At 34.4% G+C, this 288,358-nt stretch overlaps 2 long non-coding RNA genes across 7 annotated transcripts; one reads left to right on the forward strand and one right to left on the reverse strand.

Moving 5' to 3' along the window:
- Positions 1 to 16,958: 16,958 nt before the first annotated feature.
- On the forward strand, positions 16,959 to 204,950 carry LOC113603364 (uncharacterized). 6 transcript variants are annotated; one of them, XR_008299838.1, is made up of 8 exons: positions 16,959 to 17,238; positions 34,493 to 34,571; positions 130,022 to 130,096; positions 140,717 to 140,828; positions 144,803 to 144,954; positions 160,978 to 161,025; positions 163,998 to 164,208; positions 204,739 to 204,950. It is a non-coding gene; the product is annotated as an uncharacterized LOC113603364 (long non-coding RNA). The 6 variants fall into 6 exon arrangements; XR_008299836.1 differs by lacking the exon at positions 204,739 to 204,950 and adding an exon at positions 129,786 to 129,847 and having other exon boundaries at positions 163,998 to 166,776; XR_008299834.1 differs by lacking the exon at positions 204,739 to 204,950 and having other exon boundaries at positions 163,998 to 166,776.
- Positions 132,892 to 202,618, reverse strand: LOC128316247 (uncharacterized). Its single transcript, XR_008299840.1, has 3 exons — positions 202,425 to 202,618; positions 201,490 to 201,586; positions 132,892 to 133,259 (listed from the first exon to the last, which is right to left on the reverse strand). It is a non-coding gene; the product is annotated as an uncharacterized LOC128316247 (long non-coding RNA).
- Positions 204,951 to 288,358: the final 83,408 nt, after the last annotated feature.

Raw genomic sequence — 288,358 nt, forward strand, 5'->3', positions numbered from 1 at the left:
TTGATTTCTCTAATTCTTAAATTGTACTCTTTTGCTTTAATCTCCATCTTTTTTTTTCTGCTTTGTTATTCTCCATAAGTTTGTCCTCTATATCACTGATTCTCTATTCTGCCTCATCCATCCTTGCCACTGCAGCATCCATTTGTGATTACTGCTTAGTTATAGCATTTTTTATTTTATCCTGACTAGTTTTTACTTCTTTTATCTCCACAGAAAGGGATTCTAATCTATTTTTGACTACAACTAGTATTCTTATTATTGTGATTCTAAATTCTGGTTCAGACATCTTGCTTGTATCTGTGTTGGTTAAGTCCCTGGCTGTCATTTCTTCCTGTCTTTTCTTTTGGGGTGAATTCCTTCATTTCATCATTTTGAAGGGAGAAAAGGAATTAATGATGTAGAAAAAATTAAAATTAAAAAATTAAAATTAAAAAAACATTAAAATTAAAAAAATAAAAAGACACACACACTAGGTGTGTTTTGGTCTGTGTGTTGAAAGTGGCTTGATAGATTAGAAAAAAAAGAGGAAAGAAGAAAAAAAAAAGAAACCTTTGAAAATTTGAAAAAATGAATACCCTGGAGTAGACTAAAATGAAATGATGGAAGTAAACTAGAATTTGCAAAAATTTACACAAAGTAAAAAATATAGTAGAAAAAATTAAAGAAAAATATTTTTAATAAAAATTAAAAATAAAGATGAATTTTTTCTCTTTCTGTATTCAAGAAGAAAAGAAACGAAAAAAAGGAGAAAAAGAGAAAAAAGGGAAATCATTTGAAAATTTGAAAAAATGAATACACTGAAGTAGACTAAAATAAAATGATGGAAGTAAAATAGAATGAAGAAATTTACACCGAAGTAAAAAAATAAAGTAAAAAAATTAAAAATATTTTTAATAAAAATTGAAAATAAAAATAAATTTGTTCTCTTTCTGTATTCTAGAAAAAGAAATGAAAAAGAGAAACAAAAAGAAATTGAATAGATAGACCTGCTAACAGTCTAAAATATGACTGAAATTAGTTCCTTTTCTCCTAGAAGTCAGACTATGAAGCACTTTATAGTCCATAAACTAAGCGGGCAGTGAGACTTCTGTTCTTGAAGGGCTAGGTTTGCCTAGTTGGGAGGGGCTTAGTGTAATGACTCCATTCTCCACTAGATTGCGCTGCTAGCCTACTGGGGTGGATTGCTGTGCCGCTTGTAGGTGCATATGCGCATATGTGGGAGTGGTGAAAATGGCGTCATTCATCTACCAAGTCTCTAGTATCGGAACTCTGTATTCCCAGGTCAGCAATTGTGCACCCATCCTTTGTCTTCAGCTTTCATCCACTCCCCTCTTTTACAATGTCCGTGGCCAAGCCTGAGGTATTACCTCTCTCCCAAGTTTTGTCTCAAATGTGGCTGTTTTCCCCGGCCCCTTACTTCTGAAGGACTGCAGCTTTGACCCGTTCTGCCCCTCTGCAGGAGGGTCCCACCGAGCAGTGGCCAAATGCCAGCCACATCCAGGAAAGTTTGCATTACTGTGCTGCTACCGAAGCCCAGAGACTGAGGCCAGGTGCCAGCCCGCCCCAGAAAAGGTTTGCGAGATCGTGTAGCAGCAGCGTTTCAGGGATTATGGAAAATCACAACACACATAGGGGCCCAGGCTTCACCCTTAACAACCTTGTTACAGCACCAGGGAATGTGGCTGTTCTCTGGGGTCTGCCGGGCCTAGGTTGCCTCACAGCCACTTCCAAATGTCCTTCCAGTAGTGGAACCGCTTCTCCTCATGTGGCCTTAGAACCTCCCGGACTCCACTCTGCTCCTGGGTATTTACCCCTCCCACCAGAGCACCATCAGGTATTGAGCTGTGGAGTTGCAGACTCTGTGTACTCCCCCTGTTTACAGTCTTAATGGAATTTAAACCCTCTCCTTTCTCTCTTTTTAGTTCAGTCCCTGCAGCTGTTTCTAGTTTTCCACTTTCTCTCCAGCTGCTTTTGAGGAGGGGTCCTTTTCCTGTATTCTCCCCACCTTCTTCATCCTCTCTCCCCACGCAAAAGCACCTCCCTGCCCTCTACAGCTTCTCTGTCCTCAAGTGCACCTCTCTGCGCCGTGTACCTGCTGTACCTGTGGTTCAGGTTGTGCAGATTGTTGTGTTAATCCTCAGATCAGTTTTCTAGGTGTGGAAGATGGTTTATTGTTGGTCTGGCTGTATTTCATGGATGTGAGACACACAAAAAACTTCCATGCTGTTCTGCCATCTTGGCTCCCCCCCCACCACCCATGCAAGAACTCTTAACCAACTGAGCCACCCAGGCTCCCTCTGATGCAAGAACTCTTAAGGGACCCTCCTTTTTCCACGATTATCCTGCCTGCCACTTTTTTTAATCCAGTTCTCTTGGCATCTCGATTCACTTTTTATCTCTTTCATTAAAAAAATAATAAAAAATAAGGAAACCAGGGGTAGAGGACCTGGGGGGTGTTGAATATGTTTTATATTGGTTGTGATAGTGGCATTATGGGTGTTTGCATATGTCCAAGTTCACCAAATTGTATACAGTAAATATGTGCATTTCTCTGTAAGAAACAAACAAAAAACTACTCCTGCATTCCCATTGTCCTGACAGTAAAATCCAGAATTGACCTTTTCACAAGGTACTGTATTAAGAGGCCCCATTTACTTTTCTGATTTCATCAAGTGCCCATTTTCCTGCCTTCACTATGCTCCAGACACACCAGCTTTCTTTTTGTTTTTTGTAAATGCCAAGTTGTTTCCCATTGTATGAACTTTGTACTGATACCCCTCAAGTTTTTTTTTTTCTCATCACTCAGATCTGGGATTATATGTTTCCTCATGAGAGAGACCTCCTTGATCATTCTTTCTAAAGTCATTTGCATAAACTCTCACTTTATCTAAAATAGATATCTGTATCTAAAAATATCTAAAAATATTTCTGTATCTAAAATAGAAATAATGGTGTATAATTACTTGTTAATCGTTAATTATCTCTCTCCCTTTCCCCCAGTCAGGCTCCATTAAGCAAGGAACTTTTATGCCATATTTATTGCTGTATTCTCAGGATCTGTATCAGGGATTAGCACATATTAGATACTTAAATATTTCTTAATGGATGTGTACCATCTTCCAACCCTTGGATTTTATTCATCTGCCCTATGAAGTAAATCTATATAGAACAATGAAGTACTCCATTTTAGAAATAACGTTTAAAATAATCATTTTGAACATCCCACATGATCATTGATGTATTTTCACAACTGTTGATTACAGACCGATGAATAGAAACATTGATAAATAATATCAAAAAGTCACTGCAGGCTCCTCTCCTTTTTTCATCACACACATGATACAGACAAATGATCTTTTGGAACTTACATCTATAAGGAATGTAATGGTAGAGAAAGGTCATAGCTATCAGCTAACTAGATTGAAAAGGAAAAAAAACAAAATAAAAAAAATATTTTTCTCCCTAGGATTCTGGCAGTTATTTTTTTCTATTAATAATTTTTCTATTGCATATTGTTTCTTTGTCAGAGATATTCTGTGAGTCACTATCCTATCTAGGAGACAATTTGACTCAAGGACTTCATGACATAGAGTTACACCATTAGGTAATTGGAAATCATTTGGTATTTGCACAAAACTAAAGACTACCCTTCAAAGGAAAATTATCACAGCTTTCAAACAATGATTCTTTTATATTCTGTATTACAGATACTAAATTGTTAGGACAAGGCACTCTCCCACACACAAAACATTACCTAATCAATTTTCCACTCTTTTATCCGCTTTCCCCAAGCACTGACAAAAAGTATTCTTTGTCAGATGCCACAGTTTCATAGTTATATTGAAGCTATCTAAAATCATCAAAATCTTACATGAATTCAATTAGATATTATTTTTATAAGTAATATTTTCTTACTTTGGATAAAAATGTATATTGATTGAATCCAAACAGTAGGCACAGTATTTAGCAGGTGATAGCAAGGAGCATCATGAACACGGAAATTTTGTAAAGAAAAATTCATTATCTTATTAAGGTTCAAAGCTATTTCTTGGGGCACCAGGGTGATTCAGTTAGTTAAGCTTCTGACTTTGGCTCAGGTCATGATCTCACAGTTTGTGGGTTTGAGCCCTGAGTCAGGCTCTATACTGACAGCTCAGAGTCTGGAACCTACTTCACATTCTGTGTCTCCCTCTCTCTATGTACTCCCCCACTCATGCTCTGTCTCTGTCTCTCAAAAATAAATAAATGTTAAAAAAATTAAAGAAAACAATTTATTGAATGTTGATACCAGAGAAACATGCATGTACCAAAGATTGGAGATTATTCAAATACTTGTTGGGTATTTATAAGGGAGGACTGTGGAAGTGGTTTTGTTTATTTGTTTTATTATTTAAACAGTTATTTATCTTTTAATTGTCTAATACTTAATTTTCCAGTTCATATTTATGGCATAACTCAGTTAATGGCAAAGTTGTTTTTGGCTGCCTGCTAAGTATAAGTAGCTGTGTTTAAAAAAACCATAACAATGACACAATTAATTTTCTTTCTTTTTTAAAAAAATTAACATTTATTATTGAGAGACAGAGAGAGACAGAGCATCAACATGGGAGGGACAGAGAGAGCAGGAGTCACAGAATCTGAAGGAAGCTCCAGGCTCTGAGCTGTTAGCACAGAGCCCCACACGGGGTTAGAACTCAGAAACCACGAGATCATGACCAGAGCTGAGGTCAGACACTTAACCGACTGAGCTACCAGGCACTTTCTGTTAATTTTCTTTCATGATAAATTTAAGGTTATATGCACACCTAAAATGAGAAAGAAAAAATTACAAGTCGAATTTTCAAAAAATTACAAAATGCTGTAAAAATGGATGGTGATGATCCTAGTAGTAGAGACCTCTTAAGATGGTTGGGAGGGCCTTTCTGAGAAGTTGAAATTTAAGGTGAAGCTTGCATAATGAGATGTCATCAGCCATGTATTCATCAAAGCAAAAAAGCATTTCAGGCAGTGGAACCAACAATTCAAAGACTCCAGGACAGGGAAGTATTATGTAGATTCAAGGAACGAAACACTAGAGTGGGTAAGCCATAGTGAGTGAGAGAGGAACCACATTGGAGGAGATGGTGAAACAGACCTGTTGGCAGTTATGTGGACTTTTATATCAAGAACAATTAAGTTATTTAACCAGGGACTACAGAATATGATTTTTTCTTTTGTAATTATAGTGTGGGTGTTCTGTGCAGAATTAATTTGAGTGAAAGGAAAAGGAAAGAAAGTCAGGGGACTATTTAGAATACCATGGTCTTAGAAGAAATCACAGTGGCTTGGTCTAACATTGTGGGCAGTGGATGTAGAGAAAAGTGAACTGGCTCCGGTGATATATCTGTGGTAACCATGATTTGATGTAAGCTGGGGGTAGAAAAGATGGAGAGTTATTGGGAAAAGCAGTTTTGCACATACAATGTTTAAGCTTTCGCTGGCTGCATAACAATGGGCCTGGGGCTTGCAACACTTTCTCAGCAAGAGATAAAGAGTCTACAGAGCTTGTGCCAGACTTAATACCTTGTGTGGGGATATCTTTTCTTTTGTTCAGGCTTAGTGAATGCTCTCAGATTGTCTCTCCCTAAAGGATGTGTGTCACATGGCACAAGGCCAACCTCACTGGTTATATCTGTCATCTGAGAGGAGACCGGGTTCTTTTACTGTGGCACAAGGTGGGTAAATTTAGGCAAATTGCCCCTGAAATCACCATCTGGAAAGACCCACTAGCCACAGGGGACCAGTGCCTACTATTGAAGCTAATCTTGCTGTGTCTTCTCTATGTAAGGTGTTATTCCATCCAGTGCCTGATTGTGTTGTGTTTCCTTCGTTAACTTCTATATACCAAGATGCAGTGAGCAGAAGTATTGAGTCCTACTCTGGGATTGATAACTAGTACACAGTACTCTATTCCTCTGGGATTGCTAACTGATGGATGGTACTCTTCTGGACAATAATGTGAATATTTTAAACTTGAGCAACTGAATAATGAGAGGGGCATAGTTTGGAATTGGATAAAGTCAAGAGTTTAGATTTGACTATGTTGAGTTCAAGTATGTAGGTATATGTACCTCAGAGAAAAATGGGATAAATCTCTTAATCATCAGTAAATCAACAGTTTTACTGTCATGAGAATGAGCTCATCTACAGAGTGAGCATAGAGAGAGAAGTTGGGTCCAGGACCAATTCACAAGAAATGGCAGCTTTTTAAGGGCTGGCTAATATGGAGAAATTTTCAGAGAAGAATGTGGAAAAGAAAGCAGAGAATTCTATAGGAAGTTAAAATTGCGTGTTGTTATAGAACCCAAGAGAAAAGTAGTTTGTTAGTAATCTGAGATCAAGCAGATTCATTGAAGTAGTTGGTGGGCGGGGATGGATGAAAGCTAGTTTGGAGTGGCATGAGAAGTGATGTCAGAAAAGGGAGGTAAAAAATGCAGGCGATTTTTGGAAGAAGTTTGTGGAGAACTTTTGCTAGTAGAGGTATAAAGTCAAGAGAGGCTACAAAATACTTAACCTAGAAAACCACAGACAGCCTGTTATGTGAATGAGAATAATCTAATTAGGGAGATATTGGTAAGTCAAGATAGAAAAAAAAAAGACAGAGAATATGATATTTTTATTGAGTGCTATGGAGGAAAAGATTTGCCTATGATAGGGAGAAAAACAAACAAACAAACAACATTTCATTCATTGTAAGGGAAGAAGTGGAAGGTAAAAGCAGACCCTGGTAGGTTCTCAGATTTTGTCATGGGGAAATGAATTAGCAGTAGTCCAAAAGTTTGTGTTTCTCAAATATGGGAAAACCAGTCAATAGCAGAAAGTAAGAGGGAAGCAGAATCAGAGAAATGAGACTCTAGGAGAGAGCTCATTAAGTAACTGTGAACGTATCATGGCAGCTATTATATAATGCCTTATTTCATGATCTGCTCTAATGGTATTTGGCTGCACAGATTGATAGCAATCTTCACCTAAGTATATTCGCCAAAGTGGCTGGTAGGTGGGGTCCCTGGGTAAAGACATGGAGAACATGGATGGCTAAATTCATACTGACATTCCGACTCTTTTATGGTCTGGCCATAGTTGTTTAGTAGACATGAAGTGTTAGCAATCTAAATACAACTTTCTATGCTGCTGCTATGGCATGAATGTTTGTAGACCCCCAAATTCATATGTGGAAATCTTAATGCTCATGATGATAATATTAGGAGGCGGGGATTTTGGCAGATGATTAGGCCATGAGGGTGAAGCCCTCATTAATGAGATTAATGTCCCCTTAAAAAAGGCTCTGGAGAGTTCCTTGCCCTTTCTACCATGTGGGAATATGAGAAGTCTCCATCTCAGAAGAGAGCCCTTATGTGACCATGCTGGGACCCTGATTTCAAACTTCCATCCCCCCAAATTGTGAGAAATTCATTTCTGTTGTTTATAGGCTACCCAGTCTGTAGTGTTATGTTAGAGCAGCTCAAACAGACTAAGACAACTACTGTGAGTTACTTGGAACATTTAAACTGTGTGCCTCCAGAATTATTAACCAACTATCTGAAAAGAATCAAGATATTCTAAATATCCCTTCTTCCACAACTTCTACAATCACCTCCTCTCTTCCCTGACAAAAAGTATCTGTGTGAATATATGCACATATGTGTATGCATATGTCTATGTGCATATACATATCTATACCTATCTATTTGTCCATCCATCCATCTATCCATCCATCCATCCATCCATCCATCCATCCATCCATCTGTCTATCCACACAGTGGAGAAAGACCTAAGATACAACCTTAAATAATCAGTTGAAAATACGCAAATCTTAGGATCCATCTAAAATCTAGGGTGATCCTCAAATGATTAAGGAATGGGAAACTGCTGGGATATCTAGATATCACAGATAAAAGTACAAAATGCTTAAATTCTACTTTTTAAGTATTTTCTTTTAAAATTTTTAATGTTTATTTTTGAGGGAGAGCGAGAGACAGAACATGAGTGGGGGAGGGGCAGAGAGAGATGGAGACAGAAAATCTGAAGCAAGCTCCAGGCTCTGAGCTGTCAGCGCAGAGCCCAACATGGAATTCAAACTCAGGAGCCTTGAGATCATGACCTCAGTCGAAATCAGATGCTCAACTGACTGAGCCACCTAGGTGCCAAAAATGCTATTTTTTTTAATAATATATTTTTTATATCATTCTACTTATTATCTCTATTTCTTTATCAAAGTTTTCTCCAGGTTCTGTCATATTTTCAGCCAAACCTCTAATTGATTAGAAGTTTACAGTATTCAATAATCAGTTTGTTGCCTATTTCTTGTTTTTATTTGGACAATTGTGATTTTCATCTAATGTGTTCTTTGCTAATGCCAGGTGGCTCCCATTTCACAATGTATTCATGTATTTGAGAACACACGTGAGATCCTTTCTCCCTAAGTTTCCTCTTCCTCCTTTGGGTCCTGTTGTTTGATAGAGGAAAGTTGACTCAGAGCCATTCTCAATGACAGTACTATTCATGCAACTGGGAACATAGTATGTGGCTATTTAAAAAAAATGGGCCGCTTTTACAGATATATGTGATGACGTGATATGATAAATAGAAAAAAGGCAAAGGCCAGATCCTGAGAATAATATGCTAACATTTATGATTCAAAGTATATGTGTACTTGTGCCCATATGAATAGAATGTCTCTGAAAGTACACTCAAACAGCTATTGACGACATTAGTATGTGCTGAGGGTGGACTGCAGGATGAGGGACATGTGTGTGGAAGAAAAACTTTATTTTATGAATTTTATCATTGAATAATCTGTTTATTATCATATTTTATTATTTGCATGCACTTAACGATTATATTATATATTTTAGGGGTGACTGTGTGGCTCAGTTGGTTAAGTGTTTGGCTCTTGATTTTGGCTCAGGTCGTGATCTCACAGTTTGTGAGTGCAAGCCCCTCATCAGGCTCTACACTGTCAGGGCAGAGCCTTCTTGGGATTCTTTCTCTCTCTCTCTCTCCCTCTCTCTCTATGCCCCCCCACCTTGTGCGCGCTCTTGCTCTCTCTCTCAAAATAAATGAATAAACTTATAAAAGATAATAGTAAATATTTTAAAGAAAAAGGAGATAAAAATTACAGATATTTAAGAACCATGACACCTTGAGCATGTCTGACTTTGTTTCCCTGTTCTCAACTTCCCTGGGTAAGAGTAAAAGCCAGGGCAGGAAAGTTGCAGATGCTGGGTCATGCGACTATCAGATTCACTTAACCATTCAGATCTGGGAATGCCTGCTCCTTGGCACTAGGGGAGAGACAAGATGAAAGCATCCAATAGCCAGACTTCCCTTGATTCTCCGCTTGAGGTGAGAATTAGCCAATCAAAATGTCCAGACAAACTAATGAAACCAAATCATCTTTAACTGCCTCAGTCTGCTGAGTACCATTTCTGTTAGAAATGGAGAAAAGTACAGCATGGCTGAGTAAGAGTTGCCACCCACAGGTTGGGATTCTGGGAGCACAGATGCTACTCCATGTCTCTTAGCACAGAAATTAGAATTTGCTGTTTCTCTTTTGTTTTGTTCTCACTACCAATCTTCTAGAGCACAGACTACTATACTTTATTTCATTCTCTTGTTCTACTTCTTGAGAAATAGACTGACCTAGCACTGAAGAAATGAAAAGTCATGACAAGGGAAAGAAAAATGAAAACTCCCTTTTGAGTTCTAAGGCATCAGATGGAAGAAGATAAAAATACTGAAGAGTTGGTTTTTATGAGTTTTTGTTTGAGTACTTTGTGAAATGGATAAGGTCTCTCAAGGAGAAGCAAATAGAGTACAGAATATTTTCTAGCTGAAAGCTAAACATTTTTGAGGTAAAAATTCAATACGTATACTTAAAAAAAAGATAGCCAAGGAAAACCTAGCCAAATAGATGCTATTATGCTGTATGGAAAATTATTAAACTCGAATAAGTAAAAACATTTTTTGAAGAAATTGAATTAATAACAAAAAATATCCCTAACCAAACTCCCTCAAATTCAGATGGCTCGACAGGTGTGTTCTACTAAACTTTAACATTCAAGATGACCCTTATGTAATATGCTTAATTTTAGAAAAGAGAAATGGAAGAAAATGTTTCAAAGTTAAGATCTGAATAAAACAACCATTTTCTAAAATCACATAAACACAGTGTAACCAAAACAGTTTTAGGACCATTTTACTTAAAAATATTTTATTTCCTTTAGAAATCTTAAATCCAAACTAGAAGCAACAGTATAATGAAAATAATAGTACATCACGGCCAAGTAGAACTGACAATGTTTTAACACCAGAAAATCTGTTGGTATGGTCTATCTCAGCGATGGGCTGAAAGTGAAATGCAATCATTCTCTAAAATAATGGAGAAAATACGTGATAAAATAAAAAATAGTTATTATAAAATCTCATCATATCAGAGAAAATTCCTTAGTTTGACAAAGCCTCCTGGGTGGCTTAGAGAACGACTTTGGCTCAGGTCACAATCCTCATGGTTCCGGGGTTCAAGACCCACATCGGGTTCTGTGCTAACAGCTCAGAGCCTGGAGCCTGCTTTGGATTCTTTGTCTCTCCCTCTCTCTGCCCATTCCTGTGCTCTGTTTCTCTCTCTCTATCTCTCTCTCTCAAATATAAATAATCATTAAAAAATTAAAAATAATAAAATAAAATATCATTTATAAAATATAATAAAATTAAATGTCATACTTTATGGGAAAAATGTTCATTCATTTGGCAACAAGAAGAGAATACCTGATATTACTTCTAGTTCATAAATGAAACACTGAAAGCTCTGACTTAAGCAAATAAGTAAAATAAGAACAAGTGAGAGTATGCAATGTGAAAGGGAAGGGGCAATACTTTTCCATGTCGGAAAAAAAAAAAAAAGCACAAACGTAGAATAGTCACTGTCCCAGAAAAAAATAAGAACTAAGCAAAAGTTGTAGCAAGTTTTCCAGATGTAAGAGCAACATAAAAGTCAATAGTCCTAAAAAATAGCATAGAATAAGATGTACGTTTATAAATCTTGTGTTTTTTTTTTTAATTTGTTTACTTTTGAGAGAGGGAGAGAGAGAATACCAAGCAGGCTCTATGCTGTCAGTTCAGAGTCTGATGAGGGGCTCAATGTCATGAACTGTGAGATCATGACCTGAGCCGAAGCCAAGAGTGGGACATTTAACCAACTGAGCCACCCAAGTGCCCCTGTTTATAAATCTTGTTAATGAACCAGCAGTTCTGCCCTTGACTATAGACACAGAGTATATCTAAAACTGACCCAGAAAGAGTTGTGTTAATGGAAGGCTACTCCTTTGTGTTACTACATTAAGGAAATGGGTAGGTAAATGTGTAAAATAGAACAGATACTACTTGAATTAATAGCCAGCAGTCAGAAATAACAAACTAAATGTACCTTACACACCATTGATAAATCTTAAAGAAGATCCCATGGGCCAAATATTAAGAAATAACCTAGATCAATGGCACAATACTATGTACATAAATTGAAAACTGTAAAGATTTCTACTTTTAAAGGGTGGAGATATTCATGACACAGACAAATGTTCCTGACAAAATAAACTATAACATTTATGTTAGAGAAGGTTAAAATGCTGCTGAATAAAGGGTTTTGAGAGTCATTAAGATTCTAGAGTTTGGAGAGCCAGAGATTTGAGTTAATAATCTGCAGCCACTTTTATTGCTGGGGGCATACCTGATTCTGGGTGCCATGAAGAGTGAGTATCTTGTCATTTTCCTAGGAGATAGGACCAAGTTTGAGGTAATAGAAACAAGCAATGTTTTGTTGTTGTTGTTGTTTTTATAGTCTTGCATGGAGGGATGAAGTTGAACTTCAGAGTCAACAAACACATGACTGGGGTTTTCTGAAGACATTTGCACGTATGTGAAGCTTGTGGGGAGGGATGTTAAAAACAAAAACAAAAACAGCCTTTACAAGCTGAATGGTGATTTGTCAGTCTGTGCCATGGAGACAGGGAACAAAGTTCAGGTATGCTTGGGAGAACAGCAGTGATGGGCATATCAAGAAAGCTAAGAACCCTGGGAGGTGAAGCCTCCGGAGCAGTAATTTTATCAGGAGAAGGAACCCAACTGAAATCCTTAATTGGGTGTTGATAACATAACAAAGAGTAACCGTTACATGAAAAGAAGAAAGGGTGAATCCTGCCTGGAGAAAGATACATCAGGCACTTCTACATTTTTTTGTTTTTGTTTTTGTATTTTCACACTACTAGTCTATGATGTTAGAAGTCAGGATAGAGTTTATATGGTCAGGCCTATGACTTGTGTCAGGAAAGGGGATTCTGAAATAGTTATATATAAGCACTCAATCTGCGAAGTTTTATCAAGCTTTTCATTTGAAAACTTTTGTACTTTCATGTATGTTATACTTCATTTAAAAACTTACTTAAAAAATCACACATGCATAAAATAATTTTAGTTCCAATAGTTTTGTACCTGAAGTAAAGGTATTCTTAAACTTTGCAAATAGGTGAGACAATACATCTTTTGATAGACTTTAATGTTCTTAATGATGTTGGCATCTTTCCATTTCTCAAATAAACCCTTTAAGTTGTGTTATGTTATTTTAATACCTTGCTTGATTTAATTTTCTACTATTGCACTTAGATTTTGGCATCCTTGTTTATTATTATTTTTGATGATACCTTCATCAAGTTTTCTTACTAACGTTATGTGACTTCTTAAAACCATTTGGCAGATTCTCCATCTTTTGTTGGGGATCAGGGAAAACAACCCTCTAAACATCATTGAAAAGTTTTGTTTTCTATTTATTTTGATTTTTATTTATTTTTTATTTTTAAAAATTTACATCCAAATTAGTTAGCATATAGTGAAACAATGATTTCAGGAGTAGATTCCTTAATGCCCCTTACCCATTTAGCCCATCCCCCCTCCCACAACCCCTCCAGCAACCCTCAGTTTGTTCTCTATATTTATGAGTCTCTTCTATTTTGTCCCCCTTCCTGTTTTTAAAATTTAGATAGAACTTGAAGCAGATCAATTCAGCTAAGTGGTTAAGGGAATGTGCTGTGTTGAATTGCTCAGGCCTAGCCAGATGTTCCATCACTGGGTTCTGCTTTGTTTAGAAGTGCCTGAATTGACAGTGAGGTAGGAGCTTAGGTCCCTGGAGAAAATTCTGGGCAAGGTTACCAGAGGGTGAAAGAATGTTTGATGGCAAGATCAATCACCATCCAGTACAAATAATCAAGACAGTTTTCAATTTTTCCAGTAATATGCAAAAATACATATGATTGTTGATTTTTTGGCATGTTTTACTATAATACCTCAATTATCCACTTTATTTAAAATATATAGTTATGCTAAATCACACAACTGTTATTAGCATAACTTATTTTAGTAACATACGAAGAAATTTGGAGTAAAGTCTTTATTCTAGGTTCCCCACGCCCAATGTTAGTACACCCTAGAATATCAACATTTCAACCTACCCTCTTAAAATGCATGGTAAACAGAATAATGTCCCACCAATTATGTCCACACCTGAGTCCTTGGAACCTGTGAATGCATTATGTTACAGGCAAAAGAGACTTAACAGATATGATTAAGGACACAGACCTTGCAATTGGGAAATTATCCTAAAGTATACAGGAGGCCCAATATAATCACATCAGTTTTTAAAATCCAGAAATTGTTCTGGCTGGGTAAGAGAGATGATATGGAAAATGAAGGAATGCAGATTTGAAGCATAAGAGGGACTTGATATTGCTGGCTTTAAAAATGGAGAAAGAAAACCTTGAACCAAGGAATGTGGCAATGTTTAGGCAATGTTTAGACTCTGGAGAAGGTCCCCATCAATAGCCAGCAATGAAGTGGGGTCCTGTAATTTCTAGGAAATGAATCTTGCTAACAGTCCAATTAAGCAGGACTTGGATCCTCCTCTTGAGATGCAGAAGGTGAATGTAGCCTACAGAAACCTTTATTGTAGCCTGGGAAGACTGCAGGACTTCTGACCTACAGAACTGAAAAAATAATAAATTTTTTCAAGCCCCTACATATGTAATAATTTGTAATGGCAACAACAGAAAACCACCACAAAGTATTTTATACAATAAATTCTTTGAGAACTTTGCACATCCATTGCACTTCTTAGAGCTACCAGAATTCAGTATTTCGTAAAACTTTCTGATACTAATAACCTACCTGAATAAGTGATTGCTATGTTGTGTGTTTAAAGAAACTAGAATTCAGCTCATTTCAAAGGATGTAGAAGATTCAAATTTATGCGGTTTTATCATAAATGGTATCTTTTCTACTCCAACTTGGTCCTTAAATTAATGCTAGGCTCTGTAGAATACACTCAATTTCCAAAAGCAGTGAATGTAAGAAAAGAAGAAAAAGGTTTTGTGAAGAATAATGTTCCTTATTTTTATGTCCAAAATTATTGGACACGAATCCATTCTGTGAAAGTACAATGAATACTCTAATCATGCATTATTTTTAATGTCAGTTGTAAAGCTACATGAATAGCATATGACTCTTAAGGGGAAAAATTAAAGGAAAGGAAAAGACGAGAATGGAGGAGAAATTTTCAATTCAGTACTTTTCATTGTGTATCATTGAAAACTCAAAAGGGAAGTTAAAGGTTAATAAACAGAAATTTAATGCCTATCATTTTAAGACTGACTAGGCAGTTATTTTAATGACTGTCATTATCACAACATCTCTCTGTCAATATGAGGTCTGTAACAGGCAATGTAACTCTCTCTTAATGTGATGCTTTAAAGAGTGCCTATATAGATTTAAATTTCAGATGAAATCCATTTAAATGGTGGCTCACAGTATTTAATAATCTGTTTCTTTTGTATTTAAAATGTACTAAAAAGCACCATTCTTATAGAGGTCATTTATTTCTGGAACTCTTTATTTTACTTCTTGTAAAGCTATCTATTATTCATGCTTCTCTCTGGTATATAACTCTTTACTACAGTTGCTACACTTTGAACACTCAATATCCTCGTGGTCTGAAAGAGTTAATGTAGTTCCCCAGGCATCTAATTTAATACATGAGAGTGACTTGGGTAGTGATGATGAGCTAGCTCAATATATATTATAGAGAATCAGTCATCTTGTGAAAGTAGCGGTTAAATACACTTTAATTGAGATTTTTGTTACAAGTGGGGAGTTTTAAAAGTGCTGATGAATTAAGAATTCCACTTAGAGTCAGAGTTAATGTTTGGCTATAGGGCTAATGTCTAGGGTATATTTAAGGCACCATGAAAGTGGATGTAGACATAAGTAGGAATAATTCATGCATCTGATGGATGGTTGAACTAGATGACTTTAAGGTCTTTTTTAACTCTGAGAGCGCATGATTCTATGCACTATGCATATTAGTAATTTAGCCCTGGAACAAATATGCATGAGCAGTCACACTGTAAAATCAGAGCATAAAGAGGAAACTATAAAAATAACTAGAGTGTGGGGGAAGACGGACAGTTAAAATAAGAGCCCTGGTTTGAATCAGAGATTTAAAATAACTTTAAAGTGATCTAGTCTTCTGGCTAGTGATTTCCAGGTTTTTAGGATAAAGACTGGTCTTAACAGACAGTTTTATTATTTCCTAAAATGATTATATGCTATTAGTATCTCTTGGGACAATATTATGAAAACAAAAAAATTTCATGTTTTTAAGTGATTTTTTATGTTGTTAATACTTGTATGTGTGCCGCATTCTTTATGCAATCAGCAGACCAGGACACATGTATATGATGTTTTATAAAAATAATCCCAGGCTCTCCTAAAGGGCCTGGGACTCAGGTTATGAGTCACCTTTTTAGAGTAACCTTTCTTAATAATATGATTATTTTAATGTTCGAGGTTGGTTCCTCAGTTGAAATTCAGAAGGTGAGTATGAAGTCCTTAGGAACCTGACATGTAGTAAATATTATTAGAAAACACACACACCCCATCCCCCTATCAACAAAGGAAGGCAACTAACAGGTTTTCCTTATTCCCATTTGCCAGGAATAGTATGCAGACCTTCATATTATACCTCACAAAAATCTTTTTTTTTTTCATTTAAAAAAATTTTTTTAATGTTTATTTATTTTTGAGACAGAGAGAGACAGAGCATGAACAGGGGAGGGGCAGAGAGAGAGGGAGACACAGAATCCGAAGCAGGCTCCAGGCTCTGAGCTGTCAGCACAGAGCCCGACATGGGGCTCGAACTCACGGACCGTGAGATCATGACCTGAGCCGAAGTCAGACACTCAACCGATGGAGCCACCCAGGCGCCCCTACACCTCACAAAAATCTTAAGAATCATTATTTCAATTACTTTGAAGTTGCCACAAAATAAAACCTCAAGATGTTAAATAACTTACTTAAAGATAAATACGTAATTCAACTCCCAAAATCTATCTGTTCCCATGTACTTTATTCCCTTCACTAAATGATACGTCTATAATGTACAGTGAAATATAACCACCATTAGAAAATCAACATGAGTATATTGGGGCATAGTGCCTTATGTTTGCAAACACATGAAGCTTAAATTAGCAACTTTCAGTAATATTTTCAGTTATGTAAGGCTTTTGATTTTTGTGTTGTAATTTATATAACACTTTTCATGTGCTACTGGGGATTATACTATCCATTTTAACACTTTATCACAGCAACACCTTAAGTTAGGTGCTAGTTTTATCTTCATTTCACACATGAAGATTCAGAGGCATAAGGAGGTTAAATGACATCTCCAAAGTCTTATGGGTAGTAAGTGGCAGAACCCAGAATTTGAGCTTAGATGGTCTAATTCTAGAATCTGTTCTCTTAATTCTTTGCTCATTGCTTTAAATAATCATATAGAATGCCTGAGTCCATACCACAAATATACATAAGAGGACACCTGAAAAGCAATGAAAAAAACAGGTGTCCAAGAAACCCTATTTAACACCATCTGGCTGGGTGATAAAAGGCAACATAAATACCTTTCATTGGATTGGAATTTTGCAATTCTCAAGTGATTTAATATATATTCTAACATTTAGTTGCAACTTTTTGAGAGTGATGCAAGTTATTTTTAACTCTATTTTATAAATGACTGAATGTAAAAGAGGTGAAGTCTCACTTTAATAAGTTGGCCTTTTCTATGGATGGATTTTATCCCTACCCAAGTCCTCTATCCATCAGGTAAGTTAGGCAAGTGTTACCTTAATTGATTTACACATTTTAAGATCTCTGGGATTGGCATCTCTGGATTTGGAGATGTTTGAAATAGAAAACTTCTGGCTGAATGGATTTGACTAAATATTTTGAGACAGCAAGAGTTCTAAAGTGAAAAAAGAAGTGAAATTAGTGGCTGAAGTAAAATCTATTGACTCAGGTATTACCATAATTTTGGTGAAATAACAGAGCTATATATGTATGCATATAAAAGGATGTGACAACAAAATCTTTATTAAGTATCAGTTTTTACATGTTTATTTTGCCCCTTTCCCAGCCAACTCCACACAGTCCTTTCCTTACCTTGTAAGGAAAATTGTCTCTGTAACTAAACTTTATTGAGTTAATGGTGCAGTAAGCGGAGATAAGGAATTTGAGATGCCCAGGGGTGAGGTGTAAAAAATATATATTCCTGGGAAAATGGAAAACACCTGGAAGGGAAAGACTTATGACTTATGATGGTAGATAGCAGTGGGATAAAGATGTGAGGAGAGACCAGCAGTATAGTAAAGAGAAAAGAAATTTTTGAGAAACAGGAGAGGGAGGCAAGAAATGAAGAGATATCAGCAGCTGCTGTTAGAAGTAATTTTGAAGAAAAGGGAGAAACTTCATAGGTGTTCATCAATGGTAGTTAAATGTGTGTGTGCGTGCATGTGCCCATGCTACAAGGTTGCAAAATTTTGTATTGGTTTATGTGCCTGTATAGCATTTGATATTTTTGTGAGCTTGCCTTATATATAAACCAAGAAAGGCTTCTTTTATTTAAGTAAAAAGTAGAGTGATTAAAACAACAGAACATTTGTGAGGTCTTGCTCTCCTTTGTTTTGTCATCATCTGTGTCCACTGATTTCTTAGTGTCTTTGCTTCCCTATCAAGTGTAGAAGAATTGCTATTTCTTTCCACAGTATACTACTGTGTAGATGAATTAATACCTCTCAAATGATATTCTAGCTTTCAAAGTCTATTGCTCTGTGATTAGGCTATTGTTCCATATTCCCATTCAGCTGAACAATGTACTCTTATCTGTAGGGATCATTACACAAGATGCTAACCTGATTTCAGTCTCTGGTGACAGAAAGGCAGGGACACTACTTTGTCTCCTTTGGATAAGGAAGATGTAATATCTTGTATATAGAGAACAAATTGACCTTGAATACTATAGTTAATTAAATGAAGACCATAATTGAATGCCAGTTTGCACTAAAAAATGGTCTGCCACCTTCCAAGATTCATCTAAGAGCAATTGAGACAATGTGTAGGTGTTTATGGGCTCGACATTAGGTCATTGCAAGTATTCTATTAGCAATTACCACCTTTATTATACTGCTTACAAAGAATGTTAAGCTTTCTTCCTGCTGCATGTGCATATTTCTTAATATCATAGAAAGTATGCTGAGCATTGATTTAAAAGTTACTGTGGACTCAAGTCACCTGTGACAACTAAGTCACTGATTTTAGGAAGGATTCTGGAGAAATTTATACACCCTACAATTTGGAGCATAAATTTCCTGGCATATGCCATTAGTAATGTTTTCTACTGCTGAAAATAGTGGATATTTACAATGTAATTATTAATTCTAAGGAACAATTGCCAGCAGTAGTGCTGTTTTGTTCCATAAGATGTTTGTTAATACTTTCAGGTGTATAATTCAGTGATTCAACACTTCCATACAACACTCAGTGCTCATCGCTAGTGCACTCCTTAACTCTCATCACCTATTTCATCCATCCCCCCACCCACCTCCCCTCTGGTAACCGTCAGCTTCTCTCTGTAGTTATGAGTCTGTTCCTTGGTTTGCCCCTCACTCTTTTTTCTTCCTTTTTCTCATTTTTTTTAAGTCCACATATGAGTGAAATCATAGGTATTTGTCTTTCTTTGAATGACTTATTTCACTTAGCATAAAACTATCTAGCTCTGTCCATGTGGTTGCAAATAACAAGATTTTATTCTAGCTCATGGCTGAGTAATATTACATTGTGTATATCCATTTCTTTATCTTTTCATCAGTTGATGGACACGGGCTGTTTCCATAATTTTGCTATTATAAATAGTGCTGCAGTAAACACTGGGGTGCACGTATCCCTTTGAATTAGTATTTTTGTGTTCCTTGGGTAAATACCTGGTAGTGCAATTGCTGGATGGTAGGGTAGTTCTATTTTTAACCTTTTAAGGAAACTTCATACTGTTTTCCACAGGGATTGCACCAGTTTGCATTTTCACCAATAGTGCAAGAGCATTCCCCTTTCTCCACATCCTCACCAGTACCTATTGTTTTTTATGTTGTTGGTTTGAGCCATTCTGATAGGTGTGAGGTGATTTCTCATTGTAGTTTTGATTTGTGTTTCACTGATGATGCGTGATGTTGAACATCTTTTCATGTGTCTGTTAGCCATCTGGATGTCTTCTTTGGAAATGTTTATTCAGAAAACATATCTTCTGCCCATTTCTAAACTAGCTTGTTTGGTTTTTGGGTGTTGAGTTTGATAAGTTCTTTATACATTTTGAATACTCTCTCTTTATCTGATAAGTCATTTGCAAATATCTTCTTCCATTCCATAGGTTGCCTTTTAGTTTTGTTGATTTGTTTCCTTCACTGTGAAGAAGTGAAATCCTAATAGTTTATTTTTACTTTTGTTTCCCCTGCCTCAGGAGACATAGCTAGAAAGAAATTGCTACAGTTGATGTCAAAGAAGTTGCTTCTATGTTCTCCTCTAGGATTTTTATGGTTTTATGTCTCACATTTAGGTCTTTAATCCATTTTGAATATGTTTTTGGGTATGGTGTAGGAGAGTGGTTTAGTTTCATTTTTCTGCATGTTGCTGTCCAGCTTTCTAACACCACTTGTTGAAAAGACTGTCTTTTTCCCATTGGATATTCTTTCCTGCTTTGCTGAAGATTAATTGACCATATTGTTGTGAGTTCATTTCTGGGTTTTCTGTTCCATTGATCTATACGTCTATTTTTATGCCAGTACCATAAATTGACAAGGAAGGAGTAAAACATTCACTATTTTCAGATGACACGGTACTCTATTACCTATTACATTTTAACTTAAAAAATCAAATGTCATCTAGCCTGGGATGTTCCTCAAATTAGGCTAAGCCATTCTTAGTCCTGAAATATTGGTGGCCTAAGTTTATTTCTCCAGAGAAGCTCCCTTCCAAGCGAATTTTAAGGTTTTTCAGTATAAACATGAAGCTTTCAAGGTCACTGTCATAGTCTGAGTAAGATAGAGAGTAGATCAGGTATTTTTAAATGTCTCAGCCAAGAAGTGACAGTTGTGAGTTTTGTTTATAATTCACCAGCAGGAACTAGCCACATTGCCTAATTGTAAGCAGGCTGGAGACTTTTGTCTTCTGGGTGTCCAGGAAAGAGAGGAGAAATGAATAATGATGAGAGTTGGTAATTGCCACCACCCCCAGAAGGGCATCACTGCATTTATCCCAATAAAACTACATATGATTTTTGCTTGCTATTAGCCAAGCTTATTGGACTTGTGATTTTTTTGAGTCTACAGAAGTAAGTTCTATAGGATTGGGATATCTTGGTTTTCTCACAAACTTCTTTAGGCTGCCTTGATCCTGTTAATTCCTAGTTACTGAAGGTTGACTAAACTTAAAATTTCCTTGCTTTTGCTATCATGGGGATTAGGAGATGAGAACTGAACATTTATGACAAAATTCACATGACAGTTTATTTAAAATTATTACTTGTATAAGGAGAGGAAACAAGTGTTTATCATTATTAACCACTAATATTTGATGAACACCTATTGGGTGCTTATCATTCTAAGAAGACTTGATGATGGTAGTAGACGGTTTAGAAAAACCTGTAAGATTAAAAAATAAACTGTTTTAGGCCAGGAGTTTTAAACTATGGTATACCTTATAGCATCCAGATGACTTTTAGTGGGGTGCATATGAGACCCTGAAGTTGTATGCAAAATTTTGTAGATGTGTGTATATGTATATTTTTTCCAGTATTCTCAAAAGGATCAGTGATTTAAAAAAAAAAAGGCTTAAATATGTTTAATTAGGAGAACATCTTTGTTTTATATTTAAGGACACAGGAGAAACAGAGTGAACAGGATTTGAAGTAAGAAATGAAAATGTCTTGCAATCATCTTAGGTCACCAGCTTTTAAGTTTGGTATTCTATCTTTTGAATAATTATTTCACGATAGCAGTATGGAGCTTAAGGCTTGGCATTCTCATTGGGCTCTATGGTCCAAAAAAATACTCCTTTTAGATTTTTTTTTTTGACCCAGCAATAAACTGTTTGCTTTTGGATTAAGCTTTTCTGTATTTTTTTACCCTCAGTGGCTCACTTATATCTTCAGCATTAACTTAGCAGTATTGCATTTATACGTAAATTTAATAAAATGAAGGAAAATATATTCATAGATATTTTAGGTTGCTTTAAGAATAAAATATTTTAATAAATTTATTTTTGTGTTTCTTTTAATATGAAATAGTTCCACTTTTTCTATTAGCAATTCAGGAATAAAATATATGGTATGACCAGTAAGACTTGCCTAGAGCATGAATAAAACAACATCTGTGAATCTGTAATCGTAAATTAGCTTTTGGGTCTTATAGGGACACAGAAACTGGGTTGAGAATAATGCTGTGACTAGTTAACAGAAATGATGAATTTGAACACATTTTCCTTTCCACTGATTACAAAAAAAATTACCAGAACATCTCTACTTCAGTTCTTACAAATTTATCTCAGTGTAGGATATCTTTTCTGTGACTACTTCCTTCAAAGCATGAAAAGGCTCAATTTTCAGAGTAACATCCTTATTTTTGTCCCCAGTGTGCTACTACTTTTTAAGTCTTACCTTTTGAAAAATAAGTATGGCAATTAGACCTGCCTCATATTCACATTGACTAGTTGAAGTAAATCCAGGGCAGCTGTTTTAGAAGCAAAGACAATACATTACGGAACTGGTGAAGGAATAGACCTATTTGTAAACACGTGCATATTGAACAAAATTTATTGGGAGGGAAAAAAAGAGAAAAACTGATGGTAAAATTATTATATGTAATTATTTATTTTTTTAGGTTTATTTATTTATTTTGAGAGAGAGAGAGAGAGAGAGAGCGAGCAGGGGAGGGGCAGAGAAAGAGGAAGAGAGAGAATCCCAAGCAGGCTCTGTGCTGTCAGCACAGAGCCCAGTGCGGGGCTCGATTTCAGGTACTGTGAGATCATGACCTGAGCAGAGATCAAGAGTCAGACATTTAACTGACTGAGTCACCCAGGCACCCCTAATTCTTTTTTTTTAATTTTTTTTACCACAAATATTATTTCTTGAAAATTAAAAATGAGACCTTTATCAAATCTAAATATAGTATTTAGATTCGTGCCTTCTATGAGATGAGTTTGTCATTACCAGAACACTTGTGTGGAGACCCAAAGACATTTCCTCATGCCCAGAAAAATATTGTTTAGTTTTATAATCAGAAAACAAGAATAGATGGAAAGATAATGTTTATGGCATGGTTTCTTTTTATTGCAAGATACTCTATGATCGTTATTAAAATGCTATGTAATATGGGTCAGTCTCCCTGTCTCTCTAATTTAGCAGTTAATATTGGACACATCCTGAATACATTCTTTTTTTAATAAGAATTATAACAAGACTTCTTTCAAAATCAAGTAATGTAAATATTAGTCACTCTCCTCAGATAGGAAATATAAGATCCAAGCATTTTGCTAACTTTAATCCTATTAGATAATTTTGTCTTTTTTATTATACTATGTGTCTATAGTGCACATATTTTTCATATTCAGTAGACAAATAGAATACAAAAATCAAAACATGAAAATGTGTCTACTCATTTCTGATATCTCAAATGATGATTTGGCATGGACCTACCAAAGAAAAGCAGCTAAAGAAATAAAAAATCATCAAGCTTTGTGAACAGTCTTTCTCTTAACTCCAATTTTCTACGTATGTTGCTTAATTGGTGTACACTATGCTGTTATCTCAAAATTGTTTACTTTTCTGACAAAAGTGTTTAATGTAGCCTCTCATACATGAATGAGAGTGTTGGTTATGAGAATACAAATAGTGAACAAAAGGGAAAGACTTAAGTAATGAGAAAATTTAAATAATAAAACACTTCGAAAAAAATGAAGAGGGAATCAAGCCCGAAGAAATCACAGTTTTATGTGAGACACGGCTACAAAAATAAATTAATTAATAACAACGAAAGATTCACACATCACCGTTATCATATCCTTTAAATGGAATTGAAAAGCTTTTGCCGTAGATTGAAATTGACAACTATAAAACCGAGTATAGGAGGATGCCATTTTGTAGCATCTGTTCTCACTTGGCACCATATGAGCAATTTCTTTATGAGGTAATTGGCCAAACAACAAATGTTGAGTTTCTATTTTAAGCCAATACATAAAAAAAAGAAAAACAGGACAATGAACTATAGTTATTCACCTATAAGGTTAACATAATATTCTTCTTTCCAACTTATCTCTTTCCACTTCAAATAGCCACAGTGCTTACTACATATAATTCCACCAAACAACGTATAAGAACTTTTTAAAGATAAAGCACTGCATTTATTATAGTGTTATTTATTAGAAATTTAGGATGTTTAAAACTGGCGATTTTTTACTGGTTGGTTTTTACTTAAAGTACTATTTGTGAGTCTTTGTAGGTTCTTGGTGCTCTATATCTGTTTCCCGTAGTTACTTATTTGCGGAACTTTATAAAAAATATATGTACATATATAAAATGTTCATATGTAATTATATAATATATAACTATATATTACATAATTATTTTATATGATATATTATTATATATCATATATATAATAGAAAAATAGTATTTGGGTGACCAACCTAGTTTTTTGATAAAAATATATTTTTTGTATGTGGGGAGAAAAAATAAATATAATTACAAATCTATCCTAACTTTTGAATATATATTCTTCATTAGATTATACATTTTTTGTAGGACAAGGTTTATATTTTGTTCGTTTTGCAACTTAAAAAAATTTTAATGTTTGTTTATTTTTGAGACAGAGAGAAAGAGAGACAGAGTGCAAACATGGGAGGGACAGAGGGAGAAGGAGACACAGAATCCAAAGCAGGCTGCAGGCTCTGAGCTGTCAGCACAGAGTCAAACAAGGGGCTCTAACTCATGAACTGTGAAATCATAACCTGAGCTGAAGTTGGATGCTGTTAACTGACTGAGCCACCCAACCCCCACCCACCTCCCCAGATTTGCAACTTTAGACACTGCTCACCAAATAGTAATTGCATATTGTTTTTAAATGAAATTAAAGAGAAAAAGACTTCTCAGAAAATACATTCCTCCCATTTCACAAACTATGATTGTTGGCCATTTTTAGAGGTATACATTATTGGAAGCTCTCAGCAGCATCTCTGAACAACTCATCATTGATTTTCTTTTTTCTCATAAATTAAATGGTTATAAGTTGATGACCCCCTTTCTCTTACTATAGCTAAGAACTATAATATTCCCTTGAGAGTCCTACAGGCATCTCAAATTAAGCATGCTTAAAACTGAACTTCTCAATTATTCCCCAAATTATATGTCAATACCAATTGTTTAATCCACATCTCTGGCAATATTTTGACTATTCCCATTTCCCAGTCTCATACAAATCCTAATGATTCTGCCTTCCTGTCACCTTTCAAATTCATGTACTTCTTTTTATCTCCTATTATTCTAGCTGGCTGTCTACTGATATCTCTTACTTAGGTAACTTCAATAGTATGACTAAACTTGAAATAACTTTGTCTTTTTTTTTAAAGTTTATTTATTTATTTTGAGGGAAGGAGGGGCAGAGAAAGAGGAAGAGAGAGAGAATCCCAAGCAGGCTCTGCACTGTCAGCACAGAGACTAACACAGGGCTTGATCTCATGGTTTGTGAGATCATGACCTGAGCCAAAATCAAGAGTCAGACACTTAACTGACTGACCCACCCAGGTGCCCCAACTTCTCCTTTCAACATAAAACAAGTTCCTTATTGTTAATCTCCCACTCTGTCTAGTGATCATGTGAGATGCTCTAATGAACCCTGTCTTCAAAAATTCTGGTGATTGAATAGCTGTTTCAAGGGACATTGCAAAACTTCATTGAGGTTACATTAGATGGCCAGGGGGGAAATAGAAAATGTCTTACACCTAGCTATTAATGATATGATAATGCTTACATTTATTCACTTATCTTCTTAAGATGGGTAGCAATTCCAGCTGAATCTTGCTCAGAAATTAAACAAAGCATACTTACTGTTTGAACTCAGGCAACAGGGAAATATATTAAAACTAACTATCTAGAAATTTTCTACTAGTAAATTTCTCTACAATCATTGCCTTCACTTCCAACACACTCGTAAGGTCAACACAAATATAAAACTAAATATTAAATTTCAGAGATAGAATAGGGATTTTCAGGGCACCTGGGTTGCTCAATCAGTTGAACATTGAACTCTTGATTTCAGCTCTGGTCATGATCTCACAGTCATGAGATTGAGCCCCAAGTGGGGCTCTGAGCTGGCTGTGAAGCCTGCTTGAGAGTCTCTCCCTCTCCCTCTGACCTTCCCCTTCTCTCCTTTTCTAAAAAAATAAATAGGGATTTTAAAGTTCTCTAAATTACACAGACAACTCTGAAATAAATATAATTATTTGAACTAATAAAGATGGCAATTCTAGGAACACAGAAGCAATGGAACTCAGCTTTCATGAAAATGGAAGTCAAAATTAATTCAGTTAATAATGTCTCAAAATACACTTAATTTATCACTATGGCAAAAACTCAAAAAACCGAGTCAAGATAAAGTATAAATGTTAAGAGAACATTTAAAAGTATGAACTTCCAGTTATGAGATAAATAAATATTAGGGATATAATGTACAACCTGACAACTATAGTTAACATGGCTATATGATATATAGGAAAGTTGTTAAGAGATAAGATACTAAGAGTTCTTATCACAAGGAGAATTTTTTTCTTTCGTTTTATTGTATCTGTGTGAGATGATGGATATAAGCTAAATGTGTAATGTTAACCATGTCATAATATAGTTAAATCAAACCATCATGCTATTTACCTTGACTTATACAATGATATATGTCAATTATTTCTCAAAACTGGAAAAAAAATTTAAGAAGAGTAAAAGGTATGTTAATGGACTATGTAAATTAAAAAGGAAATCCTACATTGGATAGTTTCAATCAGAATATTTCCATTGAAGACATCTGTATAATACGATGCCCTATATACCTATGACTGAAAGCTATATTTCATTAAACTATTTGTAAGGTTTGATGTTCTCAATGCTTGAAATGACATTATTTATTTGGTTTTTTTTTTTTTTTTGGAAATAGTCAATTTTTACTCAAAAGAGCACATATTCAGTATTCCTTCCTGTGGCAAATTTTAGCATTCAGTCTAATATTGGCTTCTCCTGCTTGTAGGAGGACCTCTTTGCTTACTGTCCCACAAAAAATCATCTTTTAATACTATGACCAGGATTTCTGCTCTTGTTTCCTTTCAATGTATTTGTTCTGCAATGTCAGGCAGGAGTGACAGACAGTGGTGCAGCTAAGATATCCACGTGAAAGGGCTGAAGCACACCAGTGATTTTTTTCTGCAGGATCCTGGACCACAGAATAGTACATTTAGGGATGAAAGTTTCTTTTTTGATGCTCTTCCTTTTTAATGTAGATGTGTTTCTGAACTATATTATTTTCCTTCTCTCTGAAGAACTTCTTTTAACATTTCTTCTAAGGCATAAATATCTCTCAGATTTGTTTGTCTGAGAAAGTCTTTATTTCTCTTTCACTCTTGAAGTAAAATTTTGCAGGGTACAGATTTCTGTATTTTTTTTCCTCTTAACACTTTTAAATGTTTAGCTTACTCTGTTTTGTTTTGCACAGTTTCTGAGAAGTCGAATGCAATTCTTATCTTTGTTCCTCTACAGGTAAGCTGTTTTTCCCCCCTGGTTTCTTTCAGAAGACTTTTTTTTGTATCTTTGATTTTCTGTAGTTAGAAAAAGATACGAATATATATATATATATATATGTATATGTATATGTAGATATGAATATATATATATGTATATGTAGATATGAATATATATATGTATATATGAATATATGTGTGTGTGTGTGTGTGTATACATGCATTTATCTTGCTTGATGTTTGTGTGTCCGGTGTCTGTGATTTGGTATCTGACATTAGTTTGGGGAAATTCTCATTGTTTCAAATATTTCTTCTTTTACTTTATTTCCTCTCCTTCTGGTATTCCTGTTACACATATCTTTTGTAGTTTCCCACAATCCTTGGATATTCTGTACCTAGCCACCCCACCACCCCACCCCGCCCCGTTGACTTTTGTTCTCTTTGCTTTTCAGTTTTGGAGGCTTCTGTTGAGATACTGTATCCTCAAGCTCAAAATTTTTTCCTCCAGGCACCTAGATGGCTTAGTAGGTTAAGTGTCCACTCTTGCTTTCAGCTCAGGTCATGACCTCAAGGTTGTGAGATCAAGCCCTATGTCAGACTCTGAGCTGGACCTAAAGACTCCTAAGATTCTCTCTCTCCCTTTCCCTTTGCCCCTCTGCTTCTGTGCTCTCTCTGAAAGAAAGAAAGAAAGAAAGAAAGAAAGAAAGAAAGAAAGAAAGAAAGTCTTTCCTCAGTCATGTTCAGTCTATTAATAAGGACACCAAAGCACTCTTTATTTCTGTTACAGTGTTTTTGATCTCTAGAATTTCTTTTTTAATTCTTTCTTAAGATTTTTGCATTTTTGCATGCTATCTATTTTATCCATTAGATCCTTTAGCATGTTAATTATAGTTGTTTTAAATTTCTAGCCTGGTAATTTCAACATCTCTGCCATGCCTAGTTCTGATGCTTGCTCTGGTTCTGTGACATGTGATTTTTGCCATTTAGTATGTTTTGTAATTTTTTTCTTGATAGCCAGACATGATGTACTAGATAAAAGAAACCACTATAAATAGGCCTTTAGTGATGTGGTGGTTCAGTATTGGAACAAGGAAAGCATTCTGTAGTTCTGTGATTAGATCTCAGATTTTTAGTGAATCTGTGCCTATAGACTGAACTCCACGAGTGTTTCTGTTTTATCTGCCCCTTTAGTGGGAGAAGATGTCTAGAGTGGGCTGGAGTTGGAATTTCTCTTCTTCCACATAGAAGGCTAGAGCTGACTAGAGGTATTTCCCTTTTCTCAGTTTGGTAGGCCCTGATAATACCATAGCAAGGTAGGTTCTAGGTAACTAGTTTCTCCTGAGAGTAGGCCTTGATAAGAACAGAGTGCTATGGCATGTTTCAATATTATTCCTCTTCCCTGCTGGAAGCACAGATTTTTCTGAGATATTTATTGAAGGAAATTGGTCAAGCATCTGGAGATAAATCTCAAAAAATTGTGAGGCCCCAGGCTGAAGATTTTAGATCTCAGACTTGTCTACAGTAAGCCTTCTGCAGTCTGACAATTATAAGTCAAAAATTTTTACCCTATTTTTACAAATAGGCACTGGTTTCTGCCTGTTTGTCAGTTGGTTCCTCTCTCTGTCTCTTCAGTCTACCTTTGACTTGGGGACACTGGTTTGCTCTGTGTCATCACCTCTCTCTCGGATACTAGAATATCATTGATTTTTCAGTATGTTCAGTTTGTTACTTATTAGGATGGTGTGGTGACTTCCAAGCTCCTTACCTGTGAAACTGGAAAGTGGAATTATTCAATGACACTATTTTCTAACACTAATTTTCTCATTTCTGTTGCTAGAATTTAGATAAAATGTCAGTTTTTGTGCAAATACCTTTGCACCTTTGCAAATACCTTTGTTGAATTCACTTATTAATTTTAATAGTTTATCTGTTTTTTTTCAGCATTTACAATCATATGCCTATGAATAATATTTTGTTTCTCCATTTTCATAGATTATTCCATTGTTGCTACTTAAACCTGTTTCTGTGAAAAAGTCAGCCTGTAAGTCTTAATGAAACTGCTTAAAATAATTATTTTTATACCTCTTGAATTTATGACTTTCTGTTTGTATTTGGTGTTCATTGATTTCACAATTATGTGTCCCATCGTGGTATTATTTTTACTAACCCTGTGAGTTTTTCTAGTACTTACTAAATCTGTGTTTTTAAGTCTCTTAATTTCTGGACAATGTTGGCCATTATCTTACTATAAACATTTCTTTATATCATCTGTGTCCTTTTCTGAGACTTCAAATAAGCAGATGTCCAGCATTTTCACCATGTGCTATATGACCTCTATGATGTTTTCTATATTTACTCTTTTTGGTTAAGTTGGATTAGTTTACTCTTAATACCTTTTAGTTTTATAGCCATTGGATTCTCTTCTGATTTAATGTTATTATGCTCATCTGTTTAATTCTTATTATATTTTTCACTTCTAAAATTTCAGTTGATTTTCTAAAATTTTAAATTAACTTCTAAAATTCTCCATATTATCTAATTTGTTAAATATTATGATTTCAATAATCTAAAATATCTTTCAAAAGATACCAACATATAGATTCTTTATAAATCTGTTTCTCTCTCTCTCTCTCTCTCTCTCTCTCTCTGAGTGTGGTTTTGTTTTGTTGAGTGTGTCTTTGTCTAATAAATTATTTTTGGGGACGCCTGGGTGGCGCAGTAGGTTAAGCGTCGACTTCAGCCAGGTCACGATCTCACGGTCCGTGAGTTCGAGCCCCGCGTCAGGCTCTGGGCTGATGGCTCGGAGCCTGGAGCCTGTTTCCGATTCTGTGTCTCCCTCTCTCTCTGCCCCTCCCCCGTTCATGCTCTGTCTCTCTCTGTCCCAAAAATAAATAAAAAACGTTGAAAAAAAATAAATAAATAAATAAATTATATTTGAACGCTGGGCAATTTTTACAAGAATGAAAATCTGAGCTATTATAGACTCTGGATAATGTTATTTTCCACAGAGGGAAATTACTTTTTCTTTTGTCAAGCAATATGATAGCTATAGTTCATAGAAACTGGAGCTGAGCTATTTGTAACTGGTTTTAAGTCTTAGTGAAAGCTGTTCTCTATCGTTTATCCTTAATCTTAGTCCATAGCCTCTGTGTACCCCAGGTCACAAGAAACATAAAAGAGGGCTGAAAACTCTTCTTAGTCTCATAGCCAAGTCAGCTTATTAGTCCCCTCTCCCACCTACAACTTTATAATCAGTATATACCTCAAGAAGAATATTTCATGAGTGCTACTTTCACATTTTTGTTCCTCTCTCTTAGTTCTTGGCCCCTCAAGACTTCCGTATTTTACTTTTAAGTTACATATCTTCCCAAGAAGATAAGTGATGTGCAAGAAGATAATTTATTATGAGTGGAACAGAAACTAATATAAATCAATATGAGTGGGACTAGGCCTCAGAATCCATAATACTACTAGAAGATGTTGTGATTTTGATGATGTGATGTTGTGGTATTGGTGACTCGTACCCAAGACATGAAAGAGGTTTCAACAAACCCCAAGACAAAGGGGGATGCAAAAACACTTATGAAAGAAAAATGAAGGTGTAGAGGAGTTATTCATTTTGTATCAGCTGTTTAATATAGCACAAATGAATGGAAGGTCTGTGGGTAGAAGAAAATACACTAGTTACAAGGGTTTATCTCATCCCATGCTTATCAAGGATTGTTCATTTTAAATCTAATGACTATTAGTAACATAAAACAATAGGTTTCACTAAAAATTTACCATAAAATGTATTTGGTAAGTATAAAAGCATAAGGACTTATAATTGTCCTTTGCTAAGGACAATTATAGCAATATATAATCTGCCTCTTGTATAGATAACATTATAATCAACATATAAGTTTAAAAGTCACCAAAATTTTCACTAAATTATCATTTCCTTGAAAATAATTTGAGAAAAAATTGAGAGTTTCCTTATAAGAGTAATTTCCTTGTTCCATTGTTTCTTTCTTGTCTCTTCCTAGGCATATATATTTATAGTTATATAAAGTTGTATATTTATAGTTATATATTTATTTTTGTAATATTGTGAATTTTTAAAAACTTTTAAATTCATATATATATATATATATATATTATTTTCTGCTGGATGATTACCATTGTATAAGTTTACACAAGAAGGATAATTTTATGGTTTAAAAACATGGCTTTTTTTCTTTGAATATTTAAATATAATGTTTAAATTGCTGCCATCAGTAAAATTTGAATGTGTTAATTTTACCATGATCAGGTAGCATTAGGCATTATGGTTAATTATATTAATTTGATGTAATATAATACTTGTAATGGTTTAATGAAATTTCTTAGATAATTGCTGATTGTTAAAACATATATTAGAAAGCTAGCTAACTATCCAGTATTCAGCAAGGTCCACTTAGATAAGCTGCCAGATCAGGTACCGATAGAATCCTCCATATGACTACTTGGGATTAGAATCATCAGTATAGATAGCACCTGTTGACTTGATGATAATTATGTGAGTAACCTTCCATCTTTAGTTTACTGTATTAAATAAGCACTGGAAAAAATATTCCTACTTTTATATACTATAATTCTTTCCTAAATTCAAGACAAGTTTCTGTATGAACATATTTAGGAAGCACAATAGGAATAAGGAAGCTCAGAAAATGTAAGAGAAATCTGTTTTCAAATTGAAAATTTTACAGTGGTACAGCTTGATGAGGAAAACTATTAAAACAGTTTTGATGATATTCCTATAACTGCATTCATTACATATAGAAGCCCTGGATAAAAAAATCAAGGTATTAATATTTTTAGGAACTTTTCAATTTTTATTTCCCTTAAATGTCTGATTTTTAAAGCCTCCTTAGTTTTACTTTTTTGTTTTTAATGTTTTAATTTATTTTTGAGAGAGGGAGAGCATGAGGGTGCGGGGGGGGAGAGAGAGAGAGAGAGGGAGACAGAGGATCTAAAGTGGGCTCTACACTGACAGCAGAGCACCTGATGTGGGGATCCAACTTGAACTCACCAATTGTGAGATCATGACTTGAGCCAAAGTCAGACACTCAACTGACAGAGCCACCCAGGCACACCCTACTTTTTAAAAAAATTTAAACCTGTTTAGGAGCACCTGGGTGGCTCCATCAGTTAAGCATCCAGCATCCGACTTTGGCTCAGGTCATAATGTCGCAGTTTGTGAACCTGAGCCCTGCATTGGGCTCTCTGCTGTTAGCGTGGAGCCTGCTTGGGATCTTCTGCCTTCCTTTCTGCCCCTCCCCCACTCACATGCCTGTTCTCTCTCAAAAATAAATAAACATTAGAAGAACTTAAACCTTTTTAATGTATTTACAAATTTCTAAAACCTCAAAATAAAAAATTCTATAAAGTGAGAAGTCTTCCTTCTACCCTTGGTTTCTTTGTTAGTTCTCAGCATCCCTTACACTATTATTTATTTCTTGTATATCATTCCTGGAGATTTTTATGACAAGCAATTTTATGTATTGATTTTACTGAAATAGAGAGGTTTCATTTAACACAAAGTATCTGTTTTTCTCTCTAATGTGAAAGGCATTTATTGAATAGATTAAGCAATTAGAATTATTTTCAAAAGTTTTATGATGAAGACAACCCAACTAAGTGTAAAACAAAAGATTTCAATTTCTGACTATATCTACAAATTAAGAGGTAATTATCATATACAATTATTAAAATTCAACTCTTTGCTTTTTGAACAAGAGGGGATTTATCTTCTTGCCTATGTCTGGACATAAGAAAACTCTAGTTCTGTTTAATTCAAGGTTCAATAATAACCTAAGACTTCTAAATTATTTTTAACTTACTGCTCTATCAGTGTATCTGTTTCCATGTAAGAAAGTGATCTCATATTTGCAAGAAGCTAACATGGTTCCAGACTTCATATTCACAGACAATAATGACTAGGCAAGGCCAAGGCCACTCATTTATGTTTCCCCTATTAAAAATCAGAAACCTTTTAATGAAGCATTTTCCTCCCTAACACATTTACCATCACATCTGATTGATCAGACTATCTCACATGCCCACCAATATACCACTAACAGTAAGGGGATTACTTTCAGAGGTCTAGACAAACACACTTTACCACAGAATTATCATGTAGGAAAGAAACACTAGAATAAATTCCAGTCTCTTCTAGTAAGAAGGAAGTGTAGAATAATAACCAACAGTGTTTTCTATACTTCCTGTGATCACTCTCTTAAAAAGAAAGAAAGAAAGAAAGAAAGAAAGAAAGAAAGAAAGACAGCAAGCAAGCAACATGCAAAAAAAAGAAAAGATTTGATTAATGAATGGAGAAAAATCACTGAGTAAATGTTTAAATAAAACTGGCTTTGAGAAAGAAGTGTGATAAACAGATATATCTTCATTATCCACTCAATAGATATAAGTATTGATCAGCTCAGGTTGCTATAACAAAATATCATGAGCTGGGTGGCTTAAAAAACAGAAATTTATTTCCTTACAGTTTTAAATGTTGGAAGTCCAAGATCAAGGTGCTGGCCAACTTGGTTTCTAGTGAGGACTCTTTCCTTGGCTTGAAGATGACTGCCTTCTCCCTGAGTCTGCACCAGCCCTTTTCTGTGTTCATGCAGGCAGAGGGAGAGGGAACTCTCTGACGTCTCTTCCTAAAAAAACATAAATTTTATTGGATCAGCACCCACCCATATGACCTCATTTAACTTTAATTACCTTCTTAAAGGCTCTGTCTCCAAATACAGTAACACTGGGGATTAGGGCTTCAGCATAAGAATTTGCGGAGGTCATAATACAGTGCATAACAATGTACTACTCTTAATAGAAATATATATTTTAGCATATAATGGTTGACATATAGATTATGCTATAGAGGGAAGTAAAGATTGCAAAACATGTTTCCAAAACTTAGAGCGGAAAAAATTCTCCACTCTTGAATTAAAGCTAAAAAGTGACTTTAAAAACTTCTCACTAACAAATATTACCATAAAGTCTTTGGTAATGACAACTTGGTGCTTCCAGCAACAGTAAATGATTTAGATAGTGTTAGTGATACTTCCAATTTACCCTTTGACTGGTTTTATCACCCAAACATAAACAGGGCATGCTGCCCCGGAGCTGAGTTACTTGCTTTTTATTCTGTAGACTTTTAATGCTGTAATTCTTAGACAGAAGGTCAGGAAAAGGAGAGGCCCTGTGAGGATTTCTAAATCATTGCCTTTTTCTCCAGGAACACAGCTTTAATTTCTGATCAGTTCAGTGTAGAAACAATGAGCCCTTGGAGACCTAAGTCATGAGTTCAACTAATGGTGAGTATTTGGTTGTGTTCTTCTTTAAACTATTTTAGAACAGAAACCATTTTTGTTGAAGGCTGAACCAATAACATGTAGGGAGACAAACCCCAGGATAATACTGTTTTCCCATAGAAAGAGGCATAGTTTCAAAATTTGGAGCATCAGAAGGGGCAGTGTGGGTAGATAGCACTATTTGTTTCATGGTTTATTTACATAACAGTCCCTAAAGGAGTTGTTAAATGTCACCTAGGAATTATATCCCATGAATCATAATGAGGAAAACATGAGTATTCAAATAAGGCAAAAATAAAAATAGAAGAAAAGAAGCTATTAAATTATTTAAAGAGTTGATGAAAAATCATACTGTTTAATACTTTTATAACCCTGGTGGAGCTAGAGGCTGGTCAGCAGTTTTCTGTAAGAGCTCATAATATGAAAACTTTTCCATTGGCAGGGGTGCAGGCTTCCAGTTTTAAGAACCAAGCATATTCAAAGGGTTCTAATTTTCACTTCTGGAAATGACAAAGCATTTTATATCTTAAACTGGAAAAGCTCTGAGTTACTTGGTTTTATATATATAAAAATATATATTATATATATATATATATATATGTATGTATATATACAGGCTTATTTTTTATCACTTTTTTCCCCTTTCAGACTTAACCCTCTCACATCAGATAAATATCTCAAAAAGAAAAACAAAAATGATGTATATGCAGCACAAATTATAATATAGCACATGATTTATATGAAAATTAGCCTTTGGAACAGGAGGTGAATGGAGATAGCATATAACATAAGCATATAGGTTAGCAGCCTAAGAAGTGTTATTTGGTATTCTGGAAAGTCTTTGTTTCTTGAGTCATATCATGGTTTACACAAATACAACTAAAACATTAATAATAGAGAATTATAATATTATTTGAAAATTCATGAACTATATTTGGATTACTTCTTTATAAACTACAATAGTGAAATTAGCCCATATCTTGTAAAATGAATTTCCCCTTGTATGTAATTTTTTTTTTTTACTTCAGTAAGTAGGCATTTCTGCAAAGTGTTAACATGCTATTAGTTTGTGATATGCTTATTGTAGAGATTTCCTTAATTTTCATAGTTTGGTATGATTAGTATAAAAATACATCCACTTTTACAATCCCAAGCAACCTGATATAAAATAATTACATGAATATATAGCATATAAAAGGATTTTTTTTTTGTTATTTATTTAGTTGCTTTAGCCTATATGGTGTGACATTTCCTTTCTGTTTCAGTGGCTCATCCTAGAAACCACATTACTTGTATTTGTTATATCTCCTTAGGCTCCTATTGGCTGTTAACCATTGCTCAGACTTTTCTTGTTTCTAATGACCTTGACTGTTTTGTGGTGTTTAAATGGGGCGTCTCTCAATCAGATTGGGGGCCCCCAAATGTGGGAAAATGATCAAGTGGAAGCCAGTGGCGTGGGAGGTGAAATAATTCACCTGGGGCAGAACAAAGGAGCTAGAAGTTTATTGAATACACTGCAAGGGAGTGGAGGGCAGGACAACAAAGGAGAGTCTATCTGCAAGGAGGCAGTGGGTGGGGGCTGTTTTTAAAGTGGGGGAGGTGAGGAGGTATGGCTACATATGGAATTCTCCCCTTTGGGGTAACTGTGACTGGTTGTAAGTAGTCCATTGGTCTGTTAGGGCCTACGGATATTTTGAGATGCGTTGCCTGATGGGCCAGTCTGTATTCAGCCAGGGGGTCTCTGTGGGCCCTTTCTACATTCCACTGCTCAAGCATGTTTGCCTAAAAGTGACCTCTATAAGTTTTGAGAATTATAGGTTAAATATTTTTTTAGAATGCTTTTCTAGAATTTGTCTGACATTTTTCTCATGACTAGATTGGTGTGAAGGGTTTTGGGGAGCCATGTGACTATCAGTAAAGGGTTATTTTGATCACATCATATTAAGGGTACATAATATTAACATGACATAGTACTGTGATAGTGCTCTTGGTCATAGGGCTTAGGTACTGTTTGTCAGGTTTCTCTACTACAAAGTTACTGTTTTCCCCCCTTTTCATAGTGTACACATATGTATGAATATTTCTTTTTTATTTTATTTTAATTCCAATATAGTTAACATACAGTGTTATATTAGTTTCAGGTGTACAATATAGTGACTCAACTATTCCAGTGCTCACCATGACAAGCACACTCCTTAATCCCCACCACCGAGATCACCTGTCCCCCCATCCTGAATATTTCTATATGCAAACATCTGTATCTACATTATGCTAACCATGGGTTTATACTGATGTCTCCAACTCTAATCATTCTCACATGAATTATTGTTTTAGCCTTTTTCTTTTCTTTCTTTTTTTTTTTAATTAGAGAGTGAGAGACAGCATGAGTAGGGGAGAGGGACAGAGGGACAGAGAGGAGAGAGAGAGAGACAGAGAGAGAGAGACAGAATGAATATTAAGCAAGCTACGTGCCCAGTGTGAATCCTGATGAGTGGCTTGACCCCACGACCCTGGGATCAGGACCTCTGCCAAAATCAAGAGTTAGCCCCTCAACAAACTGAGCCACCCAAGTGCCCTTTAGCCTTCTCTTATCTATACATCCTCATTCCAACAGTGAGAAATGTGGTTTATATCATCTGTACATTGAATTGGTCAATTGCACTATACTTATAGAGTAGTATTAAAATATTTATCCATACTACTTTGGGACACAATTTTATCAACTAAAGTACAGTTCTTATGAGCAGTTCCTTTTGCCTTCAGTCTCACAGACTCTTTACTTCTAAAATTACGTTTGTAAGCATCTTTTCCCGCAACACGCCTCCCTGAGGTTATCCCATGCATTTGTAATACAATTAGATTCCCTTATCACAATCTGCATTCCTGCCTGGGACCTGCAATCTCCAATGATCTTTTTCTTACTTTTTACACATAAAGCCTCACTCTGTGCTACAAATTTCTATAGAATTAAAGAATGCATGTCATTATCCATCATTAAAATATCATACAAAATAATTTCACTGTCCTAGAAGTACTCTGCTTCATCAGTTCAACATTCCCCTCTTACCACTAAATCTGTGTGTGTACCACTATTTCTCTCCTGTCTTCATTGCTTTGTCTTTTCCAGAATGTCATTTAATGGGAATCATACAATTTGTAGTCTTTTCAGATTGAATTGTTTCAACTACCAATATGCATTTGAGGTTTATCTGTGTATTTTAGTGGCATGATAGCTCACTTTTATTTGTTTGCTTGTTATTTATTTATTTATTTATTTGTTTGTTCATTCATTCATTCATTCATTCATTTATTTATCTATTTATTTATTTATTTGCTGGATGATATTTTATCCTAAACCGAACCTTATTCACTCGTGGAAGATCATTTTGGTTTATTCTTACTTGGAAATATGATTGAAGTCACTATAAACATTGTGGTCATGTTTTTGTATGAATATAAGTTTTCAAATCAATTGAGTAAATCTGTCAGTGGTATTGTTGGGTCCTGTGGCGAGATTGTGTCTAACTTTGTAAGAAACTGCTAAACTTTCTTCCAAAGTGGCTGTACCATTTTGTCTTCCAGCCAGTCAGAGCTACACAATTGCAGGATTAATTTGCATACCCATAAGTGATTTGTGTGAACAAATGTAAAATCCAAGAGATTAATAGATAGCCATGAAGTAAGACACACAGAGACCAAATCATAAAAGCTCAAGTGTCACAATCAAACTATGGAAGGATGGAATCCTCACTGAAAATTTTTGATTAGTTGGAGGGGTATAGTTATTTGTATATTAAAATTATAACCTTTCAGCAATGTTAGGAATAGAAATGTGAGATAAAATTTGGAATAAGAAAGAGCATTACATTGTCAGACAATGAAATCTGAGTCACAGATGATGATAGAAACAGTAATGTAAGAAGGAAAAAATCAAGCTGGAAAGGTAGAAACATTCTAAATTGTTTTGGAGATGTAATTGATAAGTTGGTTGGGTGTGGGAGATGAGTGAGGAGAATATGGCTTTGAATCTCTGGTATCTCTCTGGGTTTAGCAGCACTCTTAACTAGGATGCTGAATAGAAAAGTTTGGCATAAAACATACAATAAGATCAGATATATATTGAATTTAATGCGGAGATATCCACATTTCATATAAAGATTTAGAAATCAGAAGACAATTCTTGACTGGAGAGACAGATTGGAGAAGCATCTTTCCATTGATGTTGTTTGAAGTCATGGATTCTAAGTAAAGAATGTGAAGGATGAGGTGGGAGAAGGCTGACACGGTAGTTCTGGTTTTAAAACAAACTTATAAGAGATTGAAACAAACCCATTAAGAAGACTAAGAAGTTGTGACAAACAACTGAAAATGATCATGCTTAAAGAAAAAAAAATAGAGAAAACCACAGTAGGTACTTGTAAAAAAAATCTGTATCACAGATTTACTGTATCACAATCTCTGAGGCTTTGAAAAATTGCAGTAAATATAGTCTATACTATGAAAGACTATTGAGAGTAAATGCCATTTTGTAATATATTGAGGGTATGCAGAAGATGAGGACATTGAGACACTGAATAGAATTTATGTACTCATTGTAAAATTTGTCAGCAAAAGGAGAAAAACTGAAAGCATAGGATGGGTGAAGAATAAATATGTGTTAAATATGAAGAGGTAAAGGATGAAAGAAGATGAAGAAAAGGGAGAGGATTCCTGATGGGAAAAAATTCAATTTAAATGTGTATATATTTATAGTTTCACATTATATATATGTGTGTGTGTGTGTGTGTGTGTGTGTGTGTACATATATATACACATACATACAGAGAGGCTAGTGGTTAAGAATGTAGGTTAAAGGGGCGTCTGGGTGGCTCAATCGGTTAAGTGTCCAACTTCGGCTCAGGTCATGATCTCACGTTCCTGGGTTTGAGCCCGGTTGGGCTCTGTGCTGACAGCTCAGAGCCCGGAGCCTGTTTCAGATTCTGTGTCTCCGTTTGTCTATGCCCCTCCCCCACTCATGCTCTGTCTCCCTCTGTCTCAAAAATAAATAAACATTAAAAAAAATTTTTTTTAAAAAAAGAATGTAGGTCAAAGACTCTTAGCTCTGGGAACACCAGCTATGACACTTTGAGCCCATAACTTTACATGTGTTTCAATGTCTTCATAAGAGAGAATAATACCTACTTCCTTAAGTAGTTTGGGACAACTCAATAAAATTAAATAGAAAAGACTTGGTGCAGTACTAGCTACAGAAGTGAACGTGAATTAGTCATTTTGTGAGTGCTATGTCTTCAGCTCCTCAAAAGGCTCTGGTATAGGAAAGGGAAAAAAATCCAAAAGTCAACACCCATCCTTTTTGTCTTTTCAACATATACTAACTAGAAAGAAAATAAACTTATATAGTCTATACCTTCATCCTTTTTCTTTTTTTATATAACTTCATCCTTTTTTTCAATAGAAATCCTCTTCTTAGTAATACTATAAAGCCCTCAAGAACAAATCCAGCATTTCTCAGCTAGCATTCCCAGAAAAAAAATCCTTAGCAGCAATACCTACACCTCTATAACTTCAAGGGTGAGTTTTTCTTCTACTTGGGGAAAAATATGCTCTTTCTGTGCTCTCTAAATACGTTTTGGCTGATGGAAATGTTGCACTTTTTAGCAGTTAAAAATTTCAAACATTGGTTGATTTCTAGAAATGCAAATGTTTAAATAACTGGATTTTGCATTGTTGTATTTGTTAGTCAAATGTGTAAACAAGCCCATGAGGAAAAACTCACTGTGAAAGTTTCTCAATTATAATTAAGGGAAAACCTTCCAGAGTAGTTGCCTTTAGGAGCTCACCCAAGTAGAGAAATATTTAACTCCTGACTGAATCACATGAAAATTATGCTTGAAGATTAGTAAACTGCTTCTAATAATAAAGTTTCAAACCTTTTCTCTCTCTCTCTCTCTGCTGCTGCTCTATCCTTGGCTAATGCTTTACTAGCAGGAATATATTTATAATTGATAAATGCACAGGAGGTACGTAACACACAGGAGTGGAAACAAATCTCTGATCCTTAACAATGATCATTCCAGATAAGCACACACTCTAATTTATACTTGGGTTTGATCTTTAATTATGTGAATAATCATGTTTACTCTCTTATGAATAATATGTAATGATTTCTTATGTAAATAAAATGTTTGTTCTTACCAAATGCCTTAGTTGTATGGTATTCACTTAATAATAAACTTGTGGATGATTTAAAAATGATATTTTACCATATTTGCATGATTGCATGTACTTTAAATTCTAATATAATATATTTATGCTACAAAATTCGGTGTAATTATAAAACAATTGTGACTTAAATTTAGCAATAGGAATAACAAACCAAAACCTTTTACTACAGTGAACTGTTAAGATTATTTGTTGATATGTGAGTGATTTTATAATACATACTTTATGATCCCTATCATTAGGAAAATATACATTTTATTTTTATGTATTTTTTTTCCAACTTTTTTTTTTGGGGGGGGGACAGAGAGAGGCAGAGCATGAACGGGGGAGGGGCAGAGAGAGAGGGACACACAGAATCGGAAACAGGCTCCAGGCTCGGAGCCATCAGCCCAGAGCCTGACGCGGGGCTCGAACTCACGGACCGCGAGATCGTGACCTGGCTGAAGTCGGACGCTTAACCGACTGCGCCACCCAGGCGCCCCTATTTTTATGTATTTTTTAAGTTTATTTACTTAAGAGAGAGAAAGCACATGCATGAGAGTGGAAGGGGCAGAGGGAGAGGGAGAATCCCAAGCATGCTCTGTGCTGTCAGTGTGGAGACCCACACAGGTCTTGATCCCACGAACGAAACTATGAGATCATGATCTGAGCCAAAACCAAGAGTTGGACACCGAACCAACTGAGCCACCCAGGCACCCCATGAAAATGTACATTTTAAAGAAAGCATTGTATCAACAAACTTCTCTAAATTACAAAGTCACTTTACATTATAGCCACCTACCTGCAAAATGTCTATTTTTCATGACAAATGAGAGATTTGATTATGTCCGTAGTATTTGAATGTCACTTATTTTTTCTTGAAATTAGAATGTTTTATATACATTGGGATTCCAGACTTGATATAGTAATTTTAAGTAATTAATAGAAATTCTATTATTCCTCAGACTCAAGTGGGCTTGCATCAGATATTTATTAACAAAGAGTTTTAGGAATTGAGATAATTTTAATACTGTAGAAATGGAGTCAGGGAGCTGAGCTAGCTTGGGTTTTCTGTTTGTTTGTTTGTTTGTTTGTTTGTTTGTTTGTTTGTTTTGCATGTGTAGCAAAGTATACGTAACATTTTGAGTATTTTTAAGTGTAGAGTTTAGTGACATTAAGTACATTTACATTATCATGCTACAGGTTTGGGTTTTGAGGATTAAATATCAAGTCTTACAGATGCATTTGTTCACAATTACTTTGTGCCTTTCAGAGCGTGTGCACTGTTAATTAGGATGATTTAACTAGTTAGTTATGTTTTAAAGATATTTTAATGCTTAAAAAGGATGGGATAGAAATATCGCTTGTTAAGTAGGAAGACTTGCTTCAATTACTTAAAATAGGGTAAAACTAGGCATCCTGGACTCAGTGCCATCTGTACCTGATGTCTGGAGCCCAGGCCCCAGAGGGAGGGCCTCAGGCCTTCAGGCCAAGAGGGTTCTTGGCTTTGCACGAGAAAGAATTCAAGGAGCTATCCATTTAGAGAAAGGGACAAAAATTAATTAAGTGTAGAAGTAAGATAGGAGCTACTTCATAGACAAAGTAGCAGTCTCTCTTCCCAGATGAGAAAGAGAACCCTCTTTTGCCTGTAACAAAGAGTTTTATAAGTTTTTTCTTTTAAGTAGCTAACCATATAGGGAGAAGCTTACTCTTTAACTATGGGTTTATCATTCACATTGAGCAGTTAGTTCTTTTTTTTTTTGTTTTTTCCTTATCTTAGGGTTGTGGAATTACCCACAGGGAGCAATTTTAAGTATGTGCATCCCAAGGGAGTGGGGTCTTGTTGTCTTCCAGAAGTCACATCTTGTGGTTCCTTTTATGACCTGCTGACTTTTAGGTTAACAGTCAGCCTAAAACCAAAATGGCTTTACTTTGGTCAACTTGCCTCCTGAGTCTCCCTTCTCTCCTGCCTCATACTCATTAGTAGGAATGATAATATGTTAGTTGTTTACCTGTTAATACTTTTGTCTTATTTCTAAATTGTTTCTAAACTTGGGAAAATCAATTATTTCTATTTATTACTCCTTATTCAGAGTAATACACCCTTAACAAACCATTTAAAATGGATAATATGAGAAATTTGCTATATTATTACATTGAAAGGATTCATGGTAACAACTGCTTTACCACTTCCATGTTGAGCTGCTTCTGGGAAAAAAAAAAAAAAACGTAGTTCAACTGGGCTCAAGGCTAGGAATGAAAGGACAAAAAATAGTTTTTAGAGTAGTGAATATTTATATCCAAGATATTTAATAACATGTTTTATTTTTATTTATTTATTTGAGGGTGTGGGGAGAGTGAGAGCAGGGAGGGGCAGAGAGATCAGGAGAAACAGAGAATTCCAAACAGGCTCCATGCTGCCAGCGAACAGAGCTCAATGCAGGGCTCAATCCACAAACTGAGATCATGTCCCGAGCCAAAATCAAATCAGATGCTTAACCAACTGAGCCACCCAGGCACCCCTAAGAATATGATCTATTAATTTGGAAATGGAATCAATGTGACCACTAAGGATTGATGAAAGATGCTATTGCTGATTCTTGAAAAGGTAGACAAAGAGCCATATACTATGCTTTAGAATACTGTATGCACAATTATCATTTTTCAAAAAAAAATTCCTTATACATCAGACATATTTTATAGGTGAATTCACTTTTCCTGGCAGAATAGAAATCTCATAATGTCATGAATTTAATTGTTTTTTTCTCTCTTCTATATTCATGGAAACTCATCAAATTAATAATTTAAGTTTTATTCTACCAAATGAGCACTCACTGTCAAGAAAATCAGGTCAAATAGATTATATATATATGTATATATATTTATATATGTAAAGTGGCATGATGGGAATTTGTGTTACTGTTGAATTTACTTCAGAAGTTTTAGAATTCTCTTACATGACCGTTCATTGCAGGCTGAATAAAATGCCCCTAACCTTACCGGTCCCTTTGAGACCTGGAGACATACATTTTTCATTCTACTAAGGACATTTTGTATTTCCCACAGTGTGAGTTATCTTCAGTAAGATTATTGTATCTTTAGGTAAGACATATTAAAACTGGCAACCATTTTAAACTCATTAGCTCAGAGTGGATTTCTACTTATTACCGCTGAATACTGCTTCCTGAACACATATCTACATGGTATTTCCTTAGAGAAATCCTGTTGAAAGATTGTCTAAATCTGATTCATATTTAGGCTGACATTGCCATTATTCCAATTAGGAAAGTGTCAGCCATTACAGTTCATTTGCTGAGTGATGGCTACTATTGATGTTTATAGATTTTTTTTCTTAGTGTCTTTCTTGGTCCATCAGTTTTTTGTTTTTGTTGTTTTTTAATAGCATTTAAGTATCAAATGCAAAAAAATTCTCTTGTAATTCCCAAGGCTAATAGGAAGCAGTATGGTCTGAAAGGATGGCAAGACTCACAACAGGACAGTATTATTATTATTATATTATTATTATTATTATTATTATTATTATTATTATTATTATTACTAGTTAGCAGGCCTAGCCTATAACGAAATGGTAAACAGTTGAAATTTGTCTCCAGGCCATCTCTTCTCTTCTGCCACCTTTCTGTCATATACATTCCTTGACTCCTCAGGTTCTCAGGGCCAGAGATGCCAGAGTCCATGCTAGACTGTATTTGTTATCTACCTTCCCTGGGAGGGACTTATTCTGTGTTCATCTGTTTCTTTGTTCCTTAGAAAAATAATAATAATTATGTAGTTACCCTGTACTCTACCTACTCAGCTAATGTGAATTATTTAATGTAGATGTGTTAACTTGAAGTAATAAATTATACCACAGTGAGATGATCTTATCATGCTTCCTCCTCTCGCAAAGGGGATTTTCATCTATACCTTACCAGAAATTGAGTCCAATGCGTTGTCCTTCATGTCACAACGTAGCCTCTCCAGATTTTTAGTCTTGGTAACTTAGTTCCAACTATAACTCCTGCTTGATTGTAGTAGCCTCGTAACTTGTTTGTGGTATCTACATTCTCCAGCCTCTCAATTGGTGTAGACATTCTAAATTCTGCCGGAAACTTGTCAGTCTTTCTTTGCGGCATTTGGTGGTGATTTTTAAGGCAATAGGGCTGACAGCACATCCAACAAAACTAATGCCAGTACAGCTACTAAAAATACTAGATAAAGTATTTTTGAAATCAACTTTATGGAGCTATAACTTCTATTCATTAAACCACACCTCCATCGGTAGGGCATTTTCATTGACCTGAAAAGTTTTCTTGTGTCATTTATAGTCAATCACCCACCAATACCTTGGCCTCAGGCAACCCCTAGTGGATAAAATATTTTTAAAAATTATTTTTAATACATTATTCACATCCTCTGTATATAAAGGTACCTAAATTAGAATATGCAAAAATATATTTCTAAGTTATTCAGAAATCATAAAAGAAATTATAACAAAAAATTTAAAAAAGGAATTGAGTTACTTTTTTAAAATCTCATATTTAAATGGATGGGATATACGTAAATAATTTTAGAAAAGGAAAACTGTATTTCTAAATGCTCATTTTTAAAGAAGAAAGAGTTTCTGAATTAAGAAAGTAAAAAAAGATAAGTAAATTACACTGGGCATAATCTGCCCCAGGAAGGTGATGTGTGATCTTGAACCAGGTACCACTTACATTTCTGAAGGGACACTTGGGCAGTGTATCATGACATCCATCTAATCCTCACAATTATCCTAAACTCCTTCATAATTGTTTTGTCTTACTTGTCTAAACTGGAAAATCCTCTCAATAGCTCTTAATTCTGAAATAGACCGCGGCTTAAAATCAACCATGAGGGCTTTCTTCCTTTGGAGAACTTATCTAACTGTAAAAGGCCAGGTCATCTTTGAAGAGTTTCCATTTGACTTGAGTCAAAGGAAGACAGTCAGAAGGAAGAGTGGAAGTAGGAAGTAATAATGGTGTATTATGTTATGGGAAAGAGAGTATATGACAAATATAGGTTCAAGTTGTAGTTTAGGGTGATCCAAATGGAACACAATTTTAAGTTTTCCCTATTATTTATTTGTCTTAAGGAATCCTTAAGGAAGCAGTTTTGGAACTTGAGTTTCTTTTTTCTTTCTTTTTTTTTTTTTTAATATTTATTCAGTTTGAGAGACAGAGAGAGACAGAGTGTGAGTAGGGGAGGAGCAGAGAGAGAGGGAGACACAGAATCTGAAGCAGGCTTCAGGCTCTGAGCTGTCAGCACAGAGCCTGACAAGGGACTTAAACTCAGGAACCACAAGATCATGACCTGACCCAAAGTCGGAAGCCTAACCGACTAAGCCACTCAGGCGCCCCATGGAACCTGAATTCTGTTTTTACAGTCTTCCTTATATTAAGTCTGGTTCTATAGCCTATATAAAGGTTATGAAGAAACTTAATATTCCTTAAATCCTTTTTTGTTTAAACTGCCTAGATTAGATCTCATGTCTCTAACTACTATTCATAAATTGATACAGTATAATTCCAGTAATAGGGAACAAAAAGTGACAAACCAGAGTGCTGTACAAACTATTTGGATTTACGGCCAGTATCCTGAACAAATATATACTTTCATTAAGATGTTATCCATATACCATATAATTCACCCATTGAAAATGTGCAATTCAATGTTTTTTAGTATAGAGTTGTACAACACCAAACATCATAAAAATGTAATTTTAGAAAATTTGTTAGTCCAAAAAGAAGCCTGTATGTATTGCCAAATATTTTCCATTCCTTCCAGCTGTAGGCAACCACTAATATGCTTTCTTTCTCTGTATCTTCGTCTATTATGGATATTTCCTACAAATGGAATTATATAATATATGGCCTTTTTGTCACTGGCTTCTTTCACTTAGCATGTTGGGTTCAAGCATGTTGGGTATATATATATGGGAACCCATATATATATATATATGTATATATATATACATATATATAACATGTATATAACTATACATGTTATAGTATGTATCAGTACTTCTTTCCTTTTTACTGCTGAATAATATTGCATTTTATAAATATACTACATTTATCCATTCTTTATTTTTAAAAATTTGAGGGGTGTCTGGGTAACTTAGTTGGTTAAGTGTCTGACTCTTGATTTCAGCTCAGGTCTTGATCTCAGGGTTGTGAGTTCAAGCCCTGTGTTGGGCTCTGCACTGAGTGTGAAGTCGACGCGCACACACACACACACACACACACACACCCATCCATCCATCCATCCATACACATACATACGTAAGATAAATAATAAAAATATTTGGGTTTATCCAACATTTTGGCTATTGTGAATAATGCTGCCACGAACATTTGTATACATGTTTGAGTGGATGTGTATTTTCATTTCTCTTGGTATATATGTAAGATCACATAGTAATTCTATGTCTAACATTTTCAGAAAATACCAAACTGTTTCCAAAATGGCTGCAGTGTTTTAGTTTACATAACCACCAGCATTATATGAATGTTCACATTTCTTCCCATCCGTCTTTGTTATTAGTCATGTCTTAGGCGTAAAGTGGTATCCCATTGTAGTTTAAAACTGATTTTTCTGATAATTAATGGTGTTTAGCATATCCTCGTGTGCTTATTGGTCGTTTGTAGATATTCTTTGGTGTAATGTCTATTCAGAGGCTTTGCTCCTTTTTAATTAGTCTGTTTTTATGCATTGCTACTCCCAATTCCAAGTTCTATAAGAAGATTTTAAGTGAACGTTTTTTTAATATATTGAAAGTTCTACAATGTGATAATTTCATTGTAAATTATGTTTGCTATATTTTGCTATTTAGAAATAAAAGTGTGAGAATTGGAGTTATAATGAGAGACTTATAAGAGGCAAGAGTCAAATCAAGAGGAGGACATGTACATAGATTAATAGAAGTCCATGAAAATATCTGATCCAATATGTTGCTTTAGTATCATATATCTGAAGTTCACAACCTAATAGTTGGTCCTTTCCAGATGGAGAACTGACAAATATGCAGCCTCTGATTATAGAAGGTGATTAAGTGGTTCTTTGCTGCACCCAGACTCCCACTGAAAAACAAGAGTCTGAGGAAAATTTCCAATTATTTGAGAGATGACTCAAATGGAAGATTGATCTATAAGGACAGTAGGCTAATGCAACCTGTCACTATTATTCCTTGCAGCTGACTTGAAAGACAAACTTACTTGACCTACATATTTCCTTTGCCCTGTGAACTTCCTCTTAAAGATTACCATCTGAAAGAGATGAGGGCAGGCAGACTGACACGCAATGTCATTAATAAGAAGACACATTTTTACAAAGAATATTAATTTTCAAAACTTACTAGCTTATCAAAAGTTTCTTAAAATATGAATATACATTCCTAGGATACACAATAAACTCAGTTTTGGGACTTCCATAAATAGGAGTTTTTATTCTATGTAGAGCAAAGCTTATCATTGCAGAAGGTAGGCTCTAGAGACCTCAAGGGTGGACTCAGATTCTGAAGAGATGATCTTAAGCCATGGTGGCAAGGTGGATTCTGCTAGATCTTGGTGGGTCTCTGGAATTAGTGAAGACACCCACCCCACTACAAAATCAACAGGAAAATCTATTGATCAAGCAAAATTAAATTTATTGAACTCACTGCAGCAGAGTGAACTTGGACTTGGTGAGGATAGGAAAGGTTATAGAAAGAGTTTTAAGACCTGGTTTTGATGATTTCAGGTGGATTTTTCAAGGTAAAGTATTGACTGGAATTAAACTGACTTTATGATAGAATAGCTTTGGTCTGGTAGGCACAGCAAGGCAATGTTCTTAAAATGAGTCTTGATGATTGTGTTTTTAGGTTTGACATGTAGGCTAATGTGGTTGTTACAGACTTATTTTCTGAGACGATATACTTCCTTGGGCCTCTTTGTTTGGTCTCAGAGATGTTTAACTAGGAACCTGAAATTTTGCCTGTTTTCATCTTTTCCTGAGAGACAGTATATATAGGTTTCATTTCTCACTATCTAACATCCTTTTTTAGAGAAGGAGTGTGGAGGAAATAACATGAGAAAAAAATTGGTTGCATTTTGAATATTTAGAACTTGATTACATTTGGCTTTCATACTTTCTATGTGTAATAAATATATTTTAATTAACTTTGCTAAAGCAAGGCTTAAACTTTTAAACTTTTCTATCAAAATTATGTATTTCTTATGGAAGTTATACAGATAAAAACCTAAGGTCATACCTCTTTTTAGGTTTCCTTGAAATGTGGTTATTTTAAAATTGTTCCAAGTACTTGAGTTTATTCTTTAGTCCTAATAATTTGATTTAACCATGTGATACTTTTATCCCCACCTGTTTATTATCATTTTTCCTTTTCTCTTATTAATGTCATGCAAATAACATGTACAGACAGCCAGTTTGGGTCACATACATAATTAATAGGATTTGCATTCTAATGATTAAATATTGTTCAATTCAGAACCAAAGGATGTACAGTGATATATATCTTTTTTTTTCCCTGCAGTTCCTGCTATCACCCTATCTCCAGAATTATTTTTGTATTTATGGCCGATATTTATCTTTTATTTCTTTAAATAACTTACACTTAAGTTGTGCTGATGTCTCAAGCTTTGACATTACTTGGTGTTTTTGTTCTTTTGTGTTTTTCTCCTATCTGTAGAAATTTTAGAATCCCTTCCTTATCCTCAGTGCTGTGCTCTAAAATTTCACTACAATGTATGTACATGTATTTCTTTGTCAGTGTGAAGTGTGATTTTAAAGAAGCCTCTGTCTCTCTAAATCCAGGAAGTTGGTTTAAATGTGTTCATAGCCAGCCTATCTTCATTTGAATCTGTGGGGCTTTCTGAATTTTTCTAGTTATTCTATATTTTCTATTTGTCCTTTATTCTACATTTTAGGCATTTCACCATTTGGATTTCTAATTTTTTTGTGGCATTTTAATTTTTGCAGTTGTATTTTTAAAATCCAAGAGATCTTTCTCAATCTCTGATAACTCCTGTTTCACAGTATCTTCTGCTTTTATTTTATCATGAAAACAGCTTCTGTAATGTACCTGAGACTACTAAATAAGGTTTAGTTTTAGATGTTTTCTTTTGTTTTCTGCATTACTTCTGTTTAGCCTAACATCAAATTGTGTATTTTATTATCTTAGATTTTTCTCTTTTTTCTTTCAGTTTTCCTCAAACTTTGGGTGGCCTTCAGTTTTCCTCTCTTTTTGATAATAAGTCAATAGAAATACTCAGAAACTATGCATATGGGTCAGGCTCATCCGGAGACACTTATCCAGTAATAAGTTGTGTTTTAAGGAATATTCAAGAATTAGTTTGTATCCTGTTCTCCACTATGAAATGTTAAAATAGTTTGAGCTTTAATTTAGGAAGCCAGATCCCTTGTTAGATTCTACCATAGATTCTTCTCTCCATACTTTATACCAGGCTGTATTTTGGTCTCTCTTTTTTATTGTTGTTAGTTTTTTTTTTTTTAAAGTGTTAACCTGTAACTGGCAAATTCTAACGTGGTGACCATTTTGGACAAAGGACCAGGAAGACATGTGGGGAAGTTTGACTTTTTCAATATATCCTTTTGATAACTGTGACGCCTCCTACTCCTGCCCTCCACTGAAAGTACATTCATTGATTTCAGGTCTCACAGACTATAAACTACGTAAGTGAGCAACCTCATTGCTCTAACCCTTTTTTGTGTGGCATACCAATCAATACCATTCCCTCAGCTTTCCATCTTTGAGAAATTTGCTGATATCTCTTACTGCTGAGAGCATGCAACAATTTCCTTCCCATTTTCCTTTTGCTTCTATCTTACCCACTTTTTTCAAATTGCTTTAATATTATTCAGTTGGGTCTTTAATAGGACAGGAAATAAACTCATAAGTTTGGTTTGACATTCTTAATCTTATGTTTTAACATTGTGCATATACCTCTATTTAATCACATTTAAAACCATTTTCACCTATGATATAAACAATGGTTAGAATGTATAAATTGTACTGTTATTGTTGAGAGGGAGTTGAGATCGATATCAGCAATCTGCTTAGAGCAGTCTACAATGTTATGGCATTCCTGGAAAGAAATTTGCCTATGTGGATCAAGATAATTAAAGATTTGGGACTCTTCAGTGGCTAAATCGTTTAAGCGTCCAACTTCGGCTCAGGTCATGATCTCACAGTTCATGAGTTCGAGCCCCATGTTGGGCTCTGTGCTGCAGGTACTGAGCCTGCTTTGGATCCTTTGGATCCCTCTCTCTCTGCCCCTCTCCCACTCACATGGTCCCTCCCTCCCCCCCCCCCCCCCAATACAAAACACTAAAAAAAAAAAGATACTTAAAGATTTGATGCCTGGTAATTGTAACAGTCTTTCCTAAAGAAATATCTAGGGACTTATTTGAAGAACTCTGAAAAGGGCTGTTCATCACATAAAAAATAAGTTTGAAATAACTCAAATGCTAAAATATTAGGAAATTATTAAATAAGTTGTATCACTCATGCAAAGGATGTTTAAACAACTAAAAATCAAAATATGCTTAAATGATGACAATATAATATTAAATGAGAAAGCAGGAAAAGATACTATGAATTCAATATAATACACATTTTAACTCAAATCATATTGAAATATTTTTATCAGTAGAACAGTCATTGGCAATTTTAAGTTAAAATATATAGGTATTATAAGCAATTATAATAAATATAATTGTATAATTACATAAGTTAAAAGGAATTGTATAAAATATAAATAAAAATAAACACAGGAAAGGAATACCAATCAATAGAGGTTATCTTAAGATGATAGGATTTCAGTTGATTTTTATCTTTCAAATTATCTATAATGTTGTACTTGTAATCAGAATAAAAACTGCTGCTTTTATCTATGTTTTGGGGTTTGCACTGTGAACTAATCTTAAACTTCAGAATGTCTTGATTACTGACTATTTACTGGAATGAATGAAATGAAAAAAATATCATAGATCTATTCATTACACTGTTCCTTTAATTTGCGTGAATTTTATCATTCAGCTTTCAGGATATTTACACTTATATCAGTGTATACAGAACAAGTGCATTGCTCTAAGACAGGATTTAATAATACAGATTCACGAATAACTGGGACTCTATCCTATTGAGACAGTTGGGCTTTACTGTTATTTGGCTTATTTTCTGCTGCTGTAGGCATTTTCATCTACTGCATAGAAAGCACCTTTACTCTGCTAAAGTTCAGCGCCATTCTGAAAGATATGGGCCTAGAACGGAGTTTGGGAAAGCAAGATAAGAACCTTTTAAATTAATACATTGACAAGTTTGAACTAAGTCATCTTCTGATATGCTTGCTGAGGAAAAAAGTTCACTTGACTGGATACTTTATTCATTGCATAAGAAGCCCTACTCATCTTCAACTAGTCTAAATGTTGATGGCCCTGTTTTTTGCTTGGTTGGGGGCTATATATAAATATATCATATTTTCTTTTTAAATTATCCTTTTTTTTAAAGTGTACTTTTAAACCTGTAATGTATTTTAGTATTCTCCGAAAACTTATTTTTGTAATGAGCCTCTATTACATTTTCAGACACTGCCAAGTATATAGCAGTGTTATGACACTGCATAGGTTATGGACTGTAAAGCACACTTTATGTCAGTCATTTGCAGAAAACAATTTCTGACAGTAATATAAGATAGATTGTGCTGTTTTTATAGAAAATTAATAATTTCTTAGTGATTAGACCTTTTTTCTTCTGACCTTTAAAATTGTTATTCAGTACAACTGGGGAAGTTTGTGCATATGCATATATCTCTTAGATCTGAATTTAAATTGCATGAGGTTTTTCTTATACAGTCTGGATACTGTGGTAGGTTTTCCAAGCTAGCATCAAGTTTTGCAGAAAGTCCTTTTAAAAAACAGTCACATGTCTACGAATTTAAGCTGAAAGGATTCAGAGCAATATAAAGAGAACTATGTCCGTTTGGATATAATAAGATTAACTCCTATGCAATTAACATGATTCAAACCAAAAAATGATGGCAAGAATTTTTTAAAAATTTTTTAACAGCTTTTATTAATTTTTGAGAGACAGAGCCAGAGCATGAGCTGGGGAGGGACAGAAAGAGAGGGAGACACAGAACCCAAGCAGGCTTCAGGCTCTGAGCTGTCAGCACAGAGCCCGACGTAAGGTTTGAACTCAAACAGTGACATCATGACCTGAGTGCAAGTTAGAAGCTTAACTGATTGAGCCACCCAGGTGCCCCAAGATTTTTTTTTAATTAGACTTGTTTACTTTTGAAAAATCTCAGTTTTTCCATTTGTACATTTTTGGAAACCTACAACAACACCTTCAACCATGGTGTGAAAAGAGAAAAACAGTATGGAGGATCTCACATGTCATGGGCAACCTCACCACCTTCCCTAGGAAGCAGCTATTACCAGCAAGGTCCAATGGGTAAGATGTCACTGTTTGTCAGGTGTGTTTGGGGGAAACACTTTTTAAAGAATATGCCTTTGGGGCACCTGGGTGCTCAGTTGGTTGAGCATGTGACTTCGGCTCAGGTCATGATCTCATGGTTCTTGGGTTTGAGCCCCACGTTGGGCTCTGGGCTGACAGCTCAGAGCCTGGAGACTGCTTCAGATTCTGTGTCTCCCTCTCTCTCTGCTCCTCCCCTCCTTGAGCTCTCTCTCTCTCAAAAATAAATAAACATTAAAAAAATTTTAAAAAAGAATATGCTTTATTTATAGTATTAACTCTCTATTTTTCATAACCCTAGCTGGTACCTACTTAATGTCAAAGACAGTATGTGAAGTAGTTAGCATGTATGGAGAGGAAAAGAAATGCTAAGACTCTAGAATTAGGTAACATCATTACAGTTTTCTTTAAACTTTAATATTATTATATTTTTAAGACATGACCAAAATAAAAAGTCTAGCTGCTAATGTTTGTCCAACACAAACTGACAAAAGGTTGTTTAAAATAATGGCTGATGGGAATTTTTATCCTGGAAAAACTTTATAGTAACCAGATACATTAATCACGTTCATTCCTGGATTCAAGTTAAAAATAGCTTTCCCAAGGGAGGATATTTTGAATGCCTGTGTAACATTACTAAATAAAGCATCCCTTCTCTACCAGCTGCAGGAGGTGTTTCTTTTTATTCTTTATGTCTTAGTTTCTTTTTTTTTAATTCCTAGTCTAGCTGTATTTAGATTTGAAATTGTTTTATATTTATTTTATATGGTTTTTTATCACCTCAATTAAAATCCTTAGAACCCTATGAGTGAGTTTCAGGATTCAGATTACTTTCATGTTTAATTGAGGAAAATTTTGAAACACATTTCAAATGTGGAGAACACCTCGAAGTAAGTGACATTAATAGTTCTGCATCAAAATGTACAAATAATCACATAAAGTGGAATAAGTAAATAACAGAATTGGCTTTACGTGACTTCTAGTCAGGTGTTAGATCAATTATGAAATAATGTTGGATCTTTAGAAAGTTTTGGTTTTAAGAATTCTGGATAGGAATTGTGTACTTATGTGTGTGTGTTTATTTTTATTTTTATTTTATTTTTTGTCTGAGAAGTTTATATTGAAATTGAGTCTCTAAATTAAAAAAAGAAAGGAAATGTGTCAGATTACAATGTTCAAACTAATATAATGGTCAGTCTTTTCGTAAAGAAGAATCACCAAATTAAATGTTTCTTGTTTAATTTTTCATTGTTATTGGAGAATTGCAATTCCCAAAGCATTCCAAATTCAAATGCTTAACATTCTGGGAATAATCAGGTACCATAAATGTATGAGGTGGTCAGATGGTCAGATATGATGTAATAGGGAATTACAGAGAATGTAAACTTGAGATGCCTTGCCTAAAGGCATCCACAGTCTCTGTCTCTGTCTCTGTCTCTCTGTCTCTGTCTCTGTCTCTCTCTCTCTCTCTCTCTCTTTGTGACACACACACAGCCAGACGTAATCTCTGAGTCAGAAAACTATGTAACATTTTAAGGAAAGAGTGGAAATAATTTGGAAGAATTTCTGATACCTAAATATTCTTTCACATTTAGCTTACATGTGGTTGCCAGTTTTTTCTACTTCTCTAAAAAAAGAAATACCTAACCTATCATTTAATTATTCATTCATTTATTCAGTTAGTCTTTAAACAAATAATTATTCATTTTGTACTCTATGAGTGTAAAACTCTAGGGAAATAGAAATGAGTGAGGCAACTCATGCCTTAGAGATGAGCTAAACAATATGCAGTTACCATTCAGAGGTAAGAGTGTGGTGCTGCAGGATTCCAAAAGATGTGCACCCATTTTATTAGTCTGATGATGTAGAGAAGCATTCACAGAAGTGACAACCAGTGGCTTAAAGGAAGAGTTAAAGCTAGTCAAGCAATGAATGAGGCAAGAGATTTCCAAACAGAGAGAAGATTGAAGGGACAGGGGTAATTGAGGAACCAAAGAGAATTCCTTAAGGGAAGAACCTAGGATGCAAATTTATTTCCTGTTTTAAATAAGCAGGGCAAAAATATAGCTACTTCTATTGTTGAGCATGTTCAATATTTTTGTCAAGTCCACATTTTGTTTTCCCTTTCATCAGTTAAATGCAGTGTAATTTGGATGCAAATACTATTTACGTGTCTGCTCTACCTATTTTCCTTTTTCAAAAAGTTTCTGTACATCCCACACGCTGAAAAGACCAACATATACAAAGAAAAAAACAAAAAACAATCCTCTGATTATATTTAATAACTGTACATCAGAGAGAAAGACAGGAAATAAAAGAATATAAAGAGAAAATGAAAGTGAGAAAGTGACTAGTTCCTTCCTAGCCATAATTTCATAGTCATTCTGTCTCCTGTTTCAAAGAGCAAATGCAATTCGTTTTACGTTTAGGATTCAGTATTATTTTCTCCTGTTAATATATGTTAATTTTTAATAGAAACCTCCTCATATAGCTTGAAACACCAAAAGAAAAGGATAAAACTTAACTCCAAAGCAAGGCGTTCAACTACAGTTTTAAACTTTCGTACAGTATCTAAATGAAATAAATTGACTTAAACAAAGTTATATATTTCCCTCTTATTAAAAGTTCATACAGATAGAAAAGAATATTTGCATTCCAAATGCATCCAGTGTTATGATATGAAAACTCTAACAGAGCAACAATAGCTTGAAAATCCACCGGGAGAAACTTTACACTGACCTGGGTAAAACTGCTAATTTAATTTTATCGTTTCAAGTGAAAGTGACTCGAAACCAAGGGAGACTAATCTGAACAGTAAGCCTAATTGCAAATGCCTCAGTACATTATGTAGATAATAACAGCTCCCATGTGGATAATAGAAGTTAGAAGAGAACTGAAAATTACACTTTCTTTTGCCGTCTTGAAAATGAACCGATATTGAATCTTATCTCCCGATCCACATACTAAAATGGAAATTGCTTTCCAGGTTTTACTAATTTTACTTACAGGATATTATGTGAAGTTTTTTTTTCCCCCCTTATGCACTTATTCTGATTAAATATAAAAATAGACTCACAGTATTTGAAACTGACAGAAAAATCAGAAAAGGGAATATCTAGTCTGGTACATGTCTGATTTCCTATGGCTTTATCATCAGCACTCATTGCACTATCTAAAATATATTGAGAAGATTTCTGTTTCAAATCACTCTATATTAAGCAAAAGATATTTTGTTGATGAGCCTGTGAAATTGAATGTATCCAAAATTAGCATGAGTGCTAAAGCATACACACAAACCTTACACTATGTAACTAAACACCATAAATGCCATTATGATTTAGTATTGAGATGTTTAATATTTGCATTTAAATTTAAGTCATTTCAGCAAGTTATATCTCAAATTTAAAAAAAAAAAGGCTTTCATACCTCAAATACAGAGATTAAAAACCAAGCGAGCTCTGGGAGAGATTATACAACTACATGTGTGGGAGTCCAATCCTACATTTTACAGCACAGCCTTCTAATCCTCACTGCAGTGAGAACACCAGACTCTGACTCCGAAGACTTCAGCTCCTGTCCTCACCCAGTCTAGGGCTACTTGCAATTCATAGGGGCAATATTAATCAATTAATGTACTAATTTTACTTTGCATTTGTTGATGTGTGCAATGTTCTCGATCTACACTCATCGGCACACATATGCACATAGAGGTGCAGATGTTCAAGAAAATATTCTTAAACAATTTGCTTGTTTGCAAGTTACAGTTATAATTCATGTCATGTTTACTGTGTTTAAAATTTTGTTGTACAGGATGGTACTACTTGGGGCAGTTATTATTTTTTATTGTTTTTTTCACCAAGCTTTTTAAAAAAACTTTAAGCAAGTTAATGAAAGATAGGATATTTTAAATTAGGTAATAGAACAGAATACTCTTGTCTCTTAAAATTCAGTTGATCCCCAAAAAGGTGTTTATTGAAGTAAAAATTCTAGAGTCTGAGAAATTCTGGGAAATTCCAAAAGATGTTCCAAATTGGTCTATTTTACATCATTCTGGAAATCCATTCCCCTTACCCCCATCTAATAATAGGCACTTATATTCAAATGCAACTTATAAAAAGATTCAAATGCAACTTATAAAAAGACGCAAGAAAAGGCTTGAGGGCAAAAACTTTTTTACCCAATATACTTGGGCTTTATTCAAGGGATCCACTAAATTTCAACAGTGGTATGATAACCTCAGAGCAAGTTACATAAATGAAATAATGTTTCAGATAGAGTGTTTGGTTTATTTTCTAAAAGTTGTCTTAAGGCTACAAAATTCTTGAAGTATTATACTTTTACCACATTCTGTTATATGGATAAATGGGGAGGAAAATCTTACCATAAGTCTATGACATTATACATGATGGAAAAAAATATTTTTAACCAAAGCACATTTTGCCCAGATACCCTAGTCAAATTAAAATGTTTTTTATGTGTTGATACTTTCCTACTTAATATGTGAAAAATGTTGTACCAAGTAATGGGAATAATGTGAAAAACAGATACCACACCCATCCTCATGAAGCTTATTGTACAGTAAGGGAGACAGATAATTATACAATTTTATAAACAAATGTAAAGTCACAGCTTGCTAACTATCATGAGCAGGACATGGTGCAGTAAGAGCATATTGGATCTGACATAGGCTGTGAGATGAGATATGGCTCCTTGGATCATCTGCTGAGGAAGTGTAATCCTAAAAATGTTTAGATAAATCCATGTCTGCAATTGTAAGGGGAGAGCTGTTCTTGCTGCAGCTATAACTTTCGATCACATACATCATTAGGGACGATCTTCACAGCAATTTGATCAGCACACACTGCAACTTTTAGGCATTTTGTCTGTCCCTTTGGCTACACTGAATACTTTAATAAGAAATTATGTCCATAATGAAAGTTGATCTTATGTGGTTAATGCCCACACACCCTAAGATCCTGCCTTCCTACAAGCTTTCACACATCCTTTCCTAGTTGTTGAGTACATAACTATTCAATGAGTTTCTTCAGTATAACTATTCAAGAGTGCATATGCTGGAAAATCTTAATATTTAGAAGCAAATATTATTTTTGGTTGATTTACTGGAGAAGAAATGTTTTCATATGTTCTACTGCCTTTCGGAAAACAATATATTTTGAAAAAACTAACAAACTCTTGAGGACAATAATTGTAACTTTGTAATAGAAAGCTAGAAATTCAAACACTAGTCTCATTTTTATAGTCAGATTTGATTTTTGGTATGACTTGGGAGTAATCTCAATGCCTTCACTTCCTCGTCAATAAAGAAGTGATAAGAATAATTACCTCTCTCAATAGGAGTCTTATGAGGATTACAGAATTAATGTATTTGCATTTTTTGAGAGTCTGAGATGAAAGTTTCTAGATGAGTATAAAATATTATTCGGACGAATGCTATAGTTAATCTTACATTCAGGTTAATAAATGTCACCTTAGATCAAAGGTTTATTTTGTGCATTTCTACAGAAATATGAAGGAAATTATTTATCTTCAATATTCTGCTGACAAGAAATTTTTTAGGTGTCAAGAAATATTACTAAAGAGTAAAAGAAATAGTCTTTGACATTTTTCAGTTCTGTATTGTGGCATTATCTACAACAGCTATACTTTACAAATGGTTCTCAAAATTAAAAGCAGTAGTACTTCTGGATCAAAAGAAAAGAAAAAAAGTACCTATCAGGACATGAACAGCTTATGCAATGAGAAATTAAAATTAGATGATATGGATCAAAGAGAAAGAAAAGAAAATGAGATCATTGGGAAGATTATAATGACAAGTTTTAGAATTTCTGCATCTCTATTAAAATTTAAGTGTCATAGCCAAATAAAAATTCTTTAATTTTTATTGAGATCAATGAAAATATCACCAAGAATCACTTATTTTAAGCAAAGATTGATCTCCCTTTTAAAATGTGTATCTAACACTAATTTAGACTCTATATGGTTTTCCATTCAGCAGCAAAAATATGTCATAATCAAACATTAGATTGTAGGTCACATGATCTTACCATGTTTTCTCTATATGATTTTACACACATGACATATCACACACACAGATATAGTGCAACTATAAATACTATATAACAGAAGTAGTCTCAACTTTTCTCAGAGTGAGAAATTTCTGGCTTAATTTTTTAAAATGTCATGTGTACCTTATTGACATTTATATTTTTGTTGGCTTTGTAAGGAATGAAATCCAGTGGTCAGAGATAAAAATAAGAAAATTCCAGGGGCACATGGGTGGCTCAGTTGGTTAAATGTCCAACTCTTGGTTTCAGCTCAGGTCACGATCTCATGGTTTGTGGGTTGGAGCCTCAAGTTGGGCTCTACACTGGTGGTGTGGAGCCTGCTTGGGATTCTCTCTCTCTTTCCTTCTTCCTCTCTCTGCTCCTTCCCCACTCCCTTTCTTTCTCTTTCTTCCTCAAAATAAATAAACCTAAAAAAAATTACAGCATCCATATATGCCCCCTCATTGATATGAATGAATGTAGTTAAGCAATGTGTTATCCATTTATTTGTAGAATTTTGTCACTGGTTCAAAAATAAATAAGGTGTACATTCCCAAACACTTCCAGCCTGTGATGCACAGTTTTTCCAGGCTGTCACTGGTAAAGGCAGAGCTCCATTGGTGAACTTGAACTAGGGTGCTAGAGTTGTTGAGGCTGTCTCTGCTGCACATTAGAGCCATGCTGAAGTTCTTTAATTCTGGGGAAAGTCTAAGAATAGCCAGTGGTATTAAAAAAATAATAAGGCAATAGTGGGAATACCTGGATCTTTTATGACTGTAAGGTCTACCATGATCTGGGCAAACCAGCCTTGTGGCCCCTGCAGCTAGGATGTGGGGCCAAGGGACAAAATCCAGGGTTTGGTAGGTCCTGTAGAAGTTTAAGATCTGGGATGTGTTTACACTGGTCCCTGTGTACCTCCCTGGACCCTGGCTGAATTCCACAGCCCTCACTTACTGAGTGAGCATACTTCTCCATGCCATTTTTCTCCTTATTCCCTTCACATTTATCATATTATGTTAGTATTATATATTAAATATTATATATAATATGTTACATATATTATTTCTTTTCCTACAGTAAAATTAAATTCAATGAGGAAAGAAAATCTTCTATGATTGTTTCACTACTATTTGTTCAAGACCCAGAACAGTGGTTGGAATATAGTGGATTGTCAGTAAATGTTTAACTACTGGAGGAACAGAAGAAATGCTAAATAATACTTGACTAGTTCAATGTTAAAATAATAAGGAACTTTTTACATGCCTTTAAGAATTAAAGAATTCTTAAATTTAGACTATTCTTTTTAGATCACTTATGCAATAGCAGCCACATTTGCATTACTAAATTCTATTGATAAGAATTAGTTTTAAAGAAAACACCTGTCCCCTTTTTATTAATATATATGTATCTAATTGGAAAGAAAACTTAAGTGATTATTTTTAGACATATGAAAATCATCTAACAAGATTACTTTTTTGATTATTATGTAATCAGTTATTCACTTAGCTCACAAATTTAGGCAAAAATCTTGATTAAAATTACCACTGTTATTTTAAAATAATGTAATTCTGCTTCCTACTCTGAACCAGACACCCATTCTGCCATACCCATCAGGGGGATTTTCTTGATTAAAACACTGAGTTAACTAATCACTTCTGTGCCCTATAAATGTATAGCATATGTTGAAAATGTAATAGCATGTGGTTTTTTAAAATAGATTTTCTACTTATCCTACTTACTCAAAAACTTAACCCATATTACTTACATGTCTTTACTCAAGCATTAAAGATGCCTAACTGTATTATTTGTTCTCCCATGTTATATTTATTTCCATTTTTGGAAATACTGTTAATTATGCCTGCACACACTTACGGCAATAATATCAAGGAAAAGGTTATAATCTCCATAGGATAACTGATTATCTCAGTTTTGTCTTGTTCCTTTAATTTTTAAAAAAATTTTTTGATTACATGATGATTTCATACAGTCTAGAAAAAATAGAAATCATCAATGTACATATAAAATATGACTGATCAAATAAATGTTAATTACCTTTGTGAATCCCTATTATCTAGCTTTATTTGTATTTCCCCAGAGCATTTCTCAATAATTGTGCTTTTTTTGTGGACGATAAAACTTATAGTTCCTGAAACACCCTTTTTAAAAATAAATTTATTTATTTATTTATTTAGAGTGAACGTGAGCAGGGAGGGGCAGGGAGGGGGTGCAGAGGATCAGAAATAGGCTTTGTGCAGACAGCAGGGAGCCTAATGCAGGGCTCAAACTCATGAACCATGAGATCATGACCTGAGCCAAAGTTGGACACTTAACCAACTGAGCCAATCAGGTGCCCCTTTTAAATGTTTTTTTTTTTGCTTGTTTTTAATTAAAAAAAGTTTTAATCATGTTTATTTGTATAAAAGGTATCCCTTTTGAATTTTATCTCTATATGCCTATGCATGTGTGTGTGAGAGACAGAGAAATTCCAATTTGAGAGTAAACTGTGTTAAACTTTGTATTTCAGAAATGATGTCCAGATATGTCTATACTTGATTAAGTAAGAGTCTATTTCATTGGGAAGCCAGATAAATTTGGGAGCAAGCATTAATTCTAAGGGAAGTAGGTATCAGAACGAATTGACTACTGTATATAAATTTCATATGTAGCCAATTAAACTTCAGTTATTGTTTTTAAAATTTGCAGATCGTTTAAAAATTTCTAGGTGAATGGTCATATTATCTGCAAAACAAACAAACAAAAAAGCAAGTTGTATTTTTTCCTTTCCAGTGCTTCTGCTTCTAAATTCTTTTTCTGGCCTTATACTATTGACTAAAGGCTACAGTATTATATTATTGTATGCTGTGGCTTGTTAAAAATTAACATTGTTAAGTAGAGACCCAGAGTGTTGGATAGTGAGCCTTGGTTCAACAATAGACTAAAAAGGAAATAAAATAGAGAAGTTTATAAGTTACAGGTCCTGGAGATGTTAGAGGGCATGCCTCCAGGGGCCACAAGGAGAGGTCAAGGCAGAGTGTAGGCAAAGAACACATCAGGACCCAGGTCTTGTGTCCTCATTATGAGGGTTCTCAGAGTGTTTTGGGTTACGTGAGCTAAGGCCAAATTAGTCAGTTCAAACCAAAAAGAATGGGTTTTGTTAAGCTTCATGGAGGTTTTATGAAAGTGATGTATCAGGAGAAGGCCCAGAGAAAAGGTGAGGAAGACTGCTTATGCAAAAGGCATTTGGGTCAGGTCATAATGTCAGGGTGCAAGGGATGGAGCCCTGTGTCTGTTCCTCGCTGAAAGCATGGAGCCTGATTGGGATTTTCTCTCCCTCTCTCTCTCTGCCCTTCCTCCGCTTGTGCGCTCTCTAAAAATAAATAAACTTTTTTAAAAAGGGGCCTTTGAGGGAGTCATATAAGGAAGTTAAATTAACTTGTGACTCTGTGGGTTGTTATTTTAGACAGGAACTAGTATCAGAAGTCCCTGCAGGCCACTTGGTGACACAAAATTATTGCCTAAGGCACCAATATTATGGAACAGTTTAGCTAAATTCTCAACAGTGTAGTTGGAATTTCTCCTTATTTCTGATTTTAAAGAGAAAGTTTATAAAGTTTCTACATTTAGGAAACAGCTCAAGTTTTTCTTCTTTATTTGTTTGGTTTTATAGTTATTTGTTCACAAGGCTAACAAATTTCCCTTATTAACCTAGAGATATTTGTGTGTGTGTGTGTGTGTGTGTGTGTGTGTGTGTGTGTGTGTTTAATAATGACTTGGTAGTGTGCTTTACCAAGCAAAACTTTCATTTCCAGATATTTAAAAAGCTACACATTTGGGGATTATATGAAAACATAAAAATAATTAGAAATAATATTATCTAAACAACTTCCATAAATTAATTAACACACACACACACACACACACACACACACACACACACAAAAGCTTGATAAAGTAGAGGGAAGAAAAGGAATAACCATAGAAGAGAAAACACTTGTAGTCAGCAAACATATAAAGAGATGTTCAAAATCACTAGTAATCAAGAAAGTTAAGAGAAAATCAAGATCACCTGAAATATAATTTTATGCTTGGGGCTCCTGGGTGGCTCAGGTCAGTTAAAGCATCTGACTTCAGCTCAGGTCAGGTCAGATATTTAATTGGGCACCCAGCTGCCCCTACCAGATACTTTAGTATATGTTTATGTCAATATCCTATCTTTTTATCTCGATACTTGATTAATTTATTTAAGTTAACTAACAATGAATAAGAGTAGACCATACATTGAACAATGCTTGTGTCATGAAACAAGGATAAGGATTAATCCAGTTTTGTACAGGTGTGATCTATAGACAAACCAAATTTTGTCCAGAGGCAAAAGTGAATTCCAGAGGCAAATCTCTTTCTATAGCTCTTTCTTGGCTTAGTCTTGTGAGAGTGTGATGAGATATATGTAAATGTGGTCTCCAGAAAGACAGAATGCTGAGTCCTGATGGGATTAGAATGATTTGGATTCATTTCAAATTCATTCCTTGGAGAGATCCTTTCCCTGCACTCAACAATAGTGTGAGGAAGAAGGGTGTGACTGAATGACCCTTGACTTTTTTGGCTCTCTTCCCAGTTCCCTTCTTTTGACCTGTGGTTCTCAAAGGGAGTCCTTAACCAGAAGCATAAGCCTCACTTGGGAATTTAGAAATGCAAATTCTTTGGCCCCATTCTGTGTCCTCTGGATTAGAAAATTTGGGAGTAAACCAAGCAATTCCTGTGATACCAAGTCCTGATGGTCTGACACTTACTCAGGTTTGAAAACCACTGCCCTTGTCTCTGCTTCCTACTTGTTTTCTTTATTGGGTACTCTTATTAACCCTCCCATTTCAGGTATAACATTTTAAATTGTATACAGTTTCTCTGAATTCAGAGCCTCCATCTTCCAATCTTCTCCCATTTAGAGAGTGATCTTCTAAAATCTGAAAGTATTGTGATTTTAATGCTTCAATATCTCACAGTTGCCCTGAGCATAACATCTACACTCTTTATCACAGCATACAAATTGTTCCACATTTTGGCAGTGTCTTTCTTTGACCTTCACTTTCCTTCCACCGTTAAGTTCATTTTTCAACAAAGTAAACTCTTACCACTTGTGTATGCTCCTCCATTTCTAGTGCTTGGCATTTTCTGAGACCTTTCCCACTCTTCTCCTCTTTCACTTCTCGTTCTCCTCTTCTACTTTTAAGTGGTCACTTCCAGGTCTGATATAATCCTGTCTGTACAATTCCTTATCCTTGGAATTCTTGATCTCAAGTTGATTATTTCCTCTTGCTGTCCACTCTCACCCCTCCCCATTATTAACATTCATTATGCTTAATTATACTTAATTTTTAAGTTGTTTGTTCTCATACATCTTAGGTTAGTTTTTATGTGCTTGAATCATCAGCATCAGAGCATTAGTTTTCTCATCATTAAAATAAAGATTTAAATGTATTTCTAGAATAGATGTAAAAATAAAGTGAAATCCCATATTTAGCACAGTGCCATTATTCGTGCCTATAATGTATTGAATGCATGAAATTTAACTGTACCTAATTACTATAAGTTGTAAATTTCATACTTAATACTACTTTAGCCATAATAGTAAATGTTCATAATTATTTTGGTTATGGTTAGATATTTGTAAATTAGGAAGACAGCTATTCAAAGAAGTTGTATATGCAGTGAATGGTGTCTTTTTTTTTTTAACTTTTTTTTTTAACATTTATTTATTTTTGAGACAGAGAGAGACAGAGCATGAACAGGGGAGGGTCAGAGAGAGAGGGAGACACAGAATCCGAAACAGGCTCCAGGCTCTGAGCGGTCAGCACAGAGCCCAACGCGGGGCTCGAACTCGCGGACCGTGAGATCGTGACCTGAGCCGAAGTCGGACGCTTAACCGACTGAGCCACCCAGGCGCCCCTAATGGTATCTTTTTTTTAATGTATATCAGAATTGTTCGCTTTGTTCCTATATATAATATGTAGGGTAATTGACATGTGGGATTTACAGAAATCTCATTGGAAGCTATTTTTTTTAAGTCTGTCTGCTGGCACATTGCCAAGTGAGAAGCATGATGCAGTGAAAAAGTCAAAATAATGCTTCATTTGACACTGCAATCACAGATTCTTGAATAATGAGTCTAGCTACTTTTCTTGATGATGTGCTGGTCTTGGAAGCACTGTGAAATTTTATTCAGAAGAACTTAGAAGTTGTATCTCATAATTAGCAGGTGCTAAATGGCTAGAATTGAATCTGGAAAATCAAGGTAAACTTGATGGGTAAACATTGGAATGTGCTATAGTAAGTGCATTAGTGTTAAATTAAGCTAGCCAACTTCTAAAGCTGCAGGAAATGAGATATATATATATTTATATATACAGATATATATCTGTGTGTATATATGTATATATATTCAAGAATATTTCTTTTAATGTTGGATTTTTTTTCAAAAGGAATAGATTATCTAGCGGTATGCTTATAAACATTGAAAAACCAAGAGAAAGTTTTTATTTTCTTTTTTCTCATGAGTTTTTCAGTAGTGCAATGCCTTTTTTCTGTCTACCCTGGAACTTCATCATTTAAAAAGTGTCATGTTATGATAAATTGTTTGGTGTTGAATCAATTGGATTTTGTTGTGCTTTTCCAGTAAGCCAGTATGAAGTGGCTGATAAAATCTGACATGACAAATTACAAAAGATGAGTCGCCTGGGGTTGACAAAGATCAGTATTCATTTGTTTACTTCAGAAGACAGAATCTGTTAAAATGAACAATATGCAGCATTGGCTGTAAAATGTATTAAGAGAGGAAGTATGAGGAGGGGAACTCACAGTATAATAGCTAGTAAAGTGATTTGGCTAAACAAAGATATCACAAGTAACTTAACGTATGTTCTATTTGTTAAATATACATTTCTAAAAGTATCTCAAAGATTTGTGTGCAAAGTTACATGCAAAGCACCACACACCTTAGCAACTGGAAAACAGGTACATTCTCTACTCCATGTTGACAAGGCAAATACTCAAAAGTTGAAGAGGTTTCCCTCATGGATACCAGAATTAGATAAGAGACGGAGGTACAAATTTATATACATAAATGTGTCCCTACATGGGGACTCTGAAAGCACAAACTTCTCCTGTTGCATTAGGCTGTTTGTCTTCAAGTTATTGGGAAGAAAGTTGTTTCAAAGGCCCTGAGGCCTTTAGACTTTGCCCTTTACTCTGGATTGTAGGTTAGTGTTCCCTGGAGGCTATCCTGCTCCCTCTTATTCTGTGTCTTAGAATCCTTTTCCTGCCTTTGAATGTGTTTTGGAAGTGAAACTGACATCCCAAAGAAAGGTAAAGGGACCCCTAAAATTAACTTTGTAAAGTTCCAGTCAAATATGTTCTTTCCTCTTGCTCCAACTTTAGCTTCAAATTCACTTTTTTTCTTTGTGAGAGAAAATGTTTGCAAACTATGCTGTGAAAGAGCTTTCATGGTTGATGATATATTTCTTTACAGAAGATTAGTGTTTGAGTTCTTCCTTTCAAGGAATTAATATCTTAAACTTTCTTTCAACCAACTCTAGAGGATTGTTCAAACATCTCTGTGATAACTGAAAAACTGATAAAATATGTCTCTAATTTTGAAATAGATACAGATATTTACCATCACACCAAGACCCCCATGCTAGTATAAAGCCCCACAATTTCTTTCCTGAATTAATTCAATAGAATCCAAAATACCTTTCATCTGCCCTGGCCCCTCTTCAGTCTATTTTTAAGAAACAAGCCAGTGATACTGTTAAAATGTATTAGTTTATGCCACTCTTCTGTGCAAGCTTTGCCATGCTTGTAATCTTAGAGTAAAACCAAGCTGCAAATATATCTGAGAGTCTGTGTTATCTGGCTCCCCAACCCCTCTTCCTTCATTACTCCTCTTTTCCTCTCATTGACTCAGCCACATTGACTTCCTCTTTATTCTTCTGACATAACAGGACAGCCCTCAACTCCCAACCCTTACATTTGCCATTCCTTCTGCAGGGAATGCTCCTCCATAAGATGCACATAAACCCCACTTCCTCATTTCCTTTAGGTCTTTATTCCAAAATTAGATTCTCAGTGAAATCTTCCCTGCTTGCCCTATTGACAATTTTAACCACCTCACTGACCCTACTTTACACTTTCCAGCTCCATTCCTTCCTTTGTTGTTATCATTATCGTAGTTCTCTGAATTTATTTATCCTATTTACTGCTTGTTTCCTTCACTACAATGTAAGTACTCTGAGGGCAGAGATTAGTTTTCTTTCCACCTCCTAGAAGGATTATTCCAATCACTTAATACATATCTCCTTAATGACTGAAAAGATTTATGACTATTATTTTTTTTTTAATTTTTAAAATTTTATTTATTTTAGAGAGAGAGAGAGAGAGTGAGGGAGAGGGGCAGAAGGAGAGAGAAAGAGAATCCCAAGCAGGCTTCATGCTCAATGCAGAGCCCATTGTGTGCGGCTCCATCTCATGACCTGGGATCACAACCTGAGCTAATTCGGTAACACCAGTCTCCCAACAACGCAGGTCAAATTTCAGTTGCTGGGATACATTAACTGTGAGGAATTGCATGAAGCACAAATTTGACTTCTCTACCTCAGTCCATAAATCACTATGTCAATAACATAGATCTGCATTATGATCAATACAATCATGTCACTTCTTTCAAAGTCTGTTGAAGATTGGTTACCACACACACAATCAGTTTATGCACAGATACTTTGCATGTAGCTATACTATTTGTCCCTAGTGATAAGCCCATGTGATGTTTGATAGAAATGGGTCATTGAAGTGGCCAACAAAGATGAGAGTGTAGCCAAGAAATTAAAAGTGATGACACCGGAAGTAAATTTGGAATCCATGTGAGGGGAATTACAGAAGAAATAGCTGATCGTGGGAATGTTGGCACTGCTGTTGACGAGCTTCTAGATATAATGCCAACAGAAGTGAGTGAAGGCATACTAGGAGACACGGAGGAGGAAAGAAGTTGTGAAGAAAAGGATGGAGAAGAGATACACTAAAGAAACGCTTGGAAACATGTCAGGTCACGGAAAGGGCAAAGAGTAAAATGTTAGCACTGATCAAAGTTACAAAGGCAGGTTCCAGTTTCCAAGATGTATGAGAGATGCTCTTTCTTTCTTTGTGTCCTAAATTATGTGACTAGAAGGCGAGCACCACATGGTTTAAACTACTGCTATGTAAACAAAGAAATAAAACACTTTAATCTCATTGTTTCTAATGTTGTAAAATATAAATAAATATTAGTTGTATTTTTAAAACTTTCTAACATAGTTATAACTGACAGGAATTTTAATATTTTGACAACAATTTTAAAGTTCACTGAATAATTATTAAGATTGTAAACTGCACAGTAATTATAATGGTCCCGTACTACCATGCAAAGTGGGGAATGCCTACAGTTAGTGATTGGTAATTTACAGATATTTATTATTTATTTTATATCAGTTGATACAAATTGGTAGAAAGAAATTGGAGGGACCTTTTATTATATAAGAGTTGGGAGCACAGTTACAGAGGTGAGAACACTTAGTCTCTATTGATCTGATGTTTTTATCTGGTAGCAACTTATCATCATAGTATCAAATATTTCAGCCATTTTTTTATGTGCATTTTCGTCTGTGGAACTGTATTACTAGATCTCTGAACATTTTTACTCGTGAAGCTTTAAACCAGTTCACAGACCCTTAAGTCAGCCCAGTTTTAAGCACTTTAATGTACTGTGTTTACTAAGGTGATCTTTTACCTCTATCATTTGCCTGCAAATTCAGGATCATAGATGGTCTGTATATGGAGATTAAAGAAAATACTTGTTATTTATAATTTTACTATTTAAAAAGTACTCGATATACATTATTTAATTTGATCTTGTAGACTTGGAAATGAAGTGACTAAAATTTGGGGATATTCAATGCCATGACATCAGCTAAGTTAATAAAGTAGCATGGGAACATAGAATTTTCTTTTCTTTTAATTTTTTTTAATGTTTATTTACTTTTTGGGAGAGAGAGAGAGAAACAGCATGAGCAGGGAAGAGAGAGAGAGAGGGAGACACAGAATATGAAACAGAGCGTGAGCAGGGAAGAGAGAGACAGACAGACAGACAGACAGACAGTATCCAAAGCAGATTCCAGGCTCTGCACTGTCAGCACGAAGCCCAATGCAGGGCTTAAACCCACGAACCATGAGATCATGACCTGAGCCGAAGTCACACCCCCAACTGACTGAGCCACCCAGATGCCCCAGAACATAGAATTTTCTGATATAATTGTCATACGCCTTCTAGTATGTAATTAATGCTAACTGAACTGTAATATATAAAAAGCTTTTTTTCAGTCTAGGACATAGTCTACATGCTGCCCTGTGGTGATCTCAGGTTTTTTAAATTGAGATTTCTGAACTATCTGTTGTTGTTTGTAACATTTTAGATGATTTCAGATAAGTTCCTCAGTCTCATTCCTTCTTATAATTACTGCTTATTGACTCTATGCTAATTTGTAGAATAGAGGTGTATCATTAGGGGATCACGTATCTCCTCTACATTGTATCTTTCTCATTTATAATATATCCACATAATCCAAAACAACTCCGTCCAGATTTCAAACCATAGTAATCAGGCATTGAACAATAATGTTTAAATCATGCATTAAAAATAAACATAATTTCTAGGGGCGCCTGGGTGGCTCAGTCTGTTGAGCGACAGACTTCCGCTCAGGTCATGATCTCTGGGTCCGTGAGTTCAAGCCCCGCGTTGGGCTCTGTACTGACAGCTCAGAGCCTGGAGCCTGCTTCTGATTCTGTGTCTCCCTCTGTCTCTGCCCCTCCCCCACTCTGTCTCTCTCTGTCTCAGAAATAAACATTAAAAAAATTAAATAAAATAAAAATAAATAAATATATTTCTAGCACAAGGAGGTTTTCATTGAATTCCCAGAATCACTGTTGGTTTCTATTATTTTTTGTTTTTAAAACTAAGGTTTTAATTTTAGAATTGATTTAGATTGATAGAAAAGTTGTAAAATAATACAGAGTTCCCATTACCTTTGTTATCCTTATAACTTAGTAAGAAATATTAAGGGTAAATATTTCTTAATTTTTTTATGTTATTTGTAGAAATGGGTTTCCAGTTAATCTCCACAATACTGTTTGTGATTGATAGTATCACTCTTTTAAAGATAAGGAAACTGAAGATTATAAAGTACAGGTAAATTAATCAAAATCAGCCTTATTTATGCTTTCTATTATATTAATCTTTCCATTAATCTCTACATGGTGATATTAATATGGGAGTTATAGGCACCAGTGCCAATGAGGGCAGACAGATAATGTAAGTGATGCTTATTGGGTGAAAGAAAGATAATAAAAGCATCATGATAAATGGTGACTAATAAATTAGCCTTAGGCCATTCTTGCCCATTTAAAGATTTAATGTTTTTCAAATACACTGGAGTGTCTTTTCTTTCTTCTCCTCTTCATTCTTCTTATAAAAGAATGAAGTCAAAAAAGCAGTCATGTATCTGAAATATTCAAATTATTCAATATTTGCTGCTAATACAAAAAGTTTGGATGGACTAAATAAGTCTGATGTGTTGTCTGGCTGCAGTTTGGGTGCTGGTAGTTTCTGACATGTGCTTTAAAGAAATAGCAGAAATCACTGTAATACTGCTTTTGGTCATTGAGCATGTATATTGACAGTTGCCCCTCATGGAGCACAGGCTATGCCACACTCTACATATACCTCCACTGTGCTCATGTTTTGTCATTTACTTCACACTGTTTGTACTTTATTCTATCAAAACTATAAAATGTTTGATCAATACATAATAGAGGGTTCAAAATTCCCATGACATAAAATGGAAAAAAATCATTTAAAATGTCACCTTTAGATGACTAAAATAATAGACATTTAGAAATTAAATCATGCTCAATTTATTTTTAAAGCACTTTCTCAATTTGTCACAAAAGATACATAAATAAAACAACAGGCAAAAACAACAGGCAATAGAATGATAGTCTTTCTGATTGGTATTTCTTGTCAACAACTTTATTAAAAATGAAAACTCAGATGCCTAGCACATACTAAATATTTCATAGTGAGACATGCTCTCCTCCAGAGTTCTTGGCACATCTGATCAACTTTAATGCATTAATCCACAGCTACCTCTTCCAGATAGAAAAACATAATATCTCATTTTATTGATAAGGGATTGCTACCAGAGAAGTAAAATAACTTCCTAAAACCACACAGAGATTTTTTTTTATCTGGTTACTGTTATTATGGAGTAGAAACTCAACTATTTAAATATTATCAACAGAAATAATTCTTTTTAATTTTGCCTTTAAAAAAATTGAGATCGTGGATAATCAACAAAAACATCAAAGATTTTACAAGTTTCTAGGTTAGTCTTCATTTTAATCACAAAGAGGAGTAAATTTATATTTATTTGGGAAGAAAAGTATGTAAGAAGACAGCAAATAGGATTGCCTTAAACTGTAGCCATGTGTGTGTGGGATGGTGTGAGGGTGTGTGTGGGGGGGGTGGGGGGGAAGTGGGGGTGTATTTTGGTGTTACATGGGTGACAATTCGGGGTTTTTTGGACAGAATATAGCTTTCACTGACTGAGAAGGTTACCCAGATTTCTTGATTTCCTTTCTCATTGTCTACCTGATCTTGTAAGCTTCTGGTTTTAAATGGCCTCTGTAATTTTGCTAGGCTGCCCATTCTGAATTCAACTGAAAAAGTCATTTCTATTGAATGATTTCTTTCATTTTCATTTATCAATCTGAGTGGTTCCTGATTTTTGAATTATTGTAGTATGAACTACTTTCCCATCCAATTTCATACCAAGATTTGGACAGATTGAAGGCCCTTTTGAAATAAAATCCTTTGGTCACTTCTTTCCCTACAGATGCAGTTTTTCTCCCTGTTAAGCCTTTCACATATCCAGTACTGCACATATCCATCAGGAGATATATCTGTGAATTTAACCACAGGATCTTTAAACAGAATGAGTTGGATGTGCTATGCATTATACAAGTATCTAGTTTACTTAAGTAATCTGACAAAAATATATCTCAAAGCTTATTAATATATCCTTAATAGCTGGAAACCTGCTTAGATTTTATTAAAAGAAAATCATAAAATCATAACTGCTCTATAATAATTTATCGCACCAAATATTCTGCATAATATTGTTCTACTATATATTAAAAAATCGTCCATTTCTATAACTGTTAACTAAACCACTGATACCAATTTTGTTTTTACATATAAAAATAATTACATACACAGTTACAACTGAAATTTGGGAATATATGTAAATAAGTATAATGATACAAAACTTTTGTATAATACTTTGCATTATTTTACTTTATATTAGAGCAAGCAAACCAATTTTTTAATATTTGCTTTTATCTTTCTTGGTGATTTTCTGTAGTCACTTGGTCAAATTATCGATATGAAGTTAAATTTCCTTAATACTCCAGTTCAATTTGAAAGAATCCATTCTGCTTTATCTTTGTGTTGTGTTCAGAACTCACCTTACCCTTGTTAAACTGCCTAAGAGTACCAAAGAGTTTTTTGTTGTTGTTGTTTGTCTTTTCTTTGTTTAATACCAATTTATTTCCTTTTCTGTAAGACAATCAGTTGTGTTTTCGTCGGACTTGTCTTCTAGAGTCATCACTTCTCCTCCTCTTTACTGCTCAATAAAGAGAAAAATATTTCCAAAGATCTTTGATTTTTTATTTTAAGGAATGTTATATTAGAATGAATACTTGGGTTTGTAAAATATTAGTCTTAATGGGATGATCCTGAGCAAGAAGAGAGGATATATTGAAAAATAATGATTGCAGATTGAGATCTCCATACAAACAAAGACAAAGTGTAATTGAGGTCAGAAAGGAAAGAACTAAAAGGAATTAACCTAGCAGGTTTAAAAAAGTGCAGTGAGTTGATTACCAGGTGAGCCTAAACTGGGATTCAAGCCCCTAAAAAAACTGGGATTCATGCCCTCTGTGAATGCACAGATATGCACAATGATAGTGGATGAGAGAGACTGAGGGCAACTTCTGTTTGTATGGGTCCTTTGCTGTGGCATTGGGGAGACAGAGATCCACTGATCTTTCCTGCCACCTAAGTCTCAAAGACAATGCCTATTTTCTACAGAGACTGAGATTAACCACAGCTAAACAGCCATGGTATATGCATGAGTCTGTAAAATTCAAGATGTGGAAATTAGGCCAGGTGACACAGATTTCAAGAAATTGACAGATTTCACCCTTTTTTCAGGACAACAGTGTGGTCTCAGCAATGATACAAAAGGTTTGAGTAGCAATTAAGTGTTTTTCAACTTGAAGAACATCCTAGAGAAGAAATAAGAGCTACTTTTAAGCTCAATGGTAACTTATTAAATTAAACAAAGTTACATTTCCAAAGTACACTATAATTCTTTCTGTCCGAAAACAATAATAGTATACTGGTTTTGTAAGAATAAGACAATTTATTGTGATCTGCTGGAAAACTGTCATAGTAAATATGCAAATCTGTTACATCTAAGATGTGCATTCAGGTGTATGCAGTACAGTGTAGGGGTAAGCTCTGGTGGCAAAGAAGCACTTTCCCAGAGGAAAGCAGCAACAAGGTCAGGGGCATAGAAGGAGGCCACCTGCAAGTAGCTTATAGACATCGATAAGGCAAGCAGAGTGGAAACCCTGAGTATGTTTTTTTCTGTGCATGGGTCTGACTCTTGTTAAATTCCAGAAACAAGGGAGATAGTAAAAGGCATCCCAAAAGAAGCTAACTATTGAAATTAAGTATTAATATTACATTACTATCTGATGACTTTGCTAGGCACATTAGATCTTCTTTCTCTATTACCAGAGGATTTAAGTCAACTTTCATGGTGTGCTCCAATCAAAATCTTTTGTTGCAAGATTATCAGGACATAAATGAGACTGTGTGTCATACTAATGATTTAAGGTAAACCCTTGGGTGTTTACTCTCATTCATTTAACTCCAAGTGATTCCCATCAGGTTAAGTGTTACATTCATTGTTTACATATTAGATGGCTGTTAGACAATTGTAGACAATTAGAAAAAATACACCGTTTTGTGAATTTTTATCACTTGGTTTACACAGCTAACAGGTTAAAAAGAGTGTATTTAGTTGATTACCAGTTGATAACTGGTTTCTTTTTTTTTGCCTTTTTTTTCCCTATGGGCATTTTTAAACCTCTTTTATTACAGACAATTCTAAATTTGAGAAGCACTTTGTTTTTCTCGTAACTTTTACAGGCACAGACGCAAATATGGTTGGGGGAAACTGTATAGAAGGTGCAATGGAATTTAAGTACCTGGCACACTGCCTGATCTATGCGGCACAGTCCTTTCTTCCCAGGGCCCACCTAAATAAATGTTTTCAAACTGGTAATTTAAGAGTGAAGAAGTTCACATGCTTTCATTTGCTTTGACCTGCTTCTTCAGCAACACATTTTGTTACTAGAATTACTTGGTAACCACAGAAAGGCACTAATGAGAAGCTGCCATGGCGAGCTTGAAAATTCTACAAAAGTCTTACTTTGAAAGATTCATTAGGGCTGCATTATCATATTGCGTTCATCTTGTTTAAAACACTGTCATTATTTCCTTTTTGGTTACATAGAATGAAAAGCCAAGAATCTTGCCATCCAAAGAAATAAAAGTTGTTTTGTTTTGTTTTTTTAATACTTGCCTCATGAACTGGAAACATATTTTGGTATTTCTGACCCTTAAGAGCTGTAGCAACTCTTTGGCTCTCTAACACTAGATGCTTCATAGACTGTAAGGCAATCACAAATCCTAGTGACAGCAGACCATTTTGTACTCCATGGTAATTCTCACCTCACACGGGTAATGCATTGCAGATGCACCATTGTCACAGAGCTGCCATAGAGACCACATCTTTTGAAATCAGGATGAGGCTTTATGGAGATTCTAACTGTGTGTGTCATTTGCAGTGTTCTTATCCTGATGATTATTGTCATTTATGTAGTGCAATTTAAGTTGTTTCTAAGATGCTCTGTATATTCGGCCCAATTCATTTCAGTGTGAAACTTCAATTCAATGGTTTCAATTTGGAGCTTCCAGAGTTTAGCAAATAACCCTTTCTTGTTACACAGGTTATTTTTTAAATACAATAAACTAGATGTGTCATTTACTCCAAGATCTGGTTTCTCCTATTCTTTTTCCATCAATCTTACGTTTGTTTTTCTTATGGTCTTTAGTCACATATTATTAAACTTTTTCACACCAGGATCCTTATAATTCTTATACTTTTCTTCTATCTTACATAGCATCTATCACAGTTTAAGACAATGAAAACAGCCCAGTGCAAATCAAATTCCTCTTCCTCTCCTCCTTTCTTCCTTTCTTTCATTCCATTGAACATTTTTTTACATGTAATTTGAGTACTGACATAGATTTAAAGAGTTACCAAGCTGAAATGATCACATAATCCACTAATGCTTAGCAGGGGTAAAAGACCGCAAGAATCATTTGGGGGAGGGGCGCCTGGGTGGCTCAGTCGGTTGAGCGTCTGACTTCGGCTCAGGTCATGATCTCACGGTCCGTGAGTTGAGCCCCGCGTCGGGATCTGTGCTGACAGCTCAAAGCCTGGAGCCTGCTTCAGATTCTGTGTCTCCCTCTCTCTCTGCCCCTCCCCTGTTCATGCTCTGTCTCTCTGTGTCTCAAAAATAATAAATAAACGTTGAAAAAAAAGAATCACTTGGGGGAGCAAAGAAAGGACAGAATGAGTGGGGAAGATAATGCATATGTAGTGACTCAGATACACTTTACCTATTACTAAAAGAAGTGTTATTAATTTATTCCCATGATTCTCAAAATATGGCCCTAGATTTGCAGGATCAGCATCACCTGACAGTGGCTTGACATGCAGATTTTTGAGCCCCCCCTCTAGAACTGCTCAATTAGAAATTCTGGGACCAGGGACCAGCAATCCAGTTTCTAAAAAGCTCTCTTGGTGATTCTGAGGCATGCTAATGTTTGAGAACCGCTGAAGTCCAAACATACATTTACACATAGGGAATGAAGGACAGAGAAGTAGGGTGGTGACTCAAGTTCATCTGGCTAGTCAGTATTACTGTGGTTGTATATATTCCAGGTTCCCTTTGCCACACCATGAGAGAACTAGTTCCAGGTTTATATGTGGTTTTGCTTCGCAATTATTGCTCCTCCCTGAATTCAACATATCCATATAATACTTAACTTTATGTATAGCAGTCATTGAGCATGTAATAAACATATACATAATACTTAAGAATTTGAATTGGCTGAATGATTTCTGAATGTTCAGCTCTCAATCTTCTATTATACTTCATTTGACAATTTGTTTATTAAAACCTAAAATCTTCTTACAGGTATAGCTAATGTAAAATTAAAGCAGAGCTACTCATATTTTCTTTTATTAAGACATCTTGATTCTTTTTTGATAGCACACTATATTTTCACAAATCACATCCCCTTACTCTTGCATGGTGGCATCATAAACACTTATATTCCCTTTGTGCACATTTTCCTATATTATGAACTTTTCTATTTTTATTTATACAGGTCTGCCTATAGGTTATGTTTATATTTACTTGAACTACCTGGTAGCAGAGTGCCTACATGAATACTGTAGAAATGAACATGAGAAAAATGAAGCCCTAATGATTCTTACCTTAGAAATAACACTTTATTGATGCTGAAAATTGCACTGTAATATACCTGCTGTGGATGGCTATATGAGCATCTTTCCTTCCTCCTATTTTTTTTTATACTCATGAGGAGAGAAAAAATGTTTGGTTTATGAAATAAGTTTTCCAACAGAAAAGGTATGCAGACAATGGCTGAAACCTATCTGAAGATAACTTACAATCAATAAATGACTATTACATTTTCTAGCATCTTATCTCAAAAATTCCTTTAGATCACTTCATAAGTGTCACCATTAAACAGGTGGTCCAGGTCATGAAGCATGCTGTATAATGGTTAAAAGCATGGTTTTAGAAGTGCAATAAACAGAATAATGCCCCATACCCCATCCCAAGATGTCCACATCTGAATCCCAGGAACCTAGGAATATGTTAAGTTACCTGGCAAAAGGTGATTTAAAATTGCAGATAGAATTAAAGGCTGCTAATTTCCTGACACTAAAATGGGGAGATTGACACTGGAAGGGTTCTTGTAAGTCAAAGAGCAAATAGGTGTAGAATAAGTGGCTATTAATTATATTGCTTTAGATATTTAGTAAGAAAATGTTTTTAAAATGCTTGTCATTGGCCCTAGAATATGCACGCATCAGTTATTATGCAAAGAAGTAGAATTTTCTCTAATAAATGATTAAAAGGCAAATAATTTCTTTTTTAATATTTATTTTGAGAGAGAGAGACTATGAGCAAGGAAGGGGCAGAGAAAGAGGGAGAGAGAATCCCAAGCAAGGTCCACGCTGTCAGCACAGAGCTCGACGTGGGGCTCAATCTCACAAACTGTGAGATTGTGACCTCAGTAGAAATCAAGAGTTGGATGTTTAACCAACTGAACTATGCAGGTGTCCCAAGGCAAATAATTTCTGGAAAAAAAATTGGGTCCTTTGAATCATGAGTGTATCACGTAAGTATACCTCAATAGAAGGCTTTTTAGAAAATAAACTTTTATGCTAAATGCTTGTATAATTAGATCACTCAAAATAGTTTATAATAAGGATATGCCATTAAGTTGATTTTGTTAAGAACCAATATCATTTTGAATGAGAAGAGCACTTTAGAATTTATATAATCCCAGTTAACTAATGTCATCTTTGTTTGGGTAATTCTAGCTGTTGTCACAAATAAAACATCATTTCTCAGTGACTCAGAATTTTAAAAACTCTGTGCTAATACTCCAATGCACATGTTGTGTTTCATTAGTGGCTTTATTCTAGTTGATTATACAAGGAAACAGTATCTTCAACTTTAAATCTTTATTAAGGCTTTGGGTTCCTCTGAATCCAGCTGGAATTTGGGAGAAAAGAGGTGAAGGGAAATATTTCCACTTTTCAACCACTTTTTTTCCTCCGGAAATTACACATTTCACTTGTGATCGTGTTTCCTTTACAGAATTATTCATATAGCCACATCTACATGTAAGCAGGGCTATAAAATACAGTTCCCAGCTGGTGAATACTGCCTGGTGACAATTCTAAACTATGCAAAGAGAAGCGTACCTTTTTGGTGAGCAGTGAATCTACCTTGACCTCTTTACTGTAGAAAAACAAAGACCCAAAAGAGGGTTCAGAACTCATCTACTGAGGACTTAAATCTGTGTATACTGGTTAGATTTTCCCATTATCCAAAAGAATAGGCAATATATTGTCCATCAATAAATACCTATTGTACCATAGTCTTAAGATGTTAAAATGATAAATAATATATATATATATATAAACATATATATATATATATAATCATTTTATCATGCTTGCCATTTTTATGGTAATATATGTTAACAATTTAAATATATATCCATTAATTTTTCATATTAATGACAGTGACCAGTACAGGAGTATCTTTTGCCTACATGAACCAAATACATAGAGATAGGTATTTTTTTTTTAAGGGTATATTTAGTACTGCTAAAATAGCGAATATTCATCTAACCTTTATTTGGGAAAGAGATATTTAGAGGCATAACACATAAACACATACCTGATTCTAAAAAGGATAAGTGTTTTCAACCACTTCCAAATAAATGAGAGCTACATATTTATTCAATGTTAATATCACAGCTTATGAGGTTTACCTCAAGCATAATTACTGGTGGTAATTAGGAGACACAGGATTTCAGTTTTTCAGAAAAATTTCACTTCTTGAAATGTAGTGCAATCTGTTGTTTTCTCATCATTAAGCATATGTTGTTTTGGTTAATTCATAATGAAAATAAAGACCCAAATTAAAGTATCTTTTATTTATTTGCCAAGTTTTAAATATATTTTCCTTTTATCTTAGCATGAGATATATTTGTGCAAGTCTCTTTTGACTTATTTTTAGAAGATGAATAAATACCTTAAGCAACTAAAGTGCTCTGTATTCTTCTATATCTTTCAAGAAGGTTTTTTGCTTGAAGCAAGAGTTGACATAATATTACGTATTCAACAAAAGGAAGTCACAGGAAGATAACATTATCCATAGAAGGAGGTTTACTGTGAGAGTTTTTCACCGAGCTTCCTCATTTGCATAGCAGTCTTCAAAGATGTAGTCATATGATTCTTATAAATATGCAAAAGTAATAAAATTTAACCACATTGAATTGTGATCACTCTGACTTTCAACTGTGACCCTTCATCATGCTTCGCCTCCTAAACTCAGATATACATAAGTTTGTTTTGATTCTATGCCTTTTCCCATTTTTAAAATCTTTAAAAAAGTAAGTTCCTTAAAAATAATTGCATTAATTTAGGAAATACTAAAGTTTCCATAAATTATATCAGAGGAAATTCTCATGGACTATGATTTTGCCTCCAGCTTTCAATAGGGGCATCTTGTTGTTATATGCTTTTAGATAAACTATGAGTTGTTAGCATCTATAGATCTTTATGTGCTGCAATTGCTGCCTTAATAATTCATACATGTTCTTTTTGAACTTTTAGAAATCTTTGGACATGAACGCTCCACTAGAGATTTTTCTGCATAGCGGATGCTTTTAAGTATTGTGGGGGTTATAATAGAGAGTGATATAAATTATTTAAGTTGACTGGGATTCTCATTCAATAGTATATATGTTCCACACTTCTTTTCCTGAGCTAGGAACCTAGTTAGGGGTATTTGAAAGAAGAAATAAGAATGAGAAAGGAATAAGTAGTCTTTTTAACTTCTCAAGTCCATTCCACTTTCAGTAAATATATGGTAGGTATGTGTGTACTTTGTTCTTGAGCATTAGATCGGGTTTCACGCTGTGCAGTTGGCTGAGAGTTGGAGGGGGATGGGAGGAGAGGACACTTTTCTTCCCATGAGAGAAACTCATCTTGGTAGATGCAAACTTGTCTGAAGGAAATAATTTCTGGGAGATTTTCTGACAATCATTGATTCACTAGATTCTTGTCTTCTTTAAATTTGCTTCCTGCTCCCTTGATGAGTCAACACCCTCTTTTTAAACTGCTAACTAGGATCTGCATATTCTTGATTGTCATATCTCAATCTGACATCTTTTTAAAAATTTTTTTAATGTTTATTTATTTTTGAGAGACAGAGAGAGACAAAGCACAAGAGGGGGAGGGGCAGAGAGAGAGGGAGACACAGAATCCAAAGCAGGTTCCAGGCTCTGAGCTGTCAGCACAGAGCCTGAAGGGTTGTGGGAGGTAGGGTGGAGGGTGAAGTGTGAGGGTGGGGGGCGTGGCTGCGAACTCACAAACTGTGAGATCCTGACCTCAGCTGAAGTGGGACACTTACTGACTGAGCTATCCAGGCACCCCTCAATCTGATATCTTTACCTGAGAATGAAGCTAGATCAATTTGGAGTAAAACTGGCAATTCATATGTTCACATTACTCTCACTTTAAAATATCTCATTCATCACACATATTTAGGTAATATAATATCTTAATATCTTAAATGTGTAATATCTTAATGTGCAATATTCTTTTCTAGCATTCAATTGCTTTTGAATTGGATTATCAGGAATAAGAAAATGTTTTTTATATGAAGCAAATATTCTTATTGTCCTGGATAGGAACAAAGAAAGGTAGTTGGGTTTAATGCTTCTAATTGTCATTCTTTTCCATTTTAGTCCCTCAAATGGGTATGAAATATATCAGTTCAGATTTCCATTAAAATTTCCCTTATGACGAATATTCTTAGGGGCTCCTGGGTGGCTCAGTCAGTGAAGCGACTGACTTCAACTCAGGTCATGATCCCACAGTCCATGAGTTAGAACCCCGTGTCAGGCTCTGTGCTGACAGCTCAGAGCCTGGAGCCTGCTTCCGATTCTGTGTCTCCCTCTCTCTCTGCCCCTCCCCTGCTCATGCTCTGCCTCTCTCTGTCTCAAGAATAAATGAAAATATTTTAAAAATTTAATGAAAAAATTTACAAAAAATTTCCCTTATGACTGATATTCTTGAGTACTTTTTTGTGTATTTATTGGCCATTTCTATTTTCTCTAGTGAATTGTTTGAATTAGGTCTTCTTTATCCTTTTTTTAAATTGGTTGTTTTCTTTATTCTTTGTTTGATTACTTGTAAGATTTCATTGCATATTATGAATAATAATCCTTTATTAGATATTTGTATTGTGAAAGTTTTCCAGTCTGTGATTTGCCTTTTCATTTTCTTCAAAGGGTTTTTTGATGAGTAGAGGTTTTAAATTTGAAGAAGTACAATATATTCTTATCTTTTTAATTTTATACTCAGTGCTTTGTTTTTTATTGTCTTTTAGGAAATATTTGCCTGTTCCAACATCTTCAAAATTTTCTCCTATGCCTTCTTTATTTTTAATTTTAAAATTTGGATATATAACACATCTTAAATTCCTTTTGGTAAAACGGGTGAGGTAGGGTTTGAGGTTCAACTTTTTTCATACATTTGTCTAAATAATGTATTATATTTTTTTGTTTCTGGACTCTCTATGCTGTTCAGTTTTTTTGAAATATCTAGGCTTATATTAATATCATGCTTGCTTCATTATGTAGCCTTATAATAAATCTTTTACTCAGTTAGCTTTCCTAAATAACCAAAATTCAACTGAGTGACTTTTAAAGATCTTATTGGCTTCATGAATCAATTCATGAATCAGGCAGCATCCCATCCGCAAATAGAGGGAACCCAAAAGTGCTACAGAAAAGAAAAGGCATTACCAAGGAGTCATAAGCAGAAAAAAAATAGTCATTTCATGTGAGTTAACCTTTCTTTGGGGACAAAAGGGTCTTATTAGGTGGATTACCTCATCTTCCTCTGGAAGATGGAGAAGATTCATGTGACAGAAAGCCTTATTGGTGATGACTATGAAAGTCCTGACTAACCAGATAAGACTCTTTCTTGGGAAGGTTGAAACTGTAAATAGGTTACATATTAATCCCTGGTTTGGTAATGTGGCCTAGCATGAATGACTCCATTTTGGACCTGTTGTTTTTCTTTTAAACCTTAAATCTTCTAACTTTGTTTCTCTTTCTTCATCATTGTTGTGGCTATTCTAGTTCCTCAGTGTGTTGTGTCATTTATTAAGTTCTCTTGCCTTCCATTTTCAAACAATCCTACTCTATCTTTGTTGTGATGCTGGATATTTGATGCTGCAAACTACATTTCTCTTTAACAGTTATGTCCCTGTTAAGCAATGCCCATCGTGTGCACTACAGGGACATTGCAAGGTGAGAGGCTATGCATTACTTTCTTTTTTCTGGATAACTTTCTGAAATCTTGCAGTTCCTAGAAACAGCATTTCGGAATATCCACAGTGGCAGCAGAGCCCAGGCTTATACCCTTTCCTTTACTCTCCCAGCTCCGTTTGCACTATAAGGTCCTCACAATCAAGCTTCACTCAAATCCCTCTATGTGGCCACCACTCAGAAACTGATATGCCCTCATCTGTGGCACAGCATGTCTTCAGTATGGTGCAGAGAAAAGGACAGAGATGCTTAGAGTATGGTGTGAAAGGGTATCTCAGGCTCAGGTCCAGTAGTCAATTTGATCACATAAACCCCTTACCTCAGGAAGGTGAAAGAAAGCAATAGTGTTCTAGAGCACAGAGCCCAGGGCCTGCCTCTAAACATGATTCTGCTTGTAATTTACCTTAAATATTCAAAACATGTAATAAGGATTACACATTTTAGGTCTTGCTTTGTATAATATGCTGATTATTCAACACCCAACAAGAAATAGCCCTATTTTTCCATAAGTATTCAGGAAGAGGCAATTACTTCTACTCAAACTGCTCTATTGTTTGGTTTTGTTCTAATGAGTATATACAAGCTGTATAAAAATAAGCTAAAAAAATACATTTGCAATGCTTAAAACTTATGGTGGAATAATACAGAGAACATCCAAAAAACTCCTGTGATTTAAAATGAAAAGTAGAAATATCACAAAAGAAGTTGGCAAGGGATATGAGCAATTTAGAGAAGAAAAAAAAGCAGAGACCTAACAAACATAAGGAGAAAATCTCAAACTCATCCACATTCAGATAATGCAAATTGAAACAAAATTAGCTATCACTATTTATTACTAGATCATCAAAATTTACAAGTGTAAATAATCCATCCTAAATTATAAAAATATCTCTGCATCATAAAGATGGGATAATGATAGGAAGTTGTCCATCAAATCATCAAATAAGATTTTAGGCAAATAGTTTCAGTGTTGCATGGGATATAAAAAAGGGCAGAATATAGGACATATCCTGTAGGTGTTTGTAGACTTAGTGAAGGTAAATTTAGCACATCTATAATAGGGAAGGGGAAAATCAAATGGGCTAGGGAAAAAAACATGTGGTTTCAGTTTGAGCTGTATCTTGATGAAAGTTAAACATAAATGATCAGATAAAGGAGAACAACCAGAAACCAAAAAAGCAGGAGTCCAGAGGGAAATTAATGATTCAGAATAGTATTTGTGTCTAAATACAACAAAAATATTAATACATGTGAGAATTCCATGATAAGATTTTAGGGTAAGAAAATGAAGGACAAATTCCAGGCACAGAGGAAAGTATTATATTTACATAAGAGAAGTAGGGTGTCCATTAGATAATTACAGTCATTTGCTCAGATTTTTGGAATCTTTTTCTTCCTCCAACATTCCTTTCTCTCTTCCTTTGCTCATGCCTGAAGTTTCATCGGCTATTGGAGTTAGTCTTACCAAGTCAGCACCTAACTGTACACCCCAAACGAAGATCTCTATCAGGGGACATACAGAAGGCTCCAGGAAAAAAAAAAATAATAATACATGCCTAAAATATGCAAGTTTTAAAGACCAGGATTTTACTTTGTTTTTCTGTGCTTATTCTTCTTCATATTCCTTTGTTTTATATGATCATTTTATATATCCACTATTTTACACACAGGCGTGCGTGCGCGCACGCGCGCGCACACACACACATACTTTCTAAACAAGTAAATGGATTAGCCACTTGCATAGTTTTGATTCTGTAATGTATCAATTCTAAGTCTACTGATTATAAACATTCTGTGGGAAGAGTCCTAGAAAGTCATTTTACAGATACTGTTGGGTGTAGAATTCTATTAGTTCAGTGCCAAGAGTCTGTACTCCTTTGGTCACATTTTAGTTTGTTGCTCTAAGAATAAGATGAATGGAACCTTCCATGCTTCTAGAATTTATCTGAAGTACTTAGTGTGGATTGCTTTTACATAGATTTGTCTCAGTGTTAAGATGCATGTATGTAAAAAAAATGAAGAAACTTGTTTAGTTGAAGACTGATTTCTGACAAGTGCATTTTGTAGTTAATGATTAGAGCTTCAGAGCTTTACTAAATTGAGATTGGCTTTCTAGTTACTATATCTCATGCATCCACTCTTACAGTTAAGTAGTATAGGTCAGAAATGCCTACAGAGAATGAAGGGTGGGGTCAGTTATAGGAATTGATTTGAATGAATTATTAATATAACAAAGGTAAGAATGCCATGAAAAGCACCCATTTGCATTGTGTGATTAGTAAAGAATCAAAATGGAAAGTCATTTTAGGAAAAAAAACAAAAGCTGCTCTTAGCATCATTAACAAATGATAGCATCATAACAAATACTGATTGTGCCCTATGTATCCATCAGTGTTTTCCTGGCCAAGGCTTGTATTGCCAATACCTATTCTTCCAGTTATTGTCTTCACATGTTATTGAGTTTTAAGATAGAACAAAATTCTTCATTTTGTACCTGTAGTAGCATTTGTAGCATTTAACTAACATACGTAAGTAATATTATCTTAATCTGTTGGGGTGCCTGGGTGGCTCAGTTGGTTTAGCGGCTGAACTCAGCTCAGGCCATGACTTCACAGTTTGTGGGTTCGAGTCCTATATTTGTCTCGGTGCTGACAGTGCGGATCCTGCTTTAGAGTCTCTGTTTCCCTCTCTCTCTGCCCCAATGCCGTTCATGCTCTCTCTCTCAAAATAAATAAACATTAAAAACAATTAATTTGTTAACATTCTCATTTGCCCAAGAAGAAAAATTTTCACCCAATCATATTTCATTTAAAATTATTTCTATCTGGGGCGCCTGGGTGGCTCAGTCGGTTAAGTGGCTGACTTCGGCTCAGGTCATGATCTCGCGGTCCATGAGTACCAGCCCCGCGTCGGGCTCTGTGCTGACAGCTCAGAGCCTGGAGCCTGTTTCAGATTCTGTGTCTCCCTCTCTCTGACCCTCCCCTGTTCATGCTCTGTCTCTCTCTGTCTCAAAAATAAATAAATGTTAAAAAAAAATTTAAATTATTTCTACCCACATGCTCAGAAAATGCTTTTATTTCATGATATTTCATAAAGTATTTTTAAAAGTTCAAATGTGTGTTAAAATATATTACTATTTCACTCACATAGTAATGTCCTGTGGTTAGAAAAGTCAGTTCACATTTATTGCATTCATTTTAGTCTCTGATTAGATCTTAACTGAAACATTTTGAGTTGCTCTAGGCTAGAACACTGAGAATGGAAACAATGTCTCTGTCTATTTCTTTTCCCATTGTATAACTAGAAAATATCTAGTGGGATCCTTGTTTGTCTGTACTCCTGGGGAAAACCACATCAGGGTCTTTTGTTGCCCAGCGGTCAGTTTCTGGCATCAAGTACAAGGCCATGTAATAAAAGTGACACTACCTTTATTATTATTACTTCCTGTTTTCTTTTAAATACTCAAGGATATACATTCCAATTTTTTTTTTTTTTTTTTACCAGTTGCTAGCCTTTGCTTCTTTTTTAACCAATGGAAAGGACCACCTGACCAAAACTTGTAGCTAGTCTTGTCGCAGATGATATAAAAAACCCAGATCTTGGGTACTAGAAATTTAAGGAGTTGTAGTGTAAAACTCCAGGTATCAACATCAAATGGCTCCTACTGATGATCTGTTTCTAACCATGTGGTACAGTGATGAAAATTGGCCTCCTCTCTTTTTCATTGTGCCTACTATACCTTCTCAGGAACTGTTGCAGACATTTGTTGCTTTGGCCTACTGTGCATTGTTTTTCCTTCTGATTGAAGCCTACCTGCTTACTTTTGGAAAAACATATCTTTTCCTGTTGCTTGCGCTCTTGGGCTACCACATTGATCCCTTATTTTCAATCCATCAGCAAATTCTGTTGGCATAATGTTCAAATTATATCCATAACTGGCCCCTTTTTGTCTGCACAGCTACCACTGCCTCTTACCTGAGTTATTTCCAGCACCTCCTTACTGGTCTCCTGGCTTCCCAAGCTTAGCTCTCTATAATCTGTTCTCCAAATAGCACCAAACATGATTTTACTAAAAAGTAAGCAAAACCATATTATTTCTCTTCAAAATTCTCCATTCTTTTCTCATCTTACAATAAAAATCAAAGTCCTTGCTGGGACTTCCAAGATCAGGCCTCCTGCTGTTTCTTTGCGCTTATCTCCCACCACACCCTACACTGCCCACTCTCCTACTACCCTTCCAGTCACCTGGGACATTTGCACTTCTTATTCCTTCTGCCTTAAAAATTCTTGGTCCAGATGTAGTCATGAATTGCTCCCTTACTTTCTTCAAGCTTTAATCCAAGTATTGAACAGTGTTCCATATCAAGAAAGCAATCATCACATGTTTGCTGAGGTCTGAATGACTGTCAGTCAAGGTTCTCTGTCCTCCTCTGACAAGGGATGGTCACTTATCCTAAGAGTATCAATCTCCATTTCTCTCTCTCTCTCTTTTTTTCTCTCATTCTCTTTGTTTCCATGGAAATTGATTATGGCATGTAGTGGATAAGATCAAAAAGAAGTAAAACTCATTCATGATAAAAATGCTGTCTTTGATATTCAGAGATTAGAGTTTTAAACATGAGCCCCATTGTTTTCTGGGTAGTGTCAGATTTTTAATTGCCACTTATGTACCTTCAGTATCATCTCTTCTTTTTTCCCAGTTACTCACCCATGTGTGTAAACAACTCTAGAAGTATCGCAATCCCTTTATTCTCTTTCCAATTCTGCCTGTTTCCTAGGCTCTCTCTAATCTTGAAGGACAATAGCCCAGCCAGTAGCAGAGACAATCACTATATAGGCTTGCTTTTCACATTAGGACAAACATTTTAGCATGAGTTGCCACATACAGACTATTGGCAGTTATGATGGACTGTAAGAAGTAAAAGTATGAAAAATACCAAAGATTTGGTTAAAAATGTGGCAAGTTCTTCTATACATAAGTAGGTAATGTACATAAAATATGCCAATATACATTGAATTTTTAACCATACATGCATTCTTCTAATCCATATTTTTTCTCATATTAATTGCTATACAAAGTCATTATATTTATGCGATGGTTTCCCCTTTTCCCTTGCTCAAAACTCCACATTAGAAAATGGGAACTTCTTTTATTTTTCTTTGAGTTCACCATTTTAGGTGGCCCAAAAGGTATATAAATGATCTTCAGAACCTCTATCAAGTGAATACTGGCTACAAGTGAAGACATGAGATCTTTTAACTTAGAAAAGTCAAAAGGCATATATTCATCAATTCATTAATTTAACAAATATCAATTATCCCTGTACTATATACCAGATATTCTTACAAGTGCAAGGATACAATGGTCACTAAGAAATGGTCTATGTTGCCATATTGCTTGATAGATATTTTCCCACTTGGAATAAAATACTCTATCAATTTTGTGACATTTTTCCTCAGAAGATAATAGATATTATTAATATTTTACCTCTAAATTAAGTATTCTTTTTGTAATTTATTGTTTTGTATTTTTCCAATTTTATTAGAAATAAATAGATTGTATCCCCTTTCAAACTATCTTTGCTGTGATAAAAAGAGTTATTTGTCAACCTTATTTCTTTTTTTTCTGGAATAAATATCTGATTTTATCTGAGGAAAATTGGAATTAAAATAATATGCACTACTTCTAAAAATAGATGCTCTATCTAGTGGAGGATAATTACATGGTAAAAATATTTTTAAAAGATTTAAGTAATTTTATTTTTTTTTTAATTTTTTTTTCAACGTTTATTTATTTTTGGGACAGAGAGAGAGACAGAGCATGAACGGGGGAGGGGCAGAGAGAGAGGGAGACACACAGAATCAGAAACAGGCTCCAGGCTCTGAGCCATCAGCCCAGAGCCTGACGCGGGGCTCGAACTCACGGACCGCGAGATCGTGACCTGGCTGAAGTCGGATGCTTAACCGACTGCGCCACCCAGGGGCCCCAAGATTTAAGTAATTTTAAATGCAATTATGGATTATCTGAATCCATAAATATCAAAACCATAATATTTAGAAACTAAAACATAACATCAATGTTATTGTTAGTTACTATTGTTTTAATTTTGTATAGTGCTGGACTTTGGTAAAAACAAATTAATAGACTATGATAAGTATAAATACATTTTGCTTTCTAAAGTCCATAACTATAAAAAATGAAAACCTATTTTTTTCTCAAAGGTGAGTGTTTACATTTCTAACAAAATTCACTCCTAGATCAGAGCATACGTTTCCAGTATAAGCAATTCCAAATTCCCCTGATGACAGCATGAATACGTATAGGAGTGTGAATAGACTGAATAGGCAAGTTACAAGCAACCAGACAAGTGTCATCATGTCCAATCTGCCATCCTAAAATAATAATTTTCAAGAAATTTAAAATCGTGTATATTGATTCAAAAATTCTTTTATCTCAGAGAAAATAACCACATTTTCTTAAGTGACTTTAAAACTGTTTCTTCGGAAATGCATTTTCCAAGTGTAAGTGATTTTGAATGTCAAAAAATGAAACTTAACTTTCTACAATTAGAGTTGTGATAAATTGAAGATGGATGAATGCAGTAGATTAAACAGTAAGTGCAGAAGAAATTAATTTCAGTGTTTTGCAATGATACTGAGCTAATGTCTAATTGAGATGATATATTTTAATGTTTCTGTTCTCCAAATTTTACAACGGTGTATTGATTTGGAATTTTCCCTGAATAAATGTCAAATCCATTTGACCCTACTTTGTCAAATGCAGAAATATTTCTAATTCTGAAATCTTCACTGCTTTGCATATATGAGTTTGAAATGAATCTTAACTACAAATTTTTGGTTTTGAGGCTAGTCCAACAGCCAATATCCTGTGTGATAATTTTCTTATCATTCATTTACTTTCATAGGTCTCATTAGCCCCTGTAGTTTTGATAAAATGTGGAAAACTTTAACACATGTATATTTGTGTCTTTGGAAGTTCCCCAAACATAAGGAACAATAACAATAACCAAAACTCAAAACAAGTATCACAGAATTGGCCCCACTAGTTTCCTTACTCCATTACCTTTCAGTAATTTGTCTCATCTGGCTTTCAAAATATTTCTTGTATAGAAAGCCAAAAAATTGTGTTTTGATGATTTTTAATCTTTGAAAATTCATTAAAGAATAATATTTTCTCATTTTATATTGGATGGGTTGGGGCCGGTTTTGTTTTCTGCATGTTTTATTTCCAATTTAGACAACTATACAATAATTTGTAATATTTGGCATCCTTTTCCGTGTCATTATTTTTCATTGTTCTTCAAAATAAAACTTGAATATTTTTTTTCAGTTTCAGAGCTTTTTTAAAAGGTAGATTATTCCTTTTTTATTTTGTATGGTTTATTTGAGTTGATTTTTGGAACTCACTAATGTTTTTGTGTTTCTCAATTTAGTGCCATTTATACCCTTCATTTATTTTTCATCACTAATTCTAGCCCATTTATCACATATTCAAAATATCACATATCTTTCACTAAATGCTGAATAATATCTACTTATAAATATCACAAATTGAACACAAAAGATATGTTTGGCTTATTGAAGATAGAGTGTGAAAATCAGTGAGCACACGAAAGGTTGAAAATTTATAAAGCAAGTCAGTATCATGGACTGTGATCAGGGAGGAATTGTGCTCCTTTTATTTTGCACATAGAAATAATACATATAGAGATTTGTAGAAGGTGGGCTGAAACAATATTAGAAAGATCAGGATTCTCAGAAGACAGGGCATCTAACCACATTCATAGTTGTAGGGACTCTGAGGAAGCACATATCACAGAACTACTGTTGACATTTTGAACAGTGGGACTTGCTTGAACTGGCATTGAAAAGGCATCCCAAAGGGAGAATGTACTGGGTTTCCAAGGGCCCAAATGTCCATCATCTGTCAGACATCCTTTCTCATCTCTGACTTGGGTTCATTTCACTTTATCTCTGGGACTCCAACACCATGCCAACCATGGCATCTGACAGAAAACAAAACAGATTGGGAAAATAAAAATAAATTTTTGTAGCTGAACTTTCAAATCACTTTTGTGTTCTTTTGAAAAGTCTGTCATTTCTGTTCGAATGCCTGTTTACTAAATCCCAGATGTGCTGGTTGGTATTCAAAAGGGGTTACCATTCAGTGCTTGATAAACAATATGGATAAGTGATATCTCATTCACTGTTCCTCAAATTTAGTTGCTTTGCTTTACCAGTCTGCTTTAGTAATCAGCCTCCTGACTTTATGGGCAACCTGTCTAAGGCATACCTCTTTTAGCCACAGAGTATTTATCTTATCACTATATGATAGGTAATGACCCATAACTGCTTAGACATAAAGTTCCATTGTCTATTTTTACCTGGTTTTGTTTATGTCTTGTTTTAATTTAATCTATATGATTGGTTCAGGGAAGTTCCTTTGCATATTGTTTTATATTGTAATAGATCTGAATATAACATAAGAGTTTTCATTAAAACCCCAGAATGGATAGAGTCATGGAAATCTTTTTTTTTTTTCCTTTTAGAGAGAAGGAGAGCATAAGTGGGTAAGACGGGAAGAGAGAGAGAGAGACTCTTAAGTAGGTTCCATGCTCAGTGAGGAGCCCAATGTGGGGCTTGATCCCATGACCCTGGGATCATGACTGAGCCAAAATAAAGAGTCAGATATTCAAACAGTTGAGCCACCCAGGCACCTTGAACCATGGATATCTTAAGAAAATCATTTTGACTCCTCTTTTCCCAATACTGTGTATCACAATGGATTGTACAATACTGCCTATAAAATAACATAAAACAGAGACTTAAGTTCTCTTAGTAATTTTTTTCTTTTGTAAAGGTTGTTTCTTGGAGATTATGACATGTTCTAAGGTTTCTTGTTTGCTGTTGTGTATAGATTGCCATATTTTAGAAGGGATTTGTGGTAATTTTCTTAGTGTATGATTTATAGTTAGTTATTATTTTCTTATCTTTTTGTTGAAGTCTTTCAGTTAACCAACCATTAGCATTGATTACTATATATTAATATGCAACATCTTAATTCTCTGGTGTTTGATATTTTTATAAACTACCCAAATCACATTTTATTGTGATTCTTGGAGTCCATATCAGGAAAAAATTTATTTCATAGTCCTTAAATTCCCTGCTACTTTTATAAACCCAAGTGCTATTATTACTTCATTGAACTATGTGAATCAACTTAAACAGCCAAGAACTCTGAGCAGCATGTGGTCCACAGATAAGTTAAGATGGGTTTCAGCATTCTTATCATCTATTGAAGGTGACAAGCCATGAATAAATGGAATCAAAGCAAGAATTGACAGAGGACTAAACATGATACACTGATCAAAGAGATTTGGAAATAAAGGTTAGAGGTACAAAGAACAGAGCAGAAGTTGAGAGAGCAAAAGCAGAATGCCAAGACTGATGATTGATACAACTAAACCTTAAGGGACAGGGAGGTGCATTTTGGCAATTTGAGGAGATGGAATATGAGGAGGTTGATCCTTAAGGGTGGAGGACTGGAAGACTGTGCAAAAAGGCATAGACACAGGCGAGCAAATGGAATTGTGAAAAGATACGATTAAGCCATTTTTCTTATCCGTGATTGTGTATATAATAGGAGGTAAATCCAGATGAAGAGTTTGGGTGCCAAAACTCTGAGTATTACATATCAAGTTAGGTAGCCTAAGTTGTATGAATTCCATATGATAAAACATGATTCAGAATAACTGGTAGGTGGCATGTAAGTGAATCCTAATAACCAGGTTAGAAGCAGGAAGAAAAAGAATATTCCTTTTAGTATTTCAGGTGATACACAGAGGCCTGCAACAGATGTTAGCTGAAAAAAAATAGGAATGGCTGAGAGAGAAGTTACTCAGAAACCAAAAAGTAGATAATTAAGGTAAGCCTGAAATTGGTTTGTCAAGAAAATTATGAATTCAGTTTTTGAAATGCCACATTTGAGATGAAAATGGACCATCTCAGTATGGCTTTTTAGTTATTTTAGATACAAGATCAGCATCCAAGGAGATTAAAAACAAGGGACATAGATTTTAGAGTTGAGCTTTGAGGTTTCTATGAAATTTTGAGAGCGAAGCTCAGTTAATAATTACCAGTGAAGTTTACTGTAATGCTAAATCCTTTCACAAATGTTTGTATTGAATAAAATGTCTTTTCCTTCACAAATGGCTAAATTCCAAAACCTCTCTCCCATTCCAGCTTTCTGGGAGATCCATGCCATAGTTCACAGATTCAAAACCATCACTGAAAAAAATGAGCTCCAAGAACTCTTTCTACTGCCATTAGAGTAGCAGCAGGGTTTTTATGAATTTCTGTATGACATAAACACATTCCCATATGATGGGGACATGTTTTCTTTTTAAAAGCACTTATCTCAATATCACACACCATTTATGTTCTTTATGTGTTCTTCCACTGATTATTAAGAATTTCCACAGGTACCTCATTGTTTACTCATGATACACGTACCAGGACAAGTATTTCAAACTCTCATTTTATTTCTTGGTAAATACCCTATTTTTATATATTTACTCAGTCCTTAGAGTAAGAATCAGTGTTTCTCTTTATTTACAGTAAAAGCTCTTTTGAAACAGTAAAAAACAAGTAAAAATCTAATGGGATATATCTCATTTAGATTTAGAACTCGTGAAATCTAAAATGCTGAAGGAAATTCTGGTTATTTGAAATTCACCTGTCTTATAAGCTATAACCCCTATTAATATTATTAATTTTAAACATTACTGATACCAGATATATTCCAATATTAATTATATTCTATTAATAGTATTAATATTAAATATCACTGATACCAGAGTTGTGCAAAAGCTTTATCTTGCTCAAGGAGCCTAAATTAGATTAAAACTATTTTATAACCTATGGAAGACTAGGGAGGCCCTTATTTGACTGTCATCATCTTTAAAGTTGAAAGCCATATTTCTGGTCTCAAGGATCCTAGGGTGAGTGAATCCATGCTAGACTACTACAGTGATGGCTTAAATAAGGATGCAAATTCTGTTCCATTCCTAACATAGAGAAATGGAGCTATTTTTCTCTCTCTCTGAAACTGGGGTAGCCTTGTGACCTGACTGGACCCATAGAATGTGATGAAGTGACCTTGTATAACTGCTGAGACTGTACCTTAAAAGCTCTGCAGTGTCCACCTGGAACACTTGACATGTTCTCTCTTAGAAGCCAGCCACGTGTCAGGTGTCTGACCGTGTTGACCCCACCATGCTGTGAAGAGGCCATCTACGTAACCCTACCCAAGTCACTTAGCATGCTAATTTAAAAATGAGGAGAATAATATCTTCTCTACTTTCTTGATATTATGAAGATTAAATAATTGGTCAAAATGAGAATGTTTATATTAGTATATATTTATTCTTTGTATATATTTCTGTATTTTTATGAGTATGTATTTAAAGGTAAAACTTAATCTGAATACATCATGGTTCTTTTAGTATTTAAAAAGAAGAGCACTCCATTTATTTTTACCAATAATTTTCACATTGGATACGGAAACTAAGCAAATGAGTAATAATGAAAAACACAATGAGGGAAAAACATTAAGTGTATATCACTATATATTTTTTGGCATGTTGCATGTGTGTATGTGTGTGTATATATACCTCATATACTATGTAAAATTCTGTACAAATCATTTACAGCTAAGATTTTTATGAAATTCTATAGGATTCCCTCTTGCAACTTTACCTCCTTCTTGCATTTACTTTTTGCTTCCCTCCATATTTCAAATGCCTGAGTCAGTACAACTTTATTCTAGGCCATTCTACCAGCATACCTGTCACTTCAGTTTTATATACATATATCTTATTCTTTCTCAAAAATCTCATTTCTCTGGATATAGATTTTTTAAGTTACAGGATTAAGGAGTAATGCTTATATACTTTTAATTGAAAACAGTCAAGTGTTATAATTAAAGCACAAATAAAAATGATTAGCCACCACACAGAGTTCAGTATCTCAGTGCTATGTCCTAATAATAGCTTTTGACATTAGGAAATCCACGCAGGGATCTTCAGTATCTCAAAAGCAGAGGTTATAATGTTGTTTTTGAACACAGTACAATCTTGACTCAGCACATTAGTGCCTGTGTGTCCTCTTCTGCCTTATAAGTGGAGTAGTGGTGTGGTCATGGGAAGCTAGTCTGGGAATATATAGGAGGCCTGGGCTTCAGTCCTCATTCATCTGCTTTCCAATTGGATAGCTTTCCTGGCTCTGTTTACTCATTTATACAATGGAGAATATCATTACCAAAGATTTATAATTACAAAATAGGAAACATTACCTGTGAACAGGTAGGAATAGGTAGGGCCAAATAGGATTCTCTATGGTGTGGCAGTGACATTTTTAGCATAGATCACTTGCTAATAGATAGACCATCAAGATGGACTGGAATGATGCTCCCTGGGGTGTGATCACCATTGACTATCTTATTCCTCTCTCCCTGGTGATAATCTGAACAATTTATACAACCAGAGAGAAATTATATTACCTGAGTTAAAAAATTAAGAAGATAAAGAATTGAACGTTAGGAGGAAAATAGGCACTGGAGGATATTTGCTTATTGGATAAGACCATAACAATTTCTGATTTAAAATTTACATTTTTTATTCTCAATGTACACTGGAGTTATTTTATTTTGTCAGTTTGTGACCTTGAGAATCCATGGATTTAATGGGTTTTAGTATAAAATGTAACCTAGAATTATAGAAATTTGCACACCTACATTTGCAAAAGCAGTTTATCTTGGCCAAGACTATGCTGGCAGATGTGGCATTGGTTTTGTATTTACATTATTTGTAAATACCAGAAACCAACATGAGTTTAATAAAAGAAAACTTTATTTTTAGGATTCCAAATGCAAAAGGCCAAAATATATTTAGGACTCGGAAAACAAGTAGAATAGGAAATGGAAATGCATTGCAAATTCAAGATATTCCTACCTGTGTTTCTCAATATTTACTTTATTATTGTGTTTTTTGTAATCTGTTTTTTGGGGTTTTTTTGTTGTTGTTTGCCGGCAACTTTGTCAAAGTCCTGGAGGAAAATTGGGCTATAGTACCCAAGTTTTTAAAACTTATTTTTTCTTTTATATTTAAGAGACCAGCATATGTTAAAATACAATCCCTTAAAAACCTATCACCTAATAGCAATTTCAAATTGTGACAAGTAGATTCTGATTGTCTTGGGTCAGGTCACCATTTCTTGTGTAGGTATTTGTGGTTTGGGGATTGGACCCATTGTACCAATACTACCAGTGAAGATTTAACCCAGTAAATTGGAGGGTAGAGGCATGGATTTGACAGGAAAAAATGGGATATTGGCTTGGACTGGAAAGTCAACCTAAAAGTGTCTCCAGGTCACTATTAATGGAGACCTAGAAGATTATGTTGATTTGTCCTATATCAGGATCTCTTTGAGACTATCATTATTCTAATATTATTTCTGATGCCTTCTTCCTTTATCATTAAGGTTTCCGTCAGAGAGAAGTGACCTATTTGATTTCTAGCTGAGAAAGCATGTAATTAAATAATACCCTTGGGCTCATTCTATTTTCCTGCCTTATCATGAAATAAGAAAGAAAGGTCTCCTGAAGGAGAATTAAAGAAAATGCTGATACATAGCAAATGATAGTTCAGTTTGCTTCCAAGGGCAATTCTCTTTCTACAAAATAAGTGAATATACTGCATTAGAGAACTTTGGGGTGGGGGGAAACTATATAAGCATTATAAATGTTGTAATGTAGATATTTTTTCATTGTTTCAGAACAAAAAGAATATTAGGTTTTTTCCACTGTTCTGTTTCATTATCAGTAGCAATGCCATTAGTGGTAGCAGCAGCATTTGTGATTTCAATAAAAACAGTACTTATGAAGTAAATATATGCTGCATACTTGGGATTACCTCAAAAATGAAGACTTTAAAAAGAGACTTATTTTAAACTTCTAATAAGGATGGATATACTATCATTAAAACAGAAAACATGTAAAATAAGATAAAAGATTTAAATGTAAGGCAGAAATTTGAAGGTTATGATATTCATACTACACACCAAATGGAAACTATATTTTAATTCAAATTTCATTCTTTCTCATATTCCCCTACCTTTTATATGCACTAGTAGGAGATGAACAAAACCAAAAATAACATTAGTAGTGAATTAACACAAAAATATTGCTTACGAGGACTTTGGTTGTAAAGAGGAGATTAAACAAAAAAGAGACATGAAATTAAAAGCTACCTTAAGGAAAGATCCAGAAGGATCTTAACAATAAGCATGACAGTTTCTATTTGTAAAAAGTATCATGCACAAGGTTATTATGAAGACATACTGATTCAGTTAGTTTTAATTTCTAAGCACACTGAGATATTCAAGGTGATGAAAAACAAAGATAAAAAAATAAATAAGCAAAACAAACCCAAACAAACAAGAAAATATACTTGTAAATATTTGGAAAGTAAAAGCATTAGAATTAGATTAAAATTGAAGGTGACTCTGATCATCCTATAAAATAAATAGACTACTGGTTAATTGACATTAAGAAATGGTTTAATTCATGTATTTGTTAACAGCTTACAGATTACCTGCCCAGTGAAGTCCTGAAACAGATAATTTCCAGTTTAATATTGAAAAATATTAAATTATTTTAAAAATCCATTTTATAAGCCAATAGTATCTTTCACTTTTGTTTTTATTAGGATATTACAACTAACATTACATCACAAAGTAAATTATTAATAAGATAACACATTAGTTTAATATTCAACCAGTATTTACTGAATACCAAATAGTTATAAATCATGTTATAAATCCTGGAAAGCTATCAAAGATATAAAAAGCATACAACATGTATGAGTCACTATATCATATTAAAATAGCAAATGTATCCAATACACAAGATTAGAAAAGACTAGCGAATAAGTGCTAATGTACTTAATCAAAAGTTCTGGTCCAAGGTATAGGTTGACGTGCTAATTGAGAAGAAGCACTGGATAGGTAGATAGGTAGCACTGGATAGGTACCTCTTCTATTGAGAAGAAGCACTGGATAGGTAGCACTATAGGTAGATAGGTTGAAAGCATTATGATTGGTTATGATATTTGGCCTTCTCCAACTGGTCATAATGTGAAAGTGGGCACAAGTATGAGGTAAGGTATCAGTTATTGATTTAGGACTGACTGGGGTCGATGGCCATACAGTGTGTGGTTCGGCTTCTTGGATTGGTTCTATTTTTATATGTGGTCTGGCATTGTCTGTTTATATATTCAGTCTCCCATTACTACGTCAATGACATCCTGTCATTATAAAGGTTCCCAGGAAGACTTATAATTCTTTTATATCATCATCCTCATATACTTTTTCATCACACATTAACCCTATTTTATCAAACCCTGCAGCATATTTGAAAAAACAGTAGTAATAATAAATGTCCAAAATAACTAACTTTAACATTATGGGTTAGTTATTTGTGGTTTAAATGGCTTTATTTTCTTTACACTTATTTATTTTTGAGAGACAGAGAGAGACAGAGCACAAACAGGGGATGGGCAAAGAGAGAAAGGGACGCAGAATCCAAAGACAGGCTCCAGACTCCGAGCTTTTAGCACAGAGCCCAATGCAGGGCTGGAACCCACAAACCGCGAGATCACGACCTGAGTTGAAGTCCGATGCTCAACCGACTGAGCCACGCAGGCGCCCCTAAATGGCTTTATTTTCAAAGACAGACATCTGCTTTATGGGGAGGGAAAGAATTAAAGTTAATTTTAAAAATATGTGTAATATAATAGATTTTTAATTGAATATATTCAAGTCACTAGGACTTCTAAAAGTCACAAAACACATAGAGCAAATTGATAGAATCATGAAAAGGTTTTGCATTCTTTTCACTGAAGAAGTGAGAAGAGTCAATGAGAGAGTAGAAATTTACTACTAAGGTTTAATAGGGCTAGGCTCCATTTTGGACATGTTGTGTACCCTGATCACTGCCCTCCTCCTCACCTTGTGATAGTGAAAGGTAAACAAAGTATCCAGATGATATAGTTGGAACCACCTTTCATCTCTGTAACTCTGAAAGTTCCAGGGGAGATTTTGAGAAACTAAGGTAAAAGGTAAATTGGTAAAGTCATAAGAAAATTTATTTGCATTAAGAATGTAGGAATTACCTTACATTTTTATATTCATGAGCATTTCTGAATTTTGAGAATTTACTCTTTCACATATTCTGGTTATGTTAACGTTGATATGATTGCATATATGCATTGTTTTTCTTGTTTTCTTTATTGGTAACAGTGCCTAAAAAAACCTTTAACTGAAAAATTGAAGAGGCTCATTCTCCTTGTTTATTATGTAAGTTGCTCAGGGACCTGGAAATTTAATTAGCCAATTACTTGGATGACCCTCTCTATCCTTACTATTACCTAGCTTTCAGTACAAACAGACCATGATAATAGAACACAGTCAATATTCAGTGTCAAGTGTTTGTTAAAGCTGTATAGTATTAAGGACTCCTATGATAATTTAGCATTGAATATTCTATAAGAATTAAGTACTTCTAAGTGGAAGTCCTGCTATCCATTATACATAAGAAATAATCCCTGTACTCCAGTATATGAATGTTATGGAAAGCTAGTCATGTGAATGCATAACTCTCATAAACGATTAAAAGTGTGTAATGTCTAGAGGAACCATAAAGTCATATGTTTTCACATCAGACAGCATGTGTTTTGCTTGGAAGTCAAAGAATTCATGGATCAAAGATAAAACTTTATGGAGAGGTTAAGATTCAACTAGAAATTAAGAAAAGAATAAATTTCCATTTGGAAAAATATGAGAGGGGCTGAGGAAGGATTTTTTTTTTAGAAGGAAACCATGTGATCAAAACATAGAAGCTAGAAACTTCTTTGGCAGGAATTTAGATTCTTCTGGGGTAGAGTGATAAAACACCTCAAGAGAGACAGAATATTGAAATCTGAATGCCCTAACAAACACTTGTGATGGTTTCTGAACTACTGAAGTGACTTGAGTTTTACAAAACATGTTTGTGTTTGAGGAGATTTACATAATGCCCATCCCTACCTCTCTAACATTTAATTTGGGTGATGATAAAGTCAGTGCACAGAAAACTTTGCCACAGATAAGATAGCTTACATGTTTGAAGGAACACATACTTTACTGATTAAATCTATGGTTTTGCCATAACAAAATTATTGGAATATTTTCTACTTTAGATTTCAAATAAGATCAACAAATTTTATTTTCTGTAGTGTAATTTTAGAACTTTGATTAATACTGCTTTAAAAATTCTGTATTGTGTGGCACTTGAGTGGCTCATTCGGTTAAGTGTCCGACTTCGGCTCAGGTCATGATCTCACAGCTCATGGGTTCGAGCCCCATGTCTGGCTCTGTGCTGACACCTTAGAGCCTGAAGCCTGCTTCACATTCTGTGTCTCCCACTTTCTCTTCCCCTCCCCTGCTTATGCTCTGTTTCTCTCTGTCTCTGTCTCTTTTTCAAAAATAAGTATTAATTTTTTTTTCAAAATTCTGTATCGGTTCATAGTATAATTGGCAAAAAATATAAAAGTTTCAAATCCTTGATGACCAAACTCTGTGCACTGTCTTATTCCCAAAAGGACCAAGAGTGCAAAATACTTTCTGTTGCCATGAAATAATTGTTTTTGGAGATACTGTAGTCAGGGTAAAGTTGTCTAGAATTATTTGTTAGGTCCTCATTCTGGGTGAGTCACATTAATAACCATCATTATGGAAGCAGAATAGAATTACAAATAATGGTTGTTTTGAAAATAAAGATTTAGCAGAAACAGCTAATGGGAAGCTTCTATTCAACTTGCAGTTTGTATTTCTCATTTCATGACAGAATGTTACTGCAAAGAGGATGAAAAGGAAACATTTCATTTTTATGATTTTATATTTCAAAGAAAAGGTAAAAATTATAAACCTCTGAATGAGATTTGTTTTTTTAACTAGTCATGGCTGTCCAAAAGCAAGGATGTACTAAGGTAAGAAGATTACCATATGTGGTCTGAAGCATGTTACAAGGAATAAGACTTTTTAAAACTTGGGCATAAAAAGCTGTCTATATTGTTGTTGCTTAACATTATACCTAAAAATCATAATTAACTGAGAAAAATGACATTAACATTTTGACAAAAAAGTACCAACGTCTTGTCTTTCATGAGTTCTGAATGGCTTCACCCCCCTTCATAACCCTCTGTCCATCTGTCTGTTGTACAGTAAAATCTTGGTTTGTGAGCATAATTCATTCTGGAAGTGTGCTTTTAATGCAAAGCACTTGTATATCAAAGCGAATTGCAAGAACCATTGGCTCAGTTGTGATCACGTAACAGTCGGTATCACATGCTACTCATATTGCAAGACATCACTCATTTATCAAGTTAAAATTTATTGGAAATGTTTGCTCATCTTGCTAAACACTCGCAGAGCAAGTTACTCTCAATCCAAGGTTTTTTATTTTGAACCCACCCTACCAAATGTCCATACGTCATATGTTATGGCTGATATTTCTGTCTGGAAAGTATTGAATCTTTGTTTACCCTGAAGGAGAGCCACACTTACCAATGGTCATGCATCAATATGGAGATAAGACAGCTGAGGGTGTCAACAGTCCAGAGGAGAAAATACCAGTGCTCCAAAGAGAAATCTCATAATTTGTACAAGGTCAACACACAACAGGATTTCCTCCTCCTTTGTCTCTAATCAGGTCTTCTAACCCCCATGATTCTTTCTCCTAATGACACCTACTCTGAAACTTCTGAGATGACAGTAAGCTTATTTCATAAATGCCCATTCTCTTAATTTAAGGAAACTTGCTTTGCTCATACCCAATAAATTATTTTCCTTTTACTTCTATATGTAGTCTGTCAAATTATACTTTGCAAGTTATTTACACCCATATTAAAATCCATATAATATTTTTTCTGAGGTAATGATTGTACATATTTTTCCAAATCTGTATGCTTTGATTTTATTCTACTAAAGTATATATAACATAAAATCTACCACTTTGGCCATTTTTAAGCATAGTATATAATATTTTTAAAGAACTGTCTTTAGGTTTGGACTTGTTGAATGTTTAATTCTGGTATTTACTAGCTGTGTGGCATCTGCCTTAATTTTTCTTATCTCAATTTCCTCATCTTCCAAATGAGCATAACTGCAATTGATCTCACTTACAAAGAAAATCACAATCTCTATCAGTTCTGTTCTACAAATCATGCTACATTTCTGTGGCTCATTCAGTTTTCCACTCTTCTAGATGACGATTTCATTCTTTATTTCTCTTGTCAAACATCCAACCCCTTTTCCCTCATCCACATTCTGAACTGTTGACCTTCTTCCTACTTTGCTAAGAAAAAAAAAATGAGAAGAAAGTTTCAGCGAGCTCCCATCATCACATATACCCTCATTTGTATTTTTGCTCTTGTAATCTGTCTTCCCTCTAAATATCTTATAATCTGCCTTCTCTCTAAATATTTTTGAGTTCTCTGCTCTTCTCTGCTCTTCAAGAACTTCTTGAAGCAGTTCTCAACTGCTTCATTTGTATACCAGATCCTTCCCATCTCCTCTACTCAAGGCTGTCACTCCAGATTTCTCCCTTCTTTTGTACATAATTATGTATTCATTTCCTCCCCCATCAAGAAATATACAAGAAATATATAAAAAATATTTTTTCCACTTTAATAAAATCTTGTAACCCATTGTCTTCCCCCAGCTACTACCCTGTTTCTTTCCTTTCCTTTCTTCTTGAAAGTGTTTTCCATATTTTCTCTCTTAATAAATCATCTTCTATTTACTGAAACACTCTACCAAAATTGTTTTCTCAAAGTTAACAATAACATTTGCTTTGCTAAATCCATTGGTCAATTTCGTCCTAAAATATTCCCTTCACTAGCATTCTTAATTCAACATTCTCTACTCTTCCCCTCCTCCACTGGCTACCTTCAGTAAGTGTTTTGCTGATTTCTTCTTTATCTTCCTATGCTCCAAACACTAGTTGGCCAACTCTTGGACTTTCTCCTCTTGCTCTTATCCAGTCTCATGGTTCATTGAGTATCATCTATTTGCTAACAACTCCCAAATTTACATCTTAAGCTTTGATCTCCCCCTGAAATCCAGGCTTATGTCTGCAGCTGCTTACTTGATATTACACTTGGCTGCTTAATTGGCATCTCATATGGAACACATCAAAAGATAAACTTCTGAGAGTCTCAGTATGGTCTTTCCCATCTCAATAAATTGTAACTTCTTCCTTCCAGGTGCTCAGTATAAACTTTTCAACTCCCCTCCTTCCCTCACATCTGATATTCAAACCTTCAGCAAAGTTCTATTGACTCTGCCTTTCATCCAGTTGGAGATTACTTCTCAACACCCTCTTCTTCCCCACAGTCATTAAGGTCACTACTCTGAGCCATCTTCAGCCCTGAATGAGTTATCACAATAGCTTCCTTTCTGATATCCCAACTTCCCTTCTCCCTTCAGTCGTTCTCATCATGGAGCCAAAGTCGTTCTCAGGGGGTATATGTCCCTCTTCTGCTGAAATCACCTCAAAGCCTTTTTATCTCACTCACAGTGAAAACCAAAGTTGTTAAAAATACACATGAATATTTTGGGATCTTATAGCTCTTTCCCATTTTTTCTTCATCATCTGAAACACTTTCCTGTGCTTCCTCATCTTAGGCTACACTGTCTTTCAAGATACTCTCAAACAAGCCAGACATCCTTCCCCTGAGAGATTTTCCTTTTGTTGGGATGCTCTTTAGATATTTGCATTACTCAGTCTCTCGTCTCCTTTAGATTTTTATTAAAATATCATCTTCTAATTAAGAAAGACCTGCTCTGACTATCCAATCTATCTTTCTAAAAATAACATCTACAAATAACATTTGGTATTTTAATAATTTTTTATGTTTGTATTCTGACTCTTCCTTCTTCCCACCACCACCAGTACATAAGATCCATGAGGGTGGAAACTTTATCCTTTTTTTTTTTTAAAGGTGTTATGGCAATTGTGAAAATTTAAAAGTATCTGTAATATAGTTATTATACATAGGTATTATTTGAATTATTACCTATCTTAAAGGTTGTTGAAAAATTAGAGGACATAATGTACATAATCCCTGAATGCATATGGGATGTAACAGAAATTTAGTACATGCTTTCTATTATTAGGACATGCCCTGAAATCTCACACAGGTAATAATACTTTAGGATATAAAGCTGGACACCTCAGTCCATTGAGAGAAGGAGGCACATTAATCTCTGTGTTGGTACATTGAGGGGCATTTGATTGACAGGGTCAACAGTGGAGTGGTTATCTGTTCAGGAAAACAAAGTAATTTTAAACTTAAGAGACTAGGTCACTGGATTGCATATTTAGATATTTTTCTAGAATAATTACTTTCTGTACTTCCATTAAATTAAGCATTGTATAGAAGTCTATGCCATTTCATTATGGTTTTGTATCTGTAAATACAAATTTTGTAACACAGGATTAATGTTACTAAAGTTATATCCAGTCTTTATTATACATACATTATTATACATTATTATATTTGCCATCTACCATTAATGAAATGTTTAAGTTTTCAGTTTAAAATTAAAAAAATGATATTGTCTACTTTTCAAACAAACCCTTTATAAAGATTATTTCAGGCAGTTTTGTATCAGTTTGTGTATATATTTAACTTTATGAAATGAGAAGTAGAGTAAAACCCTATTTCTCTATTTTAAGATTAATACCCCAAATCCTTGTACCAGTTAGTGGTGACAAAAACTGAAATGTGATGGATAGCAAATTACCACCTAATAGGTTGGATGGGTGGGATAAAAAAAATAAAATTCTTTTAATGTTTTCAAATTGCTCTTCTAGCAAATTAATATGTTTAATATATAGAGATTATAGTTTTATTTTAAAAGTATTTTACTTAGCAATTTTATGAAGTATCGCCACAATCAAAATGAAATAACACGTATATTTAAAAAATTTTTAAACATATTTAAAAAATATATTGTTATTTTCTTTAAAATGGTTTTTATGGGAGTATTAGCTCTTATAAGTATCTTCAGGTTAGAAACATATGCCTCAGTACTCACAGCATCTAATTTAAAATCTGGTACATTCTTAATGCTCAGAAAATTTATTTGATGTAATTTATTGATTTTTTTTAAAAGTCCCTTTTATAATATGGCCAAAATATGTTTTTATACATTATAGTATATGTATACTTTCCTTACTCTTCCTATTCTCTTTATCAAAAATATAAAGGCTTAAAATTATTTTAGGATAAATATTTGCAGATAAGGGAAACTTAGTTATTTAATTTGTTTATAGAATTACTATTTTGGGGTAGACTAAATGCTAACTAAATAACAGGCTATGTGCCTCCCTAAAAAATGTTTACAAGTTAAAAAGATATGAGGCTTATTTAATTTCTATCAATAGTGTTGTAAAACATATGTTATTGGAAATAGCCAGATATTTTTACTATTAGTAGAAATTAAGGGTATTTTGAGCAAAATAACTCTAGTGGAAGAGAAAAGGTAGCATTTTTAAGTTTTTTTTATTAGTTTTGAGAGAGAGAAGTGGGGGGAGAGAGAGAACGAGCAGGGAAGGGGCAGAGAGAGAAGGAGACACAGAATCCAAAGTTGGCTTCAGGCTCTGAGCTGTCAGCACAGAGCCCGACCTGGGGCTCAAACCCACAAGCCGTGAGATCATGACCTGAGCTGAAGTCAAATGCTTAACTGACTGAGCCACCCAGGCACCCCTAAAATGTAGTATTTTTAAACCTGAAAACCCAGAAAAGGAACAAATAAATGTTTTTCTTATGTATTAGATTTATAAAGGCAAGTATTAAAGTTTTAAATTTTAAACATGAGTAAATTCTAAAATTCTAAATACAATGAGTAAGAGCTGTGAAGAGAAATGTCTTCTTACTTATTGTGTCTACAGTATAGTTACAGTGTTTTCTACGTTGTATTGCCACAATATCCTAGCTAGAAATTGGCTAAAATAGTTTTTCCAGGAGTTTCTTGGTGTTTTGTTTTGTTTTGTTGTTGTGTCATTTTTGTTTTGTTTTGTTTTGGTTATTGTTAAAGCATATTTTCCAAATAGGTGATGACTTAGTCAAGGGCATCCTGACACTTTTACGTAGATATGAAAGAAGGGGCATAGGGACTTCCTGACCCATCATAGGTGTGATATTTAGGTAAGAGTTAGGTATAGTATTCAAGTAAGAATATATATATCGATGTATACATTCATCTATAGTGAACAAACTGGTTACGGGGGGTGGGGGGACACATGGGGAAGGGATGGGTAAAATAAGAGATGGGAATTAAGGAGAGCATTTGTGATAAGTACTAGGTGTTGTATGGAAGTGTTGAATTACTATATTGCACACGTGAAACTAATATTACATTGTATGGTAACTGGAATTTAAACAAAAACTGAAAAAAAACTATGCTGTAAAAAAAAAGAGTAGGTGTAGTCATTCTATTTGAAACTTTAATCAAAATTAGACCTTTTGCACAAGAAGTTAAAATTTTACAAAATTAATACAAAATTGTAAACTTATATAAATATAATTTTAATCATCTTACCAAGAAATCTAGCCAGCACTTAAATATCTGTGCATCAAGAAAGCACCAGTCATGGACACTTTTTTTTTTTTTAATTTTTTAATGTTTGTTTCTGAGAGAGAGAAAGAGAGACAGAGTGTAAGCAGGGGTGGGGTAGAGAAGCAGAATCCGAAGCAGTCTCAAGGCTCTGAGCTGTCAGCACAGAGCCCAACGCGGGGCTCAAACTCATGAACTGTGAGATCATGACCTGAGCCAAAGTTGGATGGTCAACCGACTGAGCCACCCAGGTGCCCCTCATGGACATTTTTACATTGAATTTTACCAGACTTCAAAGAAATGAGATTCCCTATCTTATACCATTTCTTTTCTGATATAATGGAAGAAGAAAATCTCCCACATTGTTTATAACGTTAATTGTAATCTCCAAAAATGTCTGCACAAAATAATATCTTCATTAAAATAGAAGTATACTTAATTCATCTATGTGTAAATAAAATAATACATTGTGACCAAGTACGTTTTAAATCAAAAGAGCATGGGTGATAAAATAAAAGTATTCATACATATATGAATATTAAGGGAATGTTACTTTCTGTTCATGTTAAAAACATTTATGTGCAAACATGTTTTTTTTTAATACCAAAATGTCTACCTAAAACCTCTAGTAATTGTGATTTAATATTGAAACATTAGAATCATTTTCATGCTGATTAAAAAATTGCGATTGAGAAAAGAATGTTAATTACCAGAGCTTCTATTCAATATTTAATTTCTAATTCTAACCAACATAATACAACAAGAAAACAATGTTATAAAGGTTAGAAAGCAAGAACATAATCATTTGTAAAAGGTAGAATTATGTATCAATAAAACCAATGTCTGCATAGAAACTTACTTCAATGAATGACATTCTAAATGTGTGCACATGCTGAAAAATCACTATAAAAAAGTCAGTTTTTTTTAGATCCAGTACACATATAAGAATAAATAAGCAAACAAACAAAAAAAGCTTAAAAATCTGAATGGCCTCAAAATACAAAGTAAACAAATAAATAAAAAGTTAAATACTTCTTCTAGGATTATCTTCTTGGAACTGTCTCTTAGCAGACAAACTATGAAATATATGTATATGTTACACTTGCATGTAAAGAGATGTATGTGTGTATACATGTATACTTGTAAATGTATGCTATATATCACTCTACCAATTGTCTTTTTTTTTTAATTTTTTTATGTTTATTCATTTTGAGAGAGAGAGAGCAGGGAAGGGGCAGAAAGAGAGAGGAAGAGAGAGAATCTCAAGCAGGCTTCATGCTGTTGGCACAGAGCCCAACCCAGGGTTCCATCTTAAAACTGTGAGATCATGATCTGAGCCACAATCAAGAGTCAGAGGCTTAACTGACTGAGCCAGCCAGGCACCCCAGTCTACCGATATTTTAATGACATCATTTTATGGCATACATATAAAAAAGCTGTTTCAGACTTTTATTCTCCAAACTCCAGCTGCAGAATCAGCTTTTTAAAAAAAGTTGTCCGTTTGTTTTGATGTATAAACTAGTAATATATAGAAACTAGTATAGAAACTAGTAATATGGGTCCAAAAGTAAAACTTGTGCAGAAAGGAATACAGACAATGTCCTCTTACCCTTCTATCTTTTCACCCTTCTTGCCACCCACTCTTTGTAGACAATCAGTTCCATTAGTATTTGATTTACCTTCTCCATTTTTATTTTTGCAAGGAAAAGAGTAATACATTTATATTTTTGCCACTTTTTTTATTAAATCTAAAAATTACTCATTATAGATATTCTTTTGTACTTTGCTTCTTTCATTTAAAAATATTTCCTGGAAGTCACTCCCCATCTTTTCAAAGAGATCATATCATTTTTTAAGGCTACATAATACTTCATTATGTGGATGTACTATTTAATTACTCTCTTATCATTGGGGACTGTGTTACTTTTTTTTCCTTTTTCTGTTTTTAATTACAGATAATACTGCCTGAATAAGTATGGAAATGTATATTTTCAATTTGTTTGATGTATCTTCAGCCTAAATTTATGAAGTGAGTTTGCTGGGTCAAAACTTAAATGCTAGTGTACTTTTCTTAGATGACAAATTCTTCTGTAGTTTGAAGTATATATGACACCTGCTTATCCACAGATTCATGCTCAGACTATGCTGTTATCCATTTTAATTTCTAATAGATACTTAAATTTTTTTATCAACCTGACAAATGGAAGTTAAAAAACGAATCAAAGTGTGATTTAATTTACATTTCTCTAATTATGAGTTAGATTTTTGTTATTCATTTTATTTTTGTTTTTCAAATACATTTAGGAGTCAGCCTGAAAAATAACCTACAATGATTTTGCCTTCTGTTATTAATTATATCCTTATATAGTCCGTTTCCACATGAAACAGGACTGACTTTGTAACTAGTAGCATACTAGATAGGTAGTGGTGCAGGAGTTCTGAATGTATGCCATAAAAGGCAAGCCAGCTGTTTTCTTGGACTCCTGCTTTGTTCAGTCTGTGAGAATCCAACTAGTATGCTGTGAGAACACATAAGCTGTCTTTTGGAGAGTCCCTTTTCAAGGACAATTGAGTTCTCCCATCAACAGCTAATTGTAACTTCCAAACCTGTGGGAGTGAGTCACCTCAGAATCAGATCATCCAGCCCTATTTCAGTCTTCAGATAACTGCAACCCTGGCTGATATCTGAATACCACCTCATGACTCAAATCAGAAATGCCCAGCCACTGTGTCCTGTTCTTGGTTCTAGGTACGGGGGTTCCCCAGTTTCTGTTTGTCTGAAACTGTCCTTTATTTGCCATCATATCTGAAAGCTATTTCCCACTGGAAATAAAATACTATATTCCCAGTTATTTTAGCACTTAGAAGATGGAAATCCATTATTTGTCTTGTGAATACAATGCTCAGTTACTTTGTTGCTCCTTTAAATGTGAATTGTAGTTTTTTTTGGTTGCTTTTAAGACTTTTGTTTTGATTTTCTTCCTAAACAGTTTCATTATGATGCTAAGTGTGGTTTTCTCAGATTCCTCCTGTTGAGTTTTATAGAACTTCTAAAATCTTTGTAAATGGATATCTTTTGTCATTTTTTTTTCAGTTTTATCAACTGTTCTTCTGCTATCTCTTCTAATAGACTACTCCATTATCTTTCTCCTTTCCTTCTGGATCATATATTTTCATTTGACCCACTATAGCTCTTACTCTGTTTTATGTATTTTCCTACTACTTTTGTCTCTCTAACCTTTTTTTTGTCCTACTGATCTATCATTCTGTTCAAATATTGTGTCTTCAGTTGTATCTGATTTGCTCTTAGTTTCGTCTGTTGAATTCATAATTTCAGTTACTATATATTTCAGTTTTAGAAGGTCCACTCCATTTATTTTATAAATCTCAACTTATTGCTGAAATTTTGCTTCTTATTTATATTTTAACCTTATAATTAATGCTATTATTATGGTTAAAAACAATATTTGAAAATAATGATGATCTGGTTCATCTAGGAGCCTTTTTCTTTTCTTTTTTTCATTCTTCCTTCTTTCTTCTTCCTCTTTTTTTTTTCTGGTGTTTCTCTTGGTCTTATTTTCTGGTATGATTCTAATTGTGTATTAATGTAGATATTGCATGTGAGTTTCTGAGTAATGTCATCTTCCTTACAAAAGTGTTTATTTTGGTTTTGGAGGCATTTTGAGAAGGGGAAGATGATCGGAATCATTCCTGGATTGGGTGATTCTAAGGAGTTTTGTTTTTGTTTGTTTGTTTATTTTTTGATTGGTTGATTTCCAAATTGCTCTTCCTTTAATGTGTCTCCCTTCATGGTCTGTCCTGAAACCTTACTGTTTTTCTAAGGATCCTATGCCTTTTATGCACAGTGGTCTCCATAAGAATCTGCCAAAAGCCCTGTTTGGCTTCTGAGATTCTTACCTACTACACTATACCTAATTTTCAGCCTTTTTAAGTTGCTACACTCAAATAAAAACACATTGTAAGGGAAAAGTGGTACAAAACGTAAGATTCCTTTCGACTTTTTATTTTCTCTGAGATGTTATAACTTCAATTCATAAATGTCATAAACATCAACTTGTGTCTCCAGACTCTGAATGCAGGCTCTTACTCTCTTAATTACAACTTCCTACTCAGCTCTTCACATCTTTACCTGATATGCAAGTATCTTTGGGGGAAATTAGCAAAAAAATTAAAATTCGCCTCATTTTGTTTCTTCCTTACCATTGGGATATCAACTCCTAATTCCATTTAAGTAAGAATTCATCCTACAAGGTACTCTTTTGTAACCAGAAGTAAAAGTTTTCTTACTGCCTTGTTTGTAAGAATCATAGCATTAAATTGTAACTTATGATTTTCTTCTTGATTTGGTGAATTTGTATATTAGTTTGTATAAAATTTTTAAAATATAATTTGTATATAACTTTTAAAAATTATTCATTTAAATATTGATAAGGGAGGTCTTCATCTCTACCTCTTTCTATATTCTTTGTCAATAATTCTTTATTAAGATGTCACTTTTTTTTTAAGAGAATCACCTTTCAGATCATTCTGCATCATTGTCATTGTCCATTTCCTTTCTTTGTAAACCTTGTTAGTGATTTTCTTTTCTTTTCTTTTCTTTTCTTTTCTTTTCTTTTCTTTTCTTTTCTTTTCTTTTCTTTTCTTTTCTTTTCTGTTTTATTTTTTAAAATTTACATCCAAGTTAGTTAGCATATAGTGCAACAATGATTTCAGGAGTAGATTCCTTAAAGCCCCTTACCCATTTAGCCCATCCCCCCCTCCCACAACCCCTCCAGTAACTCTCAGTTTGTTCTCCGTTTTTATGAGTCTCTTCTGTTTTGTTCCCCTCCCTGTTTTTATATTATTTTTATTTCCCTTCCCTTATGTTCATCTGTTTTGTCTCTTAAAGTCCTCATATGAATGAAGTCATGATTTTTGTCTTTCTCTAATTTCACTTAGCATAATACTCTCCAGTTCCTTACATGTAGTTGCAAATGGCAAGATTTCATTCTTTTTGATTGCTGAATAATATTCCATTGTATATATATACCAAATCTTCTTTATCCATTCATCTGCTGATAGACATTTGGGCTCTTTCCATACTTTGGCTATTGTTGATAGTGCTGCTATAAACATTGGGGTGCATGTGTCCCTTCGAAGTGATTTTCTTTTTTCTGTTGAGGCACATTAAAAATTTTATTTTTCTTACTTGTATTGGATATTTAATTGTGTTGTTTTTGTAGTGTTACAATTTTTTAGGGATATAGCTGTCCTGAATGCAGTGAGATAAATAATCACCACTTTATACAATAGAAAAAAATATACAGAATAGTGTATCTTTTGATCCACTATGTAGTGATAATGTTGGGTGTTGATATTGATATGCCATTATTTGTAAAGTTAACTCATTCAGATGGAAGTAGCACTTTATGAGTATCAGGAGTTTGTCCATGGTTCTTACTGCCTTTATAGTCTAGTCCATATTAATATTTCTGAAACTCAATTTATAACCATCTCTGAAATTATTTTAAAGAGATATGTATGATTTTTAACAGTAATTACATACTTGAAAATTTGAATCATGCTTTAGAACAAATCAGAATTTGTTAGATGCCATTATTTTTATGCATAGTGATTTCTCTCTATATATAGTCTAAGAAAACATGTAAGAAAGTAAAAAATAACAGTAGACACTACACATCTGTCAACCTAAAAACAACAAAATAACTGGAATTTACCTACATAATTATTTTCCCAGACTATCTTAAATACTGAATTTTGTGGGGATTGTATAAACATCACTATCTATCCTTTTATAATTACACAGTGCTTAAACTTTTGCTTGTATGCAGTATTTCCAGAGCAGAAATTTGTATTTGTTCACGGGACTGCTCATTCAGTCTTATTCAACTAGAAGAGAAGTAACTTCCTCTCTGTTATGCTCTAATGGACACTATTTGGCAAGTGTTTTTCAACAAGCTTCACCCTATTCCTAAAAGAATCAGGCATTCTCTAGACAGACGAAAGACAGTAAATCAACTATAGTGTTAATAAGTCAACAGCCTCTGAAGCAAAACCTGTCTATTGTAATATATAACAACTAGCTCTTAGGTGGACTTTAAAATACAGCTTAAACAGTGAACAGAGTTGCTCTGCTATGCTATTTTTTCCACTTTATTCCAAGTAACATTAGAATTTCAGATGAGACTAGAGTTTAAACAGATTGTTTGACAGTATGTGCACAGATGAGTATGAAAAGAATATGGAAAAGAACAAAAGAAGCAATGGAAATTATGAAAAAAATATTCTCTGCAATGTGATGTAATGAAAGAAAGTAAGCCCTGCAGTATAATTCCAAATAGGACTTTGCATGTGAAATAAAAATCCGTTTTTTTTTGTGGCTTGTGTGCCATCCAAAGATTTTATCTAATTTCCACATCATTTTCTGTTGGGTAATTTCTCATCCTGTAAGTAACTGTTGATTTGTTGATACAGTTCTATTTCCTTTTGAAAATTTCTATTTGCTTGAATTATTTGCAGCTTAGGCTTCAACAACATACGTTTTCAAATTAATTGATTTCATGAGGTACTTAAATTAGTAGAAAAACTAGAATGAGGATCTAACATTGAATAATTAAACATATTATTAAATTAAAGAAATCGTTAAATTAAGATTATTAAAGAATTTACTAAATAAGATTTAAAATAGGTATGTTTTGAGGATGTTTGGGGAGAAAAAAATGAAAATCAAAAATATCAAAATCTCCAGTGAACCCATGTAATAAAGAGTGGATGAACATTTATTTGGGACATATATTATTTTTATCAGTTATTTAAAAATTTTTATCATGAGAAATACAATTGTTTTAACTGCTTTCTAACGTAATGAACTCCTCTAATGCTAAATACAAAAATTTTAATGGAAAGTTATTTATAAAATTAAAAGTCTGTGATAATTACACTTATGATTATCAAAATTTCTAATAATATTCAACTTAATAAAATAACATTAAATAGGGGCTTCTGGGTGGCTCAGTCGGTTAGGCATCCAACTGCGATTTAGATCATGATCTCACAGCTAGTGAGTTCGAGGCCCTTGTCAGGCTCTGTGCTGACAGCTCAGAGCCTGGAGCCTACTTCAGATTCTGTCTCTGTCTCTCTTTTCCCCTCCCCTGTTCATGCTCTGTTTCTCTCTCTGTCAAATATAAATATTTAAAATTTTCTTAAAAAATCATAAACATACAAAGATTTCTAAATGTTAAATCTCTAATATTGCTAAGCCAGAATGGAATAAAACAATAACTATGACAAAAACAACTAATACCATTGCTTACCTTATAACATGTATATATTTTTTGACATGTAGTCTCTACATTGCAAGTCTGTAAGTAGTCTTATATTTGAAAAACAAAACATAAAACTTTAGGGTATATTTGGCAATATTCTTGCATCTGATCTTCAATAATCTAGAACCCATAGGAAGCAAGATATGTTTCAGACTAAAGGACTCATATGAGCAACAGTCGGTTTGGGGAGTAGGGGGATGTAAAGTAAAAAAACATTTGCTGTGATCATCCCCTTATATCACTAGCTACTTAACAACTAGGCGGAAAGAAGCACTGGGAGTAGCGAAATGCTTGCAGGGTTCTATCTGCTGGTTGGTTCAGGCACAGGAGAGCTAGGGACCTCTCACCTGTTGGGACCTCATAACCTGGCTCTTGAAGGAGCTGTGCCAGCATTAAGCACTAAACTATATTAACTCCAAACAACATCACAATTGGAGTATGGAACAAAGTTGTATATTGTGATTTGCCAGATTAAGACCTGATGATGGCTGAAGTTCAGGAGTTATACTGTGGAATTGCCGTTTTGGTTACTGTAAGATTCCTCAATTAAGGATTCAGTTAACTTACTTATTTGAGGGGTGCCTGGGTGGATTAGTTGGTTAACCCACTGACTTGGGCTCAGGTCAAGACCTCATGGTTCATGGGTTTGAGCCCTGTATAGGGTTCTCTGCCACCAGTGCAGAGCCCTCTTCGGGTCCTTTGTCTCCCTCTCTCTCTGCCCCTACCTCCATCATGCACTCTCTCTCTATCTCAAAAATAAATAAACGGTAAAAAAAAGTTACTTATTTTTGTAATCAAGGGATATATGTAAAATCTGATAATATATGTATAGATATTCATATTCAGTGTCTAACAGTTGATATGTATCCTCTATTCCACTTTCCCAAGAGATTCATTTCTTGGTCTTTTTCCACTACACATGATAGCCTCCAGGCTTCTAGAAAAAAAAAAATGGTCTGTAAACATGTTCTTGCAGAGAGACCAAGTGTTGTCTAGAAAGTATTTACAAATCAGATTGTTGAGTGTTTGTTTAATGATCTTATACTTCTCAGAAACAAGCTCTTTAAAGCATGTTTATTCACTCCTTAATATGATATAAAGCCTTGTTTGAAGTAAGACTAATGGAGTTTAATTCTCCATCGCTGCTAAAGTGATTGTAAACTTTCACTTAACAATATTACGTCAGCTTTTTCTGGGTTAGGAAATGGGCCCAGCTAATAGTTGAATCTTAATTACTTTCCTTACTATAGTTCTCTCTTTTCACACATTTAACCATTTAGAATCACTGTGAATTATTCATTTATGTTGGTGTATGGCTTTTATTTTTTTTTAATTTATTCATTTTTGAGAGTGAGAGAGGAGAGAGAGAGAGAGGGAGGGAGGGAGGGAGTGGGGAGGGGCACAGAGAGAGGGGGACAGAGGATCTGAAGCGGGCCCTGCACTGACAGCAGCGAACCTGATGTGGGGCCCAAACTCACAAACCACGAGATCATGATCTGAGCTGAATTTGGATGCTCAACCGACTGAGCCACCCAGGCGTCCCTGATGTGTGCTTTTTATTTTATTTTTATTATTTTTATTTTTTTTAATTTATTTTTAATATAATTTATTGTCAAATTGGCTAACATACAGTGTGTACAGTGTGCTCCTGGTTTTGGGGTTAGATTCCTATGATTCATTGTTTATAATACCTCCAGGCAGGCAGAGTTTTTTACTAGTTTTCACTGTCATGTTCTCTCTGTGGCACTTGGAACACATGAGTCAGCAACTGCTTTCAACATCATTTGGACAGTTCACATCCAAGGTCACAGGGTAGTAAGCTTAATTATAAGACTTAAACTTCTATCATGAGACCAGTAATTTTTTGTCTTGGTTGTTAAACTCTACAAAAATAACATGTCTTTTCTGTCCCAGCAATTGAGTTAGTTATTTACTGTTTCAACTTGCATAGCTGACTGACAAACCCTAGGGGTTTCTAAAAAGTCTATAATACAAGTGTTAACAACCATGCTTTAAACTTCTAACTTGAGTATAAAATGACTGTAAATGATGATAAATCTCAGTGTGTGTGATATGACCGATTTATAGTGTCAAAGCACAGTCTTCTGAGGCCGAATCCTGTCTGTCATGTATTTAAAAATAAAAGCTCTGAAAACTCCATAGTGTAAAATGAAACTTAAGAAAGATCTTGATAATATAAATCTCCCTGAAACTTGTGAAAATAATTTCCTTATTTAATTTTATCTCCCCTTTTTTTGCATCAGCAATGAAAGTAGCTTTAAGTGAAACTTAGTGAAATATACTAACACTTTCATATCAATTCTGATGGAAATGCCTTCTTAAGCAAATTTCTTATTAAGTTGGATAGCATGATGGCCATACCCTTTATTTACAGTAGTATTTCAATTATTTTTTAGTAGTAATATTTCATTTCTGTACTTTTCATTCCTTCATACACAGTTGGAATAATAAACATGTATTATAAAGAAAGGGACACATTAGAGCAGAAAACTAATTGTAGTATTTTTATTACGTGTTATATGATAATCCATTTTTTTATTCAAGCAATCTAAGTAAAATGAAAATGAACCATTAAAAATAAAATTGAGGGGCGCCTGGGTTGCTCAGTCAGTTAAGCGTCCGACCGGCTCAGGTCATGATCTCGCGGTTTGTGAGTTCGAGCCCCGTGATTATTGATTCTTTTTAAAAAAATTTTTTATAATGTTTATTTTTGAGAGCGAGGCAGAGACAGAGCATGAGTTGGGGAGGGGCAGAGAGAGAGAGAGAGAGACACAGAACCTGACATGGGACTCAAACTCATGAACTGCAAGATCATGACCGGAGCTGATGTTGGACACTTAACTGATTGAGCCACCCAGGCACTGCTGAATAACTTGATTTTAATATATTAACTATTAAGTAAATGGATTAGAATTAGTATATTCAGAATATGGTAAAGATTGTTTCAAGTTAGTGGATTGAGCACTATGACAGGCAGCCTTTTCTTCTGTTTCTAAGTGATAAAGTCACTCAATGGCCCAGATTTCATGAGGCATCTCTGAAAAATGGCCAGTGGATTAGATAATATTGAAGAAGTTAACAAATTTTTTCTAAGTATATAGGATGATATACTGGGGGAAAAATGATTGGTCACAGATACTCAAAAACTAGAAGTAATATCTCCAGACAGAGGAAGGTAACTTTCTTAGGAATACTATATAGCAAATTACCCTAATTTGAGGGCATGTAAAATACAGAAATTTATTCTTTCATAGTTCTGGATGCCAGAAGTCCAAAATCATGGTATTGGCAGGTATGTACTCCCTATAAAGTCTCTAGGAAAGAATCTATTTTTTTCCCCATTTTCCAGCTTCTTGTGGATCTGAACTTTCTTTGGTATTCTTTGACATTCACATCCCTGTCAGATTCTGCCTCTGTCTTCACATTCCTTCTCCTCCGTATGTCTGTCTTATCTTCTGTCAGTGTTTTTCTCCTACTCATTTAGTGCCCATTTGGATAGTTCAGAATGATACCCTCACTTCAAACTTAATTACATCTTTAAACATCTTCTTTCCAAATATGATAATCCAGGGATTAGGATTTGGATATATCTTTTGGAGGCAAGATTTATTATCAGAATCATTTCTGGTAATTTTTTCCCACTGTTCACATCTCCTCAGAATAAGGATTTAACAATAAAATAGTCTTTTAGTCATGAGTAATAATTTCAGTTATGTGGTTAGGAGAGGGCAAAGACACACGATTAGGTTTTGTTAGATCCAGTAGGCATGAGGAAGTCAAGATTCTAAATGATCAAATACTAAAGCATAATTTTCAGCATTAAATTCACAATCATTGGAGGTAAGATGGACTATACCTCTTGTGGCTGTATATCCCATATTTCACTCCTCCACACATATATACTGCTTCAGTAACAATTAGTAAAGGAAAACCATGTTTTAAATCACTAAGTGTTTACAAACAAATTAAAATGTATGAAAAATGCACTCATTTGAGACTCACCAAAATTTAAGAAGAGTGAACAGAATGCAAAAGCAATATAACAAAAGTAACCAAGAAACAATTTCATACCCAAGAACAAAGATTTAATAGAAAAAAAGGCATCACTAGAATAAACATCATCAATGACCTCGGCAAAATGTAAGACTAAACCTCCACCACTAACTAATAAAACCTGGGTTTAAAGATTGAAACAAACAGGGGCAGCTGGATGGCTCAGTTGATTGAATGTCTGACTCTTGGTTTCAGCTCAGGTCATGATCTCACAGTTAGCGAGTTCACTGGCAGCACAGAGCCTGCTTCGGATTCTCTGTTTTCCTCTCTCTCTCTCCCCTCCCCTACTCACACTGTCTCTGTTTCTCTCAAAATAAGTAAACTTAAAAAATAATTGAAAACAAACTAACAGCTCTTTAAAGGTGTCAGAAAACATCAAAGAGAACCAGAAATCAAGGGGCTAAGATCTCAAAGAATAGATTAAGACACTGAAAAAGCCCCAGATTCATCAATGATATTATGCTTTAGAGAGTCTAATCATTTTCTGACTCCTGAAAAATATTTAAAATTTAAAGAGAAAGTAGTAACGTAGGTCTTACTGAGTTCTAAGTGAGTCAGGGAGGTAATAATAATACACAGTTCAGCACTACCACACTGCCAGGGCATGAGGCATTATAATCATGGAGAAAAAAAGAACTATAAAAAATGCATGAACCTAATATTTTATAAGCAATCGTGCACATAAGGCATTGGCAACCCCTAAAGGTCTATTGCAGCGAGTGAGAAGCAGACAGGGCAGAAAGCAGTTGTTCTGTGCCTGAAAACTTAATCAGAAAATTCTGCAATCTGGAAGTACTGTGTACACACTCTATTGGGTCTTTTCTCTGGAGAACTCACATACAGTATTCAACTCTTGTTAGCCTGGTGTTGAGGGGAGAATGTACTTTGTTTTTTTGATTTAGCCTTTGTCTTAGATAAGCACCAGGTCCCTGAGTATCAGCTATGAATTTTATCTGTGCCCCTGCCCTTCTCTAGATGTATTTCTGGGCCCATCTCTTAGATTTCCGTTCCTCTTCCAGGGGCAAATTTTTGTTTTTAGTTTTGTGTTTCTGTTCCTTTCCTTTCGATGTAATATGTTTACTTCAGTGCCCAATAGTGATAGTACTTATGGCTCTCAACATCCACATATTGAAAATTTTCTTCCAGAAGGGATAGAATGGAGAGAGAAAGTAGTAGAATTACGTACCCTTCATGCAGTAGCTGCCATTCTTCCTCTAAGTCTGCAACATTAAGGGCATTTTTGTACAACTTTCTCCAGTAATTTCCAGGAGCACCTGTTGGGGCTCAAGGAGAAAACCCTAAAGAGGAAGTAGACTCACCAGTTTCTGTGGCCACAAGGGCTTCACGCTCCCTCAGCAATACATGCGTGATGTCGACCAGTTCACAACCTATGCTGAATAAACGCTTCCTTGTATCTCATTGTCTGGTAACAATGCTTGCGTCCAATCTTTCCCTGCGGCCATCTCTTCAGATTTTGCTCTATTTGTTAGCCGGAAACCTCATTGCCTAAATAGGTTTTAGGTAAGTTGTGAATTTGTAACTTGTCTGACTTTTTTCCCCCTGTAATATTGAAACACTCTTTCTAGGTATCTCATCCCTGAGCACATACCAAATGTCAACAATAGGCTTCTAAAAAAGAATTATTGTACATGTGTTTCTGACCCCCGCACCACTATTGTGCCAAAGGGAACTTGGAATATTAAGTTCTGGATGTTGTATATTTATATGGTGGTTTGACTAAAGCTTTATTTTTTCTCCCCTATTCTTTCTCATTCCTTCCATTTTAGACGGGAAGCAGGTCCTAATTATGTAATCAATAGAGTTCCAATATTTTCTTTTTTTTTAGTGTTTTTAAAAGTTTATTTATTTTTGAGAGAGAGAGATAGAGTGAGAGCAAGCGGAGGAGGGTCAGACAGAGGCAGACACAGAATCCGGAGCAGGCTCCAGGCTTTAAGCTGTCAGCACAGAGCCCGCCACAGGGCTCAAACTCAAGAACCTTGAGCTCATGACCTGAGTCCCAGTCGCACGCTTAACCGAATGAGCCACCCAGGAGCCCCCAATATTTTCTTGAGGTCTGATATAATTTAGACTTTTTCCACTATTTTTTTCAGATACAACTGACATAATATCATATCAGTTTCAAGTGTACAACATGATGACTTGACGTATGTATATTCAGAACTGTCATGTGAACACCACACAAGTCTAGTTAGCATCTGTTACCACACAAAGTTATGCACATTTTTCTTGTGATAAGAACTTTTAAGATCTACTCTCTTAGCAACTTTCAAATATATAATACAGTATTAAGTATATTCAATGTTGTACACTACATCTCCATCTCTTATTTATTTCACGACCAGAATTTTGTCCCCTTTGACCCCCTTCACCTATTTCAACTATCCTCACACCCTCCCTCTGGCAACTACCAATTTGTTCTCTGTGTAAATTCCTTTTTTTCTTTTAAAAATTTTACATATAACTAAGAACATATGGTATTTTTTCCTTTTCTGCTTGATGTTTTACTTAGCATAATGCCCTCAGGCTCAATCTATGTTGTTGCAAATACCAGATTCCCTTCTTTTTTATGGCTGAATATAAAGAGAGAGAGAGAGGGAGAGAGAGTTAGTTCTTGAGTTAGTGTTTTCATTTCCTTGTGTTAAATACCCAGAAGTGGGATCACTAGATCATATGGTAGTTCTATTTTCAATTTTTTGAGTAACCTCCATTCTGTTTTCCATAGTGCCTGTGCCAATTTACATTCCCACCAGAGGTTCCCTGTGCTCCTCATTCTCACCAATGCTTGTAGGTTTTGTTTTGTTTGTTTTGATAAAAACTTTCTAACAGGTGTGAGGTAATATCTCATCATGATTTTGATTTGCATTTTCATGATTTGCATTTTCCATGTACCTATTAGCCATTTGTATGTCTTCTTTGGAAAAATGTGTATTCATCTCCTCTTCCTATTTTTTAATTAGATTGGGTTTTTGTTTGTTTTTTGGGTTTTTTTTTTTGGTATAGATTTATATGAGGTTTTAATACATTGTAGATGTTAACCCCTTATTATATGATTTGCAGATATTTTCTCCAATTCTGTGAGTTGGCTTTTCATTTTGTTACTGATCGCCTTTTATATAGTCCTACTTGTTTGTTTTTGCTTTTGTGGTCTTTGCTTGTAGTGGCAAATCCAAAAAATAATTGCCAAGGCCTATGATAAGGAGCATACCACCTATATTTCCTTCTAGGAGTTTTATGTTTTCAAGCCTTACATTCAAATCTTTAATCCATGTCAAGTTGACTTTTGTGTATGGTGCAAAATGGTGGTCCAGTTTCATTCTTTTGCATGGGGCTGTTCAGTTTTCCAAAGACGATTTATTAAGGAGACTTTTCTTCTAGTGTATATTCTTGGCTTTTTTGTCCAAGTTAATAGACAATGTATGTATGGGTTTATTTCTGGGCTCTCTATTCTGTTCCACTGAAATATGTATCTGTTTTTATGTCAATACCATGCTGTTTTTATTATTATAGCTTTGTAATATGCTTTGAAATCAGGAAGCATGGTGCCTCCAGCTTTATTCTTTCTGAAGATTACTTTGGCTATTCAGACTTTTAATTAAAATTCTTGAATATCTTGGTAGTCATTTTTAATAAAAACACATATCTCACGTCATGTGTAAAGAAATAAATCCAGTTAGAGATACAAATGTCAAAAACATACAACCATACACGTATGACAATGAAATATGGGTGAAATTCTCTTAAATCTCAGGGCAGGGAAATGATTTCTATCCAAGATTTTAAATATCCAGAGGCAACAAGTAAAAATATTAATTAATTTGAGTATGTAAAAAAATTTAAAGCTTCTGCCTTATGAAAATCAACATAAAATAATTAGTGAAAACTGTGAAATTGGGAAGAAACTTTTGCAATATTCAAAACAAAGTACTAATATTCCTAATGTTAAAAACAGGCTTAAAACTGATGGATTAAGTAGCAAACCCTGATTGAAACCAAGAGAAAAATATATGAATAGTTAACAGAAAAGACAGAAAAATGGGTTTTGAAAGTATAAAAACATTTTCAAACTCACTCATATTTAAAGAAATTCAATCAAAACAATGAGATACTGTTTCTTACCCATCAAATTGGAAAACAAATTAAAAGTATGAAAATAGAGTGCTGATGTGCTGTCAATGTCAACATTGCCGGTGGAAATGCAAGCAGGTATGTCCCTTGTGGCTGGAATTTGACAATACCTAACAAAACTACACATTAATGTAACTTTTGACCCAGAAATCCTACTTTAGGAATCTACCCTGAAGATTTCTGTCTTATACAATGAAAATACCTTTAGGCAAAGTTATCATTGTAACATTATTTGTAGTTTCAAATATTGTAAGTAACATAGTGCTTATGTAGAAAAGAATAGGTTGAATAAACTGTGTTAGTCTACCGCGGTTTAAGCTTCAAAGGGGCTGTCAAGTGCCTTAATAATCCACACTACAATGGAGAGTCCTCACTTGAAGCATAGGCTCTAGAATCATTTTTGTTACATGTCAGTGAATAGTATGAGCCTAATTAAAATTGTGAACTTCATAAGTGTGTTATAATTAGTGAAAACTGTAACTTGTTGCTGTAGTAATAGGTGTTAGAATGGGTTCTTTGTGATGGTCTGGACTCTTGCATGCAAAGGTGTAAAGATTTAGTGAGGCCTTTAAAAAGTATCACCTGAAATGTTTTGGAAATAGATTTTACAGATTCCTGGACAGGTGATGTGAATCCTGTGAAGTCTGCAGCCCCACCCTATAGAGATGGTGCCTGAGTTTGGCTCCTAAATGATTGTGTTTAGCCATGGCTTTCCAAAGATTCTTTTTGCATGATGTCAATCATAAGAAAGTAGAATTTGGTCTCTGTTATTGTTTTAACTCAGCTTTAAATGACACTTTCCTGAGCTAGTAACCAAGTAAGATTTTAAGTTAGGTTTCACTGATCTATGAGGGCAAGAGAAAATATAATCTATTTACTACAAATTGTGAATGATTATTTATATTTATATATGTTTAAACTTTTATCTAGAATATAAGAAATATATTCTATATTTTTATACCTTTTTTATGGAGATATATCTCTATCTCTATCTCTATCTCTATCTCTATCTCTATCTCTATCTCTATCTCTATCTCTATCTCTATATATCTATGCAGGGCTCAACCCCATGACCCTGGAATTATGCCCTGAGTTGAAATCATGACTTGGATGCTCAACTGACTGAGTCATCCAGGTGCCACAATCTAATATTTTAATCATATTCACTCTTTAAATGGTAAGAGCATGGGTGATTTTCCTTTATTTTTCTTTTCTGTAAAATTTAAATACATAGGCATAAAATGGAATCCATTTTCTCATACACTGTAATTTTAGAATATTGACATTTCACCATATTTGCTTTATAATTTAATTTTCTTTCTTCGGGGAACCAAATATTAGTAACACAGGAATTTTCTGTGTCCCTCCTTAACCACATTAATTTGACTTCCAAAGAAGCAAGCATTCTCCTGAATTTTATTTGTATCTCTGCAGTTTATATATTTACATTTTTACTAATTATATATGTATCCGTCAGCAGCATATAGCAGATGCTCTATTAATTGCTGATAAAGCTATTTGCTGATTTTTAGCAAGTAGTTTTCCTCACCTGTGTAAAATACATTGTTTCCACAGAATATTGAATGTTCACAGTTCATAATGTACTCCCTGCTAATGTTACTTCATTCACCAAATGGGTTGTAGGTTTAACAAAGCTTTGACATTTTTATTCTAAATCTATTTATGTCATATATACTTCATCTGAATTTATTCAACTTAATTAAGTATTATACAATGCAGGAAATGCAAATAAACAATACTTTTTTCCTACAACTAAATTTCATGTTTTGAAAAGCTCCCCCTAAAAAGTTTAGCACAAGAAAGACACGTTCATAAAACTGGGGAAACATAGGGGCGCCTGGGTGGCTCAGTCGGTTAAGCGGCCGACTTCAGCCCAGGTCATGATCTTGTGGTCCGTGAGTTCGAGCCCCGCGTCGGGCTCTGTGCTAACAGCTCAGAGCCTGGAGCCTGTTTCCGATTCTGTGTCTCCCTCTCTCTGGCCCTCCCCTGTTCATGCTTTGTCTCTCTCTGTCTCAAAAATAAATAAACGCTAAAAAAAAAAAAAAAAATTGGGGGAACATATACAAATCTAGAAGCATCTTATATTATACTTGGATTGATATGGAGATGTTTTTAAATTCTTGCTGTAAATAAAATAAACTGGAAATTGTCTATAATGCTGTGTATTATAAAAAAGAAAATAAACCTATATGAAATTACACAATAGACTCATATTCAAAGAAAAAGCAAAGCACTAAGTCCTAAAGTAAACTATTTATGATTAAATAAACATTTTTGAAATAAAAAAGTAAAAATGTATATATTTTTAATGATGTAACAAATGATGGGTAACAGTCAATGTGCATAAAGGCCTTTTATGTAATTTTATTGATTTAATATATTGATTATATATGCATTTTAGATATTTTTGATATCATTATGCTTTTAGCATCTACCCATGTCATTGTGTACAGATATATTTTATCAAGTACACACATTATTCTTCCTATGTCATATTAGTCATTTGTTCACATATGGATGTTTACTTATATATTTATATTTTTAGTCACATGCAAGAGTTTCTCAGGAGGTCGTGTTCTTTTCTTGACTTGGACATTAATCAATTAATTAGCTTTTAGAGTTTCTAAATTAGATATTATATTTATTAAAGTTTTTGACATGTTATTTTGGGGAGGGGTTAAGATTTTTCCTTCCAATTTTAGTTTCTTAGACATTTCTATCATGAATGAATAACGAACTTTTTCTAATAATGTACTGATTGAATAAAATTTTCCTTTGTAAAATTTTTATTTTTTTCTTGAACACTGAAGCATTCCTGCATTTCTGAAATAACCTCTCCTTGGAGTAGATTGCTTTTTTTAAATGCTGGATTTTTTGCCTAATATATTATTTTAATACTTTAAAGGAACCCTCTGGTTTTTCTTATGTTGAATGCCAGTAGTTTATGATAGTCATATCAGTCTCAAAAACTGACTTGCGTATCTTTATTTCTGTTTCTGTTGTGATCTATAGGGGTACTTGTTTTCAGAAGAATTTAGAAAATTCAGCTTCTTGGGGCACCTGAGTAGCTCAGTTGGTTGGGTGTCCAACTCTTGATTTTGGCTCAGCTCATGATCTCACAGTTCATGAGTTCAAGCCCCTCATCAAGCTCCTTGCTGGCAGCATGGAGCCTGCTTGGGATTTTCTCTTACCCTCCCTCTCTCTCTCAGAATAAATAAATAAACTTGGAAGGAAGGAAGGAAGGAAGGAAGGAAGGAAGGAAGGAAGGAAGGAAAGAAAGGAAGGAAGAAAGAAAGAAAGAAAAGAAAGAAAGAAAGAAAATTCAGCTTTCAATCATCTGAGTTAGTTTTTTTGTTGTTTGTCATAGTTTAGGATTATGTGTTAATTCTGTTTTATCTATTGATATAGTTAGGTTTTCTTGGTCTTCAATAAGTTAATATTTTGATAATATCTGTCTCACCTCAATTTTCAAAAAGCTGTTGGCATAATATTCTTTTTTGTCATTTGTATTTTACCTCTATGTTTCCATTTTTATTCCTAACATTACATATGAACATATACTTCCATTGATTTTGATTATAAAAGGTTTACCTATTTTATTCATATTTCACAGAAATAGTTTTTATTCTACTACAATGATATCTGCATTTTTACTCACTTAATTTTCCTTTTTTATAGATTAATTATTTTAATGCTTAATGTATTTTCAGTCTTTCAACTGCTTCTGTTACATGTATTTACATAGCAAGATTACATTCTAAATAGTTACTAACATCCTTCAGTTTGACCAGCAATACTTTATTAACTTATTTAAGATATTTATGTATTGTCTAATTTTTGACAGTAATCATTTTAGATATTTGAGATATGTCAATATTAAAAAACAGAAACAGAATTGCCCCTGCCCCTATGGAGCTCACAGTAAGGATTTTTTTTTTTTTTTGGTGGTGGGGGCAGTGGAAAGAATAAGAAATAAAAAGAACAAAAATAATAAAATTGCATGATTATGTTAGAAAGTGAAGAGTGCCATAGACAATCTAAAACAAGTGAGGATAAGAGATTGGGAGGGAAGTAGTGATCCAATGAGATGTCAGATAGGAAAGGTAGAGCATGTCTCACTGAAAAGGTCGCATTTAAACAAAAACTGAAGAAAGAATAGTTAGTCCAGAAGTTAGCCAAGACTACATAACTAGATAATAAACCTGGCTATTGTTAAGTACAGATTAAAGGGTCATAGGGAAGAATCAGAAATGCTTTCAGAGATAATGGTAGCAATAATGAGATTGGACATAACTTGTATACATTTTCAAAGTAGAGAATATAGGATGTACTAATGGACTGGATATGGTGTGACAGAGGAATAGAGTACACAGTTATGATTCCACAATACTTGCCAAATGTATGGATGATTAGCAGTGGAGAAGAGGTGATCTGTATTTAAAGGAAGAAAATATTTTGAATTTTGGTTTTTAATGTGTTGAGTATGAGAAAAGTTGTGCACATCTAACTTGAAATGTGGAGTAGATAGTTGGGATTTTTTAGAGTTCAAGAGAAGTTTATAATAGAGAAATAAACTTGGAATTTGTCAACTTAGAGATGTTATTAAAATCATTAGAATGGATGCTACCTCCAAAAAACACCACATAGAAAGAAAAGAGTACCAAAGGCAGAACCCTAAAGAATTTAGGTAAGTTCAGATAAAAGAGAAGAAACCACCAAACAAAGATTTTAAAAGAACAACTAGTCAAGAAGAACACAAAGAGAATCTGATGTTTTGAAAATAAAATGAAAAAAGTGCATCAAGGAAGGAGCTATCAGTTGTATCAAAGGCCATCCATGGGAAGGTTGAAATGTGAGACGTGTAAATGTGAAAATTTACCTTTTGGACTAAGCACTGAGATATCATCATTGACTTTCACAAGGACTTTTGTGTTGCATATGGTACTCTAGTACAAGTCAGAGCTTAGGCCATCAAAAGACTGAAGAATGGGAGAAGTCAGGGGGGAATCATGGATTATAGATTTTAAAAAGGTTAAGGAATTGTGGGCATTGGGCACTACACTGAGTTAGAGAGGAGCTGATGGTCACAGATTAGGATACATGAAATTGAAACTATAGAGAAATTACAGTAATTCACAATTGTAAACTCTTTGGCATAACCATTGGAGTAAGTGGCTAAAGGAAGGATATGGACAAAATAATTGGAGGATCAAAGTTTAAAGAATGAATGGCTAGAGTATAGAAAGGATTATCTGTGTATATATCGAAGCTTCCAAGAATTACTATCAAAGTGGTATGTAAAAGAGGAACAGTGAGACAGTAGCTAAAATCGTTACAAAATCAAGGGTGACATCTCAGGACCAGCATATGATAATGGCAATGAGATGTGGTGGTTAATATAGCTTGATGACCTGAGAAACAGAGCTGGAGATTTTAGGAAAAATGATTGTATTAAATTTTGCTGTACAGCAATTAAATAAAAATTTAGGACCATAAAAACACAGCAAATATTTATGAGAGTTGGTCAGGCATTTAAGAGTACCATTTCTTCATGTTTCTGCCTTGGGAATGTCTCTTATGACGTTGCAACTTTCATGTCATCCTTGACTGGGTCATCAGAGTTATTTTTATTGGACCTGCAAGATTTATTTCTAAAATTGCTCACTCATATGATTGGCAAGTTGACGCTGGTGGGTGGAAGAAAATCTCAGTTAGTAAAAATATGGACTTGTGGATTTGTCTATAGAGCTGGTCTATGGGTCCTCAGGACATGACTGCCAGATCCACAGCAAGTGATTCAAGAGAAAAAAGGCAGAGGGTTCAAAGTCTTTAATGACCTACTCTGAAACTCACACTTTTATCACTTCCCACATTGTGGAAGAGGACTACACAAAAGTGTGAATACCAAGAGATGAGAATTATTGGGGATTATATTTGAACATGGCTACCAAAAAGGTGGGAATATGTTCTAAATTTTATTTTGGAAATATAAGAATACGAGGGTGCCTGGGTGGCTCAGTTGATTGAGTGTTCAATTCTTGATTTCAGCTTAGGTCATGATCTCATGGTTCATGAGTTCAATCTCCTCGTCAGGCTCTGGGATTCTATCTCTCCCTCTCTGCCCCTCTCCCCAAATTGTGCTCAGTGTCTCTCTCTCTCTCAAAAATAAATAAATAAAATTTACCAAATAAAAATGAAAAAATAAAAGAATACCTAGTTCATTTACAAAACAGTGATATAAGGACTCAGAAAAATAAAGCCACAACTGAGAAAAATAAAGCCATCGATGAGAGACACTATGAGGGAATTCACATACTAATTACTGCATCCTGGTGATAGTTGGATTGCAATTTGAACAAAATGAATGAAGGGACCACTCAGGTAATATGTTGACAGTATAAAGATTTTATGCAAAACTCTTATGCATAACATTGAATTTCAAGGAATAGAGTAAAACATTTTAAAAAGTTGATATAAGACTGCAAAAGGAGAAATAATAGAGATGTATAAAGCTTTACTGGATTCAGGTGTAAAAACAGAAAGATAACATGGCAGTTTAGAAGTTTCTTGGTAACTGAGATAAAGACATAATGAGATTTGTTCTAACAGATTTTTGCAGATACTGGTAGGAAGGATTTGAGTAATATGGCATATGACCCAGGGAGTTTCTGGGTTTCTCTTCTTCATTGGGTATGTAGAGGTCAAGGGAAAGTAAGGTTTTAGCCCCGTGTTCAGTCCTATCCTGAGGACTATAAGTTTCTAGGAGAAATGGGCTTAATCCCAGTTGTTTTATAAGAGGGTTTTAGTTGCTCCTCTAGGAGAAAAGCTACTCTAGCTCTGTGCTTTCTTTTGCTAGCGTTTGATGGACTGAATGACTAATGAGGAAGCTGGGTGTTACACCAATGTGTGGGTCTCTTCCTCAACCATGAAAATAGGAGTAGAGGGTTTAGGGGAAGAGACATGCTCTTACTTTCATCTTTTTGTATCTATAATTATTTTGTAATTCCGATTATGATTTCATTTTTACTGGAAGAGCTTTTTAGATGTATTTATTTTTAAGTTCCCAAAATGCAACAGGATGGGGAGGGGCTTTTTAAAATCAGTGATTTTTTAATTGAATTATATTATTTTTAAAGAAGAGGATTTGTATGGTGGTGAATACTATTTTTGTCACCATTTCTTATAAATATGACTTTCTGTGCCCTAAATGATGATCACATTTTGGAAAAGGGTTATGTTTGATAGTGGTTGTGGGGTTATTACGAACATGTTGAGATCTATGTCATCATATGAATGCATATTTGTTGCTATATATGTGGATATAGATATATACATTTTGTATTTCATGTTATAAAATATGCATTTATAATATGTAGAATATTAATATGTATTCTGTATAAACTGCTGTTAAATCAGTGTTCTTAATACTTATTTTTTCTCCTGGCTGGTTCATTTTGAGACAAATTGATGTTAAATATACTTTTATTACTTGAATTTTAACATTCAGGTATTAAAATTTTTAGTCTATTGTAAAAGGTATGTAACAATACATGCTTTTTATATCTTGATGAGTAATTATATTTAGATACTGTCCTTTATTTCTATACTCTTCTGTTTAAATCCTCATGAGATTATTATATTGCCTTTCGTTTATAGATTTGTCTACAATTTTTCTCAGCCCATTCCTTGATTTTCTAACCTTCTGAATCATGATTTAGGTAAGACTTTTTGAAACCGTGTATTGCTGTAATTTTAAAAATACATTTCAAGAGTCTGTTTAAATGATTTTTAAACCTTACATTATGGTCACTAATATATGTGAAATTGTCCTTAACATGTATACTGTTTCTATTGAGCATCTTTTCTTTTTCTCCTTTTCTGCCTTATTTTAGATCATTGGTTCTCAAGTGAGGCTATTTTTGGTTGTCCCAGCAGTGACAGTGAGGGGTGCTACTAGCATCAACGAGGTATGTCTAGGGATGCTACTCAACATCCTACCACGCATAGGATACCCTGCCCAACAAATGCCTTACCTAAAATATCCATATGCTGAGATCTATTCCAAAATATGTGTTCTGTATCCTATTCATTTTTTTTTTGCTTCTATCAATTTGACAGAGATTTTTAAGATTACTTTAGTTATTAAAACAGTCTTTAGAGTATGTTGAAATAATAGATATTTTTATTCTCTTGTAGTGCTAGAAAATAGTATTTTGAAAGACTTAAACTAATGCAGTTTTAAAGTGTATTTTTAACCACCCCACACTGAGTTATTGTCAATATATTTACAGAGTAGTTACATACATATAACATATGGATGTTATATGTTTATATTTATATTTATATATTTATTTCCATAGATTTTACCATTTTCTTTACTTCTTATACCTCGTTCTTTCTCTCTGGGTCTCCTCTCCTGCTTGTTGAGTTGGATGGCATATTATCTGGCTTTCATTACATCTAAAACTTTTAATTTCACTTACATTATTTAATAATAATAGTGCAGCTGGAATAAAATTATATTCATAATTTTCATAGTAAATTCCCTTCAGCACTTTTAAGATTTTATTAAAATAACACATTTTTGCTCGCTGTGATCAGAATGCTATCACTAAATGTTATTTATTACCAACATCTTTTTTACTTGCTAAGTCAGTCATTTTGATTCTGTGTGTCTTAGTGGAAATTAGCTTTTGACCCATTTGAAACCCATTACAGTTTTGTTGTTATTTAGTTGGATAACACATTATTTTAGTTCTGAAAAATTATTGGTATTGTCTTGTGAAATGGTATATTCTTTAAGTTGTCTGTAAATTTCTGAAATTATTATTAGAAGCCTAATGGACCATTTTTTTATCCTCTATAGTTCAAATTCTATTTTGTGTTTTCTATCTTATAATTCCTTTGCATAATTATAACGTTTTGGGGATATGCTTGAATTCAATTTTTACTTCATCTGTCTAGTTTTAACTTTTAATTCTCCATTAATTATATTTTCATCTTAAATATTCTGATTTTTGGAATCATAGAGACTGGAACTTCTGTGTTTAGCTTCATCAGATATACTTATTTTAATTTTTACAGTGCCCTCTTTTCCCCTTATGTATTTTCTACATTCTTATCACTGTTTACCTCATGGTCACATATGGCAAGTCAATATCTAGTGTCAGTGTTCTAAGAAAAAGAGAAATTAGGTTCCAATATCTGGAGCATATCTATCTTTTTAAAAGGTTATCTTGGAATTCCTACCCCATTGTGGTCCCAATTACAACAGTGGAAAAAAAGGAGTCAGTAACTTTCCTCAGAAAGAGGCCCCAGAAAACCATACAAGAACTTAGAAAAGTGCATGTATGAGTTGTAATGGGTAGATTGCTACTGCCATTAAAGTGCTTTGCTCGAACCTCTTTGGAAGCATTTTATGGGGAGTATAGCTGACTTTCAGCCTCCAGCTGTAACCCTATTAGTTCCATCACATACAGACCAAGGCCTGTTTCTTTTGGGCTCTACAGCCCTGCTTCTTCCAGGCTGCACCCAGCCAAAGACTAAGCCTGATACGGAGTCCTAGGTTCATTTGACTTCTGTCCACTTTAGGACTCCATTGAGGGGTGGCTCATTGGCCAGGTCAGATTTTTCTCACAACTGGCATGTGGACCGAGACACTTCCTACCCAGACCTTCTTTTTACAGTTGTTAATCTTGCATCATTATCTGAAAGCTCTCCATTCCTACCCCTGCTCTCATGGTGGACCACCTTTCATCTTGGAGTTTGTGAAGGCATTTTCATTAGTTTCTGGATATGTTGTCCAGAAGATTTTGGATTCCCCAGTAGTTGGTCTAATTAGGATTGGGAAAGACCCAAATCTGTGTTGCCACCACTGCCACCATATTCCCCAAACTCCAACCATTAAGTTTGTACAGATAAAGATCTAATGTTTTTTTATCAGCTGTATCATCCATATGATATCCATATTCTAAACAAATACTGAGGTATATAATTTTCTTATTTATTCAGTAATTTTAGAACACATAGTGGAAATGTGGATTCTAGAAAGTTACTTCTAAGCACAACTATAGGCAAAGCACAGAGAAACTGAGTTCAGGAGAGTTGACAGTATAATTGCAACAATATCAATAATTTTGCCATAATTAATGGGCTGAATTTATATATAAAGCAATTTTTTAGACAATTTCCATACAGCTGCTAATAAAATTATAAATAGGAGTAGAGGAGTCATAATATATTTCTCTTATTCTAGGAGTAAAAGCTCACTATAGTGTTAATCCAGGAATTTTTAGGAGTTAACATTATCATCTCCACAGTGAACTTTCTTGTATTCAGCAAACTTTGATAATTCTGCAAGTGAAGATATGTACTCAGATTTTATTTATTATTTTAAATTTATTTATTTATTTATTTTGAGACAGAGACGGAGGGGCAGAGAGAGAATCCCAAGTCAGGCTGCTTATCCGGTGCAGAGCCTGACGTGGTGCTCAATCCCACAAACCACGAAATCATGACCTGAGCCAAAATCAAAAGTTGCACACTCAATTAACTCACCACCCAGGTACTCCAGTACTAAAATCTTAGTACAAAGAATATCAGTATCCATGAGCAAATGAAAAGTGACATCCTTTATTTTAGCAAATTATACATAAGATATTCATTTGGCATATATAATTTGTAGAGAGAAAGAGAAAAGGTACATTCAGTTGGAAATTCTATGCCATGGCACACAATTCTGACATAAAAGGAAATGGCATTGTAAAAATTGAAGTCATTTTGACTGAGAGAAGTAAAACAGGAAATTTCTAAGTAAGAGAAAGCAGTTAAAGCTGCCCTTAGAGAACTGTAACTTACATAACTATAACTTACTGACACTTAAAAGAGAGATAATAATTTGTGTAGATACTAAGTTTGGCAGAGCTATAGGGATAATATATCTTTTTCAATATCAAACATTATTTCATTTTTGATGTCAAGTCTTTCCTACAATATTAACTTTTTATACTATGTTTTCCTCAGTGACCTTGACCAACATGTGAGAAATAATCAACCCCATTTTCCTATGTCTTGAAGAGATGTCAGTCAGTGTAGTATATGTCCTCATTGGTACTTGAAAGCTGCATCCTCCTTAACAAACAAAAAACAATGAATTTTATATTAGGCAGATGTGAAATCAACCGAAACCATGAGTTTTAGTCTGCAGAATATTTTAGATTGCAACAAAATAGTTTGTTTCCATCCAGTGGGATTTTGTGATATGGAATTATTGTGAGATAAAATTCATGGTAGACGAGACAAAGGCAGGGTAGTCTGAGACCTAATCTTGATTTTTCCACATTTAATATATTTATTTTTAGAATTATATGTAAATGTTACCCCCCAACTTTCAAGCTGTTAAATACATTTGCCATGTGGCATGTCACTAATTGCATTAGTATTTATTTTATCACCAGATTGCTCATATGATAGTCTTTAGAAAATGCATTTTTCTACAGTAACTTTTGGGAATCCTTGCTTCCTCCAGGATACTAGGTTCACTGTTCACTGCTTAATTTTGAAATGAAAGTAAATAAGTGCTTGATACTTCATCTCTCTGGCTTTACAACCAAAGCAACCTGCGTCTTACCATTCTAGTGTGATTCTGGAAGAGACTTTTCCATTTTGTTTTTCACGTTTATTCATTTTTTGAGAAACAGAGTGTGATCAGGGCAGGGCAGAGAGAGGGAGACACAGAATCTGAAGCAGGCTCCAGGTTCTGAGCTGTCAACACAGAGTACAATGCGGGGCTTGAACCCACAAACCATGAGATCATGACCTGAGCCGAAGTCGGACATTTAAACGACTGAGCCACCCAGGTGCCCTGGAAGAGCCTTTTCAAACCTTCCTAGGGAGCAAGAAACTCATTTTTTCTTAGTCACTACTGCACATGGATCACCAACACTTTGGACAGGCAAGGAGATTAGGAGAATTTCTCTTAATTCACCATTAAATATCCTATCATTTCCTCTTTCCCACCCCACCAACAAAACGTGCCACCAAAGCCATTTTGAGTGATGTCACTCAAGGCATTTTTTTTTTCTCATCTGTTAAATGGCAATGGTATGGGCTTGAAAGGACTGTTATGAGGCAGTATATTGGAACTTCCTAAGAAAGTAATAAACTGCCCAAGTGGCAGCTATGCTGTGATGTTCTGTAAAATCTTTGCACACCTATTGTGAATCATTATTTCAAATTGACAAATTAAAGACAAATAAATGCACAGATAACAGACAGCCAGTTACCAGCAGCCTAAGGAGGTCCCCACAATGAATTTTCCCTTCTTTGATTTTTTAAGTCATTTGGAATATGACCATTGGTGGAATACATTTAAAACAAAACTTTACTAATGTCCTACACCCAACCAAAGAAAGCTTCAACTAAATCACCAGTATTCTTATTTTGAACATTTTGGAAATGTCTCTTTGTCTATTTTTTCCACAGGTATATTTAATGGGATTATGTTAGCTTTTGATCCATAGGTTACCACCATTAATGTTTACATTCTCTTCATATGATACAAAATTTATATTATAAACTATATAGCATATATAATTTATATATTATATACTATAAAATTATAAACCTAATTGTTTTATTATAATAAACTATAAAATCCCTTAAATAAACCTAGACTTCAATATTCTAAACTAAAACAGAATACTTATTGTAATTTTTATTCTTTTAATATGAAATTTATTGTCAAATTGGTTTCCATACAGCACACAGTGCTCATCCCAACAGCTGTCCTCCTCAATGCCAATCACCCACTTTCCCCTCACTCCCACCCCCAATCAAACTTCAGTTCATTATCAGTTTTTAAGAGTCTCTTATTATTTACCTCCTTTCCTCTCTAGCTTTTTTTTTCCCCTTCCCCTCCCCCATGGTCTTCTGTTAAGATTCACAGGATCCACGTAAGAGTGAAAACATATGGTATCTGTCTTTCTCTATATGATTTATTTCACTTAGCATAACACTATCCAGGTCCATCTATGTTGATACAAAAGGCCATATTTCATTCTTTCTCATTGCCACGTAGTATTCCATTCTATGTATATAAACCACAACTTCTTTATCCATTCATCATTTGATGGACATTTAGGCTCTTTCCATAATTTGGCTATTGTTGAAAGTGCTGCCATAAACATTGGGATACAAGTGCCCCTATGCATCAGCACTCCTGTATCCCTTGGGTAAATTCCTAGCAGTGCTATTGCTGGGTCATAGGGTAGGTCTATTTTTAATTTTTTGAGGAACCTCCACACTGGTTTTCAGAGCGGCTGCACCAGTTTGTATTCCCACCAACAGTGCAAGAGGTTTCCCGTTTCTCCACATCCTCGCCAGCATCTATAGTCTCCTGATTTGTTCATTTTAGCCACTCTGACTGGCGTGAGGTGTTATCCCAGTGTAGTTTTGATTTATATTTCCCTGATGAGGAGTGATGTCGAGCATCTTTTCATGTGCCTGTTGGCCATCTGTATGTCTTTACAGAGGTGTCTATCCATGTCTTTGGCCCATTTCTTCACTGGATTATTTGTTTTTCGGGTGTGGAGTTTGGTGAGACCTGTATAGATTTTGGATACTAGCCCTTTGTCCGATAGGTCATTTGCAAATATCTTTTCCCATTCCATCAGCTGCGTTTTAATTTTGTGGATTGTTTCCTTTGAAGTGCAGAAGCTTTATCTTCATAAGGTCCATATAGTTCATTTTTGCTTTTAATTCCTTTGCCTTTGGAGATGTGTCAAGTAAGAAATTGCTGCAGCTGAGGTCAGAGAGGTTTTTTTCCTGCTTTCTCCTCTAGGGATTTGATGGTTTCCCGTCTCACCTTCAGGTCCTTCATCCATTTTGAGTTTATTTTAGTGAGTGGTGTAAGAAAGTGGTCTAATTTCATTCTTCTGCATGTTGCTGTCCAGTTCCCCCAACACCATTTGTTAAAGAGACTGTCTTTTTTCCATTGGATATTCTTTCCTGCTTTGTCAAAGATGAGTTGGCCATACTTTTGTGGGTCCAATTCTGGAGTCTCTATTCTATTCCATTGGTCTCTGTGTCTGTTTTTGTGCCAATACCATGCTGTCTTGATGATTACAGTTTTGTAGTAGAGGCTAAAGTCTGGGATTGTGATGACTCCCGCTTTGGTTTTCTTCTTCAATATTACTTTGGCTATTCGGGGTCTTCTGTGGTTCCATACAAATTTTAGGATTGCTTGTTCTAGCTTCGAGAAGAATGCTGGTGCACATGTGATTGGGATTGCATTGAATATGTAGATTGCTATGGGTAGTATTGACATTTTAACAATATTTATTCTTCCAATCCATGAGCGTGGAACATTTTTCCATTTCTTTGTATCTTCTTCAATTTCCTTCATAGGATTTCTATAGTTTTCAGCAAACAGATCTTTTAAATCTTTGGTTAGGTTTATTCCTAGGTATTTTATCGTTCTTAGTGCAATTGTGAATGGGATCAATTTCTTTGTCTTTCTGTTGCTTCATTATTAGTGTATAATGTACTAATTTCTGTACGTTAATTTTGTATCCTGTGGCTTTGCTGAATTCATGTATCAGTTGTAGCAGACTTTTGGTGGAGTCTATCGGATTTTCCATGTATAATTTCGTGTCATCTGCAAAAAGCGAAAGCTTGACTTCATCTTTGCCGATTTTGATGCCTTTGATTTCCTTTTGTTGTCTGATTGTTGATGCTAGAACTTCCAACACTATGTTAAACAACAGCGGTGATCGTGGACATCCCTGTAGTGTTCCTGATCTCAGGGGGAAAGCTCTCAGTTTTTCCCCACTGAGGATGATATTAGCTATGGGATTTTCATAAATGGCTTTTATGATGTTTAAGTACATTCCTTCTATCCCGACTTTCTTGAGGGTTTTATTAAGAAGGAATACTGAATTTTGTCAAATGCTTTTTCTGCATCGATTGACAGGATCATATGGTTCTTTTCTTTTATTAATGTGATGTATCACATTGATTGATTTGTGAATGTTGAACCAGCCCTGCAGCCAAGGAATGAATCCCACTTGATCATGGTGAAAAATTCTTTTTATATGCTATTGAATTCCATTTGCTAGTATCTTGTTGATAATTTTTGCATCTGTATTCATCAGGGATATTGGCCTGTAATTCTCTTTTTCTGCTGGGTGTTTGTCTGGTTTAGGAATCAAAGTAATGCTGACTTCATAGAATGAGTCTGGAAGTTTTCCTTCCCCTTCTATTTTTTGGAACAGCTTGAGAAGGATAGGTATTATCTCTGCTTTAAATGTCTGGTAGAACTCCCCTGGGAAGCCATCTGGTCCTGGACTCTTATTTGTTGGGAGATTTTTGATAACTGATTCAATTTCTTCACTGGTTATGGGCCTGTTCAAGTTTCCTATTTCTTCCTGTTTGACTTTTGGAAGTGTCTGGGTGCTTAGGAATTTGTCCATTTCTTCCAGGTTGTCCAGATTGTTGGCATATACTTTTTCATAGTATTCCCTGATAATTGCTTGTATTTCTGAGGGATTCATTGTAATAATTCCATTTCATTCATGATTTTATCTATTTGGGTCATCTCCCTTTTCTTTTTGAGAAGCCTGGCTAGAGGTTTATCAAATCTGTTTATTTTTTCAAAAAAACAACTCTTGGTTTCATTGATCTGCTCTACAGTTTTTTTACATTCTATATTGTTGATTTCTGCTCTGATCTTTATTATTTCTCTTCTTCTTCTGGGTTTGGGGTGTCTTTGCTGTTCTGCTTCTATTTCCTTTAGGTGTGCTGTTAGATTTTGTATTTGGGATTTTTCTTGTTTCTTGAGATAGGCCTGGATTGCAATGTATTTTCCTCTCAGGACTGCCTTCGCTGCATCCCAAAGCATTTGGATTGTTGTATTTGCATTTTCATTTGTTTCCATATATTTTTTAATTTCTTCTCTAATTGCCTGGTTGACCCATTCATTCTTTAGTAGGGTGTTCTTTAACCTCCATGCTTTTGGAGGTTTTCCACACGTTTTCCTGTGGTTGATTTCAAGTTGCATGGCATTGTGGTCTGAAAGTATGCATGGTATGATCTCAATTCTTTTCTACTTACGAAGGGCTGTTTTGTGACCCAGTATGTGATCTATCTTGGAGAATGTTCCATGTGCATTCGAGAAGAAAGTATATTCTATTGCTTTGGGATGCAGAGTTCTACATATATCTGTCAAGTCCATCTGATCCAATATATCATTCAGGGCTCTTGTTTCTTTATTGATCCTGTGCCTAGATGATCTATCCATTGTTGTGAGGTATTAAAGTCCCCTGCAATTACCACATTCTTATCAATAAGGTTACTTATGTTTGTGATTGTTTTATATTTTTGGGGGCTCCCATATTCAGTGCATAGACATTTATAATTGTTAGCTCTACCTAATGGATGGACCCTGTAATTATTATATAATTCCCTTCTTCATCTCTTGTTACAGCCTTTAACTTAAAGTCTAGTTTGTCTGATATAAGTATGGCTATTCCAGCTTTCTTTTGACTTCCAGTAGCATGATAGGTAGTTCTCCATCCCATCACTTTAAATCTGAAGGTGTCCTCAGGTCTAAAATGAGTCTCTTGTAGACAGCAAATAGATGGGTCTTTTTTTTTAAATCCATTCTGATACCCTATGGGGCATTTAGTCCATTTACACTCAGTGTTATTATTAAAAGATAAGGGCTTAGAGTCATTGTGATGTCTGTAGTTTTCATGCTTGTAGTGATGTTCTGGTACTTTGTGGTCCTTGCAACATTTCACTCACAGAATCCCCCTTAGGATCTCTTGTAGGGCTGGTTTAGTGGTGATGAATTCCTTTAGTTTTTGTTTGTTGGGGAAAACCTTTATCTCCCTTTCTATTCTGAATGACAGACTTGCTGGATAAAGGATTCTCAGCTGCATATTTTTTCTGTTCATCACATTGAAGATTTCCTGCCATTCCTTTCTGGTCTGCCAAGTTTCAGTGGATACGTCTGCTACTACCCTTATGTGTCTACCTTTGTAAGTTAGAACCTGTTTATCCCTAGCTACTTTCAGAATTCCTTCTTTATCTTTGTATTTGCCACTTCCACTATGATATGTCATGCAGAAGATTGATTCAAGTTACATATGAAGGTAGTTCTCTGTGCCTCTTGGAGTTCAATGCCTGTTTCCTTCTCCAGATCAGGGAAGTTCTCAGCTATGATTTGTTCAAGTACACCTTCAGCTCCTTGCTCTCTCTCTTCTTTCTTCTGGAATTCCTATGATACGGATATTGTTCCATTTGATTGCATCACTTAGTTCTCTAATTCTCCCTTCATACTCCTGGATTTTTTTATTTCTCCTTTCCCATTATTTTATCTTCTAATTCACCTATTCTCTCCTCTGCCTCTTCAATTTGTGCTATGGCTGCCTCCGTTTTATTTTGTACCTCATTTATAGCATTTTTTAGCTCCTCATGAGTATTTCTTAGCCCCTTGATCTCTGTAGCAATAGATTCTCTGCTGTCCTCTCTACTTTTTCAATCCCAGTGGTTATGACTATTATTCTAAATTCTTGTTCTGTTATATTGCTTAAATCGTTTTTGATCAATTCGCTAGCTGTAGCTGCTTCCTGGAGTTTCTTTTGAAACTCCATTTCGTCATTTTTGTTAGTCCTTGTGGTGGCTCCAAACTGCAAGGCACTTCTGCTGTGCTGTCTGGAGTAACTTGCGTTGGTGGGTGGGGCCACAGGGAGACTGGTGTGTACCTTATCTTCCCCTCTCCCAGGGGCAGGACTCACTGTGGAGTGGTGTGACCCCTGTCTGGGCTACTTCCACACTGCCATGCTTGTGGTGCTGCCTCTCTGGGATCTGGTCCAGGGCGTATTAGCTGGGGTGAATCCGCGAGGTGCACAGGGGCGGGAGTGTTAGGCTTAGGGTCAGTGGTCCCCTGTGGCAGGGACCCTGCAGCACTGGGAGGGAGGCAGGCTCTTAGGATGGATGGATTCACAGAAGCACAGGGTTGCAAGCAAGTTCAGTGACAGGAACCAGTTCCCTTTGGAATTTCAACTGGAGGATGGGAAAGGAAAATGGCGCTTGCCAGCGCCTTTGTTCCCCTACTGAACTCTGTCCTTCTGGGGCTCAACAAGTCTCCCTCCTGGTGTCCTCTAGCCCTCCCACTCTCCAAGAGCAGAGCTGTTGACTTTTAACATTCCAGATGTTAAGTCCTGCTGGTTGTCAGAACTCATGCAGTCCGGCCCCTCCGCTTTTGCAAGCCAGACTTCAGGGGCTCTGCCTTGCCAGGCGGGCTGCCCCTCCACCGCCCTGGCTCTGTCTTGCTAGTCCATGTAGCATGCGCTGCCTCTTTGCCCTTCCTACCCTTTTCTGTGGGACTCTTGTCTATGCTTGGCTCCGGAAAGTCCATTTTGCTCATCTTCTGGCAGTTTTCTGGGTTATTTAGGCAGGTGTGGGTGGAATCTAAGAGATCTGCAGGACGAGGTGAGCCCAGCATCCTCCTATGCTGTCATCTTCCTGTCTCCATGCAGCCCTTTTATTGTTTGTTGTGAGGAAGTTGTTCATCTGGTTTTCAGGTCGTTTTCAGAGGGAATTGTTGCACCTGTAGCTGTAGACTTGGTATGTTCATACAAGGAGGTGAATTCAGGATCTTCCTATGCTGTCATCTTGGACTGCCCAGATCACGAGGTGAGTGACAAAGGATGTGACTCGGGAACAGCCAGATGGGGGGGAGGAGGTGTGCAGCAAGGGCAGGCAGCTTCCCTGAGCTCGCCAGGCTGCCACTCTCCCTGCACCTCCACGTGGTCACCAATTGGAAGCTCCCTTATTGTAATTTTAAACTGTAATTAATAGGCATTTAGTATATTTGAATTGCTAAATGAAAGTCTTATACTACATTTGATGCTTAGTAATTTCAGAGTTACCTAAGAACAAAGGAAAATTGGAAGGAAAAAAGGCTTTCAGAGATTCAGAAGAAGTAACAATAGAAAATAATTAACATAATGAGAAATAATCCTTTTGGATCGCTTCACTAACTGAAGTTATGGTTACCCTTTAAACTACATAAAACCATTAAATATATTAGGGGGTTTAAGAGAAAAAAATGATGAAAGGTACTGTGAGTCATGACAGGATTTTAAGTGGCTACATGTATCAAACATGAGTAATGGCCTCTAACAGTTATATCAGAAACTACATCTTCAAAACTTCCTTGTAAGATTAAATATTATTTAAAATGGTATAAAGAAGATGAAAGGCAATAAAAGTAAAATATAATGGCCCAAATTTAGAAATTATTATTATTAGTTGTTGCTCCTAATGTAGTACTTCTAAAAATCCACCTTCTCTCTGTAACAAAGAGGCTGAGCAAATAATCTCTTAATTTGTTTTTCTTCTGTGATTAGACTAAGAATTGCATAGTGGGCTTAGAAATCACCCCCAACTCTGAATGACTTTTCATTTCATACCAGATTCCTTCCCAACCAAGTTACATTTGAAATTGATGATTCATCTTGAAATTAGGCCCATGAAGTTATTGAGTTGGTCAAGCTGAAATCTTGTTACAAAAGGCTATAAACTTACTGTTGAATGTAAAACCTTTCACTGTAAACAAAATATGGCATAATTTAAAAAAAGCTGAAAACAGTTGGAAAATTTTCTGAAAGAGAAACTGAATGAAAGAAACTTCTTAGTGAAAGCCTACTAAAACAGATACAAATAAGCAAGGAAACACAGTAGCAGAAATTCAACACCTACCATTATATCTTAACAGGTCGAGAAAGAAAACAAATTTAAAAATCACTACCACTCTTAAACTCTATAATATCTCCGCTTCTCCCAGTATTAGAGGGGAAGAAAGGGGAGTGATCAAAATCTGATACTCATTCTTATTACCACCCAAAATGATACTGTGGAAGACCCATCTTGAGTATGTGGGCAGGAAGTATATAAAGAGAGGTTGAAAACTCCTCTAGCATACATGTATAACTACCGTTCAATGTGTCACTGCTGCTATCCATCACTATTCTTTAAAGCTAAGAGGATACTTCTAAAGAAAAGGCAGCTAGTTTAAATTGCTCTTGAGACTTTGTCTTCAACTCATGGATTAGATAGATGTGATTTTTATTTTCTAAATATTTGGAGATTTTTTGCCTACCTCTCTAATATTGACGTCTAGTTTAATTTTGTCTCAGTCCAAAAGCATATTATAGTAATTTCTGTTTTTAAATTTATTAAGGTTTGTTTTATACTCCTGGATGCAGTTTACATAGATGTCTGCTCCGTTTGTACTTGAAAAGACTGTGTATTCTACTATTGTTAGATGGAATGCTCCAGAACTCTCAAAGAGATCCAAGTGATGGACAGTTGCTTGGGGGTTATCTATTTTTTTATTCATTTTCTGGCTACTTGTTCTGTCAATTTCTGAGAGAGGCATGTTAATGTCTCCAATCATAATTAAAAATCCATTTATTTTTCCTTTTGTTTTTATCCATTATTTCCCCATGTGTTTCGATACTTTTTTTTTTAATGTTTGTTTATTTTTGAGAGAGAGAGAAAGTGACAAGAGTGTGAGTGGAGGAGGGGAAGAGAGAGAGGGAGACACAGATCCAAAGCAGGCTCCAGGCTCTGAGCTGTCAGCACAAAGTCCAACATGGGGCTCAAATCCAGTAACGTGAGATCATGACCTGAGCCGAAGTCAGACACTCAACCAACTGAGCCACCCAGGCATCCTATTTGATACTGTCTTGACACGTGGATACAAATTTAAGATTCTTTAGTCTTTTGGGTAAAATTTACCCGTTTCATCATTTGTTTCCTATCTATCTCTGAAAAAGTTTCTTGTACTGAAATGTAATTTATGTGAAATTAATATAGTTTCTTGAGATTTATTTTGGTTAATGATTTCATCTTTCTTCATCCTCTTACCATACATAACCTATCAATATCTTATATTTGTAGTGGATTCTTATTGACAAATATAGTTGGGTCATTATTGTTTTATATAAGATTCTCTTTTGACTAGTGGGTTTAGATCATTGACATTCACAATGACTATTGATGTGACTGGATTATATTGTAGCATCTTGTTATCTGTTTTCTATTTTCTCCATTTGATCCTTCCTTGTAACTTTTTTCTCTTTTTCTGTCTTCTCTGGTTTTAATTTAGCAGTTTTTAATGAGCCCATTTAATCTAATTTATTGGTTGTATTGTCTTAACACATTTTTTACTGGTTGCTCTGGGGTTCACAATATACATTTAAAAATAACCTGCAACAGTTGTAACATAATATTATATCACCTTGTGTGCAGTGTAAGAAATTTTTAATTGTGTAAAACCTATTCTCTCTTCCATCCCTTATGCCATTGTTTTCCTGAATTTTATGCTGTAAACACCTAATATATAATTCAGCCTGGTTTTTATCAGTTATGTTTTCAAAAACTACAAATAAGAAAAAAATATTGTATGTACTTTTTTTTTTCCATTTTCAATATTCTGATGTTCTATTTTCTGAATGATCCTGTCCCTTTTTCCTAAAGACCATTCTCAAACATTTCTTTCACAGTAGGTCTAATAGCAATGGGTTCCCTTAGTTTTTGTTTCTTTGAAAGCATTTATTTCTCCTTAAATTCTGAATAATGTTTTCATTATAGAATTCTGCATTGACCACTTTTTTATTCAGCACATTAAAGATACCACTCTCCTGTCTTGTTTAAGGTTTTCTGATGAACAGATTGCTATAATTCTTAATCCTTGTCCTTCTATAAATAGTATATTGTTGTTGTCATGGTTGCTGTTAATATTTTTTCTTTTCATTGGTTATCATTGGTTTTTAACAAGTTAAATATGATATGCATAGTTTTGCTGTCTCTTAGATTTGTGGTTTGCTCTCTAACTTTGGAAAATACTCAGCATTATTTTCTTCTATATTGTTATCTGTTTATTCTACTTATAATATTCTGATTACCTATGTGTTGAATTCTGACATTGTCACAGTGAAAGTAATGGCTAGAAAGAGGGAGATTGATTGTCTCTGACCAAATGTTAACCAAAACATCTACCCATGATTAGGAGTAAATTACAATACAAACTGATATTTCAAGTAACAAATGAGTTATCTTTGTCATTTTCTATCAACGAGAGCACATTTACTAAGAATTTCTCACCAGAAATATAATGGGAGTCCTGAAATACAGTTGCAGATGGATTTAGATCATTGAAACTGCTATTTTGAACTCAAATTTTAGCCTCCTTAAATGTTAGCTTGAGTTCTAGGCTTATTTCCTACTATTTCAAATCATGGGCATCTCACATCTAGCTGAAGAAGAGATGAATTTATTTTCATCATTTTTTTAAGTTTAGAAAATAAGTTTTTTTCCATAAACTATCCCCTCAGCAGGAAATTTTTTCTTTTTGTGATATTAATCAAGATTGACTAAAGTAAGTATTTGCTCACTGTAATGGAGAGTGGAAAAGCTATTATCTGAAAATAATAGCTTTCATAGTAAAAGATGAGCTCAGGCAAGAAAATATGTAGATAAAAGGTTTTTGAGTAGGTAAGTATTGACACTATCGAACACACTTTTCCCCAAAATCTCCTGCAATGGAAGAGATGGATAAAATCTACAGTGCTTAACCCATCAAGTCGCAATTTCACTTTAAGGACAAGTGTCTTGGATTACATGGATGTCCAGTATTACCACCTCAGTGACGTCATCCTGGTTCATGCCATCAAGATTCTCAATGACTGTAAAAGACTTGGAACTGTGTTCTCAAATTCTCACCTTAGGACCTATCGTCTCTTCTCCTTTCAAGGTAATTTACCCGGTCTGCAGTTCAGGATCTAGGATTTTATTTTATGTCTGTCCTTGATAAAATACAAGCTGAATTAGGGTAGGGATATTTGGAATTTCCATTGTTGTACAATGGAAAAATCTAAAAATAAAATTAATTTTTAAAAAATTAAAATAAAAAGGGATCTTGACAAGCTAAGTAAACTAAGAATGAGAAAAACATCACTAGGAATGAAAATGAAAGGTGGAGTGAGAGATGTGAACATGATGGAGTAAAGACACTCCAAAAAAGCCACAAAAGTAGCCACAAATTGTCAGAATTCCAAAAATTAACCTGAGACTTCAGCCATGAGGTGGCATTTCATCAAGAAAAATGGAATGGCTGAATCTTAGCATCAACAACATGCTTTGTGGTATTTCATCTCTTCTAGTTTCATCCACCACTTGATGTCTAAAGAGTAGCTTTAGAAAGATAATAGGCCACACTCCTGGTATCAGAGGAAGCACAATAGCACTGCAGCTCTTTCCAAACTTTATTTCCAAAGAATAGTAATTACTTGACCTGAGTTGTGGTTCTCTGGAAGACTCTACTAAAATAGCTTATTTTATTTCACCTTATTTGAACTTGCTGAGTGCTAAAAGCTTCTCCCCAAGAGGTATTTGTCAAATGTTATAACACCCTGACTGCCTAGAGTGATTTAGAAGAGTTGGGCACACAAAAGATTAACCAAAATCTTGAAAAAAAAATTTTTAATGTTGATTTATTTTTGAGAGAGACAGAGACAGAATGCGAGTGGGTTAGGGGCAGAGAGAGAGGGAGACACAGAATCCAAAGCAGGCTCCAGGCTCTGAGCTGTCAGCACAGAACCCAACGCAGGGCTTGAACTCACAAGTTGTGAGATCATGACCTGAGCCGAAGCCAGACGCTCAACCGACCGAGCCACCCAGGCACCCCAGATTAACCAAAATCTTAAAAGGGAAAGGTGAAGAATGAGATGTGTGTAGGGGCTTTAAAAAAAACCTGACATATTCCTAGGAAGCATCATGCATTCAAAGAGTTGTGTTCATGTTCAGGGAATTTAAAAAAAAATGAGAAGGTCTTAATGATATATAGATATTTGATATATCCTGAGGCTCTGCACAGCAGAAAATGAAGGTTAAGTCCGGGTTCAAAATTCCTGGTTGTGTGTTGAAGATGTGTCCTAACAGTCACACAGAGCCCCTCTGCAAAGACTGGGAGATTTATTCCAAGAATTTTTAAAAATCCATAATTAGTTATTATCTGATCACTAACCAAACTAAAATAAATTTAATGGCCACACACTATAAAGAAACAGACTTTAAAATTTGTTTAGAAATGTCATTAACTAAATAACAAAAAAGTAAGCAGCAACAACAAACTCTGCGTAGGAGGAGCATCTGATTTCCAGAGTTGTACCTTACATTACTTGAAACCCATATTTTTCATCAAAATATTATGATATATATGAAGAACCAAGCAAGTATTACCCATCCAAAAGAAAAATAATCAATAGGAACCATCCCCAAGGAAGCCTCAATTACTGTAAATTAGCTATTTTAAGTGTGTTCAAAGAGCTAAAGGAGATCATGTCTAAATAACTAGAGGAGCACATGAGAATGTTCTGTCAACAAACACAGAATATCAATAAGGAGATAGAAATTATGAAAAAAGGATCAAATATAAATCCTACAGTTGAAAACTACAGTAGCTGAAATAAAAATTCAGTAGAAAAGATCAACTGCAGACCTGTGCAAGCAGAAGAAAGAATCAGCAAACCTGACAAAAGATAAATTCAGAGTATCCAGTCTGAGGAATAAGCAAAGAATGAAAAAAGATAAATGGAACCTCAGAGACCTGTGGGAAACCATCAGATGCACCAACATCAAGTGGACAATTGAAAGAACTAAAGGCAGAAAGAGATATTTCAATAATATTTGGACATTTCAATACCCAATTTTCAATAATGTATAAAATAAATAGGCAGAAAATATAAAAAAAATAGAAGACTTTAACATTACTAGTGAACTAGAACTAAAAGACATTCTACCCAACAAAAGAACACATTCTTCTCAAGTACTCAAAGAACATTTTCTAGGATAGACCATATGTTTCTTAATAAAACAAGCCTCAAAAATTTTAAAGGATGGAAATCATATAAAGTATGTCCTCTGAACATATTAAAGGAATTAGAAATCAGTAACAGAAGGAAATTTAGGAAATTTAAAAATATGTGGTTCTTAAACAACAAATTAACCAAAGAGTCAAATAATGAACCGTAGTGGAATTACAAAATACTTGGTAATATCAGTACTTATTGCAGGCAATAAAATTAGTGCTCAGATGGACATTTATAGCTATAAATGTTTCCAATAAAAACGAACATCCCAAATCAGTAACCTAATCTCCTACTTTTATAATAATGGAGTAAAATTCAGTAATCCAATGCAAGAAAAAGAAGGAAGAAGTAAATATTAGACAACAACAAAAATAAAATATAGAGAAAATTGAACAAAACCAAAAACTGATTCTTTGCAAAGATACACCCAATTCCAACAAAGGAAAAAGAAAAGTTTCAATTGTTGAAATCAGGAATTAAAAATGTATCTTAACTACAGACTTTACAGAAATAGAAGTGGATTATAAGGGAATGTTTAAAAAAGGTATATGCCAAACAATTAACCGATAGTGAGTACATTTCTATAAAGACATAAACAGATTAAATTAGTAATAAAAACAACTTTACAAACAATCATTCAGGACCAGATGACCTCACTGGTACATTCAACCAAATAATTAAAAGAGTAACACTAATACTTCTTAAATACCTATTTGTTAAAAAGAAGATATATAGGAACACTTCTTAACTCATTTTAGGAGGCCAATATTATCTTGGTAAAGTCAGACAAAGTTCTCACAAGAAAATATAGTATGCCAGTGTCCTCTATGAATATTGACACAGATATTCTCAGCAAAATATTAGAAAAGCAAATTTAAAGGATTATATATATGATGTATATATATACATACATATATATGTAATACAGTATTATATACTATAAACAAGTGGGAGTTATCTCACAAATGTGAGGATGGGTCAACATACAGAAATCAATCAATGTAATATACCATATTTATAGAATAACGGGGGAAATGGAAAAATATTTACATATTTATCATAGTAGATGCAGAAAAATATTTTTGATAGAGGATAGCTACAGTAAATCCACAATCAACACCATTCTTAATGCTGAGAAACTGAAAGCTGTTACTTAAGATCAGGAAAAAGACAAAAAAAGTCTGCCCTTGTCCATTTTATTCAACATGGTATTGGACGTTCTAGACAGGGCGATAAGAGATAGTTTTACTTTTTACAATCAAGTCTGAGTATTTTTATTTCTTTTGCTTACCTATTTGCAGCTGACATGATTTTATACATGAGAATTCTTGAAGAATCCAAAAAGATAATAAAAATGATAAGTTCAGTAAGGTTGCAAAACAAAAAAATTAATGCACAAAACTCAATTATATTTCTATATGCTAGCAATTTATAATTCATTCATAAAATTAAGAAAACAATTCCATTTATAATAGCATGAAAAATAAGATAATTAGAAATAAGTTAAACAGGCAGGTAAAAAATTTGTACACGTAAAACCACAGGAAATTAAAGACCTAAATAAATGGAAAGACTCCTCATGTTTATGGATAGGCAGTTTTAATATTGTGAAGATAGCAATACTTCCTATACATATTCAATATAATTTTTATCAAAACTCCAACTACTTTTTTTTTACAGAAATATACAGGATGATCCTAATAATCACATAGATACATAAGAGACTGAGAATAGTACCCCCCCCCCCCGCAAATCTAGAAAAAGTAGAAATCTATAGGACTTATGTATCCCAACTTCAAAACCTAGTAACACAGCTACAGTAATAAAATGTGTTACTAACATAAGGATAGACAAAACAATAGAATAGAGTTTGGATTCCAGACATAAAACATCCCTTTTATACTCAGTCGATTTTCAACAAAGGTGTTAAGAAAATTTAATGGTGAAAAGAATCACCTTTTTAACAAACCATCTTTTTATCTAGTTGCTGGGACAACTGGATATTCATGTGTAAAGGAATGAATCTGAAACCCTACCTTCTACCACATATAAAAATTAACTCAAAATTGATCACATATGTACATTATTTTTAATTATGACAACAAAATTATAAAACTCTTAAAAGAAAACATAGTTATAAATCTTTGCAATATCATATTAGGGAGTTTTTGAGATAGGACACCAAAAATGAAGCAACCAAAGAAAAATTACGATACACTGGAACTCATCAAACATAAAACCTTTTGTGTATCAAACAGAATGGAAGAAAATATTTGCAAGTAATACATATGATAAAAGTCTAGTATCCAAAATCTATAGAGAACTCTCATAGCCCAACGTAACAAGATACATCAATTAAACATGGGAAAAGTATTTCAATAGATATTTCTCCAAAGAATATATACAAATGGCCAATAAGCACATGTAAAGGGACTCAGCATCATTGTCATTAGGAAATAAAAACCAAAGTAATACATAATGTGCTACCACTGCACACACAAAAACCAAAAAGGAAATGGTATAATAATGTAAAAACAAATATAAAACAGGAAGCATTGCCAAACATGTGGAGTAATTGGAACTCTCATGCATTGCTTGTGGAAATATGATTTCAGTCAAAACAGAAAATGGTTTGGTAGTTCCACAAAAAGTTAGACTTGCTACATAACTTAATGTTTCACTCCTTGGTATATAGACATCAAATAACAATTAAAAATTGAAAACAGGTACTCAAATAGAAATTAATACATGAATGTTAGAACAATATTCATAAAAGCTAAAAGATTGAAGCAGCCTAAGGGTCCATCAACAGATGAAAAAATATATATTAATATGAATACATATGTATATATATTATATAAATATATTTTATATGCATATAGATTATACTATAATCATACAATTATGTAATATATAATTATATTAATAGAACTTACAGTATATAAACATATATATATTTATATAAAATTCATTTTATAAATATATATGAATATTATTCACCCATAAAAAAAGAATAAACAATTGATACATACTACAACATCAATGGACCTTGGAATCATTATGCTGTGAAAGAAGCCAAAGCCACATATTTTATAATTCCATTTATATAAGATATTCAGATTTAGCAGATCCATATAGTCAGAAAGTATACTTTCCCCTGGGTGCAAAGGGGAAGGGGGAGAGAAACTTACTGATAACTGGGATGGGGTTTCTTTTTGGAGTATTAAATATTCTAAAATTACTTGTGATGGTTGTACAACCTTGGCCATATACTAAAAACCACTCAAGTTTTCACTTTAAAGTGGTGGATTTTATGTATTTAAATTATATCACAATAAATATACACTTACATAATGCAAAATTGTGCAAAAATCTAGGAACATTATAATTGTCAAAATTCTTAGGATGAATGGTATGATGAAAACCCAATAATTGTGATCGCTACATGAACTCAGGAAATATCACTATCATAAGGCTTTTGCAGTAAGGTCAACAATAAATAAGTGAAAATCTATAGTAACAGTGTTGCATTTTTAATACAGAATATATCTAAATATAGAACTAAAGCTAAAGAGTTTTGTGAATTATGAATAACAGAATATAACAGATTGACTCATACAGGATAGGTGATATAAAAAATGTTGCATCTACAAAAATACCAATTTCACACAGTTTACCACAAAGATGTTATAGAGACAAAGTAAAAATTATATTTTAAAAAGTGTAGAGAAAGAGGTGACAGAAAATGATAGCATGTCAATTTCTGTATTTTTTCCTAATGATGTGACAAATTATATAGTCAAACTGATAACTGCGGGAAAATTTTAATGTCTTATTTAAAATGATAAGCATTAAAGATAAAGTAAGCTATGTTAACAGAAGAACAAAATATAATTAACAATAATTGAGAGATTGAAATTGGAAAATTGAGAGGAGGTAAGGAAATATTTTAACTGTAAGAATTTTCTAATCTTACATTCTTAAAAAATGTAGCTAAATACTTGACACCAGAAAGGGAATAGGAACCTAAATAGAATGGAATTAACAAAAAAGAATAGAACCAAATTCATGTTAGACTTTATAATTATATTTGAATAATAAATTAGTGGCAAAAAATTGGACATTTCAACTGTTTTTATCATAACTATTCAGGATAAAACATGGTTCTCCTCTTCCTTGTGTATGTCAAAGATAAATAATTACAGATGATTTGTAAAAGAAGTCATAAATGCAACACACCATGTATGTTGTATATTATACATTCAGTATTTGGTATTATGTTTTTGGAAAGAAATATGACAATGTCAATCAAAATGTAAAATGTTAATTATTTTATTTTATTTTATTTTAATTTTTTAACGTTTATTTATTTATTATTGAGAAACAGAGAGACACAGAGCGTGAGCAGGGGTGGGGTAGAGAGAGGGGGAGACACAGAATCTGAAGCAGGCTCCAGGCTCTGAGATGTCAGCACAGAACCCGACGCGGGGCTCGAACTCACAAACTGCCAGATCATGACCTGAGCTGAAGTCGGTTGCTCAACCAACTGAGCCACCCAGGCACCCCTTAGATTCAATAATGTAACTTCTAGAAATTCATCCTGGATATTCACAGAAAAAATAGGAAAACACGGAAATGTATGCACAGAATTTTTTCATAATAGCCAAAGTTTGGAATTGACTTGAATGACCATCAGTAGCAAATTACTGTTTTTGAAAACTCTGTAGAGTATATGTGAAGGAGATTTATTTACTAATTTCAGAATGTGAGCTACAAGGACAGGGATCTTCAGATTTTTACAGGAACAAGAGTGCTGGCAGATGCCCTTTCCCTTACCCTCCTTCAGTATAGACAGCAGCAACCAGACCTAACATTCCATCTCTCTTGCTAGTACTACATGCCCCACCCTCATGTTGCCCCTCAGCCTCCCCTCATCCAACCCACCAGCCTCAGCAGGCCCTCTGGAGTGGCTCCTACCCTACCACACCCTGCAAGCAGTCCCTGCAGGAACCTCCACCACCTTAAAGTGACTCCTGTCTGTGGAGGGGGGAAATAAGCCCACATACCAGTGCCCCGGCCGTTCCTGCAGCCAGGTCTTGTAGCTGGCTACAGAAGGAGCAAGATTTGCCCTTCTGCTGCCTACAGCTGTGGCAGAAAGGCTTATTGTAGACACCTAGTCTGACTCCTGGCCTCTCTCACAAAGAGCCTGCAGTGGTCTTGGGCCTCTCAACACAGTAACCAAACCCAGTCCAGTCAGTGCATACACAGCAGGAAACTGGGTCAGAGCAGCCAACTGAACTGAGGATAAACATCACTCAATCACAACAGTAGAGTACAGACAGCTCACCCAGGAGACACCCTGGATGCCTGGTGCTGGTGACCAGGGGCACTGGTAAAGAAATAAGGCCCATCTATTTGCTGCCTAGAAGAGACTCGCTTCAGACCTAAGAATACACACAGATTGAAAGTGAAGGGGTGGACAAACATATTCTGTGAAAATGGAACCAATTAAAAAAAAAAGCCAGTGTAGCAATATTTAGGTGGATGAATGGATAAAGAAAATGTGGTATATATATACAATGGAGTATTACTCGGCAATCAAAAAGAATGAAATCTTGCCATTTGCAACTACATGGATGGAATGGGAGGGTATTATGCTAAGTGAAATTACTCAGAGAAAGACAAAAATCATTTAACTTCACTCATATGAGGACTTTAAGAGACAAAGCAGATGAACATAAGGGAAGGGGAACAAAAATAATATAAAAATAGGGAGGGAGACAAAACAGAAGAGACTCATGAATATGGAGAACAAACTGAGGGTTGTGGGGGGGCGGATGGGCTAAATGGGTAAGGGGCATTAAGGAATCTACTCCTGAAATCATTGTTTCACTATATGCTAATTTGGATGTAAATTAAAAAAAAAAAGTAAAATAAAATAAATAAAATAAAAAATAAGATAAAATAAGCTTTAAAACGAAGGCTGGAGTGAGAGAAAAGAAGACCACTACATACTGATAAAGTGATGAATCCAACAAGAGAATGTGTTAATTGTAAATATCTATGCAGCCAACATTGGAGCACCTAAGTACATAAAGAAAATATTAACAACTATAAAGGGAAAAATTAGCAGTAACACATTAATAATAGGGACTTTAACTCCTCACTTATAACAACAGATAGATTATCCAGACAAAACAACCAGGAGACTGTGGTTTTGAATGACACATTATACCAGATGGATCTAACAGATATATATTGAACAGTCCATTCCCAAACAGCAGAATATATATTCTTTTCAAGTGCTCCAGGACAGATTACATGTTAGGCTACAAAATAAGTCTCAGTAAATTTAAGAAGACTGATACCGTGTCAAGCACCTCTCCCTACCACAAAGGTATAAAACTAAATTTCAATTACAATAAAAAATCTAGATAAAACCACAAATACATTGAGGCTAAACAACATGTTACTAAACAATGAATGGGTCAACCAAAATATCAAAGAGGAAAACAAGAAAGAAATACAAATGAAATGAAAGGAGAACAGTCCAAAGTATTTGGGATACAGTGAAAGCAGTTCTAGGAGGGAAGATTATGGCATTATAGGCCTTCCTTGAGAAATAAAAAAAAATCTCAAACAACTTAATCTTACACCTAAAGGAGTTAGAAAAAGAGGAACAAACAAATCTTAAAGCTAGTAGAAGTAAGGGAATAATAAAGATGTCAGCAGAGATAAATGGAAGAGACTTTTAAAAAAATCAGTGAAACCTGGAGCTGGTTCTTTGAAGGATAAAAAAAGTAATAAAAATTTTGGAAGGCTCATGAAGAAGACAGAGAATTCAAATAAAATCGGAAATGAAGGAAGAGAAATAAGAACTGATGCCACAGAATACACAGAGAATATTATGAAATTTATCTGCCAACAAATTAGACAATCTAGAAGAAATGGAAAAATTCCTTGAAATATACACTCTTCCAAAACTAAATCAGAAAGAAGTGGAAAATTTAAATAGACTGATTACTAGTAATGAAATTGAATCAGTAATTGAAACACTCCACTAAGCAAAGCCCAGGACCAAATGGCTTCACACTTGAATTTTACCAAACATTTAAAGAGTTAATGCCCCTTCTTTCTAAACTATTCCAAAAAACATAAGAGGAAAGAAAATTCCCAAATTCATTCTATAGGCCAGCATTACCAGGATATCAAAACCAAACAGCAAACTACCCAGAAAAACAGAACAAACTACTGGCCAATCTCTGATTGACATAGATGCAAAAATTCTTGATAAAATATTAGCAAACCAAATTCAACAATACATTAAAAAATCATTCATTATGATCAAGTGCGACTTGTTCCAGGGATGCATGGGTATTTTAATATTTGAAAATCAATCAATGTGATGCATCACATTATTAAGAAAGGGATAAACACTGTATGAATATCTTAATAGATGCAGAAAAAGCATTTGACAAAATATAACATTTGTTCATGATAAAAACTCTAAGGGGGTTTAGAGCAAACATACCCCAATATACTAAATGCCATATATATATATGATGAGTAACCTCATACTCAATGGTGAAAAAGAATTTCCTCTTCCACTTTTATTCAACATAGTAGTGGAAGTCCTAGCTATAGTAATCAGACAAATGAAAGGCATCCAAACTGGTAAGAAAGAAGCAAAACTGTCACTATCTGCAGATGACATGATACTATATATAGAAAACCCTAAACTCTGCTCCCACCTAAAAAAAAAAAAAACACTATCAAATAAATAAATTCAGTAAATTTTCAGGATTCAAACTTTATATAGAGATATCTGTTGCATTTCTACACACTAATAATGATATAGCAGAAAGGGAAAGTAAGAAAACAATCTCATTTATGATTGTATCAAAAATAAAATACCTAGAAATAAATTTAACGAAGGATGTGAAATACCCATACTCTGAAAATTATAAAACACTGATGAAGAAATTGAAGACAACACAAATAAATGAAAACATATACCATGCTCACAGATTGCAAGAATTAATATTAAAATGTTCATACTACCCAAAGCAATCTACAAATTCAATGCAATCCCTATCAAAATACCCATTACATTTTTTTAAAGTTAGAGCAAATTCTAAAATTTGTATGGAACCACAGAAGACCTCAAATAGCAAAGCAATCCTGAGAAAGAACAAAGCTGGAATTATCACAATTCCAGATTTTATGAAATACTACAAATCTAGAGTAATTGAATCATTATGGTACTGGTATAAAAATAAACACATAGATCACTAGAACAGGATAGACAGAAATATACCCACACTTATATGGTCAATTATTGTATGACAAAGGAGGCAAGAATATACAACGGGGAAGAGACAGTCTTTTTAACAGTGATGTTGGGGAAACTGGACCACTTTCTTACACCATATACAAAAATAAACTCAAATGGATTATTCTGACCTAAATGTGAGACCTGAAACCATTGAACCCTTAAAGAAAAAACAGTAATCTTTTGGACATTGCCTTTAGCAACATGTTTATGAATATGTCTCCTCAGGCAATGGAAACAAAAGTGAAAATGAACTATTAGAACTACACCCAAAATGTTTGCACAGCAGAGGAAATCACCAACAGCACAAAAGACAACCCACTGAATGGGAGAAGATATTTGCAAATGATATATCCAATAAGGGGTTAATATCTAAAATATATAAAAAAAATTATACAAGTCAACACCAAAACAACAAACAATCCAATTAAAAATGGGCAGAGGATGGACACCTGGGTAACTCAGTTGGTTAAGTGTCCAGCTCTTGGTTTTTGCTCAGATCATGATCTCATGGTTTCATGAGTCGAAGCCCCACATCAGGCTCTTTTCTGGCAGCACAGAGCCTGCTTGGGATTCTCACTTTCCCTCTCTCTATGCCCACCCCCCAACTCATGCTATCTCTGTCTCTTTAAAAATAAATAAGGTTTAAAAAAAATGGGCAGAGGAACGGAATAGGTATTTTTCCAAAGAAGACAGACAGATGGCCGACAGATATATGAAAAGATGCTCAACACCACTAATTATCAGGGAAATACAAATCAAAACCACAAGGAGATATTACCTCACACCAATCTGAATAGGTATTATAAAAATATATATAAGAAATAATAATTTGGGGGAAGATGAAAAGGGAACCCTTGTGTACTGTTGGTGGGAATGTAAATTGGTACATCCACTCTGGAAAACAATATAGAGGCTTCTCAAAAATTAAAAAAGGAATACCATTTGATCCATTCATTGCATCACTGCATACTTACCCAAGGAATGAATATATATATATATATATATATATATATATATATATATATATATAACATATATTATACATATAACATATATTATATACATGTATGTATACATGTAACATATATTATATATATGTTATATATATATATAACATATACATTTTTTATATATGGAATATAAAAAACAAAAACAACAACAAAACAACCAACAAATGAAACAAAAGCCAGAAACAGATGCTTATATAAAGAAAGAAACCAGAAGGTTTGCCAGAGGGGAGATGGGAAGGGGGATGAGTGAAATAGATAAAGGGGATTAAAATGTACTTTTAGTTATAAAATAAGTCACAACAAAATAAGAGATGATAAGTACAATATTTAATAACATCGTATGGTGACAGATGGTTGCTACACTTATGGTGAACACCGAATAATGTATAGAAGTGTCAAATCAATACATTATATACCTGAAACTAATATAACATTTTATATCTATATTTAAATTTAAAAAAGATAAAGAGAAAATGCAACTAAGTTTCCCATTATATTATTATGAAAAATTATTTTTTTATGAGTATAGTAACCTACATAAAACCTTGAATTATAACTTGATATTTGTCATTTCCAACTTAGAATAAAATATCGATTTTGTATTATCTGGGTAGAGCTAAGTTAAAGTTCATCATACACCATTGATTTCCACTAGTCAAAATGGCATAGAAAATAATCTCACTCTGGACATTATAATCACAGATTTTCCATGATATATTTGCTCTCAGAACAATATTCTAATTAAAAAACCAAAAAAGAAAACACTGAAAAATATACCAAATCAGTAATCAGACAATGTCATTAAACAAAACAAACCATTATTTATCATCAAAATATTATAAAAATATAAATTGAACACCTAATGTTTTATTTGAACACTTAAGGTTTTTATAATAAGGAATGTAGAACATGCTAAAATATGTTCATTTCACAGTCATAAAATCATTGATGATCAAATTAAGATTAAACCTTTGCTGGTATATATTCAAAATTCCTTAGTATTATACTTCCTAATTCTAAAACGGTATGATATTTTTAGAATGCTGTTTGGCATCATTAATGGCTAATTCAAATTTCATAATTCAAGGAACTTGAAAAAGAATAAAATTTGGTAAATCCTTTAAACCAGTACACGTTCAGATATATGTTTGTTCAGATGTTCTGTGGTTCTAAGAAATTTTATAAAAAAATTGTAATTCTTGGCCAACTAACAAATAAAAGCCAATACTTATGAGCTTCTTATCCGTATTTACATATTTTACATAGAATAAATATATACACACTATAATGATTATTTGATAAAATTTGTAAAATATTATAAATCAATATATACTTATTTTTTAATGTCAAGGACAACTGATGCATCTTCACAGACTTCAGAAAAAGTTACTGGAAATTTGTGTATCAGAGTGCTGACACAATTATATGAAAAGCAACCTAAAATGAAAATCCATATAATATATGTAACTGAAAATATTACTTAAGGCAATGGGAAAATACCATAACATCACATGGAAAATTTTGTTAACAAATTTTCTTTAGGATACAATCCTTATAATATCTCTTATTTCTACATTTCAAAAGTAAGAATATTATCAACAGGCTTGGATACACCCATGCAGAATAAGGATAAATAAATTATCAATCTTTATTTGAATGCCTACAAAGTTACAAGCTTCTAATTAGGTGATCACAATGAAAGAGATAAAATGTCCAAGGAATATTTTGCCTAGTAAAGATGACAGGCAAGTAAATAATTTCAGTATGTCATGAACTCTATGGCAGATTAGAGTATAGGCTTTTATGGTAGTTCATGCAAGTGTACCTTTTATGAAGAAAGGAAATAATGACTGAAGCCATGTGGAGTGAGTTGTCCTCTAAATTGAACCTTAAAGTTGAATGGGAATTGGTCATGTGAAATTGGGGGTCAAGTTGATTCCCCCAGATGGACCAATAAATGAAATACCACAAAGGCAAAAAGAATCGCACATTCAGAAAGGTAAAGATATGTGCACATCTAGGCGTGATGTCCAGGGAAGGAAAAGGTAAGAGAAAAGTCTCAAAAAGTAGATATGTTAAAATCTTAGGTGTCTCTCTGGTAGCCAGAACTTTAGAAATTGTCACTGTGTTACTTCTCTAAAACTCAAATTTTTCCAGTTATATGCCAGTTGTGTCATATAACCAGATTTTGTAGCCATATGGAATAAACTGAAAATAATTTCATACTAGAGTGCCAGCCTGCCATTAAAATATATGAAAATATGAGGCCAAGAGCCACATTCCACTGTCAAGACCTGGAGGCCACAACAGATAACTGGCAGTTCTATTAAACCACCCAGAGCATTATCCCATCATCTAAGGAGCATCACTCTCTTATCTGTGCTTTATTACTCAAAAAGCTTCTGACATATTTTAGAGGTAGATTTCCAAATGCAGATATTTCACAAGGCTATCATTTTATCTACTGATAATAATGGCCTGAATGTAAACAAGGGTATTTCCAATGTATTTAACTGTGTCCATAGTAAATGTGAAACACTCCATTATTTTTAAAATATTAAAAACAATACTAAAATGCTGAAATAAAATGACTATATGTTTATTTGAGTAGTAGCATTTATAACTGACTTTGACATTTTGAATTTTGTCCTAGTTTTTCTATTTTATATAAGTAGGGAGAAGGGGAAGAGCCAAATGAACATTTACTTGAAATGATTAAGTAGTAAACTAACCAGCTACTGTTTCAAGATGTGATGTTCCATTTGGATATGCAGGAAGTGTCAAAACCATGAACATTAAACAACAAATCATTCCTTAAAAGCCTGGTTGGGTACTGTAATCATCTATGGAGAGTATGAAAAGTACAGACTCTCAACAGAGTCTCCCAAGATAAGGATTGAAAAAACTGGGTAGAGACACAATCATTTATATTTCTACTGAGTGCTTCAGATGAGATTGAAACCACATGCATGCGCACGGTCATTTGAGAAACAGAGCTACAGGGATTACCTTTTCAGCTTAGATCTGAGCCAGGAAATAAGTTTTCTGTTTAATGTACACATTAAAACTTTTATTTAGATCAAATTACAGGCAAGGGCCGAGTGGGCTCAGAATTTAGAGATAACAGGAGATATGTAGCTCTCCAAATTGAACTAATTATACAATAACTATAGTTATAGGCAGTTTTCAAAACATTAGTGATGAATCTTATAAAGTGAAATTTGTGAAGGTAAAACAGAATGTTAATATGGAGTCTCCCCATTACTGTTTTGCCTGAACCCCAAAGTCAAAGAATTTACAAAAGATTACAAATATCCCCTCATCCAGAAGAAAGGTAATTGACCCTTTACATTTTTTACAGATAAATTCTGCCCATGTTAGTGATCATCTATGTCCAGAGTATAAAATGATGGGATTAAACTTTGCAAGGGAAGATTTCGTCAGAAAGTACTGTCAGCAGAATATATTTTTTCCTCAAGATCAAGATGGAAAGGGAAAGGGAGAGGGAGAGAGGGAGAGAGGGAGAGAAGGAGAGGAGAAAAGGAGAGAGAAAGAGAGAGAGAAAGGTTTTCCTCATACCTCAAACGAAGAGAAAGGGGGTTATGAAATCATTCAAATAGTTAAGTTTTTCATACTGCCAGATCTGGAAATATTATCCATGTGACAAAGGTTATAAAAAATCATTATTCTTAAATGTGGCAAAATAAGGCAAACATTCTGGGGCCAAGTCCTTTTGGTATACGATGACCAAAAAATACACAATAGTAGTCTAAAGTAATATACATACTTGATCTTACTTTGTATGATTGATTTATAGTTTTCAGACTAAGTAAAATTTCTTCTTGTAGACTTTCCTACTGTACTGACACAAAGAAATTCCATCTGGTGGAACAGATTGCTCTGAAGATTTATGGCCTGTTGAGCATTAACCAGTTTTATATCTAACCCAGCAATGCTATACTAATATTTCTTTGTTAAATTGACTATAAATAATTTAGCTTCTCTGATATCTGTTGAACCAATTATAATAACTTAATTTCCCCCTCATTAATTACTGGGTTAAATAAGATCGTATATTGGCTCATTTTATGTTTTCATTAAAGCTTTTTGAAAACTACTGTTTTTCAAGCATAATAGCGTGGCAGAATAAAAAGGGATAACTATATCACAATGATCTTCCCTCCTCACTAGGATTGTGGGGAGGGAAATAACCTCATCTGGGAATTGTTTCTCACAACTACTTCCTAAAGAATCAATATGATTTCGTCAGAGTTGTACATGGTGTTTCACCAAAGCCTTCATTAATAATGGGTTATATAAAACATATGATGTATGTTTATTTTATATTAACTTGAGGGTAAAATTTTACTTTTGATAATTATATTTTCATAGTTTTGAGTGGTTGAGGAAGTATATCCTGTAAGCTCTTTAAGTGTAAACAAGTCTTTGTAGACTCCCAGAGTATTGCAAGCAAAACCCAGAACTTTACCCTTGTATCTGTTTCCCTGTCTCATTTACTCCAGATTTTTACTGACTTTGACTTTGTGTTTCTGTTTTTCTAGTTCGCTGGTGGCAGAGGTCTGTTTAGATGAAAGATGACAGAGAATTAGGTAAGGACTGGAAAAACCAGTTCATTTTTTTCTCTCAGTGAAGCTATTAAAACATCTTGTTCCATGATAGCAAGAGAACAATCTTGTTTACCACTGTATCCCAAATGTCTGTCAAAGAGTTTTGCAAAGAGTAGGCATTCAATAAATACTTTTCTAGTAAGTAATATTTTTGCTTCCGTGAGTCTTTTTAATTTAATCCTTGTTCTGCTTATTACATTAATAGTTAGTAATGTTCCTGCCCATTAATTGCACCCCCCTTTCTCTTCTGAGTTTAGCAAACTGTATTTTTAATGAAGAGAATTAACTCTCAAAATTCCATTCTATGTGACCATACTGAGGTCTTATATAGCCACTATATCCTATTTAATGGAAGGTGCTCATCTCCAAATGGCAAAATAGCTTTTGATAAATATTAACATCAAGAAAAATATAATTATAGATAGAATTCAACCAACAGTAGATTCTGTTTTCTGACAGGTTCTTATCGAAGTGTGGATATATTTATGTTTAATGTCTGGATTAGAAATATAGATGGACCAATTTGTTTCAGTACTGCTGGGATATATTGAGCTGCTAGAAAACTGGCAAGATCTCTAATAAATTAATGTTTCCATAATACTATAATGTTTTTATGAAAATTGATACGGAGTCAGAAAAGAAATGTTAGCAAAAATAACAAAATATAAAGTTTTAGGTATGGTAACTAATATATAATCTCTGGCTCTCTATTTTATATCCTGAAGCCCTGGTGTAGTATACTGTGTTTCTAATTTTTCTAAATTATAAATCTAAGTCTTCCCTAAATACTTACTCCTGGAAATTCTCACTCTCTAATATTAAGTTTTCTCAAAAACTGACAAGCTGTTCAGAGGTGTTTTCCATGATTGTACATTTCTATACTTCTGTTAAAATGTACTGCAAGGACTCAAATGGGAAAGAACATCTTAAACCATTTCCTCTTACCCAAATATATCTGTCACTTAATATTTACTTAAGCCACTTTTTTTGATAAGGCAAGATCATGTTAACTAGAATGATGTGCCCTGAGAAGATTAAATGAACCAACTATTATAATAATAAAAACCACTATTGTTCACTGTACATATAGAATTCACACTATAATGAGGTAGAAGCAAAGTCATCCACACTTAAAAACATTCTAACACTTCAAAATCTGCATATCAAAAGTGAACTTTCTACTTTTTGCCTCAAAGCTTTTTTTTTTTGACTGTGCTCCAAAAAATGGCTTCAAAATTAATTCACATCCTGGGAGAGATTAATGAGTTCTTCTTACTTCTTATACATTTTGTTCTGAAATCCTCCCTGCAAACTATAATCAGACTTCTCTTTTTAAAACCCAAACTATTGTATCGATTTAGAATATGATTTTGCAGTGGGTTCTTTAGGGTATTTATATGAATAGGTCAAGTTGGCATTGGAAGTATTAATCTAAAACGTCAAGAAACAGGTTGAAAGAGACAGATTAAGGAATTGTCAAAACAAATAATATGCACCCAACAAATTAAGAAAACAATTAAATGGCAGTTAAAACAACTAAACAGTAATAGAAAAATACTGACAAACTTTATGAGCAAATGTATTACAATTTATTTCAGTCAGAGCAGATATCCATTTTGTGATCATAGCCATTGATAAGTTTGGTGGAAGCTATGGTGACATGAGTATGCACCTTATATTGGACATAATAATTCCTGGATATCATTAATCAAGTTTAGATAAGCCAATCAAAACGTACTTTGTTTAATGTAACATAAACAATAAGACATAACAATGTAAGATAACACATTTAAAAAAAGAAGGATAAAAACCATATGATCATCTCAATAGGTGCAGAAAAAGCAGGTGAAAATATTTAACATCAAATTACGATAAAAACTGAAGGGAGTATATACAAAGGGAACTTCAACATATTATATAGACCATATATGATAAGCCCACAGCTAAAATCATGCTAAATAATGAAAATCTGAAAGTTTTTTCTCTAAGATAAGGAAGAAGACAAGGATAGTCATTCTCACCACTTTTATTCAACATAGTATTGGAAGTCTTAGCCATAGCAATTAAGCAAGAAAAAGAAATAAAAAGCATTCAAATGAAAAAAATCAAATTGTCATTATTTGCAGATGACACGATATTATATACAGTAAACCTTAAAGATTTCACCAATAATTGTTAGAACTAATAAGTTCGGTAAAGTTACAGGATACGAAATATACAAAAATGTGTTGCATTTCTGTACACTATCAGAAAAAATTTAAGGAAACAGTCCAATTTGCAATTGCATCAAAAAGAATTTAGAAATAAATTTAACTGGGGAGATGAAAGACCTGTACAATAGAAGCTGTAAGACATTGGTGAAAGAAATTGAAAAAAGACAAATAAAAAGATATCCCATGGTTATATATTGCAAAAATTACTACCACCCACATATTATATCCCATTAACATTACCATATTACTCAAAGTGATCTACAGATTCAATTCAACCTCTGTCAATATTCCACTGGCATTTTTCACGGAAAGAGAACAAGTGTAACACTTGTATGGAACCACAAAAGACCCTGAAGAATCAAAGAAATCTTGACCACCCCCCCATAAACAAACACAAAACACAAACAAAAAAAAACTAAAGCAAAAAACAAAACTGAATACATAATTGATTTCAAACTACATTTCAAAGCTACAGTAATCAAAACATTATAGTACTGGCATTAAAAAGGGATACATATCAATGGAATAGAATAGACAGCCCAGAAATAAGCCTATATATATATATAGTCAATTAACTACAAAGGAGTCAAGAATATACCATGAAAAGATAGTCTCTTCAATAAGTGGTGCTAGGAAAACTGCACCACTATTTAACACCATATACAAAAACTAACTCAAGGTGGTTTGAAGTCTTGAACATAAAACCTGAAACTATAAAAGTTTTTTTTTTTTATTTTTTAGGCTTATTTATTTAAGTGTGAGCAGAGGAGTGGCAGAGAGGGAGACAGAATCCCAAGCAGGCTCTGCCCTGCCAGCACAGAACTCAATATGGGGCTTGAACTCATGAAACTATGAAATCATGTCCTGAGTTGAAACCAAGAGCTGGATGCCCAACTGACTGAGCCACCCAGGTGCCCCGAAACTATACAACTTATAAAAGAAGACATAGGCTGTAAGGACCTGGATATCAGTCTCAGTGATGATTTTTCAGTTGTGAAATAAAAAGCAAAGGAAACAAAAGCAAAAATAAACAAGTGGGACTGCCTCAGACTGAAATCTTTCTGCAGAGTGAAGGAAAGCATCAACAAAATGAAAATGCATCCTATGAAGTAGGAGAAAATATCTGAAAATTGTATCCAAGAAGGTCTTAATATCCAAAAATACATAAAGAACTTATACATCAGTTGGGAAAAAATAAACTGATTAAAAAATGGGCAGAGGGACCGAGTAGATGTTTTTCCAAAGAGAACATACAAATAGATAACAGGTAGATGAAAAGACACTCAACATCACTAATTACCAAGAAAAGGAAATCAAAACCACAATGATCTCACATGATCTCACACCTATTAGGATGGCTATTATCAAAAAGATGAGAAGTAACTAATGTTGAAGAGGAGGTGGTGAAAAGGAAACCCTTGTGCACTGTTGAGGGGAATGTAAATTGGTGTAGTCACTATGGAATAAAGTATGGAGTTCCCATTAAAAATTAAAATAGAACTACTATATGATCCAGAAATTCCACTTCGGTGTATTTATCTGAAGGAAATGAAAGCACTAACTCAAAAAGATATATGCCCTGCCATAGTTATTACAGCATTATTTACAAAAGCCAAGACATGGAAACAACCTAAGTGTCCATCAATGGATGAATGGATAAAAAATGTGATATGTATTTATAGTGGACCTTACATATATATTTACACACACACACACACACACACACACACACACACATAACTGAATATTATGTAGCCATAAAAAACAATCTCTGATACTATAGATGGGCCATGATGACTTTATGCTAAGTGAAACAAGCGAGAGAAAACCAAACTGTAAGATCTCATTTATATATGCAATCTAAAACAAAACACCTCATAGAGAACAGATTGGTGGTGGCCAGAAGAAGGGGATGGGGGTGGGCAGAATGGGTGAAAGGGGTCAAAAGATATAAACTTCCAACTGTAAATTAAAGGTTGTGGATGTAATGTACAGCATAGTGTCTATAGTTAATATTGTATTGTATATTTGAAAGTTGCTGTGAGAATAAAATTTGAAAGTTCTCATCACAAGAACTGTGTAGTAATGCATATTACCTCGAATTATTGTAGTGATTATTTCACAGTATATAAATATTAAAACGTTATTTTGTACACTTGAAACTAATGTTATATGTTAATTATACCACAGTAAAAGAAAAGGAATAGGGGCGTCTGGGCGTCTCAGTTGGTTTAGAGTCCACCTTTAGCTCAGATTATGATTTTATGGTTTGTGAGTTTGAGCCCCACCTCAGGCTCTGTGCTGATAGCTGGGAGCCTGCTTCAGATCTTCTGTCTCCCTCTTTCTCTCCTCCTCTCCTGCTTGCACATGCTCTCTCTCCAAAATAAATAAAATTAAAGAAAAAATAATAATACATACACTGACTTGGACTCATCCATTTGAAATCATCGTTCTACAATTTTAAAGGAAGTTAATGAAAACCTAGGTTATAGTTTATTTCAATTGTACAATTTTCTATATATTTAAATGTAAACCAGATGCTCCTTAACCTATATAGACTTATATTCCATATAGTAATGAATTTAACTTAAATTCAACTGACCCAAAGTGACAGGCTCTACTCCCTCTTAATCATTAAACCCTAAAGCAAACATTGAATGACAATATTTAAAATTATTGTTGTTTTTAAATGGAAAGCCCTTTCCAAATTAGGTGATCATCCAAAAACAAACCTAGAGCGTATTACTCGATAAGATTTAAAGCCACTTTAAATGATCACTGGAGGAAAAAAGTGTGCATCAATTTTCAAGGTTCTAAAAGGTAAATTAATTCCTATCTTGGCATTTATTCTGAAGAATCCCTATGTTAAGAAAATTATTTTATCCTAAGTTTACATGTTATATCAGACCAAGAATGTTTATTTTTTAAGTTAAATTTTTATAGTAGAAATATTTCTTAGGTTTTCCTCATTCTATCAGTTTAATTAAGAACACTAAATAATTATGTTGTCACCTAAGATACTTAAATTTGAAAGGCTAACAACATGATTTACCCTATGTCCTCTTTTTAATAAGGGTCCTTATTTCTAAGCATCCATGCTTTGATTTTCAGCATTTTAATTTGCAAAAGTCACTACGGGAGGTTTGTGTACAGAGAGATTGTGTCCTTTTATAATGTTGACATTATGTTTTAAATTTTTAATGTAGGTTTGCAGTAACTCAGTTTGAAAATTGGATGAAATCAACGCTCCCACAAACTAAATTTTTCATTAACTTAGTGGAAAGCCTAAGGATGTCTATAGTTGCTAATATACAGTTACATTTTCCTATTTATCTATTCAAACAGTTCCAGAAAAGGTGAGATTGAATTTTAACAGTGGTTGGGATGCTATAGATATCTATCACTAGAAGGATAAAATAGTCTTTGCAATGATTTTACTGCAAGCCAAGAAGAGCAATCAGAAATATTATGACAGAAAGTGAGTGCTGTTAGACATAGGTCTTTTTTTTTTAATGTTTATTTATTTATTTTGAGAGAGAGTGAGTGAGAGGAGGAGCAGAAAAAGAGGGAGAGAGAGAGAATCCTAAGCAGGCTCTGTGCTGTCAGTGCGGAGCCCGACCTGGGGCTTGATCTCACAAAATGCAAGATCATGACCTGAGCTGAAATCAAGAGTCAGACACTCAACCAACTGAGCCATCCAGGTGCCCCAGATAATAGGTCTTAAATAGCCTTGGAGTCTTAGTTTTACTTAAGGAAATAAAAGGAAAAAGTGCAGATGCACAAAGAATGTTTTTCTTTAATGGGAAATTGTTTGTTTTTTTTTTTTTTTTAGTTTTATTTTATACATCTACCCATAACATAGCTGGTCAAAATAATCACTCTTTAAACTATTGTTTTAAAAATTCAATATTCTATTACTTTTAAACATAGGAATGTCTTAGAAAATTACATAAACTAAGGTAGACAGTAAGTACAATAGAAAAACAGCCACTTGTTTTTGGGTTTTTTGTTTTGTTTTGTTTTGTTTTGTTTTGTTTTCCCCAACATGGACCCCAGTAATACTTCTCCAATTAGCACAGGGTCTAATGTTGGGCAAGTGACACATTTCTTATACCAGAAAGTTTATATACAAATGAAGCTCTTGGATTAGGAGATATCCATGATCTTGTAAACTTTAAACCTCACTACACAGTTTCCTATTTACTTTCTGCAGTGGTAAAAGTTAAAAGCCTCATAACCTTTCAATTTCTATGGTCAAAACTAATTGAAACAATCCATAAACACTTTCAAGTTGAAAACAACATCATTTATTGAAGCAGTGTAGTTCACTATTTGCAGTTTTTCTGATCTATCATAGATCTAATGTGACACTTGCCTAGGTGATATCAAAGCTACATGTAGTTTTCTTACAAGTGACTCTGAGAGACTCCATTATACCACAATACACCAGACTCTTACTAGACTCAAATAAAGACTATTTCCTAAACAAGGGATACTGGGACTTATTTTAATAAACTAAGTTCAGGCCTATTAGGAATTTATGCTTAATTAGCTTAACTTAGGTGAACCCCCACCCCCATCCCTCTTCCTACACTTAAAAATTCCTAATTGTACCACTTAGCAAACCATGCAGTCACTTCCATCATGGGTTTCCTTCTCTTGGAATTAATAGACCTAGTTTCATGCGTATGTTTTGTTGTTGTTCTTTGTTTTGTTTTGTTCTTACCTTCAGTAATCTTCTTAAACTTTAACAGTATAAAGGAGCCACTCAGATTTCTTCAGAAGTTTCACTCACAAGTACTGTGCTACTTGTCAACAGAAAGTGAAAACATTAGCTCTCATGGGTTCTTTTTTGCTCAGCTTAGTCTTCTGGTGGTCCCACACTGAGCGAGTCTTCTATAGAGAATTATAGTCTCCTGTGAGAGTTTAATTCATTAAGGCATTTTTCATTTTTTCCCTTAAAATGTCTGTTTTGCTTAGTTTTCTTTTTGTCATTTTGGCAGGAGAAGAGAAACTAGTGCAGACTTTTTCAGAATTTGTGTTTTTCATCTGTAAAAGAAAATCTTTCTGTGTCTATTCTATGTGAAACATGGTACCGCCAAGTTTTAAACAAGTTTTTCATGCTTTTAAATAGAGTGTTAATATGGTTTTACAAATATAGAAAGGGAGAAATTTGTATATGATATTTCAAGTAAAATGAATCATTTAAATTAGAGTATTTTGATAATATAATTTTGCCCTGGTTTTACCAGAGTATAAAAAGGTAAGTGTCAGGGTGCCTGGGTGGCTCAGTCGGTTAAGCAGCCAACTTCTGCTCAGGTCATGAACTCTTGGTTCATGAGTGAGAGCCCCGCATTGGGCTCTGTGCTGACAGCTCACAGCCTGGAGCCTGCTTTGGATTCTGTGTCTCCCTCTCTTTCTGCCCCTCCCTCTCCCCTCTCTTTCTCTCTCAAAATAAATGAACATTAAAAAAAATGTAGGTGTAATCCAGGTTGTGCAATATTTACTGTCTTATAGAAAACATAAATAATCAAAACTTCCTATTCTCTATAACAAATTTACTAGGTTTAAGCTACTTTAATTTCATAGATGTTTAAGATTAACCTAAGGTTATATTAACAGTGAAAATGTAAATTATGAATCCAAACAAATTGAATTATAATATCCAGTATCTTCACAAATTAGATTATTTCTGGTAGCTTCAGACATGGTAAAATTTACATGAAACTACAGAGTTTCCTTAATAGAATTACTTAGACCAAATGCCATATTCTGTAGGATGGTTTTTAAATCAGTGCTAAATGAATTGTTCTTTAGGGATACCTTAAATCTAATTTCTGAGATACCTATTTGGCTTTGAAAATCTGAGAGACCTTATTGATTGGATGGTTTTAATTAAGAAGAAATGCAATAAAATCAAATTCCTAAGATGGAGAGAATTAGCATTTAGATTTATGCAATCGCTATTTATTATATTCTTTCTTATATCTTAAGTACTTTGTTCTTTTTTATTTTTAAATTTATCTTATTTTTTTGTTATAAGAACACTTATCCTGAGATCTACCTTTCTAACAATGTTTTGAGTGTATAATGTAGTAAGTACTGTTGACTATAGACACAATGTTTTATGGCTTATCTTTAGAATTTACTCATCTTGCATAAGTAAAATTTTATACCCAATGAACAGCAACTCCCAAACACCCCCTCCCCCAGGCCCTAGCAACCACCATTCTATGATCTATAATTCTATTTTAGGCATCTCATATAAATTTGAATCATAGTTTTCTGTGACTGGCTAATTTCACGTAGCATAATGTCCTCCAGGTTAATACATGTTGTTGCATATGACAGGATTTTCTCCTTTTTAAGGCTGATTAATATTATGATTGTATGTATATATCCAAGATTCTTTAGCCATGCAGCTCTTGAAGAACCTTCAGGTTGTTGCCATATGTTGGATAGTATGGATAATGCAATGAACCTGAGAGTGCATAAGTCTCTTTGAAATCTTGACTTCAATTATTTTGGATATATATCCAAAATTGACATTTATGGTTCATATGATCCGTTTTTATTTTATTTCTTAAAAGTTTTTCTTTTTTAATATTTATTTATTTTTGAGAGACAGAGTGTGAGCAGTAGAGGGGCAGAGAGAGACGGGGAGACACAGGACAAGAAGCAGGCTCCAGGCTCTGAACTGTCAGCACAGAGCCCAACACAGGACTAGAACCCACAAACTGTGAGATCATGACCTGAGTGAAGTCAGACTCTTACCAAATGAGCCACCCAGGCACCCCAGTATGATCTGGTTTTAATCTTTTTAGGAAGCCCCATATTATTTTCCATAGTGCTAAACCATTTTACATTTCCACCAAGAGAGCATAAGGGTTGCCTTCTCTTCACATCTTTGCCAACTGTTCTGGTCTTTTTCATAATAGCCATCTTAACAGGTGTGAGGTGATATCTCATTATGGTTTTTATTTGCATTTCCCTCATGAAGAGTGATGTTGAACACTTTTTCATATACTTGTTACCTGTTTGTATGTCCTCTTTGGAAAAATGTCTATTCAGTTCCTCTGCCCATTTCTAATCAGATTATTTGTGGGGTTTGTTTTGCTATTGAGTTGTATGAGTTCTTAATATATTTTCAATATTGACACTTTATTAGATACCATTTGGATATATTTTCTCCCCTTCTATAGGTTGCCTTTTCTTTTTGTTGGCCATTTCCTTTGCTTTGCAGAAACTTTTCAGTATGATGTAGTCCCACTTGTTTATTTTTGCTTTTGTTGCCTTTGCTTTTGTTGTCAAACCCAAGATTAACCATTAATACTGACATTAAGGAGTTTCCCTCTAGGAGTTTTATGGTTTCAGGTTTCACATTCAAATCTTTAATCCACTTTGAGTGATTTTTGTGTATGGTGTATGATAGTGGTCCAGTTTCATTCTTCTTCTTCTTCTTTTTTTTTTTTTTTACAGTTTATTTATTTATTTTGAGAGAGAGAGAGAGAGAGTGAGCAAACAGGGGAGTAGCAGAGAGAGAATCTCTGACATCACAGGGCTCAGGGCTCAATCTCATGAACTATGAGATCGAGAGTCACTTACCTGACTGAGCCACCTAGACATGCCTAGGTTCATTCTTTTGATGGGGCTGTCCACATTTCCCAACACCATTTATTGAAGAGACTATTTTTCCTCATTGTGTATTCTTGGCTACTTTGTAGTAAATTAATTGACCAAATATTCCTAGGTTTATTTCTGGGCCTTCTATTATGTTACTTTGATCTATGTGTCTGCTTTTATCCCTATAACATACTGTTTTGTTCATTATAGCTTTGTAATGTAGCTTGAAGTCAGGAAGCATGATGCCTTCACTGTTTACCTTTCTCAAGATGGCTCTGATTATTCAGGATCTTTTGTGGTTCCATACAAATACTAGGATTATTTTTTGTATTTATGTGAAAAATGCTGTTGGAGTTTTTTGTTTTTTTTTTAATCAGGATTGGATTGAATATGTATACTGATTTGGATAGTATTGACATTTTCACAGTATAAATTCTTCTAATATATGAGTAGTATAACTGCTGATGCTTTAGGCTGAGGCCTCAAATAATTCACAAGCTGAGTGACAGTATAGTTTTCTTATGTATATGTATGGTTTTAAGATAATTTCCAATGACTTGTTTTTGGATTCACTGATTGTTCATCTATTCAATCAAGTCTGTGGTTGAAGCTTTCCACTGAATTTTTCAATAGTTATTGTATTTTTCAGTTTCAGAATTTGGTTTATTTATGTTTTTTCTTTGTTGATAGTCTTATTTTGTTCATGCATCAGTATCCTTGATTTTGTTTAGTTGTCCATCTGTGTTCTCTTGTAGTTCACTATTAAGAAGATTATTTTGCATTATTTTTTAGGCAATTCGTAAATATCCATTTCTTAAGAGTAGGTTACTGGGAATTTATTTTGTTCCTTAGGCTGTGTCATATTCCCTTTATTCTTGAAGTTCCTTGCTTTGCATTAGTGTCTGTGCATTTGAAGAGACAGCCATCTTTCTTGGACTTTATGGATTTTCTCTAACAGGGAAAAAGCTTGACCATTCAAAATGACTAGAAATTTTTGGAAACTCTCAAATCTTTTCTATGCATGTATATACTGTACTCTTTCCCTCCCTTTGGAGAAGTCTCCTTAACTTACAAGCCATGGTAGCCACAGGAGGCAACCTGCCCATTTCCCCCGGTGCCAGGGACTGCAAGTCCACAACATTGGAAGCCCATTCCTCTCTTCTCCTGGGGAGGTCTCAGGGTTGTGTGACTATCCATAGTCTCTCAGAACTGTGCCACCTACCATAAGCTAACATTCTTTTCCCTTGTTCTTAGCTGCCCACAGACTGTGCTCCTATGACATAAGACAGAAACAAATACCTCAGGCCAAAGTGATCTCTCTCAGTACTGAGTACTGGAAAAGATAACATACATGTACAAAAATAAATAAATCTTTGTGGTATTTCATACTGGTTTTCCTTCCACCACTGCAAATTTTAAAAAGTAAATTAATTAAAATAAAACAAAAAAAAACCTTTTAGGTAGAATTCACTGACTATAAACAGTTCTCTGTTTTTCTTTCTCAGATTTACTATATCCATTTTTAATAGACTATTTTTAAAGTAGTTTTAGTTTCACAGTAATGCTGATAAAAAAGTATACATAATTCCCACATACCACCTGCTCCGACACATGCATAGCCTCCTCCATTAACAACATCCCCCATCGGAGCCAGCACATTTATTATAATCAATGAACCTACGTTCAAACATTGTCACTCAAAGTCAGTTTACCTTAGGGTTCACTCTTGGTGTTGCACATCTGTGGATTTGACAGATGTATGCTAACATATATCCATCATTAGGGTATCATACAGAATGGTTTCACTGCCCTAAAAATTCTCTGTGTTCCACCTATTCATCTGTCCCTCCCTACAACCTGTGGTAACCATTGAGCCTTTCACTATCTTCATAGTTTTGCCTTTTCTAAAACAACACACAGGTGAAATCATATAGTATGTAGCCTTTTCAGATTGGTTTATTTCATTTAATAATATACATCTAAAGTTTCTCCCTGTCTTTCATGATTTAGTAGCCTGTTCCTTATTAGCATTAAATAACATTCCATTGTCTGGATGTACCACAGTTTATTTCTCCATTTGCCTATTGAAGGAAATCTTGGTTGTTTTTACATTTTGGCTATTATAAACAAAGATTCTGTAAACATAAGTATACAAGTTTTTGCATAGACTTAAGTTTTCAGCTCATGTGGGTAAATGCCAAGAAGCACCATTGCTAGATAGCAAAGTAAATGTTTACTTTTGTAAGAAATAGCTAAACTGTCTCCCAAAGTGGTTGTACAATTTTGTATTCCCACCAGCAATGAATGGGAGTTCCTGTTGCTCCACATCCTATTTGATGTTGTCAGTGTTTTATCAGTTTTTGCTATGTGTGTAGAATTATTTCATGGTTTTAATTCACAATTCTCTATGTGCCTATGATGATGAGCATCTTTTCATATGCTTATTTCTCATAAGTAACATGTCTGTTCAGGTCTTTTGTTCATTTTTTAATTGGTTTATTAACTTTTTTATTGTTCATTTTAAAGCATTCTTTGTAAATTTGGATAATTGTCCTTTGTCAGAAATATTTTTGTAAATATTTTCTCCAAGCCTGTAGTGTGTCTTCTCATTCTCTTGACTTGTATCCAATTCTCACCTTTATTAAAGCTGGGCATACTGGAGCCACATGTCAATCAGGGTTATATAAAAGACTTGGCTAATGTCTGTTCATTCTGGAATATTAATGTTAGTGTCATATTCAATTCTAGTCCCATATCTCCTACTTACGAAATGTGTAACCTTCAGATTTTACTATTAAAACCTTTTAACATTTATCTCATCAACTGATTTTTAATGAGAATGAAATAGCATATGTGTTATCAAAGCTTTGTCACAGAACGTAAAGAATAGAATCTATGCAAATACATAAACTAATAGTATGGTGTTAAAAGGATAGATGAGGAATTAATTAAACAGTGCAATCTTAGCTGGTGCTCACTCAGATCTCATACAGACTGTAATACTGTTCAGGAACCATACGATCATTTAGGAGACAGTACAGCCATGTGGCCATGGTTCATTTATTGCTTCCTTAGCAATAGCTATACATGATTTGCTATTCTAGTGCTTCTTCTGCATTCTTTGTTTGTATTGTTCAGCTCTGGATCTTGCCACTGCCTTTATTCTATTTCTGCATGTTTTATGCAAAACTCTTCAAGACAGGACTGATTAGTTTGGTTGGAAGAACACATATACCAGCATTATTATTAAACTCCTGACTCACTGTATGGTTTGATGGCTTTGGGCCAGATATATTTTCCATGCCCAGTCAGCTGTTGCAAGAATAACTGAGCCCTATGCTCTTGAAGAAAACACTCTGAACTTTCTAAAATTTCACTATATACATATATACATATACACATATATATATTTATATATATATTTAGTATATATACTATATATACACAATGTGGAGTTGTAGGCATGGTTCAACTAATAGTGTCATGAAAAATACTAAAAAAAAAACCTGTGTCATTGTCTTTTGTATACAAAACTAAAATGCTAATATCTATCAATCTATTTCTTTGCTTATTTGGTGAAATTTGAGGTTTTCTTATCCAGTAAACTGTTACCAGTTGTAAAAAAATATCTACAAAAATATATCTGACAAAGGACAAAAATATATCTGACAAAGGACAATTATCCAAATTTACAAAGAATGCTTTAAAATGAACAATAAAAAAGTGAATAAACCATGTTACCATGGTTGCCAGAGATCGATCTATCTATATCCATATATATATTTATATTTATATATATTTATATTTTTCAAATATATAAAATGTATATACAAAATTTAATATTTTGTACCACTATACCTCTATCCTCTCCCCTTCCCTCCCCTCCCCTCCCCTCCCCTTCCCTCCCCTCCCCTCCTCTCCCATCCCATCCCATCCCATCCCATCCCATCCCATCCCATCCCATCCCATCCCATCCCATCCCATCCCGAGAGAGGGAGGAGGGGAGAGGGGCAGAGGGAAAGAGAATTCACCTGAGTTGAATCATGACCTGAGCTGAAATCTAGAGTCGACTGCTCAACTGAGCCACCCAGGTGCCTCACTATACCTCTTAATCACTGAATTTCAACCATGCTGATTTTATATCTGAAATTAGAAAACATGTCCCTTCCACAGGGGCTTTATATCTTTTTTTTCTGGGAGCATTCTTTCTAGATATTTTAAAGTTGATATCATCTAGTAATTTCAGACTCAGCTTAAACATACTTCCTAAAGCATTAGACTTTCCCTGGCCAACCATCTATGGTTACTCCTTATTCAATTACCAGGTTTTATTTTCTCTACATTATATATCCATCTAAAATTGCTTTACTTTTCTATTTGTTATTGTACTGGAATATATGCACCATTAAGGCCTGGATTATGTCTGCTTTGTCACCCTGAATCACTAGCATCACACATTGGCTAGGACAGAGTAGATGGTTACCTGATGATATGAATATACTAATGGTTTATTAGCAGAGATTTAGAACAATATTACCCTCAATAAGGTAAGGTATATCAAACACCTTGACACTACCCTGTATAAAAAGTGGTGTTGACAAATGCTCCCCAAAATTTAATATATGAAAATGCCTTTTTTTTTAATTTCCTAAGACAGGACTTATATATATTCCATCAATGTGTGGAAGCTTCATTTGCTGTTTGGTTTTCCAAGCATTTTTAATGCTCTCAAGACCCTGAAATTCTGCTAGTGTTGGAGTGGGAGTACCTCACAAACCATTGCAGTGATGCTATAGTCTCCCCAAAGCCTAGATTCTATGCTCCAGGCAACAAAAAAAAAAAACCACAATAGTGTGGGGGTGGCTGGATGGCTCGGTTCGTTGAATGTCCGACTCTTGATTTCATCTCAGGTCATGATCCCAGGGCTATGCAATCAAGCCCTGTGTTGGGTTCTCTGCTGAACATGGAGCCTGCTTGGGATTCTCTCTCTCCCTTCCTCTCTGCCCCTCCCCTGCTCATTCTTTCTAAAAAGTTAAACACACACACACAGAGACACATACACACACACATACACAATAATTTGCTTTAATTTTCTGAAGTCTGGAGAGATTGGTTTCCTTTTAAAGTTCCCATAGCTTGCTACATGGTAACAGTTTACTGGGTAAGAAAGCCTCAAATTTCACAAAATAAGCAAAGAAATAGATTGATAGATATTAGCATTTTAGTTTTGTATACAAAAGACAATGACACAGGTTTTTTAGTATTTTTCATGACACTATTAGTTGAACCATGCCTACAACTCCACATTGTGTATATATAGTATATATACTAAATAAAGTAAAAAACAGAATGAGGGGAAGCACAGAAAGAAATGAAAGAAATGAAGTTAAAACTTTGTATATTTTTCTTAGAGAGTTTTAACATTAAGTATTAAATTGCAAAAACATAAAAACATATTTTTTTTCTTTTTAGTTTTCTCTGCTAACCAGCAGAACCAAAATGTGAGATCACTTTACCTGTTCCTGTGATTCTTAATGTAGACTATTTTATAAGAGTAGTTTGCACAGGAAGATTCCTGAAAATATTTTTTCACACAGCCAAGATCAAGTCTTACTGGCAAAGTAATGGAGGTGCATTTCTGTATTAACAGGTTTTGTTGCCAGAGATCTTGTTTGTTTTTATTTTATTACTATATATATATATATATATATATATATATATACACACACACACATATAGTAATATAGATATTACTATGTGTATGTATGTGTGTGTGTATATATATATGTATATATATAGTGTGTGTGTGTGTGTGTGTGTGAGAGAGAGAGAGAGAGAGAGAGAGAGAGAGAGAGAGAGAGGGAGGACATGCATGAGAAGGGGAGAGGCAGAGAGAGAGGGAGAGAGAATCTCAGCAAGCTTCATGCCCAGTGTGGAGCTTGATCCAGAACTCAAACTCATGACTGTGAGATCATGAAATGAGCTGAAATCAAGAATTGAAAACTTACCTAACTAAGCCACCCTGGTACCCCAAAGATCTTGTTTCTAATGCAGGCATCAAAGAAAAGAATATGAACAAAGCAAATACCTTGTATAGATTTGTAGCAAAAAATGGTCCCTCAAAATCTGAAGACAATAGAAATGAATGCAAACAAAATGTGTAAACTTATTTGTAATGAATTTTTATCTGATATAAAGCCATAATTCAAAAAGATAGAAGGTAGTAGCCTGTACATTGCAATATCTATTGAAACAGTGTTGACATGAATTTCAGGTCCTGGTAGAAATTACAGAAGAAATTTTAATATTATGCCCTTGGAATTAAATTTAAAATTGACTCTTTGCTACACTGAAATCAATTTTTATTATTTCTCTAATGGTATCATTTTGGAATTATAAACGGAATTTAATAAGAATAAAAGGGATTAGTTTACATATGTATATAGTTGTATCTTTTATTGGTTTATATATACTTGAAGGAAATTGGAAAAATATTTTAGAACAATATCAATTGGGAGTACAAATAACAAAATCCATTCTGGGTAGATCAGTAAAATATGTTGGATTGTTCACAGATTCTTAGGGAGATCCAGAAAGTTGTAACTATGCCCAAATACACCCATTAACACAAATGACACCTGCATCTGGGTACCAGCATTTCTGTCACTATAGTCCATGAAGAATCAGGTCTTCAATACCACACTGATTGACACCAAACCCAAATCTTGTTCACTTGTATCTGACTGATGAAACCTGGGTCATAAACCTGCACCTTAGATATAGAGAAGTCTGCCATTATATTATCGGCCTTTTGTAATGGAAAATCAAGGCATCAAGTACAAGGAGTTATTACAACATTCCCAATGTTATGAAAGCACAAATAACAAATATATACTATAAAATCATGCCAGAGTTTATTAACAAAACTGCTTCTTACAACAGATAATTTAGATTTAGATATGATGACTTGAGTTCAAGGAAAGATTTCTGAAACTGAGTTCAGCTTTCTGGCCAAATGTGACATGTAGAGTTGTCCTCATTATCAGGATTAGAACTGAGTTATAACTTTCTTAAGTCCTGATACACTAATTCCCTGGAGTAATTCTAATTTCCCTAAAGAGCCCTCAAAACTTAAGCTTTTCACTTCAAACCCGCTAGAATGGCTAGAATAAAAAATCAGATATTAAGTATTGGCAAGGATGTGAAGAAATGTAAATCTAATATAGTGCACATAGGAAAGTAAAATCATGAAGACACTTTGAATGATGGTCTGGCAATTTCTCAAATAGTTAAACACAGAGTTAATATCCAAGAAATTCTAAGTTATGTATTCAAGAGAACTGAAATATATGTCTACACAAAACTTGCACAGGAATGTTTATAGCAGTATCATTTGAAATAGGCAAAAAGTGGAAATGTCCCCAAACTAATAAATGGATAAACAAAATATAGTATATCCAAACAATGGAATATTATTTGGTCATAACAGTGCTACATGCTACAACATGGATGATCTTTGAAAACATTATGGTAGGCAAAAAAAAAAAAAAAAAGTTACACAAGAGCACATATTTATTTATTTATTTTTAATTTTTTTTTTAACATTTATTTATTTTTGACACAGAGAGAGAGAATGAACAGGGGAGGGTCAGAGAAAGAGGGAGACACAGAATCTGAAATAGGCTCCAGGCTCTAAGCTGTCAGCACAGAGCCCGATGCAGGGCTCGAACCCACGGACCGCGAGATCATGACCTGAGCCAAAGTCAGACGCTTAACCGACTGAGCCACCCAGGCGCCCCAAGAGCACATATTTATAATTCCATTTATATGTAATGTCCAGAACTAGGAAAATCTATAGAGGATCTAATATGTAACATGGTGACTATAGTTGATAACACTGTATTGTATAATTGAAATTTTCTAAGAAAGAACATAAATATTTTCAAAAAAACAAAGATAATAAATGTATGTATGAGTGTGTATGTGCATATATATATATGCATATATATATGTGTATGTGCATATATATATATATATATATATATGATATATATATATCGAGAGAGAGAGAGAGAGAGAGAGGGAGAGAATATATATGTGTGTATAAACAGGGGAGAAAAGGAAGGAGAGAAAGAGACAGCAACAAACAAATAATTATTTGGAGTTTTAGACCTAACATTACTTTTTCCTAAAAACCATCAATCAATGACCAATGAAATACTTGCGTTCATTTGACTAATTTCAAAATTCAAATGTATATGACATGATTTTTTCACTGTTACTATCATATCCATAAGGATGCCTAGCATATAATAAGCACTTAAAATATATGTATTAAATGAATAAAGAAATGAATAAGGTAAAAAGAATAAATTTAGGCAATATCAACAAATTGATAAAGAAAGATTACTAAACATTTTTAAAATGTTATTACCTTAAAATGACTGAATAAACTAAGATAACAATCAAAATACTGGCATAGACAAACTTATCAGCTTTAAATCCTGAAGGCAGAGAATGGTCGAAATTTAAGAAATTTGATACCAGATGATCATTACATAAAGGAAAATATTGTTAAATAAAGAATTAAATCTGTAGATTTAAAAAGGCACACTGCAGAACAAGAAAAAAATGGTGTAGAAAAATAGTAAGTTATATAGATCATATTATTCAGCAAAGAATTCCCTTCACTGCTCCCTATATCAAAGAACCACTTTCTGCCCCATTGATGTATGGCCAAGTAATGGCTTTGGGAATATGAATAGATGTATGGTGGCCTTGTTTACAGTCTAGGCCTAAAGTGATTTTGAGAGATTCTGCAGGTCCTATATAAGCCTATGATTATTGCCTTAGGAATCTATGATCCAATATCCAGAGCCCATTTGCCCGGATCCCAAAATGAGATACACAGAATAAATCCTCCCCAACCGACCAGCAATCAACAGCCTGAGGCAGAGTTGCCAAAGCCAAACTCAGGTATATGAATGATGCTTATGCTTATATGCCACTGTTTCGTGCAGGTGGTTATATACTGTTACTGTGGCAAGAACTAACTAATATTATATATTGCACTTTTGCTTTTAAATTAAAGGAAAACAAAAAGATTCATGAGAAAACAGGCATAAAAAGTAAATCCCTTTAAAAAAATCCCTTGTACGAGAACAAATAAGTACAACTGTACCAAAAAGAATAAAATACCTAGGAATAAACTGAAACAAAGAGGTAAAAGAGCCACATTCTCAAAACTATAAAACATCTATGAAAGAAACTGAAGGTGACACAAACAAATGGAAAGATATCCCATGTTCATGGATGGGAAGAATTAATATTGTTAAAATGTCCATATGGGAAGAATTAATATTGTTAAAATGTCCATACTACCCAAAGCAATATATATATAGTCAATGCAATTGCTGTCAAAAGACCAATGTCATTTTTCACTAAACCAGAACAAATAATACTAAAATTATAGGAAACCACAAAACACACCACATAGCCAAAGCACTCCTGAAAAAGAACAGAGCTGGAAATATCACAATTCCAGATTTCATGATATGGTACAAAGCTATAGTAAACAAAACAGTATGGTTCTGGCACAAAAATAGACACAGATAAATGGATCAGAGCAGAGAACTCAAAAATAAACTCTCACTTATAAAGTCAATTCATCTGTGACAAAGGAGGCAAGAATTGGGGAAATGTTGATCTCTTCAATAAATGGTGCTAGGAAACTTGGCCAATTCCATGAAAAAGAATGAAACTAGACCACTTTTTTACACCATACACAAAAATAAACTCAAAATGGATAAAAGACCTAAATGTGAGACGTGAAATCATAAAAACCTAGAAGAGAACACAGGCAGTAATTTCTCTGATATCAGCCATAGCAACATTTTTCTAGATATGTCCCCTCAGGCAAGAGAAACAAAAGCAAAAATAAACACTCAACTACACCAAAATAAAAACCTTTTGCAAAGTGAAGGAAACCATCAACAAAATGAAAAGACAACCAACTAAATGGGATATTTGTAAATGATATATCCAATAAGGGGTTAATATCTAAAATATATATATATAAAAAAAAAACCTTACACAACACTGAAAACAAACAAATGGACAGAGGACATGAATAGACATTTTTCCAAAGAAGATATACAGATGCTTTGCAGACTCTTAAAAAGATGCTCAACATCACTCATCATCAGGGAAATGCATTTCAAAACCTGTCAGAATGGCTAGTATCAAAAGGCCACAAATTACAAGGGTGAGCAAGGATATGGAGAAAATGGAACCCTTATGCACTGTTGGAGAGAATGTACACTGGTGAAACCACTATGCAAAACAGTATGGAGTTTTCTCAAAAAATTAAAAACATAAACACCAAATGATTCCGTAATTCCACTACCCTGTATTTACCACCCCCCCACACCAAAAATAAAACCACCATGTGAAAAGATGTATGCACTCATAGGTTTACTGCAGCATTATTTACAATAGCCAAGGTATGGAAACAACCCAGGTGGACATCAATAGATGAATAATCAAGGAAGACAGAGTGCCACAGGGAATAGGAACAACCAGTAGAAGCTGGAGAAGTCCAGGAAATGGTTTCTTCCCTGGAGCCTCCACAAAAAAATGCAGCCCTGCTGACATCTTAGTTTTACTCCAATGAGGCTAATTTTGGTCATCTCACCTCCAGAACTGGAAGCTAATAAATCTTTGTTAAGTCACACACACACAAAGAAGAGCAATTTGGGTGGTCTCCTCCACATAAATAGCAAATGTCATATGACAATGGAGCAATGTTTGCAAATTTTTCAAAACAATTTTAACACCAATATTATAATCAAATCATTTGTAAGCTTATTAAAACAACAGTGATGTAATAAAGATGAAACTATTCAAAAAAGGTATACATGAGAAAATCTTGGCGAAAGTGCTTGACTGGATTTCGGCCAACAATAAAATCAACCCAAGTAAGATAATTAGGAGTAGAAAGCTGTGGTAAACAAAACAGACAACTGATAATGAGCAATTGGAACAATTTTCACATAACTTAGGTCCAAACAGGTAAGTATTATAGAAAGAAACTATATCTTAAATACCATAACTCTTGAAAAATAAAATGAATATAATTCTCCAATAGGAAGTAGAAAAGCAGAAGAAAGAGAAATTACAGCAATAAATACAATGTGTACTTTTCTGTCATTGTCCACAATCATGTTATGTTTATTTTCACTGTTTTCTGACCCAAGATAAAATGTTGGTGAATATTCCATGTGCACCAAAAAAGGAAACATTTTCCACTGTTGGGTGAGGTACTCTATAGATGTCAGTTATATCCATCTGGTTTATGGTGCTGTCAGTTTTATATTATTTCTCTAGCATTTCTGTCAATTACTACAAGAAGAGTATTGGAAGTCTCAATGAAAACATTGGATTTGTCTCCTCTTTCTATTAAATCCTTATTTGCTTCATGTATTTTAAAGCCCTTTTGTTAGGTACATGTACATTTTAGATTATAATGTCTTTTTAGTGAATTGACTTTTTTATTATGTAATATCCCTTTTATTGTTGAAAATTTTCTTTGATCTATAGTCTGTCATTTGATACAATTTTACTTCTGCCTGAAGAACATTGTATAGCAATTTAAAAAAAAAGTTTTCTTGCAAAGGATTCTCTTAGTTTTCTTTAATCTGGGAATGTATTCACCTTCCTTCTTAAAAAATATTTTCATTGGATATGGATTTATGGGTTGACAGTTTATTTCAGCTCTTTAAACATGTTGTGCTACATTTTCCTGGCCGCTATAGTCTTTCAAGAGAACTATACTGTCATTTGCTTTGCTGTTAACTTTAAAATTTTCCACTAGCTCCTTTCAGCATTTTTGCTTTGTCTCTAATTTTTAGCAGTTTGATTATGGTAGGTCTTAGTATCAATTTCTTTGTATATTATTGAAGGAGGTCATGAGAGGACATGACTGCCATTTGACCCCAGAGCTGGACCTGGGCAATCAGAGGATCCTCACCCCCCACTCCTGACTTTGGAATGTATGTTCTGCCCACCATTTCCATAATAGGAGCCCATTTTAAGTATGCAAACTTGAGAGAGTAATGTGTTACTGAGACCATCTAGACTATGTACATGACCTGAGCCCTCTTAAGGCCTTCCTATGAACTTTTAAGATCCTCGTGGGCAGATCTTTTTGTCTTGACCAAAATTATGTTCTGTATGTAATGTAGCCTTGTATGTAATTTTCATTCCTTATTAAACCTATCACCTATCACTCTGGAGTGGTCCGCCCCTTCCTTCCAACTCTCTGCCCTTCTCATGTATGGGAGCTGGTTTTGGATTTGACCTGGGAACTCAGGTTGCCAGTTGTGTATACTGTTTCGGGTTCATTTAATTTTTTGAATCTATGTATTTATGTATTTTGCCAAATTTGGGGTTTTTCTAGGCTTTTTAAAAATTTTTGACATTTTTAAAAAATTTTAGTTTCTTATTGAATTTTTTTCTCATTTTCTATCATGGATAGTCTCTTAAAGGAATCTGACATACTATTTATATTTTTCAATCTTTTCTCTTTTGGTCATTGGATACTTTATTTAGGTTTATCTTTAAGTTCCCAACTCTTACCTTTGTCATCTCCATCCTGTTATTGAACCCAAAACACTAAAGGAGTTTTCTTTTTTAAAGTTTCCATTTGAATTATAAATAATGTTTCCCTTCTTTATATCACTTATTACATTGCTGAGAATTTCTATCTTTCCATTCATTTGACAGGTGTTTGTCCTTATTTACTGGAATATTTTTACAAAGTGTTGCTTTCAAGTTTTTCTCAAATAAATGTAACATCTGTGGTCTCCAATTTGATTCTGTTGGTAATCTTTTTCCATGTGAATTATTTTTCTGACTCTTTTTATGCCAGGCAATTTTGGATCATCTGATTTTCATTTTGAATAGTACATTATGAGACTATGTCTTGTTTAAACCCTATAGAGTATGTTGGTATTTTTGTTATTTTGACAGAAAATCAACCTAGTTGGTTAAGACTTTAAGTTCTGTGGGTCATGGCTTTAAGTGTTGTTTTCAAATCTTTGTAGGGTTATTCAGCGCTGTCTCACTGTGCCCTACCCACTGTCTAATCTGGGATCTTGGCAGTGGTCTATCTCATGGTTCAGCTTCCAATGTCTGTGCATGTTGTTTAGATCACATTCACATATGCACGTCTTAGAGGTGAGTTCAGGAGTTCATATACAACCCTAAGGGGTTGCTTTCTAAGTCTGTCTGTCTCCATAATCCCCTCCCCCTACTTGTGGTACCCTGGTGCTTCTTTTTGTTTGTTTGTTTGTTTGTTTTTTGTTTTTGTTTTTTTTTTGTTACATTTTGGCCAGAAATCTGCACCTTTATTTTCCTGGATCTGCTATGAACTCTTCATATCTGTGCTAGTGATTCAAGAGACAAGATGGAGAAGGAAAAACCACAATAGTGACAGAGATTTGTTTTATCCTAGTGGGACCAGGTCCTCTAATTGGAATAAGTTTCCCTACCTTAGATTTTCAGATACTCCAGCTGCCCTTTCACTGCTGTTGCTACTTCTACATCATAATCTTGTTTGGGTGCTGACACATAGGAGAACAGAGAAAAAGTAAACTTTTGAGGATTCCTCCCACTCACTGTGAATGACAGGAGACCCTTTTTCCTCAAACCGAAACCAAAGGGCTTATCTTTGACCACACTTGCTCAGACTCCATGCTCACTTCTAGGTTTCAAGCTGCACTAAGTGCAAATCAGGGTAAAGTGCCAAACAACACTCTCTAGTCATATTTTGAATTTCCATTTTATTCCTCGATATACCTGCTACTGTTTACTTTTCAGAGCCCTCCAATTAGCTGTTCCATGCATTCTGTCCAGGTTTTATAGCTGTTTACAGTAGGAGAGATGGTGAAATGTGTTTACTCCACATTATGTGGAACCAGAACTCTTCACCTCATCCATAATATTTTTATTCTATCAAAAAGTATAATCATTAGTCCTAAAAGGAAGAGGTCACTGAACTTGGATTTTCAGAATAACACATTTTCAGGGCTCTCTAAAACTTGATGTGTTAAATCGTTATTCATTTTTTTAGTCTATTTTTTTCACTGTAAGCATATGAAAAATTAGTCATAGTTCAAGATTTTTCAACTAACCAGTCTCTGTATACCTTAGAACTTCCTTTCTTCAGCAGAAAAATGAATGAGCCAGAGAAAAATATTCTACTATATTTCTTTCAATCCAAATAATTTTATTTAAAATTCAATTTAAGTAAACCTATAATCCCCATATTTTAGTCTTTATTACTTCTCTATGGCATATTAAGCTTGGATCTTTTTTTCTTGATAAAAATATATCCAGTTCCATATTAAAATTATCTTATTCACTTAATGTGCTGAGGCCAAATGACTCTGATTCATGAGAGCATTTTGTGTACATGTCTCTTCCTAACTCCACATTCACTGATGATATCTTAGTAGTTTGGATTCAGCCACAGTAGTAATATTTGATTAACACAAATTACCAAATGGTATAAGTTGGATCTTCTCCCCACCCCATAACTAGTTATTAAACATTTACCAAAACAACTCTGCTTATACTTCTCAAGAATAGAAATTTGTACTTCATAGAAAAATTATTTTATAGAATATTTCAAAGATTTCAAAGGTTATCAAAAGGTAGATTAGAACATAGTTCTATCATATATTAGATATATTAGTTCTTCTCGCAATACAATCTACTGTCACAGAATTTGGCTGTTATTGTTGAAACAATGCCTAGTATTTTCTGACACCCTGTAAGATTTTGATTACAAATAAATTAAAATTGTACAAATAAATTGTACCTTACAAAGCCAAAACCATGGCTGTTTTCTCAAAGACTCTATTCATTAGTCTAGGAGTAAGGCTTGCAAATATTGCCTATAGACCCTATAGATAGAGCTTATATGGTATATCCAACTATAAATTTAACTGAATTGGAGAAATTATTTGCACATCTGTAGCAAATTTCTTTCCAACTAACATTTGAGCAGAAGAGCTTGTGAACATAGTTTATTAGAATCACTTTGAGGGAAAGTAATCTTTTGCTTTTAAGAATCCCTCTTCTAGTTACAGTTACCAAGACATGTTTCCCCTTGCTGTGGTTAGAAGTTAAATGGAGGAGGGGTGCCTGGGTGGCTCAGTCAGTTAAGCATCTGACTTCGGCTCAGGTCATGATCTCCTGCTCTGTGAGTTCGAGCCCCGCGTCGGGCTCTGTGCTGACAGCTCAGAGCCTGGAGCCTGCTTCAGATTCTGTGTCTCCCTCTCTCTCTGGCCCTCCCCTGTTCATGCTCTGTCTCTGTCTCAAAAATAAATAAACGTTAAAAAAAATTAAAAAAAAGAAGTTAAATGGAGGAAGGCAAGAGGGTGGTGCATAATAGTCTTGTATTGAGAAGCAGGGAGTGATGAATAGCTCTCATCCAACACACATTTGCCCTGGTGATTTTATCATTGTACTACAATTAAGTTATGGTCCTCATGTTGAAGAGTCAAAAACCAAATTTCATCAAACAAGTATGGGCCTTCCACCTGGGGAATGGTTCACATAAGTGAACCTGAAGATTGGCATATGAAAACAGAATACTAACCATATTTTACCAAAGTACCTGAACCCAGCTATACAAATAGGCAGAGCTACATGGAATGCCAAATCATAATCAGAAAATTATTAATTTTAATCAAATGCATTTACTATGGCATCAGTTCTGGGAGTCTAATCTGTTCATCTCTGCAACAGGATTTACATATTCACTGAAGCTATAATTACTGCTATCAGTGGATGAGATAACCTGGGCTGGCTCCACTAAGCTTATTCTGGAATCCATCATCCAAAATCTATTGGCTAAGGCTGTTACTAGGACTCATCTGATCTGACATCTTTATCTGATATTCATATTGAAGCATTCTCTTCTTTATATTAATGGGTTTTTTTAAAATCACATTTTATATTTATTCAGAGTAAAATGAAAGTATTCCCACATACACTTACACATGTTTAAATTCTTAGGGAGAAGTAACAAGCCAATTTATAATGAGAGGTTTTCTAATTTTTTTTAATTAATGATGTCAAAATAAGTTTGTAAGCAGAACACTGCTGATTATGTGACTCATATAAAGAAAATACTGTAATATGCTTATTTATATTTCTCTCACCCCTACCTCTAAAAGCATTTGATGCAGTTAATAGGTAGAAATAGAGCAAAATAGAATATTCACCAAAATAAAACAATCATCTTTGGTAATGTAATAGTTGTGATTGTATGGACTCATTTTTGCTGCTGAACATAGAAAGGTAATGAGATTAAAATTTTATTTATTTTTTCTAAGTTTTTATTCAAATGAGATTAATTTTTTAAAAAATACATCAAAGCTCAAAAGACAATACTCAAGGGGTGCCTGGGTGGCTCAGTCGGTTGAGCGTCCAACTTCGGCTCGGGTCATGATCTCACAGTTCGTGAGTTCGAGCCCCACATCGGGCTCTGTGCTGACAGCTCAGAGCCTGGAGCCTGCTTCGAATTCTGTGTTTCCCTCTCTCTGCTCTTCCCCTACTCATCCTCTGTCTCTCTCTCCTTCAAAAATAACTAAAACATTAAAAAAGTTAAAAAAAAGACAACAAAGGACAATACTCAAGTGCCAGAAATAAATTCTACCAAATAAACACTGCTCACTAGTTGAGGAAATGATAAAGCAAGCTTGATGCCTGGCTGGTACTGAGAAGGAAAGAATGTTATTTGGTAGTAAAGGACTTACTCTTCTTAGTAAAGATAACATGATTAATCACTTAATATATATTATTGACCACAGGCTGAAAGGACCTCTTATAAAAACCCAGATCTTATTCCTTTTCAGATTACAGGTGGTTAACATGGACAGAAATTGCTTGAATTTTTATAAAACTTTACTGAAAAACATAAGAAATAGCTTAAAAATATTTGTGAAAGACATTTTTCTACACTTTACTCTCAGTAGTATACTCCCTGATTTCCAAATACACATTGGGCAACAATTCAATTCTTTTGCATTAAGGACTATAGACAACCCAAGTGAAGATGAAGGAATTCTCATTGCTCTGTCTCTAATGTCAACTAAGACAACTTCACATTTAAGGTCCTTCCCTTGATATGTTCTATATTCAAATATCAATTTCTGTGAGCAAAACCCAAATTAAACTACCTTAACCAAGAAATGTGAATATATTACTTCATACAACTGGGAACTAAGAGATTTGTGGTTACAGCAAGCTTCAATCATGAATGGACCTATTTACTTAAATTAATCTCAGGCCTTTGATTCTTTCCTCTTTCTTGACTCCAGTAGTCTTTGTTTAGTTTGATTCTTCAAGGATGATCTCACTACTTGTTGAGTGATCTGACCACTAACTTACACCTCAGTAGTCTCAGAGTCTAACATCCTTCTTAGGAATCTATCTTTCCTGACAGCTCAGACACATCATGTATAGGAAGATTTTCTCAGCGTGGGCTTCACCTTAATTTATGAAGTAATCAATTGACAAGATGATGAGGTTCTTTTGTTGCTCTGACCTGTGACACAGGCCTAGCCTCTCTGTTCAAGATACAAATTTGCTTCATCTAAGCTGTGTTCCCCTCAGGCAGAGAGGTATGGAAACAGATAAATCATCTGATATTCACTAGAGGTTCCTTTCCAAAGGTATTTTCCATTTGCCCCATTAGATCCATTCCCTACTCTCTATAAGAAGCAAACCAGGACAGAATAAATCAATGAGCACCCTTTTCTCGTTTTGTTTTGTTTTGTTTTGTTTTGTTTTGTTTTGTTTTGTTTTTCCCAAGCACCAGGCTCCTTAGTACTGGATCTGAGGAAGGAAGAGAATGATGCTGATTATTTTGCCAGATCCTCCATGTGGAGTCACTTCAGGCTAACTGCATCAGTCACCTCAAGGTCACAGCTTTTCTCATGGTACACTTTTCTCCATTAGTCACCCTTTTCAACTTTACTCACATCTGATGGCGTTATTTGCTTCCTCTTGAAAACCCTATTGACAGAATATGTTTGTTTCACTGGTCTTCATTGGTTTTATGTTTTACTGCTTCTTAATTAATTAATCTTTATTATCCCCCCTTTTATTCTGATCAATTTTATCATTAATTTGCTGGCAGAGTAGTGGAATGCTTGCTTTCTGTATTTTTTTAATCTTTCTATGTATCTGGATTTGTTTTTCTAATCTCACAATTACTTGGACTACCAGTGCCCTTAAAGTAATGTTTTCTTGAAAGATAGCAGCAATGATTCTTCAAATTCTTGACTTTTTCTAATCATAGTTCTGTTGTATTATCTACATGAGTAGATAAGAATGAAATACCTTTGCAAAACTGTGTCAAAATTAAAATATTTAAATAGCACAAACCACTGACCTCAAATATAATTCCCTATGTGTACATAATATTACAACTTAAGAACCATTCCATAATCAAATCAGAGTCTGATACATAAGATCAAACTCAAGGAACTCCATGAGGAATAAGTAAGTGTCATTACGTTCCAAGTCCTAATAAGTCTTGCTCTCATGGCTTCTACTTCTGATTTATAGCTCCCTTTTTAGCCCACATGCATGAGCTCATGAGGAACTCCCTATAATCAGTAGACTAAAGGAAAACAAAGTTGAACTTTTCCCCACCTACAGATAGAAAATAGCAACAAAATAGAAAGAAATCCTTAAACACTAGTGCTGAAGGAGAATCTCAGTAGACAAAAGTTCAAAAAAGATGGCCATAATCATCTACAATGATCCATAAGCCACTACCCACTTGCTGGTTGGATGCCATGGAGTAGGAAAAAACACAATTCATAAATTAGTGATAAGAGTTTCGGGGAGGAGATAAGCAAAAGGACATCTTAGTATAGGCAGAAATCATAACCACAACAGAGAAAGCTCTAAATATCCAGATAGAAAAGATGAATGTTTGATAGCCTCTCTTCCCAGAAACCTCTTCGGTTTCTCAGTGGCCTCTTGAATAAAGTGGCCATGGTGACAGGAAGTTAGTTGTAGACTTTAAAATGTAGTACTTCCTTTATCCAAGAGTTAACTTATCTAGAGCTCACTCACCAGTAGTTGTGATTAGCTATAAGCTCCTAACATGACACCATTTCCCTGGGACAAACCTGTCACTTGATACCAGGTCTATTAACTTCCATAGGAGGTTGATTATCTTGTATACTTTCATGTTAGAAATAACAGCATCTGCATTCCCTAGAACAAATATTCATTCTGGGTAGAGACCTGCTTTTCCTGCCTCATCTAATGCTCTATTCATGATCATATACCATCATTTATTCTAAGCCCCATCATACACAACAACCTTAAAGATATTAAAGAGTTGAGGGATATTTGAAGAAGAGAATCAGCAGGATAAACACTTAGCATGACTGGGCAGTGTCCTCTTGGATGTGTTATATGCTCTGTACTAGTGACCAGTAGGATAATGTTCTTTATGTCAGCAATTGTTCATATCACAAACTTAATTTCCCATCAGCAGAAGTTTTGTATCCTATCTTCACAACATTGGGCTATGATGATCTGGAGTCATGGTTACTAAAGAGGAAGGATATTTGAACTAAGGGGCTCAAGATTGATTCCATTTAACCAGAAGCTACATATTTTATTTTCCTTCTGTCACTCGAACATTAGGTAAAGAGAAGAGATTTACTCTATTAGCTGAGTTGATTTGTCTTAATTGGAGTTCTATTATTCAATGGAGGCAGAGAGAAACGGGCCTGGAATCTAGGAGATTCTCTTACTACATCTGTGTCTTTTGGCAATTAATTTGAGGATGCACCAGGCAAAGAATTATGATTGGCTATTGTGCTAGTTGAAGAGGAGGGAATGTGGACAGCAGTGAAAAGGGAAGTTTTAGTTGCCAACTAGGACAATGCAACTTTTTGCAAAGGGAAGGACTGTACTGATTATGCATATTTTTTCTTTGTATTTATGTACATGTAACTTTGTAAAAAATAACAAATCCATTTTTTCATCTTTCTCCCTGTGGTTCTCATATTATCTAATGTACATGGTATCACTAGAGATTGAATTTATATTTTACTTTTTAAGTTTCAAGATACCAAAGAGGGATAGTGAATGAGCTGGAAAAGAAATGAACATTATCCAGAGATTAATAAATAAAATGGCATATGGGATTTTCTATTTCCCTTTGTTGGAAGACGATGATTATGCCTTTGACTATACACGGATAGTTCTGACAAGTGATGCAAAACATTATACTGTTACTTTTGGTCAGGTGTTAAATATGCATAAAATGGGTGTGGATAGATGGTAATTTCACAAATATGTGCATAATACAGGACCATCTGGGGTGAATTAGGCACCATTTTCACCTGTGAAATAGAAACTACATTTCCCAGAATCCTCTTCACTATATGATTGGATAAGATTTCCCTACGAGAGGGAAGGCTGGGGTGAAGGGGAAGCAATTATTCCCAGGCAAAGATGAAGTTCACCATAGCACTCTGACAAGTTCTTGAAAACCACCCTCTTCTCTGGAACAGACTGAACATTTTGTGGGAGCCTCTCAAAAGTCCTCAGGGAATGTAGCAGCTTGTGGGAAGACACCTGAGGAACTCTGGTTTAGTTCCTCAGGTAAGAAAAACCTCGATGTCAACTTTTTGTGAATTTCTGTGGCATAACCCTGAAAAACTGGTGGAAAAATTCCCTAAATTTCACTCCTCAAGCAACTGCAAAGTCAGGTAAAGGCCTCATTCTATAGTCCATGTAGAGTGGCTTGTGTTTTCCTGGCTGAATACAGACTGAAATTGGAGTGTAGTTCCTGGAGGACTGCAATTGGAATATATGTTTTCTGCATCTATTTAGTGTTTAATACAGAAAAATTGTTCAATCAACTGTAGGTCCGGATTGAATCTGTTCTTAACCTCACATGGAGAAAAAGCTCAAAAAAAGTAAATGGTAGGGAATTTTAGGAAGAGACAAAACTGTTGCTTCCATGCAATCACCTTCCTATACTGAGAAATAATCAGTCAACAATCCTCTCTTGAGAATTCAAAGGTCCTGAATTATTTAGACAGGCCATTGTAGCACTGACTGTTCCCTTACTTTTACCACATAGAATTTCCACTGATAGCTTAGATCCCCTGGCATTTCTGTAGGTCAGTTGCCTCAATAATGAAAATGCAAAAAACAAAACAAAACAAAAACACCAAGGAAAAGACTACAACAAAAATTTGTCACCAGTAAAATAAAATAAAGTATGAAAGAGTTGTAATTAACCCTGCGCATTACTATATATTGTACTCCGGTTGTGTTTTTTAAGAGATAGGTCCTAGAAATCTTGTCTTTAAGTACCTCTAATATTCTTTTAATACATTTAAAAGTCAATCTTTGCTAATCTCTTTCCTGAAATGTACATTCTTTGACAGATTTAAAATTACATAGTCATAGAAGGTTTTCTCCAAGCTATACTACGCAATTCACAGTTTGACAGTCACATGCATGCACAGAATACGTTTGATGGCCTGGATCCTAAATCATGTCTGCTTATGTGTTTTTTTCTTTTATTTTTTCTCCTAAAATGACTATGAGTAAATGGCAACACTCAAGCCAGGAAAATTGAGATTTGGGTTGAGGGTAGATAATCTAACATAACAGAAGTTGCGAACAGACTCTAAATTTTATAATTTAATATCAGAAATACCAACTGGAAAGCAGTCAATAAGAAATTATAGAATTTCACTGACCACATTTTGAGAATGATTCATTCAATTCACTTAATGTTTTCCATAACTAACCACTTACTTGCAAGAACTACCAGGACATACTTTTTACTGACAGTAATCCTTGCTATTGATTACAAAAGTCTGTTTCAGCTAAACTAAATTGACATTTATATCGCTAACTTAGCAGGTATGAAATTTTAAGGAGTCTATTGCTCTGCCCTGAGGGGCAGCAGCATCACATAACATAAAAGGCTTTGATCTGGCTTCTAAGGTAGAAGGAAAGAAAATGTATATACAAGTAGCAGTTCTTTTTTTCATACAGCAATTTAGCTGCACAGTGGACTACACTGTGTTTATTGTGCACAGAAGGGCATATTTTGATGAATGGATTTATAAATACATATCATCTGGTTGGATTCAGCTGTTAATAAGTGTAATGAAAAAAGGGAAGTATCAAATTAAGCATGATTAAACTTGGGAAACAAGCCTTTTATAATTCTTAACGTTTTCTTTAGAGTCTAGATAAGAATAAAACTTCCCTGAATTCACAACACATTCAAGATACCTGTGACTAATGATAATAAAGGCAGAAACTAGTATGATTCAGTATTATTGTCTCACTAATATTCCTATTCAGGTTATTAAATTTGGATGGCCAATTTCTTCTTCTATACTGTACTTATTATATTCCTATCCTATTAGAAAATAAATTCAGTTTCCTATCTACTATTGCTGCAAAGCTATTTTAGTGTATTGTCAAGAATCTATGATCCTGCTCTTTTGATAGATTCTATTGTTTCTTTTTCATTAATACTGATTAATGAAATGGTATTGTCCTCCCCTTTACTCTAAGTCCACTTACTTTCAGGGATTTGATCATTTAGCTATTGCTTCAATCCTAGTCTTAAACAGGTTTCTATTTAAATTCTCTTCTCTATTTATATTTGGTCTGATTTTTAGAATTCATTCTATTAAGGTTCCAATATCCATTTCAATATTGTTAAAGTTATTTTATTTTTATGGACTATTATGAAAACAACTGCCTTTGAACAATTTTCTATGTTTCAGGTTGCAATAATGCTCTTAGTACATATTATTTAAATTAATAATCTAGGGAATATCTGCTAATATCTACACTACTGAATAAACTGAAAATATTATATTTTTTCATAAATGTTTAATATTTTCTCATCTATTTATAAATCTTTTCAAATAATTGGGTTTGAAATGTCATAAACATTATATGGTTATACTATGAATATTCTTTATAATATTCATTTAGTATGGTGCCTGGCTGGCTCAGTCTGGAGAGCATGTGACGCTTAATTTTGAGGCTGTGAGTTCGAGCCCCGTGTGGGTAGAGATTAGTTAAATATATAAATAATTAAAAAAACAAAACAAAACCATGTGCATTTAGTTATCTTTAACTGGAGGCACTCTCACAACAATTTGAAATGTATGGGGTAAGATTAACAAACCTATTTTTCTTTGTACACTAAAACAATCTTTGCAATATATCCTGAAAATTCTGCTTCATCAGAAAAATATATTTTTAAAATATCACCAGATTTGAAGAACAGGAGAGTGGTGAATATTTATTGTCTTTTAAATAATGTATAAGTAGGCTAGCAGGAAGTGAGTGACATTGGAGTTTGTGAAAGGTAAGAAAATACAATGAGAATGCAAGGCCTGTATAAAATAAACATATTTTGCATGATACAAGGAAGTAATGATATTTCTCAAGGAGATCAAAAGATAAATCATGAGGTTGTTAATAAACTCGTAATTTTCACCAATTAAAATCACAGCAAGTTTTATAACTATTTATACTATTAAGGTCTTTTAAATACAGAACTCTAAAGAGGAAAAAGTCCCCACTCATATAATCAATCAGTATTGATGAGTTTGAAAATATAAATGGGTATGTTTAAAATTCAAATGTATAAAATGAAAAGGAAAATTCCATACTCCCACATTTCCCTATTCTTATAGGTGTACCTACTGTCACATGTTTTTTGCTTTCCACAATCAGAAACAGACAGCTAGATAAATAAGTAAATGCATGTAAGTTCCTATCTTTTGATAGCAACAAATAGATTTTTTATACAACTTTTTCTTTTAGTATATATACATTGTACTATAAACCTTTCATCTATTGCCTTTTGCCATAGTATATTTTGGGTATATTTTCAAATCAGCATAGTAAAGACATAACTTGTTTTTGTATATAAATATAAATGTGCGCACACACACACACACACACACACACACACACACACCCCAGAATGTATTTAAATAATTTCTGCTTATTAAACTTCAGTTATACTTACTTTGCTATTATATGCAGTTTTCCAAACGTATCCTATTGTATATAAGCATATTTTTTAAGTATAACGCTATGACATATTTCTACATCTAGAATCTATTGTTTATAATTTATTTTGTATAGCTGTCAATTTTGACCCTAAAGGTGCTGAGTTGCCATGAATCTACTCCCTAACTTATTATCTCTTTTTTTTTTCCTCTGTCTCTCATTTTCTCTCAATTACCAGGTATCTCATAGCTTAAAAACTGCTATCTCATTTGTATTTTTTTTTATTTATAGGTGATGCTGTATGTCTTTCTGTGTATATACTAATATTTCTAATTGCTGCTATTTTACTCTCAATTGCTGACTTATATCCTTTCATAATTGGCCTATTTTCTAAATCTTGGTTGAGGCTTTTTTACATTAATAGAGTTGTTTTCAAAAATACTTTGTTTTTCTTACTTTTATTTCTCCCTTTCTTTTCTGTCATTATTTTGCAAAACAAAAGTATTTTGTTCTGCTTTGCAGCTTTTCATTAAAAGCATTGAAAAATAATTTCTGATTAAATCATTTCTCATTTCTGGTTGAAAGGATTTCTCCACCTTAGGATCATAAACATATTAAAACTGTGTTTTATCTAGAACAGCATTAACTGAAAGTATGTTGTGAGCCAGATATATAATTTAAAATTTTCTAGTTGTCACATTAAAAGAAGTAAAACAGGTAAAATTAATCTGATAATATATTTTATTTCAAATATCCTAATTATTATTTTAACATATAATCAATGTAACAGTTATTAATGAGATATCCTGTAGTATTTTATGATAGGCATATTTTAGACTTACAGGACAAAATGTAAAGTTTTCATCGGAAATATTTGATCTGTATTTAATTTTCATTTTTTTTTGTTTTATTTTTTTTCTTTCCAAGATTTTATTTAAATTCACATTAGTTAACATAAAGTGTAGTATTGGTTTCGGGTGTGGAATTTAGTGATGTGTATTTTAATTTTATACAATTTACAGTTTAAAATGTAGATGACATTTCAAGTTTTTCCAATCATGTGTAAATATTTTCTAATAACTGAATCAAATATCAGTTTTTAATTCAAATATAAATTAAATAAAATTAAAACTTGAGTTGCCAGTTACACCATCCATATTTGAAGTTCTCAAAAGTCACGTGAAATTAGCAGCTCTCACATTAGAAGCACTGTTCTAGAAATTGTACACTTTAGTCATTTGAATGGCTAATTTATCCATTTGAATGATTTTGGGATCCAGCTTCATTTTTCTCCCAAAGAGTTAAGCATTTTTATTAACATTATATTTTTTAATAAAAAAAATTAAATAAAATATTTAAACAAAAAATTTTTTATATAATTTTTTAATAAAATTTTTTCACCACTAATTTTTGTCAACAAAATTCCTATTCTTTGGGTCTATTTCCATGTTGTTCTTCTGTCTCACTGAGTTTCTTGCCTATTTCTTCTCTGCATTTTTATTTCCTGATAACTCTGGTATAACCCAATTCTGCCTTCCTGCTTGTATTTAAATAACTATATAATTCTTCCTAAAGTGCTCTGAAGAAACTGTTTTCATTTTAGCTCACATGTCAATTTTAATATGGTTGGAGTAGATACCATTGTAGTTAAAAAGTATTCACGTTTTTCCACTTTCACTGAGAAGTTTGGCTTCACTTTTTTAGTCATACTTTTCTAACTATGTATTTTTCCCCATTTATAGGAATCAGATTTATTGTTAAATTCTTCACTAAGAATGCCGAGTTAGAGCATTTATCTCCTTTTATTTACTGTATTCTGGTAGGCTTTTGAGAAATTCCCCAGGTATACTGCAGCACATGTGTTCATTTTGCTCTCCAACACCCCAAAATATTTTTGCATCAAAACTAAATGATCATTTAGTCTCCAAATATTGAAGGCAAAATATCATCCTCTGTTTCAAATTCAGCACTGCATTTTATGTAACTTTTCTCTTTAGGCTCCCGGACATCCTTGTGGCATGTAACCGGCAGCATCAATGCCACTAATGGTCTCTCCAGTGGCATCTCCCAGATCCTGGCTGGGTTTTATCAGGGAATAGAGCATCTTTCTTCAATTTCTTCCATTTTTCAGTTTTAATTACTTCAGTTCAAGTTTATATTTTTGGATAAAGTGATGCAGGTAAAGAAAGAACTGAGTTATTCTCTGTGATAGGCCCACACTGGAGTCTTCCCACCTACATGTACATTCTACGTGAGCATGAATTCCACAGTGTGGCAAGGGTGTGCTGTGGGAGAGACGCAAACACAAGGAACTTTCTTACACCTTTGTGGTACTGGTGGGGGTGGGGGCAGTTCTTAATAATTGCTTTATTTTTGTAACTTATTCTTCTCTTCTTATTTTCTTGGTAAGGCCCATTTAACAGTGTGTCACATTCTAAAGGAGCATACATTCAGCTCCAAAAGACTTTAAAATGATGTAACATTGATGCAATGTGCTTGAAAAGGAAGCTTGGAAACTGTAACATTCCATCCTTAAACAAGGCACTACTGTTCTAAAATTTATCTTTGGTCAGTTTTTCCCTCAAAGTTCTTATCATCTCAAGGGCTGCTCCTTCAAATTTGGTGTCTACCCCAAATTAAAACTTGAGTTGTCGTCTGTAATTCTTTCGTTTCACTTTGCAGATATTAGCTATTCTCTGATAAACAGATTTAATTTCCTTTTAACGTAAACCAAATATGCTTTTCCTCGATTATTCCACTTTTCACTACTTCTCCATATCAAATGACAATGGAAACAGAACTATGTAGAGAGAACGCAGAATTATCTGAATAAGTATATATGCCTTAATATTTTCCATGTTTGGAATATTTGATATGGATTTGATATGGAATGTATATATTTGATATATATTTGATATGGATTTCTTTACCTGTCACATAAAAAGTTTTCAAATTATTCACCATACAGAGATTATATCTAAATATAGATTTACATAGGTCTCATCTGCCTTTTTAAGCATCAGTTAACATCTGATAGTTATCATTATTCACTGTATTATTGGATTAAGATAAAATATTGTCTAAACCAGGCAGTCTTCTCCACACAAATTAAATACTAGATACTAACACTTGTTTACTTTTATTAAAACGGTTTCTTCTAAATTGCCAAAATGCCTAAGAGTGAAATTTTTTTTTCCAAAGTAAATGATACTTTATATAACACCAAATACATTTCTTGTTGTGGGGGAGGAAGGCAGGGGCACTATTTGGTGGTTTGGAAGTCATTCCTAGTTTTTTATTCAAATTCTCAATAAATTATTCATACTCATAGACTATATCCAAGGTCAACTCTATTTGTGTTTAGATGAAATTCCTAGGATCCAAACTCAAATAGGATCTAGCATTTGTGAAGTTCTAGAAAAGAGAAATTCCTTCTTCTATTAGTGCTTCTAATATTTCCTTTATAACCAAGAAAGGATGATTTGGAGGGAACATATTCTCTTCCCCTATATCCAAAGTATCAGATGTGTTATTCTTTGGGCATATCCCCTCCAGGACACAGCTTTATGCAAAGCAGAATCACCAAAGCCATTTCTAAAATTCAAACCTGATCTGTTTAGTAATGTAATCTGGACTCACACTATGGGTAGTTTCAACACTTACAAATGTACTCAACACTTTATACACAATCCTTCAACATACATATGTAAATCTTATAAAATATGGCTAATTCCTTACCAACATATTTATGGATATGTCTCCAAAAGCAAGGGAAACAAAAGCAAATATAAACTATTGGGATAATACCAAATTAAAAAGCTTTTCCACAGTTAAAGGAAGCCATCAACAAAACAAAAAGGCAACCTACTAAAGGAGAGAAGATACTTGTAAATGATATATCTCATAGAAGGTTAATATACACAACACATAAAGAACTTAGACCACTCAACACCAAAAAAACAAAATCTGATTTAAAAATGAGCAGACCTGAACAGACACTTTAAAATATATATATATAAATATAAATATATATAAATAAATATAAATAAAAATATATATATATATGGGGCGCCTGGGTGGCTCAGTCGGTTAAGCGTCTGACTTCGGCTCAGGTCATGATCTCATGTTCCGTGAGTTCAAGCCCCGCATCGGGCTCTGTGCTGACAGCTCAGAGCCTGGAGCCTGTTTCAGATTCTGTGTCTCCCTCTCTCTGACCCTCCCCCGTTCATGCTCTGTCTCTCTCTGTCTCAAAAATAAATAAACGTTAAAAAAATTAAATATATATATATATATAATTACAGATAAATAGTTATAGATATAGATATATAGTCAACTCATACCAGTCCAACTGGCTAATATCAAAAAGACAAGTGGGGCACCTGGGTGGCTCAGTCAGTTGAGGGACCGACTTCCACTCAGGTCATGATCTCGCTGTCCCTAAGTTCAAGCCCCACATTGGGCTCTGTGCTGATGGCTGAGAGCCTGGAGCCTGTTTCAGATTCTGTGTCTCCCTCTCTCTCTGCCCCTCCCCAACTCATGCGCGCACGCTCTCTCTCTCTCTCTCTCTCTCTCTCTCTCTCTCTCTCTGTCAAAAATAAACAAACATTAAAAAAGTAAAAAAAAAAAGACAAGAAATAACAAGTGGAAAAAGAAAACACTCATTCACTGTTTGTGGGAATGTAAACTGTGCTTCCACTGTTCAAATAGGTATGGGGGTTTCTCAAAAACTTAAAAACAGAAATACCATATGATCCAGTAATTCCACTCCTGGGTTTTTATCCAAAGAAAATAAAAACACTAATTAAAAAAGATATATGCACTCTTATATTTACTGTAGCATTACTTACAATAGCCAAGGTATGGAAGCAACCTAAGGGTCTGTTAGTACATGAATGGACAAAGAAGTGGTGTACACACACACGCACACACGCATGTGTACACACAATGTAACATTACTCAGCCATAAAAACGGCATTACTCTTGCCATTTGCAACAACATGGATGGACATGGAAGGTATATGCTAAGTGAACCAAGTCACAGAAAGACAACTGCCATATGATTTCACTTCTGTGTGGAATCTAAAACACAAAGCAAATGAATAAAGGAAACATATACTCTTAAATACAGAGAACCACCTGGTGGTTGCCAGAGAGTAAGAGAATGGGTAAAACAAAGGGGATTAAGAGGTACAAACTTCCAATTATAAAATAAGTAAGTCACAAAGATGGAAACTACCCATAAAATAAAGTAAGGCTAATTTCAATAATTACTATGGAAAACTATTGCTTTAAAACCTTTCAAGATGCTAGTAGGAAACTCCACAGGCAAAATGGAAAAGTCAGGAATTATAGGCTGAATTGAAAATTTAGGAAAAGATAACTTTGTAAAGAAATACCTGAAAATAAAATATCAACAAGATACAGACAGTAGTACTAGACATAGCAAATGCTCTGATTATCAGAAACGAATATTTCCAAAGAGCACACTTGCTACTATATATTCCCAGAAAATTGAAGTTATTTTTATATTTGAACAATATGAAATTCTAAAATACAAATCCCAAAACTCTATGGACCTCATATTATTCATTTTTCTAGAAAAGAGAGATCTTTTTTTTTTTTTTCTGACAGGTAGTCAGTCATCTTTGCCTCATTTGTGAAGATACTTGACAATCTAGCCTGTCCTCATATACCTGGCAGAATTTAAAAATACGATTATGCATGATCCAGTTAGTCTTAAATATGGTATTGCACAGCACAGGTAATGATAGAATATTTAGTGGAAAAAATAAAGCCATGTGAATATTTTTTTATGAAAGGTATAAACAAGATCAAAAACAGACCTTTCCCTTTACCTATGCCTAATGACAAAGCCAGACACAGTTCCTTCCCCTTTCATCCTTCCTGTCATGTTTGTTGTCCCAGGAGTAATTAGAATTAGAATGCTGTGTCCCCCAGAAACTAGCTCCACACAGAGATAAACATTTCCCATTCAAATAAGTGACTGACACTCCCCCTACATACAAAATAACTCTGAGTGTAAAGCACCCTGACTATAGCTTTCTTCCCCTCACTATAAAAGTTGCTAAGGCAAAAAATACTCTTCTGAGACACTTCGATTTTCAGATATAGCCTGTTCTGCTTATTGCAGTGGCCCAATAAAATCATCTCTTAATTGTCTGAGGAATTTTGTCTTTGACAGTGCCATCCATCTCTATCAATAATTCTAAACAGATAAAAGAATAAGTAATAGCATTTGAACTGAGGCAAGTGACTTAAAGAATGAAAACAATATGGAGGAAACAGATGAATCTGAAACACATATTTCATTGTCAATCAGTACTTGACAGATAATACAAAATTCTACATTAATAACATATGCATGGGAGTTCGAACTATTTCATAAGATCAATTTCAATAAATGCTGCCTTGAAGAACTATTTCTAGAAATAAAGGGAGAATATTGTTGCATCCAGAAATAAAGAAGTACAAGACTTACCATTCCTTCACTACTATATAATCTTCAGTTTTCTTCTCTAAACAAGTCTATTCTCTACCATCTGCTCTATTTTATTGTTACCACTTTTGCAATATATCTAATAAATTGAAGAGATATACAATTTACCAGAACTCTCAATATGATGTGAAATCAAAGAAAGTAAAAAGGAGCAGTACTAAATTCAGTATGACAGAATTATATTGAAAAAATTCTAGTATAAAATTATTTATAATCTAAACCACATATACGTGTCTTGTTGACCTCATTCACTTTCTATTTCTTTTTTTTTTTGTAACTTCTGTGATTTTCTTCTCATGTCCCAATAATTGGACCCATATACAATGCCTACAGTTTATCTTTTGTTTAAAAATTTGCTTTGTCTGTTGACATCCACAGCAAGGCACTATTTCTATCTTCTTCAGTTACTGCTAGACTTCCCTAGTTCTCGCTTAGCTACAGATTGTCTGACAAAATGGAAGGATAGATCATAATTCAAATGTCTTTTTGTAATATGTGTATAAAGACAATAAACCTTAAATTTTTAAATATTTTTCAAAATTGTCAAGGTCATAATAAAACAAACAAGACTTAAATACAGTCACAGATTGGAAGAAACAAAGGAGAAATTATAATTAATAATTAAATACAATGTGCTATTGTGGATGGAGCCTGGAGCAGACGAAGAGCACTATTGGAAAAAATATGAGGAAATGTGAATCAAGTCTGGAGTTTAGCTGATGGTAGTACACAAATGTTGGTTCTCAGTTTTATAAAAATATATCATGCTGTAAAATTTTACAATTGGCAAAAAATCTAGATGAAGAGTGTATGAGATAAGATAGAGAATTCTATCTTTCCAATTTTTCTGTAAATCTAAAATTACCACAAAATAGAAAACTAAAACTAAAACACAACAACATTATAGAAGTACCTACCTTATTCTTCTTCAAGAAAACCTCCACAAAGTTATCTTTTTCTGAGAGACTGTCTCAAAGTCCTGTCTATGCTCACTGGGAGAGTTCTCGTTTGGATTTGATGATGTCACTCAATGCTCTCAAACCTGGAAATCAAAGAAATGATATTGTCTATATTCTCCATCGTGACCATCATTCTGGTTGAGGCTTGTGCTCTTGGCTCTTCTTCCCCACTCTGGGTAGCTTTGGGTCACCCTCTCTCAGGAAATGTGCCAACAGAAAGTTCTTTAGGAAAAAAAAAGTCTGAAGCCTCTCCTTTTCATATGATTCAAACTCTATTTTATTGCAACATTTGGGACCCAAACCATTCTATCATTCATTGCCATTTCTAACCTGTAACAACCCTATTAAGTCACACGTGTACTTCCTCCAGCCAAAATCAAGTGAGAATGAAGATGCAAAAGCTATGATTTATCTACATCTCAAGCTCAGCAATTCATCGGATATAACCAGCATGTCAAATTCCCCTGAAGTGCACACACAGAATTCTGCTCTTTTATTGTTACAAACAATAGTTGAGCACAATTTTCTCTGAGTGGTTCACAAAAAGTCTCTACTAAAAATAAAAACAAAGCAACTATTCAATAATGGTCAAAAGTGAATATTAATCATTGGTTATTTGATGGAGTTGGTATTCATCATGTTCCTTAACTAGCACTAAATCTGCATTTACAACTCTGCCCTGAAACAACTTAACTCATGCTGTAAAGTCTTGCTAACAACCTGGGCTCCGGTGAAGACACTTCCTAGCAAAATGTATAATTTGAATTCGAAGAATATATACGCTTTTTGACCATATGAAGCAAAGGTTTGATTACCACCATGTTCTGCTTCCATCAAGTATTTAAACTCCTCCCTTATTCTTTCATGATTAACACTTTAGAGTCGGTATGATGTGCCATTTCTTCACAGGCCTTCATGTCATCTACGAAATTTGTTTTATACGTATATAGCCAATGGCTGTATAGGAGGCCGATGTGACTGGGAGGCCTTTTAAACAGTTGAAAATCCATTCATATTGTTATCTGATTCATAGGCCATGAAAATTAATATTATTTATGTTCTACATGGCTGCCTTTACTGCAGGAAGTTAAAAGGTTTGGAGAGAGATGGGACATTTAAAGGAATTATTTTTTTCAACTTGGAAGAAAGATGGCATGTAAAGGAGCATTAAAAATTCATAGATGTACAAAGTGCTTTTGGATTTGCTAATTGTTTTCAAAGATTTACACGGTATCTAGAGAAATATAAAGTTATGAGCTATAATAAATTTTTATGTAATTTAAAAAATTGATTTGGATCAGAAGTACTTATTCACCAGTATGGATGTTATTGACTTTATGTAAGAGCAATAAATATTTTGCATTTAAATTAAAATGGTGCATTACATTACTTGTATCTGCATCTACCCACAAGGCTACTGATGTATGACTTTATGCCTGCAAATAACAAAAAGGGGGCAGGCGACATTAGGAGCAGTTATTTCTGTTGCTCTATTTTTTTTTAATTAAAAAAAATTTTAATGTGTATTTTTGAAGGAGAGAGAGACAGAGTGCGAGTGGGGGAGGGGCAGAGAGAGAGAGAGAGGGACACAGAATGTGAAGCAGGCTCCAGGCTATGAGCTGTCAGAACAGAGCCCGACGCGGGGCTTGAATTCACAAACTGCAAGATCATGATCTGAGCCCAAGTCGGACGCTCAACTGCCTGAACCACCCAGGCTCCCCTCTGTTGTAAGTAATAAAAAAAAATAATCCTTCTTTTACTGATTGTTTTTTATTTTTCTTCCGAAAATATTTATTTATTTATTTATTTATTTATATTGAGAGAGAGCAAGAGAAGGAACAAGCAGGGGAGGGGCAGATAGAGAGATAGAGAAATAGAGAATCCCAAGCAGGCTACGTACTGCCAGCACAGAGTCTGATGCAGGGCTTTATCTCATAAATCATAAGATCATGACCTAAACCAAAACCAAGAGTCAGATGCTTAACTGACTAAGCCACTCAGGTGCCCCAATTTACTGATTGTTTTTTAAAGGACATTAGTCACCAAGGAGACTAAAGAATATCATACCTTTCTAATTGTTTAAGTTAGAGAAGACTGATAATTGGAAGAATGACAAAAATGCTTACAGACTGCAGGCATGCTCAGACAAGGGGGGTAAAATTCATCTTTCATAGAGTGTTAGGTCCTTTTCATTGTCAGAAAAATCCATTACAATATTTTTCATATACCTAACCAAAAGCTGATTCTTGTGTTTAATCCTTTGTCTTTATAGCTCTATGGAGTGCCACAGAGTAAGACAGATATTATCAGCTCATTTGAGAGTATGTATATTCCTTTGATTTAAAAAACTTTCATAGTGTCTTTAGAGGTTTCATATCTAGTTTGCTTTCCTTACAAGTATTTCAACTCTTGTTCCTCATAAAAATCTGGATTTCTGAAGTAAATGCAACATAGGGTCTTACCAAGTCTATAAAATGGATCTATCCTGGAGCACTTGGGTGGCTCAGTCGGTTAAGCGTCTGACTTCAGCCCAGGTCATGATCTCGTGGTTTGTGAGCTCAAGCCCCACATTGGGCTCTGTGCTGACAGCTGGGAGCCTGGAGCCTGCTTCTGATTCTGTCTCCCTATCTCTCTGCTCCTCCCCTGTTCATGCTCTGTCTCTCTCTGTCTCAAAAATAAATAAACATGAACATGGATTGATCCTTTCTTCTGGATTCTTTTTTTTTTTTTTTAAGTTGAGAGGGAGAGAGAGAGCGCGTGAGCAGGGGAGGGTCAGAGAAAGAGGGAGACACAGAATTGGAAGCAGGCTTCAGGCTCTGAGCTGTCAGCACAGAGCCCCAGGAAGGGCTTGAACTCATAGACCCAAGATCATGACCTGAGATGAAGTTGGACACTTAACCGACTGAGCCACCCAGATGCCCCCTCGATCCTTTATTCTGGATTCTGATAATGTAGACCCAATCTTCGTAATTTTTCTGTACTCATATGTCCCCATATTTTAAATACTTGAGAGTGGAATCTAAAGATCGTTTTACCAACTTCCCCCTATCTTGTCATGTTCATAATTATTTCCTCGCTTTCTCTTCCTTATCTTCTAAATTGAAATGAACTAGTCACACGTTTTTCTAGCATAAATGAATAGTTTGAAGATAAGTATGAAAATGGCGAAGGTTGGCGTTTGTGTTTCTAAAGCATGCTATGAACCAAATATTCTAGGGAAATGGAACTAACAACCACTTTTCAAATCACTGCCTACTACATGCCATACATTGAGCTAGGCACTGTGTATATAATGGTGAATACAACTATTTATGATTCTTGCCTTAAAAAATTTACAGTCAAATGATGGAGTAACTTCAATAACAAAACCCACAACTGTTAAAAGTACATGTAAAGAGTGGTGAATATTAGTACATAGTTCGATTTTAATTATGGAAATTTTCACACAACTGTACTTAAATAGACACAAAAGTATCTATGTTTTGGAATAAATCTAACAAAAAATATTCAAGATCTAGACATAAAACACTAAAATATATTCAGAAAAAATAAGGTCCGAAATTGGTGAAGTCCTATACCATGTTCACAGTTTGAACACTAAAAATATTAAAGGTGTATTTTCTTCCAAAATTTATCTATAGATATAATATCATCCCACTTAAATATCCTACATATGTTAGTCAGGTTTGATTAAACTCAAAGTGGGACTACCTAGGGAAAAAAAACTGACAAATCAAACTTCAAAGTTCACGCAAAATTCTAATCCAAGAAGATATACATGTAAAAGTTAAAGGCCTAAGAAAAAAAGATTCTAAAAATTAGTAAATACATTCTTCACTAAAAAGAGGTTTATTTTTAATTTTTACTTTATTTTCCTTTCTATATATGTTTACCATATTTAGCAAACAAAACTCCATGACCCGTAGTTAAATGTAGATTTCATGTAAGCACTGAAAAAACTTTTTTTCATATAAATGCATACATGCAATACTTAGAAGATACATGTACTAAAATAATTTGTGTGGCTTATCTAAAATTTACATTGACCTGGGTATCTTGTATTTTATCTGACAACTCTATTTCTTGGTAAATATGTAAGAGAAAAAATGCGTATGGGCACCAAAAGAAAATTATAGTAATGTTCATGGCAGTATTATTTGTCAGAGTTCTACACTTGATACAACTCTATCATTGGTAGAATGATAACGAAACTATAGTATATTCACAGAATGAAATACTATAAAGTACTTAAGATGAACAAACTACAGCTAAAGTGAGTAAGAAAAGTCCTAACACTGAATACATATTTTATGATCCTATTTATAAAAGTTCAAAAACAGGAAAAATTACATTTAGTATTCTGAGGTGCTGCCAATGTTGGATTTCTTGATCTGGTAGGTATGTATACTTAGAAGTGATTCATTGATATCTATATGTATACTTTTCAGTAAGAGTTATAATTCAACAGAAAATACTAGAATTCACAGCTACACACATGTAGCATAATTGATTTTAAGGCAAAGAAGCTTTACTAGAAATAAAAAAGGTCACAATACCATAGTAAAATATTCAGTCAACCAATGAGATGTGAAAATTCTGATCTTGTGTTTAGGTTGTAATTAGTTTTAAAATAGTGAAAGTAAGAAAGTGGCAAAACAGCATGAAAGTTTTTTTTGTGTCTCGCATCCATGAAATACAGCCAGATCAACACTAAACTATCCTGGGTGCCTAGAAAACTGATTTGAGGATTAATACAACACTCTTAAAAACTTGAACCACAGAACTCAGCAGGTGCATGGCACCAAGAGGTGAAATGGGGGAGAGAGAAGCTGCAGAGGGCAGGGAGCTGCTTTTGCTTGCAGAGAGAGGAAAGAGACAGAAGGGGAGAGTATAGGAAAAGCATCCCCCCCAAAAGCCTCTGGAGAGAAAGTGGAGAAGTGGAAACAGCCACGGGGACTGAACAAAAAGAGAGAAAGGAGAAAGGAGATGGTTTAAATTCCATTAAGACTCTATATAAACACGGAAAGGGAAGAGTCTGAAACTCTGCAGCTTAATACCTGGCAGTGCTCTGATGAGAAGGGCGAATCCTGAGGAGCCGAGTGAGGTCTGGGGACCCTCAGGCCACACAGGGAGAAACAGTTCACCTGCTGAGAGGACATTTGGTAGAGGATGTGTGGCCACACCACAGGCAAAAGTCCCAGCAGACCCCAAAGAACAATCAACAGTCACTGGTACCGGAACAAGGCTGTTAAGGGTGAAGCTTGGTGCCAGATGTGTGTTATGATTTTCCATAATCCCTGAAACTCTGCTGCTACACAATCATGTGAACTTTTTCTGTGGTGGTCTGGCACCCAGCCACAGTCACTGGGCATCAGCAGCAACACGGTCCTGCAAACATACCTGGGTGTGGCCAGCACCTGGCCATTGCTTGGTGAAACCCTTCCCCAGAAGTTCTGAGCAGGTCAAAACCACAGTCCCTCAGAAGTGAGGGGTGGGGACACACAGCCACAACTGAGATTAAACTCAGGAGGGAGATGCCTCCTGGCAAAGACCAAAACACACCTAGGATCTAGCATCATTTATTGATTTGTGTGTGTGTGTGTGCATGTGTGTGTGTGGTTTTTAATTTTAATTATTTTTGCTTTATATATCCTTTTCTTCCTTCAAAATGATGAAATGAAGGAATTCAACCCAAAAGAAAGAACAGGAAAGAAAGACAGCCAGGAACTTAACTCACATAAAAGCAAGATGTCTGAACCAGAATTTAGAATCACGATAATAAGAATACTAGCTGGGGTCGAAAATAGATTTGAATCCCCTTCAAAAGGGATTTGCGGAGATAAAAGAGGTAAAAAATAGCCAGAATGAAATTAAAAATGTTAGAACTGAAGTACAATCTTGAACGGATGCCATGGCAGCAAGGATGGATGAGGCACAGCATCGAATCAGCAATAGAGAGGACAAACTTATGGAGAATAATGAAGCAGAAATACAGCGAGACTAAGGCAAAAGAGCAAGATTTAAGAATTAGAGAAATCAGTGACTCATGAAAAAGGAACAACATCAGAATCAAGGGGTCTCAGAAGAGGAAGAGAGAGAAATAGGGGTAGAAGTGTTATGTGAGCATCATGGCAGAAAACTTTCCTAACCTGGGGAAAGACACAGACATCAAAATCCAGGCAGCACAGAGGACTCCCATTAGATTCAACAAAACTGACCATCAACAAAGCATATCACAGTCAAATTCACAAAATACTCAGGCCGGGAAAAATCATGAAAGAAGCAAGGGGAAACAAGTCATTAACCTACAAGGGAAGACAGAGCAGGTTTGCCGCAGACCTATCCACAGAAACTTGGCAGGCCAGAAAGGAGTGGCATGACATATTCAATGTGCTGAACTGGAAAAACATTCAGCCAAGAATTCTTTATCCAGCAAGGCTCTCATTCAAAATAGAAGGAGAAATAAAGTTTCCTAGACAAACAAAAATTAAAGGAGTTCATGACCACTAAACCAGCCCTGCAATGAATTTTAAGGGGAAATGAGGGGAGAGAAGATGGGGGGAAAAAAAAGACCAAAAGCAACAAAAATAGAAAGGACCACAGAACAGTACCAGAAACTCCAAACTCTACAGGCAACATCATGGCAATAAATTCATATATTTCAGTACTTACTCTAAACATCAATGGTTTAAACGCTCCAATCAAAAGACACAGGGTAACAGAATGGGTAAGAAAACAAGATCCACTATTTATTGTTTACAAGAGAACCACTTTAGACCTAAAGACACCTTCAGATTGAAAGTAAGGGGATGGAGAACAATCTATCATGCTAATGGTCAGCAAAAGAAAGCCGGAGTAACCATACTTTTATTAGACAATTTATACCTTAAAATAAAGACTCTAACAAGAGATGAAGATGGGAATTATATCATAATTAAGGGGTCTATCAAGAAGACCCCTTCAACTGTGCTTGCACCCAAATACATAAATCAGTTAATCACAATCATAAAGAAACTCATTGATAATAATACCATAATAGTAGGGACTTCAACACCCCACTTACAACATTGGACAGATCATCTAAACAGAAAATCAACAAGGAAACAATGGCTTTGAATGACACACTGGACCAGATGGACTTAACAGATATATTCAGAACATTTCATCCTAAAGCAGCAGAATACACATTTTTCTCCAGTGCAAATGGAACGTTCTCCAGAAAAGATCACATACTGGGACACAAACCAGCCCTCAGCAAGTACAAAAAGATTGAGATCATACCATGCATATTTTCAGATCACAACGCTATGAAACTCGAAATCAACCACATGAAAAATTTTGGAAAGGTAAGAAATACCTGGAGACTAAAGAATACCATACTAAAGAATGAATGGGCTAACCAAGCAGTTAAAGAGGAAATTTAAAAGTACATGAAAGCCAATGAAAATGATAACACCATAGCCCTAAATCTCTGGATGCAGCCAAGACAGTCCTAAGAGGAAAGTGTATAGCACTACAGGCCTTCCAAAAGGAGGAAGAAAGTTCTCAGTTATACAACATATCCTTACACCTTAAAGAGCTGGAAAAAGAACAGCAAATAAACCCCAAGAACAGCAGAAGACAGGAAAGAATAAAGATTAGGGCAGAAATCAATGCTATTGAAACAAACAAACAAACAAACAGTAGAACAGATTAATGAAACCAGCAGCTTATTTTTTGAAAGAATTAACAAATTTGATAAACCACTAGTCAGTTTGATCAAAAAGAAAAAGGCAAGACCCAAATAAATAAAATCAAGAATGAAAGAAGAGATCACAACCAACACAGCAGAAATAAAAACAATTAGAGAATATTATGAGCAATTATACACCAATAAAATGGGCAATCTGGAAGAAACAGACAAACTCCTAGATACATATACCTACCAAAACTGAAACAGGAAGAAATAGAAAATTTGAACAGACCCATAACCAGTAAGGAAATCAAATTAGTAATCAAAAATCTGCCAAAAATGGCTTTCCAGGGGAATTCTACCAAAAATCTAAAGAAGAGTTAACACCTATTTTCTTGAAGCTGTTCCAAAAAACAGAAATGGAAGAAAAACTTCCAAACTCTTTCTGTGAAGCATTACCTTGATTCCAAAACCAGACAGAGACCACACTAAAAAGGGGAACTATAGACCAATTTCCCTGATGAACATGGATGCAAAAATCCTCAACAAGATATTAGCCAATGGATGAAAGACCTAAATGTAACACAGGACCCCATCAAAATCCTTGAGGAGAAAGCAGGCACTCTTTGACCTTGTCTGCAACAACTTCTCACTCAACATGTCTCCAGAGGCAAGGGAAACAAAAGCAAAAATGAACTCATTAAAGCAAAAAGCTTCTGCACAGCAAAGGAAACAATCAGCAAAACTAAAAGGCAACTGACAGAATGGGGGAAGATATTTGCAAATGACATATCAGATAAAGGGTTAGTATCCAAAATCTATAAAGAATTGATCAAACTCAATACCCAAAAAACAAATAATCCAGTGAGGAAATGGGCAAAAGACATGAATAGACACTTCTCCAAAGAAGACATCCATATGGCCAACAGATACATGAAAAAATGCTCCACATCACTCATAATCAGGGAAATACAAATCAAAACCACATTGAGATACCACCTCACACCTGTTAGAATGGCTAACATTAACAACTCAGGCAACAACAGATGTTGGCAAGGATGCAGAGAAAGAGGATCTCTTTTGTACTGCTGATGGGAATGCAAACTGGTGAAGCCACTCTGGAAAACAGTATGGAAGTTCCTCAAAAAATTAAAAATAGAACTACTCTATGACCCAGCAATTGCACTACTTTTATTTCTCCAAGGGATAAAGGCATGCTATTTCAAAGGGGCACAAGCACCCCCAATGTTTGGCAGCACTATCAACAATATCCAAGGTATAGAAAGAGCCCAAATGCCCATCGATTGATAATGGATAAAGAAGATGTGGTATATATATATACAATGGAGTATTACTTGGCAATCAAAAAGAATGAAATCTTGCCATTTGCATCTACCTGCATAGAACCAAAGGGTATTATGCTATGCGAAATTAGTCAAATAAAGACAAATATCATATGACTTCACCCATATGAGGACTTTAAGATACAAAACAGATGAACCTAAGGGAAGGGAAGCAAAAATAATATAAACAGGGAGGTGGACAAAACATAAGAGATTCTTAAATATGGAGGACAAACAGAGGGTTGCTGGAGGGATTGTGTGAAGGGGGGATGGGCTAAATGGGTAAGGAACATTAAGGAATCTAGTCCTGAAATCACTGTTGCACTATATGCTAACTAACTTGGATGTAAATTTAAAAAAAATAGTTAATTGAAAAATAAATAAAATAAACCATGAAAAAACAGCCTCCCCCAAAAATAAAATAAAACAGTGAAAATAAAATTAACATTTTTAAAAATTGACAAGACTGCCAAATAATTGGAGGTTTTAACATAACTTTCTCCAAAAGAAGCTATAATATAGATTTAATAACACAAAATTAAGTTTAATCCAATGAATATAAAAAGAATATTGAACTAAAAATCAAAGCGTATGCATTCTTTTTCAATATATAGAAAATATTTACTAAACTCACCACTTACAAGATCATAAAGTCATGTTTCAATGAATTTCAAAGAATAGGTGACTTTAAACTATTTTTTTCTGCCTATGTAGTTTTTAATAAAAAATGGAAAAATAGTGGAACCTGGGTGGCTCAGATGGCTTCTGACTCTTGATTTTGGCTCAGGTCATGGTGTCAAGGTTGTGAGATCTAGCCTCCCATGAGGCTCCACACTGGGCATGGAGCCTGCTTAAGATTCTCTCACTCCCTCTTCCTCTGCTTCTGCCCCTTACCAAATCACGCATCTTTGGACACCTGCTCTATAAATACATAAATAAATAAATAGATAAATAAATAAATTAAATAAATGACCCTCCATATATTTATATATTAAAAATACACTACTGAGTCAAAAAGAAATCAAAATCAAAGTAACAGTTGAAAATGCTACCCAGAACTGAACAAATAATTTACATATCCAATTACTAGGATTAAATTTATGTGGTATACAGAAAGATTTTTGTAGCATAAAAACCAATATGAGAAAGAAGAAAGGGTATAATTTATTGATGTATATTTTTAAAAATACAGACAAGACAGTCTTATTTTAGATATAAACTGTGTTACATTCCTATCCTGGTATATGGTTGCAATGGACCAAAATTGAAATAAACCACATGACTTTCATTAATACAGTGGTAGTGAACCTGTAAGTCAGAGAATACATACATAATGTATTAATATAACACATGTCAAATGCTTGCTTAGGACTATCTGTATGTAATATCATTTTTAAAAAGAGAATGAGTGAATGATAAATACAAAACTCTTCATTATAGTTACCTCTAAGAGGAACAAGGAGAATGTGAAGGAGGAGGGGCACACAGGTAAAAGATACTTTTAATTCCTCATTTCTGTTATTTTGAAAAAAAGTTATACAAATATGACATGGATGCATCACCTTTGTCAAATGTTTCAAGCACTGCATTGAAAGTAGGTTATAAAGTGTAAGTCTCTTAACTTCCCTCTTAGCACTAACCTTTTCTGTGACCATGCTTTTTAGACATTTTTCTATTCATTAAAAATGAATTTAAACTATTACCTATGTATATATAAGCATATAGTTGTTTTATTACATAAATTATATGGAAGCATTTATACTGTCCTATTAACCATATATGTCTTATAGATCTTTTAATATCAGCACTGAAAGCTTGGTTCTCCTTTTTCCTAAATAGTTGCATAGCAGTCCAAAATATAGATAAGACAAATATTTTAAAGTAACTCCTTTTTGAAAGATACGTAGGTATTTTTTACCAAGATTTCATTTCTATAGATATTAAATCAAAGAATACTGTTTATTACACAAATTTTTACACATACACATTTTTAAGAGGAGAATATCAGAATTTAGATTGTATCTCATTGCATAATCATATAATAACATTTCAGAATCTTTCTCAAGGGCATCTGCTTCTCCTTCAATCAATGAGCTCTGAATCTGATGGTACAGACATTGAAACTAAGTTAGGTATCACTGTTTTCTACTGTAGAGCTGATGTTCATCTTTTTCTCACCAGGTCTTGTGATTTCCTAAGAATATCATGTCTCTGAGCCATTACCACAGATCTTTGTGGGCTAAGGTAATATATCTTATGGTATCGCTAGCCATTGTGATAACTATCCTTGTCTTTCCTTTGTCTTGTTAGTACTGACACTTGTCTTCTACTACTCTGGAATTCTATCATTCCCATGAACTCTAAGGACTAGAACCCAGGTACATGACGGCCTCTCTACTGCCAACCCTGATCTAGAGCAAAGGGTCACAACTAAGCCTCTAAAAAGTAATGGTGACCCTTTGACTGGAGTATTCCTTATTGCTTTAGTGAAAGGAATATTTTTAAGCATTTATTACAGAATATTTTCAGCTGTGGGTCTCATAATAAATCCATTCTAAAATTCCCTAATCCTTGAGCTTCTGGAGTTATTCCTTAAGATTCTTCCAAAGCTTTTCTAGCAAACTATTAAATAGGAAGACTTAAATTGATTGTTTAAGTCTGCCTTGTCACACTTATAATTGAATTTTGACCCTGAGTTTTACTAATGTTTGCCTTGTGACTGCCAGGGTGCCATAAAGGATACTCACATTAAACATGGCCATGACTTTGTCAGTGTGTTTTGAGTGATGTTTGTTGACATGAATCTTTCATTATTTCTTCATGGCTTTAAGGCAGCTAACCAAAAGAAGACAATTTTACATTTCTTACCACTACAATTGAGCTTATACTATTTTAATGCTAGACTTAGTGCATTCCCCAATGCCACCTTTTCTAGTTCACCAATCTGTCACACAGGATAGGTTTACAAATGCTAACGCTATTGTGCTCCAGAATCTCCTACTGAACGTCTGTTTTCTAGGGCAGAGAGACCATCATGTGCTTCACTGCAAGCGGAGCACGAGGTTAGACTTGGATAAAAGTAGGTTATTGCGAGGTGCTACCAGCAAGCACAAGTGAAGGAGTGGAAAGAGGAAGAGTCAGGGAAGATGGAAAATGAGTATAAAAGTGATTAATGTCACAGGGAAGACTTAGCTGTGACCTCTAAGAAGTAAAAATGTCCTCCAGTGATGCCAACCTGAATGAAAAGAAGCCAGTGCATTTATCCATTTATCCCCCTCCTCTCACTGGCTTCAGAGGCACTCTTACAGGCATTAACAATCTCACATTTTATGTTGTACATGAATGTGGTCAAATTAGATTGTCTCAGCACCAAAGGGACCCTGAGGCAGAAAGTGGAAAATTGAGTGGCACACATTTGAGATGGAATGCAGCCAGTGCATTCCAGAATGCAGAATGAGCCTTCCTACAGCTGCCTTGTGAAACCATATATAAACAGAGGAGGTATGATGTGAGAGCCAAAGGTATCTGCCACCATGGACAGCACAAATGATATCTCTTGGCAAGGGCTCCTGGAAACTAAGTGGTATTCTCATCATATTTATGATGTAATGTCAATCAAAAGTTATTAGAAATAAATTTATATTCATTATTTAAAGGTATATGTAAAAGATGCTAGACCAATTTTTAATGCTGACCTAATAATGCAGGTATGAGTCTATTTATGCAATTGTATTTGTATTATTATAGTTAGGAATACTAGAATCATTTTTTAAGATGACACTTTCTTTTACTCTGTGATACAAGAACTTTGTGATTTTTCCCACCTGTATTTTGATGAAACTTAGAGCTATGGTTTATATTTATGTATGAAAAGATCTTGAAGTAAAAACACTTGACCCTGGATTCATACTATCCAATTGTCATACAGAATGAAAAATTTAGTAACTATAATATCCAGGTATAATGTTACACTGTTAACTCTTGATGGAAATCAACAATAGTATTTTAAAACAGATACACATGTCAATTTTTATGAAAACGAGTCATCGTTCTTAATGTTAAAATATTAAATATGAGTTGGATCCTACTTTATTATAGAAAAATATAAAAACTATAATATCTTTGGGTTTTATAGCTTAATCAGGTCATGGCTGCACTGCAAAAATTTCTTAAATTGAATTTTTTTTAAAAAAGCAAACGAACAAATCTTGCGAATTTTTGTTTGCATGTTTGCTTATTTTAATGTGGTATCCATTAGAGAAATATTTTACTTTAGGAATTTAAGGAGAAAATATTAAGAATCCATTAGGCAGAGAGACTTTCCAGTGATTTCCTTCAAGATCTTTTCCAAGATCTCCTTCAGTTGAGATCTTTTCCTTTTATTCAAAAAAGATGTATTTCTACTTTGATGAACAGAATAAGAGAATTTTGCTAGGAATACTTCCTACTACCTAAATAGTAATAAAATGCAGGCTTTTTCTAAGATATAAAAGTCAAAAAACTACCTGATTTTTTCTAATACATTCCTTCTCCATTTTAATTAACAATATCAGTTTCTATAGTTTGTATGCAATAGCTATTATTATGAAAACATATATCTGGCAAGCTCTATTCCTGAATTTATAGGAACCTCCTTTGGCATATTTTAAACTTAAAATACGTGATTTAATACTGTTAGTTAAACTATGGTACTATGCTTGTTACCACTTAGAATTTTTATTTTTAACTTATTAAAAGAGCTCCTTTGGACTTAATTTAGTCATATTCTTATCATATATAAATCCTGGCCATATGTAATAGGGAAAGTATAAGTGAAATAAGTTGGCTAAGATGTTCCTAAACATCTCTGGGATGCCTGGGTGGCTCAGTCAATGAAGCCTCCTACTCTTGATTTTGGCTTAGGTCATGATCTCAGTTTCATGAGTTCCAGTTCTGCATCAGGCTCTGTGCTGACAATGTGGAACCTGCTTGGAATCTCTCTCCTCTCTCTCTCTGCCCCTGCTTCTCTCTCTCTCTCTCTCTCTCTCTCTCACAATAAACTTTTTTTAAAGATGTTCCTAAACATCTCTACACTTAGAAAAAAAAATATGTGATTTAACACTGATGCTCAAAATTTTTACATTTTTTTAGTCAATTTTGAAACATCATAATTCAATTTGATTGTACATTCATATCTTTTTTAATGTTAAGAATAATTTTATCTATTGCACCACTGCATTTTGTTCTGGGTGAATTTTCTTATACCTTTCTGGAAAACTCATTCCTTGTGTTTTTAATGTGAAGTCTATCATCACTTGTTTTTATCTCTTATTACTCCAGCCATACATTCATAAACAGTTGGTAGATTTGTCCTGTCTATAATATTGATCTTTGTTTCTATGGTTTTCTTTTTTATAACAGTAACAAAAAAAATTTTATTCTACATTAAGTTTTTGGTTCCTTTCTTTTGTTCCCTGTATCATCATACTTTCTTTTAATCAATGTGTATGATTTTGTCATGTCTTCTAAATATCTTCTTCTTAAAATTTTTTAAGAATACAGGGAAGATGGTGGTGAGAGGGGATGTTGGGCTTACCTCGTCCTGCTGACCACTTAGATTCCACCCACATCTGCCTAAATAACCCAGAAAACCATCAGAAGACTACCAGAATGGATTCTATGGAGCCAAGCATAGACAAGAGGCCCATGGAAGAGGGTAGGAAGGGCAGAGAGTCAGTGCATGCTACAAAGACTGGCAGGAGGGAGCCAGGGCGGTGGGGGGGTAGCCCCCCCAGCAAGGCAGAGCCCCCAAAGTCTGGCTTGCAAAAAGCACAAGGGCCAGACTGTGTGAATTCTGACAGCCAGCAGGACTTATCATCTGGAATGTTAAAAGTCAACAGCACTGCTCTCAGAGAGCAGGGAGGGTGAGAGGACACTGGGAGGGAGATTTGTTGAGCCCTGGAAGAAATAGCTAGCTCAGCTTGGGGGGGTAGAGGTAGGGGGGAAGTGCTGGCAAGCACCGTATCCCTCTCCTATCCCCCAGCCAAAATTCCAAAGGGAACCTGTTCCCATCACCGAACTTGCTTGTACCAGGCAAACGCCCAACATTGTACTTCTGTGGATCCATCCCTCCAATGGGTCTGCCTCCCTCCCAGTGCTGCAGGGCCCCTCCCGCAGGGGACCACTGACCCCAAATCAAGCTAAGCCTACCCCTCCCACCCCTGTGCAACTTGTGGATCCACCCCAGCTAATACGCCCTTGGCCAGATCCCATTGAGGCAGCACCACAAGCATGACACTGTGCAAGTAGCCCAGACAGAGGTCACACCACTCCACAGTGACTCCTGCTCCTAAGAGAGGGGAAGATAAGGTACAGTCCAATCTGACAGTGGCCAGAGCACTGGGCTGGGGGCAGACATTGGGTCTGACTACGGACCCACCCACCAACACAAGTTACTACAGAAAGCACAGCAGAAGTGCCCTGCAGTTTGGAGCCACTACAAGGACTACCAAAAATGACAAAATGGAAGAATTCTCCTCAGAAGAAACTCCAGGAAGTAGCTACAGCTAACGAATTGATCAAAAACGATATAAGCAATATAACAGAACAAGAATTTAGAATAATAGTCATAATTTAAGCACTGGGATTGAAAAAGCAGAGAGGACAGCAGAGAATCTATTGCTGCAGAGATCAAGGGACTAAGAAATGGTCATGAGGAGCTAAAAAATGCTATAAATGAGGTACAAAATAAAATGGAGGCAGCCATAGCACAGATTGAAGAGGCAGAGGAAAGAATAGGTGAATTAGAGGATAAAATAATGGGAAAAGAGGAAAATGAGAAAAAGACAAATAAAAAATCCAGGAGTATGAAGGGAGAATTAGAGAACTAAGTGATGCAATCAAATGGAACAATATCCGTATCATAGGAATTCCAGAAGAAAGAAGAAAGAGAGCAAAGGGCTGAAGATGTACATGAACAAATCATAGCTGAGAACTTCCCTGATCTGGAGAAGGAAACAGGCATTAAACTCCAAGAGACACAGAGAACTATCTTCAGATGTAACTTGAATTGATCTTCTGCATGACATATCATAGTGAAACTGGCAAATACAAGGATAAAGAGAAAATTCTGAAGGCAGCTAGGGATAAACATGCTCTAACTCACAAAGGGAGATCCATAAGAGTAGTGACAGACATATCTACTGAAACTTGGCAGGCCAGAAAGAAATGGCAAGAAATTTTCATTGTGATGAACAGAAAAAATATGCAGCCAAGAATCCTTTATCCAGCAAGTCTGTCATTCAGAATAGAAGGGGAGATAAAGGTTTTCCCAAACAAACAAAAACTGAAGGAATTTGTCACCACTAAACCAGCCCTACAAGAGATCCTAAGGGGGATTCTGTGAGTGAAATGTTGCAAGGACCACAAAGTACCAGAAACATCACTACAAGCATGAAACCTACAGACATCACAATGACTCCAAACCCACATCTTTCAATAACACTGAATGTAAATGGACTAAATGCTCCAATCAAAAGATATAGGTTATCAGAATGGATTAAAAGACAAGATCCATGTATTTGCTGTCTAAAAGAAACCCACTTTAGACCTGAGAACACCTTCAGATTGAAAGTGAGGGGATGGAAAGCTATCTACCATGCTACTGGAAATCAAAAGAAAGCTGGAGTAGCCTTACTTATTTCAGACAAACTAGACTTTAAGTTAAAGGCTGTAACAGATGATGAAGAAGGGCATTGTATAATAATTACAGGGTCTATCTATCAGGAAGAGCTAACAATTATAAATGTCTATGCACCAAATACGGGAGCCCCCAAATATATAAAACAATCACAAACATAAGTAACCTTATTGATAAGAATATGGTACTTTCAGGGAACTTTAATACCCTACTACAACAATGGATAGATCATCCAGACACAGAATCAATAAAGACACAAGGCCCCCTATTGATACATTGGATCAGATGGACTTGACAGATAGCTTTAGAACTCTGCATCCCAAAGCAACAGAATATAATTTCTTCTCGAGTACACATGGACCATTCTCCAAGATAGATTACATACTGGGTCACAAAACAGCCCTTTGTAAGTAGAAAAGAAATGAGATCATACCATGCACACTTCCAGATGACAATGCTATGCAACTTGAAGTCAACCACAGGAAAAAGTCTTGAAAACCTCCAAAAGCATGGAGGTTAAAGAACACCCTACTAAAGAATGAATGGGTCAACCAGGCAATTAGAGAAGAAATTTAAAAATATATGGAAACAAACGAAAATGAAAATACAACAATCCAAACGCTTTGGGATACAGTGAAGGCAGTCCTGAGAGGAAAATACATTGCAATCCAGGCCTATCTCAAGAAACAAGAAAAATCCCAAATACAAAATGTAACAGCACACCTAAAGGAACTAGGAGAAGAACAACAAAGACACCTTCAACCCAGCAGAAGAAGAGAAATAAAGATCAGAGCAGAAATAAACAATATAGAATCTAAAAAAACTGTAGAGCAGATCAACGAAACCAAGAGTCGGTTTTTTGAAAAAATAAACAAATTTGATAAACCTTTAGCCAGGCTTCTCCAAAAGAAAAGGGAGATGACCCGAATAGATAAAATCATGAATGAAAATGGAATTATTACAACGAATCCCTCAGAAATACAATCAATATCAGGGAATAATATGAGAAAGTATATGCCAACAAACTAGACAACCTGGAAGAAATGGACAAATTCCTAAGCACCCAGACACTTCCAAAAGTCAAAGAGGAAGAAATAGAAAACTTGAACAGACCCATAACCAGCGAAGAAATTCAATCAGTTATCAAAAATCTCCCAACAAATAAGAGTCCAGGACCAGATGGCTTCCCTGGGGAATTCTACCAGACATTTAAGGCAGAGATAATACCTATCCTTCTCAAGCTGTTCCAAAAAATAGAAAGGGAAGGAAAACTTCTAGACTCATTCTATGAAGCCAGCATTACTTTGATTCCTGAACCAGACAAACACCCAGCAGAAAAACAGAACTACAGGCCAATATCCCTGATGAATGTGGATGCAAAAATTCTCAACAAGATACTAGCAAATCGAACTCAACAGCATATAAAAAGAATTATACACCATGATCAAGTGGGATTCATTCCTGGGCTTCAGGGCTGGTTCAACATTCGCAAATCAATCAATGTGATACATCACATTAATAAAAGAAAAGAAAAGAACCATTTGATCCTGTCAATCGATGCAGACAAAGCATTTGACAAAATTCAGCATCGTTTCTTAATAAAAACCCTTGAGAATGTCGGGATAGAAGGAATGTACTTAAACATCATAAAAGCCATTTATGAAAAGCCCATAGCTAATATCATCCTCAATGGGGAAAAACTGAGAGGTTTTTCCCTGAGATCAGGAACATGACAGGGATGTCCACTCTCACCGCTGTTGTTTAACATAGTGTTGGAAGTTCTAGCATCAGCAATCAGACAACAAAAGAAAATCAAAGGCATCAAAATTGGCAAAGATGAAATCAAGCTTTCACTTTTTGCAGATGATGTGATATTATACATGGAAAATCCAACAGACTCCACCAAAAGTCTGCTAGAACTGATATATGAATTCAGCAAAGTTGCTGGATGCAAAATCAATGTACAGGAATCGGTTGCATTCTTATACACTAATAATGAAGCAACAGAAAGACAAATAAAGAAACTGATCCCATTCACAATTGCACCAAGAAGCATAAAACACCTAGAGATAAATCTAACCAAAGATGTAAAAGATCTGTTTGCAGAAAACTATAGAAAGCTTATGAAGGAAATTGAATAAGATACAAAGAAATGGAAAAACATTCCATGCTCATGGACTGGAAGAATAAATGTTGTTAAAATGTCAATACTACCCAAATCAATCTACACATTCAATGCAATTCCAATCAAAATTGCACCAGCATTCTTCTCAAAGCTGGAACAAGCAATCCTAAATTTGTATGGAACCAAAAAAGACCCCGAATATCCACAGGAATATTGAAGAAGACCAAAGTGGGAGGCATCACAATCCCAGACTTTAGCCTCTACTACAAAACTGTAATCATCAAGACAGCATGGTATTGGCACAAAAACAGACACAGAGACCAATGGAATAGAAGAGATACTCCAAATTCGGCCACCAAAGTATGGCCAACTAATCTTTGACAAAGCAGGAAAGAATATCCAATGGAAAAAAGACAGTCTCTTTAACAAATGGTGCTGGGAGAACTGGACAGCAACATGCAGAAGAATGAAACTAGACTACTGTCTTACACCATACACAAAAATAAACTCAAAATGGATAAAGGATCTGAATATGTACAGGAAACCATCAAAACTCTAGAGGAGAAATCTATGACCTAAGCTGCAGTGATTTCTTACTCAACACATCTGCAAAGGCAAGGGAATTAAAAGCAAAAATGAACTATTGGGACCTCATGAAGATAAAAAGCTTCTATACTGCAAAGGAAACAATCAACAAAACTAAAAGGCAACCGAGGGAATGGGAAAAGATATTTGCAAATAACATATCAAAGGGCTAGTATCCAAAATCTATAAAGAACTCACCAAACTCCACACCCAAAAACAAATAACCCAGTGAAGAAATGGGCAGAAGACATGAATAGACACTTTTCCAAAGAAGACATCCAGATGGCCATCAGACACATGAAATGATGCTCAATGTCACTCATCATCAGGGAAATACAAATCAAAGCCACAGTGACATACCACTTCATGCCAGTCAGAGTGGCTAAAATGAAGAAATCAGGAGACTATAGATGCTGGACAGCATGTGGAGAATCGGGAACCCTCTTGCACTGTTCGTGGGAATGCAAACTGGTGCAACCACTCTGAAAAACAGTGTGGAGGTTCCTCAAAAAATTAAAAATAGACCTACCCTATGACCCAGCAATAGTACTGCTAGGAATTTTTCCAAGAGATACAGGATTGCTGATGTATAGGGGCACTTGTACCCCAACATTTATAGCAGCACTTTCAACAATAGCCAAATTATGGGATTTCCATCAATTAATGGATGGATAAAGAATTTGTGGTTTATATACACCATGGAATACTACTCGACAATGAGAAAGAATGCAATATGGCCTTTGTAGCAACATGGATGGAACTGGAGAGTGTTATGCTAAGTGAAATAAGTCATACAGAGAAAGACAGATACCATATGTTTTCACTCATATGTGGATCCTGAGAAACTTAACAGAAGACCATAGGGGAGGGGAAGGAAAAAAAAGTTAGGGAGAGACCCAAACCATAAGAGACTCTTAAAAACTGAGAACAAACTGAGGGTTGAGGAGGCGTGGGAGGGATGGGAGAGCAGATGATGGGCACTGGGGAGGGCACCTGTTGGAAGGAGCACTGGGTGTTGTATGGAAACAAATTTGACAATAAATTTCATATTAAAAAAATTTTTAAGAATACAAATTAGATACATTATAAATGTTTATTTTAACAATTACTTTTCTTATAGAATTTTCTTCAATATTTAAAATTATGCTCTGTTTTCCAGCTGTTTCAGATCATTTTTTTGGATTGGGATTTTGTTTCTATTTATTCATCCTTCAACAAAGAGGGATCTAGGAAGAACCAGTATCCACCATAAGCTGCAAGGGATTTTCTTATTTTCTCTTGATTTACTGGATAAAAACAAAACAAAAGAAAAAAACCTGTTCACAAATCAAGTAACTAGTGTCATTGATAAGCATCTGCATCACTGAAATTCACGTTCCTAAGGCTGATCCTAGCTTCTACTGAAATTGTTCTGGTTGGTGGTTGGGTTCACTTTCTGCTCATTTTAAAGATGTAAAACCCTTGTTTATACACAAATTACACATAAAAATTGACTATCTAAACAGGCCTTGATCATAAAGCTCTTAATGTCTTCCAGAACTACATGGCTTAGTTATCTAATATTTCTGTATCCAAAAGTGTAATGATTTCCCTAACAGGTCCCTCTCTAGCCATACTCATATTGTATACTAGGAGTTTAAATTATTGAATGGGAATGGAAACAAAAAATCTGTTTGAAGTGGTGATTAGCAGGATTTCTGTAGTATAACACTTGTATAAAAATGGCCTCTAAAAATCTATAGATTATAGAAAATGGCAGACAAAACCTTTTTACTACATTTTAAAAAGTCACCAACATAGTTTGTGGTGCCTAGGTATCTCAGTCAGTTGAGCATCTGTCTTTGGCTCAGGTCATAATCTCACAGTTCATGAGTTCAAGGCCGGGTTCAGGTTCTCCACTTTCAGCATGGAGCCCACTTTGGATTGCCACTCCCCCACTCACACTTTCTCTCAAAAATAATACACATAAAAAAAAAGTTGTCACCATTGTTTTTTTAAATTTTTTTAATCTTTATTTATTTTTGAAAGACAAAGAGAGACGGAGTGTGAGAAGGGTAGGGGCAGAGAGACAGAATCTGAAGCAGGCTCCAGGCTCTGAGCTGTCAGCACAGAACCCCATGCAGGGCTCAAACCCACAAACTGCAAAATCATGACCTGGGCCAAAGTTGGATGCTTAACTGACTGAGCTACCCTGGCACCCCAAAAGCCACCAACATTGTTTTAAGTAAGGAACATTTGCAGTGCAGCTAAATCATTGTCATTTCTTTTCCAGGGCCTTGAATTTAAAATGAGACTGATGTCAATATGGTAGTTTTAAGCATCATCATGTGTGCCTATTTATAAATTGAGAACCAGTGAAGCAAGAACTACTAGTCTGCTGCTAAGACAGGAAAATTCTGCTTACTAGGATTTAATCAACATTGGATCTTAAATTCTGGATTTGCATTCAAACATACTGGAAACTAACTTCTGGGTTGAAACAATACCAATAAATCCTTTGTAGTCTTGAATTTATTAACTGCCTTATATCTGAGATTTCTCATTACAAACACTTTAATTTTTTTTCCAGTTATGGGGTTATCCAGTGACAGTGGGATGAAAGAATACAATGAACCCTTAACAGTTCTTTTACTAAGTTTTATGGGCAAAGCAACAGTCTGACCATTATGCAGTAACAGTTTTATTTAAGCTTTTTTAAATGGCCAGATTTTATCCATAATTATACATTACAGCTTGAACAAAGAATATAGTATTTTTTATAAGACTAGCCATCCCATCTGACAAATGGAAATTACTGAACAAGTCATTTGATATATATTACTTATTAGTATTAAAATAATTGTGATTCATGGCAAGCCTACTCAATGTTGTAATTTCAGTTCTTCACTGTCATTCTTAAAAATCTGTCTGAAAAATAATAGCTCTTGAAAATCATATCAAGAATAAAATTTGCTAAACGAATGACTCTCTTTGGAAATGAATAAACAGCTCAAGAGATTAGCAATCAATCACTGCAATGATACTATATAAATATAATTTTCTGTTCCATTAGTATTCGGATTATTTGCTGTATTTTTCTGTTATTTAATATATTGGTTTGTTTAAATTATTATCAACAGTTATTTTATACTTCTGTTTATTTCACTATAATATTTAGCTTAATCTATAATTTCAGTGACCGTCTTTTGTTTATATATAAATGCTCTTTCTAGGAGATCTTGCCAACTACCAACTGCCTTAATTTCTGAATAAAGAAATGTAATGAGAGATTCAGTACAATGTATTTGTTTCTTATAAGATTACTGGGTGAAACTCTATCAAGATTTCTTATCAGATATCTTTGTCTTTTATTTTCAATGAAGTGAAATCTGATGCTATTAGCTTATTTACCAAAGGCTTATAAATGATATTCACTAATCTCATAGATAGTTGATATTCAAAAATTGATTTGATATTATGAAAAACTATATGCCAATAACTTAGACCACCTAAAAGAAATGGATAGATTCCTAGAAACATGTAACAGTAAAATTTAACGGACCGATTAAAGAAACAGAAAAATTTAACGGACCAATTACCAGCAAGGAGATTGAATCAGTAATCAAAAAATGTTCCCAACAAGCAGAAGTCCAAGAGCAAATGGCTTAAGAGGGGACTTCTACCAAAATATTTAAAGAAGAGTTAATATCTATTCTTCCCAAACTCTCCCAAAAAATGAAGAAAACTTCCAAATTCATTCTGTAAGGCCAGTATCACCCTGATGCCAAAACCAGATAAAGACACCTCCAAAAAGATAACTATAGGCCAGTATCTCTGATGAACACAGGCTCAGAAATCTTCAAGAAAATACTAGAAAACCAAATCCAGCAATACATTAAAAATGTCACTCGCCACAATCAAGTGGGATTTATTCTTGGGATGTAAGGATGGTTCAATATTTACAAATCAATCAACATGATACATCACATCAGTAAGAGAAAGGATGAAAACCATAGGACCATTTTAAGAGATACAGAAAAAGCATTTGACAAAGTAGAACATCCATTCATGATATAAAATCCCTCAACAAAGTAGGTTTAGAGGGAACATACCTCAAAATAATAAAGGCCATATATGAAAAAACCACAATGAACTATGACCTAAGCTGCAGTGATTTCTTACTCAACACATCTGCAAAGGCAAGGGAATTAAAAGCAAAATGATATTCATTAATCTCATAGATAGTTGATATTCAAAAATTGATTTGATATTATGAAAGACTATATGCCAATAACTTAGACCACCTAAAAGAAATGGATAGATTCCTAGAAACATATAACCCACCAAAACTGAAGTAGTAAGAAATAGAAAAATTTTTTGGAGAAAAACGAGAGCTTTCCCCCTAAGGCCAGGAGCAAGATAGTGATGTCCATTCTCACCACTTTTATTAAACATGGTACTGGAAGTCCTGGGCACAGAAATCAGGCAGCAAAAAGAAGTAAGAGAAGACCAAATCAGTAATAAACAAGTAAAACTTTCAATATTTGCAGATAACATAATACTATATATAGAAAACCATACAGACTCCAACAAAAAGCTACTAAAACTAATAAATTCAGCAAAGTCACAGTATAAAAAAAGATCAATATGCAGAAATCTGTTGCATTTTTAAAAATTTTATTTCATTTTTAATTGGTCTCTACACACAACATGGGGCTTGAACTCACACCCCAAGATCACCACTCATGCACTATTGAGGGGGATGCAAACTGGGGCAATCACTGTGGAAAACAGAATGGAGTTTCCTCAAAAAATTAAAAATAGAACTACCCTATAATCCAGTAATTGCACTCCTGGGCATTCATCCCCACAATACACAAACACTAATTCAAAGGGATATATGCACCCCTATGTTTATATCAGATGTACCTTAGCCAAATTATAGAAGCAGCCCAAATGTCCAACAATTATTTAGTCATATTATTTAATCATAAATAATATTGTTTATGTTAATATTAGTCATAAAATGTTATGACTAAATAATTTATTACACTTATAAAAAGAATGAAATCTTGCCATTTGCAAATGTCCAATTATTTAGTAATATTTTAGTCATAAAATTATTTGTTAATATTAGTCATAAAGTATTATGACTAAATACTTTATTATTTACTTGCAAAAAGCAATGAAATCTTGACATTTGCAATAACATGAATGGAACTCAAGAGTATAATGGTAAGCGAAATAAATCAGTCAGAAAAAGACAAATACAATATGATTTCACTCATAGGTGGAACTTAAGAAACCAAACAAATAAGCAAAGTAAAAAGAGAAATCAAGAAACAGCTTCTTAACTATAGAGAAGAAACTAGAGTAGAGGTAGATGGGCAAATGGGTTAAACAGGTGACAGAAATTAAGGAGCACACTTGGAAGAGCACCAGGTGTTGTATGGGACTGCTGAATTACTATACAATACATCCGAAACTAGTATAACACTGTATGTTAACTATACTGAAAGAAATATAATTTAAAAAATTATTTGTATTACACTGAGAGTTGATTCAAAATTCTTCTTGTTTAGATTACTTAATATCTATTTTGCACACCTAGAAGATAAGAAAAAAAAAAGGTGTGTGTGTGTGTGTGTGTGTGTGTGTGTGTGTGTGTGTTTAATGCAGCAATGTGCTTGTAGCTGTTAACAGGCTCTCCAGAGAGGAAAGGAACTGATTTGTAGCATTTGACAATTTCTCTGATGTAAACTGTCCCATCAAGGACAATTTTTATGCTCCTCATGTGAGGTCACTAAATGAGTTAGGAAGGAATAAATACAATCACTTTCATGAGCCTATAAAAGCTGATATTGATAGCCACCATGACATTAAATATGACAAAGTTTTTTACTTAAAGTTTATAATTAGGTAAATATATTAAAATCTCCTGAATGTGTTTTAAAATGTATGGTGTTCTATAATTGAAGGTTAAAAGTTGTTTTGTAGTAATAGGTGACCTTAAAAATAAGCTTTTGTTATGCCCTTTGCCAGGTCTTATGCTAATGTTTCAAATTTCCCCATACTTTCTACCCAAAGATTCTTTCAAATGTCACCTCCTCACCCATCTCACTCCATTTGTTCATAATTATTAGAGTTTCATCACACCCCAGCAAATGGTAAGCTGATCTATGTGCTATTTCCCTCATCTCCTACTTGATACACAACAACATTTTCTAAATCTTCCTAAGTACTTAAATATGGGTGTACACCTGAAAAATAGACCACAAAACAACAAAACAACAAATAATTTTTAGTAAGTTTAGTAAGTTTTTTAGTAAGTTTAGAGCAGGAATGGCATTTATTGACTTTTCAAGTGTGTCAATTTAATTATTATAATATGTGATTAATAAAATCATTAAAATTACCTTCTGATATGAAAACCTTCTTCTGTTAGGAATTCACATAAAGCACCAAATGTATATTACACTGAAATATTGGAAACCAGGGGGATTAGGTGGAAAATGGAGGAGGGATGCTGTGAAAAGGGAGGTAAACATTTCAATAACATTTACTAGGTATTAAAGGAAAAACAAATTCAAAATGTCTTTCCTCCAAATATGCTGGCACTTGCATAAAACACTGGAGATATCTCACCTTGGGAAATAATTTATAGCTGAAGTCCTCACTTCTTTTCTGTAAGAATTGGAATCATGCAAATATAGAAAATGTGCTCAAGAGCCACAAACAATCTTAGTGATTTATATTTCTGCTCAAGATCTATTATTTTATCAAAAGAAAAAGCTCAAATAAAAACTTCAGAACCAACCAAGAGACAGACTCTTAACTATAGCGGACAAACTGATGGTTCCTGTAGGAGAGGAGGGTTGAGGGATGGGTAAAAGAGGTGATGGGTGTTAAGGAGAGCACTTGTGATGAACACCAGGTATTGTATATAAGTGATGAATCACTAAACTCTACCTGAAACTAACATTACACTGTATGTTAACTAAGTGGAATTTAAATACAAATTTGGACAGAAAAAAAAAGCCAATGCTCACCTTCATCTAATATAAAACAAGAATCTATTTATACACACAGGACATAAATTACCATTCTTTTTGTTTGTCTGTTTATTTATTTTGAAAGAGAGCATGCAAGTACACAAACGGGGGGGGGGTGCAGAAAGGGAGAGAGAATCCTAATCGGGCTCTTCACTGTCAGTATGAAGCCAGATGCAAGTTTAAATCCATGTACAGTGACTTCATAACCTGAGTGGAAACCAAGAGCCTGACACTTAACTTATTGAGCCATCCAAGCACCACAATTACCATTATTTTCTGTCTATGCTAATGCATACAGGTTGCTTAGATCATGGGTGATTTACATTTACTCAAGTTACACTAAGTAAATTCAGCAATACAGGCAATTCTAATTACCCAACTATTTGCTTTCCATACAAACAGTATGAATGTTGTATAGCAAAGAGAAACATCAAAACAATTCACCAATGACAAAACAACTTAAAAAAGTAACTGTCTCTCAAACATCCACACCCATCTAAATGTTTGCCTCTTCCTGAATGGAATATAAACAGATTTGTACATTTGTAGGCTTAGAGTGTGGCTTGTTTCATGTGGTTCAACACTTTTGAGATACATCCATGTAGATGCATAGGGATGCATGTCTCAGCAGTCTGTTCCTTTTTATTAACATATGGGTGTGTTAACGAAATATTTATTTACTTATTTATTAAATGTATTTAATTGTAGTTGATGGGCACTTGGGTTTTTTTGGGGGTGGTGGCTATTATTGAAATAGCCCTTAAATGTATTTGTATACAGGCCTTAGTGTAGACATTTATTCTCATTTCTCTTGGGTAAATACCTAAGGGGGATTATTGGCTTATATAGTATATTTTTGAGCTCTTAAGAAACTACCAAACTATTTTCCAAAATGGCTATTCATTTGACCAGCTTTCTGCTTATCTCCTCAGTCACTTCAAAACCCAGTTTTTCCTCATCTTCTCAGGTACTTTGGAGTGTCTTGTCTTTCTAATATTAACTATTCTCATAGGCATGTGCTAGTATCTATTATGGTTTAAATTTGCATTTCCCTAATTAATAATTTTGAACATTGTGTCATGGGCACATTGCAATTCATATATATGCCTTGGTGAAGTTCTTTGTTCATTTTTAAATAAAAAATGTTGCCCCATTTCTTTTATTATATTGTTACCTTATTGTTGAACTTCAGGGAAATTCTCCATATTCTGCATTCAAGCTTTTTATCAGGTAAGTGTTTGCAAATATTTTCTTTTGGTCTATGTCTTGTATTTCATTTTACTAAGTGTCATCCAAAGAGAAATTTTAAATTTTAATAAACTTCAGTGCATACATTTTCCCTTTAATATTTGTGCTTTTTACAACCCGAGAAATTTTGCCTAACCCAAGGTCACAAAGCTTTCTTATGTTTTCTTCCAGGGTTTTTTTGTTTTACTTATTAAAGTCTATGATCCATCTTGAGTTAATTTTTTGTATATACTTAAAGTAACAGTGAAGGTTTATTGACTTACAAATTCCCAATGTTCCAGCACTACTTATTAATAAACATTATTTTTCTTATATTATTTCATTTACATAGTTCTTAAAAATTAATAGACCACACATGTGAGGGTTTAATTTTAGGCTTTGTATTTTGGTTTAGTGATCTATGCCTATCCATACAATACTGCATCGTTATGATTACTATAGCTCTATAATGATATTTGAAGCCGGGTAGTACAAAATTCTCTCACTATGGTTTTCATTAGATAAATATAAATTAAAATTACAACTTCATTCCTCCACACAACTCAAATATCTAGGATTTTTTTATTTATCAATTTTAAATATCAGTGAGAATCTGTGGTAAGTGGATTTATTATACTTGTTTGTAGCACTGTAAATTTGTCCAATATTTTAGGAAATTCTATGAAAATAACTTCTAGGAATATAAATATGCATTGTCTTATGGCCTAGAAATTCTACTTCTGCATAATAGGAGTCAACTTCAACTTGATATAAAAAAAATTCCAAGAACTGTAGATCATAAATGGCAATAGATGTTCTTACTACTATGCTTACAATGGGTACTTCAGATCAATGCAAATAAGTGAATTACATCTAGATACAACTTAGATAAGTTGCATAAACATAATGTTGAGTGAAAAAAAAGCAAGAATCAAAGGATAATATAAAAAGGACAAAAACCTGTCTATAGTGTTAGAAGTCACGGTAGAACCCACTTTGGTCAGGAGGTGGAAATAGTAACTAGAAAAGATAGTAGCGGTTTTCTGAGTGTTAAATTTTTGTAGGTTTGGATGACAGTTATCTGAATGTATTCACTTTGTAAAAATTCACTGAGCTTATTCATTGTACTCTTTTCCATATGTATATGAATTATTTCAAAAACGTTTATTATAAAAGGGCCTCACATTTCATTTAATAGAAGACATCAATATAGAACCCTCATAATGTATTCAGTGGAGTAACTAAGGATCACAGAAACTTTCTAAGATAACCATTTGCATTCCAAAAATAGAATAAATTCAGACATCATATTCTTCCATATGAAATAAAAAATATAAACTATTTCTTAAGGTCTATGGGTAGAAGCAAGGCTATCATTCCACATGTTTTAAAGGGAGTGTAGGCTTTAAAATAAGGGTATATTTTGTGTTACGCTTTTTTGTGAAAATCTACTGTCCTAATTTGGATACTGCTATTCTATAATTGTTCACATGCTCAAAGTCAGAGTTCAGCAAACTTTTTCTGTAAAGGGCTGGATGGTAAATAGTTTAGGCTTCCTAGTCCACATGGTCTTTGTCATAACTACTCAACTCTGCTGTCATAGAGCATTAATGCCCAGGAATAACATGTAAGCAAATGAGCTTACAAGTGTTTTAATAAAACTTTTGACACTGAAATTTGAATTGCATATAATTTCACATATAATTAAATATATTTTTTAAAATCTTTTAAACATTTAAATATGTAAAACACAGGGGGGCCTGGGTGGCTTAGTCAGTTAAGCATCCTACTCTCAGTCTCAGCTCAGGTCATGATCATGGTTCATGAGATTGAGCCCGATGTCGGGCTCTGTGCTGACAGTGTGGAGCCTGCTTAGGATTCTCTCTGTCCATCTCACTCTTTGCCCCTCCCCTATTTGCACTCCTCTTTTTCAAAAATCAATAAACATTAAAAAAATTAAATATGAAAGAAATTCTTGTGGAACATACAGAAATAAGTAGTGAGCTATATTTGGCCCATGGATTTCATTTTGTTTACCAAATATTAGTTTTTCACCCTTTTCAATTTTGTCTGTAGTGTTCTAGTCTCAGGGTATAACATCCTGGAATCTGCTTGATTTTTTTTTTTTCTTCTCTGAGGCCTAACAGAAACCAAAGCGAAAAAAATTCCTGTATGATGGTATTCTTCTAGTCAAGAAGCTGCTCATACACTACTTACTGGTCACTTAGTCATTAAGCTACTCTATTCTGCTGTAGTGTATGCAAATTTTATTCCAGAAATAGCAAGGACATGTTTAAATATATCTTCTTTAGAACAGATATTAAGCTGACTGCAGGGGCCTGGCAATGCTCTGATACTGTTTGCATATTTTATGCATGAATGTGCATTGTTTATGGAGACCTGGATATATCACTTTCATCTAATTTTAAAGAAGTCCATGGCTCAGAAGATTTTAGGTAGCAAGGTTAAATCCCCAACAATATGACGACTTATAGTCAATTAATCTTTGACAAAGCAGAAAAGACTATCCAACAGCTAAAATAATGTCTCTTTGGGAAAAGTGGACAGCAATATGCAAAAGAATGGAACTGGACCACTTTGTTACACCATACACTAAAATAAATTCAAAATGGATTAAAGACCTAAATGTGAGACCTGAAATCATAAAAATCCTAGAGAAGAACATCTTTGACATCAGCCATAATACCTTCTTTCTAGATATGTCTCCTGAGTCAAAGGAAACAAAACAAAAATAAACTCTTCTACATCAAAATAATTTTATTTTATTGAGAATAAACACCTTCTACATAACAAAGGAAACAATCAACAAAACTAAAAGGCAACCTCCTAAACAGAAGATAATTTCAAATGACATCTGTATCCAAAATACATAAAGAATTTAGAAGACTCAACACCCCAAAAAAATGAATCAAAAAATGGGCAGAAGACAGAAGTAGACATCTTTCCAAAGAAGACATATGGATAGTCAATAGACAAATGAAAAGATGTTCAACATCACTAACTATGAGGGGTATGCAAGTCAAAACTACAATGAGGTATCACGTCACACTGGTCAGAATGGCTAAAATCAACAACACAGGAAACCAACAGGTGTTGGCAAGGATGTGGAGAGAAGGGAACCCTTTTGCACTGTTGGTAGGAATGCAAACTGGTGCAGCCACTGTGGAAAATAGTATGGATGTTACTCAAAAAATTAAAAATAGAACTACCTTATGATCCAGTAATTGCACTACTAGGTATTTATCCAAAGGATACAAAAATACTAATTCCAAAGGATACACATACCCCAATGTTTGTAGCAGCATTATATACAGTAGCCAAATTATAGAACCAGCCCAAGTGTCCATGGACTGATGAATGGATACAGAAGAGTGGTGTGTGTATGTGTGTGTGTATATAATATTTGATATAGAATACTGAACTATATATATTATAGGATTTTATATATATATATATATACACACACACACACACACACGTTGGAATACAACTCAGCCATAAAAAGAAAAATCTTACTATTTGCAATGACATGGATGGAGCTAGAGAATAAAATGCTAAGCAAAATAAATCAGAGAAAAACAAATATCATATGATTTCACTCATACATGGAATTTAGGAAATAATTTTTTTTTCTAAAAAAAGGAAATAATAGAGACAAACCAAGAAACAGATTCTTAATTATTGAAAACAACCTGATAATTGCCAGAGGTGAACAGGGTGAGGTGATGGGTTAAATAGGTGTTGGGGATTAAAGAGGACACATGTCCTGATGAACACCGGGTTGTATGGAAGTGTTGAATCACTATATTGTACACCTGAAACTAATATTACACTGTATGTTACCTAACTGAAATTTAAATTTAAAACTTAAAAAAAAAAGTGCCCAGCATTATACCTATGCTCCTAGTACCTGTAAGGGAGGAAATGCCCACAATGAGGACTAACATATGTTGAAACGGGAAGAAGAGAAAAGCTTAATTTAGAGAAAAAGAGTTATGTATTCTACAACAATATGCACATTAATGCCTGGGTGGTTCAGTTAGTTAAGCATCTGGCTTTTGATTTTAGCTCAGATAGTGATCTCATGGTTCATAAGATTGGACCTACATTAGGCTCTGTACTGACAGCATGAAGCCTGTTTGGGATTTTCTCTCCCTCTCTCTCTGCCCCTCCCCTGGTCATGTGTATGTGTGTGTGCACTCTCTCTCACTCTCTCTCAAAATAAATAAACATTAAAAAAAATAATATTAGAGGTATAGAATTCTTAGTTTCTTTAAAAATGTTCTCATTAAACCAATTTGTTTTTTAAATTTATTTAATTTATTTATTTAAAGGAAAGAGAATGGGGGAGAGGCAGAGAGAATCCCAAGCAGTCTCTACGCTGTCAGCAAAGAACCCAACGCAGTGCTTGATCTCACAAACCTTGAGATCATGACCTGAGCTGAAATCAAGGCTCAGATGCTTAACCTACTGAGCCACTAGGCACCCCAAGCAATATGCATTTTAGACTTAAACTAGAAACATTCTTTTTCTTTCACCAGAGCCTCTGCATTTATATCTTCATATTCTGTCATGGTAGTAAGATAAAAGTCTTTACTGGAACCTCCATTTTGAAGCTAGATACTTTGTTCATAGACCCTCCTCTGTCAATTCTGAGCTGGCTGGCCCGAGCTACTGGGCATATATGCCCTTTGTTTGACCCATCTACTTCAACTCTGATGGTGTTTGTTTTGCACATGGAAACACAACTATTGCCCTGTTTTTGTATGTCATCCGGCTTAAATCACTTTTATTGAAACACTAGATTAAGTACCCCTGGGCTGAATAGTCCATCTGGTTTCTAAGACTATCTTCTTACACAATCAGCAAAATCTCCTATGTACCTTCTTGATGTCAGATATGTGGTTTCTTTTGTTTCCTATTGCCTACCAGCAGTGTTTGCACTTATAACATTTTCCCTTTGTTTTTGCTTCAAGGACTCATATCTGGGAAGCCATGAACAGGGCAGCTGTCTGTTCATCTTCTAACACAAGTTGTTTCTTAGAGGACAGCCCTTTAAATGAGAAACCTTCCTTTAGGTGTAATTGCTTATTATAAATGCAACTATCAAAGAAGTAAGTTTTAAAAATCAGCCTCAAAAGGACTTGTTCATAATGAGAAAGTGATTCTCATGATTAAAGATAATGTTCTCATCCATAGGTGGTTTTTTTTGCTGTACCTATCTTACCAATATTGCTAACAGTCTCCTTTTTCTCTTCCCACTTAATGTAGTACACAAGAAAACCTATTTTTGAATGAAATGTTTTTGGTTATTTTCTTCCCATTTGTAGATTCAAATATCACACATATTTACATTTATAATTATATTCATAACAGTTACTGTTAATTTACTTTTCCTCATTCAAAAGCACATTGTAGATGCTTCTATTCTAAATCACTTAGATCTGAATCATATTGTAAATTATTGCATTGCATGTATTTTTTCATAACTGACTTTACTAAGAAATATTTAGATCAGGCTTTTTAGGAAGTATTATGGCCTGGCAGTCTATTGACATAAATCCTTTTAAACTAAGTGTTTTTGATGTTTTGTAGGCTTATTATTATTATTATCTCACTTGATTTTCCTTGACTCTGAAAAATGTTCTTGTTTTGGGGGTAGTGATTTCTTCCATTTTCTCTATTTGATATATTAATTACTTAGCTGTTAGATTTTCTGATTCTAAACGTCAGTATCTTTTATGCTTTATTTTAAAATTTATCACTATTTCTTTGATTCTTAGGAGTGATGTGTTCTATTTATTTAACTCATTTAAACTAAAGAAACTCATTTAATTTAAGAGGGAAAAACATCCTTATGAAGTAGATATAATGACTATCTATATTTTACAGATGAGAAAATCGAGGCACATAGGGGTTAAGTAACTAAGCCAAGGTTATATAATTAGTCATTGTAGAGTTTATAGTCTTAACCACTTAGGTAGAATATTTCTAGTATAGTTTTGCTTTTGGCTCTGGCTTTTAGAAGAATTCAAGAAATCAGTCTATTTCATCATTTTATTGTATCCGAAACTTTTTTTTTTTTGCTATTCAACATTTCTATTTATTTAGTTTTTATCTCTAAGTTTGTTTTTTTTACTTTCACTTATGATTTCTTAACTGAAATTGCTAACATCTCTATTTCTTATTGAATTGATAGTTTTTAAATTATGTTTCTATATTTTTTAAAGAACTACAATACATTGTTTTATAACTATATTTGTTAGTATGTAGACATTTTCTTCATTTAACTTGTTTTACCAGTTCATGTATTCAACTTTTTACAGTAAAAGTTCATTTAAATAGCTAATGAATAAAAACTTAATATGGATAAGTATGGAATTTACAAGTTAAAAATGTTATATGTTCACTGCCTTCATTATTTGAATTTGTGGAACCAAAGTAGGAGACCAGGTTGTTATTTTATTTTTGTTTATTTTCTGTTTACTTTTTTTTTTTTTTGGTAGAATACTTTGTTGATTAAATTTAAATCTGAAGTACACTTTATGGATTTGGATGCATGGAGGCTTCTCAATATTTTATTTTCTTCCATTCTTTTTAAGTAATGTTATTCAAAAATATTTTTGTTCACCATGTTGTCTGTTTATTAAGAATGCCAATTATTCATGCTCTGCATTTCTTTTTCTATTATTACAAATGTATTGACTTCTCTTCCTGTTTTGGAGTAGTTTTACTTGATTTGTTTTATTGCTTGATTTAAACATGATGTACTCTCATTCCTTTGAGATGCTTTTTCCTTTCTTTATATTTTTGGAGATCACCAGCTTCAAAAAAGCTACTTAATTTTCTTGCAAAATATGGCCTAGCCTTTACCATTTAAAATGATGTTTAAACATCTCAAGTGACATTGTAAGTTAATTCCTGAATTAACTCTTCCAGATTGCTTTTATTTTTTTATACCTGAATTCATTAAAAGAAATTCTTGAAAGTGTAAATATGTTGCAGGGTAGTATATATCAATTTTTTTTCTGTTTCCTGCATAAATATTCATCACCTCTGTGAATATAATTTAGTGTATTTTTTATATTGGAGAATTTCGCTTATAGATAGCTATACTTAGTTGCTATTGAGTTGAGTTTTTAATTTTACTTTTTCTAACATTTTGAATTCTCCTTTAAGAACATGAGCTAGAGATTACTATTGTCATTTAGGTGTCATATTCCCATGCTTTGCGAACTCCTATGTCCTCTCATATACATGATATCAATCCACCTGCTGAATTTAGGCATCCCTAATTCAACTGATCAACAAATATTTACAGCTGTCATATCTGGTTCTGTTTGCCAGATCAGAGTTTGTTTTCATGAGCATGACCTTTTGTCTGCATAATAATGATTGATATAAATATTAAAATTTCAAAATTACTTTTTATTTCATGTTATAAAACAGTTACACTGATGAAAATAGTTATGTGCATATGTCTCAAACATTTAACATAATTAAGAGAATGTTGGAAATAATAAGACCTGCTAATGGTATCAAATCATTGAATACACATTAGATGTATGTCTATTAGAGGTGCATACAATTATAAACAAAAAGAACAAAATAAATTATATTAAAAATCCTAGAAATAAATCATCTATTATTGTGTCCATCAGGGAAAATGAAATCTAAACATTTTATATTTTTAGGATTTTTTGGTATTAATAACCTCTCCTTTGATGCATATATTGGTTGACTTTTGCATATTAAATATCACATATTTCCAGGATTACATTGTCCACAAAATGATGAAAAAAAAACTAGAACCATGAACAGATTCTGCTAAAGATACTGTATCTTTTCCCTTTTCTTTCTTTGTTGGAACATTGGAACATTAGTGTTTGTGTCTAATGATAGTTTTCTACATCTCTCTTTCAAAGTAAGTGGTCTGTATTCCATGTATTCACAGGGTTGCAGCTGTTTCCTTCCTTCAAGTTTTCCTTACCAATTTCGAGATTCTAGACTTAGATAAGAAAAGGTGCATAGTGAAAATGATGTTCCTTTGTAGTTATTGTCATTCAAAAGGATATTGCAGGGCTCTCAGCACAGACCTTGCTTCACCTCTCTCTCTGCACCTATCCAGCCTGCACGCTCTCTCTCTCAAAAATAAATAAACATTAAATAAATGGACACTGCAATATGAGAATAAGAAATAATTTATATTTTTATAGTGCTGGAAATGTGTACTCAGAACTGGCATTATCTTGGTTCTAACTTTCAAAGTTAAATGTTGTGGACATGAAGTCCCAAAACTGGGAACCTTTCTCTCCAAGTCTAAGAGATCGCTCTCTTTCTTCTTTCTGTCTGATTTTATTATTCTGAAGCATAGTTTAACTGATTTACCACTGGTCAGATTGAGTGCTCATTGGTCCTCCATGACAAATTAACTCTTTTCTGAAAGACTAAAAAGGTCTTTTACTCAAGTATGAAACAAACTTTGCTTTATTTTAAGAATCTTTCCTTGGTAATTGAATTCAATCCAATCTTGCTGCTGGCACTTTTAATCCAACCGTCTCTGTAACTCAGTTGATCTCAACTTTCATTGCCCTGCTTGAGACAGATACTGATGCAGTATAATCAGGTAAATACATTCAAATGATAAAAGTCTCAGGTAGGAAAAATGCTCCTTATCAGAACTATCTATCCATGAGAGGTACTCCACCATTCATATTTTACAGCTGTGGACTTGTCCTGAGGGATAAATGCATTGAAATTTCCTGTTAAAGATTAAACACTAATCTCCCAAGAGGACAACATCTATTCAGCTATTTACAACAAGGTTGTAAGTCAACACCAAGCAGCTGTTCAGTTTATTTCCTCATACAAGGAATCTTAGCTTCATAGTCTAATGAATCAACCTGAGGTTGATTTAGCCCTGCAATCATGGCAGAGTTATACAGTTTATTTGTGACTCAATAACTTAAGAGGATCCTTGCCATTTTCTCATAATATAACAAGTAAATCAATCATAAATTCATGACAGATGCAGACTCAACAAATTAGAGAGTAACCTTAGGAAAACATAACATTACTTTAGCTTTTAAAGTTGTATAAATCATTTGGTAAGTCATTTCTGGATGAAAGCAAAAGAAAACAAGTCATGGCCTTTTCCAGCATGTTTAAACTGTGAATTAACCCCAAGGGAGCAGACTTGTTTCAAGTAATGAGTGTGTTGAGAGAAACGGTCACAGGCATCATGAAGCACAAGAAAACAGAAAACTGAACTGGCTGAGAACAGTATGAAAGATAAGTGACTTTGAATAAACTTGTTAGGAATAATTCTCTGACCATGGAACATCAGGTGATTATGTGGCCATAATTGCCCATCATGTGAACTAGGTAGTGTCAGACCCACCAAATAATAAATTTGGGTAAACCCAATAGCAATCTGTCATAAGATGGGGTATACATATGGGATTAGGAATAAACCAAAAGGGACTGGGTGTTATATGTAAGTGATGAATCACTACATTCTACTCCTGAAACCAATACTACACAATGTGTTAACTAACTTGAATTTAAATAAAAACAGAAAAAAAGGAGCAAACTAAAAGGTTAATGCAAGCTGCTCATACAGATGGCCCAGATCCCATGCCATCAACAGATGTTTTATCATAACTTCTTCAGCTCACAGGTATAACCATGAGAATGCCATGTGAATAGCTGATTAAAAGGGGGTAAAAGTTCAGGCTTTGTTGAAGGTAGGGTCAGGTCAATATGTAAGTGCAAGCTGAAAATGGTTAATGGCTGTGCAATGGCACCATTTAAGAGTAGCCTAAAAGAGACTGGTAAAGAAATGTTGTCCTAATGGGTAGAATTTTGTCATCCACTTTGTGTGAAAATAAAAGTGGCTTGTGGTTAGAATATATATGAACTCAGACAATGGTGTGATGGGCTAAATTATGTCACCCCACAAAATGCATGTAGTGAAACTCCCACCCCCAGGACCTTAGAATGAAACCATACTGGGAGATAAGTTCTTTGAAAATGTGAATAAGTTCAAATGAGGCCATTAGGAGGGGGCCCTAATCCAATATGACTTAATATGACTTGTGTCCTTATAAGAAAAGAAAGACACACCAGAGATGGACACACAGATAAAAGGTCATGTCACAACATGGTAAGAAGGCGACCATCTTCAAAACAAGAAAAGCGGTCTCAGAAGAAACTAAACGCATCAAAATCTTGATCTTGGACTATAAGTATAGTAAGAAAATAAATTTCTATTGTTTAAGCAACTCAGTCTGTGGAATTTTGCTCTAGCTGCCCTAACAAACTAATATAAATGGAAAATAACTTGACTGGTTGGAAAAGAAAAGTTTGGAAGGACAGGGAATGAAAGATTGGAGACATGAAGATCTGCATACTAGTTATGTTCAAGGAAATATGGAAATGGGAAATTAGAGAAACCATACTAAATAATGAAATACACAGAATAACCCAAACAGTTGACGTTAACAGGCACTTTCATGGCCTCTCCAGTAATGGCACAATAGTTGCTACTGTGGCAAGGAGAGAAGCTATGTAGCTCACCAGAATTGATCTAACTATTACTTCTGTCTATTGCTCAGTCTTACAGCAACAGAGACCACCCCACAGCCTTTGATACAGCACCATTTATTGAAGAAACTAACAAGTCATTTGGTGGCAAACTAATAACAGTGGGCTTTTTTTTTCACCTGGACAAGGGAAACATTTTATCATTACTGGGATAGACCCATGTTTTTGTATGGGATTGCCTTTCCTGCTTGTAATGTTTTACATAGCAACAGTATCTAAGGAATTACAGAGTATTTGATCTGCTGATAATTGCATCAGACCGTGGGACAAACATAAGAGTAGAAGATATGTGGCGACAGTGAGCCCTTGATTATAGGATCCATTGGTGCTTTTGCATATTATGCCACCTTGAAGTTGCAAGCTTGACAGAGTAATGTAATGGCCTATTGAAGATATACATGAAGTATCATTTTGAAAATGATTCCTTGAGATTATGGGGAGCAATCCTCCCAAACACCATAATCCAGTCAGCATTATATTGTGAGTTATCTCCAACTGGTAAGTTGCATTAGTTTGAGAATCAAGGAATGAAATTAGCAGTGGCTCTGTTTATCCTGCCTCCTAGTAACCTTCTTAGGAAATGTGTGCTTTCCACCCCTGTAACTCTGGGCTCTTTGGCTTCAGTGGCCCAGTGCTTCATAGGAAGAAAACTTCCACCAGGTAACAGAACAATATTCCCATCAAACCTCCAAATACAGTAACCTTCCAATCACATTGTACTTCTCAAGACCAGTAGGCTAGGATAAGAGTCAATCCTGGCAAGGGGAAATTGGCCCTGATCATCAGAAGGAGGTAGGCTTTTGTTACAAAATGGGGAGGATAGAGAAGAACATGTAGGAAAACCAGGTGATTCACCTTATTGTCCTTTGGTATTCCCTTGACTAATTTTTTTTTTAATTTTTTTTCAACGTTTATTCATTTTTGGGACAGAGAGAGATAGAGCATGAACGGGGGAGGGGCAGAGAGAGAGGGAAACACAGAATCGGAAACAGGCTCCAGGTTCTGAGCCATCAGCCCAGAGCCCGACGCGGGGCTCGAACTCATGGACCGTGAGATCGTGACCTGGCTGAAGTCGGACGCTTAACCGACTGCGCCACCCAGGCGCCCCTCCCTTGACTAATTTTGACTGTGACTGGAAAAATAAACTAATTCCACCCAAGAAAGAGAAAGTTTTCTGTTAGTTGATTATACAGAGAATCTAAAAAGGATTGAAGAGATGGTGATGATATACAGTTATGCCAACAAGAGACGCTTCAAAGTCAGGGTTTGTACTTTACCAGACTAACCTTCCTCTTACAACTTTGTCCCAGGAAATGAGGCCCAACAGAATCTGAAGAAGCAATCTTCATAACATTATGTGAATCGAGTGCATCCGAGTGCCTTAAGAGACGGACTGTGGTAGATTTTATGGTGAACAACCCAGATAACCCCTTCAGCACAGAAGCACTCTTACTTTGGCTGCTGGGAGTTTTAGTGATTTATAGCTCTTAGCTGAATCTCTTTCTGAGACTTACCTTAGCTGTAGAAAGTGGCTTCACCCAAGGTCATTGCTCCTCTAAGAGAAACTTGTATTTCCTATCTAGTCAATATTGGGTATAAAAGCCTACCTCCCTTACCCAAATGAGGAATAATTTTGAATGTTCAATATTAACTGTAAAGCTCTTGCTGGAAAAAGAGATACTTTTGAGTGATTAAAGTTCAGTATTTATGCATTTTCTCTTCTAATCTCATTTTCTAGTCAATTTATTCTACCAGGTTATATATAACATGTATACTCTGATGGGTCAGGACTTTATACCCAGACCAAAAGTGTATCTTATATTACTATATTTATCTATATTTTATTACCACTTACAGATCAAGTAGGTATATCAAACTTAATGGGTCTATAAATGAATTAATAATTGCCCCCCACAAATCAGACCCTTTTCCAGCATTCCATATCTCATGGTATCTCTATCCTTCCTGTTTCATACAGTTCTTTTAGATGTCTCTATTGTATCATACCCTAAATGGAATCTATCAGTATGTCTTATCATTGGCACTTTGGAAAGATCCAACATCTCATTACTTTCCACTACCTGTGCTACTATTACCCTAGTCCAAGGTACCATCTCATCTAATCTGTATGACCTCAGTTGCATACACAATTGGTTTCTTCCTTCCACTCCTATTTTCAGTATTTTCTTTATAGAGCAGCCAGAGTGATCTTTTTTAAAATAATGGATTCATTCTACTGTTTCTCTTTTCAAACACTTCTACTATTCTTCATTCTACTATTTCTCTTTTCAAACACTTCAAATATAACATTTAAGTTTTCCTATGGATTACACTTAGGAGATCAAGAAGCATAGTTACCTTGGGGCGCCTGGGTGGCTCAGTTAGTTAAGCATCCAACTTCAGCTCAGTTCGTGATCTCACAGTTCCTGAGTTCGAGCCCTGCATTGGGCTCCATGCTGACAGCTCAGAGCCTAGAGCCTGCTTCAGATTCTGTGTATCCCTCTCTCTCTGCCCCTCCCTTGCTTGTGCTTGGTCTCTCTCTCAAAAATAAATAAACATTAAAGTTTTTTTTTTCAATTTAAAAAGAGGCATAGTTACCTCTTGTCTGACCTCATCTCTAAGTATCTTATTTAGGCATACAAACATGATCTGCCTAACTTAACATCTGTAGGTTGATAAGCTAGGTGATTTCTAAGAACACTTCTACACCTCATATTTTATTGTTTAAAAATGAGAGAAAAAAGTTGGGGGTAATTTAGAAGTACAACCAAGACTCATAATATTCATTACCACTGCTAACAGCAGTTCAGTTCCCATGTGCAAGACACCAGGTAGTCAATTGTTGACAAAGTCACAACGGATATGGACAACTTGAAGGCAAGTGCCATATCAATCCATTCTTATTGATGAGTAGTACCTGTAAACATTGTTATCTCAATTGAAGAGAAAAATATTTTGTCAAATGCATTTTTCTAAATTTCACATGGTAAATTTGAGATATGTTTAAGGAAAATGTTACCTATATAGGTAATCATAGCACCAATGTTATTTGTTACTCCATATTGCTTTTCTTAATTTTTTCAGTGCATTAGTCTTAGGAGATGATTAATTCACTTTCACTCTTCTCATTAGCTCTGACTATGAATGGATACATTACTAGATGGATCAAGCTGTAAAAAGTCTGAGCTGTCGGGGCACCTGGGTGACTCAGTCAGTTGAGCCACCCAGACTCTTGATTCCAGAACTCTTGGTTCTGCCTTAGGTCATGATCCTTGGGCCATGGGATCAAGTCCTGCATCAGGCTCCCTACTGAGCTTGGAGCCTGCTTGGCATTCTGTCTCCCTCCCTCTCTCTGCCCCTTTTCCCTGCTAGCTCTCTTTCTCTCCTAAAAAGAAAAAAAAGTTGATCTGTCATAAAGACTACCATGATATCATCAGAGTATTTTATATACTTTGTCTTCCTCTTCAAAATGTAAGAGATGCCCTGATGGTACATTAACAATAAAAAATTATAAATTATTATAACAGAAATAAAAATGTATGAAGGAGATAATGTCCATAATTTAAATATTGTTAAAATTTTATGTAAATAGTTACTTTTATATTTTACATTGGACTATCATACATGTGCATATTTGAAATGTGTCGTATTTAGTCCTAAAAAAATGTTTTGTGTTTTTACTTTGACCATATGTCAACAGCCTACAGTAGGAAAAAAATTCTCATGTCTTTTATTTTACATAATGTGTGAAAATTGATAAAGACAGGCTATTTATTTTACACTATCAAGTCTTATGGGAAAGCTTTCTTTCCAGTCTTGCTATCAACATAATTATTATGAATTGCTATTGCTATTTTCCATTAAGCTCTGGTAAGAATTCCTTCCTCTACTTTACTCTCTGGGTAGATACTTTCCTTCTGTTAAAATGCAAGAGCTGCCTAAAATGCTGGTAATCTCAGCCACTTCATTCCTGGTGCCAGGAGAACACAGCTTTCTCTTTTCCCAGTCTATAATTTCAGTGGTGAAATAATGCATATATGTTATGCCCTAGGACTAGACCAGAGTTTGTAGTTTCAAAACCATCCTCAAATACAAAATCTTGGGTTTAAACATATTTAAGTATTTAATAGTTATATTAAAAATTTCAAAAGCCATCTGTGGAATCAACACAATTTCTATCAAAATTCCAAAGGTATTCTTCATAGAAACAGAAAAACAATCCCTAAAATTTGTGTGGAACCACAAAAGACCCAAACAGACAAAGCAAGCCTGAGGAGGAAAAACAAAGCCAGAGATATCACACTTCCTGATTTCAAGCTATATTACAAATCTATAGTAATAGAAAGAGTATCAGTACTGACATAATAATAGATCCATAGCCAATGGAACAGAATAGAGAGCCCAGAACTAAAACCCCTACATATTTGGTTTACTAATATTTGACAAGGGAGTTAAAAACACCCAATGGGGAGAGGATAGTATCCTAAACAAATGGTGCTTAGAAAACTGGAAAACACATGCAGAACAATGAAATTGGACCCCTATCTTTCACCACTTGCAGAAATTAACTTGAAATGGATCATATAATTAAACATAAGACCAGATACCATAAAACTCCTGAAGAAAATGTAGAAAAGAAGCTTCTTGACATTGCTCTTGGAATGAGTTTTTGGATAAGACACTAAAAGCACAAACAACAAAAGCAAAAATCAACAGATGAGATTACATCAAACTTAAAATCTTCTGCACAGCAAAATAAATAAAATAAAATTGTAGTCTAAAAAATGGGAGGACACTTATACAAACTATGTATCAAATATAGGGTTAATATCTAAAATATATAAAGAACTCCAACAACTCAATAACAAGGAACAAACAATTTGATTAAAAAATGAGCAGAGAAACTAAATGCACGTTTTTTTTTTCCAAAGAAAACATGCAAATGGCCAACAGGTACACTGCAATATGCTCAATATCACTAATCATCTGGGAAATTCAAATCAAAACCACAAGGAGATACTACCTCACATTCGTTAGAATGGCTATCATGAAGGAGACAAGAGATATCAAGCATTAGCGAGGATGTGGAGAAAAGGAAATTTTATACACTGTTAGTGGGACCATAATTTGGTTCACCCACTATGGGAAACAATAGGGAGATTCCTCAAAAAATTAAAAATAGAACCACCATATGATCCAACATTTCCAGGTTCTGCCAGATGGTCCAATGGCCCTAGGTATACACCCAAAGGAAATGAAAAGAGAACATCAAAGACATATATGGAATCTCATGTTTATTGCAGCATAAATAGGAAAAATTCATGCCCATTCAAGGGATAAATGGATAAAGATGAGGTGGAATATTATTTAGCTATGAGGAAGAAAGACATCCTGCCATTTACCATGACATGGATGGACCTTCAGCACATTATGCTGAGCAAAAGAAGTCAGAAAAGACAGGTATTATATGGTATCAGTTATATGTACAATTTTAAAAAGCCAAAGTCACAAAAACAGAGAAGAAAATGGTGGTTACAAGGAGATGGTGTGGTAGTAGATAATATAGTGAGGTTGCTTAAGGGTAAAACTTGCTAAGAGTAATAAATAAACCTTAGAGATCTAATGCACACTATGATGAATATAGACAATACTGTATTATAACCATTAAACTTGCTATGAGACTCGAACTTCATTATTCCATCCACTAAAAAGAGATGATAATTACATAAGGTGACAGAAGTGCTAATTAAAGCTACAATAGCAATCATATTACGATAAATAACTATATCAAATGAACTTTCTAGATACACTGTTGCATGTGTGTCAAATATATTTTAATAAAAAAAATTCCTCCTTCCTTCGTAACCTGACTTTGAGCCATACTTGTTTTTAGGCAATACTTTTAATAAGTGACGCCACAGAACTTCATTATCTATGGCCACAAGTCTTCTCTCATTATGTCTGTAATATTAGCACAGATGTGCTCATCTCACTGATGACTGCCAGTAATTTATCTTTTTATTTCTCTTGATCTTATACTTTCAATTCTGCTTATTTACCAAAGGTTGTTTTCATTTTATTCCTTTTTTTATCTATGAATTTCTACTTTAAAAAAAAAGTTTATTTATTTATTTTGAGAGTTAGAGAGAGCACAAGAGCAGGGGAGGGGCAGAGAGAGAGGGAGAGAATCCCAAGCAGGCTCTACACTGTGAGCGCAGGGCCCAACGTGGGGCTTGAACTCATCAACGGTGAGATCATAACCTGAGCTGAAATCAAGAGTTAGACACTCAACTGATTGAGCCACCCAGGCATCTCTCTACTTCTCTTTTTAATGCTTATCTGACATTGTTTTTAATTTTATTCCTATTTATTAGAAAGTTTAAAGTTTTCTTTGTACCAGCAATACATTTTGATGCTGAATTTATTATTTTTTATCTTTTCCTGGAACATTATGTTGCAACTATTTATTTCATCCATTTGTAGAGTTGAATTTTTTTATATATAGTTTTCACTGGTGGAATAAAATATGGCATTTAAAAAAATAAATTTGAGATTTCTAAGGAAAAGAGAATTAATCTTTATTATTAATTTTTGGCTTTATTTATATTGTTGTCAGAAATAGTGGCCTACATAAGTTCAGAACTGTAGTTTGAAGTTTGTAGTTTTTTGGTGTTTATTTTTTTGTTTTTTGATGTTTGGTATATGGTGATTTTTGATGCTGCTTTTTTGGAAAGATGGTGGCTCTCATTGATTTTAGCTTGGTTAATTCAAAATTAGTTAACCAAGGTTTATTTTATGAGGAAAAATGGATTACATTAATTATATGAATTAAATAATAAGAATTAAATCAAAAATAGTAAGATTTCAGTATCAGATCTATAATTAATTAGCAGACCTGCAATTGTAGCCTAATTCAGACCCTACAGCCTAGACTCTGAAAAGGCAAGTAATTCAACTGTTCCATATTTCATTTTATTTTTCTGTAATATAGAAATAATATATATTATTTTGCCCAACTATTAAATTATTATAATTATACTGCAGATCCAGGAAAACTTCTCACACACACCAAAAATTTGGCATGATGTTGAGACTTATTATACACACTCACACACCCAGAGGGTATGAAAAATTTCATCACTCATATAATGATACATCCTGTAGAAAACCAATATGCTCCCAACCATGTCCAAAAAGGGCATGAAAGAACAGAGAAAGGAAACTGGCTTGGTATGTTCATTTGGGATGGGGCTGGGGTGAAGGTTCCTACTCATGGCTTGAGCTTCCAACCAGTGACAAAGGAAGGGGCACCCTGGCTTTCTTACCATCTTGTCCAAATGTGGGGCAAAGGGGAAGAGGGAGGGATAAGATTTAAAAGTAGCAGCTGTCAACACAGATATATGGAGTCAGATTATTAGAATAAGGATTATATGTGACAATATTTGCAGATTGCTTAGGTAGTGGTTATTTTTATTATCATTATTATTATAATAAATAAACGATTTATTACCTCAATTACTTGCCCAAAATCTGTGAAAGAAGGAAGGTATCTGAAGTTTCAATGAGTTTCCAACAAACTTGAGCTATAGCTAAATTGCTATATGACAAGAGCAAAGACAAACTCTGTTTTGGTTCACCATCTTTACACTTTCCATGATTTCCTCCAATACTTTCTTTGTAGCTATCCAATGTATTCCTACTTGTGACCATATTAGGATACATATAGTCTACATACATGGAAAGGACATCCAATGAAACTTTCTTAGCATATACAGCTAACAGGAATTCATAGAAACAACAAAAATTTGAATTATCTGGGGAAATATTCTTTGTATTTTGCATTAAATCAGACCAATTCTCCTTTTTACCTACCATTGATTTGAATTAACAAAGAAGGTAAGTGAACTACATATTTCATAGTTTTAGCTGGTTAGTATATATAAGCATGCCATTTTTCTATTCCTGTTTACTAGAGAGATGTAGCAATCTAGGGCTAGTGATAGTGTTAAAATGTATTATAAAGGTTGTTTCTCATATCTCAGAGACGCCATTGCCCAGCGATTAAATCATATGATTATTTTCACTTTATTTTTCAGGGGAGAACAAAGATAATTACTACAATATACCAGGTGTATTTTAAAGGATTGATTCTTCATCTCCCATCCTCACTTCAGACCAGTGTAATTTGATTTATTCCCTTCGACTACTTGATAGTGCTGTGGCCTGGCACTCTCACCTTCCATATTGCCAGATGTACAGTGGTCACTTGACTACCCTCATATCACTCTGCCAGTTAGCACTGTGCAAAATATTGACCAGTCCATTACTGGGGTGGAATGGAGGGTATTTTTTTCTCCAGCCTCATTTTCTGCTATTACTTAATCTCCTTAAGTCTTATCCTATGTTCCACCTATAAATGAAGACTGTCTGCAGCACTGGTCCTGGACCTCCTTTTCTCCTCTACTTTTTCTCTGAAGCAATCTAATTCATCCCATTATTTAATTGGCATCTATCTACCAAGGTCTTTCAAATATTAAAATTTGGGTCATCAATTTATGATGATGAAAATACTCTTACAAAAATATTCCCCCATATTCAACGTATTCATTTAGTTGTGGAATGCTGAATTTTAAATGTAGGTTAATTTTATTGCAATTGTTGATGGATTAGCTTTAATTGTAAAGTAAGTTTTTCTTTAACCTACATACTATGAGAATAATAAATTTCCATAATTTTAGCATATCTTTCATTTTGGAGATGTGTCTAGTGACAAATCCGTTTACAGCTGTTTAAAACAATCTCAAATTTATTGAAAGGATAAATATGTCATCAATAAAAAGCAAGGTTTTCCCTCATTAAAATAGAACGGAATTATTTTTTAAAATGTGTTTTCTTCTTTTTTTCTCTTTATCACTATTTCACACTCTCAGGCAATCCGCAGAGGCTTTAGGGGTGCTTTGGCAGGATTAAATTTATACCATATTAGAGTGTAGCTTGATTAATAAAATTGAATAAAATGAGATTATTAATTAAAGATGGAATTTGTTCTACAAATTTCATAAAAAATAAAGCAGTATCTTTCTGTTATTATTACTGTGCCTGCTTACCACATGTCATTAGGTCTTTATTTAAGAATACTAATTTTGTTACCACTGAGCTAATGAGTTCTCCCATGCAAATTAAAATATGTGGTTTTCATTATCTTATCTTTCACCACTGTCAGGAAGAGTTTTTATAATATTTGACATTCCAGTGAATTTTAGCAAGTGTAGGGATACTTAGAATTACTGAACCATCGTTTTCTTTATCACAGGAAATCAGAAATACATTTTGTTTTTATTCTATTCTATTTCATCCTGGTTTGATACAGTGAATAAAAAAGAGAACTTCCAGACAGTTTTAAAGACTTTATAAAAAATGTAAAGGGGTATATTTATTTTATCAGAAATTTCATTTCCCAGTTGTTTGGCTAATCCTTTCTCTATTTGCTATTTTATTGTTCTTACCTTTGGTAAGGTTTTTTTGTTTTGTTTTGTTTTTATTTTTAAAAAACAAAATCAATACTCATGCTATAGTATTAAATAAATCACATGCTCAACAATGAAATACAGGGGTACCTGGGTGGCCTAGTCAGTTAAACATCTGATTTCAGTGAGGTCATGATCTTGCTGTTCTTGGGTTCCAGCCCTTCATCAGGCTCCGCACTGTGGGGAGCCTGCTTGGGATTGTCTCTCTCTTCCCCACCCCCACCTCTCTCTCTGCCCCTCTCCCACTTGCTCTCTCTCTCAAAATAAATAGACTTATTTTTTCTAAAAGAAAACAATGAAATACAAATCAACAACATCCCTGTGTGTAAAATACTTCTGGAGAACACTGTGTGGCAAAGATGCTTACTATAGGAATAAAAGGGAAGTGTTCCAAGGTGTGCTAAATGATGATTTACTACTAGATGATCAAACTACCCTAGGATATAGGTTTTTAGTATCTGTGTTTTCTCTTAACGTGTTTGCCAAACTGCCATTCTTAATCAGAAGGGCTTATTACTCCCCAAATAATTAATAATAAAGTAACTTTAACTAGAAGAAGACAAGGTTCCCAATTTGGGAACGTTTTGCCCCAGGCCTTTTCTTTAAAGATGATAGATAGATAGATAGATAGATAGATAGATAGATAGATAGATAGATAGATAATAGAACACGAGATTGGTAGATTATCCTAAAAAGTTTAGCAGCACAAAGCTTCTTTTTAGGACTAAATTCAAAAAAATATTGTCTGATTTCTATGATGCCTTTAACAGCTTCTTTATGGCAGGTTTTCAGTCTGGTCAAGGTTGTTCTGTGGAATTGTTCACCTGAACTTTGCATAATTGAAAGATGCTGTTGTTTTCTTTTGGCCTGCCTATGGGTTTAGACAGCTGTTTCTCCAACAGGCAGTAAACTGGTAAACAAAAACACAGCACTTTCTGGACAGCTGTATAAAGGCATAAGAAAGAATTTATTAAGCTTTTACTGTCAATATGATAACTGCTTAGCCTATTTTTTTGCATAAATTCTGTTCGGTAGCATTTCTGTGGATAATTGTTTCGTTTATTTGCTACAATAAAAATATTTTAATCTACATGATCATAATGATGAAAATAAATATATAACACTTACCTTTCTTTTTCATCATACTGTCATTTATCTAATTTGATACTGCTGAAATAACTGGAGGAAGCAGGTGTAACTAAACAGGAATGAAAGCAATAATATTGGAGTTTTACTCTATGCTGATTTGAGCTTTTCAAAAGGGCCATTAAATATGTCTCTGTGCTCATACCATTTGGTTTTACAAAAACTGGCATTGATGACAACTAGACACGTCATCAAGTCAACAAAAATAAGTGGTAAATAATAGAACGTAGTGCGAATTTTTATTTATCTAAAAAATAAGTTCACTCCAGGAGTGCCTGAGTGACTCAGTCAGTTAAGCATATGATTCTTGACTTCGGCTCAGGTCATGATCTCAGTTTGTGGGTTTGAGCCCCGTGTTGGGCTCTGCGCTGATAGTGTGGAGCCTGTTTGGGATTCTCTCTCTCCCTCTGTGTCTCTCCCTCCGCTGTTCACATGTACTCTTTCTCTTGCAAAATAAATAAATAAACGTTAAAAAAAATGAAGGTAACCAATGGATTAGATGTTTAATTACGTATTCTGTGGTAGATGAAGAGAGTTCACGTTATTTATGAGATTGTACATAATATGTAATGTGTATATCTGCATATCTGTACATATATATGCATTTTATATAAATTACTTGGTTAACTTTTAGTTCGCATCGCTTATGTATATATTTTATAGATCATAATTTCATAATAAATGAAAAACATAAAAAATGAAGTTGACATGGATTAAACAGCATGCATTAAATGTCTCTGTCCTAGAGACAGCAATGACAAGAGACCTCATTTAGTTTATGCTACATAAACTCCCTGGGGCAATGGGGAAGTTATTATTTGGGTCATTGTATATAACTTTCAAATTAAAAATCTTACAAAAATTATTTTTCCAAACCAATCAACCACAAGACTAAAAAACATATTTTTACATAAAGACTTTTACCTTCTCTTTAAAAATAACACAAAATTTCTTATTTTATTTAGATTCATTTCCAAACTCATTGCTCTCGTTAGAAAAAAAGTAAAGACGGTTGCTTTTAAAAGCATGTGAAACTACATTAATTTTCTTCTAGAACATTTAGCTTCAGGTATAAATTTGCCTTGTATTAAATTGACACAGAGGAATATAAAAGCACTTTCAAAAAATGTAAAGTCAAGCTATATTTAGGTTATGAAGGCTTAGGTATAAGGAGGAGAAAGCCAGAGAACTAAATTTTTTCTTTAAACAGCTGATTTCTTCCCTAATGCTAATATTTTACTTTTTCTGGAATCCATTATTATAAATCGAGAAATTGTAATATGCTTAATTATAAGCCATTTCATTTCTAATACTTGCCTAAAGTTTAGTAAGGAAACTAATTCCCTCTCTGAGTCTCCAAGTCTGATTTTTTTTTTTAATTCCCAAACATCGATATGTAGTTATTTTCAAACACAATGTAAATGTTCTCTTTTCCTCACATTTCTATTTGATAAGTTTTGACCTGGAAAATAGTTTATATGTGTACTTTAAAGAAATCTTGAAGAAATATGTCAAATATTACATAATTTTTAATGTGTAATTTTAATAAACAGAACAGAAACAGTTTTTTGTTATTTGCATGTTGTTGCTATATTTCTATGTATGTTATTATGTTGTTATTAATAATGACTTTATTAAATTTAAACTGATCTTTCCTAGTTTATATATATATATATATGATTTATATTTATATAAAACATACTTAACTTTTTTCTGAAAAGCGAAGCATGCCTACTTGCATACTCCAATATTTGAGTTCCTCAACTGCTTTTTAAATCTGATGGTAAGTTTCTTAAAAAATACACAGAAGTTATGTATGTTAATATATTTATATCATATCTTTTAATATTTAACCCTTATCTGTATGGATTTTATTAATTTGAAATTTTTATTATACTATCCTATTAGAAATTAAATAAGAATATTAATATTATATAATTTGTTTAAAAAATATTTTATTTCTTATGTATAGTATACAAATGAATCACATTTAAAACTGAGATTTAATAAGTAAGTTTTCTAGGCATTTAGCATTTAATACTTACATATTTCTCCCTATAACCATGTCTTCACATCTTCCTGGTATAGCATGTTTTGTCTTTAAGCTCAAATATATAATATTTCAAATGGCTTAAACTAATTATCATTTGACAGCAATGTGTGATGTTTTATTAAATAATATAATAAGAAAATTGATAAAAATGTAAAGCTGTTGAAGTGTTATCTGCATTTATTTATAATTTGTAATTATATTTTTCTCGGGGTAGAAAAGATACATATAAATATAGTCAAAAAAACACCGAATCAAATAAGGAATAAAAAAAAAATGACTGACAGGTGTGATCTTGAAAAAAAAAATCAGCATGGCAAAGAGATGCTAAAGATGAACTATAAACAAAATATAAACAAATTCCAAAGACAAATGATAAACTGGGTAAAAAAAAAAAAAGTGACAGGAACATATATTGCTAATTCTCTAAAACTTTCTATCAATTCATGTAGACTAGTCCTTCATTAGGAACATGGGCAAAGTTAATGAAAAACCAAATCCTACATTAAAAATAAAAATGTGGAATATGTTCAGCTTTACTACTAACTCTCAATTTAAAAATATAATCTTTTGATTTATTGCATTTTTAAAAATTATTAACAATGATAAACCCATACTTGGTAAAATGGAAAAAATACATGTTTGAAGCCCAATTTATAAACTGTAAATTGTTTCCAAGTTTCTGAAGGGCAATTTAACAATGTATATCATCTAAAACTTGTATATCATTTGTCCTACCTGTCTTTCAAATAGAAATTTATACTGGGGAAGGGGATGATGAACAAAATGGGTGAAAGGGAATGAGAGAGACAGGTTTCCAGTTACGGAATGAATAGAACATAAGAACAAAAGGAACAGCACAGGGAATATAGACAATGATTTTGTATAACTTTACATGGTGACAGATGGTAAGTAGACTTGTGACGAGCATAGCATAACATATAGAAAATTTGAGTCACTATGGTGTATACCTAAAACTAATGTAACATTGTGTGTCAGCTATATTCATATGAAAAAATATATTTTAGGAGAAAGAAATTTTTACTAGGGAGTTAATTGTACATGTCAGCTGGCTTCTCTCCCCATGGTTATCTATTATAGTATCATTTATATAGTGCAATGGTGAAAAATGAAATTTGCCTAAAAACCATAATTAGGGGAGTGGATTAATAAAATACACTTATATAATAGAATTCTAGGCAGCCATTGAAATGGCAATGTACATTTAAACTAATCACGTGGAAAGGAATACATATTGTTCATTGAAAAATTCAGGGTCCATAAATATAAGACCTTGTTAAATTTAAATGTTATACTACATTTGCAAAGTTATACGTGTTTACCTTAATATTAAAAATATTTACCAAGACATTAGCAATTATTTTCTTTGAGTGGCAGGATTTCATTGAATATTATTTGTTATTTGTTGCTTATGCTTTTCTGAAAACTTAAATTGGTAATTGTGCTGATTTTTTAAATTTTTATTTTTTTTAATTTAAATCCAAGTTAGCTAATATGTAGTGTAATAATGACTTCAGGAATAGAATTTAGTGATTCATCACTTATGTATAACACACAGTGCTCATCTCAACAAGTTTCCTCCTTAATACACCTCACCCCTTTGATCTTCCCCCCCCCCACCCAACACCCACCAGAACCCTCACTTTGTTCTCTTTATTTAAGAGTCTCTTGTGGTTTGTCACCCATTCTATTTTTATATTATTTTGCTTCCCTTCCCTTATGTTCATCTATTTTGTATCTTAAATTCCACACATGAGTTAAATCATATGATATTTGTATTTTTCATTGGATCCAGCCCCGTGTTGGGTTCTGTGCTGATTATGGAGCCTGCTTAAGATTCTCTCTCTCTCTCTTTCTCTCTCTCTCTCTCTCTCTCCTGTCCTTCTTCTGCCCCTTTCCCGTTTGCGCTCTCTCTCTATATATCTCTAAAACAAGTTTAAAATGTCATGTACAGTAGCATCAAATTTAAATATATCATAATAAATCTAACAAAGTATATTAAGATAGCCACAGTAAAACTAAAAAAGAGGAGAGAAAGCGAAATTAGTAAACCCCTAAATAAAGGGGAAAATGCATTACATTTACAGATTGGAGGAAAATGTTTAAAGATATCCATTTACTCAATGGTAATTTTTTAATTTACAGGAAAATAAATGAAATTGCTTGAAAGATTTTTATCTCAAATTGACAAGCTCAATCTAAATTTATATGGAATATTCAACTCTAAAGCACTGAAAATAATTCTTTAAGAAGCAATTATTTACTTAAATTTATTTAATTAAATTATTTACTTAAATTTAATTAAATTATTTAAGAAGGAGAGGGAAAAAGAAGCAGCTTTGTAAGACTTAGATTATTAAATGTAATACTTACGAAGCTAGAATAGTTGACTGTGTAGTATTGGCGTAAAGGTAGACAAATTGATTAATGGGAAATAATAAAAAGTCCAGGAATAGATTCACACATACATGCAGTATGATTCATGACACGATGACAGTGTGGTATAAAGGGATTCAACATCCTTATCAATAAAATGGGAATAAATACCTCCTAAAGAGTGGCTGTGAGGACTGAGATAATCACTGTGAGTTTCCAACCGAGTATTCAGTACATTTACAGCTGAGTAGGTGCCGGCTGTCAATTTACTACATCCGACAAGTTATTCTTCTTGTCATATAATTACTGTTTATCATTTCATTTGGAAACAACTGCTCCTAAATAATTTCATTTATTTCCGAAATATAACTACCATTCCTGCTTCATGACCCATAGTCATTTTCTCCAATTCAAATCTATTTTCTCTGCCTTTAGGCCTGACTATTCACTTGTCTCCCTACAATATGTTCTTAAAACAGCATTTTTATGTATTTAAAATTGCTTTATGAAGAATGTAAGTTCTCTTCTTTTCCTTTTCTTTTACGTTTATTCATTTTTGAGAGACAGAGACAGAGTGTGAGTGGGGGAGGGGCAGAGGGAGAGGGAGACCTAGAATCTGGAGGAGGCTCCTGGCTCTGAGCTGTCAGCACAGAGCCCCCAGGGCTCAAACTCATGAACCACAAGATCATGACCTGAACTGAACTTGGATGCTTAACTGACTGAACTACCCAGGCACCCCTCTTCTTTTTCTTTGTATTCTGGGGCTTAACTAGACCTTCCTTTTTGGAAATCATAAACTTAACCATTGTCATAGAACATTCCGGATACTTATACTGTGTAATTTTTCTGTTTATGGTTATGGAAATAGCCAAATAAATTCATTGCTTAGAATCCTGTACAATCTACCCAGATACCCAAATTCTGAATGGAATATCAAAGGAAGTAATCTGCTCTAGGTAAATGGAATATTATTCCTAAATGTGCTGAAAAAAAGCAAATTTGCTCTCAGAAAAAGACTGACTATGCTTGCCATTTCTTTCTTTTTTTTTCTTCTGAGCCTAAATATATTTTTCAGTGTGTATACAGCAAACACTAAGATGTCATGTGAAATGACCAAAGCCAATTTTGTCCGCCTTCCTATACTTTAGATTTTTTCTCTGATTTAAAGCATTTAATAACATCTAATACATAAGATAGCCATATGAGAAGACATCTTTTGATTGAATGTAAGAATGGTGATTATATTTGTTGGTATGACCACTTTAAACCATAAAAATGTATGAAAGCGCCACATGAAGCCCATTTCCTATAGACACTGAGTACAGATCATCAGAACTGATAACTGGACCAAAAATCAGTTCATGAGCAAAATACTTTATTTTCATCTGCTGATTTCCATGACAACTGAACTGGTATACATAATGATTTATCTGTTTCTCTTACCCAGATGTCTATAAACATCAAATCATCTTTAAATTGGATTTAGATTTATCTTGAGATTAGTATACTGCACCTAAATAAATAGCATTCACCCTTTCAATACATGTATATAACTAAAGTTTTCTTTTAAATGACCAAGTAAAGGAAGAGTGAACCTCAAAATCAGATAGCATTGTGAAAAGCACATTATTTCAAGCAAGTCTTTCAATTCACAGCATAGAGGATAGTTAATGAATACAACTTATTTCTATTCTCTTCCCATAAAATTACTATTTTGTTTTACTACCCACTGAGACTGAAAACAAGTTGAACAGAACATATTTAAAGCAACTCCCTGTTCTACTATAAATATATAAAATGCACTGCTGAAAATTAACATTTGAATCAAAATGTAATGTTGATTTAATTTTTTACTGGTATGCCAACAATAATAAGACCCCTTTCCCTCAGGAATATAGCTTGGTAAGCACACAGGTGCAATGTTTCATTTTGTACAAATTTTGCAAATTATGTTTTCTAAAAATAATCATAGGACAGTATTAATTCATCCTTGGTTTTATAAAAATAAATGCTAAGATATGATAAATAAGACTTGTTTTTAGCTGCTATAAAAATGTCATCATAAAATTTATTTCTTAAATGTATGAACCAAAAGTTTTCAAGGGTGGTCAGGAATCTGTGCTATTTTTTTTTTAAGAGAGAACCCATTTGTCCACAGTGAATACAAATATGCTATAAGCTGCAAACATTACAATTTTAGGATAAAAAAAAGTTTGAAATAGGTCTATAATGATCTCTTTCTCTCTGGAAGGTGTATTTCCTCAGTCACTTAGTCTGAACAGTTTTTTATACACAAGTACAGAAGAACTCTTCTATTTTAATACCAATCTTGCAACAATTTGAGAGGTAATGTAACTTGAAATTTTATAGACAACAAAATAATTTACAGTTGCCATATTTTAGATTTAAAATTATTTAAATTTACCAGAATGTAAACCATATATAAACTCTATAAATATCAAAGGTATTTATGTCTATTTATTATTCTCTAAATATTAGTTAACTCTAAGTCAATTGCTATTTTACTTGATAGTACTACATAAATTTTTTGGGGATTCCTGTACTTTTATTATGAGGTTTTACTAATCTTTTTCTGGTACGCTACATCATTGTATAATAATATGGTCACTTGAGTGTGTTTGAGCAATTTATTACAAACTGTATCACTTTTGCTTCTCTGTCTAGATTTTTCAAAGTGTGATATTAAATAACAGAATCCTTGGGGCACCTGGATGGCTCATTAGTTAAGAGTCAGACTCTTGGTTTTGGCTCTTTGGTTACTACTTTCATGATCTCGTGCTTTCATGGGTTCGAGCACCATGTTGGACTCTGTGCTGGCAGCACAGAGCCTACTTGGGATTGTCTCTCTCCTTCTGCCCCTCCTCCACCTGCGCGTGTGCTCTCTCAAAATAAATAAATTAACTTCAAATAAATAAATAATAGACTCCTTTACAGTTAATTTGTATTGCCACTTAATTTTTAATTTATCTGTAGATTTAGAATTAGAACAATTAAGAATTGTTATTTTCTGAATCTGCATAGGTTTTACATACTCCAATCTCATGATCCACTCTCTCTTGTGAGCACAGTTATATCATGAACTGGTTTGCTCCTTTTTTTCAAGAATTATTTGTTGCCTCAGAAGTTTTTCCTCAAACACAGAAACGTGATACTGTATTTTCCATGTATGCTCTTAAATGGGTTTTGTTAATGCAACAAAATAGGATTTAATAGTTTAATTATTTCCTTCCCTCAATCATGCATGCTACACAAATATATCATAATTCAAACTCAAAATACATAGTTTAATACATCCTGTTTTCACTTGGGATGGCAATGAGGTTCTAAATAAGAGCATTATCTTCTAACCTTTTACATAACACATAGCTACTGACACTGCTCATTACACAGTCTCATCTTAGAGGGAGCAAATAATGCATGTTTCTCCCATGTTTGTATTCAGGGATACAATTCCAGATTGTACTTTGAATGTTAAATTTACTAAGATGATTTCCGGGAATTAGACCATTTTCCTGTTTTATTTATATTACAATGGCTAAGATGGAAATGTTTATATGTATAATATATATCCAAATCCTGCACAAATAACTGTGTATAGAATTTAATATTTGTATAATAGAGATTTCACTGGTGTCTTCAGCTGTGTCTTCTTTGTAAATTCAGTTATATCATGCTACAAAAAGCTCAGATGAGAATATTAGACAAAGATAAAACTATTACCCTCCCATTTTGATATGAGCACTTATATATTGGGAGATGCACTAAGCTACTGGTAAACAACAGTTACTCAGTAAACTATTAGCTGGAATACACACGGGGGACTGCGTGCTCTTTCATATCATAATGAAATATTATTTAGTACATATTTAGTACTGAATACTGAATTTTATTTAGTACAGCAATTGGCATTAAGATGTCCTTCTTCAGGCGCCTCTGGATTAGTTCTCCAGTCAATGTTAGAGTTTTAAGAACAAATTAATTCATCATAAGGGAGCCTCCAGGTGTGCTCCTATGTTCTCTATGTAAACTCAAAAGTGCAAGGTGTGCTACCAGGTAATTTCCTAATGGAATATGATGTTGCTAAGACAAAGATCTTTCTCCTGTAATTTCAGATTTTGGAGCCCACTGGAATAGAGTAACAACAGGCCCTGATAAGAACAGATAAGAGTAAAGCATTTAACAGACATGAATGGTTTCTCCAAGAAGGGGTGGCAGTCCTACACAGCTCTGTCCCTGGCTACTCTGGCTACAGTTGGTGAAAGAAACCAGACATTTAACCTCTCCATTTAAAACAGATAAAGGATTTGTTTATAGCAGTATTATCAACAATAGCCAACCATGGTGAGAGCCCAAAACTCCATCTTCTGATGAATGGCTAAAGCAGATATGATAAACACACGCCCCCCCACTACACAATGGAATACTACCCAGCCATCAAAAAGAATGAAATCTTGCCATTTGCAATGATATGGATGGTGCTAGAATGTATTATGCTAAGTGAAATAAGTCAATCAGAGAAAGACAAATACCATATGATTTCACTCATGTGGAATTTAAGAAACAAAACAGACGAACATATGGGAAGGGGGAAAGAGAGAAGTGAGGGAAACCACAAGAGACTTCTAATGATAGAGAACAACTATGGGTTGATAGAGGGAGGTGAGTGGGAGATGGGCTAGATGCGCGATGGGTATTACGAAAGGTTTTTGTTGTGATGAGCACTGGGTATTGTATGAAATTTATGAATCACTGAATTCTACTCCTGAAACTAATATTTCCCTACATGTTAACTAACTAGAATTTAAATTTAAAAAAGGGAAAAATTAAAAAATAAATAAATAAAACAGATGAAAGATTTGGACAGGCAGAGAATGTCAACATTTGAACTATGGAAATATTTTTCTTTACGGCTACTTCTGTAAACTTTCTATTTATTTCCTAAGATTGTGAAAATAAAGGAAATGTAATAAGGCCAGTTTACTTGGCATCAAAAAGAAGATTTTTTAAAGAAGGTTAAAAATTTCAGAAAATCTTTGAAATTCAATTTGTCCACAAGTGACAAACTTTGATAATAAATTTATAAAAGCTAGTGAAAAAAATTAAATGAATTTAAACTCCTTATTCTCCCAATGATGTTTTAAAACCAAATATTCAAAAAAAGATGTGGTGAAAGAGAGAATAATAAACTCAACTAATAAACTAACATCACCTTGATAAGAGTAGGTTGGCTCCAATTCATGCTTTTAAAGAAATAATGAATACATGCTCCCTATAGAAGTATAGGATCTATTAAGATCACCTCCTGTTAAGTCTGAAAACCCTGAATTTTGGAGAAGTTATGTGACTTCCTCAAGGTTCGTAAGCAGCAAAACTACTAAGTGGAAAAGTTGAAACTCCCACCCAAACTATATGTTCTAAATAACAACACAGTATTTGAGTGGTTCTCTTTATCTTTGTTACAACTTTTACTATACAATTTCATATATTTTTTACTAAACCCTATGTAACTTATTTAGATCTATTTTAGATATGAGTAAACTACCATATTAACTTATTTCACAGCTGTTACAGAGCTACCAAGTAGTGGAGTAATTCAGGCATCAAGGCCAGTATCCTTCCTTTATTTCATTAGTTTTTATATCTATCACCCTCTCAATTTTATTTTCCTTAGCTCTAGACAAAACTCTGAGGTATACACACACAGACACACAGACACATACCACATCACACATTACTGTTTGGCATATTTTATATATCATAATTACTATGATAAGCTGTTTTAGTGTTTTTAAGAATATTTGATTTTTGTATTATTAGATTAAAAGACTTCATTCTTAAATTTTTTTTAATGTTTGTTTATTTTTGAGAGAGGAGAGAGATGAAGCATGAGTGGGGGAGGAGCAAAGAGAGAGGGAGACACAGAATCCAAAGCAGGCTCCAGGCTCCAAGATGTCAGCATAGAGCCTCATGCAGGCTGGAGTGTCTCAGTCTGGACTTTTGTGCACAGTACAGAGCTAGTCCTTCTCTGACACTCTTCTCACTGCTTCCCAGGATGCCTCCATAGAGATACATCTTGACCCACCTGTTCTAAAGAGATTCCTACTTTCATTCTCCACTGCACTGCCCTATTTTATTTTATGCATTGTCCCTGTTACCTTCTGAAATGTTTCTGTTCAATCACTTGTTTGTTGTCTTTTATTGCCTACTAGAATGTCAGACCACTGAGAATTAGAAATGTCACTCTGTGCAGTCACTGGAATAATGCCAGAAACATAGCAGATTCTTAATAAATATTTGTGACATCCAAGAATCTTAATTGGCTCTCTTATTCCACATCTCTTTAATCTTTACTTCTCCCTTCACCTCCCTAGTTTGTTTTCCAGAGCTCCAATTTCTTTTCTTGCTGTAATGAAGATGAGCTTCTCTCCACTACTGTTGGGTCTCATTTTCTATGTTAAGCAGTAACCAAGTCATTCATCTAAACAAGCATAGTATTCATCCTAAAAAAGACCTAAAATCTATGTACACCATTTCATAGTTGTATATTTGCAGATAGTTTATATACATACAAATATTTTTGTGTGCGTATAAACCCATATTAACTTTTTTTTTCCAAACAGAAGCAATCTATATGAGCTCCATCAAGGAGCATTTGAAATGAAATTTGCCTGCATAGTAAATTGTCTATTTATGCTACAACTTTTAAGTTTTTTTTAATGTTTATTCATTTTAGAGAGACAGAACAGAGCGTGATCTGGGGAGGGAGAGAGAGGGGAGGGAAGAGAGAGAAAGCAGGCTCCAGGCTCTGAGCTGTCAGCACAGAGCCCAACGCAAGGCTTGAACTCACTCACCATAAGATCATGACCTGAGCCGAAGTCAGATTCTTAACTGACTGAGCCACCCAGGCGCCCCTAAAACATTTTTTAAATAAATAGGGTGTAAATGATTTAAGGACAAAGAATCTAACATTGAGCAGGTATGACAAAGACAGATTCATTAATTACTCCAAAATACTAGTTAATATGAGATCCACAAAAGACACTTACTGAGGAAAACTTTCCAGCAAGCTCCAGGAGCCATTATGTATTTCTGTTACCAAGCTATTTTGCCAATGGTGTGGCCTTTGTAGAGCAATGCCTAAAGAGGAAGAACTTCAGGTGCTGCTGTATCTCTGAACTATTACTGATGAAGAAATAATTCAAAAGGATAATTCAGCTGGCCCGGATATTTTTGAGAAGATTAAAAATCCAAGAGTTACAAAGAAGTAAATAATGAAAGCAAAATCATATAAATGTCATCTAAGATCAGTAATTATTCAACAGCTAAGAGGATAAACTTGGACTTTCTGTTAAAGCAGTGTCATTCTACCATGGACAAATAAAAATGGCTTACTTATGCTAGAAGATGAAAAAAATTATGTTAGAAAACACAGAAAGAACAATACATAATTTCAGTTGCTGAAATACATAATTTCAGTTGCTGACTTTTTTTTGAGAGGGTGGGAGTGAGGGGCAGAGAGAGGGAGAGAGTGAGGGACAGAGTGAGGGAGAGAGAGAGGGAGTGTGAGGGAGAGACAGAGAGAGAAGCGGGGCTCACCTGAAGCAGGGCTCAAGTTTTTACCCAAAGAGGGGCTCGTGCTCAACCAATGTGGACCTGAACTCACAAACTATGAGATCATGACCTGAGCTGAAGTCAGATGCTTAGAATGAGCCCTCCAGGAGACCTCAGTTGCTGATTTTAGGCTGAGAGTGCTATGGAAGTAATCTTGGAGCCAACTCGACTACTTTCCCTGAGTATGTTCCTAACTAGAAATTTTGGGAAAATCTAACAACTCACACTGACTGCTGTTATTAAAGCTATAAAAGATTGATATGGCCAAAGAAATCTCCAATTCAAAACTAAAATGTTAGATTGGAAGACTGTGTTTGCAATACTTGTGCCACTGCAAAAGCGTGACATAGGAATAGACAGTTCTAGTGAATGTGATTAGCATTATTTTTTTTTCTCATTAGTGATTTCTAATAAAGGGATAACATTTCTGTGATTGATAAATCTGAGTATTTCGAAGGAAACCAGGTATGGTGAAAAATAATGCAGATGAATTCTAATTTACATTTCGGTCCTAAGAGAACAGCGGCTGCACTGTTTATTTGAGTGTTGACAATTTTCTCTCTTAGAAGCCCGAGGAGACAGTGAGAGGAGCCACGTACTGTTCTAACATGTAGGAACTGATTGGTTGGTGATGAGAAAGTGTCAGAAAAGTTTAAAATGCACTTGTAATTTTACTAGGGAATGATTATTATATTTAGACCTATGCCTTAACCTTTGAGGAGATATTCCAGTAATTCCTCAGAGTAAAGATGATGACAGAAGAGTTGGGCAGTTTTTCACTTAGAAGAAACGGCTAATCATCTTTTAATAGAGTTATGCAGCAAATACAGCAAAGGACATGAAGTGTAACATTTTAAGTGGGTATTTTGGCTAACATTTCTGCACCACCTAGAGCAAGAAACAGAACTTCCCATTACATCAGAGTTTGTGTGTGTGCATGTGATCCATTTAAGTCAATGTCTCTTTCCCAAATAGGAAAAGTGTACGACTTCAATTGTAGTCAAAGATGCCTGTTTTTGAACTCCATATGAATGGAGTCACACAGTATACACCCTAATGCCAGACTTCTGGTCATAATATCAGTGAGATTTATCTATTTTTAAGTGTGTTACAAATTTCATTGTTTATCAATGAGTACGGACACTGTATTAGCATACCACAACTATTTATCCATTGTATTGCTGACGGACATTAAAAGCATTTTGAGTTTTTGGTTATCTTAAAAGCTGCTATGAGTATTCTTGTAAATGTAGTTGGATGAACACAAAAGAGCATTTACAAAATATGGACGGAGAGGCCGAAGGCATAGTCGCTAGTTTTGGAGCCAGCTGCTTAACTGTGAATCCTAGTTCTTCTATTTTCTTTGTCACTCCAGGCAAGTTATCCAAATTGTCTTTGCCTCAGTTTTTCCTTTTTGCAAAACTAGAATTTAAATAGCACTTAATTCATAGAATAACTGTGAAGGAAAATGAGTTGATATATACCAACAACACAGAGCAATGCCTGGGACGAGTACAATTTTTCAAGGTTGATTTATTTATTTTGTAAGACAGAGACAGAGACGGGGGGAGAGAGAGAGAGAGAGAGAGAGAGAGAGAGAGAGAGAGAGAGAGAGAAAGGGAATCTTAAGCAGGCTCCCTGTTGTTGGCACAGAGCCCAATGTGGGGCTCGAGCTCACAAACTGTGAGAACATGACCTGAGCTGAACCCTTAACTGACTGAGCCACCCAGGTGCCCCAGGACACAAGTATTTTAAAGAAATTCAGGACAACAATCTCAGGAGAGCAAATAGCAAAATGAATGGATGTTAGTATAAAATTCAAATGACAATAGGATTTTTTTAACTTTGTGAAAATAAATCAGTGAGTTAATTAATTATTTCTACTTTCTCCGTGAGTTAATTAATTATTTCTACTTTCTCCATTAGGTAAGTGTAATCAAAGTAAAGATGTAAATAGCCTTTTATCATTAAAAATAAAATCAGGGCAGATGTTCAACTGGTATATCCCCCTGTGGCCATACCTGTTGTTAAATAACAGCTTCTGTACCAACTAGTCAACTATTTTATTAGTTTTAGGTGAAGAGATACTAAGAGCAGTTGGCCATGTTAAGTGACTTCCCATTTCTAAGTTCAGACAAATTGCTTGTGGGATGTTGGACACATTTCAAATGCAAATATTTAGCAACTGTACATTCTTAGTAACATAAAATAGGAAAAGAGCCAGATGACAATGTGCAAAGAGAGTAAATTGGATTCTGAAAAGTACTGATTCGTGGCATACTTACCGAATGACAATCAGAGTCCAGAAACTGTGAAAGGCAGTGGGTATTAAATGATACACCAGACATGATTATTGTGTTTAAGAAATTTATATGTTATTCTGTGAAACAGCCAATTAACAGGTAAAAATATCAATTAGCGATAAAATTTATCAGCTAAGATTACTAAGTAGAAATCTGCTGGGGGGAAAAAGAGTCAGTATTAGAGATCTTCAGGAACAGTAAGTCACCCCAAAATAAACAAATTTTTGTATGTAGGTTATGTGATCTCTAGATTGTGAAATGTACTTACATCGTTTTTATAAGACATATGTGTATCATTCAATTCTTCCATGTTAGAATCAAAATTATAATAAGCTTTTATTATGATATATGTAATTTGATTTGAAATATTTCAATACAGGCAGTATCATATTTGTCTTCAATTAGTTTAAGTATACACCAGGGATAGTCGGTGGCCTTTTAAAGGAATTCCTACTTTAAGAATGATCTCCTAGCATTTATTTACACTCTAAACATATTATGCTACAAAATGTTCAGCTTTCATATATCATTCTATCACTACAACGTTTGTTAATTGAAATAATGAATGTTAGAAAGGAGTTTTAATTTAAAAAACTATGATATCACAGCAATAAAGATAGGTTAAAATATTTATTGTGGATATCTACCTTTGTATGAACATGGCATAAAAATCTAAAGGGACCTTCACATATTACCAATGATCCCCAAATAGCTTGTGTCACAGCACTGGTTTGGAAGATTGTTTTTCACCTTATTCTGATAGATGTTTGAGTGTGGCCACTGGAAATTCTCACAAAGCTTTCACTAAAGGTTCCTTTAAAACAAAAAAATATATATATATGACAGAGGGCTGAGGATATAACAGATTTATAAAACAGGTTTTAAAAACTGTGCCTGGGGACGCCTGGGTGGCTCAGTTGGTTATGCATCCAACTCTTGATTTCAGCTCAGATCATGATCTCATGGTTTGTGAGTTGATGTCCCGCATTGGCCTCTGCACTGCCCGTGCAGAGCCTGCTTGGGATTCTCTCTCTGCCCTCTCTCTCTCCTCTACCTTGCTTGCTCTCTCTCTCAAAAATAAATAAATAAACTTTAAAAAAAGTGTTTTAAAACTGTGTCTGGCTTTTAATAAATGTCTGTGGGCAAGGCAGAATTAGGTCTGAGACTTTACTTCAGTATAAGCCACACTGTAGGGATAGTTTATCTTTGTCTAATTGTATTCACCTCTACAAACCAAGCAAACAACCAAACACACGCACATGCCACTAGACAAAATGACATTATTCTTTTCTAGTTATGTATTCTACTAGACTTCTCTGCTCTATACCCACAAAGGACTAACAACAGACATAGAATATTATTTCAATACATGCTTTTGGACAATAGAATGACAGAGGCATTAAAGGAAGTAATGATAAACCCATTAAAATTTTGCTAATTATGGATTTAGAAATAACGAAGTTAAGTATAATCCTAAAAAGTATGTCTACGAGCATTGCCTAAGAAAAGGTGCCAAAACAAAGTATCAAGCAATTCTGTATAATTTTGGAATGTTTTCCTATATCCAGAATCTCGTACTCCTTTTTCCTTGTTTCTTTTTGTTTTACATTTCTTTTGGTAACCACATTAGACATCTACCCTTGTACCAATTTTAAGTGTGTAACACCTTATCATGCACCATAGGTACAATGTTGCACAATAGATTCATTTTATCCATCTCGCTTAACTGAAATTTATGGCCATCAATTAGTAATTTCCCATTTCCCCCTCCCAGCAACAACCATTCTATGATTTGATTCTACAAATTCAACTATTTTAGATACTTCATACAAATGAAAACAGGCAGTTATTTGCCTTTCTGTGACTGGATTATTTCATCTAGCATAATGTCCTCAAGTTTCATCCTTATTGCAAATCACATATTTTTCCTTCCTTTTCAATTCTAAATAGTATTACGTGCATGCCCCCCCCCCACACACACACATTTTGTTTATTCATCTACTGGTGTATATTTAGGTTATTTGTACATTTTGGCCATTAAAAACAGTGATGCAATAGACATGGCCCTGTTTCTTAGTTCACAAATTTTATACTATTTAGATGTGTATTCCTTTGAGCATTTGCTATTCCTTTTCTCTCAACTGACAGATCTTAAGACAAATAAATTATTTCTATTAAAGCATGACTATGCTAGGAAAACTTAAAATCCTATCAATCTTGATTTGATTCTATTCTATGTCAAATAATAGTATCTAATTTCCTCTTTATTAATTATCTATAAGTAAAAAATTTACTGTGTATAGTTAAAACATCAAGGTCTAAACTCTCAAATAATTTAAAAATTTCTCTGACCTAGAAATATATGTATACCTGTGCACATACTTGCACACACACACCCACATGCATAAAAAATATGAGTTATACACATTCTGTATGTGAGATAGAGTGAGGGGATATTTTCTCCCTTTAACAGGAATTTGGAAAGAAGATGTAGATGACATCTGCATATCTACATTCAAAAATTATGGAGATTGCCACAAAACAATAAAATTCTGGTTAGAAAAGATCTTATAGATGATTTAGTTTAGTTTCCTTATGTTTTAGCTGACAATTCTGAGTTTCATGTAGATGGAAGAGTTTCAAGGGAGAATGATAATAATGAGGATTTCTAAGAGATGGTATATGGCAGAAAGGGGGTTTGAGTAAGGTAAAAAAAATTAATTAATGAGTCAAAGAAGAAGGGGGGAAAACTGCACATTCCCAAAAATGTATCATCCCAATCTATTCTGATACTAAAAAATATAATTTCTGGAATGTTATAGTTAAAAGTAAAATGGAGTAAAACTCAAAACTAAGAAAAAAATCAAAAATATATGAGATATGAACAAACATTTCAGTAAGGAAATAAACAGATGGCAACTGAGCATATATTTAAAAATTTCCTAGCATTATTTGTCATTAGGAAAATGGAAATTAAAATGAAAATGAGATACCATCATACACCTATTCAAATGGCTACAATCCAAAACACTAGTACCTACCAAATGCTGGTAAGCAAAAGGAACTCTCATTGATTGCTGGTGGGAATACATGACAGTTAAATCACTTTTAGGACAGTGTAGAAGTTTCTGATACACTTGAGCCTACACATGGTTTTTAACCTAACAATTCCACTAATTTGTCTTTACCCAAGTAAATGGAAAATACACCTTCACACAAAAACTTTTATGTGCATATTTATAGCTTATAGGAGCTTTATTCCTATTAACTTATAACTGTAAACAATGAAGTGTCTTTTAACAGGTAAATGAATAAGCAAACTGTTTTTCAGTTGTGCAGTGGAATACTTAGCAATGAAAGAAAGCAAACTGCTGAGTCATACAGAGACATAAATAAATCTTAAGCCCATTTTAGTAAGTGAAAGAAGCCAGATTCAAGAGGGACAGGGAATCTTACTCGGAAAATAGATCAATAGTTGCTAGTGTTTGGGATAGAGGAGGCAGCAGTGACGGCAAATGGGCTGTGCAGAGAAAACTTTAGGGTAATGTCACAACTGCTCTGTGTGCTACTGGAGTGATGGACACAGGATGGTATGCTTATCAAAACCCTTATAAACTGCACATCCAGAGCAAAAATTAATACATGCAAAAAATCCCAAATTCAACTAGATTTGGGAGTCCAGGGATGGAATGTAGGGTAGGGAAAATGAACATAACTATATTGCAAATAGATGACACAATCTTATTTGAGGCAGTGGGAAAAACAAGAGCTGACATAAGCAAGTTTGAAGGATTTTGCTTTGAGAAACAGCTGTAAGACTAAAGACCAAAGTAATTGTACATAAACACTGCTCCATTTGGTAACTTCTCTCAGGATATGGTTTATCCATTCCGAAACTATGTTATAACTATTAAGGTCTGAACAAAATAATTAAGTTGTAGTTAATGGGAGACAGATTTCTCACTCTCAGATTAGGAAATTGTAAATAAATCACAATGACCCCATGATGCTGGATTAGAATCTGAGATATCAATATAAAGTCATATAAATGTTTGCACAGAGATAATTATAGATATGTGTGAATAAATGGATTCGTACATATGCTTGTATTTTTAGCCGTGCCTGCTGAGATAACTTAGAAGCAGTTATATTCTAATAGCATCAACCATACATGGAGTACATGTTGGAGTGTTTAATACCATCTTTCAGTGTCTAATACCCTTCCTTCAGTAAAAAGAATGAAAACACTTCAGAAAATAACTGATCCCCAGGTTTGAGTGAGAGAAATCTAGTATGAATCTACATTTTACAGTGTTAAGGAAAGTATGCGACTTACCAAAGCTAAACAAGAGCCAACCTGGAAGGGCATCCAACCCAACAGCGAGAGCTGAAGAAACTTGAGCAACAAGTAATGAAATGGTAGAGTATGACATGAAGTATGAAATAACTGTACAGAAGTTTATACTTATATAAATAAATTATTGAATGAGGCAAAAATGACCAATTTTTCTTACACACAAATTATAATCTTTAAAGAAAATTGCCTTCCTTGAATAGAGATTAAATATCCTCTTCTTTAGTGTTTTCTAGACTGGTGACTTGCTTCCATAGAATATAGAGTGTAAAAATAAAAACAGTAACTTTTACAGTAAAGGAACTTGGAAGATCTCAACCAAATGATCAAGTTTAATGTCACAGTGATAAGTCATGCTAACAGCATGCACCTTCTGATATGATGAAATGAGAAATACAGTTTATCTCTACAGGACTTTTTCCAAAGCTCCATACCTCCATCTTAATTTTGAGGATAACATCAAACAAACCCAACTGAGTACCTGACCAATACTCTTCAAAACTCTTAAGGTCACGAAAAATAAGCATAAAAAATTGTCACAAGTCAGAAGAGACTAAGTAAATACAGCGACTATGGCCAAAGTGATATCCTAGTTTGGATCCAAGAACAGATAAATTACAGTTGTGGAAACTGATAAAATATGAGTAAAGTTGTAATTTAAATAATAGTAATGTACCAATGTTAATTATTAACTTTGACAAGAGTACCATTGACTTGTTAACATTAGGAGAACTGGGTGAAAGGTGAATGGGAATTTTCTGTTCTACGTTAACAATATGTCTTTAAAATATTCCAAACAAAAGGTTTGCTAAAAGTAATGTACATATATTATGTGGAACTACTATGTTATACATCTTAAATAATATAATGTAGTGTGTCAGCTATAATTCAATTGAAAAAAATTTATTTAAAACAAAAATAGACCAGGGGCGCCTGGGTGGCTCCGTTGGTGGGATGGCCGACTTCAGCTCAGGTCATGATCTTGTGGCTCGCGAGTTCAAGCCTGGCGTTGGGCTCTGTGCTGACAGTTCGGAGCCTGGAGCCTGTTTCAGATTTTGTGTCTGCCTCTCTCTCTGCCCCTAACCCACTCGCATTCTGTCTCTGTCTCTCTCAAAAATAAATAAACATTTAAAAAAATTTAAAAAAATAGACCAGATTGGGTTATGGAAGTTCAGATGGGGTGTGATCTGTTTTGAGTCAGTATTGCCTTTGCTGATCTCACCATCCTTGCCACAACAGAGATGGCCAGATTTTGGACTATAAGTTAAAGAAACAAACAAACAAAAACAAATTTTTCCGGGACAGTTGGTTGAGCATTCATGGAACCTGCTTACGATTCTCTCTCTCTCTTCCTCCCTCCCTCCCTAACCTCTGCCCCTCTCCCACTTGTGCACATTCTCTCTTTCACACTCAAAATAAACAAACATAAAAAAAAAATTGTTCTTAGTGCTTTCTGAAGTGTTGCTATTTTTACACAGGAGACTGTATAGGCTTCTGAATTAATCTATTCAAGGTTGTATTTATTTAACTGATTGAAATTTGATACAAAATTGGCAAACCTTGAAATTCTGGTAAATAGCCCAATTTGCACTTTTGTCTTGTTAAGCAATCCACTTTGATAAATTCACTTGGCCAATGATATCATCATGACATCAATGGTGGGAGTAGATCAATAAATCACAACTCCATTTCTGGAATTTTCTGACTTTGTAAATTTATTTTGTTTTCCCTTCTGGCTCAAACATGGTAGATTTTGTGTGTGGGTTGGTTTCCCTGGAAAACAATTTAATGTGTGGTTCACAGATGTTTCCTTTACATTGGCCTGAGGACTTACAGATGTCTAACTCTGTCTATTTCCAACAGAGAAGAAATATTCTGAGTACTCTCTGGCTGCTGTTTTTCTGAAAAATTCTTAGTTAACATTTCTTGAAACCCAGGTATATAACATGGAACATGAACATATCTATCATAGTATTTAAGAGGAAATCTAAAAATTAGGGTTTACTTTTACTAAACTCATTAATTCAATATTAAACTGTAGTACGTATATATTAGGGATAGCAAGTATATTAGGTTCCACCAGTTGAACCATAAATAAGAAGAATCTGTCTCAGTGAGCACACAGACTAACTTAGAAAGAGCCAGGTAAATAATTAAATTTTTGACATAATAGTACATTTGAATATGGTCAGGTAGCTATTGTGCCAAAAAATTAAAATAATAAGTACTTGAATGACAGAATAAGCAGCATCAACCTTAAGACTATACATAAGTTGGATCTTAATGGATGTGTAGATATTTGGAAACTTGGAAAAATACTTTTATTGCTGTTGCTTAAAATCTGTTTTTGAAGACTATATATCAAAGTGTTTTAGAAGTAGGCGCTTATTATCAACAACAACAAACAAATGATCAAACCCATATCTGTAAGATAAAACTGTGGGTGTGCATATACATATATACATATATACATACATATGCATATATCTGTATGTATCTATGTACATATATATGATCACACATATAAACAAACACCTGACATCTCCATCACCTCAAAATATATTCACTATTAAAAATTTAATATTTAAGTCTGTATGTATACTATGATTTGGAAGTTATACATACAAATTACAATAATATATACAATACTCAAGAAGTGACACCCTCAAATGAAACAGTTTACAGAAGATCTGACCCAGCTTTCTGGGCATGAATCATGCGATCATATAGGACCTCACATTAAGTTTAATTTTTTGCTGTTACCTCCTGGAATTACTGACAATTTTATCGTGGAACATGTGTTTTGAAAATGACGTCAGGTAAGAAAATGGAATGAGAGGGTAAGCAGAGGAGATGTATGCAATATGTTTTCCTGCCATTTCTTGCCACCCATTCACACATAGCATTCCCAGCGCCCTACAAGAATGAACGCATAAATGTGGTGCACCTGTGATGTGTGGGGTAGAGCTAGGCTCAAAATAAGGATAAATGGAGTGTGTTATGTCTACAACAGAGCAAATGGAGACACTAAGAGCCCCAAGAGGTCATGATTTCCATTCCAACAATAACTTACTCTGAACAAAGAAAAAGGCAAAGGATTTCTAAGAAACACAGAGTCAAGACAAAATTATATTCTTTGTGTTATTTGTCTGTATTAGCTAAATAACCATTTTAACTGAAAATGATGACACAGAATGAAAAGTAGAGAAAGATAAGGCAACTCAGAATTACCTTCCTTTTCAGTACTTCCTTACTCAAGAGTAAGTTGAAGGTAGAATACTAGTAAAATATACTACCTTATATCAGAAGTAAAATAAAAAGTCCTGTTAGATTTGCAGTTCCAATATTCTAGTAACAACAAAACATACACATGTTTGGCGAGCTAAAAAATTATTTTTGGTGATGCTGCTTATGAATTAAAAACTCTCATATTTGTATTGAAACTCTCATTGTAAAATATAGATGAACACTAAAATATAGATGAACACTAAAAGATGCTGATAATGACTTAAAATTTCAGTTTTTCTTTTCTTAGAATGGCATTAAATACCAAATAAAAGACAACATAACAATTAAAGAGCACACAAAGGAAAATGCTGTATATTTTGGTATTTTTAGCAGCAATTATTTAACTACTTGCTATTATTACTGTTTGCTATGTGCTACTATATGAACAAAGGGATTCAAGATTTTTTTTCTTTTTTGATTGAGTCCCACAAATTATGTAGTTGGATCTACAGAGGAAAGAATGTTGGTTCATATCCATAGTAACTACGGCTCATATTTTTCATTTGAAACAGATTTGCATATGAGAGGTAGCATGGGACAGGAGCTAAAGAAGGAGATGTGAAGACAAACATGCATGATTTTATCTTATTTTTTTAATGTTTATTTATGCATTTTGAAAGAGAGAGAGAGAGAGAACATAAGCAGGGGAGGCACAGAGAGAGAAGTAACGAGAATCCTAAGCAGGCTCCGTGCTGTCAGCACAGAGCCTGATGCAGGGCTTGATCTCACACACCAGGAGATCATGAACTGAGTCAAAATCAAAAGTAAGTCACTCAAACAACTGAGCCACCCAGGCACCCAACATGCATAAATTTACTTTATTTGTTTTAAATGTTTGTTTATTTTTCAGAGAGACAGAGTTGGGGAGGGACAGAGAGTGAAGAAGAGAGAAAATCCCAAGCAGGCCCCATGCTGTCAGTGCAGAGCCCAACACAGAGCTCAAACTAATGAACCATGAGATCATGATCTGAGCCAAAATCAAGTTGGACACTTAACTGACTGAGCCCAAAAGGTATCCCCCAACATGCATGATTTTAGTCCTACTTCAATCTGTTAGCAGGTTTATCTATTCAATTTTCTTTCTTTTTTTTCTTTTTCTCTTGTACACTTTTCTTTTTCTTGAGTACAGAAAGAGAAAAAATTCATTTTTATTTTCAATTTTTATTAAAAATATTTTTCTTTAATTTTTATTATTATAGTTTTTATCTTTGTGTAATTTTTTTCAAATTCTATTCTACTTCCATCATTTTATTTTAGTCTATTTCAGTGTATTCACCTTTTCAAACTTTCAAACAATTTCCTTTTTATTATTTTTCTTTTTCATTTTTTCTCTTTCTTGTTTCTTTTCTTGAATGCAGAAAGAGAAAAACTCATTTTTGCTTTCAACTTCTATTAAAATTTTTTACTTAATTTTTTACATTTTTTGCTTTTATGTAAATTTTTCAAATTCAATTTACTTCCATTATTTTATTTTAGTCTACTACAGTGTATTCACTTTTTCAAATTTTCAAATGATTTCCTTTTTTTTCTTCCTTTTTTAAACTTTTTTCTCTTTTTTGTTTCCTTTTTTCTTGACTACAGAAAAAGAAAAAAATCATATTTATTTTTAATTTTTATTAAAAAATATTTTTCTTTAATTTTTTCTACTATATTCTTTACTTTTGTGTATATTTTTTGAAATTCTATTTTACCCCCATCATCTCATTTTAGTCTACTTCAGTGTATTCATTTTTTTCAAATTCTCAAACAATTTCATTTTTTTTTCTTTTCTTTTCTACCCCCCTTTTCTCTGGTCTGTCAAACCACTTCAAAACCCAGACCAAAACACACCCAGGATCTAGCATCATCTATTCGATTTTTGTGTGTGTGTGTGTGTGTGTTTAACTTTTAATTTTAATATTTTTTTTAATTTTAATATTTTTTTAAATTCAATTTTTCTACCTCATTAATTCCTTTTCTCCCTTTAAAATGACAAACGAAGGAATTCACCCCAAAAGAAAGAACACAAAGAAATGACAGCCAGGGATTTAACCAACACAGATACAAGCAAGATGTCTGAACCAGATTTTAGAATCATGATAATAAGAATACTAGCTGGAGTCGAAAATAGATAAGAATCCCTTTCTGCAGAGATAAAAGAAGTAACAAATAGCCTGAATGAAATTTAAAATGCTATAACTGAGCTGTAATCATGGATGGATGCAGCGGTGGGAAGGATGGATGAGGCAGAACAGAGATCAGCAATATAGAGGACAAACTTATAGAGAATAATGAAGTAGGAAAAAAAAGAGGGAGATTAAGGCAAAGGAGCACAATTTAAGAATTAGAGATATTAGTGACTCATCAAAAAGGAACAACATCAGAATCACAGGGGTCCCAGAAGAGGAAGAGAGAGAAATTGGGGTAGAAGGGTTATGTGAGCAAATCATAGCAGAAAACTTTCCTAACCTGGGGAAAGACACAGACATCAAAATCCAGGAAGCACAGAGGACCCCCAATAGATTCAACAAAAATCAACCATCAACAAGGCATATCATAGTCAAATTCACAAAATACTCAGGCAAGGAGAGAATCATGAAAGCAGCAAGGGAAAAAAAGTTCCCTAACCTACAAGGGAAGACAGATCAGGTTTGCAGCAGACCCATCCACAGAAACATGGCAGGCCAGAAAGGAGTGGCAGGATATATTCAACGTGCTGAATCAGAAAAATATGCAACAAAAAATTCTTTACCCAGCAAGGCTGTCATTCCAAATAGAAGGAGAAATAAAAAGTTTCTCAGACAAACAAAAATTAAAAGAGTTTGTACCAATAACCCAGCCCTGCAAGAAATTTTAAGGGGGACTCTATGAAGGGAGAAATAGATGAATATATATATATATACCCAAAACAGTAAAGATTAGAAAGCACCAGAGACCACCACCAGAAACTCCAACTCTACAAGCATCATAATGGCAATAAATTCATATCTTTCAGTACTCACTCTAAACGTCAATGGACTCAATGCTCCAATCAAAAGACATAGGGTAACAGAATGGATAAGAAAACAAGACCCATCTATATGCTGTTTTCAAGAGATCCACTTTAGACCTAAAGACACCTTCAGATTGAAAATAAGGGGATGGAGAACCATCTATCATGCTAACGGTCAACAACAAAAAACCTGGAGTAACCATACTTATATCAGACAATCTAGACTTTAAAATAAAGACTCTAGTGAGACGAAGACGGGCATTATATCATAATTAAGGGGTCTATCCACCAAGAAGACCTAGCAAATGTAAACATTTATGTGCCAAATGTGAAAGCACCCAAATATATAAATCGATTAATCACAATCATAAAGAAACTCATCAATAGTAATACATAATTGTAGGAGACTTCAACACTCCCCCCTCCCCCAACAGCAATGGAAAGATCATCTAATCAAAAAATCAACAAGGAAAAAATGGCTTTCAATGACACACTGGACCAGATGCACTTAACAGATATATTCAGAACATTTCATCCTAAAGCAGCGGAATATGCATTCTTCTCCAGTGTACATGGAACGTTCTCCAGAATAGACCATATAATGGGACACAAATCAGCCTAAGTAAGTACAAAAAGATCAAGATCACACCGTGCATACTTTCAGACCACAACACTATGAAATTTAAAATCAACCACAAGAAAAAATTTGGAAAGGTAACAAATACTTGGAGACTGAAGAACATCCTACTAAAGAATGAATGGGCTAACCAAACAGTTAAAGAGGAAATTAAAAAGTATATGGAAGTCAATGAAAATGATAACACCAAGCCCAAAACCTGTGGGATGCAGCAAGGCAGTCATAGGAGGAAAGTATATAACAATCCAGGCCTTCCTAAAGAAGAAAGAAAGATCTCAGATACACATCCTAATCTTACGCCTTAAGGAGCTGGAAAAGAACAGCAAATAAAACCCAGAAACAGCAGAAGACAGGAAATAATAAAGATTAGAGCATAAATTAATGCTACTGAAACCAAAAACACAGTAGAACAGATCAATGAAACCAGAAGCTGGTTCTTTGAAAGAATTAACAAAATTGATAAACCACTAGCCAGTTTGATCAAAAAGAAAAAGGACAGGACCTAAATAAATAAAATCAAGAATGAAAGAGGAGAGATCACAACCAACACAACAGGTAAAAACAATAATAAGAGAATATCAGGAGCAATTATATGCCAATAAAATGGGTAATCTGGAAGAAACGGACAAATTCCTAGATACATATACATTACCAAAACTGAAACAAGAAGAAATATAAAATTTGAACAGACCCATAACCAGTAAGTAAATCGAATTAGTAATTAAAAATCTGCCAAATAGCAAGAATCCAGGGCCAGATGACTTTACAGGAGAACTCTACCAAACATTTAAGGAATGTTAACACCTTAAACATTCCTTAAGGAAGAGTTAACACCTGTTCTCTTCAAGCTGTTCCAAAAAAATAGAAATTCAAGGAAAACTTCCAAACTCTTTCTATGAAGCCAGCATCACCTTGATTCCAAAACCAGAGACCACACTAAAAAGAACTATAGACGAATTTCCCTGATGAACATAAATGCAAAATCCTCAACAAAATTCTAGCCAACCAGATCCAACAATATATTAAAAAAATTATTCACCATGACCAAGTGGGATTTATACCTGGGATTCAGGGCTGGTTCAATATCTGCAAAACAATTAATGTGATTAATCACATCAATAAAAGAAAGGACAAGAACCATATGATCCTATCAATAGATGCAGAGAAAGCATTTGACAAGATACAGCATCCTTTCTTGATAAAAACCCTCAAGAAAGTAGGGATAGAAGGAGCATACCTCAAGATCATAAAAGCCATATATGAACAACCCAATGCTAATATCATCCTCAATGGGGAAAAACAGAGAGCTTTCCCCCTAAGGTCAGGAACAAGACAGGGATGTTCCTCTTGCCCCTGTTATTCAACATAGTATTGGAAGTCTTAGCCTCAGCAATTAGGCAACACAAAGAAATAAAAAGCATCCAAATCGGCCAGGAGGAGGTCAAACATCCACTCTTCGCAGATGACATGATACTCTATATGGAAAACCCAAAAGATTCCACCAAAAAACTGCTAGAATTCATTCATGAATTCAGCAAAGTTGCAGGATATAAGATCAATGCACAGAAATCAGTTGCATTCCTATACACCAACAATGAAGTGACAGAAAGAGAAATCAAGGAATTGATCCCATTTACAATTGAACCAAAAACCATGAAATACCTAGGAATAAATCTAGCCAAAGAGGTTAAAAATCTATACACTGAAAACTATAGAAAGCTTATGAAAGAAATTGAAGAAGACACAAAAAAATGGCAAAAGATTCCATGCTCCTGGATAGGAAGAACAAATATTATTAAAATGTTGATACAACCTAAGCAATCTACATATTCAATGCAATCCCTATCAAAGTAACACCAGCATTCTTCACAGACATGGAACAAAGAATCCTAAAATTTGTATGGAACCAGAAAACACCCCGAATAGCCCAAGCAATCTTGAAAAAGAAAACCAAAGCAGGAGGCATCACAATCCTGGACTTCAAGCTATACTACAAAGCTGTAATGATCAAGACAGTATGGTACTGGCACAAGAACAGACATTCAGATCAAAGGAACAGAATAGAGAACCCAGAAATGGGCCCACATATGTATGGCCAACTAATCTTTGACAAAGCAGGAAAGAATATCCAATGGAATAAAGACAGAGTCTTCAGCAAGTGGTGCTGCAAAAACTGGAAGAATGAACCTGGATCACTTTCTTACACCATACACAAACATAAACTCAAAGTGGATGAAAGACCTCAATGTAAGACAGGAAGCCATCCAAATCCTCGAGGAGAAAGCAGGCAAAAACCTCTTTGATCTTGGCCACAGCAACTTCTTACTCAACACGTCTCCAGAGGCAAGGGACACAAAAGCAAAAATCAACTACTGGGACCTCATCAAAATAAAATGATTCTGCACAGCGAAGGAAACAATCAGAAAAACTAAAAGGCAACCGAAGGAATGGGAGATGATATTTGCAAATGACATATCAGATAAAGGGGTAGTATCAAAAATCTATAAAGAACTTATCAAAGTCAACACCCAAAAAACAAATAATCCAGTGAAGAAATGGGCAAAAGACATTAATACACACTTCTCTAAAGAAGACATCCAGATGGCCAACCAACACACGAAAAAATGCTCAACATCACTCATCATCAGGGAAATACAAATCAAACCCACCATGAGATACCACTTTACACGTGTCAGAATAGCTCACATTAACAACTCAGGCAATAACAGATGTTGGTGTGGATGTGGAGAAAGAGGATCTCTTTTGCATTGTTGGTGGGAATGCAAGCTGGTACAGCCACACTGGAAAACAGTATTGATGTTCCTCAAAAAACTATAAACAGAACTACCCTACGACCCAGCAATTGCACTACCAGGCATTTATCCACGGGATACAGGTGTGCTGTTTTGAAGGGACACAGGTACCCCCATGTTTATAGCAGCACTATCAACAATAGCCAAGGTATGGAAAGAGTCCAAATGTCCATCGATGGATGAATTCATAAAGAAAATTATATAAAATATATATACAATGCAGTATTACTCAGCAATCAAAAAGAATGAAATCTTACCATTTGCAACTATGTGGATGGAATTGGACGGTATTATACTAAATGAAATTAGTCAGTCAGAGAAGACAAAAATCATATGACTTCACTCATATAAGGACTTTAAGAGACAAAACAGATGAATGTAGGGGAAGGGAAAAAATAATATAAAAACAGGGAGGGGGACAAAACAGAAGAGACTCATACTTATGGAGAAGAAACTGAGGGTTATGGGAAGGGTTGTGGGAGGGGATATGGGCTAAATGGGTAAGGGGCACTAAGGAATCTACTCCTGAAATCTTTGTTGCACTATATGCTAACTAATTTGCATGTAAATTTAAAAAAGAATCTGAAAAAAAATTATATTTAGGAAAAAAAGGCGTTCCCCAACATGCATGATTTCAAATCATGTTTCTGCTACTTATTAGCTGATGCTATGGAATATGGAAATTTCATGAACCTCAATTATACCTCTGCTTTCTTTTTTTTTTAAAGAGGAATCTCTAATATAAAAAAAAATTTAAATCTTTATTTATTTTTGAGAGACAGAGTGTGAGCCAGGGAGGAACAGAGAGAAGAACACAGAATCCAAAGCAGGCTCCAGGCTCCAAGTTGTCAGCACAGAGCCTGATGCGGGGATTGAACTCTGGAACTGTGAGATCATGACCTGAGCTGAAGTGGAACGCTTAACCAACTGAGCCACCCAGGCACCCCTATACATCTGCTTTCTTAACTAGAAAATGGTGACAATAAGATCACTTCCCTTACAGGGTCTTGTTTATAAATTATACACTTAGAAGGATATAGGCTCATAACAATGTGTATAGACCATGGTGAATAAAACGTATATTATTTGCATCTATCAATATTGCTATTCTATACAAAATATTCCCACACATGATTAAAAATGGAGAAGGAAAAATGGTGGATGGAAATTAATTAGAAAGGATTTGGTGAGTGAGGACTTGCAGAAGACAGAAAGGAATTACATATAATATTATAGCATAGCATGCAAAGTAAAAATTTATGATAAGTGGATTCATATGAAAATTATCTAGCCAGCCCTAAATAAGCAAACTGATTATACATTGACCACAGAACAACCATTCAAATCATGGTTAAAGTAGAAGGTAGTCTTGTCAAAGATTCAGAATGTCTGTGGACTCACTGTGTTACAATAAAATGTGGTAATGTGTGATGGGTTACCTCAGAAGGAAATGAGTAGTTCCTTCAGAAGAGGTAAACAGGTACTGGCTAAAGAAACAACTAGAAAAGCTATCATACACAACATTCAACATCTTTTTTTTGAACTACATAGCCTATAAAGTTCCTTTTCATAGATAAATTTGGGATTACAACAAAGAAATATAGATAAAAGTGAAATTTTCCTTTTTAGAAGGGTCTCATCTGGTTTTGGAATCAAGGTAATGCTGGCCTTGTAGAATGAGTTTGGACGTTTTCCTTCCAATTCTATTTTTTGAAACAATTTGAGAGGAGTATTAACTCTTCTATAAACCTTTGAATTTAGAATTCCCCTGGGAAGCCATCTGGCCCTGGACTTTTGTTTGTTAGGAGATTTTTGATTATACTGATTCAATTTCTTTGCTGGTTATGCCTCTGTTCAAATTTTTTATTTCTTCCTGTTTCAGCTTTGGTAGTTTATATGCTTCTAGGAATTTATCCACTTTTTTCCAGATTGCCCAAATTTATTGGCATATAATTTTTCATTAAATTATGTTATCATTATATTTCTATGGTGTTTCTTTCCTCTTTCCTTCATGATTCTATTAACTTGGGTTCTTTCTTCTTTTAGCTAAGTCTATCTAGGGATTTATCAACTTTTTTAATTCTTTCAAAGAACCAACTCCTAGTTTCATTGATCTGTTCATTTTATTTGTTTGTTTCTATATCATTTATTTCTGCTGTAATCTTTATTATTTCCTTCTTCTGCTAGATTTAGGATTTATCTGCTGTTCCTTTTCTAGCTCCTTTAGGTGTAAGGTTAGATTGTATTTGAGACTTTTCTTGCTTCTTGATATAGGCCTGTATTGCTACATACTTTCCTCTTATGATCGCTTTGCTACATCCCAAAGGTTTTGGACTATTGTGAATACATTTTAATTTTCTTCCACGTAGTTTTAAAATTTCTTCTTCAGTTTCCTGGTTAACCCATTTATTCTTTGGTGGAATGTTCTTTAACTGCCATGTATTTGTGCTCTTTCCAAATATTTCTTATGGTTGACTTCAAGTTTTATAGCATTGTTGTCTGAAAATATGCATGGTATAATCTCAATCTTTTTGTACTGGTTGAGGCCCGACTTTTGACACAGTATGTGATCTTTTCTGGAGAATGTTTCATGTACACTCAAAAATAATGTGTACTCTGCTGCTTTAGGGTGAAATTTTATGACTATATCTGTTTAGACCTCGCTAAGAATTACAGGACAATATCCTTGATGAAGATGGATGAAAAAATTCTCAACAAGATACTAGCAAATCAAATCCAACAGTTCATTAAAATAATTACTCACCATAAAATAATTATTCACCATGATTTATTCCAGGTCTGTGAAGGCAGTTCAATATTCACAAATCAATCAATGGTGATATTAATAAAAACACATTAATAAAAGAAAGGATAAGAAACTTATATCCTCTCAACAGATACAGACAAAGCACTTGACAAAATACAGCATCCTTTCTTGATAAAACCCTCAAAAAGTAGGGATAGAGGGAACATACCTCAATATCATAAAGGCCATATATGAAAGACCCACAGGTAATATCATCCTCAATGGAGAAATGGGAGCTTTTCCTTTAAGGTCAGGAAAGAAAACAGTGATGTCCACTCTCACCATTGTTATTTAATATAGTACTGGATGTCCCAGTTTCAGCAGTTAGACAATAAAGAGAAGTAAAAGACATCTAAATCGTCAAGGAAGAAGTCAAGCATTCACCATTCACAGATGCCATGAACCTCTGTTGAAAACTCAAAAGACTCCACCAAGAAATTTCTAGAACTAATACATAAATTCAACAAAGTCACAGGATACAAAATCAACATACAGAAATCTGTTGCATTTCTATTCACCAATAATGAAGTTGCAGAAAGAGAAATCTAGGAATCAACCCGATTTCCAATTGCACCAAAAACCCTAAGATACTAGGAATAAACCTAACCACAGAGGTCAAGTATCTGTACTCTGAAAACTATAGAATGTTTGTGAAAGAAATTGAAAATGGCACAAAGAAATGGAAAAACATTCCATGCTCATGGACTGGAAGGACAAATATTGTTATAAAATCTACACTACCCAAAGGAATCTACACATTTAATACAATCCCTATCAAAATACCACCAGAATTTTTCACAGAGCTAAAACAGTACTAAAATCTGTAGGGAATCACAAAATATCCTAAATAGCCAAAGCAATCTTGAGAAAGAAAAGCAAACTTGGGGCATCACAATTTTGCACTTCAAGCTATATTACAAAGCTGTAGTCATCAAGTCTGGTACTGGAACAAAACCAGACACACAGAACAATGGGTCAGAATAGAAAACCCATAAATGGACCTATAACTATATGGTCAACTAATCTTTGATGAAGTGGGAAAGAAGAGCCAGTGAAAAAAAAAAACAGTTTCTTCAACAAATGGCATTGGGTAAACTGGACAGCGACCTGGAGAAGAATGAAACTGCACCACTCTCCTACACCCTACACAAAAATAAATTCAAATTGGATGAAATACCTAAATGTGAGACAGGAAACCATCAAAATCCTATAGGAGAACACAGGCAGCAACCTCTTTGATACTGACCATAGTAACTTCCTACTAGACATGTCTCCAGAAGCAAGAGAAATAAAAGAAATAATGAACTACTGGACTTTATCAAGATAAAAAAATAAAAAACCTTCTACATAGCAAAGGAAATAATCAACAAAACTAAAAGTCAACCTACAGAATGGGAGAAGATAGTCACAAAAGACATATCAGATAAAGGGTAAGTATTCAAAATCTATAAAGAGCTTACTTATCAAACTCAACACCCAAAAACAAATAATCCAGTTAAGAAATGGGCAGGAGACATGAATAGACATTTTTCCAAAGAAGACATCCAGATGACTTACAGACACATGGAAAGATGCTCAACATCACTTATCATCAGGGAAATACAAATCGAAACTACAATGAGATATCACCTCACAACTTTCAGAATGGCTAAAATTAACAAGACAGGAAATAAGGAAATAACAGATGTTGGTGAGGATGCAGAGAAAGTGGAACTCTCTTACATTGTTGGTGGGAATACAAACTGGCACAGTCACTCTGGAAGACAGTATGGAAGTTCCTCAGAAAGTTAATAATAGAACTGCCCTATGACCCAGCCATTGCACTAGTAGCTATTTACCCAAAGGATACAAAAACACTGAATTGAAGAGACACATGTACCCCAATGTTTATAGCAGCATTATCAACAATAGCCAAATTATGGAAAGAACCCAAATGTCCATTGACTGATGAATGGTAAGGAAGATCTGGTGTGTGTGTGTGTGTGTGTGTGTGTGTGTGTAATGGGATATTACTCAGCCATCAAAAAGAATGAAATCTTGACATTTCCAACAACATGGATGGAGTTAGAGTGTATTCAGCTAAGTGAAACAAGTCAGGAGAAATACCATATGATTTCAGTCATATGTGGAATTTAAGAAACAAACAGATGAACATAGGGGAAGTGGGAAAAGAGAAGGAGGCAAACCATAAGAGACTCTTAACTATAGAGTACAAACTGTGGGTTGATGGAGGGTGGTGGATGGGGCTAGATTGGTGATGGGTATTAAGGAGGGCACTTGCTGTGATGAACATTGGGTGTTATATGTGTGTGATGAATCACTAAAGTCTACTCCTGAAACCAATATTAAATTATATGTTAACTAACAAGGATTTAAATGAAAACTTGAAACAAAACAGTGAAATTTTCATAAAATGAGTAATTTCAGTCAAGAAAGAGTTTATTTGTTGATATTTATGGTCAGGTTTTACCTTATAAAGATTATAGCTCAAGGGTTCAGAAATTATATTAAGAAAGATAAAGGAAGGAAAAATATCAAATACATATAAAAAGAAATTCTCCCTATAGATGGTTTTGAGAAAAAAGGTGATTTTTAAAGAGAAAAATATTAAATCAAATGCAGAGAATTATCTCATGTCAAAACATAGTATGTACATTATTTCTAGAGCATTACACCTCAAAGACCACCCAGACTAATTTTGTGTGTGTGACAGAGGGGGATTTCCTTTGATGCTAATCAAGCTTAAGCTTCAGAGACTTTAATTTATATGTCTCTATAAAGCTACCTAATTAAAAAAAAAAGGTTAATGAAGGTGTGTGTATTCTTGAAGCTTCGCAAAATGTAGGCCGTTTACTAAATGTGACTAAGGTCAAGTGTTAAAAGTCACAGTCACATGTGTTAAAAGTCATGTTTATATTTGTCAAAAGCCATGCTCATATGTCACCCCCCTTTCTTGACAATGCATCCACATGATAGGGTGTCTTCAAAGTAGGTATTTGGGTAACTTTCCTTACATCCAGCCCTCCATTAGTTAGCTCATAAGGCTCCCATTTTTAGATACATTCACAGAGTATTAAGGAGACAATTTGAACGATATGACTAGCTTATATCCCTGGCCTTGTTAATTGGTGATAAAGCTGGTATTTTGATAATTATTGTTATTTTGTATCTATTACCTAACAGTGAACTCTTGTAAGGAGACATGGGTATGAATTAATTTCATCACAAGGGCACAGTCACCTAGGGATCGAGATGGCCCTAGGCATGATGGCCCTGACTCAACTAAAGTACTATGTTTCTCCACTTTTTTGTGCCTTATTTTTAGGCAAATTGTGCAACCCCTTACTCCCAGAATAAGCTTTGCCTCTTTCCTACAACTGTTGAAGGCCTTCTCCTGTCACTATGTCACCATCTTACTTTACACTTCACTTTTTCTTTCTATCCCATCTTTAACACACCCATCTTTATCAACACATCTTTCTTAACACAACAAATATGATACTCTCTGAGAAGTGTATTTCTCCCTTGTTTCTTGTATTACTACTTATTTACTATATCGTATACATATTCATCATTTTTAAATAGATTGTAACTTCTTTAATAGAAATATCCATGATTCACATTACTTTTCTATCTTTTTGAGACTTTTTAACAGAGTAGACATTCAATAAATATAATAATGAATAGTTTTTTGATAAATTACAGGTTGCAGGTTTCTTATGTTAGGGACATAGTTGCTAACTATCTGTATTAACAGCTCTTAAAGTCACTTATGTGAGTACAGTTAAATTCACTGGCATTCATTCGGAAAATAAAAACATAAATTTTGTACCAGTGTCTGAACCTGCACATCTGTTGTCATAGTAGAAATAAATTTTCATTTTGTTTTGTAATCCTGTAATCAAAAATAACATCTTTCGTGTGTTTTAAAAGAATCTTGACCACAATAATTTAAGAATATTTTACTTGCAATTCTTTAATTAAAATGCTTATTAACCATTTCTTATTTCTTTTTTTGAAATTCTTTAATATTTATTTATTTTTGAGAGAAAGACAGAGTGCAATCCAGGAGGGTCAGAGAGAGAGAGGGAGACACAGAATCTGAAGCAGGCTCCAGGCTCCAAGCTGTCAGCACAGAGCCCGACGCGGGGCTCGAACCCACAGACCGTTGAGACCATGACCTAAGCTGAAGTAGGAAGCCCAACCGACTAAGCCACCCAGCCGCCTGCCATTTTTTTCTTATTTTACAATGTCTTTATTTTTAGTGCAATCCAGAAAAGAAAATGAATGTGACTTAATAATATAAGAATGCTTGGCTTTGGCTGAGTAAAGTTTACAGCCTTATTTTTTCAGTCTTAGGGGATTTATAAAACTCAGAGGAGTTTAAAAAGTTGGTCTGTGAACCATGCTGACCAATCTTAAAATGTGTGATATTTTTCTCCCTTGCAGGACCTTAGAAGAGCCCCTATGCCATGCTTATTAATCCTCATTTTTTTTTTATTTGCTTTTATGTTGGTAGGTAGAACCTAAAAAAAACTCACACTACCAGTAGCCTGAGAATTCCACTGGAGCATACCAAAGCAATTGTGACACAGGTGTATGTGTATGTGATCAAGTTTAAAGATATAAATCTGGGACTATGCAATGTATAGCTCTATGAACTTTGTAATGGAGCTTCTGCTGCTGGACTTGATAGGGTAACAGCAACCATATTACCCTCTCACTTAAAACAACTTAAAAAATAAAGAAAATATATAGAACAGAATTTTTCAGATGTTAGCCCTAGGACAGTACACTTCAAATGCAATCAACAAGTTATTACCAATTTAATATATAAAATGTATATAGATGTGAATTTTTATTCCATGATTGAATAAGACCCTGCTTAGTCATTATAGCTTTTCTAGACAAACTACGCCAAAACAGAGAAACCACAGACCAATACTTTCACAGGAACTCAGGAGAGTTTACTGATTTCATGACTCAACTAAGGATATTTTCAGAAAGATCATATAACTACACCTATTTCCACATTGAATCCTCATTTCAAATGCCTCAAATTTGTCTCAACCACGTCATCACAAAAAGAGGTTTAGGAATTATTAGGAAAGATTAGCAGAACCAGTTTGTAATGGTTCTTCACTTTAAATGTAATGGTTTTATTCTGTGATCTTCTACCCAGTGATCACGTGTGTGTGTGTGTGTGTGTGTGTGTGTGTGTGTGTGTATACACACACGTGCATATGAACTCTTAGGGCTGGGGTAGGCAGCCTTACACAATCAGCACCTGAACTCATCCCTGGATTTAAATATTCCCTCATTTTGTTCAGTCATGAGTGTCTTCCTTGATGTTTACTCCAACAGATTTGATGAAGAAAAAGATTACATAGACTCTAGAAAACAAAATCTGGAGTAGTACATGCATCCCAATTTAACTAAATTCCAATCATAAAAGAAAATAGATACGTTTTAACATAGACTAGTGCCAAAAGGTGCTATGATCACCCCAATAGAGAACATGTATGTGCATTAAAGAAATCCAAGTAGATACAAACATTTGAAATTTCTACTTACATTTCTTTCCATGTGAGTAAATAGTATCTCCTCATTTTCATAAGTAACTAAGCTGCACTAAGAAAAAATGCATTATGATACAAAAAATTAAATGTTATTCTGTTAGG

Source organism: Acinonyx jubatus, chromosome A1 (genome assembly GCF_027475565.1).
Source record: "Acinonyx jubatus isolate Ajub_Pintada_27869175 chromosome A1, VMU_Ajub_asm_v1.0, whole genome shotgun sequence".
Classification (NCBI taxonomy): domain Eukaryota; kingdom Metazoa; phylum Chordata; class Mammalia; order Carnivora; family Felidae; genus Acinonyx; species Acinonyx jubatus.